The 250165-nt window shown below is 46.1% G+C and overlaps 3 protein-coding genes and 2 long non-coding RNA genes across 14 annotated transcripts; 4 read left to right on the forward strand and 1 right to left on the reverse strand.

Annotated features, from left to right (window-relative positions):
* The first annotated feature begins 3270 nt into the window (after positions 1–3270).
* LOC132337437 (uncharacterized) lies at positions 3271–8219 on the forward strand. Its single transcript, XR_009489179.1, has 5 exons — positions 3271–3433; positions 6053–6221; positions 6339–6477; positions 7246–7297; positions 8133–8219. It is a non-coding gene; the product is annotated as an uncharacterized LOC132337437 (long non-coding RNA).
* A 2657-nt stretch (positions 8220–10876) lies between these two features.
* Positions 10877–13139, forward strand: LOC132337438 (uncharacterized). Of its 2 annotated transcripts, none has more exons than XR_009489180.1 (4): positions 10877–10965; positions 11330–11410; positions 12015–12109; positions 12402–13139. It is a non-coding gene; the product is annotated as an uncharacterized LOC132337438 (long non-coding RNA). The 2 variants fall into 2 exon arrangements; XR_009489181.1 differs by having other exon boundaries at positions 12887–13139.
* A 1202-nt stretch (positions 13140–14341) lies between these two features.
* On the reverse strand, positions 14342–17693 carry IFT22 (intraflagellar transport 22). Its single transcript, XM_059866028.1, has 5 exons — positions 17580–17693; positions 17266–17345; positions 17096–17185; positions 16240–16442; positions 14342–15348 (listed from the first exon to the last, which is right to left on the reverse strand). Exons 1-5 carry the CDS (start codon positions 17616–17618, stop codon positions 15200–15202), a joined length of 561 nt encoding a protein of 186 aa, XP_059722011.1. The 5' UTR covers positions 17619–17693; the 3' UTR covers positions 14342–15199.
* A 15881-nt stretch (positions 17694–33574) lies between these two features.
* On the forward strand, positions 33575–210385 carry COL26A1 (collagen type XXVI alpha 1 chain). Of its 9 annotated transcripts, none has more exons than XM_059866007.1 (16): positions 33575–33962; positions 57139–57261; positions 67774–67877; positions 150191–150232; positions 165281–165342; positions 177925–178081; positions 180569–180613; positions 183621–183737; positions 184910–185062; positions 191859–191951; positions 193337–193398; positions 195722–195784; positions 199340–199384; positions 200751–200862; positions 201398–201482; positions 205741–205865. In XM_059866007.1, exons 1-15 carry the CDS (start codon positions 33811–33813, stop codon positions 201442–201444), a joined length of 1377 nt encoding a protein of 458 aa, XP_059721990.1. In that variant the 5' UTR covers positions 33575–33810; the 3' UTR covers positions 201445–201482; positions 205741–205865. The 9 variants fall into 9 exon arrangements, with proteins under 9 accessions (XP_059721990.1, XP_059721989.1, XP_059721991.1 ...); XM_059866006.1 differs by having other exon boundaries at positions 33576–33962; positions 205765–205865; XM_059866000.1 differs by having other exon boundaries at positions 33580–33962; positions 67780–67877; positions 200751–200795; positions 205741–210385.
* Positions 210386–213483: 3098 nt separating this feature from the next.
* On the forward strand, positions 213484–230966 carry HSD3B7 (hydroxy-delta-5-steroid dehydrogenase, 3 beta- and steroid delta-isomerase 7). Its single transcript, XM_059865889.1, has 6 exons — positions 213484–213687; positions 218332–218487; positions 222565–222673; positions 227133–227232; positions 228102–228264; positions 229163–230966. The coding sequence occupies exons 1-6, from the start codon at positions 213540–213542 to the stop codon at positions 229600–229602; spliced, it is 1116 nt and encodes a 371-aa protein (XP_059721872.1). The 5' UTR covers positions 213484–213539; the 3' UTR covers positions 229603–230966.
* Positions 230967–250165: the final 19199 nt, after the last annotated feature.

Genomic DNA, 250165 nt, shown 5'->3' on the forward strand with positions numbered 1-250165 from the left:
AATTATCACTGTCCTTATCTGTGACACTAGTCCCAGATCCTGAGGCTGGTTGAGTTACCCTAGCTGTGTCCCAGCTCCATGTCAGGACAAGACCCAGTTACATACATTGTACAAAGTGCACAGCTCTGGGGGAGTCCCTGCAGCTCCAGCCAGTCCCTCCTTGTGGATGGTTAAAGGGGCAGGGCTCTGATCACTCTGGGGAAGAGTATGACCCCAAAGCTTTGTATTCACAGGAAGTTTGACTAATAAATACACAGCTAATTCCTTTTGTTTTGAGTGACACAAGATACTATTGTTTCATATGACAGCTAAGCCAATTCTACAAAACCCAGAGTCTTTAACAAGATAAACTGAATTTCTGGACTTGCAAGGCCAAGTCTGCATCTGGTGTGAATCCAGTGGAAACAGGCTGGTGTGTGGGAAGCTGGCCTGTAGCACAGAATCAGAATGGAGATCCAGAAGGCTCTCTGAAGTGCTGCTCCCCATGTCTGCTGCTTTACTGGCCACGAAGAAGTTGGATTCTATAGTGCCCTGTGTGGTGGGGGTTTGCAGTGAATCACAGGCCCTGCTCCCAGAGTAGTTCACCTCCTAAACCACCCACTGCTTGATTCAATTCATCCAAGAAAGCTCAGTAATGAGGTGGATTTGGGAAGTGGCTTTTTGTGTTGTTAAGGCTAAACTCCAGTGCACCCACAGGGGATGAGAATTGCAGAACTTGGGCCCTCTGCCTCAGCAAGAAGGAAATTTCATCTCCCTCACCTACTGTACCTGGAGGAGAGGTGGGTAACAGTCTCCATTGGCTAAACCATGCAATGACATCACCTTTGGAGGAATGCAACAAGAATGTTTCAGATGATAAGAGTAAACATGTTACCAGAAAAAAACCTGTGTTTTAAATTCCAGGTGAAGTCCAGGGAAGCAGAAGTCACATACATCTTTAAAGAGAAACTTGGTGGTGCAGGACACTGAGCCTTGACTTCATTCCAAAGGCAAGTAACAACCTTGTCCTGCTTGCAAAAGAGAAGAGGAAAACCAGAATTTATTACTTGCACTAGGTTCACCAGATTTTGTCTACTGTTTTTCTCACTTTTTTAAAATTGTTTAAAATAAAGTGTGCAGGTTCCTAATTTTTAAATGTTTATTTTCCTTCTGTTGAGATTGATGTGTCATTAGCATTAAGTATTGGTTCTGCAGCTGGGAGTGTTTCTGGGCTTTGGTCCTTTCTTTTTAAAGCAAAGCTTCTGGAGAAAATTTACATTCATCTAAGTATTACCATAAAGAGGCTGGTTAAAAATCCCAAATCAGTCATGCTCTTTGCTTCAAAAGTTCTTCTGGAATGCAAGGAATTTAGTCTGGAACAATTACATTATTTGCAATGGTAACTTCTTAGCGAGCCCTGGAATAGTTTATGTGGTTAAAGACCTTTGCAAGAGCAATTGAAAAATTATGTTATCCCATCTATTGTTTAAAGGATTCCATGTGGTGCAGTTCTTTGAATATATGGGAAGAAAATGGAGCCAAAAATGAAAATTTGGCAGGCAAAAAATCGAAGTGCTTGCATTGGCTCTAAATCCAGATATATACTCGTTAATGATCTCATTTGAAAGATGTCTATATTAAGATCTGAAAGCTCTTGGTGTTCCCAAGGGACAAGCTCACTGAATGTTGTGATATACCATGAAACTAAACAATTTTTCTTACTGCAAATTAACCAAGAAATCAGAAATTCAATCTGTGTGAGTAACAAAGAGCACATTATGAACAGAGCCTTTTGGGTATCCTTGCTCAGCAGTACATCAGAATTGCCATTGCAGGGAGGCACAACTCTGCTTTGTGCTTACACACTCCTTCCTGGGCAGATCTAAAAATATGCCATACCCCATTCAGACTCACTAAAGCTGCATTCCAAAGTTACCTGCACACATGCAACTACTGCAATACCAGCATCTCTGCTTGAATCTCTGCTGAAGGCAGGCTTGGACAAAGGCTCCCTCCTGGCAGCTCTGTTATTGCACTAGGATGCCACAAGAGAGGCACCAGCAAGGACCATGTCAGCCACTGTGGAGTTTTATATTTTTTTGTTAGGGTTGGGATTAAATGTGTGAGATGGTATTTTTTTGTTTGGATTTAGATGTTGATTAGTTTTTATTTGTATAATAGTTTCATAAACTGTGAGTTTCATAGTATTTTATTGCAATAAACTAAAAATGGAGTAATTTCTTTTTTTACAAGGTTTTTTAAGGATAAACAGTTTAATTAGGAAATGATACTTAAATTATTTTTATTTTTAACTTAATAACTAATTACATGTGGTTTGTAATGTGAACTTTTTAATAGTATTATATAATACTATTTAAACTTATAAAGAAGCAGGTGAATAAGAAGGACTACCTTCTGTTCTAAAATGTCTATCTTGTTTTATATGTATTACTATATTTTAAAACCTTAAACTTTAAGTTTCCTGCTATGTGATATTACACACCTATTCAAACTACACACCTATAATCCCAGTTTATTTTAAAACCCTAAACTTTAAGTTTTCTACCATGTGATATTACACACTTCTATTCAAACTACACACCTATAATCCCAGTTCTATCATTCAACTTTGGAAGCCTTCTCCACGGCCTCAGGTCAAATGCAGTGTTCTCTTGGGGCTCAGTGCCTGTCAGCACAGAAAGTCTAAAATTCTCAGTAACCAGGGTTCCAACAAGTTACCAGACATTTCCCAGCCCTCGCTGAGCAAACCCAACGTGGTCCTGCATGTGGGGACAGCAAGGGCAGTGGCACCCCAGAGAGAACTCTCTTGGTTTTCACTCTGTGCATGAGATTACACTTTCCTTTTAAAAACCTGAAATAACAACAGGGTTTCTGCTTCTTGAGGCTGTTTTACACTCAAGTATTGCCTGTAGTAGCAGTTCTCTGAGCAGTAGCATCTCCTGCACTCAACTTCCCAATCTTGAGGCAGCCGGTTCGTTAACCTCGATGGGATGAGTCATGGCACATCTGCAGCACTGGGCCATTTATCCTATTTTCTTCCTCTGAGGCACAAGCAGCTCAGTTATCCCATAAATTCTAATGGTTTGCAATGCCCACTTGCCAAGAGAAGGAGGGAGTGTTGCAAGTACTGTAAAATTCATTGTCCCATGTGTGTTGTAATAAATGGTGTAGCCAAAAGATTTCCCTGTTAAGGCTTCAACAGCAGTGCTCAGTTTGGAGTGTTTTATGCATCCAAGTGCTGTTAACCCTCAGTTTGGCCCTTTCAGAACTGTCTTTGGAGACATTGAGAAGGAGGATACCCAAGAAGATGGGGCAGTCTTTGTGTGAAGAGTGGACTAGGCAGCTGAAGAGTTGCCACAGGCTTTCAGGGGATCACCAAATCTGTGCAAATCCTTCAGATGAACAAGCCCACCCTATGAAATGCTTAATCCAGGTAGGATTGCTGGGAAGTGTAATTCAAGGCCTTCCACCTTGAGCCTTTTCTCGGGCTGTGCTGATGTCTGTATAGCCAGAGGTGGTCCAATCCAAATACTTATCAATACAGGTTTAAATCCCACATCTTAGGTCAGTGGGTACATCCAACTAGTCCAGAAGTTTCTAATCAATGCCACCCCATCCTTATGAGTCCTTTTATTCCCTTTCCCCCCAATTTCTCCTAAATGCTACAGCGATCTCTCTATTTGCTTTATTTTGCTAGAGTGCCTTTTCCAGACCTATGTTCCTTAGATGCAGGCACACAAAATATTTTGGACTTCTATGGCACCTTCCATTGAAGAAAGAGCCTTTTAGAAGAGCTGGAAGAGAAGGAATTATCACCAATATGCAAGGCTAAACAACTTCAAAGAGACAGCCTGATTTGCCTGGGGATGAACAAAAATTAGCAGAAGAAAGGAAAAAAACCTGAACATGTATCTCCCATCTCCCTTTAGCTTTTTTTTCCCCCTATAAATTATATTTCCTTTGCTTATTCATGACACCTTTAAAAATACCAAAAATCTTCTGATGTTCTTACGAAAAATAACTGAAGAATAACATCTGGTGTAAAATCAATATTTCTTAGTAGGCAAAAAGATCAAACAAACTCATTTTCTGTAGAATCTGTCTGATTCTCTCAAAAAGGCTTGCTGCTGAGATAGCTTCCCTACCTCACACAGGCAGCATTAAGAAGCTCCTTTCTCCTCTGAGACCACAGGAGGTTTCACATTATGTGGTTAACCTCCCTCAGATCATCCCCTCCATGCACAATCCCAGTCACATTTACATGCAGACATAATGTCACTCAGCCCACTTGATGCCACTTACATCTCCTTGTTGCTATGGGGAACACTGATAAGGAACCAATTAGCAAATAAAATATTTGAGGCCGAATGTGAAAGCCACTGCTCGGTGGATTTGTGTGTGATAGGCAGTGACATTTCATTTGGCATTTGTCCTTACCTTGTTGAGCTTCTTCCACTGCAACCTCAGCCACATTCTGTGTAGTCAAAACATGCTCTTCTTGGGATTTAGAGGCTTAGACCTGCAACTGTATGTGACCCCGGGGAATTTTTACAGCTCTCGAGAGAAGTGGGAGAGCTTGGAAAGCGCTTTTGCAGCATGGAAGTGCCAAGAGCACCATCCAGTGCTTGAGCTGAGTAAACACACAAGAACTCGGTGGCGCTGGGACAGAGGCAGCTCTGCACATCCCATGGTCCTGCTGCACCTGCTGGGAGGCACGAGGAGTTCATGGAAAGAGACTACAGCCAGTTAGAGAAGGAACTTATAAGGGAAGCCTGGCAGAGCTGTCAGCCTCTCAGGAGGGCAGGAGACAACTGAGGTCACATCTTTTAAAGAAGAGCTGTATTCTGAGTTGGAGTTACTGACTGAGGGAGCAAGAGGTACAAGGAAGGAGGAAGTGGAGGTGGCAATAGATGGGGCCAGTTAAGAAAAGTAGGTGAATTAAATCCATGATGGAGAGGAGCTACTGTAGAGAGAGAAAAGGGGGTCAGATATTTATCCTGTTACCCTTCCACTTTGCAGAATTGAATCAGCAGAAAGAGACTAGGAGGGTCACTGGCAGCTGAGAAAATAAAGGAGAAGTGACCTCAGCTGCCACTGCACAGTCTCAACAGCCTGGTACTGTTTGGCAAATGTAGGTAGTGCTGCATTTCTAGAATTAAAATAATTTTGAGAAAGGTTTTGCTCAGATGTGTGCACTAAGTAGTAATTTTTAGTACATAAGGCTACAGGGTGTTAATGGGCAAGAGAGAAGGAACTAATAGGAGAACAAGGAGTCCATAGAGCTGAAAATGTAAGTGATACCCAAATAAATGTCCAAGAAAAAGGATGCAACTTTTCTGTGGACTAGGAGCTATGCAATAATCTGTGGAAACTCTAGGTAAGCAAGGAAATATTAATTTGGTATATTATGAACCAGATATTTATTAATCAGAGATGAAGAGTGCTCCAGTTTAGCACACTATTTGTGGTAGCATATCACTAATATACCCTTCCCAAAACAAGACTTTGGGCATCATTTGGAAATGCTGTAATCCAAGACAGCTCCTCTGTTGTGTTCAGTGTTCCCAGGAACAGCTTAGCATATGTTTGCTCTTACTCTTTTTATACTGAACTTGCAAAGAGCAAAGAGAGCAAAACTCACTTCTTTGATTAATATTAAGCAGTGTTTTGTTTGTGCCTTGTGGCAGAAGTGCCCAGATGGAGTGGGCTGCATACTGAAAACACGAGAAGCATTTAATGTTCTGTGGAGCTCTGTTAAAGTAGTCTGAATAGAACATCTGGTATCAAATATTTGGATAAATCAGTTTCTGCAAGTATTTGGACCTGCTCTGGATCTGTACTTTGTTCCAGCTTTGCATCCCCTCTCTTCCTTCCTTGTTGCTAGAGCCAATAGATGATGGTTTATTGCCTGGTGCAACCCATTAAAGTGCCTTTGTTGGGGCTTGGCAATTAGCTGAGCAGAAAGAGTGTAAAAATCACTTTGACATCTGTGGGGTTGAAATGGCAACACCGACTTAAGATCTTCCTGAAAGGTTTTTTATCTGTCCACAAGGTGATGGAGAAAGAAGAAAGAAAGGTTACCCAGAGGTTTTGGGAAGATATTGTCTGATGTGTCCGCAGAGTGGGACCCTGTTTGAGAGCTTTGGTCTGTGTAAAACCTGCCTGCCCACCACAGGGCCCTCGTGGGGATATATCCATGCAACACCTGCCTGCCAGGGAAGGTGAGTGCTACCCCACAGCTCAGCACTTCCAAATGCCACTGCCAGCCCAGCCTTATGTGCAAGGAAAACTCCTGCAGAGCTGAGGAATGTGAAAACAGGAGCTGTGGTGTGTCGTAGGACTGATGCCACTCGACAGATGGAGGTGCCCATATTGCAGTCACACAACATTCCACAGCCTCAGTCTTCCCAAAATCATCCCACTGCTGGGCACAGAGAGGAGGGGCAGGCTCTCACATCACCAACTGTGACTGCAGAGGTGAGTCAAGGGCTGGTGTACATGAACCACCTGTCACCCTGATTTTTTAAGATTTTTTAAGCCTTCTGATGTTTACATTCTTGTAACAAACTTTCTCACACACTTTCTGTAAATAACTTATGGTTTTGCATTCTTTTATGGAGGAGGAGAAATTTGATGGACTGTTGGTTTGTCCAGTGTCACTGGAGAGGTGGCACTATCACCCTCCAATCCACTGTCATTTTTGGAAATCTATAAATGTTGGAGTCAGAAAAATAAAGGCCCCTTTTTCACCTTGGAGATTCCAGCGTCCGTGTCATTTTATTTCGTGTCCTAGAGCAACAACCACCCAATTTAGAAGTGTTTGAGATGAATCCTTTCACTTTAGGAAGTGTTTGAGATGAATCCTTTCACTTTAGGATGTGTTTCAGCTAAGGAAGGCTGAGTACACAGAGCTACTGTTACCTTGGCTGAGACTTTGGACATTTGGCTTCACTCCTGGACAGATTTTCCTATGAGTGGTGTTTTCCCCTGTAAATTTTATCAAATTTACCTGCTCAGAGGCTCTGACTCCTGGATCTATGACCAAAGCTATGAAAGAACACCAAATGGGAATTCCTAAATTGTACAATTGAGAGAATTGTAAAGCAACTGTTTAATGTATAGTAACCAAGAAAATGTCTCACAATGTAACATTCTCTGCTACTAAGAAAACTTTGAGTTACATTCCTTTAAGATCTCTTGCTATGTTTAAAGGGCTGGATTTCTTCTCTTTTGACTTGTTTTCAGGCTTGATACATCAAGAAAACTTCAGAGGAGTTATTATTGCCTCACACCAATGGTAAGGCAAAAGAGAAGCAAGTTATTCATGTTTAATGTTGTTTTGTGCCAGATGTTTTGCTGGTAGAAATCCATAGCTCCACAGGCATCAATTTCTTCAGGATCTGGAATGTTTGACACAATTTTTTTTTTCTCCTTTCTGGATGGTCTGTAAAGGAAACTGCTTGGTTTTGCAATATTGAATATTCATGCTGAGAAGTTATAAGCAAAAACAAAATAATGAGAGACAGGGTCTCTAATAAGCTTCCTGTCACGTGAGGCTGTGGTTCTGGTGAAGCAGATGTGGTGGCTGACTTGTTTCCAAAATGTTTGTTGAGTGGTGATTAGATTCTGTCATAGTGATGTTATATCTCTGTGATCTCATTCAATACAAGTAGTTCTGCAAACAGTGAAATATTTTTTTCCTATGGATTTATATCTTGGCTTGTGTTTAGGCATGGATTCTCTGATGTCTAATGGGGATTTAATTCATTTTAGCCTGTTTCTTCAATGAGAAATGAATAATTTGTCTTAGCTTGGTTGTCTATTTTCACAGAACTTGCAGGAATTAAATATCTTAAGTTCTAAAAATCTGAGTGGGGATTATGAACCAGTTCCAACACTATTTGGGGCCAATTCATATACACAAACATAAACCCAAGTCTCATTTTCTTACAAAAGCGAAAGATAGGAATCAACCTTTATTACTTTGTATTTCCATATTACTGCTTGATTCTCTTCTGGTTTATTTGTGATCATCCATAGAAGATATGCTTTATTTTAAAGCTGTATGAAATGTGTGACTTTTTTCCACATTGAATGCATGTTAAGTCATCATTAACTTATGCTTGTTACAGGCCACACCAGAGGTCACATTTATTGTCCTTGCTGGAGCATGGGAAAGAGGTGACATGAATTTTAACTTACATGTTTGCACAGGCAAGTACAGAGAAAACTAATTCTCAAGGAAAAATTATCTTTTCTATCACCAGTTCTGGTGAAGGAAATGTAGGATTAAAATTATCTATAGGATTGCTGAGTCCAGTCTTCTGCTCCTATAGTGAGCCAAGTTTCCAATCTTTTTCATAAACAGCTTGGTGCTATTCAAAAATATGCTCTTTCCTCCTTGTTGTCTTTCCTATTCTCCCAGTTTCCCACTTTATTTGGTGTTTGTTCCAGAATTTCCTTCTTTTGGTGGGAAAAAAACCCTTTTAATTTCCATGGTCAGTTTAGGCATGTTTCTCTTGTTCTGTGAAATTCCTAAAACGTTAAGTACTGCAGGTAGCCATGTCTGTATAGGGAATAAGGGAGGAAAACCCTTAGAAGAGGACAGAAAATCTTTACTTGGGTAAATCCTTAAGACTCAAGTCTGTTGGAAACTAGGCTTTAACAGCACTTAGCATAAAGTGTTTGTGTATCTGATACTACCAGGTTTTTCTGGGACTGGCAAATGAATTATTTAGTAATGGAAACTGCATGTGCATGTGTTTGGCTTCTGTAGATTCACATGATAGAAACTGTAAGAGTGTCTGTAGGGATCACAACTGCACAACTTTGTGTCTTATACCCTATGTCTTAACAGGGCTCAGAAATTCCCATTTAGCTGGGTACAAGAGAGAGAACAGAGTGGCATGGCTCAGCTTTTATTGCTAATGCTTTAATGTAAAATAACATTTATGGTCTGTAGATTTGGTTCTGTGCAGGTCTGTGAGACTTAAAATTTATTACACCACTTCATATTTGTGCATCTCTCTCCAGTTCCTGGATATGAAAGAAATTAAAAGTCCAAAAGTTTACCTTTATGTTAATAGATCCAGATATACCCAATATTTAACTTCTCTGGACAAAGGAATTGCATCAAGGGCTGGCTTGTCCTGTTAGCATGTGACAGTGTCAGCCCTGTGTGCTGCAAAGCTTCATGGAGCCTTAGAGAATAAAAAAGAAAAAAGCCAACTGTATGCTCAATGGAAAACAGATGGAGTTTTCATTAGATATTACTTTTAATGATCTGCTTTAAAAGTAAAGATACACCATTCTGAGCAGCAGGGCCTCATAATAGCTGTGTTTGGGTCCCAGGCTCATTAACTTAGCTACAGATAAGCAAGATCTTTGTATCATTAGAGGTTCCAGTCAAGCTTGCCTACCATTATTAGAATTCCAAACACAGCAGAACTATTTTGGAGCCTTAACAATAATTTATCCTGAAGATCTATCTTTATTTAATGATTCAGAGTTGTTATTATGGGCCTGGCAGTCAGTTGCTCAGTTTCTGGAGTCTTACCATTTAACCTAGGTCAGGATAAAAATCCTGGAATATTCATTGCAGGGCAGATCTGAGGGCCTGTTCTTTACAGTGCTCTTGGGTGTGACTGTCCCAAATTGTGTCACTGGCCATGAGAGGTGACCCCAGCAGTCTACAAAACCTGAATATCCCTCCTAAAAAGAGGGACCCTGCAATCTGTGCCTGTGGGTACTAAATCAACTTTTGACATGTAAAGAACAATGCAATCCCAGGGTTTTAGGAGTAGATGCTTGCTGCCAAACCACAAGAAATGCTTTTGTCTGGAACTCATGGAGCAGTAACATAGCAGTGGAGGGTGTACCCTTGTCTGTTATTCCCTCTGAGCAATTTCTCAGAGACTTGTTACCAGGATTCAGATAGATTTCATGGAACTAGGAGAGAAATAAGCTTTAATTTCCTTACAAAAGGAGGGAGAGACAATAGAACTCAGCAAAACGTGGCTTTTTTTTGTTTCTGTCTGAGAGTTATGCAAGCAAAACCCAGTGCCCATCTTCAGGCAGTACTCTCTAAAGGAAGACTCATGTGAGAAAATTTGTGTTATCTTTCTTCTGGTGTGAGTTGATAAAACTGCTTCATTTCCTTTGCATATGTGTACATGTCTTCAGCTGATCTCCAGCTGGGGTGCACAAATCAGAATCCAAGTTCCTCAAAGTTCAAGGAAGTTTGGAGCTGATGTTCTGGTTCACTGCCACCTCTACAGAAAAATACCTGCATGTATAAATTTTTTTAAAAGCCTCATTTTCCTAGGAGAGAGACTAGAAGGATGAAGTCCAGTGACAATCTATCACAAACTGCTAATTAAACACTGTTATGGAACAAAGTTTTCCCCACTCTGTTAGAAACCTTCTTTAACTTCAGACTAGAGTTATTGCTTGGCTAGTTTGTTCACATTTAGTATTGTGCAAAAGCTTCCTTTTAGTTCAGATTATTACACACAAACAGAATGCATTAGATTTCCCTCTGCTTTTTGTGTCTTTCAGAAAAAAAAGAAAGAAAAAACAAAACCCAAAACTTGTGTTCAAGGTCAAATTATTTCTACATGCAATTTAAGGCAGGGGAAGAATAAGCAAAAGGAGCAGATGGTGAAAGCTTTATAGTTAGGTTTGTGTACCTTAGTTACAATGGCCCAACCCTTTTTCAGCAACATTTCTGCTCTTCTGATTGCTCCTGTTACCTCATGTCCAAGTAATTGCAGTCAATTTCTTTCTTTGTGATTTATTTGCAGACATCAAGGATATCCCCTTGCTATGTTGCTAGAGTGAAGAAAACACTTCTTATTCCATTGTTTCTTTCTTCTTTAGCCATTCAGTGGCCTTTTCCTGATTTTTGAGCATGGGTGGCCAAACCTGAACAAGCCAGTTCCATCCCAGTGGTGATTCCAGCACGAGGTGAGAGGTTCCCACTTAAGTTTGTGAAGAATTTTCACAGGATGAATTCTCAGGGAATTCTAAGCAGGTGCCTTTCCAAGGTGTCTAGTTATGCAAAGACCCAAGGGGAAGCTTGTCCTAAGTAAATAACCTGTATGGATCAATGCAAAAATGCACACCTGAGGTGACAAAAGGCCTGCTTTGTGCAGGGGAGTTAACCCCTGCACTGCTCGGGGAGCAGCACGTGGTATCTGGTACTCCTGGGTGCCATGGTGTCCATGTGTGCACACAGAGCACTGACTGAAGCTGGGGAAATGACTGCTGCAGTGTTTCCAGCACCTTGGGGAAGGCAACTTCTCAACAGGGTATATTGGTATTTTGGCAGATCTTTGCTGCACCAAGTATTCCACCAGTGGAGAATCCTGGAGAGGTGATAAAGGGAAATGCAAGTGACCTCCAGAGCAAGGTACTCCTGTTGAAAAGTTGAGTTGTTTAAGATGTGATTTTAAGAGGTCCTGGATACCTTCTAGAAGTTGCTTCTTAAAGCATCTGTGTGTCAGCACCCTAGATATTTTCAACTGAGCATGCAAAACCCCAGCATGGATGGGCACTCTTCAATGAGGGGCCCTACATGACTCCCTTTAGTCACTTGGCAGCACAATAATAGAAATAGGAACGTGGGATTTCTTATGTCTATTGTGTCCATTAGAACAATACTGCTGAGAGCAACTGAGACCAAAGGCCTGGCCTTCAAAATATATGACTTGAAAAGAAAGCTGCATTTTTTTGGTAAGGTCCAAATGTGTTTCATTCAGCTTTGCTGCTACTCCCAAAGTTTAGTTGTAAACAAGTCACACATCTGGGTAGCACTGCCTATAACCGCCTTCATCCTCACCAGGAATTAGTGGCTTCACAATGTCCTGTGTGTGCAGAAAACAGCTCATAAGAGGTAACCTGAGCAAACTCTTACAACTGAAGAGCTTAAATATCTTCAATGACCAGCCTGCAAAGTACCCACAGTCTTTAACTTCATGGATATAACCCTAAAGTCTTGAAATTTTGCATTTTAGCCCTGCAGAGTTCCTCTGATTCTGACTGCTCCCTATCAAAATTCCATGCTGACTCTTTGTCCAGAGCAATGATGTCCAAACTGCTTTTGTGGGAGGTGAGTGTGAACTCGAGTAGAACTCACATACAGCTGTAAAGGGTTTTGTAGCTATACAGCAATAAAACTTTGAAAATAATTTTTGTACATCATAAACAAAATGAAGTAAGCTGTCAGAATTATCATTACTCAGTGCCAAAATAATGTTGCACCTGAACAACCTCTGTTGAAGTGACAGGTTGTTTTCTCACTGCATGGTTGGCATATCCTGGAAACTTTGGATTCTGCACTCTGGAGGCTGAATTTGTTTGGATTAATTAATATTTAAAATGTTCTATGCTCCTGATTCCAGCCTCAGTTCCCAAAACCATGACAGAAAAACCACTGGAAAAAATACCCACTGAATTCCAGTATGGACAGGGATCCACAGAAAGGGATAGGGGACTTGGAGACTCCCAATTTGTGCACAGCTGATACAAAACCAGGGTTTGGAGTTCATGGCTGCTGACAGGATGAGAAGGGGACGTGACCTGTTCACTCAAAGGTCACCTGGAGAAGGCTACATTTTGGAGGAGTTGACAGACTTCACTGGTTGTCTGCCTTTCTCTTCTTGGAACAGCCATTCCATTCCAAAAAGCCTTTACAAACTTCCCAGCATGGTGGTGAGGTCCTCAGCATGGAAGAATAAAATAAGAGCACTCTTTCTGCAGAGCTGCTGTTCTCCTCTGCTCCTAGACTGTTCCTACTCCCAGTCAAGCACACAGCTTGCCAGCTGATTTGTGGCTGTTTGCCACATGCTCCCAGTTTCCTTTACACTTGCCTGGCACTTCCTTGCAGAAATAGAGCACAGAAGAGCCCCTCATGGACCACCTGGCTTCAAGCACAGAGACACAGCTGTCCCCTCAGTCTGAGTAACACCAGGATGTGGCACCTCCTGGGGCTCTGCAGGCTCTGAGAGCTCAGAAAGGCAGAGACAGAGGCCCCACGGGTGTTCCTTGGCATTCCCACACCTCTCTCCTTGCTGGGTGTCCCTGATGGCCTTTGTAAATCATTCATGAAAGATATTTCTGAATAAATACTTTCTCTGTTATCTTCTCCAGTACTAAAGATTAATTTTGCATGAGTCTATGCCTTTACTGCTCTTCAGCAGTGACAGAAATTCATTTCTTGGCCAGATTTTATGAATGATGTTCCATATTTATTGTGTATTATGACCTTTCTGGATGATACAAAGTCAAGTCTAGACATCTGTCTTTGGTTCTAACACCATTTTTCTTCTCTGATGGACAGTGTGTTGCAGTCTATAGATACCTGTAATTTACGTTTTTTTGAGTTTAAAGTAAGATCATGATTAACATTTTATATGAAGCAAGGTGGTGAACAGGAGAGTTCATTGACTTTTAAACCCTGGAATCACCCAAACAGTTTTACATTCCAAGTAAAATATTTGGTAGGTTTCACACCAGTCTTTTACCGGTGAATATCACAATGTTGCTGTTGGGAAAAACTGAATTTATTAAGGCAGTATATTTTAAAAATTGGCTCCAGCACCACACAGCTGGAAACAAGGAAAAAGTAATCAAAGACAGCATGTAAAAAACTGTTCTCTAGTTAGAGTGTGTATTTTAAATAACTGCCTCCAACAGACCACCCTAGGACACTGATGGCAGGCACAGAAAGCCTGATTGCTCAAAAGCCATGTAAATAAGACAGATGTTGAAATGCCAGCCTCCCACTATTCACCTCCAACCCATTCTTTTTATCTTTTTCTGCTTATTTCACTTGTTTATTTCCTGGTGTCCTTTCTCTCACTGATGTTCTCCTTCAGTACCACCCTCTTTGCCTCCCAGAACCAACTGCAGCTTTTAGCTTTAATGGCAGGACAGGAACTGTTCAGAGATCTTTTAATTTTTCACCTCACATGCCACTTGCACAAGGACATGCTACTCACTGCTTAGAGAAGAACTAGGAAAATAGGAAAAATAGTAGATTAATTAAGCTGGATCACCAAAAACCCCAAGAATCTCTTACTTCTGTTGTTTGGCACTAAAATACATGAAGTATTCATGTATTCCTGGTTTATAACAAAATTTCTCTAAAGGATGTTTACTAAAAGACAGTGTCAATGTGGTGTCATTTCTTTGGCTACTTGGGTCCAATTTTTTGTAAATGTCTCTTGTTGTAGGCTGAAATATATTACAATTTTATCACTATTTTCCTTCCTAAAAATGAAACAAGTTGCTAAGAGTTCCACAAACCCATAATTAACTTCCCCTTTGAGAACAAAGAGGATGCATTTTTAGAATGTTTTTATTGCCTTAGTAAAACATGTTACAAAAAAAAGTCTTCTGCAGCAAAACACACAAAGAACAGGAATGAGTGCAAACCAAACAAATCAGAAAGTAAATTATCTATGAAACCACTTATTTCAATGCAATAGAGAACAGTAAAGTTTTGAAACAGCTTTTCCTCCTCTGGAGAATGCAGAACTTATTGGAGCTCCTGACATAAGTCAGAATATTGCATTAAACCAAGTTTTCAATTCCTTCCTCCCAGAGAGACCTAAACATTGTCCTGACAACATGTTCATTTTGTTGGCATAGAAGAAAAACTTAGTCTTGAGAAAGACTGCAACCTGCTCTGTCCTGCCAAGGCAATGTCTGTGCACTGTGCTCTCCTCAAGGGATAGACAAGACTACTTGGAACATAAAAATGTGGATTCTACACCATGACTTCTCAGATCTCTATTCCAATCAGTTTGTACTTCCAAAGACAAGTCTTCACCAGCTAACTCTGCCCAGATGCTTCAGCAGAACCCCAGTGTCTCATGTTCTGTCAGGCCTTCTTCTCCCAGCAGCCCTGCACAGAGGAATTCTGAACACATGACCCATCCCTTTGTACTTTGGGCCACACTAACATAGTAACACCTTCCTGTGCCTCTGATGGCAAAGAGCAGCTACAAAGTTACTCAAATTCCTGGATGTGCAGCCATCTCCTTGGCACCACAGTTCACCTGATGTCAGCTCTTGTTCACAGGCTGAAGTACTTGTAGCCTGGCAAATTCTCCTTGGGAGGGTCTGTTCACAGGCTAGTATAGCTTACAAAGGGAAAATAATATTTTTTCTTTCTTGTTCAGTATCTTTTTTAATATTATGAGATAATTGACATTTCTTCCCTCTCTCTGCTCTCATTTATTATGGTGATAATGCTTCTGAAGTACTTGAGAAACTCCATCCGAACATCTTCAGGATCTTCCTCTAGGTTGGAATGTATCAATTTTAGCTTGTTCAGTGGATAAGCTTTGAAAAGAAACAAGAATAATTAGGTATATTCCTCTTATAAAAGAAATAGTCACAATAATGAGACAGCTCAGCTGGAATTCAGTGGTACACAATGTCTGACACCCTAGATAACACAGAGCAGGCCAAGGAGAAATGCAGCAGAGTTTGTCAGTGTTGCAAACAAAAACAGCTTATTGCCAGATTAAATTCTTCAAAGTTCATTATTATTGAAGCACAAAGTCTGGTTTTGGTCTCACATTCAGTTAAACAGGATTAAACAAATTGAGCACTGAACTGCAATTTTATTATTGAAGTGATATGATACTCTTTGATTACTTCAAAATTATGGAATGATATTTTTGTATTAAATATGTATTAATATATTAATGCTTATAACAAACATGTGCTTGTTTGAACACTGGAACGGGTTGCCCAGAAGAGAGTGTGTGTTTCCACAGCCACAAATAATTTTGCAGTATCTAAGGTATCTATTGCTAATTTTAAGATGCAGCTCATTAGCCTTTTATTTCAAAGAGCTCCTGTTCTTTTGGCTGACAAAATACAGACTTAAATGCCCTAAAAAGTGTCTGCTACTAAAAAAAAAAAAAATTCAATGTAAGAACCAAACTGCTACTGATGAGGAAATATGGCAGGAATTCTAATTTCTGGCTCAGCTGCATACACACGTGGAGAAACCACTGAAACCCTTTCCCCTTCCCTTCCCCATTCCATGAAACAGGAATATTGCTCACCTTTGAAATCCATTATTTCTGTTTTTGCCAAGCACTTCAGTGTTCTTTAATCAACAGATTTAGATGAAAAATGCAAACCATAAGGTATTAATGATTTTAAAGACACAAAGATCAATGAAAAACTCTGAGCTACAAATGGAGTTTTCCATCTCCTTACCCAAGGACAGGTTTTCTGTGTCCCCTGCACTGCCAGGCTTGTGATGTGCCACCAGGAGACACTGACTGTCAAGCAGAGGCTGCTGCTGCACAAAGCACGAGTACCACATCTCAATTTCTTTCAGGTGGCTGGGCAGCTCAGGGTTGAAGATTATTATTACACCATGAGAGTCCTTCATCAGAGCTGGCCAGCATGTTTCAAACCTTGAAAAACACAGAAAATTGAAAGACTGACAGCTGTAGAGAAGAAACATGCATTCAAATTTCTTCAAGTTTTTTCCCCTTCTCAAGAACACATTAAGTACTTTTTAAACTATAACATCAGTAACTTTGCCAGTTACATATCATATTCCAAGTATTTTGACTTATCTATTATGACAGTTGATCCCATGATTTTCTAATTTGAATTTTTGCAGACAATGTAGAGTTTGGTCAAATGCTCATATAAACTTAATTAAACACTGCCCTAAGAATGGATCATTCTCAATTCCATCTTTTAGAAATTAAGGCCTCGATCATATGCATACATTGTTTGAAGTCCAATCACATAATTTAATGGAGATGACAGCAATCACAGAGTGGGCCTCTGTCTCCTGTATCTGTAACTTCCTTCCAGGACTTGTGGACTTTACTGTGTTAGTCAGTCCTTATCCAAAACAGAGTTCAGCTGTGATCATGGCAGAGAGAACCTACTGTTGGATGCTTTACAGCAGAAATTATAAAAATATATTTGGGGTAAAGAGTCAGGAATACTCCTCATGTCAAACAGATCATTGGCTTGAGCCTTAAGTATGAGTATTTGTAAACAGAACTATCAGGAGTTCAGTAACCTGGAGGAAGTAACAACGCTGGCTTACTTCTGATCGCCACTGCAGTCCCAGAGCTCGAATCGACACGGAGCTCCCTTGCTGTTCCCGTTGAGGTTGGGTTTCTCATACTCCAGGATCCTGCGGGGTGATGGATGCACGGTGGGATGCGATGGCACCCAGCGCACATCAGAGCGCGGGGCTCTGGGGCTCTCGCTCACCTGACCCCCTGCGTGGGGCTGTAGCTGCAGATCCCTTCCGTGCTCTCGGACACGAAGTTTGCCAGCACAGACTTGCCAGACTGGCATAACGCGGGGGTGAAAGACACACGTAGGAATTTATTGTGCCAAAGCCACAACGTCGGCGCTCACCCAAGCCCCCCGCGCCATCCCTCCCGCTCAGCCCCGTGCCTGCAGGCCTGGTTCCGCTTCCTCCTGCCTGCCTGCCCGCCTTCCCTCCCTCCCTCCGCCGCAGCGAGCCCGCGGGGCTCGGCGGTGCCCTGCGGGTGGTCCCGGGGCTCCCGGCCCGCTCTCACCTCACGGGGCCCCACCAGCAGCACCTTGGCCCTCAGCATGGCGGGCCGGACGGCGCCCCCCCGCGGCCGCTGCCCGGCAACGCGCGGAGCGGCGGGAGCGCGCGGCCATTGGCTCTGCCGCCGTCACGTGACGGGAGGGGCGGGGCGCGGCGCGAGGCGGCGCTCGGGGCTGTGGGCTGTGTGTGCGCTGTCCGTGTCCCGGCTGTGTCCCCTTCGTGTCCCCGCTCTGCTAGCGCTCTTTCCCCGCTCTCTTTACTGCTCTGTCCCCTTCATGTCGCCTCTCCGTCCTCTCATTGTCCCCGCTCCGTCCTTCTGTCCGTCCGCTGTGTCCTCGCTCCGTCCCCACAGCATCCCTGCTGTGTTCCCTTCTTGTCCCCAGACTGTGCCCACAGCGTTCGTGCTCTGTCCCCGCCGTGTTCTTGCTTGACAGAAGGAGAGGACACAGTCTTAAGCTGCGCCAAGGGAAATTTAGGTTGAATGTCAGAAAAAAGTTTTTTACTGAAAGAATGATAAAGTTCTGGAATGGCCTGCCCGGGGAGGCGGTGCAGTCCCCATCCCTGGGTGTGTTCAACAAAGCCTGGATGTGGCACTGGGTGCCAGGGTTCAGTTGAGGTGTTGGGGCTGGGTTGGACTCGATGATCTTGAAGGTCTCTTCCAGCCCAGTGATTCTGTGGATTCTGTGTGCTTTGTCCCTTCTGTCCCCTCGCTGTTCCCCCGCTCTGTCCCTGCTCTGCCTGGCCTGCTGGAACAAATGTGGTGTCACAGCAAAAGAGCAGAGGGATCCGTCACAATGTATGTGCTGCTGTGGCCCAGGGCAGCTTTGGTCAGGGGAAAATCCTCCTGTTTTTCTAGGGGGTTCTGACATAAGTCAGAATATTGCATTAAACCAAGATTTCCATTCCTTCCTCCCAGAGAGACCTAAACATTGTCCTGACAACATGTTCGTTTTGTTAGAATAGAAGAAAAACTTAGTCTTGAGAAAGACTGCAACCTCCTCTGTCCTGCCAAGGCTTTCAGCAGGGGACAGGATTTCCAGCCACTGAACTGTGTGACCCCTGAGCACTGAGCAGAGGAGGAACAGCTGATGACTTGAGGGCAGAAGTGGGAGAAAGTGGAAAGTCCCTCTCAGACCTCTTTTCTGCCCATAGACACCAATCTTTGAACCATGAGAAGATAAAGCCCATGACTCCTATGCAAGATTTCAGGGTCCAAAAGTCAATGAAAGATGGAATAGTGTCCACCAAGCCCACTGCTGCACCCCATTGCTGGCCACATGCATGCAATGCTGCTCCTGCACTGGCCCCAGTGCCCTGGCAGGCAGCCCTGGAGGGATGAAACAGGCAGAGGTCAGTGCCCTCTTCCTGAGTCCTCTGTCAATGTGGCCTTCAGACCATTCTGCACTGCTCTGGTGTCCCTCACTAGCTCCAGCAGTGCTCTCCTTCCTTGTTTCTTTGCAATTTTAACTGCAGATTCTCCTTGGAAGGATGAAGAAGCCAAGCTCTTGAAGATTCTTATTAAAGCTTGTTAGGGAGGCAAGAGGCTTTTTGAAATGGCAGCTTCTAAGAAAATAAAACATCTGGCAGACAGATGTGCTGCTTCAGAACTGTTTAGTGCCCAGGTACAATAGCACTTCTAGACAAGCTTTCAAATAGGGCCTCTAGGCACTACCACAATGTAAATGTTTATTACCAGCACTGCTAATAAATGTGAACCAGAAATGCTCTGCTCTCACTGAGGGGGTACAGTCTTCTCTATCACAGTGGAGACTCATTTGTTGTTTCACTCCTTGTGTAGGGATAGTTTACAGTGGTTCAGTGTGGCAGTGGCATCCCGATGTTCACACAGTATTTTAAACATCACAAAACCCTTTCTTCTCCTGTTCATGGGACTAAGACAATGAAAAAGCAGTAGCTGCAACTACCTATTAATTTGATTCTGCTGTAGCAGAATGGATGTGTGCTTTCTGTTTGTGTTCTGTGTGATTCAAGACCAAATTCACAAAGAATTAACTATGGGACAACTCATAGTTAATTCTTTCCTCAGCTTTGTTGTTTTCCACATTTCAGACCCACGACTTCCAAAGGAAAGACAGAAAGGGTGGCCCAGAGAGAACAACCAGGACAGCCTCAGCTGGCATATGGTACTAGCTGACACTAGCACACAAAGAAAAATGTCTTATAAAGGGTTCTATTGTGGACACCAGCACAGAAAAAGGGGAAATAAAGCACAAGAGGTAACTGAAACTGGGTAAAACTGGCTGTTTGTGCAGCTGCCCAGAAAGCAATTAGGATTAATTTTTAGATGGAGTGTCAGATAGGATCTTTGTGTGTTTATATTAGCCACTAAAGAGTAAGGAGAGCATAGCTGACTAAGAGTGCAATTTTTGGATTTATGGTGATTTAGTGTGATTTAGGGTTTGAAGTCACTTTAGAAAGTGGGAATTAAGCTTTCAAGCCACTTAGGGTGACTTTTCAAAGGCATCTAAGTCAAGTACATTTGATGTTATCAGCATCTGCCTTAGGCACATGGATAAAGCTATGTTAGTGCCTGGTGTATTGTTTGCTGAGAGCACATGTGTGTGAATCATTTTCCTTCACTGATTTAAAACTCTTTGTCAGACTGCAGCAGAGAGGAAACCCCAGCAGAAAGTGAGCTACTTCCAGACAATGCTGGTAATGGTCTTTATATCTTGCATTTATTAGATGGCAGGTTTTCTACCATGATGTTTTGGTAGCAAGCAAAAATTATCATCTTCAGGTGATTTTTCTTGTAAAAATCCTCCTTCTTCCCTCAAAAGCCACTGCAAGGTATCAATAATATTTTAATAAAGCTGTTCTTTGCTCTAGAAATACCAGTGAGAAGTTGAGTGAGAGATGCAGTGATTGCTGTTTTGGAGCAAGTGATGCTTTTTGCTTGAATTGCAGATCAGAGAATATTTGCCTCCAAGGTAGAGACCCACTGGTTTTACTGGAAGCAGCAGTAAAATGTAATGCCAGTCAGCTTTCAGATAATACTTGAGCACTTGCAAACCATTCAGTTTTTCAGTATTTTAAGTTTGCATTGTATTTTGTTTAATGTGGCACATAAAAATTTTCCTATGAAAACAACTAAAAAAAAATTTTCATAAGCTTTTGTGGCTCAGTATTGGTGCTTTGTTTAATGTACTGTAGCAATGTTTCCAAACTTTGGGAAACACGCCCTGGAGCACTCCAGTTGTGTGTGAAAATGCTGCCTGGGTTAGAAGTACAACCACATGGCACAGCTCACCATGAAGGGCAGGCTCTGCCTGGTTGCTGTGTGTTGCATGACATTTATTGTGTGTGTGCAGAAACAGCTCTTCAGTGGGTGCAGACAGGGACCTGCATTACATCAGCCATTTATTTATACTGGTTCACCTGGAGGCAAGGCATGGAATACAGAAACTGAGAGGAAGGAACACCTATTTTTGAGCATTGTAGCCTGTTATTAAAAATTAGGGAGAAAATCAATATTGTAATCTCAAAGCTTGTTGGTTAAGAAGCTCAGGGAAGGGATGTGTCTCTGGGGCTCAAAGCAGAGCTGATTAAGTAAATGATGGTTTGGATGAAGTGTGGCAGCTCTCTGGAAAAATCTTTGGGTGGAGCTATGGCAAGAGACCAAAGGGAAACAGGACATTAAGGTGCATTGACAGGGTGCAGGGCAGCCCTGCTCTTTGTCATGAGTCTGTGGGGTAACACTCCGTTCAGTCTCTCTCAGGAAACCTATTCTGGAATCAACAGGAACAGCTCATGCAAAACCTTATTGCTTTGTTCATGCCAACAGATTGTCAAGGATTTCAACTCTTATTGATCTGTGGCCTCAAAGTCCTTCCCAGGGGAGATGATGGTCTGTATTTCCATTTATAGATGGAGAAACAAAGCAGAGATGTAAAAACAAACCCAAGGAACATCAGTCTGTCTCTATGGCCACCGCAAGAAAAGACACCAAAGTGTTCTGATTTTTGAGTGGCAGTACATGAATCCAGAAGCAGGAGTTCTTTTCTGTGGTTTAAATCTTCAGGTGCAGCTGCAGATGATGCCTCTGATAGATGGCTTCCTTATTCTTAAGTCCGTGGAGCAACAGTAACACCTAGTGGCTGAATGTGCCAGTCTGTTCCTCCTTTCTTTCCTTCCTTTCAAGAAGTAGAGTTGGAGGGCACACGGTGTGATTGACAGCTTTGACTTGCAAGGCCAACACTTAGGATCTCCAGGGATTTGCTATTTTCCTTTCAAGCTCCCACCACATTCTGTTTTCTATTAAAAGTGGTAGATGAAATATGAAACTCTTCCTCCCACCTCCCAACCCCCTTCACTTTTCTGGCTTATGGAGGAGGTTGTTCCAGTCCATCTTGATCTGTAGGTGGGTGGGCTGTGAGTGACCAAGCCTACTGCTTCCAGCTTGGAGCACTCAGATTTCTGTAAGGAATCCAAGCTTTTTTATTTTTTTTTTTTTTTTTTTCTCCTGAAAAGGATCAAGCAGATCATCTGGTGGAGGTTGGTGACCTCAGTCCATTTGATAATGTGGTGTTAACTTGCCTGCATTAAGGCAGACCAAACCAATCAGTTCCAAGAAGTACCATTTCCTAAAATGTGGTGTGTGGGATTGTTTGCCACAAGCTACTGGGACTGCTAATTCATCAGAGAGGGACCTCTAGAAAAACAGCATTAGGGAGGCAAGAACCCACAGATGTTTATTGTGTTAGCAGGAGAGCCCTTCAGAGGGTCTTCACTGCCCCTCACAGGGGAAGGTTTCAGTTTTTCCGTGGAAAAAAAAACATTGAGCAAAAGTATTTCTGCTTAAGCCCAGATCATTTGCATTTGTAAATAGAACCTCAGCTCTTTGTGGGTATTACAGTACTGAGACACTCTGGGTTTGTCATATTCATGCTGTTTAATTTTAGGTTTCTGGTTTAGGTATTCTGAATTATCATTGGAAGCATTTGTTCCAGAGAGTCTTCACTGCCTGCTGCCAGAGCCTGAACTCTAATTTACACTCTGGATATATGCTCTTTTACATATAACATTCACTTGTATCACCTCTCAAAGAATAGTATTTGCCTCCCTTCACATCCCCAGTGCTTCATCCAGCTTCCTCCCAATTACCAGTTTAGATGGAACAGATTAAATTGAAAACTAGCCTGATGCCTCTGGGATAAAAAAATAAAATAAAATAATCAGCTCCATGAACCCATTTACTGCAAACTGCACAAAAGCCTGGTGCAAACAGAAGGGGGGACCAGTGGGGACATGGCCAAGTGAGACAAGGATGGGACCTTTTGGCTACTGTGGAGATGTACATGGAATTAAAGCATGCATATATACATACCATTAGTCAGACCTCCTAAATCTGGTGTTCCTAATACCTGTTTGTGAGGGAAGGCAAAGAGAAACACAGCCTGATGGTGAGAAATGAGGAATATTGTGCTGGGATGTGCTGGGCAACCTTTACTCTTAGAAGAAGGGATGTGGCAGCCTTGTTGGTAAATGTTTGGTAAAAATGCTGTGAGAGGTGGCAGACCTGAAAGTACTGAAAGGAGACAGTCACAGGCTAGTTGTTATTTGTGATTCACAAGGACTCTTGGATCCTTTCCTATTAGACCCGTATGCTTTTAGTTTTGAGTACAGAATTCAAAGTCAGCTTTGTTTCTCAGTGGCAGCTGTGGTGTTTGCCACCCGTGTTGGTCTGGGAAGAGACAGCATTTATTAACGTTGTCTGTTCTGGTTATTCACTCAAGCCAGACCCTCAATGACTTCATAGAAAGAAAGCAAAGCAGTGTGTAGTGTCTTTAGAGGGGCTGCCATGTACCCTGTAGGAGAGGAGAGCCTACTGACAGGAAGATTTTGTTTTCTCTCAATTTCATTCTCTGTTTGACTTATGTGTTACTTCGCAGTTTATGGCCGATCACGGGAGTTCCTTAACCCCACGATCCTACCAGGAATTATGTTTCTGCTAACATCCTGGGTCAAATCAGCTGTCTTTTCACATGTCTCACATTCATTTTCATTTAAGGCTCAATTACCTCTTGGCAATATGCCTCTAGTGACAACAGATCTATACCAGTAATTAGTATGTTTTGAGAAGTCTGGAATAAAAATCTTTGCTCCTTTGCTTAGGTACCTAGATGCAGTGATGAATTTTTAACTCTACACCCTAAACTTTAAAAGATTTATTCCTAATAATTTTGCCCCAATTCCCTTTAAAACCTAGTAAAAGTAGTGCATTAGTTTCCAATGCTTGGCTCCCTTGCAAACTCCTCATTTGAAATTCCCTCCTTAATATCTCTGGGCCACAAAAACCCGTGTGTGAGACTGGCTCTCTGAAAGGGAGCTGCCACTGCAGACCTGCTGGGACTGAACCTCCTTCCACTGCTGCAGGTGGGGCTTGAAGCACTGTGTTGTTCTCTGTATTTTAAACACCACAAGGAATGTCTTGGAAATATAAAAAGCAAAAGTAGACTGGGCACTATGAAGGAGTTCATATTTAATACAGATTGTTGATAATTTAGTATTAAGTGGTTCATTATTTTATTGTTCTTCAATAATTTGAGAGCTTAAATCTTCTACTTTTGGCTTGGCTAGTGATACTGTCTTGAGCTGGGTTATAAAAATACTGTGCTTCACCTAAGCACAGATTGTTATAGTTTTCATCTTAATTAGCAAGCTGCAGATTTAGATGGATTAATACAATCACTCTTTCTTTCTTTTGCCATAGAAGTTCAGAAGTATAATCTGTCACTTGTGAGAACATAAAGAATTGGACTGGAAGCATTCCAAACTCTTTACTGTAAGTGTTCAAAGATTTAATGGAGTCCTCAGTCATAAAATCTTAAATTTGAACTAGACCTTTATATTCTCCATTCTTAAATTCACCATTTTTATGTCCAGGGGATTTCCTGTTATCCAAGTATGTACGGAGGCCCTTTATTTCCCTCTGTGTGTGTTTTTTAATTCAAATCAAATGTGTATGTCAGTGGTTGATTGCACTTAACCTCCTTAGGTTCATATTTCTTATTTAATTACATTACATTTTAAGGTTTAAGGCTATATATTTACTGCAGTTAATAGCACACCATATTTAATGAAGCTGTTATCTTCTGCAAATATATACAGAACAATGGAGATTGATTGTATAGGACCTTTTGAAGAAGTTGTGTCTCAAAGCCATTTAAAATGAATAAACACAGTGGAGAGTTTTTCTTAATGTTGTTCTTCACCTAACACAGCTTCAAAACTAAGGAAGTGAGTGGCTGGGTTATCAGGGCAGTTGTTCTCCTGATCCCCAGCCAGGGACTGCACCTCTGTATGTCACAGCCACAGCTGGAGTGTCCCAGTGTCACCAAACCAGAAATGCTCCAGAACTGCAGCACCAAATCCACTCACCTCCCAGGTACACTGGCCAGGATCCCCCTCTGCCCTGCCTGCAGCTCAGCTCTGTACATCTACTGTCAGTCCATTCACAGAAGGCTCAGTACATGAACAATTATTATCTGATTTTACTGAAACATCTGAAAACAAGGGCAAGTATTACCTAGAGATCATGTCCAGAAAATCTGAGACAAATCTCCTGTGCTCCACTAGAATGCAGCCAGATGAACACCTGTTTTAAATGCAGAACAGGGCATCACCCTACATTGGGATACTGCACTGGGCTTCTCACAACAATCTGAGAGTTAAATACTCTAAATTGAGCCAAAAAATGCTGGGAGACACGTCCTTCCAGGCACACAGCAAGGCTGATAGTCTTGTCCTACCATTCCATCACATACCAAAAATCTCCTTAGTCTGGTCAAAAGCTTTTATTTCTTCTTTTGGGCAACAATCAGTTTAAACATTTCATAGTATCTTGCAGACTTTATAATTTCCTTTCTGCCAAAAACCAATTTATATCTCTCTTTAGATTACATCTCATCTTGCTTCTTTTATTTTTATTTCTCTTCCTTCAATGTTGTTACTATTTATAACATGTCATTTTTATTCCATTCCTATTATCCTTACAATAGCCATGATACATAACAGAGCACTGAACCCTGTGCTACAAAGGGAGGCACTGAGAGATTTCCTGATGGCTCTGGTAGGTCAGGGAGTTCAACCAGATTCTTTCTGGGTATAGACTGACAGCCCATGTATCCTTCCTGCCTGAGACCCTGTGGCATGAGGGGCTGTGAGCCAGTGTAATCCCAGAGGATTATTTGGGGATTGGTTTTGCGTTTGTAGAGAGATTGATCTCCCTTAGGCAGAAGAGAAAACAGAGAGATGAAGAGCATTTCTTGTGGTAAAAGAGATTTGTGTTCTGTGTGTGGAGCTGGATATAAGTAAAGCACAATTTAGTAGCTCCAGCTTGGGTCATTTAAAAATGGAAGCGAGGCCCTGGAAGAGGGATGGATTTTGGAAACCAAGCCCATTAGGTGTGGAATCCATTGCTGACAATGTGAACACCTAAGCTAGCATTAGTGTACGTGTGCTTAGCCAAGAAATACTTGGAACCTGTTGCTTTGCAGTGACTTTATCCTTTAATGCCTGCAATCTTTCGTATTTAGCACCTTAGCTGCTTTTATTGCTTCCATGGAGGAATCTGTCAGGTTCAAGAGAGGAGATTGGGTAGAGAGCCAGCTAAAGAGCAAGGCAGTGCCACTGAACAGTGCTGGTGTTTGCTTGGATGATTGCTCCCCTTGGAACGAGGAGACCCAAATGACATAAAGGTAAATTGATAAATCTGGAAAATATTCTCTTTAAATAATCCCCAGAGCTCCCAGCCTAACACACAGCTGTAGGGGAAAAAAAAGCACCCCAACTGAACAGGATGTTGGGCTGCATTACAGTAAGAACAGAATATATATCAAAAAGGTGTTATTGTTATTACCTAAACCACTGGTGAGTTCTTGTTGAGAGTGCTCTTTTCAGTACTGTTTGCTCTACCTAAGGAGGATATGATTAAGGGATAAAGCAAGGAAAATGACAGTAAAACTGTGCCTTTCAGCTTTCAGTTATAAAGCAAGACTGAAGAGCTTTGGTATTATCTTGTTTTAAAAGAGATATTGCAGTGATTTTTAAATGATTTTAAAATAATGAAGGACATTAATCACATTGAAACAGACCCAAAGTCTATGAAAACAAGAAGAGTTACATTGGAAAATAGGATCTTGGGAAAAGAATGAAGAGAGAGAAGGGGAAGGTTCATGTGAATGCTCCAATAAATATGTGATGTCAGTTATCAGAAGGGTCCTGTGAATCTGGATGTGCAGGGTAAAGTGAAGCTGGAACTGTAAGGAAAATAGGAGAGTGACAGTGGCATTGTGACTGTTGGCCAGTAACACACAGGCACTGGAAGCCAAGCTGGAGCAGGCTCTGGGAAACACCTGCAGCAAGGAGCAAAAGGAAGGTCCTGCAGCCTGGGTAGGAGGTCCAGCACGGGCAAGGATGCTGCAGGGAGGCACTGACTGACAAAGAGTTTGCAGTGTGAAGATGGAGGCTGAGAGGTAAGCAGCTTGTGGAACAAGGCAGGAGAGAGAAGATTGTGAAAGCACATGGCTGCTGTTAATCTACCTGAACTGCAGACACCCAAGGTGAAAATACTGGAGGCAATTTCAGCTCTTAGCTGGGCAGGATTTTGCTGTGGATGTGGTGGTCCATATACAATGGGACCAAGTGCAGCAAGTTTCAGCCTGCAGCCCACACATTTTTGAAGGAGCCAAAGCCAACTTCTAGGGGCCCTGTGAAAGCCAGCTAAGAAAAGCAGACTGCTGTGGTTAGTCCTTGTTGTAATGGCCCATGGAGAAAGTTCCTAGGAGATTAAAAAAACCCAAAAAAACAATAGAAGCTGTAAAAATATGGCTAGAAAATTCAGATTTGCTGGGTGGATGAAGGGAAACACCAGTCTCCCGACTTGCATCCCCACTGGCTGGTCCCACAGGGCAGGTGGCAGTGCCTCAGGTGTGTAGGAGCTGGGATGAGGGTGCTTATTTCCATAACTCCTTAGGTTTTGTGTGCTAAAAATTTACTTGTGTATATTGTGAGGAAGGGAGTGAGCCCACTCTCTTCTGTGACTTGCACAATACAGAAGGGAAACTCAGACTTCCACTCATACTGGGTTCCTCTAGTCAAGCAACATTTGTCCATGGGGAAATTAGGAGAAGTAGGAGGATTTAAGAGCCAGAGTACAAAACTGAGACATTCTTTGGTCATGAAAGTCCTTCCTTCTCTGAGATTCAGAGTCCATGACTCAGGACAGGTTTTCAAATTAGCTAAGCCCACTGAATCTGGATATCCTATAGTCAGTGACTCCAATAAAAATTGCAGCCTTGTCTCTGGTAGCTGCTCCCACTGCATGTTGCAAAGTACTTTGTTTTGTTGTAAAAGTTCAGGATTCTCTGTGGTCTGGAGAATTTATAATATCAGTGTTTATGTCCTGTACAGCATCAAGCAAGCAGGCAGCCCCCAGTGACTGAATGATGTTTAATGAACAGTTAATGAACAGGATCATGGTTTGGGGATACAGACATGGAGACAGACCTCCAATGTTTTCTTTAGTGACCTCAGAGATGGAAGAGAGAGCATACTTATTAAATCTGTACATGAGGCAAAGCTGGAACTGAATGCAAGAGTTCTGGAAGGCAGGATTAAAACTTTGAGTGATCTTGACAAATTGGTGATATAATCTGAATAAAATTAGATGAAACTAATTAAGGACAACTGCAGGGCACTTTGCTTTGGCAGGAATAATTTTAACTAGCAAGTACAGGCTGAGGGAATGTTAGGCTAGCAGTCCTGTGGAAAAGGTAGAGAATTCCAAACTGAACAGGGATTAACAATGATGTACAGATGTCAGGAAGGTAAATCCTTAGCAGGGCAGTGGTATTCCACAGAAATATAAGTCATGGATACCATAAAATAGATGTAGACCTGTTGGAAAATCCAGAGGAGAGTACCAAAAAGAAGCAGAACTATCTAACATGACCTGAAGAAACTGCTGTTGTTTTGCTTCTAGAAGAAAAAGAATGTTATTAAAACATTTATTAAAGTATGTTGATGAATTAAAAGTCTCTTCAATGAGAGAAGAAAGAGGTTTCTACAGCCATAACATAGTGAAAAAAGTAAGCTATTAAGAGCTTAAATTTCAGTAAAGCAGAATGAGGTTGCATGCTAAGAAAAACTACCAGAATAGAGCACAAACATTGAAATTTGTTTTCAGATGACCATGGAGACTTTCTATCTTGAGGTCTTTCAGAACAAGGCAGAAAAATTTTTGCCAACAATAATCTGTGTATAACAGATCTTTCCATACTGGGAGGAGGAAGAAGGATTAAGTCTTACAGTCCTTCCTGGCTACTTCTGGATGTGTTTCTACTCTGGCAGGTCTGAGTGCAATAGCCTTGGTGCTATTTCTGCCTTGTCTTTATCACACCTGTGTGCACCCCTGCTGCATTCTTGATGATTCTGATGGATCAAGGGTGTGTCCACAAACTCTCTGTGCCTGTGCAGATCAGTGCCTGACATCAAAGGTGACAGAAATCTTTTTTCCCAGGACACAATCATGCTCAGAGTATGTATAATTCCACCGGACATAGGCATTGTCTTGCTGATCAGTTGAGTCATCACATTTTCCATCTGCTGAATTATGCTTCAATCTGAGTTATTTTATCCCTTGTATTACGTTATAATACCCACACAAGTGCTTCACTCAGGCAAAGGTCTCATCTATGGTCAATGAATTTTGCCATTCATGACTTCTGACTCATTTCTCATGCTTCACACAATAACACTGTCTCTCATGTTTGCTGTATGCTAAACTGCTTGTGTAAGTGAGCCTTTCTTCAATTCTATTCCATTCTGAGTTGTGATTAATTTATTCCTTGTCAAATGTAAGAAATGTCCACACAATAGCTATCTACTAGCTTAGAATAAAAACCTCCACAGTCCCATAAAATTTTCAGTCTGGCTCAGGTTTGGTTTGACTCCCCAGTAACAGACATGTTACAATAACCTTAGTAATCTTATAATTTAATTTATAATAGAGGTCTTGAACTCTTACTGTTGCTAACCTCTTATCCATCTCTTTCAATTTTCTAATGTTTCTTGAATGCTTTGTATATCACAATGATCTAGGCATTTTGGGAAGCTAGAAGGGGTTTATCTAAATTATTTTTGGGTTTAGATGATCTTATCAATGACTTCATTCTAGCTTCAAAAGGACACTTCATAATTCTAAAGCTCCTCAAGGTTTTATCAACCAGAACAAAGCTGCTTTTCCTTTGGTCTCTTCTTAGTATGCACATGAAAAGTGCACTAGAAAAATCCTAGGCATTGGCTTTTCAAAATTTGCTTGCCATGATTCTAACAACATTGTGACTTTTCTTTTTCAGCTAATTACTGACTTCTGGAATAAAAGTGCTGATGAGGAGTTGAGATGGCATTTCTGTTGTAGAGCTGCAGTCTGCTTACAGATACAGCATTGCTTTTCTACCTTTTTGTGCCACAGATCCCTCTTTTGCTGTATCACTCCAGTTTTTCCCTTTCAACTGAACAAAAATCAGACTAAACTTTGATTATTCCTTTTATTGTCTCTATTTCCCACCACTTCATTTATTGGTTGGCTTGCATTCAGGGTGTGTATGGTTAAAGAAATTATAGATATTTTCTCAGAACAATTTCTGATGTTTTAAGTCTCAGGTTTGCCCAGTGTACTGGGAAGCTGAAACACAGTCCATGTGCCCACATGGTTTTTGTCCAATGGATTATCCTTCTCACATGACAGTGTAAGGCTGGCATTTGCATAGCAGGTGAGCAGAGTGCAGGACAGTCCTCCAAGGGTTTTTTCTTCATGACAGCAGAGTTCACAGAGTTGGTAAATAAAAACCTGCCCCTTACCTCTTTACTTATTTCCCCCAGTGCTGCTCTGCATTGTGGCTTTCCAGCGTGCATCTGCCCCTTCTATCTTGAACTGAATTGGTGAAATGCATCTAAATAATTTATTTAGCCCTGCTTGCCTGGGCAAATCTTTAATTAACAGGCATAAAAAGTGTAGCTTTCTATTTTAAATATATTATGTTTGGTTTATAAGAACAGGACTGTTCAGATTTCAAGGGTTTTCTTCTCAAAGCCAGTCCCTCTGATAAATTGAAGGGATTATGTTTTTGTTGGCTGTCTTTGTTACCTCCATCACTGTGTTTCCAATTTATCAACATAGTTTTGAGAAATTGTTAGAGTATGTTGCACTCGTAAGCACCATGGGGAGAAAAAATATTCATTTATTACTGCTATTGTGTTTGATTATATTTCACATATCCAAAGGACTAAAATGAAATGTCATCTTTAATTCTCCCCTTACAGTAGACAATATCACCCTTTCTTCTCTCGTTCCAGAAACAGCTTGGAAGTCAATTCTTCATTTTCATTTTAAATCAGCCATACAGAATAGAAGCAAGTGTGCGTTAGGGACACGGCAGAAGTAATGGGAAGCTGGAGATCTGAGCTCTGTTTCTGGCTCTGCCTCGAGCTCTTTGCAGTCTTGAGCAAAGTCATTTGACCTCTGCTCTCCATTCTCTCAGTTCATGAAATAGGAAGACCATTTGCTTCCTACAGATGCCTCCAGTAATTTGACAGAATCATGTCTTGTCTAATCACCTGTGTTTAATATCTCCTAGGGTCTTGCAAAATCAGTGAAGGCTGAAGCAGCAAATTTTCCATGCAGCCGAAAACAAAATGCTTTTGGACAGTTAAGACTTGAAGACTACAAAGACCTTCTGAAAGATCTAACCCAGGCCAGGTTAGAAAGCCACTGGTGCTGTTCAGTGTTGTCAAATATTGATAAATTATCTATCTGAGCCTGTCAGGAGAGAGAGGTGTGACTGGGACAAAACCCTAAACCCTGAACCCTGCCCTCAACACTCAGTCTGGTGCTGCAAGGAACTTCAATTTGTGCACACAGAGCAGAGGATGAGCACCTAGGCTGAGGAGAAGGGGAGTTTTAGAGAACTGCTCAGTGTTTTGCTGTTCCTGACTCCTTTCCTACGTGAAGACTGAGTTTGGATGGTCTGTAGTCCAGCTTAGAGGGAAGAGCAGAGTCTCTTCTTTTGTTGCCCTGTCAGGCTGAGCAGACGTTTCCTGAGAACTGACTCTGAGCATCATGTCTGAAAGGCTGAACATCCCAGAGTGACTTTCTGGGAGCTGTGTGCTCTCTTGGGGGTGAGAGAAGGGAAGGGAAAACGTTCCCTTGCTGAAGGTGAGGGAAATATCAAGGGAAGAGTGCTCAGGCTGCAGGTCTGGGGATAGAGGGCCCTGTTACATCCCAGCTTCAGGCACTGAGGGCTTTTTGTAAATATACAGTGTCTGTTTCTGAGTGGGCTTGGCATCCAGTGTTGCTGGAACAGAACTTTTCAGTCCCTTTGGGCTCAGAGAGTGCTGGTGCACAGCCTGCCCCAGCTCTGGGTCTGGGGCAGCCTGGGGAGGCTGTGCTGAGCTGCAGTGCAAACTGCATCTCTGCCTCCTTGTGTGATTTGCTTCAGTGATTAATGGCAGCGGCTGTTTAAAAACCTGGTGCCTCATTTGCAGTCTAAACTTGTCTGGTTACAGGCTCCAGCCAGGGGCTATTTATCTCTGTTGTGCAGGCTCTGGAGGTGGGCACCGTGGGGGAAGGGGTAGCTGCTCACCTGTGGCTGGGGGCAAATGCCAGATACAAGATACTGGATTTTCCCAGTGTCTTGTAGGGAACATTTTTTCAGCTGCAGCATCTTGCAGGGATTGCATTGCCCTCAAGGGAAGAGGTCTCTGCCTTTGCAGAGCCCCACGGGGAGGTCCTGGGCCCCTAGAACATCCCAGCAAGAGACCTGCTTTCAGTGGTACATCAGGGCTGTCTTTGGCTGGCTGCACAAACTGAAGGTGCAGAGGGGGTGTTGAGAGCTTGCAGGAGCTAAGGGTAAAACATTTGGAAAGACAGTTGTGTCATCTTAAAAATTAAATCCCTTCTTGAGGTGTTTGGTACAGAGAAGTTGCTTGCCTAATCAGTGAGCTGCAACAGCCCTGGTTCCTCTGGAGCTGGGAAGGGGACACTGAGCCAGCAAAAAGGGTCCTGACATTGTTGCCAAATGGGGGATGTACAAGGGTTTTAAACATAGATTCAGCTGCTGTACTGAGGGGGAGCCTTGCTGCTGCCTTCCTTCTTGGGGTGTTACCATTGCAAAACACCCACATCCTTCTACAACTGCAAAAATGTTCCTCCTGCCTGGGGTTCACTGTGCAATTCTTCAAGCTCAGGGCCATCCTGGGTGATAAACCAAGGGGGTCTTTGGGAAGTGGTGGCAAAGGGAGTGCTTGTGTGTGAATCATAGAATCATGAAGGTTGGAAATGGTCTCTAAGATCATTGAGTCCAACAGTCAACCTCACACTGTCATGTTCACCACTAACACATGTCCCCATTGAGTGATGCTAGAATGAGCAGGATGCACACAGTGAAAGCAGAGATCACTTTCTCACTGCTTTCCATGTGAGTGAAATGCCTTTAAATTATTTATTTCCTATTTTATCTGTGTAACTTCTGCAGCAGAAGTTATCAGTGAACGTGGCAGCAGGCACCAGCTTTGGGGCAGTTCACTGCTGAGCAGTGGGTTCCCTTTGACCTGGCCCTCGGGTAACTGGGGAGACACATGGACCTCTGCTGCGTGTCGGTGATGGGTTTGGATGGGGACTGGGACTCCCCGGGCGCTCCCTGCTCTTGGGGCGCTGCCGGCTGTGCCCGGGGCAAGGCGCAGCCCCGCGGGTTCCGTGTCCTGCGGGAGCGCGGCTCGTCTGGCCCGGGCCGACGCCCACCCCGACGGAACCCCTCGGCAGCGGGGTCTGCTGCGAGGCCTGGCAAGGGTTAACGCCGAAGCCCCACGCCCCCTTTGACGGAGTCGGGCCAACCTCGCCAAATTTGAAAAGGCATCCGGGGCTGAGTGTGCGCCCTGGGAGCATCGAGCCGCGCTGGCCCCGGACCCCCTGCGCGGGCAGCAGCCGCAGCCGCCGGGGCTCGGCTTGCCGAGGGTCGGGGCTTCCCTTTGGCAGCCGGAGCAGCCATCCCCTGTGCCCGGCACCCCTGCCCCGTGCTCCCCGCTCCCGGGACTCCTCCGTGCCGCGGGATCCCGCCGTGACCCCGGCCGGGGGAGCACGGCGTGGCCCTGCGCCTGCCGTGCAGTGTAAGAGGGAAAGGGGGAGGCGGTAGGAAAACCCCGTTCTTGCAAAAATGCAGCTCGCTCTTTTCTTGTCCTGGTGCTGCTGCCTGCACGGATGCGCGCTGGGCACTGGCTTCCTCTATCAATTCCCAGCATCAACCCTGCAGCACAACTACCCAGAGCAGAGCTCCGGCTCGCCGGGCAGCGGCTTCGCCAGTCGCCGGTGAGTAAGACCGGGTCCGCCTCCGGGCGAGGAGGCTGCTCCCCGCCGGTGGCCCCGGGGGACAAACGGGCACGGCAAAGCCGCGGGCAGCGGTGCCTCGGAGGGTGCAGGGGTGTGCGGGGCTGCTGCCCCTCGGCGAGCCGGGCTGGGCTGCCCGCATCCTCAGCGGCGTGCGGGACGCTCCCTACCTGCCCGCAGCAGTGTCCGCGCCCTGGGGCAGGGAGCGGCTGGGGGATCGAGGAGCTGAGCTTGGGTAAATGACACCCGCAGTGTCCCCCTGCCGCGCCCAGCCCGTCGGGGAGGGGAAGGGGCTTTGCCGGGCTGCGCGTCCCCGCGCAGCGCGCGGCCGGAGCAGGAAAACCTCCTGAGCCGGGACACTGGGGATGCCGGCAGAGGGAACTGTTATAGCCCTCGGCTGCGAGGAGAAACTTGTTCAGCTCAACAAAGGAAACCCCTTAATTACAGATCTTACTTCAAGAGCTGCAACTTCCAAGTAGCTGTTTAAAACCAAACCTCCCACTCTTCTCCTCTCCCCCCACCCCAACCCAATTTCTTATAAACTTAATATAAATCAGGTTTGATTTACTGTATTTTACTGCTTCAGTAGAGCAAACAATTTAGGCTTCTCCCCCTCCCCTCTGTTTTCTCTGGGTATTTCTCTAGAGGTGAAACAGCTGTTCAGATGAATGAGCTGCACTGTATAAAGCAAGAGAGTGGCTTAACCTGATTCCAGTTGTTCTTGAATTTCACTTTTTTTCTTTTTTTCCCCTCTGTCATTCCCCTAAGTGGGGACTTGAGACTTAATATTCAGGGCTCGTCCATCCTGTCTCTACCTCTTTTCCTCCTCCCTTGCTAATACCTAGTCTGAGTGAGTTGTGCTGCTGTGGAGGAGGGCTTCTGTTAGCACGGCTTCCTTGGGCTGGGGATTGGGAAAAGGCACGGACTCCGTGGATTTCCGTGTCGGATCGGAGGTGCAGGGGCGGCACCAGCCCTGTGCCTTGCACGGGGCTCGCATATGGTGCGGATTTCCCCCCGGGGGGAGGTGGCTTTGTCCGCTGCGCTGTCAGACAGCCCTGGGGCTGCAGGGGGTGTGATGTTAAACTACAGCAACTGTCAAAGGGTTTGAAACGGCAGAAAATTATAGGAGAGTAATGGGATAAACCTATCCCAGCTGGATCTCTTCCAAGGTACCCCCTTCCCAAAGCATGAGCTGCAATGAGAACCACATGTCATTTGTCTTACATATCTATTAGCCTGCAGATCTTTGTTCAGAGCTACCACACTTACATGAGTGTGGACTCTGCTCACCAAAGACCTTCCCCTCACCAAAGACCTTCCCCAGTTCACACTCTTGCACAGCTTTCCCATGCTCAATGGTTTGGATAGCTTTGTCAGGGGATTGTGTCTCTCTCCAAGTCTATAAAGTGTTGTGTAAAACCACATAAACCTGATTTAAACAATGATGCTGGGGAAAGCTGGTAGATTTTTTAGGTTTATTTTTTATATCCAGTGGAACTTTGCCCTGGGAGAATCTCCCATTCTAGTTTAATACAGAGGGGGGAAGGAAAAACTGAAGGGAGGAAAAAATCACCAGTGGATGTTGTGAAAGAAAAATTCAAGTGCTCAGTCAAATATCACACGTTGAAGCAATCTTTGTATGTTTTAATTTCCCCTTGAGTGGTGAAGTTTTGTTGTTGGCAAATGTCTAACAGCTTCACTTTCTGATGGGAAAATCTGTGTGGGAAAACTTTCCCCAGCCACAGTGTTGGACTTTTGAGGGAAGTCTCCTGCTGGGTGCAGCTTCAGGTCGGGATAGCTGGACTTTTCTGGATTTAATATGGTCCATGATAGGAGTGAGGCTCTTTGCTCTGAGTTTGACCTTGATCTATAGGGGTGCAAAGCCTATTTTCAAGGACTGAATCAGACTGGTATAGATGGGTTTTTATGTTGTTCAGTGTCCCTTTTGCCATTGAAACAGGGGATCTTGGTAGCACCGGAATTTTGTGAAGCAACAGCAGCTCCATCACAGCAAAGCTTTCATGCCTCTGCTTTGGAGAGGCTGTGGAGGAGACAAGATGGTGGGAAGGTGATTGCTGTTAATGGCACTATATGGCCATTCCTACTTTCTCTTCTTCAACCTTTCGAGTGTGTGCTTTGTCCAGTGACTTCTGGCACTTTCCTGAGTCAAAAATAAGCAGGGTCAGAGCCTTGAAAGTTCCTGCTGCAGCTCCAGGTGCTGGTACATTGCAGCACATACTGATGGGATGCTGTGCAGTAGACAGGTTTCCCTGATACAGGACACACCATCTTTCTGCAGTCTTTTCCTACCTTTGATCAACAAGTGATTGAGCTGTTTGGGAATCTGCTATCAATTTTCTAAAAATTAACTTGTCATAAAAGTTGTATTTCTCAAAGGGGAGAAGTTTCTGGAGTCCTTTGTCCTGATACAGCCCTTGGTATCTAGGTTGCAGGCTGGCTCAGAGATGGGCTCCTGGGCTCTGAGGTCTGCTGACCATGTTTCCTGCCAGAAAAATAAGGCCCTGAGCACTGTAAAAACCTTGAGGTGGTGAGGAAGGGAAATTTGGAGGAAAAATTACTCCTATTCACATTTTTCAAAGTGAAGCCATGGAATACTTATTCTGGAGTAATGATGTATTCTTTGTTTCCTTTTTAAAAAATGAATATTCTAGCTTCTGGTTGGCTTCAGTTGACAGCTCATGGCTATTAGACCAAAGACACTTGCAGTCTATCTTTGCATGTGCTTGAATTGAACTTCTGATGTGCAAGTGCTAGTGACTGAAATCCAGGCAGCAGTGTCTGTTGGCATTGTATGGACTGCAACAGCCTCACAATTTAGCTTGAAATTCCCATTCAGTGCATGCATTTTGAACTTGCTGCTGTGTTAAGGCAATGAATGGGAAGTGGGCCTTGCTGGAAGCATAAGAATGGAGGGGCTGCCTGCCAAGGAGAAATCTTCCTCCAAGCTCTGAGAAGCTTTGCTAACTGAGTTAAGGGAAGCTTGTTCCCATGCTGCAAGTAGCTCAGTTGTCAAGGAACACTGCCTCTGTGTTAGTTGTCTTTGGGGTTGGTGTTCTCCCAACTCCTCATTCTGTTTTCCTCTGCTTTCTAATTAGTCATGCATTGGGTTCTTGTGAACTTAATTGTGGGAGTCTGAAACTTCTGAGAATAGATTCAGGGCTTAGACTGGAAACCTCTTTGGATGAGAATTGGAGGTGGCTGATAGAAAATCCCAAAACATGAACCCAAAAGCAATGTAGGATGATAATTTTTTCACTGGGATCATTACAGTACCATCACAAAAGCCCTGTGGGGTGGCTGCAAGTCCAGCTGTAGCATTTAGGACTCTTCAGCCTAAAAACTTCTTCCTGTTAATGACCATTAAAACCATGATGTTACAAATAACTGGACTGTACAAATAGGTATTCTTATCCACATTCTACTGGTAATTGCACATTTGATCACAATAATTCCCAGTGATTCCTACAGCAGTGATGTTTTTTGAGGATGGATATGGAGAGAAAAGTAATATCTGATAGTTGTAAGTGCAATATTTGGTTGCCAGAGGCTTTGACATGGAAGGCCAGGTAGCCTTTGGCCATTTCACGTTGTGACTCAGAGCACAGCCCAGAAGAGTGAGACCTGGGTCCCAGTTGCTCCTCTGCCAATGTTTTACTCCATATCAGGGGGCAAATCACTTTGCCATGGATTCCATGGAATAGTTAAACAAGTTGTGTGAGCTCCTTTGATGTGGGAATGATACTTAAACAGACACCAGCTTTCCAGTACTGCAGCTTGTCTTCCTTCCCTGAGAAACCCAAAGTGTTGGTGCTTGAAATATGTTGTCAATTATTCCTTCAGGCTACCAGTTTCCTAACAGATCACTTGGATGTCTGGCTCTCAAGATCAAGATGTCTGTGTGGACCTCTTGTAGGTAGATGTGTTCTGTCCAGAATGACTGCCTGTGTTGTGCCTGGCCCTACAGCTTCATCTGTGCTGGGCTGGAAATGACCCTCCCCAGCACAACTGCACTGAAATGTAGCAACCTCCAGCCTCTTAGGTGAGGTTTTAGTTATTTTAAGTAACTGTGAGTCTCTTTATGTGATAGAAGCCTGTTCTTAATATTAAAAGGTCATCTATGAATAAGTATCCCTATTTATGTAGTCTGTAAGAATGTATATCTGGAGTTTTCCTGATGGATTTTTATTAATTCTCTCTTCACTAGAGACAGATTACTTGAACCTTATTTCAGCCTCAAATTCTGAACCTCTCATGACTCTTAAGTGGGTGTGGAATATAAAACTATCCATATTGGCCAAATGTGGTTTTCTCTCCTTCTAGTGACAGGATCTTGCTCTCTGAGTCATTCTCTCCATCACCTAATTGTCTGCTCATTGCCTGAGGTCCCTGGTTTGCTATGGACTGTGAGGATGTCAAGCAAACAAACTGGGATTTGTGTCACGCTGAGTCCTCTGCTCTAATTCTGCTTTGAAGTGCCCAACCCAGGTAACCAAGAGGTCAGAAGGTCTTGAGCTCATCACCAGACCCTGGAACTATCTGGTGTTTGTTCCCTGGACTCTGCACCCATATGATCTTCATCTGACTCGTGGGGTTCAGGGCTCTGACTTTGCAATGCAATTAGCAGTGGAGCCAATGGTAGGCTAAGGGTCTGGTGACACTGGAATGGCTTTGAAATACCAGATGTGATTGTAAAATTGTATTCCTGTAGGAAATCTACTATCCTGCCTTTCCAGCTGCTAATGTGAATAATTTCTCTTTAGGTAGGTTTCATTTACCAGCTCGAGGGGAAAAAACAAAGGGAGCAGAAAGGCAAAACAATGGGTGCTAGTGAACTTGTGCTCCCTTTGGATAAATTAACAAGTGTTTCTTTCAATAATCCTTATTTTTTAGTTTTCTCAAAGTTGAGCTTGTTAGGGTGCTAAAGTGCTGGTGGAAATAGGTTAGAAATGTCACAGCTTTGCTTGGGGAGTGGTTCTGTGACACTGAGATCATAGAATATTTACTTACATCTTAGTTTTGTTTGGCTGTGCTTTGATAAAGGGGGAAAATGAAGAATGGCTTTGAGATAACGATTAAGAACTGAAAGCATAGAGCGCTTTAGGTCTTCTAGGTCAGAATAATGGACCCTTTCCTGCATGAGACCTCCAGCATGTCTGGAAATTTTACTGATTTATAAAGCATAGATGCCTTTCCTGTAGGATTATACAAAAATTCATCCAACTGCATTTCTGAAATAGACACAAAGCTCTTGACTCACTTTTAATTAGGCAGATCTAGACAGTGCTTAAATTTGCTTCCACTGAGGCATAATGTTTATTTAGAATCTTTGAGCATACAGCCAGCCTGTGCCAACTTAGATGCCACAAGGATTCTGTTGAGGATAATAGCTGCACATTAGAAAAAAGGCCAATGCTACTTATTTGGTTGCTGTCCTACATTTTTCATCTTTTTATACACGTGAATAATACTAAATCTCTTGCTTAGTGTAAATTTGCACAGTGTAGCACTCATCTGAATTAGAGTCCTTAATACTGCAGAAACCAGCAAGAGTAGGAACTGTCATATTGTTCCTTGTTGGTTTTGTTCCTTGCCTCCTTTTGTTTGGAGAAATGCTTGTTTGTTGATTTGTAATTTATAACATGATTTAGGTGCTTTGGCTGCTTTTGACAAGTAATGTTTTCCTCCTCTTGGAATTGAACAGAGATGTAAGTGAGGAGTATGCTTAGGTGGAAGTATTGATTGTAATGTTTAGGCCTTGCTGTTTGAAAATAGCTGAATCTTTTGGGGAGGACCAACAAATAGGAAGCTATTTCAGACTTCAGACTGCTTTTCCACTTTTAAAGCTGGGCAATCATATTTCTGGCAAAGAGAGAAGCCTCTTCTATCTGTCTAGAAATGGCTTTCACCCAGAGGCCCACACAGTGGGTGCCTCTGAGACAAAAGCTGAAGGCAGTTTCACAATGTTTCATGTTTGGAACAGGTCAGTCTCCTCTTCCATATTGATGTAGTTTATCTGGGAGAGAGAATCTGCTACTCAAAATCATAATAGCTGATATTGAAACTGAGACGAGATGCAGTCTGTGAGATTCTCTTATCCAGGACTCTTCCCTTTGCCTCTGTGGTTTGCTTTGTGTCTCCTGTCCATCCTCCCAGAGCTGAGTAAGGCTGTTCTTATCCAGCCACCTGCCTTTGTGCTGAGCAAACAAACCATCTGTCAAAACATTAAAGCTAAAGTGAAGTACCACTGCATAGAAGGGACCAATTCATGTCCAATATTGACATCAGGTTATGTAGTCAGATGTCTTTTTAATAAATTCCACTTTTTCTGCCCCTAGGAACTGGGTGGAAGTGATATTCTTTGCAGCATTTGTGCTGCATACAGGCATGTGTTTGCTGAGAGCATCTCAGAAATGCCAGTGCAGTGAAATCATGAGGCAGGGGAGTATTCCCTGGATGTGGTTGCGTAACCAAGTTAGACTGAGTCTGTAAAGTTAAGAACAGGTCCAGTTCTGTTTCTTCTGGATGTCCCCCCACCTCTTCTGTGTGTGTATGTGCACTCTGGAGAGGAGGTGTGATTGTTGGACAAGACTCTTGATTCCCGATTTCCATTTTTTAATGGAATAGAAAGACCAAGGATGTGGAAAGAGTGTGCCTTATAAAGGTAGTATAGGACAAGGTGTTTCATCAAAGATGCTTGTTTCATGCAAGGTCAGTTTTGGGGTGGACTGTGAGGAACGGGGCACAGCAAATTCAGTTGCAGGACCTGACTACTAAGGCTCTTGGTCTTCTGTGTGAGAAATGGGAACAGGATGCTCCTTCCCCTGGGCATGTTGGATGTTAGAGCTATTTAGGACTAAGAAAAGGCAGCTGCATAGGTGCTAAATGAGCTAAATACTCCTTTTGCCCTGTTGGGATGACCTCCTGAGATGGAGCTGCTCAGTTAAGGCACTACACAAAAACTTCCCTTCTTGTTTCATGCCTGGGGTCAACCAAATCTACTTTTTCCCTCCAGAGCTTTGCTAAGTTGCTCAGGAGTGTGGTGCTGGGAGCTCTGAGCTTGGTTGGAGCTGCTGCTCCTGGGGCAGGGCAGGGGCAGAGGGGCTGGGGGATGGATGACATAACGTCTCCACGCTGGGCTCCCGTTGCCCGCGGTGGCGGTGCTTGCTGGGGTGTGGTAGCCCTGAACGGAAGGGCAGACATTTCTTTTTTGCTGTGTGCTGCTTAGCCCTTATTAAACTCAGATGTTTCTAACCCCTTCCTCCGGGCTCTCATTATTGCTGTAAACACAGCAGAGCACAGGGAGCTTTTTCAATTCTCGTTTGAGGCAGCAATGGGTGACAGATCTCCCCACATGAATTTAACACTTCAATCCCAGGGAGATTCTGCCTGTGTTTTCCCTAAAGAAAAAGACTTTTTCATCTGATGCCACTTCTCTTGTGCCTGCCTCGGGTTCATTGGCTTCCTGGCTTTCTTCTTGCCTGATTCTGTCTTGTGCTTCCCCAGAACCTGTCTGGTTTCTGCAACCCTGCTCAATGTTGGCTGTCTGGCTGCTTGTCTCATCTCTGTATCTTGTTCAAATGTTGAGTTGTTTGCATTTTCAGTGGCAGTGAAAGCAATACCAGCTAAAATAAGGTTTCTGTTGCTGTGCTAGGATGAGTCAAAAAGGCTGTCCTAGGAGAAACACCTAGATCTGCATGACAGCAGGTCTGGATCTCAGCTGTACCTCTTCCAGATTTACTGTGTGCCTCTGACAGAAAATTACATTTCAGCTTTCTGTGGAGGGAAAAGGAGAAGAGAGACTGCCATGGTAACAGGATCTTAGATGCTTCCTACCTATGAACCACAACTTCACCCAGCATGAGCTACTGTACCCCTGTGGGGGGACTTAGGAATCCTTGGTATCTCTGAGTATAACCCACTAACTTTGAGGTAAATCCAGGCTATTTATAACCTCCTTGTATGCAGTTCTCCAAGGACTGTATCCATTGCAAATCTACTTACGAGTCTCAAATATCTGTCCATTTAATATAATTCTACTTTGAGCTGAGAAATTCTTGGCCCATTTGAGGTATCAGAGCTGCTTTGTGCATAGCATTGGCTTAGTAAAAGCTGTGTTCCTGCAAGGTCTGGGATGGTCTCTGTCAGATCATCTGTGTGACTTGTTCTTGTGACATTTGTGTCTCGCTCTAATCTTGTGTTGTCCCTTGTTGTAAATTGAGCTAAAGAGCTCTTGACAGAGAGCTAGACAGAACCAGGCTATGGCAGATGTTAGGAAGGTCGCTGCCATTCTGATGCTGTATTTAGTCACTGGCTGCTAAGTTTCCTTTTGGAAATTAAGGCTATCCTAAAACAATTGATGATGAGCTACCTTGCTGCAAGATTCTCAAAATCTGGTCCTTTGAGTCTGTGGCTTGATTTAAATTGCCCTTCAAAAGTTTCTGGCATGTGGGGAGGTATAAAGAGCTTTTCTCAGTTGTGATTCTGCATCTCCAGAAAACACTGATTTAATTAGTGGTTACTGCAGATTTGAGGTGAACTTTCTATGCAGCTTTTAATAAACTTAGAGCTAAAATGGCAGTGCCCCTGAGAACTGAGCTGTCAGCTTGTGTCTGTCACTGGCACCAGCAGTACAGGACAGAGAAAATCTGATATGCTTAAGCCTCAGTATTTCAACATGGCAAACCCTGCTAACCTAAACACTGAGGGGGGAGCTGCATTCTTTGCTATGCCTAATCTCTGTATTTTGTTAAACATGCATTCCTGCCAGAACTTTATTGGACAGAACAATAGTGACCAGCTGGGCAAGTGACCCTGGCTTTTCTGGTCGGCAGAGGAATTCAGCATCTGAGAAGTTCAGATTCTCATGTGCAGCTTAAAGTGATCTGGATTTAGTTGCTTTTAATTATTAGCTGGCTGATTCATAAGGCTTTGTTTTCCACCCTCTTTCCCAAGACAAAGACTGCTTCCTTACATGCTCAATATATATTCTATAGAGCAGCACAGAGTCTGGGAAGTGAGACTTAAAAGTTCTCTCTCTCTTTTCTTTCCCCTAAATAAAATGGGAATAGTAATACTTCCCTTCATGTAAAGGAAGGCTCTGGGGAGTATTTCACCAGGGTGTGGTTAGATCTTAGAGGGAAAGCCACAAAATCCAAAGTACTGTATATGAATTTATGCCGAAGTTTATAATAAATCTATGAATGATAATACTTGGCTCTTGTATAAACTTCCACTCTTACAGAGTAGAGGTTATTGTGCTCCCTGTTTACTGCACCTCTCCGAGTCTGAATGACTGAAATTGGTCTTTGGGGGTAAGCCTTTGCCTGAGCTCTGCAGAGAGGGATTAGTTTGGAGGGGATGCTGAGGGGTGGGAGAGGGAGGTGCTGAGCAGGGCAGGCTGGACTGACCAGTAGCAGAGGGCTGGGTGATGGCACAGACTGAGGGGCTTTCCTGTCCTCAGGGTGGTTTTTGGGAGCCTGGCTGTGGGACATACCTTTAGAAGCAGCACTGCTTTGAGCTCAGGGCACAAATGCCTGTGGCAATGGGTGTGACCCAAGAGCACCAGCCTTGGAGCAAAGGCAGCTCTGGGCTGTGATGCTGCAAACTTCCCCTGTTCCCATCTGAAGAACAGCAGAGAGCAGAAAGTCAAATTGTCTTTGTAGCATGTTACAGTGCTTGGCTTAATGCTGCTGTAAATCAGCATAACCTGCAGCAAAAGCTACAGCCTCCCTGCAGTGTATTTCAGGATACAGCACCGAGCCAAAGGGTTTAAACTATCACACAGTAAAATGCTGTCTCTGGGGCAGCTGTTACTGGAAGTCACTAATGTATATCACAAATGATACAAAAATTTTGGAGTACAGAGTGGTAGGAATTCTTAGGCTGTCAGCCTGTGGATAAGCTTTGAATGAGTGTGTATTGCAAGCAGAAATAATAGGATCTCATATTGCCAAGCACTAGAAAAATACTTGAGGCCTGATACTGTAATTAAAAGTCTGCTAAAACTCTTGCAAGACCTCTGCAACCAAACCCATTGTAAATTTATTTCAAGAACCACAGCAACATACTAATTTTCTTGGGTAATGTCCTTTGAAACAATCAAACTCTCTAATTATGTCTGTCAGGCCTTGCCAAGTGGTTCTTGGCATCTGAACTAGAAGGTTTTCAAAGTAGCTTTTGCAAATGACTGTGGAATTTTGCTGAAGGTAAACTTTCAGCTCCCAGGTACCATTTGGAGAAGTTGCTGCATAACTTTTAGGAGGGTTAGGGTGAAGCTGTGAGTACAGTGGCTGGGAAGAAGGAGGAGAAAAGTGGGAATATGGAAATTATAGGAATCATCCCAGCTTGTCTCTTGAATTGAACGCAGATAGAAACTGGGTTGATTTGTGTTGGACATTTCAGCTGGTGTCCTGGCTGAGCCTGGGAGTTATCTTGTGCTGCTTGTGTCTGGGTGTTGGATTGGATCTCAGCATCCCTGTGGAAGCAAGGCTGGCTTTGCAGGGCACCTCCATATGTGGGGGTGGTTTGGGTTTTTTTTTCTTTTTTTTTTTTTTTTTTTTTGTTTGGTTGGATTTTTTTAACCAACCAGCCAAAAAGCACCCCCACAAAGACCAACACCAAACCCCACACAAGCATTTGACTGGAATCACACACTTCCCATGGGCTTGTGGCTCAAGCTTTGCCAGTAACAGCTGGATAGGTGAGCAGGCTGTTCCCATGGACATACCTCCAGCAAGGGGAGCCAGTTCAAGAGTTGATCTGTCACTCTGTGCTCTGAGGTTCTCCCAACCTTTTTGATTTGTGAATGAGAGTGGTTTCTAGTGAAACTCAAACTACCTTTTTTCTGCTGTGATGTGATTCTGTCACAGCCATTTAATGTGATGTTCAGCACTGCAGTGTTCATATATCCCTCTATACCTGCTTAGAAATGGCTCAAGTGAGTGCTGTGGCAATGGCAGCTGCTGGCTTTGCTTCCAGGATAGCTCAATCTGGCACTATCCTTTGCTGAGACAATGCATGGAAAGATTTCTCCAAACTGTAGTGAAAGGTGTACAGGAAAACTCTCATGTATGCTTGTATGAGAGAGAAAAAACCACTAAGAAGCTTGAGCTGTTATGTATGAAGGATGTTTGTGTACATACTTAGTGCAATAATAAACACAGATTGTTGCTGTGTGTCACTTACAGGTTTGCTGGTTTGCCCTCACCAGTAAAACAACATAAAGATGTTCCCAAACTATGTAAAAGGTACCAGAAATACAGAATAACTGTCACCCATTGATAAAATTCAGGTCATAACTGCTTGTTATAATCAAACTTTTATCTCGCATTCTATTTGTGTCACTCCTCATTCTCTGATGGAAGAAATGTGTGTAAATAGGAGAAGAGTTAAAAAAGAGTTTATCTCTCTTTTATGGTTTTGCCTTGAATTTTCCCCAAGCTTTTGTCAGTATTGGGTGTTTAAGGTATTTAATGTCAGCCACTCCTTTGCACACATAGACTGAGACCCTCTCACCAGTAACTCCAGACATTCCCATTCCCAGCAGAAGGATGAGGGATGCCTGTGAAAGCTTTGCTTTAGGAGTTTGGTTCACTTGTGGGCATCAGGTTGAATTTTCACCAATTTGTGGTTAAAATGCTTTATGTTGTGGATTTCTGCACTTTGCCATGGTGGAACAGTTAGGTTGCCCTGTCCTTTTGCATTGGCAGGCAACTTCTAACTTAAACCAAGGAAACCCTGCAAACCCCCATCTAGTAGAGTTTGCTGTACAATTCTGCACAGAACAGGGCAGGAATTTTTCTGACCAAATGCCTGTATCTCCTTCAGACCTCCTGCTGTCCCCTCTCTTGCTCAGTGCTGCTTTCTCCCCATCCAGTTTCCCACGTGTCTCCTCGGGAATGTTTCAAGGCAGTGTTATCATTCCTAAGGAATCTACTGTGCATGCACAGCCTATGGAGGTGGTTTTTTTTTTTTTTTCAGCTGTTATTACTTGGCCAAATCAAACCCATTTTCCACCTGGATACTGAAATATAGATCTCCTCCCTTCCAAACAGAGGCTTCCAAAGCACTGAGGCACTAAAGCAGTTTCGTAGATTGCTCAAGAATTTTTTAATAACAGAGAAAGGTGTTAGTGTTTCCGTTCACAAGAGAAAGGCTTTCTTTTTTTAAGCTCTTTTTATTTCTAATGAACAAACTGGGTTGCAGCAGGGTTTGAAAGGAGAATACAAATAATTATTCTTGGCTAGAAATGAGGTATGGTGACTGCTTCCAGAACCAGTGAAAGCTTAGGAAGCTGTGTTAAAAGCAGAACAAACCTTTTACATTGAAAACAGTTAGGTAGAGCTCTTAATTCTTGCTGTCTCTTAAAAGTCTGTCTGTAGACAGATAGCAAAGTGCAGTGGGTTCTGTGAGATTAAAACACACCATCTGCTGAAGAGTGAGTTTAGAACTTGGTGAGGCAGCACTGGGTGCTCACCAGCAGGGTTTGGGAGTTCTGTGTGCAAGGAGCTGATCTACAGCAAACCCTGTGGGGTTACTTTATGGCATTGGATGGGTGCAGTCAGGAGAGTGTAAGAGTGGGAGTCTGGAGGAAGGTGAAAAGGAGGCTGCTGGTACAGCAGATTGTTGTGCCTGGAACTGCCTCATCCCAGCCATGCTACAGTTGCAGGGAGGTTTCAGTGAGGCCTCTACTTAGTGCACAGGAGCCTTTTTGGAAGGGCTGCTCATTGGCAACCAGGAGGTGCTTTAGAGCAAATCACTTCATTTACATGGGCTCTGGGAAGGACTGGCTTGAGAGGGAGGCAAGGAAGAGAAAGATGTGATAGACTAACACCCATGGATGTGAACATGTGTTTGTAAAGACTATTGCTATGCTAATAGTGGTGTTTAAGAGTTTTAGCCTGTGCAAGTTGAAATTTATTAACCTTAGAGCTATTGATACATCCTCCTGCCTTAGCTCAGCTTCTGATCCTGCTCTCAATATGCCCTTGGATCAAAACTGGCTGTTGGAAAGGGCAAGCTCAGCTCTCTGATGACAGGACAGATCTCAGTTCTGATGTTCCTACTTCCCTACACATGAAACTCCCATGGGTGTGACTGGAACAATAGGATTATTTTCCAAATTATTTTTTATGGTAGTAACGCCCAGGACAGCCTTGTGCCAGACATGGCAGACATGGAATAAAAAGTTTTCAATTTAAATAGCAAATTAACACACAGGCTTTGGGGTTTGTTTTTCAGGCTGATTAACACTTTGAATACCCAGGCAGAAAGGTTTTCCAAGGCTTTGTTTTCACTGAACTGGGTCATATGTGGCCCATCCTGGCAATCTTTGAGCTGGGCTGGGGGTGACAGCCTGATTTATCTGTGACACACAGCACAGGAGCTGCTGTTCAGATGACCTGGCACATTGGTAGAGCAGTTACTGGAGAAAAGTGCTTTGCTCTTGAGGTGCTGACGTGTTTGTGGGGTCCCCACAAACAGCTGTCCCCAAAAGAATCTTCCTGGAGTCTTGTCTCAGGCCTGGTGTATGTCTGGCTCACAGGTACCTGAGCTTCAGCTGCCTCACTGAACACAAGTGGCTAATGTAAGACATCTAAAAGGAAGAAGAGAAATTGTTCCTCTCCAAGCAAAATAAGAAGATGGATTTGTCTGGACTGGCCTATTGTTTCTAATCACCTCCTCCAGCTCAGGAAACATTAGAAAACTGTAGGGTTTTCTTGCACTTGAGGAAAGGCTGTTCCCTTGGTGGTTTCAGTGGGGTTGGTGTCAGGTTTGGCTCTTTGCACACCTGCTGCAGCTTCACTCTGGAAGAGGTGCCTTTGGCCCATGGAATCCTGTTCCCACCAGGGATGGGCAGCCTCATGGTAGGTACTACTCAGAAACGTCAGCTGTGTAGTCCCTTGTACACCAGAGCCCACAAATTCCTTTACAAATTGCTGACCAAATTGAAGACCTAGACTGAAAAAATTTTAATGTGCCACAGAAAAAGAGAAGTGGGCAGGTGGAAGAGATGCTGCTAGAAGAATTGTGGGTTCAGTTGACCTCATACAGCTGTTTGTGCAGATATTTTCAGTTGCATCCTAAGACATGTGAATCTGAAGCTAAAACTTTAATCTGGTTTTTGATACCTTTTGGGGCTCACTGCTCTGATGGTTGAAAATATAAGGAAAACACATCTGTATTCCCTAAAGAGAAAGCAATGTGCTGTCTGCAAGATCTTTCAATTCTTTTTTTTGTTTGTTTGTTTCTAGCTATCAAAAGGATGTACCTTCACAGGGGCAGCAAGATCCCAACTGTTCACCTGCAGGAAAACCCCAAAACATGCATGTTACATGAGCAGATGAACATCATGCAATAGTAGGAAGCTTGATCGTGCCATCTTAATTTTTTTTTTTTTTATACACTCAACACTGTCCTTTTGACATTGCCTTTTGTTCTTGCTGTAGTTTGTGGTTTTTGGTGCCAGTATAATGTTAATGAAAAACACTGCTTCATTTAGGCCAAGTGCCTGTGTTCCTGTCATGCATGTGGCATTCATTGCTGCTGGTAAGTGCTGGGAGTTTGGCACCAGAGGGCTGAATGGGAGGCACAAAGATGCTCTGTTGTCTGTACAGAGCTCTATAAGCAAAAAACCAAAACAAATTTGGGAGTAGGCCCTGTCCAATCCCTGCAGATTGGCTGGTGATGCAGATACAGGCTTTGTAGGGCAAAGGGTTGGATTTAAGGAGATGCTGAAACCAGCAGGAGCCTGATTTGTCCCTTTTGGAGGACTGAATTGTGCAAAGTGTTTTGTTACTAGGGGAATTAATGACAGCCATGGGCACTGCCTTTGTGGATGGTGGAGGAGCTGCTGTAGCCACAACAGGAGCACTAGTAAAGCACAGGATGCTCTGACAGGGTCAGTGACTCCTTATCCTGCTTTTATTAATGCTTTCTTTTCTGCAAAGGTTTTGAGGACAGGCAGGTGTGTGTCAGTGTTCTTCTACTTAAAATTCACACTCTACCTCTTCCTAAATCAAACTTGGAGTTTAATTCTGAATGAATTTTTCTAAACTCAAAAGTCAGATGTAGTGACTTTTATCAGAGTTAGTCTGGTGCTATTAATGAGGATCAGGGTCACTGTCCTCAGTACTTGATCAGACCCTCAGAGGACACTCCTAAGTACCAAATGTAGACTTTGACCACAGGGATCTGTTTCAGACAAACAGTTGGTCTGCCAAATCCCTGCTCTCTACTTTCAATCAAGGTCTTAAGGATTTTTTTTCCTGTGATCCCACCCCTCCTTTCAAGGTCAGGCTTTTTAGGAATGAACAAACCAATCCAATGGATGTATTCACAGTATGGAGGTGTTAGACCTATCTGCAACCACTTTATCCAGCTGTGCAAAAATGTTTAGACTCAGGTTCTTCTTTTGAAAGGCTCTAATTCAAGCAGCTTTTAATGCTGCAAAAATGACATACTTGGTTGTAATTGTGCATGATTTCCACGCTGCATGGATATCAAATGCCAAATTCCATCAAGTCAGTCTAATTTAACAAATACAGATTCCACGGATATTTTTGTACATTTCCTCTTTCCTCCCTCTGTGAACACTGGAAACTACTGTCTTCTCATTGATTGTGATAAGCTCATGGGAGGGAGCAGCAAAACATTGCAGTGTGTAAAAGAATGTCTGTAAAAGCAAAGAACTTCAAAGGGGTGAAGCCCCTTTTATTTCTGAGCACTCAGTCATGGACTAACTTCTTTCATTTCACTGCTGAAGGTAATTATGGTTCAGGTCAACCATATTTATGGTTTGATTCAGTTGGAACATGTCACTGGCAAACTGAGAGGAGATGGGTACTGGGTATGAATCAGAGGGACTTTATGCTGGAGGAATATTCCTTGCGCCCTCTGCCCTTACATACACACACAAACAGGTATGTAGGCTCAGAGGGACATGTTTTGAATGTGATCAATTTGTTTGTGATACTCCCTGCCTGATCAACACTTAAATCTTCATCCCTCTCTGTTCTATTTTTCATTAATATCAGTGCTGATGCTCTACAAGTGGACCAAGGGTGTGTAACAGGTGAGTGTTCTTATCTGCAGCAGCTGCCAGGTGCCTGGTGAATGAGATTGAAAGTTAGAAGAGGAATGTTCTCATGGCTGAGGGAGCTGAATGTGGCTCTGTGGAACTGGATCCCCTCCTTGTCTCTGAAGAAGAGTTGCACACATGTTCCTTGGTATTTAGCCATGCTGCTTCTAGGTGTTTAATAATTCCAATAGGGAGAGGTTTTCCCTTGGCCCCTGTAACTTCAGTGGCTGCAGGAGGATAAGGTAAAATCTTGCACGCTTTTCCTATGGATTGAAGAAAGCTCAGCCCTCAAGGTAGTGCTTTTTGGAGGGTCATCCCTGCATAAAACAAAGCAAGGAAAGCACAGTTAAATGTGCTTGGCTGCAGAACTTGCTGAAGACTGAAGCTGTTGTGCAGACTGAACTGTGTTTTCCTCCTCAGGTATAGATTCCTCTAGGACTAAACTCCCTCCAGCAGGCTCTGATAATACACTTTGTGTGGGAAAACTAAAGGCTGTTATTGGCAAGTGAGTATTTGAAGTGCACGAAGCACAGAACGCATTGCCCCCCTGGGGAAGGGTTATGCTATTGGGAGGTTCCTAGATAAATTGTCCCATCTTACTCTGCTAGCCAGACCTTATTTTTATGGCCACTTTGTTCAGACTCTTATTGTGGGGGTGGAGTGGTGGTGTGTGCAGAGAGATTGGAGTTCCTTCCAATCTTTGTCTGACCAACAGAGCAGAGTGGGAGACCTGGAACTTGTCTTATTCTTGTTCGTGCCTCTGGCTCTCTGCTGCTTCAAATGGCTGCTGCTGTCTGGCTTCAGAAACACCAGCAGCCTTCCAGTTTTATTCCTTTCCCAAAATGAATGGGCTGTTGCAGAGATTTTTCTCCCTTTTTTGCAGGAGTCAGGGTAACCTCTATTAGTGACTATGAAGTGCTCAGTGGGAGTAAGGCATGCGTAAAACATCAATATTGACAACCAGATTACTGTGGCTTGTCGTGGCTTCTGACTTGCAGGCCTCTTAAAACTTTGTAATGGAGGAGCAGAATCTGCTTTGAACTGAACCATGCCATGATAAGCTTGTGTACAGCCAGCCCCTCACCCCTGCCAGGTGGTCTTTCATGGATTCCTTAGCAAAGATCCATCCATCTACAGGCAATCCTGAATCAATCCATCAACACTGAACATTCCAATAGTGTGGAGACTGCTGGTTACAATTGAATTTTGTAGCTGGACAACGAGCTGGATGACAGCCTTGATCCTAAAACCTAGTTACCTGGGGAGAGCATGAATACAGCCAAGAACAGGGGAAACTTAAGCCCAACTTGGCTTTTATCTGAGCTTTCCAGTAACATGTGATGGGATAGTTTCCTCTTTAGCCAGGTCACAGCAGTAAAGAGCAACCTGGTCCCAGCCAACTGAATTAGCTGGTAAACTTGATCCTGATGAGAGTCAAAGCACATCCAGGGAGGTGTGTATTTGTGAATAAGAAAGGAATAATATAGTTTTACAGAAGTGGATGGTTCAGGAAGAGATACCCCAGAGAGCATGGCAGCCTTTGAATCTGGATTTCTTGGCATGTAGAGGGCAACTTCTGCTCCTGGCCTCAAAGGAATATATAAATAACTAACCCCTCCTAATGCTGGGCTCCAGCACACAGTGAGTGGATTGCTGTTCTGGCAGAGCAAATGGGATGCTGTACTATTTACACAGAGAAAAGGGCACAGTTTGCTTTCATTGAGTCAGAACAGCAACTTTTTCCCAGTGAAAGTCAGTGACCTTCTGATTTTATTGAATTTCCTCGCTAGGGTTGCAGGGAAATTGATAGCTCCAGTGAAAAATGTTATGAGGAAACTTGGGGAAATCTACCTAGCTATCAAAACACTCCTACTGTTTTCTGTGCCCTAAATGTTGATCTCTGTTAAGTATAACACACAGTATGTTATCCTTATGGAAACAAAAAGATAATTCAGTGCAGTTGTTTACACAGGACAAAGCTTTAGGGCAAATCACAAGCATCAGAAATGCCAACCTTCCTGAGAGACTTCTGTGATATTTATTGATAGTGGGGAGGGTCAGTTTGTGCCCAAACATGTGGAACAGGTGCTGATGAAACCATCCTGCATAATAAGTGTTCTCCACTCTCAGAAAGAATTCTCTTCCTTCTGGCTTGTCCAGTTAACTCTTTACCAAACCCACACCAAATCTCCATCTCACTCAGCTCTACAAATGGCTTTGTGCAGAGCCCAGCTGGGGGGATTGTTTCTGCTGGAAGCAGTTCTGAGCTGGTGGGAGTGTGGTGTGCTGGGACACCACGGATTTCGGGAGCTGGAGCCGTGTCCTCCAGTCCAGTGAGAGCATCAGCTGCTGTGGGGGAGGTGGTGCCTGCTGTAGGTCTGTCCCTAGCAGGGCAGGCAGCCCTGGCTTTGTGTGTGGTGCTGAACTGTCACCCCTCTGAAAGAGGTGATTAGGCAGGAATGCAGCCACTTCCATTCCTGAGCTGCAGAGTCCTGATTCACCAGCCCTTGCTGGGTCCTGATCAGTTCAGCCCAGTGGTTCTGACACTGCTCACTTTGTGATCCCTTCTCCAGTGAAATGGAGCCAGCTAACTGCCAGGTGGCTTTTCTCTTGTGAACCACCTGGAACATCCTCCAGAGACCCCCCCCAGGATGCAGAGAAGCTTGGAAAAAGTGAGCAGTTTGGACTAGGAAAGAAGCAAACGCTGCTTTTGGGGATGGCTCTGTGTGTTGTGGTGTGAGTGTTCTCAAGGATGGATGGATGGATGGATGGATGGATGGATGGATGGATGGATGGCACCCTGTGGGCTTAGGGAACACTGTGCAAATCCCAGTGGTGAGAAGGGAGGGAAGATGAAGTTTCCTGTCAGTGTCTTCCCATCCATGAAATGATTGCTCTAACTATGCTATCCAGGAATTAAGCTTTGATATGTGAGTGTGTGGCTCTTCTGGAACCTACTGTATTTTAGCTTGGTTGTATGTTGCCTTACACTTCTCCACCCTCTGCAGTCCCTTTTCTCTCTCACTGTTGGATGCCAGGCTGTAAAAACATCCAGAACATCCAGGGGTGAACTGTGAGTCCAAATAAACTTCTGTTGAGGGGTGCAGGAGGTTCAGAAAGTCAGTGGGGTGCAGGTATGGCTTTGTCTGGTGTCTGCCTGTGGAAGCAAACTGCACCTCCAGCTTTCTGAGTAAGCCTGGATACCCTGTGAGTTGCTCTCAGGCTGTTCCCCATGAGCTCTGGAAGGTGAGGATTTCTTGTGTCCCTCCAGTGTCCAGGTGCCCAAAGCCATCACTGCTTTTGCTGAGTCAGCAGAGAGCAGGCACCCCCTCAGCATCTGCTGAGGGAGGGGTCTGTTCAAGCTCCAAGCAGGAGTTTGCAGACTATCTCCAAATGGAAGCACACTATTGATTTTGTTGTTCCATTTAGCCTGAAGGGTCCACAGTAACATCCTGAACCTACACAGTGAATGTGATTAGATAGCTGCTGGCATCAACAGCCCTATTCCCTCTGGAAAAACACACTGTCAGCTGGGATCAAGACATGACATCTGGGTCTGTAGCCCCAGAAGGAAACTGTCTAAATCAGCATCTTGCAGGCCATGATCTGCAGATCCTCTGTTGTCTGTGAAAGTCTTCCAAGAATTAAACAGGGTGTGAGAGGAGGGGGTGTTTCTTTGGAAACAGCTGGAGGAAATGGACCAAGTGAAATTCCTCTGTCTGAGCAAGGACCACTTCCTTGGAATGCTGCAGAACATCACACCAAATATGCTGGTGATGCATGAGATCCTAAAGGAGCTGCTGTTTGGATCATTTTGTTTGCTTGGTTAGAATATTCTTCTTGAATAAGCAGCAATATATTCTCTGCCATCCTGGATGCATGCCAGTAAAAGTCCTAAACCTTCCTTCTTAGCATCTGTGTATAATATAAAGGGTCATTTATAATCTCTGTAAGCCATGATGGGGCCTTTCATCACGTTGTCTGAAGCCTGCTTGCATTCTGGAGGCTGTTCTCCTGACTTTTGGCTTGCAAAGAGAAGTCTTGGGATGGTTTTGTCTGTCTGTCTTCTTTCTGTTGTAATCACTGTGCTATTTTATCTGTACTGAGTTCCAGGCTGGATGTCCTAATGCATCCTTGACCAGCTGTGTTCCTGTTTTTGTCTCACCTGCCTGTGTGCCACAGTAAAAACCCCTAAAAGTTGTATTTGTAAGAAAATTATGCTATTTATGGGAAGCCAAGAGTGTGATGTACCTTCCACTCCTGGCTGTGGGTACCTTTGTAACCAAACCCTCTCTTCTGCTGGTAAAGAGAGAAGTTGGAGAAATCTGTGTTCACATTTGATTAGCTGAGTATCTTTGGGGTCTGCCCCCTTTTTTTCATGCCCACACTTGTGTTTCTGCTTTGGAGATGAGGTGATAAGTGTGGTACTTTATCACTGTCACTGCTCTCTCTGTGCCCCTGCTCAGGAAGGTGAAAGGTTGTCCCTGGATAGGAGTGAAGGATCTGTTACCCTGCCAGGAGCTGCCAGTCATGTTCAGCCTGGCAAACCCAGGTGGTGGCTTCAGGCAAGGGAGGCAATGCATGGAGAGCCTCGGGGAGCTTCTCACTTCCTGTGTGATTGATGAGGAACACTGAGGGAGCTGGGGGTGCTCAGCCTGGAGAAAAGGAGACTCAGAGGTGACCTCATCACTCTACAACTCCCTGAAAGGTGCCTGTGCTCAGCTGGGGTTGGGCTCTGTCTCCAGGCAGCACTGACAGAACCTGAGCACACAGACTCAGACTGCACCAAGGGAAATATAGGTTGGATATTAGGAAAAAGTTTTTAATGGAAAGAGTGATAAAGTTCTGGAATGGTCTGCCTGGGGAGGTGGTGGAGTCCCCATCCCTGGGTGTGTTTACCAAAGCCTGGATGTGGCACTGGGTACCAGGGTTTAGCTGAGGTGTTGGGGCTGGGTTGGACTCGATGATCTTGAAGGTCTCTCCCAACCCAGTCATTCTGTGAATTCTGTGAATGCAGGGCTGTGATTTTCCCAACCCCTCTTGTTCTCACCCTTTCTCCTGGCTGCTTTTCCTTCTGTGCTCAACTGGCTGTCCCCATGGCATGAGGAGATATCACCCCTGTCTGGACAAACCCCATGACTAAGGCTTGGAGAGACCAAATGGCTGATTGCACCAAGTGTGCAAGTGAAAGGTAAAAGAAAACTTTGAATTATCACATTTTCAGCCTTTAGCTCCTGTTGTTTCTCCTGGTCCTGCTCCCTAAACTTTGTGTGGAAGTTCTGTTGAGCCTGTTAAAGGATCTGATGTCATCGTGTGATCTGAAGCTTCATTAACTTTGTCTTTTCCCCCCTTGTTTTGATGCTGCAGATGTCAGTAGAGACATTTGGCTACTCCAGTGCCTGATCCCTACTTACACATCACAGATCCCTGACAAATCTGAGATAAGTGGCTCTGAAAGACCTCCCTGCCCACCTGGGGTCACCTCAGGTGTGCCCACAGTCCTGATCCCTACTTACACATCACAGATCCCTGACAAATCTGAGATAAGTGGCTCTGAAAGACCTCCCTGCCCACCTGGGGTCACCTCAGGTGTGCCCACAGTGCACACTCCCTGCTGAGGAATCCAGGGGGGTTTCTGGTGAGCAGGAGCAGTGTCTCAGGGAAAGCTGCAAGCTGAGGCCTGTCCCTGCTGCTGGGCTCGTGGCAGTGGCACAGAGCCACCCCTCCCTGGGTGTCCCAGCCTTCCTGGCCGGCTGTAGCCCAAGGGTCAGCGAGCAGCCCGCTGGCCCCATGTGGTGCTGGCATCTGTGCCTCCTATTCATGGAAATGGGAGCTAGCCAGAGAGCAGGGATTCCTGTGGAGATGGGAGGGGAATGCAAAAAGGGGGAAAAAGCAACAAATGCTGTAGATGGGGAATGCTGTTCTGGGGAAATCAAACTGACAGAGAGGATGTGGTTTAGGGAAGGAGAAGGGGATGTGCAGGTGCATTTCCACTTTGGGTTTTGGTGTTCAAGGTTGGGGAGTCACTGTGGTGCTTGAAGGGATCAGCTCCATCGAGGGTTCTTGCTTTAAGATAGATGAGGAGCCAGGACTCTGGCTCTGGTTCAGCAGGGAGTGCTTAACAAGCACTGGGTGTGTTTTGGAGCACAAGTTGGTGTCTCCATGTCCCACAGTGACCCCAGTTCTGATCCCCAGTCAGTAGGAAAACGACTCTGAAACCTGTTAACTACACCAATGTACAAAAGCATCACAAAATGTTCCACCCCAAAATATTCCCAAAAAAGTGAGCCAGTATTTGGCAAAATGAGCAATGCTTGCAAGAGGGAAATTTTTTGTGTCCCCTCAAGCATGTCATTGGAACCTAAAACTTTTTTTTTCCCCAGAGAAGGTCCCTGAAGGATCTTTAGGTCCAAATTCCCTGTGCTGACACTGCAGTTCCTTCTGTCTCATACACCTTGCAGTGAGGGGTCTGTCTCTCTCTTGAGACAGTGTGAGACACTCATCCCTCCCTCCGCTGCATTTTCCCTTGCCCATTTTTAGGCAGTAACCTCAGCAGGATAACAACAGGACTTGTTCAGCACTCAGCTTGTTCAAGCCCTGCTGACAGAGAACTCCACCACACCAAAAAGCAGAATTTTCCTAGTCTGCTGTTGTTCAGAATGGTGGGAGGCTGGGGAGTGATACCATAACAAGCAGGGTGGAATTAAGACCAGTACAATGGGAGCTGACTATCAGGAGATTTGGAATATGTCTTTTTTGTTCCCCAAGTCCTATTGTTTCTGATAAGTCACAGAACTAAATTATGCACTGTAAAACTCTGGCCTCTGACAACCAAGCAAGAGGCATTACTGGGTCTGTGGTTCAGGTTGGCAGGAACTGGGAATCTTTCTGCAGCTCTTGGAAGGAGAGGGTGGGGTGAGAAGTGAAGACTGCAAGTCAGCCTGGCTATGGCTGGCAGAAGAAACCACCCCACCCCCAGATTCTTGGTCTGTTTTCCTGCAGCCTGGTGTGTGTTGGTTCCCTGGTTGTCTCACTAACATGTGTCCTCTCTCCCTGCAGGCACTGGTGTCACTACACAGTCACAAGGACAGTCTCCTGCCAGGTGCAGAACGGGTCAGAAACGGTGATCCAGAGAGTTTATCAGAGCTGCCGCTGGCCAGGACCTTGTGCCAACCTAGTCAGGTAAAAACCTTCATGTCTCATGCTGCCCAAGCCTCCTGCCCTTCCCCTTGGGCTGGTTGGCTGGTGAGGGCTGCAGAGAGGGCTGAGGGTCAGGTGGGATGTGCAGGGGGATACAGTGTGGGTAAATGAAGGTGGTATAGAAGGTAATCTTACCCCCCAAGGAGTTGCAGCTGGACCAGTTACTAAAGATCAGAAGCAGGCCTGATCTTAATAGGCCACACCTGTAGGTAATAAGAACAAGTGGTATAAAAGAGTGGATTGGTGGGGTCTGAGTCAGGTGACTGCTACAAGGACCAGGAGCAGTCAGTGCATAGAGGAGCTGCTTGTGAGAAACATTAGGAATGTATGAAGCTCTGGTGATATGAAATCCTTGCACTCTAATGATGTTAGAACTTGTGATATCTAAGACAACAGGGATGTCCTGCTTTGGGGTGCTGTGCCTGAAGAGCACCACTGGTGATAACTGCAGGGAAATCACAGGTGAAGGTAAGAGTAGCCTTGTTTCCAGTTTTAGGAGCTCCCTAAACACAGACAGGTCTAATTTAGAGAGGAGATCTTGTTTATTCTGTGCAAAGTGGGGGTTCCCACAAATCAAGCACATTGAGGGGTAAAATATTACATCTTTTATACAGGAATGTTTACATGAACCCCCATAATATACATTCTCCTATTTATTTGGGTGATATAATCTTACACAAGATGCTTGAAACACAAAGTTCTTTTCTTTCATTAAGTAATTTCTATTGTAGAAGTTATGTGACAACATCAGTTACATTTACAAAAGGGGAGAAAATTCAGCCTGGGGACAGATAGTTCAATTCAAAGCCATCAGTATTAGGACAAGTTATGTGAAACAGCTTAGCTCAGGCTGTAGTGCCAGTTTGTGCTTCTCCACACAGGAGGCTGCTGCTGGTCAGGCATGAAAGCAGATAAATGTTCAGTGAGTGGATGCTGGGTCAGTGGTTCTGTGGGACTTGCTGGTATCAGGTCCCCATGCTCAGGGCTGTAGTGGAAATATTGATCACATGCACTGTGATCAAATCCCTTACAGGCAATGGGGGCAAAGGTAATGTGCCCTGTATCTTTCAGGGTGGGATTTCTTTAGACTTCCTGGATTTCAGTACCCTTTAAAGACACCTCAAAACAGAATGTTCTCTCCTTAAGAAACAAAGCTTAAAAACAGCTACATGTCAAAAACTTGCCCTGAGCCTGCTTTGCCTTTTGATCATTTATAGTCTTGGAACCTACATGTAAGAAGGAAAAAAAAAAGTGTGAAATAGCTCTCCCCAGCTACCACCTTTCAGTAAAATGTCTGCCTTGTTGTGCTTTGTCTTCTCTGAAAAGCATTCTCAGAGCAGAATAGTGTTACCCACCCAGCTGGGAACTGGGGCAAAAAAGCCATTGTGCTCTAAATTTGCACCTAGCTTCTAAAACAATTTCCCAAGTAGACAAGCCATAACTTAGCTCACAGAGCTTGGTCATTTTATTGTTATTGTTACCAATTCACCGAGAGGGCACTGGCTGAGGTCCTCCTGTAGCTGATAACCTGGCCAGAAGGTGACTGCAGGCTGAGCCCCCCCCCCCCTTGTTCTTGTGACACTTCATCTAGAATTCACATCTTGCATGGGGCAGTTCCCATTGTTGGTTCTCCAGTTTCCACTTGGCCAGTGGTCAGTCTCAGTTTTTTCACTTGTAATATATCTGCTTTGGTGTCTCTTTTGTCTTTATGCAAGGCTGTGGTTGAAACACTTCATATTTTACACTGTCATGGCCAAACTTCTGTTGAAGCTTTTTAATTTCCCAGGCTTTTTAGGCACATAATTGTCATTAGAAACTTGTGAGCTTTCACCTTGTCTCCTAAACTTGCCAAAAATCTTACTTATTTTTTGTTAGTAACACAACTGGAATTTCATAAGAACCAAACATTTGATCATGTTATTAGTAAAAATTCTTTTTGTGGGCCCCTGCAGTTGATTGATGCCATTGATTCTTACATTAACCCAGAGACTTTAGGAGTAGTGTGTGCTGTTGTGACATTGTTCATGGAACATTTTCAGTTTCAAATGTAGTTTGGTTTGTTTGCCTGATGAGTCCAATTGTTTGGAGACAATGCAGAACAGCAGAAGACATCTCAATTTTTCTTTCTGTGTGAAAATATCATGGAAAGAAGCTGGGGTTATTAAATATGCAAGATTTCAGTTGCTGAAAGCTCAGCTAACAGGAGCTGCATTTTTGGAAGATGATCACTATGGAGAAACCTTCCTGAAGAGATGGGAGGACAGCAATGCTCTGTTCCCTTTGGGCTGGGAGGAAATGCAGGACAAGAGGATGGAACCCTTCCAGGGAAATGCCTGTATGCCTCTAGGCACATATTGCATGACATTCTTGCATAAAATAGAGAAAGACCCTGCACCTCTTTCCCAAGGATCTCTCAGAAAGCTGCTGACAAAATGCTGGAACTCATCCACTTATCATCAGAAGTAAAACAGGTCCTTGATAATTTCCCCTACTGCCACCATCTGAAAGGGAGAGCCCCAAGAAAGAGTAACAATAAAGGTGGGATATGAGAGTTGAATGGGCTGTTGGATGTTATCCCCAGCCAAGACATCTTTTATAAGTGGTTGTTTGTTTTCAGCAATGAACCTGACTTTGATAAGAGAATGAAAACAGCTGCTGAAAATGATGACTCTTGTGATGTGTGACTGCTGTGGGCAATGTTTGGTACCCTGAGCTGGGTTGTGTGACAGAGGTGTTGTTTTCTGAAGACACAGCAGCCTAGCACTGTTTTGTTGCCAGCCCATAGGGATGCTTGAAGTGGTTTTCTTTTTTCTTGGAGTCAAGCTGAAGTTCTAAAATGCCTTTTTTTTTTTTTTTAAAAAAACTTTTTCCTCCTCTCTCGCCAAAATGAGTATTGTCTTTTTAGGAAACACCAATCTCTCTCCTAATTCAGGTAAACCCCATCTCCTGTTTTGAGATGAAAACTCCTCATGCATAAAGGACAGAAATAAGGAAAACAGTTCCCAAAGTCACAAGGCAGTGTAGTGCCTTTCCTGTTAAGAAACTGGCTTTGAAGGGGCTTGTAAGAGTTTATCAGCCACCAAGCTGTACAGCTTCCCTTGACAGGTCTCTAGAAATCCCTGCAGAAGATGAACAGAGCACAAAACAGCCTGGCTGCCCTACTTGTTTCTGTCTCCTCCTTACCTTGTCTATCTTTTTGGGATTTCTGGAAGTCTGGCTTCAGGCAAGGTCAGGCTCATTCCAGGTCTGGTAGTGGCTAAAAATGTTCTTGCTCTTTATATCCCTGCAGTTGTTCAGGTAATATAAATATATCTGCTTTTCTTTTGCTAAAAAAGTAAATTTAAAGTGTCTTTTGGCTTTCTCCTGTTCTTCTTCAGGGAGGTTTGTGGTGCCTGAGCTTGAATTGAAGGGCACAGAGTGTTCTGTGTGACTGTAAGCAATGCAACATGTCAGCAAGCCATTGGCACCGTTTTGCCTTTATAGTGTTTCTCCCAGCTGTGATTTGAAACAAACTGTTTTCATCTCCTTGTTTACAGGAGTCAGCCATATCTGGGAGAGCTTTCCTTCTGCCAGCACCCCTTATCAGGCTGCTCACTAGCAAAAGGGCTGTCAGCCAAGGGAAAAGGCATCTCTCAGACTCGTGGTGACAGCTGAGAGGGGCTCTCTGCTACAGAGACTCTGCTTTTGAGCAGACATCGCTGGGGCCAGACAGGATTTAATCCCTTTCCTGTCTCCCATTCATTCCTGTTGGGTTTCTTTCTCTTACTGCACAAACTGCAGCTCAGGGTCAAACCTTTGGCAGAGGAGGATCTGTGAGATCCCAGCCTTGCAGCCCTGGCTGTGAGATGTCCTTGCTGTCCATTCACTTGCTCCTGGTTAGCTGCTTTAGCAGGAGTGTTGTCATCTTGGCTGGGCTGGGATGAGCTGCTCTCTTCTTGCCCTCTGCCCCAGGCTCTTTATTTAGCTTGGGTGCTGAGTTGCTCTGGAGCAGTCTTGGCTGGAGGATTTCCCTCAGCAGATCTGTTCTTGAGCTCTCTCCATTTGTGCAGTGAAGGCTTCAGCTCCTGTGTGCCACAGGCTGTGCCCTTGCCATGTCACACTCCTGCTGCATGGGCAGCTCTGCAGCAGCCTGGCTGAATGCTTCAAACTCATGTGCCATTTGTCTGTCTGAAGGAAGGGACAAAGTCCCTACCTTGAGGTGTCAATGGGAACCTAATCTCTGGTTCTCTGCTGCCTGGATGGTTGTCCCCTGGTAAACCCAGGCATCCAAATTGTAACCCTTCTCCTCAGCAATCCTTTTGCTGTGGCAGCTGCAGGGTAATGCCCAGTCCTGCCCTGCTTGGGACCCTGCCCTCCTCAAGGCTCACTCAGAAGGGTGGTCTTGAAAGCCAGGCAAGGATTTGAGACCTACATTCAGTTGTTGGAGCTTTTGTGACCTCCTGTGCCTTCAGACCAGCAATGCCACCTCACCTGTAAGATGAAAACAGAGCTGCTTTTGTCTTACTGGTTTATAACACAGTAGGGCAGCTTCTTGCTATACTCTGGTTGGCCAAAATCAGCTTAATTTTGATTAGAATATTTGTGTACGATTGTTGTGGCCAGTAAAGTAGGGTCTTGGGAGGTAAATGGATGGGATGAGTGCCTTGGCAGATCATGTGCTGTTACAGCCTTCAGAAGACAAACACTTTCTGCTTCAAACTGTTGTTGCCTTGAAAATCCCCATCTTCTCTGGAAAATCCCCATCTCATCTCTGGAAATGTTTTTCATTTGTGGTGGGATATTCCAGCTCCCCTCCTACTTGTCCCATCTGTGAAAATGAATGCTCCCAGTAAGGCTGAGTGAGTTTTTATTATGCTTTGCTGGACTCTATGGTCACAGAGTGTCTCACTTCAGCTTTTGAGTCTCCTGTCTCTGCAGCATTTTCTGCCTTCAGAGACTTTGAAGATTTTCCAGGAAACCCACAGCTGCTTGTACAGGGATGGGTTTACCTGGTCTCTTACTTTGATAAGAGTCATTGAAACTCCAAGCATTAAGTTATTCATCTGTTGGCTTTAAAATTCCCTCAGAGATGGGAGAGATGGCAGGAAGAGAGTTCTTGCAGCACAGCAAATCTGGGCTCTGATGCCCTTCCCAGCTGCCTGTCACTGCCTGGTTTTTTATTTCAGTATTGTAGCTGGTTTGGCTTATCACAAATACTCTGTGCATCTCATGTAAGCAGGCTACACATCTTGCATGGATCATTCTTGTTTGGTGTTTTTTGAATGCTGGGTTTTCTTTTTTTTTTTTTTCTTTTCATTTAAATTGAACACATTACTGCTCCCGGCGGGATTTTACAAGCTAGTTTGTAGAATAACAAAGAAGGAATTCTGCAGGCTCATCCAATTTGGTCTTCTGTGCTTTTGAAAACTCTGTTGCTACAGGGTCAGTAGGAGAAGTTGGGGATCTGTCACCCAGGAGATTGGCTTGTAGATGATGTTTCCCCTCAGTTTCAGAACTAGTAATGCCACAGGGAAATCCTTCTCTCTTTCTTGCTTTCCAGTCAATTGAATAATAAATCCCAGAGCTTATACCAGTGCATTAGGATTGCTATTTGAAGTCCTGTTACACATAAACTCTTTTATGTGTTTAATTCCCTTACAACTCCACATCTTGGAGAGAAATGTGCTTGGAAAAAGGCATCTGCTCTCTGAAGCACACATGGGATCTAAATGCAGGATGAACAGTGCTCCTGCAGCAGGACAGACAGAGGCTCTGGGCGTGGAGGATTAGAGCTGTAGCACAAAGGGGCATTCTCAGCTTTGAACAATGGCTGTGTGGTGCTGCCTGGGCACAGGTGGAGGGTCACCTGTTCCAGGGGTTGTGCTCAGGCTGCTGATTGAGGCCTTTTGATCTTGCCCAGACATTCTCTGAGCACTCCTCCCTGCTGCAGTGCTGCTCTGCAATAGCACTGACATCTGATTGTTAATAAAGGCAGGAGCTGATGATTACTCTGTGGGGGCATAGAAACATCTGTCTTTGTGTCCTTGGCCTTTTTTCTTGGGACTGAGACACTGTCAGTATTGCTGTGGACAGCAGGGCATGGCAGGTAGATAAGTTTGTTTCCAGGGTTTAGTCTTTTGCTAAGTTGTTTGAATCAGATGTGTTCAGAGCTAAACAAAGCCTTCTTATTGGCAAAGGCAGAAGACACAATGAGCTCCAACACTCCTGCAGCTGCAGGTTGGTTGTTTTTTGTTTAATCTGGTATCTGCAGGAGCATGTTTGGAGCTCCCCTGGTTACGTTGTTCCCTGGGGAACTGCTGTGTTTGTGGTAGGGAAGCTGGAAGAGCTGGGGCTGCAGGAAAAAAGAGCCCAGCTCTGATTCACAGTGATGGTCTGTGCCATGCCTGTGAGTGCAAATGTGATGGCAAAGGTGCTTCTTGTCCCTGCATCAGCTGTGGCACTGGTTTGAGGTGAAGTTGTCTTGTCTGTGTCACACAGAAGAGCTGCCTGGTGTAATCAGTGTTTGGTAGGTTTTGAGAGGATGGTTAGGATGGTCTGTGTGGGCATGGTGGTGTTGGGAACCAAATATTTATTTGATAGCTTCTCTGAGCTCTTAAACTCCCTTCTTTCCAAGTGCTTTGAGATATGGTTACTTGATGGATTTGAAATTGAGTTCAGAACACTCTGATTTTCTGTGGGGAGTTGCAGGGTTTTGGCATGTCTGTAAATTAGAGAGAGCATTGGTACCAAGAGTTAGAGGAACTATCCAAACTATGTCCTGAATGCCTTTTGATGCACTTGTTGGAAAGAAGATGAGGGTCTCTGGAATGCAGGCTGGCAGTTTTATGGATGGGGTTGCACCCACTGGGATGATAGCTGACTTCAGTGCCATGAGAGAAGTAGGCAAACCAGAGCTTGGATTCCTTGGTTTCTGAGTCCTTTGCCAGTCAAAAAGGCAAGTTCATTCATCTTGTGATCCTGAAACCCATCAGGAAGTGATGGTGAAACTTCCAGCCTAGGGCTTGAATAAAAATCAGTAGGAGCCTCTGAGGGTCACTGGGGTCTCCTCGGGCACAACCTGCAATGGCTGAATGAATCAGAGTAACAAAACCTTCTCTTGTGATGTGGAAACGAGTTTCACGCCTTCCTTCTCTGTGGTCTTTGTGCACAAACAGCTTTGTTTGTGAGTGTCAAAGGGCAGGGGGAATCCAGAAAGGGTGAAGGTATTTCCTGTGTGGGATAGGCTGTCCTGCTTGGGTCATGGCAGAGATCACCCTGTCTCTTTTGACCTGATTTTTGAGGCTTTGATCCAGGAATGTGGCACTCTTCCCCTTTCTTGTGTCATGTCTGCCTGTTGTGTTCAGTGATGCTTCCTTGAAAACAAGGGGGACACATCCTTGTGCTGAGGAGTGAGACTCCTTGGCTGCCATCCCTTGGTGTGTCCTGACCTCTCCAGTACTTACAGCTGTGTACCCCCCAATCAGTTCATCAGTCAGCTCATGCTCCTTCCCCAAATTACCTCTTCCTTGGCAGTCACTTGGAGCCACAAACAAGAGATGCTGTTTCCCAAATGATAATTGCATGTGGACAAGCTCATGTAGCTCATCCTACAGGGATCAGGCAGCTCCAAGGACAGCCATGTGTTGGCTCTGGTCCAGGAACAGCTGCTTGAGCTTTCTGGGCTCTTCCCTGGGAGTTGCCCCACTCCCAGGGATATTGTTGTGAAGCCTCAGCAAAATCTCTGGAAGTGACTCCTGACTCTTGCAGTGGAGTAGCAGATCCTGGTAGTTTGCTCCTCCATGAAGTGCTTGGGGTTCTCCTGCTGAAGGGAGCTGTGTGCTGAGCACATCCTTTGGCTTCCTGACGAGCAGAGCAGTGCAAGGTTGTGGCTCCTCCAAACTTCTTCCCCTCTGCTTTGGCAGATTTCTGTGCCAGTGTTTGTGGCTTGAGTGACACCCAAGGGAAAGGCTTCTCTATTTTGCTACCAATCCTTTTGTATGACTCTTGTGTTTTCCACACATTTTCCTTCAGGGGCTTCTGATCTTTACCAGATATCTTCCTTCCCTCTCCTTTTCCATATATTTTTTTCATCTCCTTCAGTTGCAAGACTACACGTGTCAGGTGGTGGTGATGCTTTGCTAAAGGTGCTTTCTGTGCTCCCCTCCTGGAATAGGAGTCATAAATCTGCATGATGTGTCTGCACCAGCAGACCTTGATGCTATCTCACAAAATTGAGGAAAAATGAAGCTATGAAGGACAGAACAACTTCAGAACAAACTGGACTTGCAAGCTGGGTCCACTTCAGATGCCTGAGTGTACAATGTTGAGCAGAGCTGCACATGTCAGGACTCTTCCAGGGAATTCAGGGTGGGTGGTAGACTGTGACAGCTGAGCTCCACGCTTGTCATGCCCTGAGAAGTCCTCCCTCATTTGAGGATTAAACTAGAGCTACTTCCCCGACACAGAACTGCTGCCAAAATTCCAGTCTGGCTCAAGCCACTCTCCACACTTCATAATGAAGTTTGAAAGAGTTTTAACATCTTGGTGTTGGCAGAAACATGGTTTTAAAATCACGGTGTGGTTGGAGACACGCTGGCTCTGGACACTGGTAACAAGGCTGGAGACTTTCATCTGAAGGTCAAATCCAGCTGTGGTGTTAGTGACAAAGTCATGAACTTCTGACTGATGCTTTGGGGCTTACGGGTGGAAACGTGTCTGGAGTCCAATGCCAGGACTGGGAGTTGGGAGATCTGGCTTCAATTCCTGGGCTTTGCCAGAGCTATTCTGAGAGACCCTCGGCAAGACACTCAGTCTTTGTGCCTTGGGACTCTTTGTGAAAAAGCACTGAGGTCTACCTACATCAGTGTGCTCCAAGTCCTCAAACTCACACGGCTGTGGACTCCTGAACACTACTGGATGCAGAAGAGCAAAGAAATAGGTGGGATGAGCTGGCTCTGTGCAGCCCATAGCAGCCAAGTTCCTGGATCCCAGCTGTGGGTATTAGCAGGGGCTGGTGGGCTTTTTGGCAGCTCCAAGGGTGAGGATATCATGTTCTCAGGAGATTGTGCTGCTCTCCTGTCTCTGGGTGAGGCTGTTCCCAGGGTAGGCAGCCCTGTGCTCAGGAGGAAGCTTCTGCAGCCCACCCTCTCCAGTGGCTACAGCAGAACTTAGTTTCTGTGTTTGGCAGCTGGCATAAATCATCAGCAAACAGCTTCTTGAGAAATTAGCTTCCCAAAGACTCTGCTTTCCACGGCTGAGCTGCTCCCTTCTTTCCAAGGCACACATGGGCAGGCAGCCTCTCCTGGCATGCCTTTGTTACTGCTCTTTGGAGTAGCTACCAACCACTGCAGTGCTGTCCTGGGTGTACACCTGCCACCCCTTGAGCAGTTTTGGATGAGATTCATGCAACCTCCAGCTCTGTTTTCTCCCTGTGCCCAGCTGAGCCTGGGGCTGTCTGTCTCCTCTGGCTCTCAGCAGAAGGAGCCTCTTCCCCAGGGACAGGGTGCTCAGGGCTTGTGTCTGCCTGGCTTGGAGAGACAAGCATAAACTGCAGCCTGCAACACTGTAATCCCAAAGCTTCAGACTTCTCCCTGTGTGTGCCAAATTCTTTTGGCTGTTAAATAAGGGTAGGAATTTTGAGGGGAACTTGTAGAGTACAACTTCTGTGTTTGCTTTTAGTTTCATGAATAGCAGCAGTGACTTGTTTGGCTGTATACTGGGAAAACTCAGAGTTGCCAGCTTTGACGAGCTGCTGTTTTAAAGCAAAACTTGTCACTTATGCAACTGTCTGTTTTGTGTTGACTTCAGAATCACTGGTGCCTTGCACAGCCCTGCTGTGTCTGCAGGTCACCCTCCAGTTCCCAGAGGGGCTTGGCAGTGCCTGTGCTGTAATTGGGATCCTGGGAATGCTGTGCTGCTCACAGAGCTCCCAAACTGTCCTGCAGAACCTTGGCTGTGGTCCAGAAAAGTGTGACCCTATTTCAGATGGGGGGAGAGCTGAGGCACAGGTCAGGTAGCTGGGAAAAGGCTCCAGGAAGGTCCCTGATGTAGTTGTCATGTTGATGTGCTGATACATCCCAGTCTGAGTGGTGGGGAAAGGGAAGGCACCTGGGAGATGGCAAACTATTACTGCTGAGTGAGGAAAGGCTATTGCCAGCCTCTGTTCAATGTCACAGAAGCCCACATGAAAGGAGAGTGTGGGAAACAAGTCATCATCTCTGCTACTTGCAGGGCTTTGCAGTGGTGAGATCTCCACAAAGCTGCTGGTGGTACCTGCAGGAGGAGAGGTGTGGGGAAGAGCCAGTAGAGCATGAGGGCTTAAGGAGGAAAATAAAAGCTGTTAAATCACATCCACACTCTACTAAATCCTTGCTGATGTTTTGTGTGACTCCTTTTTCTGTGGCTGGGGTTGGCTGGGTGCTCTGGGATATATCCAGGAGGGAAGATGTGCTGTGAATCAGCAGCAGCACGGTTGGAGTAGGGCACTGTGCTCTGCTGACTCCTTGTTTGTGTTAGTTACAGGACTCTCATCAGGCCCACGTACAAAATGTCCTACAGAACTGTGACCACGCTGGAGTGGAGGTGCTGTCCTGGCTTCACAGGGAGCAACTGTGAGGAGGGTGAGTTATCCAGCAATGCCTCTGTCCTTGTGAGCAGCAAGGATGGACTGGCTGCCTTGAGCTGGGCTTTGTTCCTTAATGTTCCCTACACCTCTTAAACACAGGAACAAATCACCTGTTCCCTTCACACCCCATTGTTATCTGAATGTCACACACAGCTCTGAAAGGTGGTCTTGGAAAACAGATCATTCTGAATGCCTGCAAACAGGCCTGTACAGGGAGGGGGAAAGAAATGAAAAAAGAAAAGGGGAATCAGGGATGACCTGTTTAGAGATGTGCTCATGCTTGGCATCCCTGGCGTGTTCAGAAAATGTGCTTTCTCCTTTTTGTGTGTTGTCTTCTCCCTGTCCCTGTGGTCACCATCAGTTGCTGTGTCCAATAAAAGCTGGTCCCTGGAAGCTGCTTCTGAAAGGTCTGGACATAAATAATGTGTGCTCCCAGAGAGCTTTGAATCAATATGTTTGGTTCCCCTTTCTACTTGCTCCTTGACTTATTGGTGTAACATTCATGTTCCACAGTGTGTGTGAAACCACAGTTCCCTCCACTCAGAGAAAAACACAGGGCTCTTTCCAGAGCAGGAGGACAAAGTATTTTCCTTTTTTTATCACAACAGGGCATGGTTTACATTTTCCTTCCTAACATATTCTACTTTAACTGTCACTTCTGGGGGTTTGAAACAAGTCCTGCTTCTCCACCAAGTATCAGGTTTAGGCATTAAGGCATCTGCTGAACCTGACTTGAGAGTTCACAGCTTATGAATGGGAGAACCTGAGCCTGGAGTTTTCTGTTCATTTGCATCAGGTCAACACAGCCTGTCTCTGGCTATTGAAGGGTCAGTGGGGGTGTCCAACATCTGAGTCTGCTGTTTGTGCTGGTTCTCTTTGTGCTGTGATATCTTAATACCAATCACACAATTCAGGCAAAGCTCTGACGAGGAAGTTGTCTCGTTACAGTCCCAAAGAGTGATGGCTGCAGACAGCAGCTGGCTCCAGGCTGCTGAGCAAACAATAGCTTCCCAGAAGCTCCAGAAAACCCTTACAAAGTGGCAAAACTACCCAAAGTTGCAGTCTGCAGGAGAGAGCTTTACATTTTAACATAATGCTAAAAGAAGTGAGCCTGAGAGAGAAGCTGCTTTGTGGAGCTTGAGTTTTCAGCTGTCCCTGCAAGGAAAGGGAGGAGGAAAAGGAGAAAAGGAAAGAGGAGCTGGGGTTGGTGGCAGAGCTGAGGATGTTCCTGGTGACCTGAGGAGCCCCTGTGTGCAGCCTGTTCGTGCCTGTAGGTTTGGACAGGTGTGAGTTATTGCAGCCTAGTGGTGCTGCTGGTGCAAAGGAGAGATTCCAGCTCCCCCCTTTAGTGCCAGATCTGTCTCAGCAGAGCTCAGTGGAAATAAAAAGCCAACATGAGCTGGTTTGAGAACGCCGGCAGCGATCTCGCAGGAGCAGGTCTGTGCAACGAGGTGACAATTTTATACAGCTACTTTGAAAGGTGGAACTGTTCTTTTGGGCTTGGATATGGTCTGTGGAGTGAGAGAAGAAAGCCACTAGTAAGCCCTCACTTTCAAGTGTGAGATTCTTTTTACCTTTTTTTTCCTCTCCTTAAAACATCTGGTGCTACTGATAGTCCCATATCCTTGAATGAAAGAGGAAAATAAAAAAGACCCCTTTCTAGTGCAGCAGGGTAGGGCCACTTGGTTTTTAGTGTAAATACTGGTGCTAGTGGTCTGCATGGCCCTTCAAGCTGTCAATTTTAAAATGGAAATATTTACTTACTCCTTATGTTAATTCTTAATGTTAGTGTCACTTGGAAATCAAAGTAAAAAAGGCTAAAAATAGGCTGATTTAGGGTTTTTGGCAAGCCAATATAAGACCTTTTGTACTCTTTCCTTTCTGTGCTCTCCCCTACTGCAAGACTGGTTCCTCTGAGAGGGTGGGATGCTTATCTGTGTGAGTTCTTCCTGGAAACAGCAGACAAAAGGAAACAGCAAACTAAACTGAAGCAAAACAAAACCAGTGCAGTGATGAAGCCACAGTGAATTAGCAGGGCAGAACCTCAAAATGCTTTCATCTTTCTTTAGTAGTTAGATTCCTCCTCAATGTTTAATTTCACTTGTATGTGCAGCTGGTGCTTTAGAAGTTGATGTGAGGTAGGTATGGCTGGAGGCAGCCTGGACCTGCATTATTTTTAGCTTGCTGTGTTGCAAATCCTCCCATTCTCTGACAGCCACGGTTGCCACTGGCAGCTGCAGTGGCTCTGAGCTTCCATGTGACATCTCCTGGTTCCAGAGACTGAAGGGAAACTCTTCCTTTCCCAATGGGTCTTGGAACAGGGTGTGTTTCCCTCAGGGGGATGGGTTAAGCCAGCAGAGAATGGATTGATGAAGCACACAGAACAGTTCTGGGAGCTGTGTGTGCATGGGCATGGCTGATGGTGGCCTCTGCATCCTCATGACATACATCTAAGATCTATTGATCTACTTTTTAACCCCCAGTGAGCAGAGTTAATATTTGCTCCTTTTTTGTGCTGTCCTGGAACAGTGTCTTTGGGGGAACCATTGTAGCATGGATTATTTTTACTAGCTGTTCTTATATCAAGCCTTCCTTGCCCTTTAAAAATTTATTTATTTTAGCATTTTATAAGGGAAGACAGGACAGGGAGAGGGTGAACCAAGGAAAGGAGTGAAAGAATTTGAAGCCATTCAAAGGCTGTAGCTATTTCTGATACCATAACTTGTTGTGATCTCCCAAATGGCAAGCCAATAAAAGGTCAGCTTTTCTTTTGCAAAAGCAGCAGCTCAGTGTGGGTGTCTAGCCCCAAAGTATGATGAAACTGGCTTGCTGGAAAACTCCCCTCTGCTAGAGCAAGGTGTTAAATGTAATTAAATCATTGAAGTGTCTCTATCCTCAGCTGGTAAGTTTAGCTTGAGACAGTCACCACTTCAGTGTCACCAGCTGACAGGCACCTACATTAACACTGAAAGCTGCACAATTTTGGATTTAAATTATCCTGAGAATTTAACTCCTGCATCAAAGCTGATAAAGAGCAGCATTGCCTAGAGGAAGCCCGGCTCTAGAGGTGGATGGAGATTTTGCTCTTAGTGGGCCAATAATTTGCTGAGGTAAATTTCCAACCTGTTCCTTTTTTCAAGCTGACACTGCCTGGGGCTTTCTCCCCTTCCTTTCCTTGCTTTCTACTCAGTCCAAGGTATGTCACTATTTGAAAGATCTCCAGTTCCTTTACTGGTTTTGTAGAACTGTGACCTAAAATCTCCAGTTCCTTTACTGGTTTTGTAGAACTGTGACCAGCTCATTGAGTTGATAGTCAAAACCCACCAGTTGTACCAGGCCTTCCCAAAGGGTTTCTTGCAAATTCCTTGGATGGAGAAAAAGACTCGATGCAAACCAGTCTGGTGAATATAACTGTCACTAGATACTAACTTTTATTTTCCAGTTTCAGGGGGGTTTTGTTTTGTTTAAAGTGGAGCCCAAGCCCAGGACAGGAAATGAATGCACTGAGCCACCCAGTCTGCTGACTGCTGATATAAAGAACATATGGATGAGGGCAATGCAGGGGTGAAGTGGTTTAGCCCTTGCAATCATGCATCAAGCTGATTGATTTGAATCCAAGATGATGCTGACAATTTAACTCAGCCCTTTTTTTATATGGCTGAAAGTTCAAAGGCAAGTGCAACCTCTTGGGAGAGGAAGAGTGTCCCCAGCAAGTTCAGGAGCTCAGCACTGCTCTGGAGCTCTCCAGCCAGGCAAGGTCTTATTTTACTTTACAAATATAGCATAGCTTTCTTCCTTGTTTGTTTGTACTGCTTGAGTTTGGGACAGTAGCCAGTATCCTATTTACCCCAGAGGCAGATTGATGGTAGACAGCCTAGCTGTTTGGGCAAGAAACAGCTCCCAGAGTAACTTCAGCACCTCTAAAGTGATGCTATTGTGATTCCAGTCTTACTTTTTTTTTTTTCTTTCCTAAGCATGCAAGTAAGATAGGAAATTTGAGCAGCCTTGCTCAAGTAATGGCTTAACTAGAGAACTTCCTTTTTTTATTTTTATTTTTTTTAATGTCTCCCCCTCCTCATTTCAGTTCTTGGAATATTCTGATCTAATGACTATTGTTTGCCTCTTTCTTGTCATCCTGATATTTTTTAAACCTCTTAAGATTCCCATGTGTTTACAGTTTTCAAAGGAGCATAAAAAAATGAGGACTTTCCTCTTGATATGATAGAGTGCAAAAACCCTTTTCATTTCTATTGCTGGTTTACAAAATTTCTTGGTCCCAGGAGGAGAGATGCAGAACAACACTGCCAGGAAAATCTTAAATGAGCAAATGCAATTACGAGACAAAATTTGATGAGATTGGGAGAAGGGACATCAAAACAAGAGACCTGAAAGTTTGAAAGCCCATTGAAGTGCTCTGAAGGGCAGGGAATTCAAAGTGGTGTTAATGGGACCTCACTTCTCCAAGCCTTGTCCTTCTTCCCCATGAGCCATTGACAGACAGAACCGTCCATGATGTGAAAATGCAAGACAGAGATGATGCAGTAACATTTCCTGTAGTATCACAGCAGTTCTCTCCAGGATTTGAGGTTGTGTGTTCTCTTTTCCTCAAGTCCCTCAGTTCCTTCCTCAGCAGAGCTTTTTGCTGCCACTGAGCTTTTTAATCTTCCCTTAGAAAGTGTAAGAGAAAGCAGTGGGAGTCAGAGCCATTGCAGTGCCTGTTCCTGTTCCTGGTTCAGTGATGTTTGCCCACAGCAGCTGAGTCCAGCTCCTGTCATTAAACAAAAACTTCCAGGTGACCACAAATTCCCCCCAAGGTGGATTTTTCAGTGCCCTGTGACTGGCTGGGCAGTTCTGTTTTGCAGACTGAAGTTCCTTCCCTTCAAGTTTGGATCTAACAGGGATGTAGCTCTCTACTAGAGACTGGTTCAGTAATTCCTTTAGGGAAATGTGGCTTAGCTCTCATTTGAGACCTTTGAAACAAGTACAACATTTGATTCCACACAGCAAACTTTTTTTCCGAAAATATCTTTTCATGCCAAAGTTTGTTTGTTAGATACAGTAAGTGAATGATGTGAATACATCTTATAGACTACTAAGTGGAATGTGAATTAATTATAGTTTTTTAAGTAGGAAGTAAAATACAATAACTATATCTCTGTAAATCTACCTTCAAAAATATTTTTTGAAAAAATATCAAAACATATGAATCCCCCATGATGGAATTGCTGACACATGGAAGTGGCTTCCTGAGCACTGATGTTTATGATGTAGGTCCCAGGTGTTGGACAGTCCTACCCCAGTATTTTCTTCCATAGGCTACACCTCCTGCTGCTCCAGTGTTCCACCTCCTGCTTGTGCTTCTGGTGGCCTCTTCAAGACAAGATCCACCAGAAGTTGCCCAAATCACCCTACAATGTGTCACCCACTTTCTGTCTGCTCCCATCACTGTGCTGACCACTCAGCAACCTCTGGCTTCAGGCACAACTTGTGTCACCCCTGACCAAACTGATCAAATTTTCTGAGGAGTTCCTGGAGCGTGTGGTCACTGTTGGAAGCATCCACAGCCTGCTGAGAGCACTTTCTGGCATCAGCACTCTGTGACTACTTGAACAATTTCTAAATGTTCATCTTCCTTTTCAATACATAGATTAAAAAAAAAAAATCCTTGTTAGATTTCCAAATATTTTGACACTGCATTCCAGCATCTGAGTAGTTTCATTTTTTTGGACATTTCTAATCTGAACAAGGAGAATTTTATTGAGCACCTAATGTCAAAATATCTGAAGTGCTAAATATCTGCAGATGTTATCTTAACATAAGTAGGAAAGCTGTATTCTGTACCATTACACTGTCCCAAATTTTTCAGCTCCCATCAAATTACTGTGGTATGTGGAGAATCTTTTGTGTTTTCATAAGCTATTGGCTTTCCCAAACACATGGGATGCTTTCTGCTGTGTACATCTTAATTCACAAGTGAAGGACCCACCTGTTTATAGTGATTGACTTTCCTCTATAAATTTGCTTTATTTCTAATCAAGAGTGAGCATAAACTTCCCCTGGGTAGGGCTGGACAGGGCTTGGAGCAACCTGGGCTTGTGGAGGGTGTTCCTGCCCATGGTAGGGGTGGAATGAGATGAACTTTAAGGTCCCTTCCAACCCAAACCATTCTGTGCTTGTTTCAGACTTGTATAAGCTCAGAGACATCTCTAATGGTAGATTAGCTAGATGTTGAAAGTTTTGCACCCAAGGGAGCTCCTGAATTACTTTAGAATAGAATTTGGGAGGTGTGGGTTCTGAAGAGCCCATCCAACCTCTTGACATTTTTTTTCATAATCTTTACTGCCTCCTTCAACCCTGAGCTTTTAACAAGCTACTTTCTCATGCAGCTGTTCCTTCAGAGCTCTTGTTTTCCCCCAAATTATCACTTGTTTCCCATTCATCCTCCCAATGATGAAATTTTATTTGCTTGAGGCTGTTAAAATGGGAGTTGGTTTTTTCCCCCTCTGTGAGTCTCTCATTGTTAGAGCCTTTGGGAGTTGCTGACAGTGTAGTGTCCTCTGGAAAAAGGGACATGTGACATGTTGTACTGTGAATCCTACAAAAGCAGTTAGTACCAAAGTCAGGAAAAACATTCTCCCAAAAAACTCCACCCTGTCTCTTTTCCACAGCCATTCCCATGGAGGTGGTGGGGAAAGGGTGGAGCTGTGTTTATACCAGAAGTTGGTGCTTTTTGGAGTGAACACTCCCATTTGCATAGGGAAGAGCTAAATGAGAGGAATGGTTTCTAATTGGTGGCCACTGATCATTTTGATGCTTTTCAAGTGAATTAGAGATAATAATGGAAGAAGAATTAAACCCACCTGCTGTGCTGTTTCCAAGTTTCCTGCTGCTGCACTGACTGGTTTTTTTTATCAGGAATAGGAAATGAGCCTTAGGCCTTTGATATGAAAATTTCACAGTTGGAAGAGGTGGCAATGAGGAGTCTTTCTTTCACTCACTTTGCAAGGCTATTACCCACTTAACCAGCTGGTTTGTGTTTAATTTTTGAGCACTTACGAAATTGCAGCTCCATCCCCATCACTTTTCAAGGGCTTAGTTATGAAATGTGTGGATTTAATGCTGCTGTCAAACAGTGCTGAATGGAATGGTTCCTTGAGGAAGATCTTACTGAATTTCTTGCAGGAGAATACTTGAGTGGCCTGATTTGCAGAGTGCCATTTCTTTTCAGTGCAGTAATTAATTTACTTTTAGTTATCTTTGATATCTGACTCTAGAAGCAGTGGAGACTTGTGCAGATGTGAATGTCCATCATTTTTCCCTTATCCTCCCCAACAAAGTTCCAGGCTTTCAGGACTTTCACCTAGGTGTGACTCTGTGTTCAGAATCCTGCTGCCATCTCTTTTTTCTGTCTTGTCAAATACTGGGGGAGAGACAAGAACATAATTTGCACCACACAAATTCTAAGAGACCTGTGCAGAACTTATCAAATAATGAGTTGTCACTTTGTGTGAGTGATGGAGAAATAGCTTCTACTCCTGAGATTTAAAGACATGAGAATAAAGGAAGATCCTGAAGATGAGAGACTTCATCATCAGCTTTCCACAGAGAGCAGATGGACAGGCCAAGGTATTCTGGCAAAAAGTTTTTTAATAAGTTTAAGTCAAGCTGTTGACAGTGCATGTGTGAGTGGCAAGATGTGTCTGAGGGGGTGTGAGACAAAGGGGAGAGGCTGAAGGAGGACACAGAGTACATGGGCTGGTGCAGTTGGTAGCAAGCTGAACTGGAGCTAAGATTTGGGGCTGAAGCAGATGGACACATTCCTATTTATATCTTAGGGATTCTTTCCTTTCCCCCCCCTTTTTTTTTTTACGTAGGTTTTTCATTAAGTTAATGTGATTGGTACAGTAACACTTGTGTTTTCTGTGGTAACTAATTCCAGTTGTGGGCTGCTCAAAAACATCAACACAAGGAGGGTTTATGCAAGTACAGGATGTGAGCAGGGTAAGCTTCATCCACACAAACTTTCTTCAGAAAGAAGAGATTTACTAGGTACCTAAATCCCCGTTACAACTACCCTGGGATGCTTTGCCTTGTGGAAAGGGAATTGTGAGGAATTGGGATCCAGGTAGAATTGGGATTGCAAGGAATTGGGATCCAGGTAAAATTGGGATTGCAAGGAATTGGGATCCAGGTAAAATTGGGATTGCAAGGAATTGGGATCCAGGTAGAATTGGGATTGCAAGCCCAGGAGTAGGAACAAAGGTGGATTTTCCAGAGAAGTTTGAGGTTGGTTTTATGTTTTGTAGACTTCAAGGTGAAAGCAAGAGGTAAGCATTGAATTCCCATGTTGCTGAATCCTAGACTTTATTCTTACTCCATTCCTTGTTACCAAGTGGGGAACCAAAAGTATTCCTCCAAATAATAATTTGTGCTGGAGTTTAAGTTCAATTTAATATGAAGTGCTAGGCAAAAGCATGTTCCATGCATTTCTGTCTTGTCTCCTCTATGTGAGCCCCTTAGAAGGACAAAGGCAGCAAAGTTAGTACAGCTTCATTTGGCAAGCTACAGAAATGTGCAACTGCAAACCACACAGCTCACTCAAAAAAACCTCTGTGCTGTCATTAGTGAGGGCTCAGACTGTGCCTCTTTGGGCAGAGGTGGCAAATGGAGCTGTCCCAGGGACTGTGCTCAGCCCAGCATAGCTTGTTATTCCATTTCCAAGTTAGTGTAGGAATGGAGAGCCCTCCCTAATCAGATCTGTGTGTTGGAGGCTGGGCAGTACTGGGAATATGTGGTAGACTAGGATTAAAATGCTGTTAAATCTTGATTGAGTTGTAGAGTTGGGCAAGAATCCATGAAGTGAGATTCAATCAAGGGCAGCCACAGAGGCAGGAATAATTAAATGGACACATTTAAATAAGGGATTCTGAAGGTAGTGGGATCCCAGGGTGGAATGGAGTTTGTGGAAGATGTCAGAATGAAGTGTTGCTCTAAAGTCAGGAGAAGAAATGCCACGTTGGAGTTTGATGCTACAGATACTCTGAGCAGGTGTAACATTTACTACTAAATAATCCATGGCACTGCCTGACACACAAGTAAAGCTTTCATGGTCTGTGGTACCTGCACGTGTTTGTGTTGGTGGTTCTCAGAGAGGTCAAGTTTCAGCTGATTGGAACTTCAGCCTTTTAACTGCTAAACTCATGTGAAAGCCAGTCCTAATTGTGCTGCACATCTGAGCCCCAGGACCTTAAATACTGTAAAGGGATGTGTTGCATCTGTGACAGAAAGTGTTTGGCTCAGAAGGGAATGTGCCTTTCATGGTAGATGGTGTGTGGCTATGTTGTACAGTTAAATAATTAGACTGCTTAACTTTGGAGGAGTCAGTAGGTGTGTGTTATACCCAGCTGAAAACAGCATCAGCACAAACAAGCTGTTCTAAATATGCCATGACTAACTGGTCATGACTGCTAAATGACTGCTGGTCATTTAGGCTAACTCATGGTTTTCAGAAACTGGACAAGAGGTAGGTATAGACTCGTTCTAATGATGATGTGCACGTGATTGCACAAAGTCTAGGAACTGATTCAATATTTCTTATGAATGTAATGCTGCAAGATATCCTGATTGTCACTGCAATATTGTCAAGAAATCTTGTTGGATGATTCTTTAGCAGCTTTACCATTCCTAGGTAAATGAAGGCTGGGAAAAACTTAATGGAGAAATGAGCTTTGCTTTTATGTCCCATCAGATTTTGAACAATATGTAATAAAAGTCTTCACCAAAATGCGAGTGAAACATCACCATTTAACCAAGTTGTACTAGGTCCCTCAACCACCAAAGCAAGAAAAGACACTGAGGAATGGCTCTGTGCAAATCCCCTATCATGAAGCTCATTAAGGACTGATAAACTTTGTTCTGGACTCGTAACATATGCTTCTTGTTCGGGCTCCTGATTTGTGTCTCCTTGGATAGTGCATCCAAATCCACAAGTAACATGCAAGTTTGCATTTCATTTTGAGCCCAGCAGGCATACAGCAGTGAGGTTACAAGACCTTTCCAAGTGAGCCTGGAGGGACTTGTTGGCTAGAGTTTGGATCTCTGGCAAGCAGCTCCCTCCAGCTCTGTTCTGTAATAAACTCAGGGTTCAGTCCCCGGCCTCGCACAGATACCGAGCTCTGTTGCGTGTCTCTGGGTAATCAGTCACTGGGAAGGCACAGATGTTTCAAGATGCACAGCAATGGGTGCAGCATAAAAGAGAGGCAACAGCAGGGTCATGCTACAGATGCAACCACATCTCACATGTGTTCCTTCTTGACAGGAAAATTCTTGTAGCATTTGCGGTTTTCTGGTTGCTAATCCCATCAAATGAGGACTCAAAGGCTGATAAAGCTCAGGCCTTCTATTGCTGCTCCCTTAGCCATGCAGTGCCAGGTATGGCTGATGCCTCCCCTGCAGGCAGGTCCAAGAGAAGGGCATTAAAGTAACAGAGAGGTGCACAGTTGCCCCAGGCAGTGGCTGAAATTAATTTGGGCAGCAATTCTAATAAAGTCAGAAGCATTAAAGAAATCTGAGGCTAGAAGATGTCCTAGCCTTCACCTGGTTGTGGAGATAAGAAATGAAAAATCTCCATTTTTTTCTTCTTTTCCTGCAAATGAAATACACTCAACCCTAAAAGAGAAGAAGCCAGACCAAGTCAAGATTCAGTTTGATGTTTCATTTGTGTGCACATAATGACTTTTGTAGCAGTAATGCTGAAGAAGTTTTGGCGTGTATCCACTGTGGGAAGTGCAGGGTCTGTGTTCATTGCTAGGTGGTCCTTCATTCTAAAAACCTTGAGGGACACCCAAGGCAGATGGACTTTAATTAGACCATGTCCTGCTTGCCAGTGACTGTCAAATGTGTCTCCCCAGATCAAGCACTAGAGCTTTCTGTTGAAGGTGTCAGGTCTTGCTCTGGAAAGAGAGTTTCCTGCAGCATGAGCTGTAGAAAGTGCTGTGGTACCCCTGAGACAGCGAGAGAAACTGTGGAGTATCTTGGTTAATTAGGTCTTCAGCGGCCAATTTGGATGGAGATACAAACCTGTTGCTGTTGTCAGCCAGTGTTTTAGCCTCAATGGCAGAGGCCTGTGCTAAGTAACAAAGGTTCTGGTTTTCTCTTTACTGGTGTGCAGACTTGTTAAACCCAAGTGGCTCAGAGTACTTGTGTAGGGATGGCTCTGCTGTGTTGCTGCAGGGCTCTGCACTGTAAAAAAGTTACAGCCCATTCAAGGAGGGGGACAAGCTACTCCTAAACTTGGCTTGTTTGATCTTTTCTAGCTTTGCCTCAAGTGATTAAGCAAACAGTGTCTTTTCAAGCATTCTCCAGTTGTGTGATCTGCTAAACACATCTCGCAGTGTGATCTGCCAGAGATGCCTTGAGCACTGTCCTTGTGCTGTGCACTCGCTGGTCCTTGTGGGAACATAAATAAGCAGTTATTTCTATTGCATCTGGTCTGTCTGGGTGGGATGCAGAGGATGGGTGTTGGTTTCTGTTTAACCTAAACTTGAAGATTCTTGCTTTTTCTTAATATTAGCACTCACAGCAAGGCACAGCTCTTTCTTAACTACCCAGGAAAAGAGTCCATTCTCCTTGCAATGAACTCCTTCATCTGCAGTGTGATGTGTCTGTACAAAGGGGTCATTCTTGCTCTGCCCTTATTTTAGGGAAGTAGAATGTCTACCAGCAGTAGTAGTTGGGATACCAACCATAAAACTGTAAGCTCCTTACAGACCAGTGTAACCCTCACACCCTTCATGGGGAATGTGAATGAGCATTTACATGGCTCCATTAATGCCTAGTGGGCACTTTTTTTTTCTTTGACACTTAGTACTGGTCTCCTCTACCTGAACAAATGTGAATGTTGTACACACTAGAATAGAAATCTTCACCCTGGAATCTGTGTTCTTCTACAGGTTCAGCTGTAGCAGAACCTGACCAAAGCTTTGGTCTTTGCTGATTGATGCAGAAGAGAGCAGAAGTAAATTCGATGCCTCAAACACATTTGAAGTGGTCAGGAGTAAGAGAGGATGGTTTTCCTGAAGTATATCAAAAGCTGATTATTTATCAGTCCTTTCTCCTTGAAATTGGGATGATCCCAGAGTAAATGGGTATCCTTTTTCCTGTCCACATTGTTTTGTACCTTATTTATATCTCAAATCAGCCGAAACTCTGATCTTCACCTGGCTTTTTATGGCAGCTTGTAGAACAGTAAATGTGAATATGCTGTGACAGCAAACCCTAAATCAACCCTTGGTCACTGCAAGCTGGAAAAATTTGAAAACCTGTGTAACCTTTTGACCAAACCTGGGCTGATGTTCAACATCTTTAACAAGAACTGAAGCCAGAACAGCTCTGATGACTTCAGACTTTCATTATGAGCCAGCTGTAGGCTCTAATGTACACCCAGGTTGGGACAGAGGATGTAGAGGGTCAGCTGCACCATTTGGGCAGGATTGTGCTTCCTCCCAGGGGGTCCATTGAGAAATGGTGTTCTCAGGGCTGCTTTTTGCTTTGGCACTGAAAAGCAGTGGGCACTTCTCCTTTTCTCCACTGCTCCTGGGCACCAGCCATGTTGGGGAAGTCCTTGCCAGCATCTGTCATGGTTTTCCTTTGTTCCCCAGCTCTCCCCATGGCCCAGTGTCACACTGAGCAGCTCCCTGGGAATCGTCCCGTAGCTCTGCACAAGCCTGTACTACAGCAGTGGGCTAGATTTGCTGGTCCAGGTGTGCAGCTGATTTGAAATGTGTGTTAAATCCCTTGTTCTGGCACAAATCCCTGAGCAGGTTGATGTCCCATCCATGTGGATTGGAGCAGGCAGGGTTGAGCTAGCTCTAGGTCTGTTAACCAGCTGAATAGAGGCTAACTTCAGCTTGGGGGCAATAATCAGCCTCTGCTGGTGCCAGCAGGATGGACTCTCTCCTGTTTGCTGTTAGCTGAAATGGTTCCCAGTTTCTGAGAGGGTGTTGGAAGAGCTAAGAAGAAATCAAGATTTTTCTGATTACTACAGATGACAGAGGAGAGTTGGGCCACTGATGTTTATATAACAAAACTCTGTGGGCCCTGTATAGAAAGGGAAGGTGATTTTATTTCAAAACACATCAATATGTTGATGCTACCCCCTCACATTCTTGTACCTGTGAGCCCTTGTGTGGTCTGGATTGGATCACTTGTGGGACATGGGCAAAAAGGGACAGTGGTTGTCATATCCTCTGTCTTTTGGGTCTTTGTTGCAGAAAGCTGGATTTTGGAGAGTCCTTCTTACCTATTAGATGTCAGCAATAGTTATGATGTTACCTTTTGAATTTGGAGTTTGCTTACTTCACTGTCAGTAGCTACTACTTAGGGCTTCTGCCTGTTGTCTTTGATCTTATTTTGGCTGCTGTTTTTCTGCCCACTGAGATAACAGGAAGGAGCACAGTGTGTGTAACCTTCATGTGTATTTCCTTCTCAGCAATGTTAATGCTCCTGTCAAAAAAACCAGTTGGCACCAGTTGGACTAGGTGATTGTTGTAGGTTCCTTCCAACAAGGACTGTTCTAGAAAACAATTTCCCTGTGTGTGACATCCCTGTGCCTTTTGAGATGCATGTTGTGGGCCAAGTTTCATCTGATGCACCTGCAGGTCCAGGTTTCTCTTTGGGATCTTGGAGTTGCTCTGGATTCACAGAATGACTAGGTTGGAAGAGACCTTCAAGATCATGGAGTCCAACCCAGCCCCAACACCTCAACTGAACCCTGGCACCCAGTGCCACATCCAGGCTTTGTTAAACACACCCAGGGATGGGGACTCCACCACCTCCCCTGGCAGAACATTCCAGAACTTTATCACTCTTTCCATTAAAAACTTTTTCTTATATCCAACCTAAATTTCCCTTGGCACAGCTGAAGACTGTGTCCTCTGGTTCTGTCAGTGCTGCCTGATGAAAGACACCACCCCCACCTGACTACAACCACCTTTCAGGAAGCTGTAGAGAGAACAGCATGGGGGCTTCTCTGGGTTTGCTGCCATAAAGACAGTTCTGATGTGTCCTGAAGCATCTTGTGAGTGCTCTGCTCCTGCTCCTGGGGTATCCAGCTTGCCCATGCAAACAGACCTACCCCAAATCCCCCAAGCATGGTTTAGTGTTCAGATTGCACAGCCTTCTCCCTCACTCCAATGACCAAATTCCACTTCATTGATGCAATAGGATGCTTCAGGCCATGTTCTCCAGGGCAGTGATTGCAACTCCTCATGTGATTAAAGTCACTTGGCCAGCAGCCCTTATCACAGCAGGGGTCATTCCTCCAGTAAGAGGCTGGTGCACGTTAACTACATTGGGGTTCCAGATTTCATAGCCTTGGGATTTCTGCCTCAGTAGTGAGAATACACTGGGATTTGTTGTGATCCCACCTGAGCCCCACAGGACATTTGGATAATGGGCATACAGCAGGATCTGGGTGCCTGTAGCCATCAATCTCCAGAGGCACAGTAGATGTTTTTATTGCCCTTACTTATCTGGCTGTCCCTCACTCTTTTAATATGAACCATACCAAATAAAGCTGACTGAGGATGGATGATTATCTGTGGTATTCGTCACTTGTAGGAAGGGGAGTTGGTTCAGTGTTGGCTTTTAGCATTTGCTAGGCCTTGTCTCCTTGACAGAAAACAACAGACTAAAGCCATTACCAGGAACAGCTGCTTAGAAGGGGCTTGGAATATTTTTTCCGCCTTTGCTGACCTGAACCACAGCAATTATAAGTTCTGGTTATTGTAAACTTACCACAGAACACAAGGCATACCTTAAAATGATGTCATGTCTAGACATACAATTCAGGTATAAATTATGGAGAGAAAGTAGCTTGTTCAGTGGTTAAACTGTAAAAATTTAACAAGATATTTCTGTGTCTCTAGCCTTCACTCTTGCATACGTATTTCTTTACCTCTTACCAGGAGAATTCTGTGACTGCCTCTTAATTTTTTGTGTTGGGAGATGGAATTTCCTCCCTGTTCTCCATTTCATTTCCTATTTCTGCCTTGCTGGGTCTCAAGGGAAGCTGTGTAGCCATCTACTCAGAGTCCAGAGCTGGAGAAGAAGACTCTTGGGTCCAGTCATGACTCAGGCAAGGTCACACAAGGGGTGATGTACAGCAACCTTTCCAAAATTTGGCTTGCTATTTTGGGTAGCTTTGTTTTATGGGGTAGTAGGGGAAAGAGAACTCTGCTGTAGTGCCCAGGTGCCTGATTTTCCAAATATTCAAAATTTGGAGTCTTGGCAACATCCCAGCAAGGCTGCGTGGGCCTTACATTTCAGGGGAAGTTGGACCCCATTTACAGCAGCCTCATCCCTGTGGTTGTGAGAGCTGGATTTCTGTCTGGAGTCACTGCTGCAGCCCTCAGGGGAGTGGTGGGCACAGCTGATGGGCAGTCTCACACCTGGGGGCTTGAGTGCTGCAGGCTCAGAGGAGGGGTGGCTGTCACAGGTGCTGGGGAACAGCATGTGCACATGTGACATCCTGAATCAGTGTCCTACCCACCACCAGGGATTTGGGCAGAACTCCACTGCTGCATGGGCAGGGTTGCCCTGCTGACAGGGCCTGGCTACTCTGACCTGTGTCAAAATGCAGCTCCCCACGCTTGGCCTGGGCTGAATTTCCCTGTGAGATGGGAATGGTTGGCTTAGCACCTGGGGTAATCTATACCTGCAGGTACCTGCAAAGGCAGCTTTGGAGGTGGAGGAGGCCTGTTGGGTTAGCAAGGCTGTGCAGGGCTGTTCTCCATAGTGTATTCTGTTGTGCTTTTCCTGGCCTAATGACACAATCCTCAAATGAAGGAATTTGGCAAGAACATTCTTCCGTTTTTACTGGTGTTTGGTCTCAGGTTCCCTTAGTAAGCTTTTTCTCAGTCATCTCCATTAGAACAAACTGCCATCTAGAATTTCTCTGCGTAGAAGCCTATTGTGGATTTTGCTGCCAAGTCCAAATACGATCCCTCTTACCTGAGAAGCACCTTGCTGTCCCCAGCCACCTGGTTTGCCATCTGTGTGTCCTCTTGAGAGCAAGGATCTAACTCTTGTCCTACCTGGGAATCTCATGGTCGTTTTTAACCCATAATCACATCAGTTTGTTTCCTGGAAGCTGTCTATGCTGCAGGTCTCTGGAGACAACTATTAATGCTCGGCAAGCAGAGATGGCAATTGATTCTAGAGAAGTTGTTCTGCTCTTGTTGCCATGGGGACAGTTTTGGAATACACTGAAGAACAGTTTCATTCTTATTTCAGCTTATGCAGCAATGTTCTCAATTCCAAAGGGATATGTGTTTCTGCAGTCTCATGAACTTGGAGCATCCACACTGGCAAGTGGTGTGGAAGACTTTTCTTTGGTATCCATGAACTTAGGGAGAGAAGCCCTATGCCTTGGTTCACTCTCAACACCTGTTCTTTTGGTAGAACAGCAATCAGGTCAACTGTCCCTGCGCCATATAGATGTCAGATCTGCTCTGGAACTGTGGCTTTCTTGTCCTGACTGTTCTGCAACTGTGACCTTTCTTGTTCTTTGTTTGTACAAAGGTCCTTTTGTACAAAGGTCCCCAGGTCCTTTTTGTTGTTCTGCTTTTCAGGATCACAGCAAGACCTGCTTTCATTTGGATGCATTTGTATCTGTTGTTTCTCCTGGCCTCTTTGTCCCCTGTCAGCCAGGAGTGACCTTTTTGCTGCGTTGTTTCTCTGTGTTTGCCCCCTGCTTTGCTGCTGCCCACAGGGCAGTCTGTGGAAGGTGAACATTGTGCATCCTGCCAGGTGCCCAGTGTCCTCTGAGGGATTAATGCTCTGTGCAGGGGGCACAAACCTTGAGGTATTTATGAAGGTACCACAAATTGCTGTAACACCTTCAGAGATTCACAAATAGAGTGATTGTTGAAGCAGTGCCGCGGAGTAGATGCTGCCACTGGAATACTTTGTTGTTTTAAGAGCACTGAAGAAATTAAAACTCCCACTGCACCCTTCCAATGTCTTGCACAAGCTGAGGTGGCCTTAGGGCCCCTTTTCAGCTTTTGATTGAGTGATTGTTTTTGTACATGGATGTCTTTTTTTTTCTTTAATGGCTATTAAACATAGGAGGAGAGTGTTATTACAGCCCTAAGTGCTGTCAGCCAAAGTTTGTCCTCACTTCTGCTTCTAGGATATCCACTTGCAGTTGTCCCAGTTTTCCCTATTCATTGCTTTTAAGAGGTTCTTTTCCTTTCATGAGACTCTTGATCAGCTCAAGTACAAACAGATGGAAAGCAGCAGAGATCCAGCTCCATAGCAGCACCCAGGCCAGGGTCTTAACTCATCTGAAGTGTTTGGTGCTCAGGGACAGGGCTACAGCCAGGAATTGCATAACCTGGGGCAGGATGCTGTAGGTTCCTCCCTGTGTTGTCCTTCACTATTCTCCCATCTTTACCTCTCCCTCACCTCCCCTTTCACCCTGTCTTTCTTTCCAAGGCTCTTGTTTGCCCAGGTGGAGCTGACTTCCTTTCCCAGAATACTGATGTGTCCCTCTCCTGGCCAAGTCCAAGGACAGGATCTACAGGCTCAGCTGGCACCTGTCCCCTCCCTGGGCACAGAGGGACAGGGAGTGATGGTTGATGGTCCATGGGAGCTGAAAGTCATGGAGAAACAATTGGTGTTTCATGGAAGAGTCGTCTTGGCACCCTCTCTGTTTTATGGTGTTTAGGGAGTGCTCTGCAATGGAAGAACTGTTTATTTGGATAAAGGATCTGGTCCTGCTGTTGAGTGTGTGTTGTGAATGCCAACTTCTGCTGTTCCTTTACTCAAATACCCACAAAACAGAAGCCCTAGTTAGCACAGAAATTGTCACTAATGGGCCATCTTGCCTCGGGGGTGTGTGTGTGTGGTTTTGAGCCCCTGGTCACTGCATTACCTCGCTTGTAAGGAGGTTTGGCCATGTCCTGACTCTGTGCCAACACAGGGAATTCTCCAGTGGACCACTGTGTGTGTTTCTCCTGTGGAATGATCACCATGTAACTTTGCCAGGGTCAAATGTGAGCCATCTTTCAAACAAATGTCATATGCAAGTTTGCAAATCCTATTGTCCCAGGAAAAATTAACTTTCTCCAAAGTGTTGAAGTGTTGCAGGAAGCAAAACTTCAGACTGTACTGGAATATTGAACTATGTAGAAGTTGGAGGATTTTCCCACTTCTGCTCCATGTGGAGTAACTTAGCTTTTTCAGCACCTTAAGGGCATTGACATACATCCAGAGAAGGGAAAGGAGCAGAAATGCAAGAAATGAAAATGTGAACCAGAGCTGCTTAGGCAGAGACCATGGCCTCTATATGAGACTCCCTTTTGCTTCAGATTTTATAGGATTTTTATGGGGAAGGGAAGAGATATTATCTCTGGGAAGAACACACCTATTCTGCAGCTTTCTACTCAGAGATGGCCTTTAGCAAGAGTGTGTGGATAGATAAGCTCTTAATATGAAGCAGAGCTTCTTAAAGTTCTTAACAACATTGCTCTAAGTATCACCACTAGGAACGCTGCAGGGAGAGGTTTTGTTTAATTTTCATAGAAATTTTAAATTTTAATAGGAATTTTAACTTGTAGAATGTTAAAGTTTGGTTAACAGTGGGACTGGCTTTTCATACATTGTAGTTGGGTCAGTGCTGCTGGGAACTGAACATGGCACTTGGAAGTGCAGCAGTGGATGGAGAGCAGTGTGAAACCTGCTGTGATGCTGATTCTGAATAGATGTTGTGTTGTTTAACACAAAATAACAATTTCCCTTTATATAAGTTCTAAATAAATATAGAAAAAAATGTTTGTGGCCTCTGTGGATGTACTGAAAAGAAGCATCTTTGCTCACAGATTTTCATGTTTTCCTCTGGCTGACAGCCCACTCTGGCATTTTGTGTCATGTAATTGCAGGACTCTCAGTCTATCCATTTTCCAAGTGGTGCTCTTGGCCACACCAGCAAGCCAGGCTGTGAACATTGTGAGGACAGACTCTATCACATTTTTCTATAATCTCAGCTAGTTCCTGAAGTGGAGCTTTGAGTGACTGGTGACAGATCTGCTCTACGTTTGGAAGCAAATGCAAATTATTTCAGAGAAAATCTTTTTCACAGAGCAAGCCTCTGCTGGCTGGGGAGGAGGGATCAGATGTATTCACCTAGGCTTTCTCATCTAGCCAGCTTCACATTCCTTTCCCTCTTCCTCCCAGGCTTCTGTTTCTTTTGTTTCCCCCAAGACCCATTGTTCTTGTTCTCTTCCAGTGGTTAAGGCACAGCTGGAGTCAGGAACAGCCAGAGAGCAGTTTTGGGGTGCTGGGCTGAGGTGGGCTCCCCATTCCCAGCCCCAGCTGCTCTTCTGTGCCCAGTCCTTGGTGGCTCACACAGCTCCCACCAGTGCCATCATCCACAATTTCTGCTGCCTCCACAGGGTCAGGTATTCCAAACTCCCCTGCCTGTACTCTACAGGTACAAGGCCCCTTCTTCTGCACTGCTAATGGGGAATAATCACATCAGTCTCTAGCAAAGCTTCAGCTAAGGGAAAAGGAATAGGAGGCAATTGTTTCCTCATCTCCCTGGCATCAGACACCCCAAAGCTGGGATGTTGTGGACAGAAATTTGTTCTGAGAGCAGCAATGACTGGGGAAGCCTCTCTGCAACTGGTACTAAACTGAATTTCACTCCTGTGCCAGGAGGGTTGGTAAAGGATTGTCCCCACCTTGCTGTGGCTTTTCAGAATGGCAAAGGCTGCTCTCCTGTGCTTGGCTCCTCAGCTGAGGAAGGTGAGTGAGCTGTCCCAGCTCTCAAACCAGCACAGGGTGTGGAGGCCCTGCCTCTCCCTCCTCTGCAGCTGCTCCTCATCCAAAGGAAGCAGAGGGTGAATCCAGCAGGAGCTTCTCCCTGTTCCTCAGCCACCTGAGGAAGGTACCTCCTGGGCCTGCTTTCTGCAGCTGCCTTCCCTGGAGGGCTTCCCTGATGGAAATGCAGGGGGCTCTTGGCTTGTGAGAAGGAAAGTGATACTTTGGAAATTACCAGGCTCCAGGATTTAACTCTTTAGCCTCTGGAGTTCCCAAGCATGGACTGCTTCAATATGCTGAGTTAGCCCCTGCTTCCTAAGTGTCCTGCAACTGAGCTGAGCCTTCTGGGATGTGCAAGGCAGCCCATTTTCTTCCCTGCATCCATAGGATCCCAGCTGTGCAGTCAGGAAATCATCAGGGAACAACCCAGCAAGAAAGGAAGGTGAGAGCAAGTGCCTGAGCTCTGAAAAGCAAAACTCTGGGAGTGGCTCACCTCCCTCCCCACCTTTCCTAAAGCTCAGCAGCACTCATGGAGCTGGAATAGGGGCTGCATTTATCAAATTCCTGTCTGCAACAGCAATGCAGTTGTTTTAGATTAGTGTACAAATAGACATTAGTGTAATACATCTGTTGTTAATCCACATCTTGGTAGAAAAGAGATGCCAACACATCATTTATTAGCCACATCGATCCTATAATGTCCTTTCTTTTGTCTTTTGAGTATGTAATGGGTTCCAGGATGTCTTTTATTTCATTGTATACCACATTTCCTCTTGTCTAACATAGCAGGACATAATGTGTTCCAGGATATAATTTATGCCATTTTGGAACTGGACACCACACAATGTATCCTGAACTTTTCTGAAAACCTTCAGTGTGTTGTGCTCTGCTCACAGGTCTTTGCACAATTGATGGGTAGAAAGAGCTGGAAAACCAGTTGGAAGGAAAGCAATTTATTCTTAGTCCAAGGAGAGCTGAAGGACCATGAGGAACTCTGGATGCTGGCATGGCAGGCTATAACTCTTACACCTTTGATTTGTTTAGAAACTTGGAAAGAGAAGTGATAGTCCAGCTTAAGAGCCAGCTTGTGTAAGACCCTGATAGTTTCACTGGGATTCCACCTTGAAAAGGAACCAGTGAAGGGGAAGCTTTTTATCTCCTTTTTCTGTGAAAATTGAGAGCTGCTGCTTATCTGACTATATCAAAACTCTGTGCCAACCATAGGGGGAAAAATGAAAACCACTCCACTGTCTTTTCCCCTGTTTGGTGGTGTTAATGGGGTTTGAGAAGCAGATGACATTTACAGGTGATGAGGGAAGCTGGGACACAAGACCTGCTGAAAGCTGGGGAGTTTGGTGGTAATTTTCTTGTGGAATGATCATCTGGGGAGGAATTGGCAGTGGCCACTTGCCTGATAGCTTCTGCAGGAGCCTGCTCCTTTTGCTTGTCTTTGTCATGAATTAAAATCCCACCCAGAATGATGGAATCCCAGTCCTGCATCTCCTCCCCACTGCAATATCCCAGTGTCAGCTTTGGCCTGTGCCAGATGTTCACTTTGTGGTGGAGTTGAACACTTGAGCAAGAGACTGGTCCAAAGGGACAGCACAGGATTTCAAATCAGCTTCTGCACAGAGGCAGGATCACCATGAGCAGAACCTTTGAGTTTTAGGTCAGACCAGCAGTTGTTGTCAACTTGTGGAAAGGTTTTTAAAGATAAAATATTTTGGCATGATAAAATAGATTCCTTTTTGTTGTTGTTTATTTTTTGTTGTTCTGTTTGTTAGTTTTGTTGTTTTCTTTCATTCTTTCATCAAAAGATCTCACAGCAGACAATTTGTCTTGCACTGTCCCAGTTTCCCTGCTGTGGACCCCATTCTGTCTGAGTGTGTCTGGCTTCTGATGCCTCAGTCCTGAGGCTGGAGGACTGGAAGGTAATAATGGCCCTGTTAACTGCAGCCCTGAGTTCTTGCTCCATCAGACTTTTTTCTTTATTTTGTGCTGCTTTTAAGCACAGGGATAGCACAGGGAGTCTGGGGAAGGGTTGCTGGGGTAACAGAGACGTAAGACCAGAGGGAATAATGTTAATAAAATAAATTGCTGACTCGGAGCAGTCTGATAACTCAGACGGGTGAGTTCTCAGGCTTGACATCATGTTTTTCTCCTTTCCTCCCTCCTGCCCTGCCTCTCTGCCTCTCACTTGCAGGCACTGTCATTCACAGGCCTGCAGTTCAGCTAAATCCAATATGGTGTCATGCCATTAGCACACATGTCTCCTGTGCCAGGATCTCATTTCCAGGTCTCCAAATGTTCAAACTTTTTAAAAGGCAAACTTTTGTAGAAATAGGAAACTCTTATTCCTCTCCACACAGCTCAGCACCACTCCTGTGCAAGGGGAGATAGAATATGAAATAACAAACAGCACAGACACCAGTCAAGTGATTAATTCTCCTGCCAAGGCATAAGAATACCAGAGGATGGGAAGGAGTGGAGAAGGTGGAGTTATTTATGTTGTGAATAACAGCTGTAGGTCTGTATGGTGCTATAAACACAGAATAGATTCTCAAACTGAAAGCTCTTCCTGTCTGCACTGTCTGCTTTAATTAAAAGATCACAAAATGAGGGCAGTTGTGAAATTGTGTGTTTGCATATGAATGGGCTCCAGATCTCAGTGTCACAGGGCATGAACACAGCTGAATTTTCCGTGTGGTTCAGAACTTTTTACTGCCCTTGAGATCTCTTCTGGTTAAATCAGAGCAGATAAACCTCCCAGAGCACAGCCCAGCTAGAAGATTGTGGTGCTTGAGAAGAACCTTAAGGAAGGATATATTTTTCTGTTAGCTGTCTGATGTATGGTCCTTTATGCTTTCCTTGATGCCAGCCCTTTTCAAAAACTTGTTCTTCCTGGCACTTCTCATTGGCATTTACCTTGTTGGTACCTGAGGCAGGTAGTGGCTGTTGAGGGCCTAGATGGCACTTTGTGCTACTACCATGAATTTAAGAGCTCCTTAGGAGGAATGTGCCTGTACACAGAGGAGGAATTAACAGCACCCTTAGGTGCTGTGCAGGCTGGGACACTGAAGGAAACCTCCAGTGACTTTCCTGTGGTTAACAAACAGTGCTCTCTAGAAGATGTTGGTGCTTCTCAGCTCTGTGCCTCAATCCAGTTTGCATTTTCTCTCCCTGGAACAGAAATGACAAATATTTGAGTGATAGAATCTGCCTGGATCATGTAAAATTCTGCCCCTGTCCTTTTTCTCCCAGACCAAGCCCACTTTGTGTAGCACTGCTGAGGGTCTGGTGAAACCCCCCTGCCCTGACTGGGGGGGTTTCACCTGCACCTGCCTGGCTCCCAGCATGGCCTGTTGGAGGATGTGGTGCCCCAAACATTTGACCTCTGAGCAAATTGGCTTTCCTGGGGTCCAGGTAAAACTGGCTTGTGGTCCTCATCCAGTACTTGGTCCATCAGCTGCTCTAAAATCACCTTTAGAGACACATTAGCTCAGTTGGTTAGAGCATGGTGCCTGTATCACTGAGGTTGTGGCTTCAATCCCTGTATGAGCCATTTACTTAAGAGCTGGACTTGATGATCCTTGTGGGTCCCTTCCAACTAAGAATATTCTATTTTGTTCTCTCTGGTTTAGTGGCTTGTAATGGCCAAGGGAGCCACTCCTAGGCTGAGTGTGCTCCTGTCTGGGCCCTGCAGCCAGAAGGTTGCAATTATTTCCTTGCTCTTCCAGCCTTCATTATGCTGCTCTTCATGCCTTCATATGGTAAAGGACACTGCAGTTGTAACAAGCTTGGCTGGAATAATGATTCCTTCTCAGCAAATACTTCCCCTGACTTGAAACGGGCAGTGAGAGCAAGGAATCATCTTTATCTTTTTGCAGTGGGCTGGGGATGCTCTCTCAGCCCTGTTCCTGCTGAGGCAGGTGTCCATTCCTGAGGGAAAGGGAAGGAAATACTTCAGTTTTGGCTGCTGAGCCAGTGTCTGCAGCTCACCAAGCCCTAGGAATGTGCTGTTGCCATGGTGATGCAGGCTGGTCAGTGCCATGTGCTGGTGCCACGACTCCCCAGACCACTGGGGGGGTGGGTTAAGAATCCTGTGCCCAATTAAGCACAGCAAGCACCAGCCCACAGAGCTGTACAGGCAAATGCAGTGAGGGAGTGGGATGGCTCTGTGGGAACTGAGGCAGAGCTACACTGAAGACACTTAAAATAACTTGGAGGTGGCTGGTTTGCCACATGCACTTTGTCAGGTGAAGCTGGTGCACTTTCAGGTACCCTTTTACTTGCACAACACATGGTCCAGCAGGTTAAATTTGATTCTTTCCTGCCCCTGAAGGCCCTGGAACTGCTCTGAATTTACCCCAGCAGAGCTGAGGTTGGGTTTAAAGCAGATGGGAAACTTGGCAAGCTGTGCAGCAGGATGGCCTTTGCAGGGGCCAGGCACGAGTGCACATCTGTGTGCTTCTGCCATTCTGTGAATCTAGTGAGAGAGGGGGCTTAAGGGGTTAGAAAAAAAAAGGAGAAATCATGGTGTGATGCAGTGTTTTGGCATGACTGAGTTATTTTCCTTAGTAGTTTGGAGATGATTTAATCTTGGAGATAATTAAATTGAAGGTGTCATTTCAAAAGATAACAATGTCTGTATGAGCTCTGTTGGGTTTGGCATAAACTTCAGCTTGTTTTGTGGGGATTGAGGGATTTTCTTGAGTGGAATATGGGGGAGGAAAGTGAAACATGGCAGAGGAAAGTGGAACATGGCCGAGGAAAGGCAAGGCTAGCTTGATGGTATTTATTTCCACCCTTTCTTGCTATAAAATAATCTGACATAAGATTAAGAAAGAGTAAGAAAGCAGTTCCTGTGACTTCAAGGGGGTGAGAGCAAAATACTCCCCTGGACTTGAGTGTAGTTTCTGACAAAGAAACATCTTAGATCAAGTCCCATCTTCATGTGTCTGCACCCATGACCTGCTCAGGGAGAGAAACTGGACTGGGAAGCAGTGCTGGGGTCAGGAAGCACTGTGAGCTCTGCAGAGACCTTTCTTAGGGCTGTGGGATCCCAGGGTCCTTCTGGACTCCCAAATTGTCACTCTCTTCTCCACTGCCACTTATTTCAACTGGAAGGTCCCTGTGTGTGTAGCTGACATGGTTTGTGGCTTGCTTTGTGCCTTTCCTGCAGGGCAGGCAGGTAATCATGACAGCCAGCTCTCCTTCCACCCCAGCAGGGGAAGTTTTGCCCTGTGCTGGGCATGACTCAGTTTGTGGTCCCTGTGGGGATGTTCTAATCCTTATGCTTTGGGTACAGGTCTCCTCCAGAGCTGTGTGTGATGTGGGGGACTTACCCAGCCAAAATTTAACATTTAGCCTTCTGGTATGTGACCTACAGGTGACTGGAACACGTGTTCCAGAACTGAGGTGCCAGCCTGCTCCTATAGACCCTCTTGCATGGTTGGATGGAGGCAGCCTGCAGTTTTCCCAGCCAGAATCCCTGTGAGCTGGCAGGGAGCCCTCAGTGCCACGTGTCAGTGCTCTGCTCCATCCCTGCCAGGCCCTGCCTGTGGCACAGGGGTGACCAGGGGAGCTGGGCTGGTGGGGAGCTCAGGACACCTGCCTTGGGGAGCTCTCCCCTGATGGTCCCTAAAGATGCTCCCTCAGCCCAGCCCTACTCAGCAATGAGTTTGTGCAGCAAGAGATTGATAGCAGTTTCCCTTCTCTTTGAATGCTGCATTTTTAGTGATATTTTGTCTTCTTCCTAAATGCTGCTTTTATTTCTCTGGGCCTCAGAGCTCTGCTGCCACCAGTCTAACACCAGCTGTGTGACCCTCAGAGAGGAAAGGCTCTATGCAATAAAGTGTGTGTGCCTGTATTTTTTTTCACTTTAGCTCTGATGTGAAAAGCCCTGTCTGGGTATTTAAGTGGAGTAGCTTGTGATATACACCAATTTATGTAGAGGTTGGCAGGGTTTTTTTTTCCTTGCCAGCAGGAGAAGGAAGGGGACCAGGGACCTCCTTCTGGTGAATTACTTAGAAAAACAGCCAACATTTAAAATTACAGGTTTGGAATTGAACTATAAATTCCAGTGAAGTAAAAGATCCATGAATAATATGTCATTAGTCTGAAATATAATTTGTTTGTATGTTTTAAGCAGTAGAAAGGAAACAGGATATAATTCCTATTAGCAACGTATATATTTTCCCCAAGCAAGAACCAGCTGCCTGATGGAAAGTTTATGTTTGCTCCATAAATGTTTTTAACTGTTTGGTTGTACTGGGTTCTTTTTCCAGTGGTACACAGAGCTTTAATCTCTCCTGGTTCAGCTGGGCTGATGTGCTGCTCACAGTCTGGGATTGTGTGCCCTCTGCTCAGTGTGAGCATGTCATGGGCTGCCACAGATTTAACACAAGATCCAGAAATCAAGAGTAAGTTTGTCTGTCTGCTCTGATGGGCATCTTGAGAATTACAAGCCAGACTCACAGAAGATCTTCTCACATTTTTGCTCAGATCTGACCAACGCTTCTGTGATCTAGAAAAGTCTGGTGAAACAGGAGGAAGTGTTTTTACAAGGGACTTGCATTTCTCACATAGCGTTGGACCCAGTGTAATCACAGAGCACTTCTGGTGGTTTTATTGGGGACCACATGATTTTGTTTATGCCTTTAGATGTCTGGGTGAACTGGATCAAAGCTGTTGCATTTGCTTCTGTTTGAGACAGAAATTGCCTCAGATTCTTCCAAAAAAAGGTTTAAGGCACTTGTGGTGCCCTTCAGTGTTTGCTCTTTCAGTGAGCAGAGGTGGATGCCAGCTGAAGAATCTGGAGTTTATCTCATTTTCCTTTATCATTCTCTGCTCACTGGGATGATGGTGACACTGTGGCTGTACCTGCTCATCTCACAGCAGGCAGCTGTGGAAGGCAAAAGTTTATAGAAAATGGGGTTTTTTTAAAATGATTCCAGTTTAACATTTTTGTGTTTTAAGTCACTTTGGGTTTAGGTTGGGAGACTGGAGTATGGGACTTGGTTTGGGAAGTTATGCTGGCTCCAAAGTGGTGCATCCCAGGGGTGAATTTGGGCTCACAAAGAGCTTTTGTGGGTTCTGAAAAGGTTCTGAGCTTCCTGCAAGTCCTAATGACCTTGATAAGGGCTTGTTGTGAATTCAGCTTCAGAGAGATTGAGAAATAAAAGAGAGAAATGATTCAAACGTGCTGTGTTGACACCTGGCACTGCAGGAGGCTGAAGGAGCAGCGTCTGCCCAGCCACACTTGGGTACAGTAAATCTGTAATTCTGGAGTCCTGGGCCATTCTCACTGCTTGGGACAGGAAACAGCTCAGCCAAAGGCAGTGGAAGAGCAGTTCCATCAAGATGGCATAAACAGAAACATGGTGGAGACCTGCAGCACTCTGTGAGTCCCAGGCTGAGCCAGAAGGAGTTAAAGAGCTCCTGCCCAGGGAGTAATGGCAGGAGCTGCCATTTGGTGCTGACAGACAGGGAGTCACTCGCTGCCTGCAGCTTCTATCAATTTCCACTCTGTTGTCAGCAGGTTGTAAATAAAACCTCTGCTGGGCTGCTCTCTGTGCTGGCTCTGGGGCTGCAGCTCCCATGGATCCGAGACCCGATGGACGCCCTGTGGCCATGGCTCGGGGCAAGGGACACGTCCCCATCCTGCTGGCATGGCCCCAGAGCCTGCCAGGGGCAGGAGGAGCCCCAGGGCACTCTCTGTTCTGTGGGGATCACCCCAAGGAAATTAACTGCTGTCTGATGTGAGCTGGCCTTGATTTTTTGGCAGCTTCGAGAGAGAGAAATAGGATTAAAACTAAATGGAGGAATTCCTCTTTTCAAAAAGAAAAATGGAAGTGGAGGGAAAGGGTCCAGCTTGAAATTGAGCTTAATGTTGCTGCTCACTCTTGGAGCTGCTCAGAAGGCATCCAAAAATGAACTTGTGTGTTTTTGGGAGTACCCTGGTCCAGCACGGCGAGCTGTGGAAGGGGGGCCCCGAGTTGTGCTTTGTGTCTCCACAACCAACTCCTGCTTGTGATGGGGACCAAAGTACTCAGGCCAGCTTGTCAGAGGCAGTCAATAATTTTTGGGCTGTCTGGTTTGGGAGTTTCCAAATCCAAGCAGCTTCCTCTGGCTTCTGTTGGTGGTTCAGGGTAGGCAGAGCCTTAAACAAACAAACAACCCCTGCTGCTGCTGCTGCTCAGACATCCCAGCTTAAGACATCTGAAGTCTCCAGTTCCCAAGTCCTCTTTCCACACCAGAAAATGTTGACTTTCATCTTTGTCTGTTTCTTCATCCATAAAATAACAATTTTACAAGCAATTGCTTATACCTGATAGCTGATGTAAGGATAAAAAAAAAAAGTTAGCTTCCTCAAAGGAAACAGTTGTGAAGCAAACTTTACAAATGTGGTGCCAAGGCTTTCATGATGGTCCTGTCTCTATGGGAGGCTCAGATGCCATGCAACTCTCTGTTTTGAACTAATTGAGAGCATTTCTTTTCAGGCTCCTGCTAGTCTTGTCCTCTCTGAACATGGGTGTTCCCATTTTCCAGTTTATTTTTCACATCCATGTGGTCATCTGGAACAGCCCAGTTCCCAGGGCAGGCTGTATGGAGAGCATTGGATTTGAGCAGGATGGTGTTCAGCCCCAGAAAATGCTGATTTGAGATCACTCCTAAGCAACAACCCCAGGAGGACACTGCCAAAGCTGCAGCTTTGGGGGTTTGAATGGTGGCTGTGGGCCTTGGGTCTCTGAAATGAGGCTGAAAGCTTTTAGATTCTATTAAATGGACATTTTATTTGCATTTGCTGCTGTGATAAAGGCAGGGGTTGTTCATGTCTCCTCCTGCCTGAGGGCAGAGTGTTTGGTGCTGTAATTTTAGCTGCTCAGCATTTGCTCTGTTACCCCCCTGCTGGAGAAGGGGACTCAGCACTAAACTTTCCAGGTCTGTCTGCAGTTGATCTGCTTCAGTCCTACTGGCATTTTTGATGGGAATTTTATGACTTCTTTCTTGCAAGTTTGGTACACATTTTGTTTTCTTTGGAGCCTGTATTGGCAACTTGTGCCTTTCTTTTGGAAGCTCCAGTGATCAATGCCTTTGGTTGTGGGAACTCTTGCAGAGAAGAGTCCTGTCATCATTTATGGGGGTACAGGAAAAACAGATGAAGAAGTGTAATATATGCCAAATATTATCCTCAGAACTGCTCTTATCTGATATCTACAGCTGTACTTGTTTAATGCTAATAATTATTTTGCTTAGCTGGACTTTTCTGTAGAAAAGTTTTTGTTAAAAAAAGTGTAATTCTCTGACATCAGGCATCTTTGGTCAGCAACTAGAATTATCTGTGTTGGTATCTGTGTGTATGATTCACTTTTACTGCATTGGGATTGGTTTTTAGTACTCTGTGTTTTCTAAAGTCCCATTCTGGTGGAAGCCATCAGTAGGAAAGGAGCTGTTGTGGTTTCAGATGTTGGATGCTCTCCACTGGTGGCTGGATAATATACAACACCTTATTTTTAATCTGGCACTGCTCTGCCACCCAGATTGGGTAGGTTCTTGAAAAAAAATAGGAATTCTTGGGTAGCAGGAGCCAGCAGGACAGATTCTCCATTTGTATCATTGTCACATGTGATGTTTGTGCTGCCTTATGCTCAGTCACCACCTGCCCCTGAGCCTGCTAAGTCATCTGAGCAATTAGTCCAAGGCTCATTCATCAGCCATGGACTATTTATGGTTATTTTTGGATCTCCTTCATCACAGTGCCTGGACCTAATGAAGGGAGTGTGGTACAGATGCCAAGGCAGGTAAATGAAATAAGGAAACCTCAAGGTTCTCAAATCCCCCCAGTAACTTTTGTAACCAAACAAGCTGATTTTGGAGACAGAGCACTTGGCCTTTTAAGGGAAATCTGTTGTTCAGTCTGGAAATGCAGACTAACAATTAATCTTTAACTCCTGCACCACTGTTACGACCCAAGGCAAGGCATGGCATCCATTCCTATTGCAAAAGAATTGTAATCCAAGCCCTGACCATTCAGGATAGTGATGATAAAACAGGAGCTATTAAAGCACTCACTGCATGAAGCCAACAGTTACAAAAACATTTTTAATAGGTGTAAAAGTGCCTAAAAATATTACCTGCCTACACAAATAAGTTTAAATCAGAGTAAGGAGTAGAGTCTCTTAAACACATCAGCCTAAGATTCAAAAAACTTTTTTTTTTTTTTTAAGTGAAAAGCTTAAATAATTTCCCCAGAAAGCCAGTTTGTAACTTAAACCTTCCCAGGGAATGATCCAACGTCCAGTCTAATCGTTTTATGTGACTATTTAATCTACTGTTTAACAAACAAAAATACTTGCAGTACCATAGCAACTACTGCACAGATCAGTGCCCTTGGGACAGAGACCAGCCTCCTGATCCAAAGCAAACCTGCCTACTCTAAATTCTGAGATACACTTTAGGGCAACCTTGTGGAATCATAAGGAAGACTTTCAAATGCAGGCTAAAAGGGAGCCATTTCTTGGATGTGGATGTTTCATTCACTGACCCAGAGATGCATAATTATCTCCTTGCTTTGGGATAAATATGCAGCCATATTCTGCAAGGCTTCAAGGTCATGAAGGTTTCCAGCCTTTTTCCTGGATGTAGATGTGTTATAGCTAGAAATCACTTTATTCTTTGTGCATAAAACCTCTCTGTGTTGAGTTTCAGAGGAATGCCCAGCTAATGGTTTTATATTTAGGTAATAAAGAACCTCTCCTACTCTGACTGTGGCTGGAACTCTTTAGGAAGCTTTGCAGAAGCACTGGTTTTGATAAAAGGCTCTTGTGTGGGTCTAGACCCCAACACTCCTGATTCCCTTCCTCTCTTCTGGATGTTTATTCCACAGCTTCCCTGCTGCAACTGAGGGTTTTCTGTCCCAGCCTTTCATGTGCTTTGCTCTGGTGCTGTTGGATTTGCAGCATATTGAGGACATTACCCTGGCCCACAGCACAGCTCAACAATTAAAATTAATTGTGATCAGTCAGCTACCTTTGTGTCCCCTGATGAACATGCCCTGGACCTATGGCTGTCCTCCTGTTATTCTGTGAATTTTCATTTCTGCCCTCCCCTCTCCTCTATTATAGCATCAACAAAAGCTGTTAGTATGTTTGCCCAAGAGAAATAATTTATCATATATGTGTGTGTAAAATTTGAGAACCTTTCTGGTTCAAAAACATAAATAAAATGTTGAGCTGCCACGATCCTAAAGCAAATTATTGTACTTCATCTAAAAACAATCTTCTCACATTGCAGGATCCCTGGGCACTCTGTCAAATGATCCCCTACTAAGAAATAGAACTTATTAATGAAGGTTTTGACAGAGAAGATTTCACTTTGAAAATAATGTTCCCCAAAGCTTTTATACTAATTGGGTTTGAAACAAGGCTGTGCAGACAAAATAATTTCCAGCCTGAGTGATCAGATATAACTTTCTTCTGTAGTTTCTTTTTTCCCCTTTTCCTTTAAAATCCCTCCTCATAATTGGACCTGCCATAGATTTAATACTGGAAACCCCCAACACAGTATAACAAAGACAAAAAAAAAGGAAGGAAAAAGCAGGAGGACATTTCCTCCAAGCTTTCTTGGGCTTCTCCTTTTCAAATTATCCTTGGTCTTGAAACAATTAAAAATCAAAATTGTACTTTCCATTGCAACCCAAATAAACTTGCCTTTCTCATTGAGCTCTGTCTTCCTCTTCTGTCCAATCTGTGCCTTTGTTCTGCACATAACTCATAATACATAAATATACTTCATAATACCTGAATCACATCAATGCCCTGCCTTTCCACTTTAATTACAATAATTTATTCTTAAAATCTTTAATTGCATACTTGAGGACTGTGCTTGTTTCTTGTACTGAGAGCTGGATCTGGGTTATTTACTCAGAGCTGTGATGTTTTCCTGTTTATCCCTTGGGACATGATGGGAAAAGTTGCTTTGAGTGATATCCTGTGGGGTTTCAGGGGACAGCAGGGCCCATCCATCTCCTGCTACTGCAGAACTGCAAGGGAACCTTGCAAGGCACCAGGAAAGCTCATGGGGTCAAGCAAAGGAGATCTTAAAGCAGTGGAGATCTGGGTTAGATCCCCTGGCCTTGGATTAGGGATTGTGTCTGTGACAGGAGAGGTTGTTCCAGCTGTGTAGCAGTTCACCTAACTCAGGTTAAAATCACTGTGGGAGTTCACAAACCAATTTTCTCTCATGCATTATTTGGAAATAACCATTCTTGCTTGCACTGATTGAGGGGCTGGGGCTGTTCATGTCACTTAGAGCTTCTAGAGAAAACACTTAGAAATCTAATGATTGGTACAGGTTCCTTTGCCAGTTTTTTGTTTGGGCAAATCAGCTCATGGTCATGAAAAGCATTGTTCTAGCAGGGAGAAGGAGCTGCTCGTCCCCTCCCAACTTTAGATGATATCCACATGCAGATATTTAACTCAAAATTGCTTTGATAGTCTGGTACTTTGACTAGTGCAAATCCCATGTAGAAATGCTTATTTTGGGTTGGATTAGGAGCAGGGATGGGTGTGTGCTGTGCTCACTGCAGGTTGGTGAGTGTCAGGACATCAGTTTAGAAGGCTGCTGCCATTCTGTGCCCTCTGCATATTGTGACACAGAGGACAATCTGTTGGCTAAAAAAGCCTGAGTGTGCTAGGAAATGGTTCACCTGACTTAGGTTAATCATTGAATCCCAGAATGGTTTGGGTAGGAAGGGACCTTAAAGCTCATCTTGTTCCACCCCCTGCCATGGGCAGGGGCACCTTCCACTATCCCAGGTTGCCTCAGGTACCTCTAAATACCCTCTTTTCTCATTTCCCATCCAGCCCTTCAGTCAATTCTTGGCCAGAATTGTGATGGGGCGTGCACAGAGTCTGCATCCTCACAATCTGCACACCTGCTTTAAATTCTGGAGAGTGCCAGGGGTTTTAGAGATAATCCCAGCACTGACATAGCTGGATGCTGCCCTGCTGGAAAGGTGCCTGTGGGATTTGGCAGTGACATCTGGAAAAAAGCTGAGTGCTGTGCCCTTGCAACACCATGAAGAAAAAGCTCTGCAGGGTGGTGTTGCAGTGATGCAGGTTTGTGCTTTTTTTCACTCAGCACAGTTTTGTGTTTTCCAGGTGAATCAATTGTGGACACCCTGAAGGCCATCTTGGTTTTAAAATGGTTTGCTGGCATAAGCCCTTGACACTGGGATTTATCCTATACCTTGATATGGAGTAGCATTACCTTAATTGTTCTTGGCGTGGTGCAGGACAGATCCAGCCCTTCAGGCTTTGGGTGGGAAGAGTGAGAGCCTCTGGGAAGCACAGGGGTGTTTTTCTGTTGTCTGGCTGCTTGATTAAATTGCTGGGAGTTCAGCTGCCTGAGTAGCTGAGTTTTAGTGCATGATTTGTGTTTTGAGGCTTGTCAGGAGGCCTAGATCCTTGAACAAGCATGCTTTTTTCTTTTTCATCTTAATTTTGAATAAATAAAACTAAATTACAGTGACAATTCCTGGAATTTCATCAGTCTCAAAGCTTCTCCAAATACTGAACCTGCTCAGATCCCAGGCAGCCAGGTGAGGAACATCTGTCTATCACATAACATCTGTCTATGAGTAAGATAAATTAAGAAGTTTTCTTATTGGTCTGCCAAAGTTATTGGTCTTAGAGTTGGGAATGGAAACTGAGACCTTTGCTGTGCTCCTCAGACCACCCTTCCAACCACAAGCTTATGTTTCAGTGCTCAGGCTCCTCTCAAACACGTGCAGTCAGTGATCTGTGCTGCTCATGCTATCAGGCATCTCCATTAAATTTATTATCCTGCAAAAGATCTAAGCTTTTGCATAGTTATCCCCTGGCTGTGTTCCTTTGTGAATTATTTACGGTAGTATTTTTGGTCTTCAGTCATCCAGTTTTGGCTAAAACTCTTCTTCCTCCAGTTTCCTGCCATTTATCCTTCATGCTTGAAGCCAAACTTTTAGATTGTGTGATTATTGCATTTCAGGTGTTGTTGTTCACCTCTGCCTTAGAAGGAACAGCTTTATCCAGCAGACATGACTGAAGCTCTAGGTAGCAGATGAACATTTTTTCCTTTTTAAAAGGGATGGTGTCAGAAACTTCGTATTGAAAACAAGGAATTTGAAGTCTCTGCTTTTAATAAGCCAAGGTTATTTTGTAACATAGGGAGGGGTCTTGGTTTTTAACAATTGTGTTTTTGCCATGGATTTTGTTTGCTGCCATTTGAGTTTCTCAGCTGGACAATGAAAAATATTCTTATTTTAGCCAGATCTTAGAGCAAGCACTGCTTTTCACTTCCATCAAGAGAAGTTACGCGTGGGAAGGCTGCAAGGGATCAGATATTTTCTTTATTTATGTTGTTTTCTTTTCACTTTTCATGCTCCAGGACAGTCCTGTGATCTTTGCTTTGTCAAGCAAATATTGCTGATTTTTTAAACCCCAGCAGAATATGTCACCAGGAGTTACAACTTTGTAATTTCAGAACAACAGTAAAAGCTCACCTGTGGAAAACTTATGATTGAAGACAGACTTTACTATCTTCACTTTGATTATAAGAGGGACTGCAAAGGTGCTGGAGACATAAAAGATTAATGCATTGTTTCTTACTGAAGGTGAAGAGGAAGAGAATTAACTCTGTGATATCTGAGAGATGCTTTGTGAGTGTGAAAGCTGGTCCTTGCTAATGGAGATTTTCTCAGTGTTTTTGACTCTAAATGCAGATGTTATGTAGGCAGGATTCTAGTAAGTGGGTGATAATGTTTCAGTGAGAAAAAAGGAATTACTCTGAAGGATCTGTGGCAGAAGGGCAGCAGCAGAATATATCTGTGTGTGCCTGTGTCTCCTTTCACTCTTGCCCAATCCCATACAAATTAAACCTATTTAATCTTCCTTGCTCCATTTTACAAGCTGTGCACATATTAACTCTACTTTGTCTTAGCTATAACAGCAGTACAGATGATGGATGGACTGTCATGCATGTCCTTGTTCATTTAACAGAGATGGAAACATTCTTCCTGCAGGCAGGTTCTCATTTCTCTTTCTGCTTTCTCCATTGCTGTCTGGTTGACAAGAAGATCTTTGTTCTGTAGGAGTTTATCTGCTCCTGATGTTTGTTCTGCACCTGGAGTCAAGATAGTGATTTATGTAATCCCATCCACAGCAACCCACTGGGACAGCTTGAGCAGTGTGGGGATGCTCCAGGTGGGAAGGACACACGAGGGGGAGGATCTTTGGAGAATCCTCTCCTGCAAATACCCTGCAAAACAGGAATGTCAGGACAGCCCCATGGCATCAGTCTTGTGGGTTTGAGTCCTGAGATTTTCTTCAGCAGTGCCTATAATAATAGTAAAGAATCTGTTTTGGGAAAACTTTTGACAACCTCTAAATGCCCAGTGTGGTTTAGAGTTTCTCTTTGAAGCATGGATTTGCCTTGAACTATCTTTTTGGGCATAGCTCTTCTCCCCCTCCCCACCTGCTCAGCTCCTTATCTCTTTCATGCTAAACTGTTGGGCTTGGTTAAAATAACAGTGGAGTTTTTAGGGCAGCCAGAACAGCAACAGCAAAAAAATCTCTTCACTGAAGTGGCTGCAGGTCCTTGATTGCTTCCATCCCATTTTGTCTTGGAGCTGTTATTTTTGCTTTCTTGGGTTAGATGCTTTTATGGATATTAGCATGACCTTTCATCTTGGAAACTTGAATATTTTGGTACCAAATTGTGCTAAACTTGCCTTCATATGAGAAGAAATTTGCTCAGCCAACAACCAAAGAAATCTGGCTCTGTTGCCTTTTGTGTTATTTCCTCAGTAACTCCCAGTCTGTTTTATCTTCCTCAGTTTTATTGCTGTAGGTGTCAGCAGCAAACTTGTTCATGGTTGAGTTTATTCCAATGATACACTCAAAAAAGGAAGAGGTTTTTTCAACCTTGTCCTGCAATAATCCAGCTAACCAAACGTGTGGAGGGAAGTTCAACCCTTAAAACGAGACACTTGAAACTTTCAAGGTCAGAGGAATAAAAACTATTGTGCATTTTTTGCTGCTTTAGCAGAAACAGCTCTGTGGACCTCTAGTGGTCTAAGGATCAGAGTTTTAGCCACAGCTTTTATCTGGAATGGAGCTTTAACACATTTCTGAAGTTGTTCTAAGTTTGTAAACCGGTCTCTCTATCTTGAAGTGCTTTATTGAAAAAATGCTGGATTCTTTGGCACTTTAATGTCAAAAGCTGAGCAACATTTGAAAATCTAACTATAAAACCCTTGTCCAGCAAAAGGGTGAAAATAGTCCACCCAGTCAAAAGAAAATGCAGACATAAAGGAAGAATCTAAGGTCAGATTTCACCCCAAATTTAGGGACTATGTTCTCAGGAAAACATCATGCAACATTTCTCTCAGACTTGGACTTCATAGAACATTTTTTTCTCTGAAAAATGTCCTACCAAGAGAAATGTTTTTCCTCCACCAAGATGTGTGTGTGTAACACAGAACGTGGTATCCTTTACATCCCCAGCACTCCCACATTTTCCCAGCACACCAAGAACCTTTCAGTGAGACAGGATGGGAGCTGTCACCCAGAACACACAAGGGAAGAGAGTTCTGAAATCATACTGTGAAAAACATGGGAAGAGGGAAGTTTTTCAAATTCTCCATTTTAATAATGTAAGTGGATCCAAATAATTGCTGGAAGTGCTGATTTCAGTTGTCAATCTGATGTTCTCTCTGCTAAGAGGCAGTTTTTGAGGCAGCTGTGGTGTGAGGATGCAGAGGCTGCACATCCCACCTGGCCCCCTGCTCCCTGCTCTAATACAGACCTGATGCTGTGGAGACACCAGGGAAAAGGGGAACCAATCCCAGTTTATGGTGCACTGTCCCAAACAGCTCATAAAACAGTGCTGTTTTCTTTAAATTGCAAGTTACTCCTCACAAAAGAGCATTGTATCACCACTTAGTTGTATGTATTCTTCTCTGCATTTGGTTGTCTGCTTCTCTAAAACCAGATTTTATTGCAGCAGTGACTACAGAATACTCAGAGCAGCAGAAGTTAGGTACCTGAAAGGACAATTCTGGGTTTTTTATATGTGATTAGGCTGGGACAATCCCCACAACAAACTGGAAGGGGGAAAATTCAGGTTATCCTGTACTTATCTAGCTGCAGCAGATAGAGAAAATGTAGGAGAAAGACAGACTGGCTGCCCCAATGTGCAGTCATGGCAAAGGAGAGGACTGTGACCTGGCCTGAGACCATCATTTTATTGGGCTATGTGTTCATAATAATTACTATAAGTTTTCACAGACCTGATCACAAATTTTCCAGCAGTTCTCTAAAATGAAGCTGCTGTTGGAAATAAAGGTGCAAGTTGTTCAGTGTCAAGTCCTGCTTCAGAGGATTTGGAAGCAGCATTTGTATTCAGGTTGCCAGTGTTGTTTCTTAAAGGTACCAGTCACTTCACAGCAAATTTTATTTAAATGGAAATGGGCTAGCAAAGCCAAAGGCAGTGTGTCAGGATTAATGCACCTTTATTAACACTGTAAAAGTGTTTGTGTGTGGATTTTTTTTTTTCTCCTTTCTAATTTCAGATTTTCTGGTGGAATGGATAGGTTACTTTTGTTTAATCACTGGGAGTTGATGGGAGCTGTTTGAAGCAAAGATGATGGAGCAGGCTCCCTGGTGTCCATGGCATGGCTGTGTCTGCAGCTCTCACCTTGCAGAGCTCCTTGGGCTCAGCTCTTGGGATGAGGGCAGTGAAGCAAAGTGATGTTGCCTGAGGAGCATTCCAAGCACTCTGTGTGCACAGAGCCCCAGATTTCAGATTTCTCTGATGTTCATTGTCATTTGTCTTGCTGTTGAATTTTGCTTTGCCATTAGAAGAGTTCACCCTCACCTTTAGAGGTACTGGCTTGGTTCTTTTCATCCTGAGGTGGCTGAGTTCCCTGTGTAGCCATGGCCACTGCTTTTGGAGATGGAGTTTGGATCTCAGCCCATTTCTGCTGACTAATTCAGTGTTGGTGATGTGAGGAGGCCACAATTAGCAGGTGAGAGATGGATGCTGGCACACAGAAGAGAAGGCAGTGGAAGGAGAGGATGCCACTCAGCAATGTCTGAAATGGAAGACAAAGATCTGGTGTGCAAGCTGGGGTCCCTTCCAGCAGGAAAGTGGGCCTTTGTCTTGTGGGACAATGTTAGGGCACAAAGCCATCCTACATGCTCCGAGTGGGGAGCTTAACAAATGAGCTCATTCCTACTGAAACTCAAGCACTCTGAGCATATTACTGCCATGGATTAATGCAATTTATTTCTGTCACTGACTGATTCATAGGGTGTTCTCCTGCAATTTGCAAAAGCACCTCGTGAATCATTGAAGTAGGAATTATAAAATTAAATGCTTCTTTCCTCTTCTGACGCTAGTCCTTGGAGCCAGGCTATCTGGGGGAGGTGTGAGGGAAGGGTGTGTGACTGTGCACAAAGAGTCATGTCAGCAGTTTCTCCTCTGCTTCTCTCACATCACAGCTTGGAGGACATTAGGATGTCGAGGAACCCTCTTGCCCTGCTTCACATGCTCATGTTGGAGAGAGGGTTGGCTCTCACTCCACAGCTTTGCCCAGGTTTGGTGGATCAAGTGCTACATCCATTTTATGTGACCACCTCTGTTTTGTGCTTGAGATCCACTTACACTGCTCTCCTGGCAGATTTTGGGCTGTCTGCAGCCAAATTTCCCAGACAGGCACCAGCTTTGTTCCATGGGTTTGGGTGCCTGGCTTTGGCAGATAACCCTGAGCACAGCCACCTCCTTTGGCAGACCATGGACACAGGCTGTGACCACCTCAGCCTGCCCAGAGCACCCACCCAGGATGCACAGGTGTTATCTGCTCCTCCTGTGAGCCTCCCAACCTCCCTGTGATTGCCACCACACTGTGGTGCTAAGATCAGCTAACTTCCCCCAGGAGCTGTTCTCCTTCCTTCACCTCTAGGGTCAGTATTTCAGGAATTACTGGCTTATTCCTCCTTCCTGCCTCCTCTTGTGGGCCACTGTTGATTCTGTCTGTGCCCCAAAGTACTTCAGTCACTTGATATTTTTCCCTTTGTTACCACCCTGACACTTTGGAGTGGGATTCTGGGGCTGGGTTTGGTGATGTGCTGAGCATCCCCCACTGCTGCTGGGATCATCTCAACCCTAAAGAGCACTTCTGCACTCTGGTATTTAAAGAGCAATGAGTTGGATATTTAATTGAATAAACTGAGATCTAAAAGGATGGCACCTTGTAGCAGGTGGACCAGTGAACACTGCAAACTGTGGGAGAGCCAGGACACTTCTGGAATATGATGTCAAAAACAGTGTCTGAGATAATTTGATTCATTAGCCAGAAACACTGAATCTGTTTTACCCATCCTGTACCTTTTCCAAAGGGGCTTAGCAAGTGAAAACATCAGGTGTTGTTTCATTAGAGTATTCCTCAATTTGCAGGGTTTTCTCTTTTTTTTTTTTCTTTAAATGACTATGCTGTAGCTTTAAACTCCTGGAATATTGTAAACATATTGCAAGCATATGCTTTCCATGCAGAAAACCACAAAACAATAAACCTAATGTTGAAAACCACATTAAAACAAGGGAAAATCACTTCACTAATGTTTTGTTTCATACTATTTTTTTAGACTTGGAATGGAGTTGAGTCCATTCTCTTGGCTGCTAATCAAAGAGTCAGCATGCTTCACATAGGAAAAATGTAAACTTTAGAGGGCCAAGGATTTTACTTTCAATGCCCTTTTCAGACAGTGGTTTTTATGGGTTAACAAATGTTAGCCAATACTTGTCTGACAGAGACAATCAGTACTTGGGTATCTGAGAGTAGCAGAGTTCCCTTTGGGGGACCTGGAATCACTTAGGTCTTGTTAGCCCAGTGATTAGAGTTGTTGAGTTTTCAGTGTGTCACCATTTTTGTAACCTGTTAAGGAAATAAACAATATTTACAAAGGGAAATAAATTAATGTGGATTCCTCAGTTAATTGCATTCATGTCTTCCTAAATCAAGATGCTTTATTTGGATTTGCTGGAGGGCTGCAATTCTTGTCAAAGGCTGATTGATTTGGACTTTTCTGAGCCTTCATCTGGATCTGATTCCCTCTTGTAAAGTCAACTAACAACAGAAACATCTGATAAAAGGGCTTTTCACTTGGAGCCCTTTACAACTGTAATTGCAAATTATCAGCCTGAATTAAGATAGCGGAAAATTATTAGTAAAAAGGTACTTGGCTCAATAAGTTCCATACATTGTAATTTTAGCTAAGAATCTTCTGGCTGCTTTCACATCACATCCCCTGATTATTCAGAAGCATGCCTGTTGGGTCTCAAACTCAATTAGATGATCTCCTTTGTCCATGAGTTCACCTCTGGTTTTAGCATTTATACATTTTTTGGAGGTTTAGAAGCCTTGGCGAGGCCAGGGTGCAATGCCAGCCACCATGCACTGCTCTGCCTTCCCTGGCTGGATCACCTGCCCTGGGGAGAACTCAGGGACTGGGAAAGGTCCCAGGGGAGCTTTGCCCTCCTTAGAGCACAAGGAAATCACAAATGGGAGCAAACCAGTGCTCCTTTGGCATTTCTCAGTGCCTGAGGGAGAACTGCTTGGGAAGCCAGAGCTGAGGGAGTGTGGAGTGGGGTTCACAGTGTGGAGGGCAGTCACTAATCACCAGGCCTGGGAGTAGAATAACAAAACCAGAGCAAGTCAGGGACTCTCCTGCCCCTGGAACTGCTACTGAAGGGTGCTCTGGTGCCGTGGGTGAGAGCAGGGTGGGAGCAGAGGCTGGTTCAGCTGTTCAGTGTCTTCCTTTAAGAGTTTTCATGGGGGTGAGGCACCTGTTTCTCCCTGCACTGCTGGATTTCTATATCAAACATCCCTCCTTGAAGGTGTCAAGTGATTTGCTCTGTGTGAGGTGTGATCCAGAGCCTGTGAGAACCTTGAACTGAGCAGTCAGTAGATGTCAGTAGAAACTGAGCCATTTCTCACCCTGTGGGGCTGGGCTCTCCCCTCAGTTCACCAGAGCTGGAAGTGTCTTGGTTGTCTTTCAGTTCTTGGTGATTCTTCTCCTGGTCAATGCTCTCTGTGCACACTCCCAAGCACACCATGTAAGCACAAATTCTTCATTTCCTTTGGTTTACTTCCCAGGCACCAAACTTCTGCCTGGCCCTGCAGCTGATCTCTGCCTGTGTTGTTGACTGGCTTCCCTTGTAGAAATGTAAAGGTTGGAAAAGACCTCTGAGATTGTGGACTCCAAGCAAACAGACCCTCCAGAGGCTCTGCTGATGCAGTACAAGTGTTCAATGCCCAGGGCTGTAGCTTTTGGTCTTGGCCTTTGCCTCCTTCCCTCAGAACTCCCATTTGCTCCTGTGGTAAGCCTGGCTGTAGATACCTCCAGTAGGTGGGTGTGTGTAATCTGTATAAACATGCACTATTCCTCTGCATCCGTTTGGTCTGGTGCAGTTCTGCCTCCATATTGACTTCCAAACCTGCCTGGCTTTCAGTTTTAGTTTCTCTAGCTGTTCCTTAAGTATTTCCCACTCTTTTTTGGTGACTAATTTCCAAGACATGCTATAAGAGTCCTCGTTGATGTTCTCCAGGGCATTTTCAATCCACTGCTCAAAGGCAGAAAAATCTGTACATTCCTTTCTCGAGTCCTTACAATCTCCTCAAGAGCTCCTCAGATCTGCTGATAAGATCAGAATGCTCCTGAACATCTGATGGATGTAATTATGGCCAGCATGATTCTGAATTCTGAAGACTAGGAACACCACAGTGCTTGAGAGTGTTGGCTGCTCAGCAAATCACACTGGGGAGTTCCTCCTCTCCTGACACATGTTCACCCCTGCCTTGCTGTGCCTTAGTGTCATCTCAACCAGGGTCTGAGTCATTGGAATTTTGGAGTGATTGGACTCCTGGCCTCTGCCTCAGGGTTTGGTTTTTTTTCCTTTTATTAAAGATGTGTAGCAACATCCCTAATCCATAGCCCAAATTTAGTATCCTGAATCTCTGCCCAAAAAATCGTCAGATGAAAAGTTTTTAAACTGTTTCCTTTCCTCTCTGGGATCTGTTTTCCCATCTGTCTCTCCAGCAAGAGCCATTTGCTCTCCCTCCTCCTCCAGAGAGTCTCTGCAATGCTAAGGTGGGACTGAGGAGGGAATGCTGTGTAGAGGATGGAGCCAGGCACCTGGCAGGCTGGTGCTTCTCACCTGCCATCTCAGGCTGCAAACATTGATTTTCCATTAAAAATTCCACAAGACTTTTAGTTGCTTTGATTGAAAGTGCTGTCAAGGAGTGAATGAAGTGTAACCAGTGCAGAAGAATGCTCTTGTCTCTGCAGGGAACTGGGAGCAGGTGCTTGGGTGGGAGGACAGGCTGCTCTGTGCTGCTGAGCACAGGCCAGGGAGGCTGCTGAACCACAAACCACTGCAGTCTGGGAGGGCTTCCAGGTCAAGAATTCCTTTGTGCTGGTCCTGTACACTTCCACACACAGCAGCTATTGGTTGCTGTGGAAGTTGGGATCCCAGGGAACTTGGACATGGCTCTGACTGAATTCCTAAAGTGGTATTTTATGTGTTAAGTTGTTTGTGTGGAAGAGACAAGAGGTTCTGTTATTTACTGTGACTGGCACCTCGTGTAGCAGGTGACAACCTGAGCTGTTGCCTCTTCCCTCCCATCCCCTCAGTCCATCTAAGCAGCCTCAGCACAGCTCCTGGGCTTTATGGGAACCTCTCCTTCTTCCTTCATGAGGTAAACCAGACCAAACTGAGGGGGTTGCTGGTCCCCAGTGCCTTTATGAGCACAGATTTCAAAAACTTTTCAGGCAGGACTTTTCTGTGTGTGATACTTTGACAGTGTTTGCCTCCTCTATCTCATTTTAACTCTTTCTCTTCCCTATGAACCATTATAGGTTCTCTCCTCTTCTTTAGCCCATTATAACAAGATTGTCACATTCTCATGAAGAAGGAAATGTGTGTGACCTTAGGTAACCCAAAGTCCTACATTTTGGACCTTTCCAAGTGTTACTTAAACATTTTTGAGCAAAACAGTGCTGGCTTAGGTGTTGTATGACAAAAGAGAGCAACAGTGTGCTGGAGGAGCCATTGAGTGGCAGCTGCTTGATGGAAATGTCACAATTCCTGAGTGTCCTCATTGTGATTTGAGGCAGACCCAGATCAAGTACTCTCAATCACAAGGATATTCAAATCTTAATCCAGCAGATGTAGTTCAGGAATACGTGGTGTGTGCCAGACACAGAGCAGAGTGGATTTTTTCCATGCCATAATTTTCCCCTCCTATCACATTAGATTGGATCAGTGGTCTTTTTTTTTTTTTTTAGCACCTTTCTTTTCAAACTATCCTTGCCCTGTGTCATCCCAGAAGCCTGAAACAAATACAGCCCACGTGGAAGCTGCTCAGGAGGGCTGTTCTGCCTGTTCCTCCTGCTTGTCCAAGGACAAGGAAATCCCCTGTGCAAGTCTGGCCCTTCTATGGCTCCTTTCTCTTATTCCAGTTTGACTCAGCAGGTTTCAGAGGAAGCTTAGATTTTCATCTGGCATGGAAGGAAAAGCAGTTACCTTCCCATCACAGCTCTTTGTAGGAAGGCTCTAAATTACCATCACAGCTGTGTGCAATGTCTGCAGAAGAACAGGATCCATCCTGCCCCGTGCCAGCTCCCTCATTCCCACACAGATGGATCGGAAGCCAGCTGGGAAGTGACAGCCTGGTGCACCCCTCCACAGCCTCTGGGAGCAGCTGGAAGTGCAGCACACCATGGAACTGCCTTGCATGGAAGAACAGCCATCATTTATTCCCTCCTGGATCGTCTGCCTGGGTTGCTCTTGGATGTGCAGTTCCTCTTTCATCTGAGACTTGGCAGGCAGTGCTTTCCTGCTTCATTGAGCTCTTTTTCAGAGAGAGACAAAGATTTTACTTTTTTTTCTGAAGGGGGTGTGGAGGAGAAGTCATTTGCAATCCATAATTTGGTCCCGAATTGAGAGCAGCAGAACTTTCCAGGAAAGGATGAGTCCCCCTTTGGCATGAAACTCAGTGGTTTTCATTGTTTCTGGTTCCTTGCCTGACTTTTCAGAGATTGCTGAGCATATGCAGCTCTGCCCAAATTCACTGGGATACAGAGACTGAGGACTCCTGGAAGTCACACCTTCCTCGTTTAACTTAAGCTCATCTTACTGGATCACTGGAGGAATTAAACTTTAATAAGTGGCAGATTTATGTCATCCTTTAAATGACTTGCACCTCACACTGCATTTTCTTTTGATTAATATCAGGCAATGATTTAATCAACACTTTTAGTTACAAGCACATTTCATTCCTGGCTGGAAGTTATAAATCAGCAAACTCTTTGAAAGGATGTAAATAGAAACCTACAGAATTAATTTGTCAGCCAAGAGGTTCTAGTTTGTCACAACTGTTACTCTAACCATGAGAATGTGTTTTTACAATTAGAAAGAAATGTTCACTTCAAATAGTATATTACATTAAATAGGAAAAATATGCTGTCAGATTGGAACTCGAGCTGGGGTTATGGTGGAAACAACTGAATAAACCAATGAGGAGAAACTGAAATATCTGTAAACCCATCCAGTGAGTTAGTTACCCAAAATATATTGTGTGTGTAATTGAATATAATCCAAATACAAGGTAAACCAAATAAAAAGCAAAACAAAACCAATCAAGGTGGTAAGGAATAACATTAAAATAAATTGCCAAATATATTGAAAATTTAGGGAAAAAAATCCCAGCTAGTGAAAAGTACTTTCTACAGGGTGTTTAGGACTTCTGACATGGTGGGTCTGGAAGTGCTTCCCATAATTCCAGTTGCTGTGTTTGTTTTAATTATATGCTCTGTATGTTTTGACAAACATACATGAAACAACAAAAATTATATGCTTCAAAGGAAATTGATTAAATTTAATTAGTCTTTGAGAGAAAGAAAGAAAGATAGAGTTTGAGTTAGATAGAAACAGCTGATAATAGTAAATAGTTGTGAGGAAAATGGCTAAACCCATGTACTAGTGTCCCTCTCTTTAAAGAAATGATAGCTTTAGCAGCTCCAGCCTGAGCTGGGAGAGTCCAGAATCCAGGGAAGTCTCCCCAAGGTTCTGGAGATGGGAAAGGAGAGGTGCTGATCCACAGGAACTGAACCACAGGGATCAAAAGAAAAATGCAAGAAGTAAAGGAAGAGATTGCCTTGTCAATGACCTGACTGATATCTGGAAATCCTGGAAAACAATCAAAAAAATCCTGCAAGAAGTAAAGGAAGTGATTGCCTTGTCAATGACCTGATGGAAAACTGGAAATCCTGGAAAACCAGTTGATGAACCATGCAGATAAAAAAATTGCATGTTTAAGGACCTGGTTCAATGGATGTACAAATCCCAGTGCAAAGCAAGCAGATGGAATATTTGCAGGATCCCAGCTCCAACTGCAGACTATAATTTATGTTCCCAGCGTGGTAAAAATGTTCACATTTCTGTGGAATGACATAAAACCTTCGGGGAAGGTTGGTACCCCCCCACAGTTGGTCCTCCTCAGCAGCAGGGAAAATTGCTGTATAATTGTGGCTTTGGATGCTTAAACCTCTGAATGGCTTAGAATCACTAACCTAAAGGTGCTTTCAGCAACTCTGTGTATCTGCCTGCTCTGCAGGCATCTCAGGGTGCTTGGCTGGTTTGCTGGCTTGCAGCAGTGGCTGCAAGTGCTTGTGCATTCCTGGGATGTGCTGGGAATGCTGCTGGGACAGCGGCGTAGGCGGCGGGCACTCGTGGCCGTGTGCTCTCCAATCTTTCAGCATCAGCATGCATGTTTCAAACGTTTTGTTTGGACCTAAGTGAGCAAAATTAAATGTAGCATTCAATTTGAGATGAGCTGCTGATTTATATAAAACACACACAAGATTGCCTGAAGTGGTTGTGGAGCCTCCAGTGTTGGAAATCTTTAAGAACCACTTAGGCAAACATGTCAGGAATGATAAGAGCTGAGCTGATCCTGCTTTGGGATGAGAGGCTGGGCAGATGGCCTCCAGAGGTCCTGGCCCCACGGCTGGAGGTCAGAGAGGCATTTCAGAACGAAATAAAACACAAAAATCAGACCTCTGCAGATCGGCTCTGGCCAAGAAACACGCCCATTGTTAGCAAGTACAAAAGGAGAATTTGAGCCACTTGCACTTCATGAGCCTTTAAAAAAAAAAACCCTCCTGAAATAGCATCCAGTTGTTTAAGTGACTCAGATTTTTTTGCTTTGACAGCGTGCTTGGTAAGCTACATTGTTTTGAATGATTTGCTGCTCAGTTCTGTGACATTTATTGCTTTTTGGATGAAAAGGAGAAAACTCCCCTAGGTCTGTTTAGAATTTGTTCATCTGTAATTTCCACGTATGTTTCCTTATTTAGCGGTTGGAGTTGGAAGTGTGTGTTGGCATTCCCTCCCTTCAAATTTATTGAGTTACACTCAGAAGAGCCTCTATTCCTCTCTGTTGGGCAATGTGTACAGAACAGCTTATTCAGCAGTTGCTAAATAGGTGATAGGTATGTGTGGTTTCTTTCCCTTTACTCCTCTGCCTTGTTCCCAGCCTTGCCTACAATTGCTTTTAGGGCTGGGAGTGGGGAGCTTGCTCTGAGAGCTGCCCCAGCAGGACCTGCCTGGTGTCCCAAACGTGTCCCAAGCGTGTCCTAGACGCCATGGCAGTGGCTGGTGGGGCCGTGGGACTGGCAGTGGGGTGTGCTGGGAGGGAGCTGCTGGCCAGCCCCAGCTCCAGCTGCAGGGAACGGGGCCAGCAGGGGCTGGGGAAGAAGTTGATGTCATTGGGTTGACCTGGGACCCACCCACACACGTGCCCAGCCCCATGGTGGACATGAGGGAGATGACTGTCATCTCCCACCTCCTCCCTTCTGCTCTCACAGGGGCTGTGGCTGCTGACCTGCTGCTTCCAGCCGTGGGAAGGGGTTGGGATAGGGCTGTGGCTCCAGGAAGGTCACTGCCTTCTGGTGGGGTGATCCCAGACCTGTTACTCTTTTTCCTCAGTGTTTTTTGTCTAGACAATCCCTCCTCTCTCTAACACATGTGTCTCAAATGTGTCCCATGGCCCCTGGATTGCAGGCAGGACAAACAGCACATCTGCTCTGGATGCTGGGGGTGTTGGGAGTGACCTCCTTCACTGCAGGGCTTTGCTGCAGTATTTTCAATCCATCCTGAGTTATAGCTCTGGCCGTGGATGTCCTACATTGCTGTCGTGCTGCAAAGGAAGGCTACATGTGGCTACTCAGACATGGAGGTTGAATATTCTTTTTAATAAAAAATATTTTTTCTTCATACTTAAAGACCCTTGAAGAGTTCAGAAGTCAGATCAACATTAACACAGAAGGGAAGTTGGTTAGATCTTAGTTCAGCTACCAGTGTTCACGAAGAGCCTGTTTTACTGATAAGGAGCAAGAGCAGCAGGAGCTGTACAAATGCCTCTAACAAGACTTGCTCTTGCAGAGAGGGAAAATTAGGCAAATATTTCCCCAGTAAGGTAAAGTCACTCCAGATGAAGAGTGTGGGTGGATGTGCCCACCTTCCAGCTGGCTCCTGACTGAGGAAATGTCAGGCCACAGAAGCAATAAGCTCCAGATAGAGCCCGTGGGCTCCAAGAACCTCTACCAGAATCGTGAGCAGAGGTAGAAAAGTGCCAACATTCAAGTAATTCTTTCCAAAATGCTGCCAGAAATGATTTAATAATGTTCCACTCCTAGCAGTTCTTCCCCCTTGCCTTTCATTTCTGGAGGAAGTCCTAGTGGCATTTTCTGGACTAGTCGTATCCTGGCTGAGATCAGGCTTGAATTTCATCTCTTCCCCTGTGTTGCTCCAGTCCTGTTCCAGTTGTGAATCCTCATTCCCAGCCCTCTGCAGGCTCATGAAAATTTCCATTCTGGCCACAGTGGTGTGAGCAACCTGGGGGTTGGTTACTCATTTAAGCTCTTTTAATTTCCTCTGACCACTGTCTGGCAGAGCTGAAGGCTGCAGCACAGACTGTGGCCCTTTTCCCATGCAATTTGCAGTGTTTTTTCTCCTAGGTGAGGCCACTGAATGGGTCAGCCAGGAGAATCCAGTATTGCTGGAGGTTGTGTGAGATTTTAAGCTGCCTTTTATCCTGCGGGCTTGTAGTGTTTGTTTGTTTGTAGGTCATCACTTCTGACTCTGCAGAGGTTGCTTGAACAAATCCACTGTATGGTCCAACCTTTTGGGTCAAGCTGGTAGAAGGTGACTCAGAAGAGCCAGTGGTTGGTCTCAGGCTGTGCCTTGTGCCTCCTAAAAGATGCTCTGCAACATTTGCTGTTCTGTGATGATGAAGATAGGAGAGATCCCTCATCTCACATGGTTGTGGAAAATCTCTGCTCTGTTCAGACTCAGTTCCCAATTGTGTGTCTGACTTTATTTAGGCATTTTCATATGGCCAGCTGTTGAGTGAGTGGCAGACACAAAAATTTAACAGAAAAATAAGTGAAAATACACAGTTGATGTATGGGAGTTCATCTTCTCTGTTGTGGTTTGAACACAGGAATTCAGTTATCCTTGAGATCCTGCACAGATCATGGTAGGCTACCTGCAAACTTTGAAAGAGAAGTTGGTTCTATTGTGTGTGTTTGGGGACAATCCCATTGTTTACACACAGGTTTAGGTTCCTCCCTTTCCTTTTAGTGCAGCTGATAAAATGAGAGAAACAGTGGTTTAAATTTACAGGAATTCACACCCTAAAACCCTGCTGCAAACAAGAAAGAAATGCTTTGAATTCCCAATGTGAAGTACACTGGACTAGAAGATCCAGGAATCATCCTTGTTTGTTGGTTAACAGCAGGGATCTGTGTTTCCAGGGGAGTGTTGCCATTGTGGAAGGATCCAGAAGCTCAGATCTGATCTGTGTTTCCAGGGCAGTGTTACCCTTGTGGAAGGATCCAGGAGCTCAGATCTGATCTGTGTTTCCAGGGAGTGTTGCCATTGTGGAAGGATCCAGGAGCTCAGATCTGATCTGTGTTTCCAGGGGAGTGTTGCCATTGTGGAAGGATCCAGGAGCTCAGATCTGATCTGTGTTTTCTGGGCAGTGTTACCCTTGTGGTAGGATCCAGGAGCTCAGATCTGATCTGTGTTTCCAGGGAGTGTTGCCATTGTGGAAGGATCCAGAAGCTCAGATCTGATCTGTGTTTCCAGGGGAGTGTTGCCATTGTGAAAGGATCCAGGAGCTCAGATCTGATCTGTGTTTCCAGGGCAGTGTTACCTTTGTGAAAGGATCCAGGAGCTCAGATCTGATCTGTGTTTCCAGGGGAGTGTTGTGAAAGGATCCAGGAGCTCAGATCTGATCTGTGTTTCCAGGGCAGTGTTACCCTTGTGGTAGGATCCAGGAGCTCAGATCTGATCTGTGTTTCCAGGGCAGTGTTACCTTTGTGAAAGGATCCAGGAGCTCAGATCTGATCTGTGTTTTCTGGGCAGTGTTACCTTTGTGAAAGGATCCAGGAGCTCAGATCTGATCTGTGTTTCCAGGGGAGTGTTGCCATTGTGGAAGGATCCAGAAGCTCAGATCTGATCTGTGTTTCCAGGGGAGTGTTGCCATTGTGGATGGATCCAGGATCTCAGATCTGATCTGTGTTTCCAGGGCAGTGTTACCCTTGTGAAAGGATCCAGGAGCTCAGATCTGATCTGTGTTTCCAGGGCAGTGTTACCCTTGTGGAAGGATCCAGGAGCTCAGATCTGATCTGTGTTTCCAGGGGAGTGTTACCCTTGTGAAAGGATCCAAAAGCTCAGATCTGATCTGTGTTTCCAGGGGAGTGTTACCCTTGAGAAAGGATCCAGGAGCTCAGATCTGATCTGTGTTTCCAGGGGAGTGTTACCCTTGTGGAAGGATCCAAAAGCTCAGATCTGATCTGTGTTTCCAGGGGAGTGTTGCCATTGTGGAAGGATCCAGGAGCTCAGATCTGATCTGTGTTTCCAGGGGAGTGTTGCCATTGTGGAAGGATCCAGAAGCTCAGATCTGATCTGTGTTTCCAGGGCAGTGTTACCCTTGTGAAAGGATCCAGGAGCTCAGATCTGATCTGTGTTTTCTGGGCAGTGTTACCTTTGTGAAAGGATCCAGGAGCTCAGATCTGATCTGTGTTTCCAGGGGAGTGTTACCCTTGTGAAAGGACCCAGGAGCTCAGATCTGATCTGTGTTTTCAGGGAGTGTTGCCATTGTGGAAGGATCCAGAAGCTCAGATCTGATCTGTGTTTTCAGGGAGTGTTACCCTTGTGAAAGGATCCAGGAGCTCAGATCTGATCTGTGTTTTCAGGGAGTGTTACCCTTGTGAAAGGACCCAGGAGCTCAGATCTGATCTGTGTTTCCAGGGGAGTGTTGCCATTGTGGATGGATCCAGGAGCTCAGATCTGATCTGTGTTTCCAGGGCAGTGTTACCTTTGTGAAAGGATCCAGGAGCTCAGATCTGATCTGTGTTTCCAGGGCAGTGTTACCCTTGTGAAAGGATCCAGGAGCTCAGATCTGATCTGTGTTTCCAGGGGAGTGTTACCATTGTGGAAGGATCCAGAAGCTCAGATCTGATCTGTGTTTCCAGGGGAGTGTTACCCCTGTGAAAGGATCCAGGAGCTCAGATCTGATCTGTGTTTCCAGGGCAGTGTTACCTTTGTGAAAGGATCCAGGAGCTCAGATCTGATCTGTGTTTTCTGGGCAGTGTTACCTTTGTGAAAGGATCCAGGAGCTCAGATCTGAGCAGTCTGTGCTGAAGCCTAGAAAAGATGGATGTTGGTGCTGAGTGAGCACTGCCATTGCCACTGCTGGTGGCAGTGATTGCCACCTCTGGGTCCCCTTGCTGCCCCTCTGGGCTCCTCAGCCTGGAGAGTGAGCTCCAGCCCCAGCAGCTCAAACCCTTGTGTGCCCTGCTGCCCTGCTGGAAGCTGTGGGGTGGCTGCCCTGGCCTTTCAGCCCCTGCAGGGGCACTCCTGGCCCCTCTCCCCAGGATTCCTGAGAGCCCAGCCTTGTCTAGCAAGGCTCCCCTTCTAATCAGAGCCGGAGGAAAGGAGTCCTCAGGGGTCTGTTCAGAACAGGAGCTGATAAAGATCCAGAAGGTGATTTCACTCCTCTGTCCATTGATCATGGCAACCCAGGGAGACCAGACCAAACATAGACATGTCGGCTGTGTCCCAGGGTTATGTGATACAAATGCTCTTGCTTAAGAGGTGGGGTGTTTTAAACTCCCCTTGATTATGTGGTCAGTGTGTTTAATTCCTTTCTCTGCTACATTATGAAGTGGGATAAAATCTCAGTCTCTCTTGCTTTCAAGAGTATTTCCTGCGTCTCCCTTCCTCCCAAATGCCCATTTCTTCTTGCCTAATGGCTGGAATCTGTTGGAATAGGACTGGGGCAGTGTGTGAAACCACTAATACACAGCAGCCTTCAGGAGGATCAGGGATCCGTGGTCCAGAATGCAAATACATGCTTTAAAAGCGTTCCACTGAGCAGGAAGGGAGAGGGGATTAAAGTTTCACTTCCTTTTCATTTTTATGGGCTGAAGGTATTTGTCAGTTGGAAACATGATAAATTAGACAAACATTATCCTTTCCCTCCTCCAGGTTGCATGTTCTGCTTTGCATTTCACAGTGCAATGAATAACTAAGCTTCATTATCACCAGGCTGTCAGCACAGAAAAGCTATTGCAGAGCTCTCTGCCTTTAATTGAACCGAGTGTGCTGTGCACCTCATTCATGGCTTGGTGCATTTGTCATTGAGAGTGTGAATGGCAACAAAAAGTGACTTTGGTTGGAGCATTGCTGCTGCCTGGTGTTCACAGGTCACTTTTCAAAGCTCCACCAGCATCAGGTATTTGCATTGTGCAGTCATGATAATGGTATCATGAAATAAGTGCAGCAGGGACCATTTCATCATTTCAATTATGTGATTGAAAGATGTGGGGAGCTGCAAAGCCACTGAGGTTAAGAATGCCACGATGGATAAATAACCTTGGATAAGTGTAAGCATCAAATTGGATGCAGATGGGTTTGTGGACTTTGCAAGTGGCTTGCTTAAGAATGTCTGCACCACACACCCAACCATGCATCCATCATGGTAAAAGTGCAGTCTTTGTCAGCAGGTCTGAATTATGCTAAAAATACCCAATTTGTGAGAAGTGCTTTACTGCAAAGGATGGCATTGTTCTTCCTGTCCTGCATTTACAGACGTGTGGCACAGAAAGCCCTGGTGGTAGAGCAGGGATGGGAGCTGAGGAGAAAACCTGCTTTTGGGGCAGCTCTGTTGCTGTGCCCGGGCAGGAAGGAAGGTGTTCAGGAGGAATGTGGTGAGGAGTTTTCTCATGGAGCTTTTTCCTACAGCAGCCAGCACTAGAAGTGAGCTTTGAACAGAGGCAGTGAAAGGACTCAACTGGGGAATTGGTGAAGGGTCCTTTCCCACTGCCTCCCTCTCTGAAGTGCATTCCAGCACTGGGTTCTCTGGGATTTGGGTCTGCCAGCGAGGGATTTGGGTCTGAAGGCACAGCAGAGCTTGGGCCCCTGCCTGGCACATGCAGCATTCCCAGCCCAAACCCAGGGAAATGTTCTGTCAGCCACACCAGGGGCAAACGGGCTGCGGTGGAGACAGCTTCTCCTCATGAGTCTGGGTCACTGACTGGTGCCTTGCAGAGGTTTCATTTCCCACCTCATGATTAAATCTGAGATTTAATCTTTATTTTTGCAGTGACTTAGTCTTCCCAGTGCTTTTGGCAAAATGGTCAGCTTTGATGTTGGACTTAGCCAGATGCTCTCACGACATGAAATGCTGCCCATCCCAAACTTCCCCCACAGTTCCATTTAGCAAAGGAATTTTTGAGAAGGATCTTAGAGTTGGCACTTTCAAGTGCTGAGTGTAACCCTGAATTTATAAACTTTTAAGTCTCCACCAGTCACAAGTTCTTTTAGTGTGTGACCTCGTGTTCCCAGCCTGGAGAAACAAAATGGGGCAGGATGGAGCCAGAATTTGAAAGCTCTATAAAAGGACCATGGCCACCTCCAGCTTAGATTTGGGAGAGGGTCAGAGCTGTGGAGGGGTGGGTTTGGGTTAGACTTTACTGAGGGATGACACTTTGACACTAAAGCCTGCAAACATGTTTTCTTTCTCAGTCTTGTTTTCAAAGATGTTGTGGCAACACAGCAAGAGGAAGGTCTTTTCACAAGGCTTCAACCATCTGACCAGCATTAAAATTGCTCTTGTTGGGGTTTCAATTTGGCTTGTGAAGAAAGGGGTGTGCTCCAGCAGCTGGTGTTGAATATAGAAGCAGCTGAATTTTAGAGTTGCAACTCTGAAGTAATAGTTGATGCTTCTCTAAAATGTGCTATTTTTAAGTGTCAGTGTAGATGATCTGTACAAAAGGAACTTGGTGATCTATAGGCAGTACAGGCTGCACAGCCAGGACATGGTATGTAAATGGAGAGGGGGAAAAAATAAAATTGGAAAAGGGAATTGTAGGAAACCAGTACAGGAGCACTTGGTGAGCAGTTCTTTAATAATTTAGGGAAGGTTATACCTGGTCTAACTCAGCATTAAAATAGAAATCATGGGGTAAGACTTGAGCTATAACATTCCCCTGTGGTTAGTATCAAAGTTTATTCCAACAAGCTAATGGGGGTTTTTAGAGATATCTTTGGTCTCCTAAAGTCAAACTCGTGGCTAGTTCAAAGTTTTATGGCTGTCTAAGGTACCAATTTTCATTTTCTGTATGTTTCCATACTGTGCAGTTTTTATGGCTACACTAGAATTACTGATGTTTGTGCATACTTACCAAGTTATTTAAATATCCTGGTGACTCTTAGCCCAAAACACACACTCAGGCTCTCCAGGGAAGTGCCTGCTACTCCACACAGTTGACTCATGTGGTATACATTGCTGAACAGATTTGAAGTACAAGCTGAGAGCAGAGGCCCTATGCTGAGTGACTAAGATAAATTACAAAAATTGTGTTATTTTCAGCCTACATGCAGGAAACTCTGAAGTCGATGAACTTTAGGAAAGATCAACAAATGCAAGATGCTCTTTGTATTTTTTTAAATTGTTCTCAGTGTTTTGTTTATTTATTTATTTTAGTTTTGGATTTTTTTGCTTTGTGTGCTCATCCTGTCCTCACCCCAGGCCTCACCCTGCTGAGCGACCTTGGTGAGAGGCAGTGGGAGAAGATAAAAGCTTGGGACACTTCTCTTCCTTTATCTTTGTCTCACTGTTGGGATGCAGGAGAGCTCCCCCTAAACCCAGGGAAGAGTCACCTGTGATGGAGGAGGAAGAGTGAAACTGTCAGCTCAGGCATGGGCACCACAGGAGGAGGCCCAGGGGAGAAGCTTTTCCACCTGGAAATGGGCTGCAGGTGTGGGATGTGGGTGCTCCACAGAGCCAGCTCTCAGCTGGAGAACTGGGATGGGCTGTGGATGCAGGGATGGGGCTGTGGATGCAGGAATGGGGCTGTGGATGCAGGGATGGAGCTGTGGATCCAGGGATGGAGATGTGGATGCAGGGATGGAGCTGTGGATGCAGGGATGGAGCTGTGGATGCAGGGATGGGGCTGTGGATGCAGGGATGGAGCTGTGGATCCAGGGATGGAGATGTGGATGCAGGGATGGAGCTGTGGATGCAGGGATGGAGCTGTGGATGCAGGGATAGGACTGTGGATGCAGGGATGGGCTGTGGATGCAGGAATGGGGCTGTGGATCCAGGGATGGAGATGTGGATGCAGGGATGGAGCTGTGGATGCAGGGATGGGGCTGTGGATGCAGGGATGGAGCTGTGGATGCAGGAATGGGCTGTGGATGCAGGGATGGAGCTGTGGATGCAGGAATGGGCTGTGGATGCAGGGATGGAGCTGTGGATGCAGGGATAGGACTGTGGATCCAGGGATGGAGCTGTGGATGCAGGGATAGGACTGTGGATGCAGGGATGGGCTGTGGATGCAGGAATGGGGCTGTGGATCCAGGGATGGAGATGTGGATGCAGGAATGGGGCTGTGGATGCAGGGATAGGACTGTGGATCCAGGGATGGAGATGTGGATGCAGGGATGGAGATGTGGATGCAGGGATGGAGCTGTGGATGCAGGAATGGGGCTGTGGATGCAGGGATGGAGCTGTGGATGCAGGAATGGGCTGTGGATGCAGGGATGGAGCTGTGGATGCAGGAATGGGCTGTGGATCCGGGGATGGAGCTGTGGATGCAGGGATAGGACTGTGGATGCAGGGATGGGCTGTGGATGCAGGAATGGGGCTGTGGATCCAGGGATGGAGCTGTGGATGCAGGGATGGAGCTGTGGATGCAGGAATGGGCTGTGGATCCAGGGATGGAGCTGTGGATGCAGGAATGGGCTGTGGATCCAGGGATGGAGCTGTGGATGCAGGGATAGGACTGTGGATGCAGGGATGGGCTGTGGATGCAGGAATGGGGCTGTGGATCCAGGGATGGAGATGTGGATGCAGGGATGGAGCTGTGGATGCAGGAATGGGGCTGTGGATGCAGGGATGGAGCTGTGGATGCAGGAATGGGCTGTGGATCCAGGGATGGAGCTGTGGATGCAGGGATAGGACTGTGGATGCAGGGATGGGCTGTGGATGCAGGAATGGGGCTGTGGATCCAGGGATGGAGATGTGGATGCAGGGATGGAGCTGTGGATGCAGGGATGGGGCTGTGGATGCAGGGATGGAGCTGTGGATGCAGGAATGGGCTGTGGATCCAGGGATGGAGCTGTGGATGCAGGGATAGGACTGTGGATGCAGGGATGGGCTGTGGATGCAGGAATGGGGCTGTGGATCCAGGGATGGAGATGTGGATGCAGGGATGGAGCTGTGGATGCAGGAATGGGGCTGTGGATGCAGGGATAGGACTGTGGATCCAGGGATGGAGATGTGGATGCAGGGATGGAGCTGTGGATGCAGGGATGGAGCTGTGGATGCAGGGATGGAGCTGTGGATGCAGGGATGGAGCTGTGGATGCAGGGATGGAGCTGTGGATGCAGGGATGGAGCTGTGGATGCAGGGATGGGGCTGTGGATGCAGGGATGGGGCTGTGGATGCAGGGATGGAGCTGTGGATGCAGGGATGGAGCTGTGGATGCAGGAATGGAGATGTGGATGCAGGGATGGAGCTGTGGATGCAGGGATGGAGCTGTGGATGCAGGGATGGAGCTGTGGATGCAGACATGGGCTGTGGATGCAGACATGGGCTGTGGATGCAGGAATGGAGCTGTGGATCCAGGGATGGGCTGTGGATGCAGGGATGGAGCTGTGGATGCAGGGATGGGCTGTGGATGCAGGGATGGGCTCTGGATCCTCCTGCAAAGAGAGGCCTCCTGAGATGGTTGCTGAGCTCCAGGTCTGGAGTATTAATGGGTATTTGAGGGTTCCTGTCAAAGAGGTCATAACAGTGAATGTGGCATGGGAATCCTTGTTCACTTGACTGTCATGTTAAAACCCCCCAAAACTCCAAATTAGCCTGTCTTGCAATGCTAATTCAAACCCAGGATAAATTTGCATGCTGGCTTTCATGGAAAAAAAAAAAAAAAAAAGGAAAAAAAAAGTGTCTCCTGTACAGATTTCTGAATCTGGAATTTTCAAAAAAAAACCCCAGCTATTAATATCTGAAAGAAATGAGCTGATGTCTAACTAATGATCTTTCAATGCTGCTGGGAACATGGTTTATATTTTTCATTTTATATGATGTCAGCAACCACTTCTGGGGGCTGGCACGTACTGTGGGTGAGTCCAGAACATTTCAGAGACAAGCCAGCATTTTCAAAGCAGCTGTAAGAGTTTTGACTCCTGGGCACTAAGGAAAAAAATGTTCTTTATGAGCTAAGCCCATCCACAGTGCTTGTTTCCCAGGCTGCCTCGTTTATTCAATAATTTGAGACAGTGTTGGATTAAATTTCATCTTCCAAGCCCCGTCTGCTGAAGCTGCTCACCAGCTCTGTCATTTATCAAGGACACTGCATGTGAGCCTTGATTTGGTTGCTGCTTCTCTGGAAACCACTAACAGAGGGTGAAAGTATAAAGAAACAGGGAGGGGAAAAAAAAAAAAGAAAGGAAAAAAAAAAAAAATCTGTGTTTCTTGGAGGCAAGGAGTCCCTGGCTAATCTGCTGAGCCCTGCAGTCCCCAGAAGCCAACTCCTCAACCAGAGTCCTGTCAGAAATGAGTCCTTCCCCAATGTAATACTGAAGGAAGAATAAATTTACAGCTTGCTCAGGGAGGACAGGAAGCCTTTCTGAGATGTCTCTGCTGGACCCACATTATCTGGTTCTGATTTTTTTGTTTTGAATGCATCTCCAAACAATCACTGAAGATAAACAACACCAGCAGGGAAGCCTAGCCAAGTGGCTGAAATTACTGAACCTTTGAAGACTAAACACATGCAGGATCAATCTTCCCTGTAGCCTTTCCTACTGAAACTGGATCATTTCTTGCTGCTACAGGAAAAATTGTCTGGAAATCCCACAAGGCCTCCCAGAAAGACTGGTAATCCCTTACCTGCAGCAAACTCTAATGTGTTTTCTCTCAAACAAACTTTCAAGCCTTCCTTGCTGGGCTGCTTTTCTTTTCCTTACCAGTTTAGGAAAGAGTATGGATTAGCCTATTAAGTCATGGGGTCATCCAGAAATTGTTAAAGCTACTGATGTCTTTGAAAGCCTTGCTCTCTGTAGCAGCCAGAGCTTGTGCTTGACTTGAAGTTGGCTCCACTGTTACAACCCCTAACTTTAGTAACTGAACAAGGAACCTTCCTGTAGCAACCTTCATCTGCATTTGCCCAGATCATTTTCAAACTCATAACCAGGCTGTTTTCAGCCAGGTCACAGAGCTGTTTGCCAGTGTGTGTGTGCTGATTTGGGCAGTGCTGCTGCAGTTACAGCGCTGGCATGGGGAGAGCTGAGCGTTTGTTTCCAGCTCTGGCTTTGTGCAGAGGAGCTGCTGCCATGCTCTGCAGTGTTGCACTGAAGCTCATTAATCAATGTGTCACTAATGACTGGAACCCAGCTGAGCTGGATGCTGCTGCTGCCTGCTGTGAGCAGGGCTGGAGCAGGGAAAGCAGACCTGGGAGGTGGGAGCAGTGAATGTGGGCAACCTGTGGCAGATCCTTCTGCTTCACTTCCCCTTGTGGCCTCTTCTAAGTGGAGGGTGCCACCAGTGTCCAAAATAATTGTGATTGCAGCTGCTGTCAGCAAAGTCCTTGGCTGTGTCCCATTGGGGATGCTGAGGTGCCACTGCTGCTGCTTCAGTTTCCTTTCCTGAGGCAATCTGGGAAGCAGCAAGGCTCCTCAACAGTGCTGTGGTGCAGCCCAGAAACGACCAGAGGTTTGTTAGTGGTGTCTTCCTTTAAGTGCCACGTGTGTTCAAACTCATGTTAAAAGCCATATTTATATATTAGGTGAACCACACATCTTGGTTCATCCCAAGTCTGGAGCTGGTGATGTACCCCTGCTGTATTAGGAGTTCCTGCAGCACATGTGTATTTATTTGTGGGCACTTTTGGCCATCCACAAACTGTTTTATTCAGCTGAGCTGCAGTTTCCTTACACAGCACTATTTAACATTACAGTCTCAGCCTGACTCTGTGCAGCAGCTGAAACATTCCAGCAGCAGTGTCTGACCTGCACTGCTCTGACCCTTCTCCCTGCAGCTGTCCTCCCTTGCTCAGGAGAAGCTGTCCTTGTTCACCGAGTGCAGCCTCTGCCTCTCCAGGCACTGTTCTTCCTTCAGAAACTCATGTCTGCAGTGTTTCCACATTTCCTTCCTGAGCAGGTTCATCCCTCAGTCTTACAGCAAGGTTTTTGTGTTTTGTTTTTTTTTATTTTTTGGGGTTTTTTTTGCTGGATGCTAAACCCTGGATGTCTCCCCCTCACCTGAATCCCTGCAGGATGTGTGTATAAATTCTGGGATTGGGTCACTTTGTGCACAGGCAGAGAGAGGTCTGTTCCAGCATCATCTGCTGTCTAGAAAGCACTGTCTAAACACATCAAAGGGAGCACAGTGATGTTAAGGCTTGGCCACAGTCCCAAGCCCTTATGGTCTTCAAGCCCATCCTCCTGGAGCAGCTGCTTGTGGAGCTTCCACCAGGTGCCTACAACGAGGATTTGACACGGTGCCACTTGGCACTCAGCCCCCAGCATTATGGGCTAGAAAAAGCACCAGAGGCTTAGTCCTGCTAGAGCAGACACTTTCCAGGTACTCTTGTCTTAATCCCTCTGTCTGTCTTCTTTATCCCAAAGAGCAGGAAAATCATGATAGAATTAAAATGGGATTTGCTTGCTGCAAAATCCTGAGCAGCTGTCTCCTCAAAAGCTGCATATTTTAGCAACTCTTCTGTGATGGTCCAGGAGGTTGGTGGTGAGATGCAACTGCTGCCTTTTGGTGGGATAAGGACCCATCATATCCCTCTCTCTTTGGGCTGTCAACTTCCAGGCTCTGATTTCCATAAGAGAGAATCCTAGGTGGGTTAGACAAGAGCCATGTCAAAGATTTCTGTTCTTCAAAAGTCTGAGATAAAGAACAGAAATTCCTTATCAACTACCCTGATCTTTGAAGCTGAGGAAAGCAGATGGAGAATGAAGGCACAGGGATCCTACTGGTCACGTTGGATCAGATCAAATATCCATCCATCCCCTGGTCTTGTCTCTGACAGTGGCCAGGAGCTGATGGCTGGGGAGAAGTGTGACTAAAAAGGCAAGTGTGTAGTAATGCTTCTGACTACTCTGCAGGCCTGAATCCAGCAAGCCATGGCTTAAGCATGTCCTTAGCTGTGAGCTGATTTTATTCCTCTCTTTAGCCCTGTGGATTTTTCTGTAGCTTCCTCCAATCCTTTTGTGAACCTGTGAAAAATCTGGTCAAGGGCAGTGTCCTTGGGATGATGTTACAGTGCAAGATTCCTGGCAAACACTTACCCAGCTTCACTGCCTGCAGTGTGGAAGAGCAGTTTTCTGCCACAAACTCTGTGATCTTGGGCAAGGCATTTTGATTCTTATGTAAAATGGGGATTATGTATTCCTGTTTCACAGGGAATTGGGAGGATAATATTTAGAGGTTTTTTAGATACAAGGGCTGAGGGATTTATAGAAACATAAATACTAATTAAGCAATTCGGTCTTCATCTGATTCCTTTCTCACTTCCAACAGCCCAAGCCATAAAACCAGGCTGTCTTTTAATTCTTTTTAATTTGGTTTCTCTCTCTCTTAAGAAAATAGCAAAGGTGTATCTTTGCTGTCTTTATTATGCCTAATATTTGTGCTGGACGTGCTCTTAATGTGGGTTTTCCAGTGTTAAACTCCAAGATCCAGGATGCTATTGTACCTTGAATGGGATTTCATTAAAAATCACTGCAGAGTTAAAGAGTTCCCAGGTTCAGCAGGAATTCACAGTCCTTGTCACATTCAAACATGAGACTCCTCCATAGCAGAGTTTAAGAAGAATTTGGTATTTTCCTGATTGAAGAGTCTGAATGTCTCCTCACTGTGGCTGGCTTGGGCTGAAATGCTTATCTCCAGAAAGGAGGGAAGAAAGAGGAGAGGAATAAATTCTCCTTGGTGTCAGGTCTGTCCTGGTAGGTGGAATGTTCTTCAGGGTGGGTGACACCTGTGAAATGGTTGAATTGAGTGTATTTTGTGCTATGAAACATGAAACTGTTGCCTTGTCTGCTCTGTTCATGCAGAGCAGAAACCCTGAAAAGGCTGATTTATCCATGTCTTCTGTTCTCTAAAAATGAGAAATCATTCCTGCACCTTTTCATTTGTAACTTCATGGAACTCCACATGTGTGGCAGAAATTAGATCATCTAATTGATTTATAGTCAATCAGTGACTGTAAAGCCTTTGCATTCCTCATGAGCAATTTATAGAGGTCTGAAAGCTCACCCCCTGAGCTGCAGGGGAGGCTTTAGCCTGGCTGCAATGTGGCTTTAAAACTGCTAAAAATCCCTGGACTTGCGATCCTCTGGTGTTGGAGATTGTTTTAGAAGGTGTTGGCTGTGTGGTGGGAAAAGGGGTGATGAGAGAACAGAAGTGAGTGCCTGCAGCCTGAGAGCTCTGACACTGCAGAGATGGAGCAGCTCTGGCCAGGGCTGGGAGCTGCAGCCATGGAGGCATCACTGCAAGGGACAGGAGGGCTTCATTGCAGCTCTGTGTTCATTTAGTCCAAAACTGCTGCAGCTCTATGCTCACTTAGCCCAAACCTGCTGCATCTCTGTGTTCATTTAGCCCAAACCTGCTGCATCTCTGTGTTCATTTAGCCCAAACTGCTGCAGCTCTGTGTTCATTTAGCCCAAACCTGCTGCATCTCTGTGTTCATTTAGCCCAAATTACTGCAGCTCTATGCTCATTTAGCCCAAACTACTGCAGCTCTATGCTCACTTAGCCCAAACCTGCTGCATCTCTGTGTTCATTTAGCCCAAAACTGCTGCATCTCTGTGTTCATTTAGCCCAAAACTGCTGCATCTCTGTGTTCATTTAGCCCAAACTGCTGCATCTCTGTGTTCATTTAGCCCAAAACTGCTGCATCTCTGTGTTCATTTAGCCCAAACTGCTGCAGCTCTGTGTTCATTTAGCCCAAACTGCTGCAGCTCTGTGTTCATTTAGCCCAAACTGCTGCAGCTCTGTGTTCATTTAGCCCAAAACTGCTGCAGCTCTGTGTTCATTTAGCCCAAAACTGCTGCATCTCTGTGTTCATTTAGCCCAAATTACTGCAGCTCTATGCTCACTTAGACCAAACTGCTGCATCTCTGTGTTCATTTAGCCCAAACTGCTGCATCTCTGTGTTCATTTAGCCCAAAACTGCTGCAGCTCTGTGTTCATTTAGCCCAAAACTGCTGCATCTCTGTGTTCATTTAGCCCAAATTACTGCAGCTCTATGCTCACTTAGACCAAACTGCTGCATCTCTGTGTTCATTTAGCCCAAACTGCTGCATCTCTGTGTTCATTTAGCCCAAACTGCTGCATCTCTGTGTTCATTTAGCCCAAACTGCTGCAGCTCTGTGTTCATTTAGCCCAAACTGCTGCATCTCTGTGTTCATTTAGCCCAAACTGCTGCAGCTCTGTGTTCATTTAGCCCAAACTGCTGCAGCTCTGTGTTCATTTAGCCCAAATTACTGCAGCTCTGTGTTCATTTAGCCCAAATTACTGCAGCTCTATGCTCACTTAGACCAAACTGCTGCATCTCTGTGTTCATTTAGCCCAAACTGCTGCATCTCTGTGTTCATTTAGCCCAAACTGCTGCATCTCTGTGTTCATTTAGCCCAAACTGCTGCATCTCTGTGTTCATTTAGCCCAAACTGCTGCATCTCTGTGTTCATTTAGCCCAAACCTGCTGCAGCTCTGTGTTCATTTAGCCCAAACTGCTGCATCTCTGTGTTCATTTAGCCCAAACTGCTGCAGCTCTGTGTTCATTTAGCCCAAATCTGCTGCATCTCTGTGTTCATTTAGCCCAAACTACAGCACTGACAGGAGGGAGAGGTTCACCCTGTCTCTTGCTCCTGTTTAAGATGAGGCTTTGGGAATATGGAAATACAGGTGATAAGGGTTGTTTGGGTTTTTCTTTATTGCTTTTCTTTATTTAGTGCATGTCATTATGTTATTGGAAGCTCTTGCTTCAGTTTTGATCACTTAAACAATTAACAATTCATGTACAGCCAGGAGTAGTCTCTGCTTCTTCCCAGATCTGCCTTTGGAAAATATTGGAAGAAGCAATTAAACCCCCAACCCCCAAACGACCTCAAAATCATCTCTTTCTGGAAAAAGAAACAGGGAAAAGGAATAAATATGCACTGGTGTAACAGCAAGCATCAGTTCTGGCTCCAGCCACACAGATGGGTTTGGTTGCTTGGTGTTCATCCCCCGTTGCCAGTTATATCTTGTGAATTTCCAGTTATCATCATCCACACACAAAACCCCACCACCCTTAGTTATTAATTCTCCCTTCCCACTGACCTGGCTCTCCATAAATCTTAGGCCTGGAATCTTTCTTCCTTTCTTCTCCTCCTGCTCCCACCTCTTTCTCTCTTTTTTCTCTTTTAAATTAAACACATTCCAGAGAGAGGCTGGGAGCTGTTAGGAAGCTCTGCATTGATGGGGTTTCCTTTGGGATGTGCAGGCTGGTGAGATTCCTGCCAGTGCTTCTCCAGCCTGCAGCAAGGAGTAAGGGGAGACATCAGCCTGTGGCACCCAGCACTCCCTGTTCTGCTCCAGAACCACTTTTGCATTCTGAGTTCACCAGGAGAAAGGCACTAAAAAATAAGAATAAACCCATACCAAAATCAGGATATGTGCAAACTACTATTGTGACTCTTTCCTCAAGGGGCCTGGTATTTCACCACAGAAGGAAATTAGATTAGTTTGACATGATTTGTTCTGGCCAGATGTATGTTGACTGTAAAGTGACTTGATTGTTATCTTCCAGGTGCTTATAAACAGACTGTTTATTTACTGCTTCATTTTGTCCTGGGTATTTATGTAAAAATGGCTGGCTTCTGTTCTCCATTTTTAACAGTCAGCATCATCCTACCCTTCTGCCCACAGCATCACAGGACAGCCTCCAGAAATTCTTGAACATGTTCACCAGTCACTCACCAGAACACTCTCTAAGTGCTCTCAAGATACTGTGGCTCACATAATCAGAAACTTCAGAATTGCCTTGAAAAGTCAATAATGCAATAATTAGCAAGATTTTTTTCCTTTGGATTCTATGTTTGTGAGAGAGACATTGTAAAACCTTTCCTTTTAAATCTTTGTGCACTACTTTGGTCATGCCCAGAAACTCAACTTCCCAACTGAGTGAGTCTGAATGTGGATTCCCCTCACACCCAGAGAAGAAAGTATAAAAGAAGCTGGGAAACTGGAAAAAGGATCTTAAGGACTGATTGAAGTCAACCCAAGTATGGCAAGAGAAAGCCCTGGGGTTTTTTTATATTGCAGGCCCAACAGAGAAATAAGGCAGGGAAGCAGCGGATATCCCACCTATGAATTTTGCACTTTGTGTTTGGCTTTACCAGATTCTTTCAGCTGTAGTGCTTTAACACAAGAAGTGGTGTAAAATGTTTTAACTTTCTCAAAGAAGCCCAAATACTTTTAGCAGATGACTTGATCTCTCGTGCCAGTGAGCGTGTGCTTCAGTCTCTGAGCAATTTCCCTTTGACAGAGTGCCCAGTCCTGCAGCAGAACAGCTGAAGGCACAAAGTAATTTGAAAGAAATTTTAAGGCATCTTGAGGGATCTAAGGTTTGCCCATCAAGAAGAACCACTTTTCACCTTTCCCTCACTTCTGCCTCTTAAAAATCCATAAGAAAAAAGGAAAAAAAAAATTCCCCAACCCTTAATTTATATTTAGAAGCTGACTGTTTTGCTTGAATCCCTTTCTGGCTCAGCCAAACTCAGAGCCTAGGCTGACAGCTGTGAGTTTGTACCATCAATTTCCATGAACATGTTCCTCAGATAATTACCTGAGGGAGCAGGTTTCAAAGCACAGCGTGTGGCCCCGGGCCAAGGCGATAGAGATCTGGCACTGCGTGGGAAGAAGGGTCAGTGCAAATCAAATATGAGCCCCATTCCCACATGAAAAGGAAATAAAACCTCCACGTGCAGGCATGTGGAGAAGCTTCTCCTAAGTCCCTCAGCTTAAATATAACCAAGCAGGAAAAATAATGCTGGCAAGGAAATAGAGCTGTGTTTATTGGCCATTCGGTGCCCAGCAGGTCTCAAACCCTTCAGTGCTGGTTTTTCATTAATGCTGCACTGGAAATCCTGGCTGCCTGCTTGTTTTAGGAGCTGAAAATCTTCTGTATGCTGGAGGCAGGAATAAAAGTTTGCAGCAAAGAACATAAAAGGGAAAAGTTGATATGGTTGTGAGCAGCTTGGGTGGAAAGCTGAATGCTCCCCACACAGACAGTGCAGCGACAGGTTCCTCCAGACTGGATGAAGTGTCTTGGAGGTCACTCACCCAGGGATGTGAGCCACCCACCTTTTGCCTCTGAGCATGAAGAGAGGCCAGGGTGTCCACCTTGGGCTTCAATGTCTCACCTTCATGTGCCTAAATTAGGGCAGGAAAATCCCACACTTGCCATGTAGGCAGGGACCCTCACAGATAGTGGTGCTTCAGGGGCAACAGGTCAGTCTGGGGGAATACAGTGGCAGGAAATGCCATCATGTCCTGCCATGCTGGTGAAACTCAAACTGTCAGGGATGGCTCCAAAGGCCCCATGTTCTGTTTGTCCAGGACATTGACCCCAGTGTCTGGCTCCTTTTCTACAAACAAGAGCAACCCAGTTTCCACAACCAAATTGTTTCAGTAGCTTGTTCGACAAGCATGGGCTCAGTAATCATCCCCAGTGTCACCCTGTCAGAAACTGCTGGATTTTGATGTGTGTGGAATGGCTCTGTGCTAGCAGGGGACCTGCAGGTGTGGCCATCAAGGTGTCCCTGTGTCCCATGGGCTGCAGGACAAAAGAGCTCAAGCAGCACATTCACCTGACCCAGCTGCTGGGTTTACTCCCCACGCAGTGTCACTTGTCCCACCCTGGAAAGCCACAGACCCCAGCCTTGGTGAGCTGTCCTGTGAGTCAGCTGTGGATGCCCTTGGGAAGTCAGGAATTCTTCCCATACAAAAATTCCAGGCAGTGTAATCCAAATTGCTATATTTAGGCATTTGAGCCACAACTCACTGAGTGCCCCCAGTGTAAGAGAGCAAAAGGAGTGTGAGGAAGTAGCAAAGTATTTGTCCCACATAAAGACTAAATATCCATTATCAGCAATATCTTTGGCCTGCTTCCTCTGTTGTTTCTTTCCCTCTGGAGATTTGGCAATTGGATTGATTTGCTGCCTGACTCACTGTCTTAGATTGAGATACTGAGAATTGCTGACAGTATTAATAAAATTAGCATTAGGGAGGATGTTTGAACATTTGCCTTTGACGTTTTTAGGGGAGAGAGCTGACATTTAGTCTAAGTTAAAAAGTTACCTAATTGCCATTATTTTTTTCCCTGACCAAAGCCTTTGTAGTTTTCCTGTGAAAACTTAGTCCAGAACTAAGAATTTCAGATTGCAAGCTTTGGTCTTTCTTTTTGCTGAGAACCCCTGATTAGTTAAGAAAGCACTAGATATTTAACAGCATTCTTGGGAGAAATATTTTCATAAAACCATAAAATACATGTACAAGTATCTCCAGCAGTATTGTTTTATGATAGTGAGGATTATTTTGTTCTGTCTTAGGTGACATAAAGGTCAAACTGAAATAATAGTCTTAATGTCAAAATCTAAGGACAGGCAAATAATTTTCAAGAATGGTTTGCATCATTTTAAATGCAGTTGCCTGGTCTTTAGGATTTGTGGTTAACTTTTGCTCCCTGTGGGAAATGACTGAATTGGGGAGACATTTGTTTCATGTCATGACTGCTCTTTATCTACACACCCTGCACTTTTTTCACGTGGTACAATTAATCCCCAGGGAACAGCAGCAGGCTCAGCTTGGGTTTGCTCTGGTCAGCAAGAGGATCACTTCCCAACAGTCATTATAGGCAATTTTCAGTAGTCCTTAAAGGTTTAATTTGGGTGTTTGTTGTTTTGTGCTCTTTGTCTGACAAGTGGAGCTGCCTGATGTCACTGAGAGTCTTCTTGAATGTTCCCTTTCCATAACCATTGGGGCAAAGTGTGGGAGCTGCTGCCACTGATCAGTGTCCATGCAAGGTGTGGAAGAGTGTGAAAGATCTTCCACATGTTAACACTCATTTATAGCCTGTATCCTTATAAATAGGATCCTTTTTATCCTTTCAAATTGGGCACTGCTGGTCACCTCCCTGTTTCTTGTGTCTTTCCTGCTGGCCTCATCCCTTGGCTGGTGTGAATACCATTTTTTGGGGCTGGAACTGCCATTACTTTGTGCCTATGTCGTTTTGCTGGCTGTGTGCAGCTATCAGCAGACCCAGTTCCTCTTCAGGGGGGTTTTCTGTGGGGGAATCCAGCAGAAAGCTGTGCCAGTCCCAGCTGTACGTGTGTGCGGTCGATTCCTGCTGCCTTTAACGAAGAGCCAGTGCCAGAATCTAAAACAACTTCTCCTCCTCTCCCATAGACAGCATTGCTTGTTCCTTCCCACAAAAATCTGCAATTCTCTTATCCATTTTTCCCTTTCTCTGACTGCAAAAAAGTATAAATTATTTTAGTGCAAAAATTTTGGAAGGTTTTCTCTCTCTTCCCCATTTCCTGAAAAGCTTGCATACAGAGTGAGACACTCATAAGCTTTTCTGAGATAAGAATTTAATTTATTTATGCTTCATTGTTCCAGGCATGGCTACAGACTGGTTTGGAAATTTGCTGTTCCAACTTTAACAGGTCACTGCATGGAAAGGAGCAGCTGGATTTTCCTCCAGAGCAGCCGTCAGCTGTTGGAAATCTCTTGATACTCCCCTGGCTTCTCCAGATTCAGCATTAACTTCTCCTTCCTGTAACAGGAATTATGCTACGTGCTGTAGACTCTTTAGCTAGAAAAAGGAGGAAAGCACAGGAGGGGAATACAGCAGATGCTAGTGGGGCTGGCAGAGGCCACACCACTGCTCTGACTCCTTTTCACCTCCAAAAGGTCAAAGTGTAGGAGAAAAAACCCTCTCTACATCCAGCATGTCACAATCTGTCTGAAGTGACTCCTGTAGCTCAGGCAAGTGGGCAATGAGTCCAAACTCCAGAAATGTGACCTACTCCATGCTTTTACACTGCTTTTCCCTCTCACCTCTTCCCCTCTTAGGAAGTGCCCCCTCCATTGCACATTCCAGAGCTCCAGGATAGCTGAGGGATGGAGGCAGCAGCCCCATTTCTCATCTCCCATGGCTGCATGGCAGCAGGATTGTGCTGACTCTGCTGAGCTGCTCCCGATTTGTGCAGACAGAATGACCCACATGTGAAATCTGTGTGATGACATCTGCAGGAGATGTGAGGCAGCCAAGTAACTTTGCCATGAGAACAGTTTCAGTGTTGCTTGACTTTCTTTTAGAATACAATGACGAACACATCACATTGCATTAAGTAGTACTTAATTAATGTAAGCCATGAGAGAGAGAAATTCAAGCAACTTGCTCCTTTGAGCTGGGTGTTTTACTGAGAACTGAGCCAGAGTGACATAACTGGTGACTTTTTTCAGAAGTTGAGCTGTTGGTTGCCTCTCGTCTCAACTTTACTGAGATTTGTCCTTCAACACCAGGTAAAAAATTTGAAAGCAGGTTTTCTGCTTGATCTTTCACATTCTTTGTATCAGAGCCCTCATCAGAGTGCTTCTTGCTCTGAACTTTGTTCTGTAATTTGTCAGCGCTGAATGTCTCCAGAGGTTGTGGGACAGAGTGAGTGTCCCAAGGCAGACAGAGCTGCAGGCACTGACAGCTTACAGTACTTAACCTCTGCAGGGAGTTGATAGACATTTTGCATACAGTCACAAGCAACAGAACTTTTTCATGTAACTGAACTTGATTATGGGAAGAGAATAAAGTGAGAAGGGGAAAGGACAGGGGAAAATGCCACACAGTTACCACTGCTGGTTATCAGAACTTGCAATTTATTTCCTGTGGAAAACATGGGGAAATAAAGTCAGAAGGGAAGAGTTACTGGCCACGACATCATTAACTCAGTTAATATCAAACATTAAATGCTGACAATGGGAGACTTGTTTGTTGAGCTGCTGGTAAAAGGGGTGGATTCTGCCTGGTATAAAATGACTTGGTTCCACTTTGACATGTCAGATTTGCTGGCCTTTAGTGTGGTTTTGTCTAGACCAGGAGATCCTCAGTTCTCTGGTATTAGTGTCACCTTTTCCCCTTAGCCTTTCTGGTGAAGGTACAAGAGAGAGGATATAAATTTGGTTGTAGGATGCAAGGAGCCTGAAGACACTCAAGATAAAGTTTCCAGATCCTTTTGATGCACTGTTGACCATTTTCAGGCACTTTTCCTCTTCCCTATGTTCTGAACTCTGAGCTATTCATTAAAAGGGAAGAAAGAAAAAGCAGTTCCCTCTAGCTGAGGCACTTAATCATGTTTGGGAGATCCAGATGCAGCCCCTGACCGAGCCCGGGCTCTCTCTCCCCGGGGGATATTAGCGGCTCATCGTTCGCACATCCAGCTTCCGTAATGACAGTGGGATTATCAGAGAAAATCCCCCCTGCACCAGTGACTCGGAACTCGTGGCTCTCCTGCCTCTGCATTAGACTCCAATTCACAAAATAAAACAGCTGGATTAGCACAGGCAAGGCCAAGTTATCTGGGGGAGGGGTACATCACGCCCTGTGAGCAGAGCAGGCATGGCCTGAGCAGCATTCCATGGTTTGTCTGACCATGAAATGATCTGAGGTTCTCTTGCTTTGTGTGGGGGAAGGTCTTCACAAAACTCTCCTGAAAAATGGCTGGTTTTGGAGTTCCTGTCAATGGTCCTGTATGTGAGAAACAACTGCTCACTTTGAAAATTTAAAGAGGTTTATTAAACCTTGACAAAAATACAACAAAAGGACTATATTAGGAAAAATTTGCAACATTGGGAACTGCCCTTGTGGATACCACATGGCCAGTTCATCTTCAAGATGGATGTTCAGTCTTTTATACCCCTGGGGGTTTGTGATAGATGAGTAATGCAATGATTGACTCTCATAATTAATAGACAAATATCACGTGTATAGGTTAAGAAAAGTTTTATAGATTTAGATTTATGTTTTACCCCCTCACATGGTTATCAAGGGACATCTGTGAGGTCTGGCTTGTCATTGTGGTGACATCTGACCTCCAGTCAGGATTTGAGGAAGAGATCTCCACCACTGGACAACAAGAAGGGGTTGATGGACAGAACTTTGGGAGGGGTTAAAGGGTTAAAAAGAGAAAAACCTCCATTGTGAGGGGGCTGAGCACATGGTGGGGAAAATCTTTTGCTCCCAGCGCCGTAACCTTATTTCTTTATTCAGTCTTCTGCTGTGTTTTTGATAAGGTTTAATAAACCTTCCTAAACTATGAAAAGTGAGTAGCCATTTCTCACTTTGCATCAGCCAGGCCTGGGCCCTCCCCAAGTCTGTCAGGCAGCTCTTTGCCATTTATCAGTGCAGATTGCTTTCTTGTCACTGGATTGGAGCTCAGGGGTTGCCATGCCTAACCCCCTGAGCACCCCCAAGCTTTTCCATTCCCAACTGCCCCATGCAAGGGACACACGTGCAGCCTTCTTTTACCTGTCCTAGACAACAATACAGGGGAAAAGTGAACTATGTAGAGGGGGATCTTGTCCCCCAGTGAGCTGCAGTTGCTGAAGATTGGAGGCAGGCCTGATCTTGACAGGCCACACCTGTAACCAACAAGAACTAGTGATATCTAAGAGTAAGGAGAGAGGAGTGAGAGGAGTCAGATTACTGCTGCAAGGACCAGGAACAGCCAGTGTGTAGAGGAGCTGCCTGTGAGAAACATCAGGAAGGTATGAAACTCTGATAATAGGAAATCCTTGCACTATGATGATGCTAGTACTTGTGATATCTAAGACAACAGAACTATGGGGAGAACAGAGGGCATCTAAACTATAATAACATAACTGTACATCACTAAAGCTTTTCTTAATATTCACACAATAGTTATCTTTTAATTGCGAGAGCCAATCATCTCGTTATCCATCTATAACATGCATGAGTGTGACTTTATGGTAGAACTCTCCTTCTGACCTTCAGTGAGTTCACAACCCCCCATGTCTTGGCCTGTGCTAATCATGATCACTCGTTAATTAGAAAACAGTCAGGGAAATTGGTAGCCTGCTATAGAATGAAATATTCCATGGATGTCTGGAGTTAGATGCATATATTCAAGGGGTGTGAAATAATAAAGCAATTGTCTGTGTCTCCAGGGAGCTGTAGCCCTGTCAGTAATATTTTTTTTGTCCAGAGAATATAGCAGGAAGGATGCCTGCTCCTTGAAAAGTATGGACAGCATTGGTATTGTCAGGAAAATTAATTCCCAAACACCTGAGGTTTATGTCCAAAAAGGAGACAGAGGAGTCCTTTGACTTTATTCCAATAAAGGGAGAGGCCATGGGGCATTTCCCTGGGATCTCTCCAATTTTTGGAGGACACAGCCTCCTTTTTATCCCAATTTCCCAGCCACATTTCCCTTCTCTCTTTCCCCATTGGCTGAGGTACTTGAGAGGTACAGACTTCCCAGAACACCTGATACCAAAGATTTCCCTCTAATGTACAACTCTCCCTTTTAATGTTGAATTCTTATGAAATGTAGATTTTTTCCCCATTGTTTCTTTGATCTTTCAATATCCAATTTCATTTATCAGCAAACCTACAGTTTATTTGTAAAGGCAAATATCTTCTTCCATTCATCAATCAGTGGAAACCTTTCCATTGTTTCTTTCCTCTCTCGGTGCTGGTTTTATCTCCGAGCAGACCCAGAGCTTGTTTGGAAAGACAAATCCCTCATTCTTCTCAGTATTGAGGTAAGGGATCCTCCTACCTGCCCTGTGAGAGCCAAGGACACAGAGTCTCACTCCAGGCTGGGGTGAGTGGAGCCCACCAAACATGGGCAGGAGCTGGCTGGGCAGGTATTTCACTACCTGAAATATCAACCAAGCTTCAGAGTTTAAAAACATCTCATCTACCCTCCACAATGAGAATTCCAGATGTATTTCCATCCCATGATTTTCAGTTAATCTTCCACTGGTTTGTGATTTCTGAGGAGCCATAGATTGAATCCAGGCATGCTAGCTCAGCTGAATTTCTGAGTGGTAGGGGTTTAAAATGTTTATTTGTTTTTAAATATTTTTCCCTTTGAAATTCCTTCAGTACTGAAGGGTAAAAGGATTCTTGGGCACTAATTTAGGATATTGCTACTAATAATAACCTAATGCTTGCTGTTTGTCAAAAGCTGAGAATCAGCAGTGATGAAAGATGAAACTGCCCCAAGTTTCTTGGCAAAGGTGATGGAGGCAAATATTTCAGAGTTCATTTCAATTTTGAAATTTGCTTCCTCAGAGATTGTGCTGTGGTAAGATTTGCCTTCTAGATGTTATCAGAGAAGCAGGAATTTCATAGTAACTGAAAGGAAAGAATTTTAGGATGTAGAGTCTGGCTGTTGGAGATATCCCTGTCCTGCTGTTCTCATTAACCTTGCTGCTGTTGCAGGCAGTCTCTGTGCAGTCCAGATCCAGCCTTTCTCAGTCAGCACCTTACATCTCAAGCTCAAAATGATTTGGTTGTCCCCATTCACTGATAACAGGCTTGACTCTTGTCCTGTTTGCTATCTGTTGGCTCTTCAATAAGGTTATGAGTATTTTTCTAATTTTTTTTTTTTTTTTAACAAACATAACCCCAGACTTGCTTGTGCATTAATGGACTTTGCAAGTTAAACAGTGCTCTCTCATTTAACAGCAATGCTGCAGGAGCACCAAGAAACCACTCAGAGCAGAGCTCTCTGTGGGCATGGAACAAACTCACAGCTGCAGCAGGACCTGCCAGGTGGCAGCTTCTGCAGCCCCAAACATTCCCTTTTTTTGCATGGGAATAATGGAGACTCTGAAGAAATGCTGCATTGGTAGATGCTACAGCTCAAGGGCAGCAATGCAGGAAAACAAAACACCTCTTAGCTCTTCTGTGCACCTTTTGATACTATCCTAATTTTGATATTGTGTAATTCTTGCTCAGCATAAAACTCCTGTTGCTTTTGATTCTTAGATGAGTTCAGCTGCTGCAAATTTCCCCCCTGTTCCTAGTCTGGAATTCTGACCTGTATCTTACTGGCTGGAGCAGGAAGGCTGGGCCCAGACACTGGTAGCAAATTTATTTGTGCTTTTTTTTCAGCTAACCTGAATCTGGCATCATCCTGAGAGCAGCTGTTGATGTGTTGTGCTCCTGCAGTTGGTGCCTCTCCTTGGGGTATCCTGGACCTCAGGGAGAAGGAATTGAAATATCTTTTCATTGGGAAAATAGGGCTTGTGTGGGAGCTTGAACTGGGAGAATGTCCTTTTGCAGAGGCTGTAAAAGCAGGTGGCCTGTTCTCCTAGAAGTCATCAAGAGGCTGCTCTGATCTCAGAGCAGAAATGAAGTGCCTGTTTCTGTGAGCAGGTGAAAATACCCCAGGATACGGTCAGATTTCTAAGAAGTTTCAACACCTACTTACTCTGGTTCTTTCCTTATCTCCCTCCAGCAATCATAAGTCATGTGGAACACCTCTTTTCATGGAATTGAGCTGCAGGTTGAAAAGCCCTCTGCAGTAGATTGTGAGCAGGTTGCTGCTTTGACTTTTCAATTTATATCACTGAAGACAAATTTTATTAGTAAAATCTTGGGCAACTCAGCAGTGGATTTTTAGGCTCTGACTGGGTGCCTGGAGCTGCATTTCTTTGAACTGTCTTCTAGAGGAACTGCAGCTGTATAAATGGATGAAGACTGTGGAAAGAAACTATAAATATGGCTTTATTAAGGTGGGTTTTTAAATCAAAGTGACTTTTTGAAATATTTTAATGAACCCTAAAAACTATTTTGCAGTTCTTTCCAACAGTTATGTTACTTTTTAGCAGTGGAAGAGGAGGGGGATGTTAGTGAGGGAAATGTGGCCATTGCATCTGTGGCAGTGCCTTTTCCATGGACTTGGCTGGACAGAAAATTTCAAATGTCCAGGGGCTAGAATGCCTCTTCTGCTACTAATTTTCAATGTGTAAAGTGTAGCCAGGTTTCACAGGAGTACAACTGGGATGGAGTTGTGGAGTGAGGAATTTGGGGGCATTTGAGACATTTCCTGTTGCCCTGAAGCTTTTTCAATGGGCAGTGGTGGATTGTGCTTTACCAGGAATGTGACAAACCTACTCAATATATGTTTTCCTTGCTGGAAGTGAATTGAAAACAACGATTTAACACATCAAAGAAAATGTGCAAGCATTGCTTGCTGATGGTTTAGTGCCTTCTATTCCCCTTGTGTTCTTGTCCCAGAGAGTTTAGGATCTGTGCTTAAGCACACCTGGCAGGTTTCAGAATTCCACAAGCCAGCTGGTCCTTGGTGTTGGCTGTGCTGGGAGTTAATGGTGGGCTCAGTAAGCACCACTGAACTGTGCTTCCTCAGCAGCTGGAGCTGGGAAACTCCATGGTGGGGCTTTGCATCAGAAAAGACACATCCATTCCAGCTTAAACACACATCTTCACATCACAGTGACTCCAAACCTGGCTTCAGTGAGCTCCAGAGGGACTTAGAGTGGAGCAAGGCATAGGTGGAGGGAATGGGTGGTCAGTGGAAAGTCAGGGCTGAACCTCTGGCAGTTCTCTCTTGCTTCTTCTGCACCATAACACTGTGAGGAGAACACTGGGCAAGGCTCCTCACTGAAGGCCACATGCAGGAAATAATTCAGAAAGCTGCTCAGAAGTATTGCAGAGTGCAGAAACTGCTGTGATGTGATGGAAGCAGTTTTCCTCTGGGTGTGTGCACATGGACATGTCTGTGAAAATGAATGTGTAAAAGGCACTGGAGTGCATTATCCAGAGGTGATCTGAGCTGGGATTTCCACTCAGCAGAGCCTGATGTGGGGAGGCTTTGTAACAACTGCAGTGTTCTGTCTGGGGAGGCAGAGGTGTTCCAGATACACAGTACCATCATGGTAAAAATGATTTTGGCACAGAGGTAAGCACCTCTCTTTTAATTCAAGTGTCACATTTTACCCGCTTGCAGTTTCCTGCTTGTATGTTTTGGCTTTTGCCCAGCACCTCAGGCTATGTGTGCTCATCTGGTTTTGATAAAACATTGAACTTAGACAATACATCTTCTTGGACATTTCTTCCTCTTAGATTCAAGTGTGATACAAAGCAACCAGCACTTGATCAGTAGCAGACACTGTTTTTATCAAGCATTGTTGGATGTTCATTAGCCATGAAAGGACTGTAGAGAAAACTTGCCACAGGACAGGTTGGTGCTTCTCCTTCCTCAGCCACCTCAGTGGCTGCCTGCTGGGTGCTCTTTTGAAGCCCATGTTCACATACCAGGCTACAATATCCAAATTATTTGGCTGGTGTTTATCTTGCCTCTTTCACAGTCTTGTTAGTCTGCTAAGAGAGATAAAAATGCCCAAGAGATTGTGAACAGTGGCAGATGAATGGGAGTGGTAACCTCATTAAAAATCATCTCCTCATCCTGACATTTAGGTAGCATTTCAGAATGCAGTGCAGTAAAATGTTGGGTGAAAAGATGAATAAAAATTTCTCATGGAGTGCCCAAGGAGCACGTGTGACCTCTGATATGACTGTGAGTCACTGAGCCTCTGTAACACCCTTCATATCCCTGATATGTGCAAGGAGAGGATGCACCACATCCATGTTTATTAGACAGTGAGCTAAAACATGAAAAAAGGCATTTATCTCACTGAAGTTCATCTGTCTGCCTGTCTCCTTTTCACCTGGGCTCCCCTTGGAGGAGGGAAAGGAGGGATATCTCCAGAGGCTGAGTGTCCCTGCCTGATTTGCATCCAGAGGTTGCCATGTCACCACATGTTAGTGATGCTCAGGGAGCTTGGGATGGCTGCCCTGTTCCTGTTTCAGCACCATCCCTCGTGGAGAAATTGCCTAAATTCCAGTCCCAGGGGAGTTCTGCCTTGCAGCAGGGCACTGTCCCTGGCCTGTCCTGCTGCTGGGCATCCCTGCTGCTGTGCCAGGACAGCAGCTCCCACAGCCCTTGCTGTGGTGCTGATTTCAGTGCTGGCAGCCAGTGTCCAGCTCACAGCTCTTCCAGCAGGAGGGAAAGGGGGGACACTCCATGAAAACCTGCTGGATAAGCTGGTCCTGGTGCTGTTGGGAAGCCTGAGTTGCACAGGGAGATAAAAGACACTCAGGCTTGCAGAGCAGCATTGTCAGAGGCTTTGGCCTGACCTCAGGCTCTGACAGATGTGTTTATCCAGCATGAGGGAGGCTGGAGGCACTGCAAGGACCTCTTTGTTCTCAGCTTTTTTATCTCTTCATGTCTCATCTCCCTTCCTTCCCCTGGTGGACCGAGATGAAAGTTGTGTGCACCCCTCTGCAAGCTTCCTCAGAGATCCAACTGAAATACCTCATCCTTGGAGCACATGGGAGGGTTGAGCCATTGAACCTATTCCACTGGAGGCTTACAGTCCCAGAGCTTGTTTTTGGTCTTGTTTCTGGGATTATGGATATTCAAAACTGAGATTGAGCACTTAAACTTTTATGGGAAAGGTTGGTAGAACTTAATGTGCTCTTTGGTTTTCAGCAGATTTTTTGCTCAATGTGGATCTGAGTTTTGCCATCTTGCTGCAATACTATACTCCAATAAATAAATGCAGTAGAATCCCATTTAATTTGTATGAGTTGCACCCCCTAAAATCCTCTAGGCTGTTTGAACAGATTACAAACCAAACCCCAGAGTTTTTCCCTAATTTTCCAGCTGTGCAAATCCATCCTTGGATATTAAAAAGACTAAGTCTCATGATACATTTTCTGTCTCCTCTATCATGACCAATTTGCTAGAAAAATCAAAGATCTGGTTCTTGGAATGCTGTAACTAACAAGTGTTTTTTTAATCATATCTTAATCCTTAAAGGCAGGAGATAACTCTCAGAGTAAAAGCTGCCTGCAGGTTTCCCAGTGACACTGAAATACCTGATAGACCCTCACTAAATCTGTCTCCAGGTCCAGGGATTAGAAGGCAGCTGACAATTTTCATTAATGATATGTAGGATGAGGGGGAAATCCAACTTACCCTCCCTGTATTGGTTGTTGTGATGATTGAAATGTGGTTTTATTTTTGCCTTTATCACATGTACATGGAAAAGAAGAAATACATAGCAGAGGTTCCATTTTTTTGAAGTGTCACTCATCTGAGCCATCTCCAGAGTAAAAAATGAAGTTGCTTTTACAGAAACCATACAAAACCATTGTCAGGGCTTATATGAAATACTGTTGTGTCCTAATAATAACTTCTAGCTGAAAAATCTTGGCATCCTGCAGCTTAGGAAAGGGTTTTAAAATTCACCTTCAGTTTTTGGGCAACAGGCAAAACATGTGGCTCTGTTTAGGAGCTATTTTCGTTAAAGCTTGACAATACAGGATGATAAAATACAGCTGCATTGTTTAAACTTTCAATTTAATTTCTGGTTTGGGTCCAAGCTGTTTCATCAATATGGCGCCATTCATTTCAAAACAAAGCCCTTGGAAGGGTCTCCATTACCCCACCATTGATCAAGAGGGTGTTAAAATGTAGAGCCTAATTATGTTCCTGGCCTGTTTGGAATTCCAGAATTGGATTTTTATAACTGTCAGATTTGCAATCAGGGTAACTTTCCATGACAATTAGTCAGAATTATTAGTGCTTTCCTTGCCAGGGAGTTATAACTAATGGTGGTGGCTCACTTTTCAAGGCTCAGTAAGAGTCAAAGGCAACATATATCTTACAGAAGAGCCATTTGACTGCAAAATTGTCTGCACTGAACTGCACCCGAGCCTCTACTACTGTTACAGTCATTTTTATCAGTCCTCTAGGGCTGAGTTGTGGCTACAACCTCTATTACAAGCTCTGCACATAGAATTAACCACTGGGTTCTGCCTTGTTGCAAGGTGGGACTCAAGAAATTGTGACATGAGGAAGCTCATCCTTGAGTATTTCACTCAAGCTTACCTTGGTGAAGGCTGGTACTCAAAAGGTTGCTGATTTTGGTCAATTATTGCTTTGAATCTTTAAAATGAGCCAAGAAGAAACATCTGTACAACCTGTCTGAGGAAGGCTAAATCCTCTCAGGCTGATACCTGACTCACAGCTAAAGCTCCTGTCTGTGTGTAAGGCTGAGATTGTGCTAAACCAGAGATGTTTGCCCAGGTGGAATTCCTTCTTGGTACAGCTTTGCAAACGTTATACAAAATATTCAAGGGAAAAAAATAAAGAGGAAAACAGTGACAGCAACAAGCAAAGCCAAACCCAAAGTCATTGAAGACATTATCCACCCCTTGCTGTCCAATGCAGAACTTTGCAGATGTGGTTCTTCAGCCCAAAAGCTGGTGCATGAGGGCATTTGCTCACAGGAGAACAAACACTGGCAGAAAAGAGCAAACCCTGAGCCTTGCCTCCTGTGCTACATCAATTTTGGAGGCATCTGTTTGAGATGCAGATGACCTTCTGCTGCTATGGACAGATTTTTGATGAGCTGCCTGGCCAGGGCAAGCAATGACCATGTCCTCATCCCTGCAGGAGTTCAACCAGCCCCTTCCCAGGGCCAGCTCCCATCACTCCTCCATGTGCCTGCTCCTCCTCCCACCCTGCTCTGCCCTTTCTGTCCCTCTGCCACAAGTGATCTCCTTGAAAAATAATCAATTACTACCTCCAGATTGGGTTATTTTTCATCTTTCTCCTTCTTACCTGGCAGTGTCCCTCCATGAGCTGCAGACACTCATTCTAAAAGCAAGGCTGGCAACTCAAACCAGTTAAACTGAAGCACAAGTGCTTGTGTCAAACCATCACCTCTGGCTTTCCCCAGGCAGCCAGAGCCTGCCTTTTTCTCTCAGGACATCTCTTTTCCTCTTAGAACATTTTTACTTTTTCCTTAGAACACCTCTTTTTCTCTTAGAACTCCTGGAACATCTCTGTGTCCTCTGACATATATTTACCTGGACAGTCATGTGATTGTTTTTGACAAAAAGATCTGGAATTTAGCTTTATTGATACAGGTTCCAAGTTGCTCATACCCCTAATCCTGCAGAACGTTTGCCCTGGAAGAAAGAGGGATTGTACTCAATTTTGCTTAATTAAATCAACCTAAACTAATTGTCAGCTAATAAAACAGTGTTGGTCAGCTCATAAAACAGAAATGAAGATTAAAAGAGCAGTTGCCATGAACAGGTGGTAACTCTGTTTCCAAGTTAGACCACATTACTCTCTGGCACAGAATCTCTGAGAATACCTCATATTCCAGGGGTTTTTTTCAAAAAAATGTTTATGAAACTTATAAAATATAGAGCTCATTTTATAACCAATTTTCTATCTCACCTGCCAAGAGCAGTGGGGGTTGAGCCAGCACAAGGCGGATGCAGAGTTTTAGGCAGATGTCCAGAAATGGATTCTCTGCACAGGGCTGTGGAATACATTTCTACCTTTGACTGGCCTTTCTGTTACAATTCTTGAGGTTTAGTTTTTTCTTTCTTGTTGCTATTACAGAAAAGACCCAGTAAACATTTTTTTAATGTCATTGATCTTGACCTGACACTGTTGTGCAAAGGGAAAAACTCTGTCTCACTGTGGATGCTGTTTAACTCTAGATGGATCTTGAGTTAGTTAACAGGATCCCTCTGGGTTTGGCCTTTAGTATTTTTGTTGACTCTGCAGATCTTGCAGAAGGCATTAAACATTTATCTAATTTCATCTGGAAAAGACTACACTGGAATCTTTCTCTGCTTCTCAAAGTAGAAGCAGAACTCGGTGGTTTGAAGTTGCTGTTAATGGTTGAATGATGAAAGAAAATTTATTGCATAGTGATTATTCTATTATTGGGATAAGAGTGCAAAACCATATGGTTTTGAGCATTTTGTTATGGCTTGCAGGTAATGTGGATGCTCTGTAGTGGTGCAGGGCTTCCAGCACCAAAGAAACTTGCCATTTGCTGTGACCACCCATTCCCAAAAATCTCATGCAGGATGTGCTTGGTTGATCTTGTGTTAAGTCCTCAAACATGAAAGACAAGATTAATTCTCCTCCCCTTCACTCAGGATCAAAGTGGTGCCTTGGTGCAGCTCCTCAGGCAGCACTGACAGTGTCAGAGCACAGGGGAGGCTTCTGCCAGACTTGGGGTTCAAATGTGAAGCTCAGTTCTTGTTTCTCTGCACTCCTCTTGCAGCTGATGTAAACACACCAACATCTCCTGTTCCTGTGAGGATGAGTAGGAGGACTGTGAGCAAGTTGTCTGCTCAGTTTCCCAGGCCTTTGCACAAAACCATCCAGGACCCCAAACTAACAAAAACCACATTCAGAGCAATTATCTGATCTTGTTTGGTTGGTTTTAATGTGATGTTTCTAGACACTGGTACAACAAACACACTCTTGTAAACTCTTGTAACAGTTGTTTGCAGTTAGTATCTTCAAGATGGTTTTCTGTGTGTGATCATGACTAATATCCATCACTTCAGTGGGACCGTCACCCTCTGCTGCTGGGGGAAGTTTTTCCTACTAAAACAATTATTTTCTCAGCTTGTTTAGCATTTTTCTTTTTCCTTTTATTACCCTTTTAGTCACAAAAGACAGATACAGATTTGCTCATATATTTCCAGATGAAAGTGCTTTGTGATTCACAGACTTAAATAATTAGGTCTTCACAGACCTCAGACTGGTTGTAAAGGCAGTTGGAGTCATCAGCTCTGGCTTTACACTTGGAAACAGAAATAGTCTGTAGAGGGGAGGTGACCAAACCAGCTGAGAAGCAGAGCTGGGGGCAGACACCCCCTCTGAAGTGTGCTCAGTTTTTCTAAGCATTAGGAGATGCTGCTGTGCCCAGACTGCTTAAGGCCTTCCCCCCACCTTGACCCCATCTCTTCTTGTCACAAACATCATTTTTAGCACATGCACCAGCAGCTGGCAAGGTGCTGGATTCTTCTCCCCATGGGTCAAAACAACAGCAGCTGCTCTCCCTCCTTGCACCTGGGACCATTTTTTCCCCATTGTGTGTGATGGAAGCAGCAGCTGCTGTTACCCCAAAAAACCACCCCAGCCCCAACCCCTGCCCCTTTTCCACTGAGCCAGGGTGGAAGCTGCAGCCTGTTCCCCTCAGGAGGTTTGTCTGAGGCTGTATTTCCTGGAATTGTATTTCCTGGAATTGTCAGAGATAACACAGAGTCATATCAGAAGGCAAATGGCAAAAGCCCCTACATTTATTTGAGCCTCTCTTCTTTTTATACCTTAGTTTGCTACAGGTGGACCTCACTGGTCATTTAATAAATGCATTTCACATGCTTGGCCAATGAACAAGACATTGTAAATGTCTTTTTGTAAACATTTGTAAACAACCTCATGAGAAAGCCAGCAAAGCAGATTGTTAAAAAACACCACCTGCAAATGATTTTAATATTTGACTACCACTGTTTATCTCCAGCTCCCTAAAGCTTCCCAGGCTGATTCATGGCAAAACTTATCCTGCTTTCTCTCTCTCTGGCCAGGCTGTCACATCCTCACTGGAAGCACCATCTCCAGAGGAGTTTTTGGGGCAGTTTTGGGGCTGGTGCAGCCCTCGGGAGGGCGGTGTGTGCTGTGCATGCCAGGGCTGCTGCTGGCCCAGGGGCCATGGAGGTGCTCCTGCTCCTCACCCAGGCTTGCTTTGCTCCCCCAGCTGAGGGAACCTTCCTCTGCTGAGGCAGGGCTCTGCAGGGACAGGATTTGCCACGAGCAGGGCTGGTTCCCTGTCTCAGTGCCCGTTCCCTGTCTCAGTGCCCATTCCCTGTCTCTGTGCCCGTTCCCTGTCTCAGTGCCCATTCCCTGTCCCAGTGCCCGTTCCCTGTCTCAGTGCCCATTCCCTGTCTCGGTGCCCATTCCCTGTCTCAGTGCCCGTTCCCTGTCTCGGTGCCCATTCCCTGTCTCAGTGCCCATTCCCTGTTTTGGTGCCCATTCCCTGTCCCAGTGCCCATTCCCTGTCTCAGTGCCCATTCCCTGTCTCAGTGCCCATTCCCTGTCTCGGTGCCCATTCCCTGTTTTGGTGCCCATTCCCTGTCTCAGTGCCCATTCCCTGTCTCAGTGCCCATTCCCTGTTTTGGTGCCCATCCCCTGTCCCAGTGCCCATTCCCTGTCTCAGTGCCCATTCCCTGTCTCAGTGCCCATCCCCTGTCCCAGTGCCCGTTCCCTGTCCCAGTGCCCATCCCCTGTCTCAGTGCCCATTCCCTGTCTCAGTGCCCATTCCCTGTCCCAGTGCCCGTTCCCTGTCTCAGTGCCCATTCCCTGTCCCAGTGCCCGTTCCCTGTCTCAGTGCCCATTCCCTGTCTCAGTGCCCATTCCCTGTCCCAGTGCCCGTTCCCTGTCTCGGTGCCCATTCCCTGTTTTGGTGCCCATCCCCTGTCTCAGTGCCCGTTCCCTGTCTCAGTGCCCATTCCCTGTCCCAGTGCCCATTCCCTGTCTCAGTGCCCATCCCCTGTCCCAGTGCCCATTCCCTGTCTCAGTGCCCATTCCCTGTTTTGGTGCCCATTCCCTGTCTCAGTGCCTGTTCCCTGTCTCAGTGCCCATTCCCTGTCTCAGTGCCCATTCCCTGTCTCAGTGCCCATTCCCTGTTTTGGTGCCCATCCCCTGTCCCAGTGCCCATTCCCTGTCTCAGTGCCCATTCCCTGTCTCAGTGCCCATCCCCTGTCTCAGTGCCCATTCCCTATTTTGGTGCCCATTCCCTGTCCCAGTGCCCATTCCCTGTCCCAGTGCCCATCCCCTGTCTCAGTGCTGGTTCCTTGTCTCCCCCCGCAGGTTCCTCTGGCCGCCAGCACGGCTCCTCTCCCAGCCAGGACCGTAAGTGGCACCAGGGGCAGAGCCCCAGCAGCCTGGGGGAGGGGGGCTGTGCCAGCCAGGGGTGCCCTTTGCTTCTGGGAGGGGGGGCTGTGAATCTCTGCCTGCTCTCTGCCTCAGTTTCCCTCGAGAATCTGGAAAAGGAATGGCCTACTTCTCTCTGGGAACTGCTCAGGAGGTACCTGAGGAGCACCTGGGAAGGGCCACCCTGCTTTCACTTTCCTCCTTCTTGCCTGGTTCACTGTCTGAGAGAGGACACCAGGCTCTGGGGCTGTCTCAGGGGACCTGTTGTGTTCTCCTTGCCATTAAAGCCTCTGTTTTCCCCAGCCTGCTTCTCCTCAGTCCTTTGGGGTGGGATGTGAGAAGAGGCAGGAATGGGTTTATCTGAGGTGAGTCCTCAGAGGGAGGGTGGCTGGGGACTCATTTGCAGTTGCAGGCTCTCCCTTGAGGTTCCTCAGCCATTGGCATCCAGCAGCCTGGTGTCTCCTTGTGTCTGAGTGTGCTGGAACAACCCCCCTGAGAAAACCAAACTGGCTTTAAAGGTTGCAAGTGAATGAAAGCTGTTTTGTTGCTTGCACAGCATGAGCTGTGTGTGGTAAATCTCCAAAACAATGTTAAAAAATAGCTTCAGAGTTCTCTGGTGCAGATGCATAAAGCCCAGCCAAGGTTTTAAATTCTAAAATGTATCTCCAGTGATGGTTAATCACTGAGAAGCAGGAATTCACATGGGAGTCTTGTGTGGTTTTGTGGAAGGTGAAAACCGTGGCAGCTCTGAAGAAGCACATGCTGAGTTATCCCAGGTTCTGGTTCTGAAGGCAGTGGTGTGACAGGGCATGAGGAGCTCTCACTGCTCTGCCTCTCTGCTCTCCTTGCTGGACACTCAGAAAAATCCATGTTTCACAGCCCAGAAGCTCCTATGAAGCCTCAGATTAGGACAAGCCCAGCCTTGTGCCCCACCCTCTGTGGGGTTGTGCTTCCCACTGCAGCTGCAGCTCAGCTCTGCCCAGGGCTGTCACAGAAAGTGCTGCTGATTGCTGATGGAATGGCTGTTCAGGCTGGAACTGGCCCTGGGTGCCAGGCACAGCTGGAGGAGGGGGAAACAGCCAGGCAGGGCAGAGAGGGCAGCCTGGGGAGGATCTGTGTCCAATCTGCAGTGCTGCATGCCTTGGGTGGGACCCTGAAGATGCCCAACACTATTCCCAGTGGGCACCATGGAGACCAGAGGACATTTGGAGTGTGTAACAGCTTCCTTGAAATTCTTAGTTCTTACTGTATCAGGAAAAAAAAAATCAATGTCTGAGTAGAGAAGCCAGCCCCAATCCTTCTGGCAGGAAAGGATCCTTCAGGTCTTGTCTCTATCTCATTCCTTTCCTACTCTCTGCCATGGTTTGGGATGCTGTTGCTGACTCCCCTCTGTTACTTGGGCATGTCCTGGCACACAAAAGCACTTCTTACCACAGTGACCCTGGTGTTGGAGCTGCCATGTGCAGGAACTGATCACATCTCCAAGGACACATGGGAAAGTCCTGTGTCAGCAGAAATCAGATCTACATTTTCTGCAGTCCTTATTACTGGTCCTGGTGCAGACCAATATTAGTTCTGGATTGTCTTTTTAAAGTGGTGATTTGTTTCCTTTGGCCTGAAACTTTGTGCTTCAGTTTTGTGCCCTTTTGAACATCTGTCCTGTTGGGTGTTCAGGGAGAGCACCAAGAGTCCTGCCCTTGCACACCACAGCCCTCAGAGGGGGCAAGATATGAAATCATTTTACAATGAGGTTACTGCACTGTGCACTTTCACACCCCTTTAAGGTTTCATCCAGGCTGAATCTTGTGCTGCTGTTATTCTGCTGATGGGACAGCAGGTTAGAGAGTGTGGGCTGGGTGTTGATGATGGGTGTTCAGGATGCTCTGGACTCATCTCCTACAAACCCAGACTGAGAGAGCTGGGGTTGTTCAGCCTGAAGAGGACTCCAAGGAGACCTTAGAGCCCCTTCCAGTGCTTAAACAGGGCTGGTAAAAAGGAAGGAGAGAGACTCTTTATACAGGCAGACAGTGACAGAACAAGGGACAATGGTTTTATACTCAAAGAGGGGAGGTTTAGATCAGATGGTGGGAAGAAATTGTTCCCTGTGAGGCTGGGCAGGCCCTGGCACAGAGTGTCCAGAGGAGCTGTGGCTGCCCCTGGGCCCCTGGAAGTGCCCAAGGCCAGGCTGGACAGGGCTTGGAGCACCCTGGTACAGTGGGAGGTGTCCCTGCCATGGCAGGGGAGTGGAACTGGATAATCTTTAAGTTCCCTTCTAACACAAACCATCCTATCCTTCTATGATTTATAAAAAAACATTCTATCCTTCTATGATTTATAGGTTGGTTGGATTTTTAGGGTTTTTCTGACTGTGGAAGGAACCCTTCATTTTGGCAGTGTGGCCTGGGATTCCTCTTGTTGCCTGATGTTTGAAGGTTTCCTTCCACGATTTAATTTTAGTCATTCAGCTTCCAAATGATGCTCTGATTTTAGGATGTGGGCTAAACCCTTTGGAAGTGTGGGGCCAGACAGCAAGGCAGAGGCAGTGGTTATGGGTTGGAAGTGCTTATGGGCTTGGTGATCTGCATCCCAGCATTTTGGGATTGTCACTTCAGGCAAAGTGGGCAGGTAATGACAGTGTTATATTTTCAGGAGTGTGAGCTGCTGCTGTTTCTCAAAGGCACAGGAAGGTCTGTGTGTGTTCTTTCACACTGCAGTGTTCCTCGTGGGCTCCCAGGCACTGCAGTACAGAGAGATCTGCAGATGCTTCTGGCTGCACTCAGGCACTTCCAGCCCTTCCCAGGGTGGGTGTCTCTGCCTGGCCTTTGCTATTGGCTGTTTCTGAGGCTTCAGCCCATTAGAAACTTTACTTTCAGGGAGTGAAGTGGAATTTAAACTATCTGAATATAGTCCTTTGTGTCAAATCGAATGATTTGTTAAAGTGAGGCCAGATTTGTGGGGAGAATCAATCTTTTTTATTAGATCAACTGATGTGGAAAAAGCAGACAAACTTGCAGGCATATTAACCCCTCTGCTTGCCTGTGTTTGTGTTGCAAGAATGAAGGGACCTGTGTGCCAGGGGAGGCTGTGCTTTAGGCTGTTCCTCAGCAGTCTTGGTCTGAACACAGGCATGGGTGGTATTTTTGGGTGTGCTTGTACACTTTTTGGGGAGAAAGACTTTTCTCCCTCTGTATTTGGACACTAGATGTTACTACAGAACAAATAATGGGCTCTGCTCTGCAGCTGACTCATTGTGCAAGTCTGGGGCTAATTACTGAATCCCTGTGTGCCTCAATTTCCATCTGTAAAATGTCACAGATGCCCACCATTCATAAATGGCTTTCAGATTTCCAGATGAGGTGCTGTGTAAGTGTAGAACAGCATTAGTTTATGCACATTGTGCTGGAGGATAACACAAACCACATGCAGCAGAGGAGCCTCCCAGATGTGTCTCCTTCCCCTGCAAGAGGCAAGGCCCAGGCTGATGATTTAGCACAGCACTAATTGGGCTAAAATAGGAGATTGCTTTTGTACTGATGCAATTGTCACCATTCAAGTCCTCATTTCCCAATGGCTCTTGGAGGTAGCCCAGTGCTTCCCTTGGAGTTGAGGAGAGCTGCAGTGCCTTGCCTTTGGCAGCACAGCAATTTACAGCAAACACCCCTGTGCTCCAGCACCCCTGTGCCCTCATTCCCCAGCTCTGGAAAGGGACTGGGCCATGCTCTGCTGGGAATGTGCATCTTGCTTGGCCTCCAGCTGCACTGAGCACGTTCCTGCTGGCATTTCCTAACCTCCAAGCAGAGGCATTTATCTGCAGTGCCATTGCTGGGTGTTGCACACCCAGGAATCCCCATTTTTTGATAAGAAAAGCTGTTCCCATGGCTGCAGGCGAGTGAGGGCCTGGCAGCTGTTCAGCATTAAGTCATTTCTCAAAGTTTAAAGGATTTGTGGGCTGTGATGGTTTGGGTTCAGGCAATTAACTCTGCTGAAGTGCCTGAGAGTGTCTTGCAGACACATTTCATGGAGAAAGATGAACTTAAACAGTTAAGAGCTTTGATTTGATTAAGTGCCCTCAGGTTTCTGTGTTGTGCTGCTGGGGCTAAACTCAGTGGGTACAAAACCTAGGAGCTCTCTGACTGCAGGAGAATTATGGCTGTTGCTTCCCACTGCAATCTGGCCCTGTGCTTGTTTTAAAGTGCCAAAATCACCCCTGTTGCCAGCAGCATCACGTGGCAGCAGGCACCAGTGACTGTGCCCTGGCCTCTGAAGCTCGAGCTGTGTCATTCTCAAGCCCTGCTTGGAGCTCATTTGCCAGTGCATTGTTGCCTGGTGCTCAGAAGTGACTGCTGATGGTGTGGGCTTGCAGGGATGGAGGTGTCTCTGGAGGGATCCAGTTCCTTCTTGGTGTATTGCAGGCAAATTGCACCATTCTGGGTTTGTCCATTTTGGACTCTTCTCCCTGTTCCTCATCAGTGCTCAGAGGGAGGGTCAGAATTCATTGTTAAAACCTCCACAGCTGTAGAAGTAACATAATATTGAGGCAGAGTGTGTGGGGTGACAGGCTGGGAGAGAAGATTGGCTGCCACCCAGCCTTACCCAAGGCTTGCCATGTTCCAGGAGAAATCTCCCCACGTGCTAGGCCTTCATTTATGGGTCTAAACTTGCCATTTAAGGCATTTGTAAGGAGAGTTTCAGGGTGGAATCATCTAGAACCTCGAAATGAGGTTCTGCCACCAGCATGAGGCCTCTCAGGGGACATGCTGTGCTGTTTGTCACAGGGCAGAGAAAGGGCAAATAGGCAAATGGTGATTAAAGGCTTGGTCCCATCAGAAAGTGAATAGATCCCCACGTTTGGGAAGTGTTTAGTGAGGTTTTGATTAAAACAGCAAAATGAAGAAATCCTGGAAAACATTTTGATTATGAATATCCTTTGACTTTTTCAATCTAAAATGAGTTGGAGGTGTAGCTTCTTTAGAAGAGTTAAAAAATCTGAAGCTGAAACTGAAATATGCCTGGCTAAGCCCAAGCAGATTATTTCCTTTACTAATTTTTCTTCACCCAGAAGTTAGCAAGGCAACAACAGAAAACAAACCCAAACAAAAAGTCCTTTGCACAGCTCTGTGCTCCCCAGTAATGGGATGCAAATGTTGCCTTGTTCTTCACATTGTGGAGACCAGAGGATGTGAGGGATTTGCTGGGTCCCCTGAAAGCCCAGTGTCCCTGGGTGTCCTGGAGAACAAAACCACAGCTGCAGAGGAATGTGGAAAGGATTGCTCTTGCTGCTGCTCAGATCTGTAAGGACCACTGCAGAGCTCAGGGGGATTCAGATAAAAGCCAGCAAGGAGTAACCAGCAGCAGGAGGGATCCTTGAGGGATGTCCTGGAGCTGTGAGCCATCCCAGCCCAGCTCCAAGTGCTCACTGGCCTTGTGCAGGGCTGGGGTGTTGGGTGAGGGCTCTGGGGGCCCTTCAGAGCCCCAGGGAGGGAGGGAGGGAGTGGGGAGAATGGACAAACACCATGGTATGGTGAGCCTGGGGCTGAAATGCTGACATGGGAAATCAAACCTTTGCAAAAGTGCCCCTGGCAATAGTAATAATAACAACCATCATCATCATCATTGGGTGTTTGCTGGAGAAAGAATGTGCAAACAGTATTTTGATGTTCAGGGAGCCAAATTCTTCTGAATTCTGACCATCCTTTTCAGTGGCTTAAAGAGTTGTTTTCCTTATTGGCCTTTCAGCTGATTTTTTGTCTTGGCTAAAGGAAGCCAGTGCTAAATGTTCAGGATGAGGAACAACTAGAGCTTGACTGAGCATCCTGAATGTCACATGTTTGTGGGTTACAGGGACTTGGAGCAGGGAGGAGGTGTCCAACCCTAGAGCATCTCTGCAGCCCCAAGTAATAAAACTCAAAGCAGGGGTAGAATTTGAGGTCAGAAATCCCAGCTGGAAACAAGATGCATATTTGCTATCCAGTGGTTAACTCTGGATGCAGTTCACTAAGGAAACCTTGCTTGTCTGGCCCTGGAGTGTCTTTCTGAAACACAAACCCCAGCTCAGCACACGCTGTTTGGCTCCAGAGTGTGAGAGATTCCCTGCCCTGAGTTACACAGGTGCAGAACCAATACTGGGAGAGTCCCTGCAGACTTCACTCTGAGCCTGATTCAAATCTTTCCTTTTGTCCTGTCTGCTTCCTTATTCACTTACACTGCCCCATATTTTGGCTGCATTTTCCCTGTGATTGCTCCTCCCAGCAGGCAGAAGCAGTCTGCTGTGTGAGGCATGTGAAGCCATCTCAATGGGAGCTGAAGTTCTGAGGGCAGTGGAGTTTCTGAGTGTTCTTCACTGGGTCCCATGAAGTTTCTCTCCAGGTCATAGAGCAGGGACTGAGGGAGAAATGAGTTTAGCTCAGTGATGGTGGGATCAGATGTGGGATTTTGCCATAGTGAGGACTGGACTCACTGTGGTGTTTTCCCTGGGAAGGAGCCCCAGGCCCTGTGGACATCATGCCCTCAGCTTCCTTGGCTGGAAATCCTGTGGAATCCCTCTTTAAATCTGGGGACTTTTCATCTAGTTTAGGTTTGCCTTGCTGTGAGAGGTTTCTAGATGCATATCCTTCCTCCTAACCTGTGTTTCTTTATTTTCTGTCCTTTTATTTTCTTTGTCTGCTTTGCTGCCATGCCCTGTGAACCAGGGGAGGGTTTGTTTGGTGCAATATCAAAATTATTAAGTGGCCCCAGTGCCACCAGCATCACTTGGAGCTCCAGGATCAGCAGCTCCAGTCAGCAAGGCTTTAGCAAACATGCTGGACAGGTAAAATCTTTGTTTTCAGGGTAACTTCAGTCAGGCTGTGTTAGTGAAATGTCCTTGGTGCTTGTAAAAATAAAGATGATGCATTTCTATCCAAAAATGTTGCATCAAAACTCAGCCATTCCCTGCTAAACCTTCCTCTGGCAGATAGAGATGGATGGGACATGGATCTCACAGCTGATGGTTCCCTGTGAATAAATTATCCTGATCAGATTCCAAACCAGGCTCACCAGCAGGATGGGGAAGAGCACAAATCCCCAGGCTGAGAGGAATTGTGGATAAAATTAGTGGCTGGGGTGGAAGTGTGCATGTGTGAAATCTGAAATAAAACAATGTGAGTGATGTGAGCTGTTTGAGACTAGACCTGGGTATAATGGAGGGGTTTGGGCTTGATTTGCCAAATAAAAAAAAATATTGGGAAGGAAAATGATTTGGGAGAATCTGAAATGGAAAATTTTAAGGTTTGGACACAGTGTAGTAACTAAAATATGGGTTTGGGTCAACCAGAACTGTTTCTTTTGACCCAAACTAAACCATTTACTTTCACTTAAGACTATTTAATTTGTTCATTTATTTTTAATTTAAGTGAGATTTGAAAAAAATGCTATTCAAAACTTAAGGCTGAAACAGTTAATTCAGAAGGTATGAAAAATTATTTAATAAAAAACCTCTAGAGATAAAATTGCAAAACTTTTAAAAATTGCACCTTTTTTTTTCACTTGAAACAATATACCACATTTTGTGTAGCTTCTTGAATAGTAGTTTTTACTCCAACAACTTGGAGTAACTTGCATTTTGTGGTTAACTTTCTTTTCACTCAGTTTTGCTGAGGTTTTTCTTACAGGCATTTCAAAATCACTGAATATCATGGTAATGAAAAAACATTTATTGTTTGTTTATGAATAAAAAAAGGCCTTTTCCTCTTTAAGAAGGAAAAGAAGAAAGCAGACATGAAAATGAAGTATGAACCCTTTACAAGAGGAAAAGGATCAGATAGCAGTTCTCATAAGAAAGGAAATCTGAGCTGCTTTTTAAAGATAGCCAGTAAAGTTAAGGGTAAGGGTTGTTATAATAGAGATATGAGAGAAATTGCAAATGGGGGATTTTGGCAGTGATTGGGGTCTTGTAGCAGAGATGGTGAATTATCTGGAATGAAAGTAGAAAGGCAAAAATATTCTGGAGGTGTTCTGTTTCATATTGATAGGCAACCTAATAACTCACAATTTCCAGGTGAAGATAAAACATTCCAGCCTGCAAAATCCTGAAGTGAAAACTGTGGGAAAGAACAAACCCCCTTTGATCAGAGACCATCTTTAAGTTGCTCTGAGCTCCAGGTTCCTGATGTGGGAGATGTTCTAATTGTGCTGATGGCCAGGCTGAGGGAGATGTGGTGGGGCTCTGCCAGTCCCAGAGTGGAGCCTGGATCACAGAATGGTCTGAGCAGGAAGGGACCCCAAAGGATCAGAGTGCCACTCCTGAGTGAACAGAAGGTGTGCAAATGCATGGTGGAAGGGGAGGCTGTGGCCAGGCTGGAGCCTGCCATGTTTGCAGGTCAGCCAGAACACAGACTGGGTGCAGCTGGACATGGGAGGTGTTGGGAGAAGAGGCACTGAGTGCACAGCTCCTCCCTGGGCTGGGTGGCTTGGCCCTTCTGCCCCAGCCCAGGCTCTGCCAGCCCCTGCCAGTGGAGCCCTAACCTTGCCCTGCCTCTGGCCAAAGGGGGAGAGCAGGGGCAGGCACTGATCTCTCCTCTCTGCTGACCAGTGACAGCATCTGAGGGAATGGCCTGGAGCTGTGCAGGGATACCAGGACAGGTTCTTCCCCAGAGGGTGCTGGCACTGCCCAGGCTCCCCAGGGATGGGCACAGCCCCGAGGCTGCCAGAGCTCCAGAGGGTTTGGACAGTGCTCCAGGGATGCACAGGGTGGGATTGTTGGGTGTCTGGGCAGGGCCAGGGGTTGAACTGGATGATCTTTGAGTCCTTTCCTGTGATTCTGTGGTTTACAATACACACAGCAAATAAATATCGGGGCAGTAAAAACAGAGCAGTGGAGTCTTAATGATCCTACACTAAACAAAACTCAGAGAGCTTCCCCTTGCAGAAACAGCTCCTGCTCTGGCTTTCCTGGGACTGGAGCTGTGGCCAGGGTCAGAGCCCTTCCCTCCCTTTGATTCCTGAGCCTTTGCTCCTCAGGCCAGAGGCTACTGGGTGACAGAGGTGTCCATCCCCTCCCTGGCTGCTGTCAGCCCTCTGCCTTTCACGTGCTCCAACCCCAGTCACACACAGCCTGCTCTAAACAAGCACAATTAATAAAGCCTATCTAGCCAACATCTGACTCTCATTAGAGGAAATGTGTTGAAAAAACAGATCCCAGGTTGGCTGTGATTTATGGCTTGGGCCTGCTATCCTTCACAAGCACTGGCGAAAGCTTTTGCAAAGGGCCAGAACATAAACTACTTAAGGAAACTCAGTAACCATGTAAAAAGGCTGGAAGGGTCAAATCAGACAAATTAAAGAGAGGTGGAGATGCAGGCCCAGGCTGGCTGTCCCCCAGCTGAGGGCCACCTAGGTAGGCACAGAAGATCCGTGTTCATGTTTCTGCTGTGGAATTTGACTTGAAACTCCTCCTGTGCCAGTGTCAGAAAGTGTCCCTGTTCTCTTTCTGGCTAAGGTGGCCACATGTGTGTGGCTGTAAGGGGAAGGAGGGGTCAGTGGTCTGGTGGTTTCTCTCAAGAGTGTCAAATAAACCATCAGTGCACGAGATCCTGGGTGCTCCCTGAGTTAATGGTGCTTCCTATTTCCCTTGGGAGCTTGGAGTTCATCCTTTTCTCTTTGCAAAGAAACATGGTTGACTGGGTGAATTTAGCTGAGTCCTTCCAGATTCGCTCAGAGACTGCTCTGAACTTGTCCTGGGGGAAGGTGTCTGCTGAGAAAAGCTGATCTCCTGCTTACTTTGACAGACAAAATGTTCTTGCAGCTGGACCTTCTCGAGCTGTGTCCCTGATTTGTCAGGGCAGAGCCCTGGCTGTGCTGGTGCAGGAGCTGGTGCTGCAGTTGCACACTCAGAGCTGCTGTGTTCAGTTCCATGGAGCTGCTGCACACTCAGAGCTGCTGTGTTCAGTTCCATGGAGCTGCTGCACACTCAGAGCTGCTGTGTTCAGTTCCATGGAGCTGCCTCACACTCAGAGCTGCTGTGTTCAGTTCCATGGAGCTGCTGCACACTCAGAGCTGCTGTGTTCAGTTCCATGGAGCTGCCTCACACTCAGAGCTGCTGTGTTCAGTTCCATGGAGCTGCTGCACACTCAGAGCTGCTGTGTTCAGTTCCATGGAGCTGCCTCACACTCAGAGCTGTTGTGTTCAGTTCCATGGAGCTGCTGCACACTCAGAGCTGCTGTGTTCAGTTCCATGGAGCTGCTGCACACTCAGAGCTGCTGTGTTCAGTTCCATGGAGCTGCCTCACACTCAGAGCTGCTGTCTTCAGTTCCATGGAGCTGCTGCACACTCAGAGCTGCTGTGTTCAGTTCCATGGAGCTGCTGCACACTCAGAGCTGCTGTGTTCAGTTCCATGGAGCTGCTGCACACTCAGAGCTGCTGTCTTCAGTTCCATGGAGCTGCTGCACACTCAGAGCTGCTGTCTTCAGTTCCATGGAGCTGCTGTTGCCTCCCCAGGGCTCCAGGCTCCAGGCTTTTGGCAGCTCTGGTTTGCTGCCCTGCCCTGGGGATCACCCTGCCTGTCCTCTTTGTGCATGGCCATGCAATGGAAGTGCTGGACTAGATCAGATGGAGAGGGAAGAACTGCCAGGCAAGTTGTGGCACAAAAATCAAGTATTTAGTTTGTTCCTCTGCATATATGTCACATTTGGTCCTTTTTCATCCTTTGACCTTGGAGCCTTTACAGGTCCTTTACATGAAGCTAACAATGGGTGAAAGGGAAGTGATCCTGGGAGGAGGGAAGTGTGTTGTTTGGAGTCTGAGCAGGTTGAAGCATGAGCTGCAGATGTGATTCTCAGTCCCTGAGCCTGCCTGTGTGCTATGCCCCATTGCATTGCAAGGTTGAAGTTTCTTGTAATAGCGAAATATGGTCTTGAAAAAAACTGTCTGCAAAGACTTTATTTGTTTAAACAAAGGCTTTGTGATTCCAGAATTCTCCCCCTTTCATATGCTATAAACCACCTCCTCTGCCTCCCCTCTGAAACACAAATTTTGGAGCAATCCATCAAGAAAAAGAGAGACAGAGCCTTGATCCCTTGACTTCAGTTGAGCTGTGCAATTTATATCTACTGAGCATCTGGCTGCAGGGAACCAAAAGCTCCTTTAATATTCTGCAGAGACTCTGGGTGTACAAGTGAGCGTGGGCTGTCAGAGCTGAGAAATGGGGCAGGGGTGCCAAGAGGTTTCTTTGCCTTTTCACACAAAACTGACCTGTGGCCCCATAGTGAAAGCTGGGCTGGTTCTTCTTTCCCTGCCCTCAGTGCCACTGTGATCACTGTGCTGAAACCATCAGGGTTTGGTATCAGGCTGGTAGCACACTGCTCTTGTTAGGAATTGAGTGAGGGGTGTGAAGACTTGTGGGGCTTTCAGGCTTGAGAAGCTGAAGTGTGCAAGTATTTAATAATGAAATTATGCAAAGCAGGAGTGCCAGGTTAACAAGGGACCTGAAGTCATCACTCTCTGCTTTAGGTCACTCTCAGGGGTGTATCCAGACTGGAAGCTCAGGCTCAGATCTGATCCCTGTTGGCAAAACTGCAGCACTGGAGGCTGATCTTTCATCAAAGATGGGTTGAAGGTGTCAACCTTTGTGTCAGGGTTAAGGGGGTCACAGCTGGTGCAGAGTACCTGGGCTGTTATTTTCCAGCATATAAAGTCTTCCATGTCTCCTCTGCATTAGAATTTTCCATCCCTCCAGTTGCATTCCAGCTGAAAGGAGGAATGGGAAGGGAGAGAAGTGCTGGGACAGTCTGTTGTGGAGACAGACTGGGTGTCACAGGATATGCTGGTACTGTCTCATGTTCATTATCTCAATTATTTATCCTCCCTGCTGGAATATTTCTAAAACAAATCCTACCATGTGTTTTGAGGTTGGGATTCATAGAGTGAAATCACAACTCCTTTCTCAGAGTTTAGCTGGAAAAATACAAATCTGCCAACTAGGAATAGAAGAGAAATAAACTGTGGTTCTGTGTAGCAACAAGTGATGGATTTCTGCAGATATGGAAAGCGTCTGCTCTGCAGTCCCAGGTCAGAGAGTGTGTGCATTTGCCCCAGTGTTGTATTTGTTCCATGAGAAATAATGATGTGAGATTCTCAAGCTCTTCTAAATAACACAGATTGCTTCCACCCTGATCAGAAAATTCAGCTTCACAGTCCCAGGCCTTGGAACCAGCAGCCATCAAGATCAGACACTAAATACTTCAGTGCATCGTGCTCAGGGAAGATATTTATTAGCTTGATTTGTCACCACCATTCTCAGTCTTCCTGCAGGGACAGCTGTGGAGCCCAGCCCTGGGCAGTCCCTGGTGTGTAGTGAGGGAGCTCTGGATGGAGTGTCTGACACTGCAGCCCTGAGCTTTCATCTCTGCCTTCAACAGCCTCGTCTGCCTGTTGGTCAGATAAATAAATGTCACATGGGTTTGTTGGCAGGACTCTTGCCTTAGTAAGGTCTTTTGCATGAGGATATCCACTTTCTGGATTATTTAAATGTCTTTTGGGCCCAGTCTAAGTACCTTGGGTGTGGATCTGGGTTTCCAGGCATTTCACAACAGAAAGGATCAGAGATCAAATCCAGCCTGAACTGAAGTAGTTCTATTTCTGACCCAGGCTGTGTTTTCTGCCTGTTTCAACACCACTGACATGAAGATCATATTAGTACAAATATCATGTGCAGTGACACTGCTGGTTTCCCTCCTCTTCTGTCACTTTGTCCATTTAAATCAAACCTTTCCTGTTGCAAATGCACCTGAGAGGGCTCTTTGAGAGCCTTCAGGAGCAGAGAGAGCTGCTGGACTGGTGCTGTCCCTGAAGCCTGTCCTTCCCCTGGGGAGCTGGTTGATTCACCCCTGTGCCCAGGGCTGGTACAAACCCTTTTCTAATGAGCTGAGCTCTCCAGAGGGACCTGAAGTGCTCAGTCCATCTCAGAGATGGTGTTCAGGCAGTTCAAGTCAGTCTCTCTGAACCTGTGGGAGTTACTAATATGTGCAAGGCAGCAGAAGTGAGAATGGGACTCTGTGTTTTATTTGCTCTGCAACACATCTGGTGCCTCTTTTGGCTCCTGGGAGCACTGGATTTATTCAGTCTTATCTTTCTGTGGGGATGAGCAAGATCAAAAGCCTGAAGCCAGCTACATACAGAAACCAATTCCCTGTTGCACACACCACAGGCAGATCCAGACCAAACAAGCCTCACCCATTTCCTCCCCCAAAGGACAGTGCACTTATGGCACTTGCATGTTCACGGGTCAATTCAAGCCAAAAGACATTGCCCAAGATCTTCTATTGCAGAAAATAAAAATAAACAAGTGGTATTTGCTGTTGGGTAAAAGAAAGTCCATGTCAGTACTGACCTGTGAGGAAATCCCTCCATCTGAGTGTTCCTGAAGCATCAGATGCTTTTTCTGCAAAATGTTGTGTGTTATGAGGTGGAAAATCTACATCTGGCTCCTTTGGGAAGCTACACAGCTCCTCACAGAGGGCCAGGGTGAGAATTCCTTTGGAAACTCAATGCAGTGGGTTGCTGTTAGCACTCAAACAATCTTTTTAGCCTGTAAATCACTGGGGTGGAACAGCCCAGCTTCCTGTTCTTCCAAGGCATGCACTCAATGCACTCACACTGCGTGCCATGGCTGAGCCACCAGGGCATGCAGGAGACTGGAGAGGTCCCTTGGGGAGCCTTGGGCAACAGGGGACAGATCTTGTTAGGGGGGACAGCAGAGCCCAGGGGCTGGGGTGTTCCCTCAGGGCAGAATCCATGTTCACCCATCCCTTGCCATAGGGAAGCTTTGGGTTCCACCACCCTCTGCACCAGTGCAGCCCCAGCTGCACCTGAGCAGTCTGTAGGGGCTCAGGAACCACAGGACAACATTCCCAGCCCTATGGAAGCACCAGAGTTAAATACTTCCATGGCCAGGCAATGGAAACTGAGTCAATGAAAGACTCTGGCCCTCAAGGAGCACAAAGCACACACAGAGATGTGTTTCAGCTCTATGGGACATGAGCTGTGGTTCATCACCTGGATATGGATGGTGTATCCTCTGAAATGCTCCATGCTGTAAATCATTTTCCCTTGTTGAGAGCTGCTGGGCTTCAGAAGTCATGAGAGGTGAGGGGTCCAGTGTGGAAAGCTTCTCTGAGAGCTGGGAGTGGGCAGTTCCACCTTGCTGCAAAGCACTGGGAAAGTACCCTGGTGGTTAAATCTCTGCTCAGGGCTTTATCTTCCTTCACTCACTTCAGAACTGCTGAGATGAAAGCAGAGGTAAAGCAGCAGGCCTTGTGTTTAGATAAGGAATGTCCTTTGGAGGGAGCAGCCACTTTAACCTGCACTCAGAGCTCCTTCTGGCAATGTTTGTTCTCACTGAGGCTCCTCTCAGGATCCTTTGGTGGCTGCTCACTGTCTGCTGCTCCTCTGCAGCAAAGGGAGATGGAAACACTTCATGCTGCAGCTCTGGGCTGCACCAGCCCTTGGGTCTCCTGGCTGTCACTGAGGTGGATGCTCTGTCTCCTTTGCTGGGAGTGGACACATCCCTGGGAGCCCAGGGATGGAGCAGGACTCCACAGAGATGGGCATTTTGTGTATCCATTGCTTTCCTTGGTAGTTTAGCAGGAAAATAGCAGAGGGGAGAGTATTAAAGGGAGTGGAGGTTCTGCAGCCTGGTGTCTGTGAGGAGGGAGCAGGTGCCACACCAGCCTGCACCAGGGCAGGACAAGGGTCTCTGCCCATGACAGCAGGTCAAGCTGGTTGGCAGCATGAAAAGTCTTCAAAGTGATTTTTATTTCATCTGCCCTCTGCATTTTGGGAACTTCATTTCACACTCTGCCCCATAAACATCCCCAAACAAGGCTGATGTCACGTGGCTGGTGACCTGGGCACTGGATCTGAATATTTATTTTGCCCCAAAACTGATCTTGACTGACTTTTCCATGAGCCCTGGATGAAGGGATCAGCCTGGAGCTGTGGCTGAGCACACAGAGCAGCTGGCAGTGTGACATGCCTGTGTTTTGTTCCCTCCAGAATGCATGAACTGCACCAGGCTGGCTGACATGACCGAGAGGCTGAACACGCTGGAGGCCAAGGTAAGGAGCTGCCTTTATTCTCCTCTTCCACCAAAATTCCCAAGAGTTTCTGCTGAAAACCACATCCAGTTGGCAGGCCTGGAGAGATCAGTGCCTCTTCCCCTCTCCATGGCAGAGGCTCTGCCCCAGAACATGAGGCACTGTTTGCCCCTAGCCCTGCTCCTCCCCTTCCCATGTGGCTGCATCCCTGCCTCAGCTCCTCCAAAATAATGCTCAGACCTCAGCAATACCTTGCCATGTGTTCCCATCACGTTTATTTGTCACTGTTTGCCTGTCACACCTGCCCTGCCTCTGCTCTGCTGTATTTCTCCAAGTGCAATCCAGTCCTGCTTTTTTTATCCCTTTTCTGAAGGCTCTCCTGCATAGTTTAGTGGAGACAAATATTGGGGGGAGACCTTCACATTGTGGAGGTTTTGTTTTTTTTTTTCCCCTACAAATAGTTTTAATTTTCACCTACTGGGATTCAGATAAATTGTTCCAGTCTAGCAACAAAGCAGCTGAGTCAGCATTGCCCTTTGATCTGTGGTCCCTCCTGTGACAGCCCACTCCTGGCTGCTACTTATCATGCTTTGGTCCCTTTAAGGCATTTACTGCTGTTATTATTCATTAACTGATGCTTATCAATGACATAAAAGAATTTAGGGAGAAACCTTTGTGGAGGGAGGTGGTGGTTGTGTGGTGTTTTTGAGGCCAGTGCATGATATTATGGTAATTTGGGAATTGTTAGTGCTGAAATGAAGTCTGGAGCCTCCTCAAAGCCTTCCCAGTTATATTTCACTACAGGAAAATGAAGGAGCAGGATTGTTCCAGTGGAAACAACTGGTGCAGTGCAAAGGACCAAAGGGAGCTGGGCTGTCTGAGCAGCAGGGGCTGGCAGTGGGGGTCCTCTGGCAGGGCAGGGCAGAGGGGCTGCTGAGCCACAGGCCTGGCCTCAGAGAGATGGGAATCAGCCCTTCCCTCCCAGGCTGGGGCCAGCTGGACCTTTCTTTGCTGCCCAGGGTTTTCTCTGTTGGCTGACTGGAGAAGGACAAGCAGAGGCTGTCCTGCCATCACTCCCCACTCTGCTGCCTTGTGTGCTCAGCACTGGGGGTGTCTGTCAGGGTACCTGTTGATGATTCCCTGACTTCTGGGACTCTGGCTGGGCCCTCCCAGGGGGCTCCCCTCTCCTGGAGTGGTTTTGTGTCAGGAAAGAGAGACACACTGGATCTTTTCAGTCTTCAGGTTCTTGTTTATTGTTACCTTATCTGGAGTTTTGCATGCTGTTCACACCAGGCTCAGCACGCTGGAAAAGCACCACAAAAATGCCCAACAATCTCTTGGTACAAGGGCTTTTAAAGCCAAACTATCCAATTAAGAACTGACACCTGGATTATTTCCATTTTTAACCCAATAACTGATCCCACAGAGCTGCAATGTGGATTTTCCACCCAATTACAAAATGCCACCCAAACCCAGGAAGAAGGAGGAAGAAGAAGGTGAAGAAGAAGCCCAGGATGACACCTTGTGCCCTCCATCTTGCTTCCATTCACAACACACTAAAAATCCTAAAACCTCAATTTCCCACCTAAGTGACACACCTACACTGCTCTCTATAATCTATTTCACACTTTTGTGGATTCCAGTCTATTCTGGAGTTTAGGAAACTTTCTCCATGAATGAGGGTCACAGTCAGTGCTCCCCTGGGGTCAGGGCACCCCAGAGCAGACACAGAAATATTCCCAGTGCCCTGGGTTTGCACAGGTAACAACGTGCAAAGACTGATGGCAGCTCAGCTGGGAGCTGGCAGGGCTTTGGGCAGGGGGAAGGAGGTTGTACCTGCCCAAACCCCTTTGGGAAGTCAGGCAGAGCGTGCTGTGTCTCTGATTTAGTGCTGCAGTCAGGCTGTTGGTGCTGTTGCTGGGATGGTTTTCCTTCTGACTTCCCCCTGCTCCCACACAGACCCAAGCTGGGAGCAAGGCTCATCAAAAGGGTTCACTTTTACAGAGGAAAATGAGTTATTGCCTTTCTTTTTGAAGTATTAAAGACCCTGTGTCTGCAAGGGGACTTTCTGCAGCACAGCCCAGCGAGGTCCTTATCAATCTTTTGGCTTCCACTTTGTTTGAAAAGCTGTGGATGCCTTGCAAAAATTGACTGTAGCAATGAAACAGAGAGTGAAGCAACAGTACAGGACTGCTGGTGCTGTACACAGGAGAAATATGCTGATTCCTCCTTTCTTCAAGGTTAATTTAAGTTCAGTTTGATCTCTGTGGCAATCTAATGAACTCAGTTGTTATTATTCAACAATAGGCAGCATCATTTAAAGGTGCTTATGTTTGTTTGGTGGTGTCTGCATTCCTGCTCTGGATTTTGGAGGAAGATCCCTCTTTTGCTGGATGGTCTGGATGTGAAGTTGTCTCTCAGCTGTCCATACTGTCTTCTTGTAATGTCTCATTTCACCCCAACAACCTGAAGCTGTTTTGAGGAGCACAGGAAGGATGGGATGGGCACACACATCTCTGCCAGTGCCAGAGGCTGTTTCCCACTGGATTTTTGCAGGTTTTTTCTGCAAAGGCAGATGTGGAATTTCATCTTCCCCACAAGCAGAGCTGGATTTTCCTGCCACAGTGCTGCTCCCTCTGGAGGGAGCTGAAGTTGAGGCACTTTGCTGCTTTTGCCCTTTTGAATTTCAGCCCAGAATGACCAAGGTGAGCTCAGGGGATGGCAAGGAGAAAAACCAGCCTGAGGTTTCTTCTTCCCCCACTCCTCTTCAGCTTTTATAGGAGCCCCTAAAAATGGGGATATAACCAGCAGTGGTCTCATCTTTCCAATTACAAGGCTGAGCTGGTTCATCCAAATTGTAAGATCAGTGTCCAAATGAGGTAATAAAAGTAACCCTCTGATTTTAGTAATATGAGAGTTGGATCAGAAGGTGAGAAGCAAAAATAAACACAGAGCAAATGGAATGAAAAATGACTCATTAGGGACCAGTGCTTTTATTGCCCTTGGGGAGGAGAGGCTGAGCCATGGCTCAGCTGCAGCAGAACCAACTCTTCAGGTGCCTCACACCTTCCTGTGCTGCTCCAGGATGTCCTTGTGCCTGCAGGAGGGGTTTCTGCAGGGAGGGAGGTGAAGGCAGATGGAATCAGGTTCCATCCTCATCTCCTGTTTCCAGCCACCACACTGTCTCCCCAGGATGGAGCTCAGGTGCTCACCAGACCCACTGAGTGCCAAGGTTCTGAGCTTGATGGATGGTGCTGAGCTGGAAATGTACAGAGCACAGGACCTGTGTCAGGGAGGGTGGTGACCACCCTGGGCTCCAGGACAAGAAATGCTGTGGACTGGAAGAACAGCACCTCCTCCCCAAGCCCCAGCATGCCAACCCTTTTTTCTCTCCTGTGACTTCTTAGTTTACACCCCCACAATACCCCTGACCCCATGGGAGCCTCATTGGTGGGACAGCAGAGCAAACCCTGCTTCTATTTCATAGCAAAGTTTCACTTAAGCCAGCACAGCCCCTTCGTGGGAAGTGTGTTCAGCCCTTCCTGAATTTCCTGAGCCTGGTGCTGCCCTCCTGTGTCACAGGACTGAGCCCAGACAAACCTGGGAGTGACAGCACTGCCCATGGCAGAAAGGGTTGGCAGGGCTGGAAGGGGAGCAGGGCTGCAGGCAGGGCTGGCAGGAAGGGCTGGAAGGGGAGCAGGGCTGCAGGCAGGGCTGGCAGGGCTGGAAGGGGAGCAGGGCTGCAGGCAGGGCTGGCAGGAAGGGCTGGAAGGGGAGCAGGGCTGCAGGCAGGGCTGGCAGGGCTGGAAGGGGAGCAGGGCTGCAGGCAGAGCTGCAGGAAGGGCTGGAAGGGGAGCAGGGCTGCAGGAAGGGCTGGCAGGGCTGGAAGGGGAGCAGGGCTGCAGGCAGGGATGCAAGTGGGGCTGGCAGATTTGCAGGCAGGGCTGCAGGCAGCTGCACACAAATTCCTGCTCATTTTTCTCGCCCAGTTTCTCTAAGTGAGCACCACCACAGGGCTCTGGGCAGCACAGTATTAATCCCAGGTTTGGGCTGGAGTTGGAGTGCAGTGCTTGATCTGAGCTGATCTAAGCCAGCCTTATCTCCTGACACAGCTCTTGTGAAGCTCGTGGCATTTCACTTCCAGCTTTAATTCCTGGAGATAGCATTACATATCCAGTGTCTGATTGATTCATTGTGTGATTGATAAATGACATGCATAGTTTTTGCATGAAAACAGCCCCTGTAATGTGATCCCCCACACAGAAGATTCTGGAAGCTTTTAAAGAAAATCTTTGTACAGTGCAAAGTATTCGATCAATTCATGGCTATTTTTCTGAAACCAGCCCATTTATTTAGGAGAGATTACCAACAGCACCTTCACTACCTTGTCTTTGGATGGTAAAAGATCATAACTTGGAGTTTTAATGTGATCATTGTAAGAAATGTTTCTGTATTTCCCTCTTCTCCCAGGCAATTACATTAAATACTGGCAGCTGTCTGGGATGTTTTATGGGGTTTGTCTTTCCTTTCTCTGATAGACAATAAAACAATTCCCTGCTGTAGGGGAGAAATATTTGGAAGATAGCAAATGTTTCACGGTGCTGTGACATGGCAGAGAGATTGGGAGGGGAACCAGAACTGCCTGGCTGTGAGGCTGCTGCTGGCTCTGCAGGGTGGACACGAGCAGCTGCTTGAGACTTCAAGGACTTCCATGGATTTTCCATGTTCTGTATGTGATAGCTGTGAGCTGGTATTTCCTTTCCTTTCTGAACAGGGAGGTCTCATTATTATTATTATTATTATTATTATTATTATTATTATTATTATTATTATTATTATTAATGCCTAAGGTTTCCTAGTGGCTCTGTGCAGAATCTGTTTTGCCAGTTCCAGCAGTACACTGAATTTAAGGAGAATTTGGGTTGTTTCACAGGTTTCTATATAATAGCTGGCTGGTTTCTGGTAGCAGTAACGACGTGGAATCAATCCCTGTAACATTTCTAATTTAATGCTGAGTTTCTGTAGGTCACTTAATGACTCAAATGTCCCTAAGAATAAAAGAAACTCCCTAACTGATTCTTACAAGGAGGAACCATGGATCAAAGCTGGGTGGGCAAACTGAATTTTGTGTAACTTTGCATCCATCTCTTGCTTTTTAGCTGCTCTGCAACAATCCTGATGATGAGGCAGTTTGGGTACTGACCCTTCTCTCATTTGGGCATCCTGCTGTCTTTCAGAATGATGGTTTAAATCCTTTCCCCTAAAGTCTAGCAATTTTTGGACCTTATTTCTTATCACTGTTGGACTGAAGGAGCAGTCTGTCCCCTAAGACTGTTCCATGTGTTTGGCCAATGCTGTAAATCGTTTGCCAGAACAACAAAAAGGCTGCAAAGGCCTCCTCATCCACCATTCCCTCCCACAAAGTCTTTTAGTTACAAGTTTGGCATTTTTAGCCAAATGGATTTAATATTTTCATAAAATAACTTTGCAAAATTTTCTTTTCCTGACACGTAACTCAAGTTTGCCAAGCAAATCCTGTGTCTGCTTTAGGAGATACTTTTGGTGTGTTTAATACCTGGGAACACTGTTTACAAGCTTGGGTTTTTTAAGAGAAATGCTTTTGGGGACAAGCAGTAGGTTTTGTCAAGGGAGGTGGATGAGGAGCCCAAGGGATGTGCTCAGATCCTTTTGTAATTCAGTGTCCAAACATTTGAATTTCCACTTGGTTCTAATCAGAAATTCTATGGGAGCTTCATAAGTAAAGAACCACTGTGAGATAAAAACAACTTTGGGTCCTTTTTCTTTCAGCTTGCACTGAGGTGAGCCAGCAAAGGCCCAATCTCCTCATCTTTTCCCTCGTTCTGCTCTCTCCCAGCAGCTTCTAGAGCTCTGTGGAGGAGAAGAGCACACGAGGCACCTGAGCCTGCTCGAGGTGAAGCCCTGAGCTGATCCCTCCTCACCTGGGGAAGCAGAGCTGATCCCAGAGGCATTGCTGGGCACAGGAGGCACTTGGTCAAGACTAAATTCTCCTCAGGCTGGGCTGGTTCCACATCCCTGGCACTCCTACATCCCCAGCAGGCCTCAGCAATACCCGGGGCAGAGGAACTTTGTGATTTTGAGGGTGGAAGGTTATAGCTCCCATGTATTTTTATATGGTGTTTTACAGGAACAAATCTGATTTCACTCTGAGCTCCCTTGTGTGCTTTGTGTACAGGGCATTGCTGGATCCTCTCCACATCTGGCTCCTTGGGGAGCCAGCTGTGGCAGGCTGGGGTCTCAGCAGCAGAGCAAATCCCACTGGGGAGCACATTCAGAGGAGCTCCCCAGTGCCTCACTGGACCACAGCCAATCCTTCCCTCCAGCTGCTCTCTCAAGCAGAGCCTCCAGGGTCTGAGGAGCTGCTGAACAGTGCCTGTTTTGTCTGGACTGGGAGGGCAGCTGGGCTTTTGTGTCTTCTCTGCCCTGATTCCCCTCCAGAAGGTACCTGCTGAGGAAAGAGTTGCATTTTCCATCCTGATTTTGGAAATCTGGTAGCTCTCTTTGTAGAAAGAACAAGAACTGTGCTACCTGATGGAAGCCTTTGGTCCATGTTTCTGTCTTCCATGCATTATCTAGTGACACAAACCTCACCTTTGCTCTCCACTGAGTCACTACAATGCCATCAGCTAATGCTCCCTCCATAATTTATCAATGCAACAACCTCTCCATGCACTAATTATCTTGTCCCTTTGGCCAAAGCCTCTAAGATGTTGTTACACAGATTCTCTGGGCAGCCAGTTCCTCAGATGTTGGTGGACCTCACTGGATGTTTTTTGGCTTTTGAAACCAAGCACTTGTGTCAGTGCTGGAGCCTTGTGTTCACAGGTCCCACTCTGCTTTGAGAGAGAGACCTTCCCCATCTCCCTTTGTCAAACTCCCTGATTAGATCTGTCTTGATGAATGATTAAAAAACTCTTACAGTGCCAAATAATTTGCTACAAAGAAAGATCTGTCCAACAAGTTATGTAATTTACCATTATTAATCAGCTTGTGTCTCCACAAGATCAAGGGAATTTTACTTTACACTGGAATTTTTAGCTGATGAGTTGGACTCATTCAGTTTCTTTCCCTCCTCTTTAGAGAGGGATGGAAGGGAGTTAATTCCACCAGTGCTTCAAGAGACTAAATATCCCCTGTTTATTAATTAATAATATCCATCTGGATTTTTATCCAAAGAAAAAGCATTGTGAGCCCTGTCATATCAACTTTTAAATCTTTGGAAGCCTAGCTGCTCTTCCCTTGTTTCTAACACCTACCTAGTTACAGGACATCGGGAATGTGAGCAGAGGACAGATGATGGGAGGAGGCTGCCTTTGTGAAATCTTTTTTTGATGAGTGGGAACAACAAAAACAGGGTTCTGGAAAGCCACTACAAGCCAAAACAGGTCCTCTGACACCGAACATCTCAAGAAGATGAAAACCGTCCTCCCATTTCCATTGTCCCTGGCCTGAGCTTTTGATCTGATGCAAGAAATGTGGTATTTGTCTGAAGTTGAGAAAGTTTATGCTGGCCAATGGAAAAGGAGGAGGTGGGCTGAGTAAGCTGGGACTGAGCTCCAGGCACACAACGCTCGTGTCCCCGCGGAGCGCCGGGAGCGGAGCGGGATCCACAGCCAGGCCTCCAGCCCCGGGAGTGGAGCAGAGCCAGAGCCTGCCCTGGGAGCCTGGTGGGTCTGGGAGCCCCAGGGTGACCCTGCAGCCTCTGGAGCTGGCCCTGAGCCTCGCCCAGGGCAGGATGGTCCCCACGTTCCGAGCGGCTCCTGCGGCCGGCAGCAGAGGTGGCCCCATCTCAGTCCCTTCCAGCCTCCTGACCCAGCTCAGCTCTGTCTGACCTGGGTCTGAGCCAGAGACAAACCCTCTCTTGCCAGAGGTTCCAGTTCAGCACGGCCATTGAGGCTGATTTGAGTTTGTCCTTCCACACGTGCAGAAAGAGAAAGGTTTGAGTGTTTTGCTGAGTCGAGGCTGTCCTTCAACTCAGAGTGCACATTGCAAGGTGGGGAGGAAAGGGTTTTTTGTGTCCTGCAGGGATCTGCTGTCCTGGCACCACAGGCAGCAACCATTGTCCTCCTCTCTGCTATCTCTGGTTGGCTGGTGAGTGACATCATCCAGGGCTGCAAGACATATTTCATTTATCTGGTGGGATGAGGATGTTTTCTGCCTCCATTCTTCAAGGAGGCAGAACTTTTGTGTTGGAAGTTGTAGCAGCAACCCAGGTGGGCACTGCTTGCAGTGAGGATTCCCTGTGAAAACCACACATTCTTCCCTTGATGTTATCCCTCTCTCTACCTCAGCCCTATTGAATAGAAAATACCAAGATTTTAGTACTGAGACTTTAATACACTGCACATTTTGCTAATTTTCTTTCTGGCTGTGAGCCTCTGTGGTATCATTTTCCAGCAGTTTACTCAGAGGGCTTGAAACTTTCTTTTTTTTTGTTTAATGAAAGTGGGAATTCTCCTTGAGTCCCCTGACTACAGCAATGGCAGCCTTAAGAAAAACAGAACGTGACAGAAAGTGGATGAATGGCTCCAGTGCTATTGCAATAACGTGTAAGGAGCCCGTTTGTGCTCTGTGCTCTGTGAGCTGTGAGAAGACACTTCTTGTTGAAAGAGCTGTGTGTAGTTTGAGATTTTTGAATGGGACTAAATCCCTTGTGCTTCTCCTTCTTTAGCTTGGCTCTGTGGATCTCACGGATGTGAGAGCTCTCCTCTTTCTGCTTTATTTCTTTTGGGCATTTTTCAGTCCTAATCATAAAAACTAGAATTTCTCAGCAATTTCAAGTCTTGAGACTTCCTGACCTGTATCATTTCATGCCCAGGGAAAATAAACTTGTTACTATGGTTTGAGCCTTAATGACTGCAAAGTATATATAGTCAATTTACAACAGCGCATGCTGGATTATCCTGTGCATGGCTTTACAGCTTTTACAGCATTTATCAGCAGAGTGCTCATTTCCAACACGTTGTTTTAATGAAAAGGATACCCTTGCCACTGTTTTGTGTCGATTATGTGGTAACACATTTTTATTATCACCCATAAAAATGATTTGGAGCCGTTCCACTCCAGGTGTGACCTTGGGCAGAGCCGCGCTCGCGCCGCCCGCCAGGGCCACGGGCCCCTGTGGTTTGCTGGGCCCCGACCATGGCTGCAGGATTTAACATCCCTGTTCCCACAGCTCTGCAGAACGCTGGCCAAGACAGCCCCTGTGTGCCCCTTCCTCGCAGCAGGAGCATCCCAGCCCTGCCCTGGCTGCAGCCCCTCTGATTTGCCACCTCCGGGGTCACTCTGCCTCTCTACCCGAGCACATTTTGGCAACGTCCAGATGTTGGCTGGGGAAGTGAAAGGATGATATAATAAATAATATAGAGTGATGCAGAAAAGGTCTTCAGCTCACACTTGGGTCCCATGGCAGTGGAAGTTAAGCACAGTTATGGTAAGGCACATGCTTAAGTGTTTGTTGAACTGATAACACGTTTCCTGGAAAGTCTGAGGAATAAATCACTGGGTAGGAGCACAAGAGGCAGATGGAACTGATTCCTTCCTGCCTGGCATCAGTCAAACCTGGTGAAGAAAAGCATTGTGACCTATTCCATTTTGCTGCACTCAGAAAGCAGGACTCTGGATCTGTAAATAAAAATCCTTACAATAAAGGAAGAATTTTGCTTGTTTGCAAGAGTGAGGTTCAGTTCCCTTGCACTTAACCCAGCTCCCAGTTTAATTAGTTTCTGATTCACCCCCATCAGGCCAGTACATTCTGCAGGAAGTTCATCATTCCTGGCTCTGCTGCAGTGCTGGCTCTCACCAGGCCTTGCAATAAAGAAGTGATAAACCTTGTAATAATTGCAAGTTAAAAACAAACAAGTGGAGCCAAGTCACTCTCATTTATAATTGCAGTGTGACTTCATTATGTAAAGACAACACAGTGTGTAAAGGCTGAAACTTCTAGGGATTTAATGGAAAGTTTGAGCCATATTCCCTTTTATTTCCCTTATCCCTAAATTAGCATTGCTTAGGTGGTTTTCAAACAGGAAAAGATGATGCTGTAACAAACCTCAGTGTTGCATGCCTGGAAAAATGTTCCCATGTTAGAGACCAGCTTCAGTTTCCTAGAGGCTACCAGTGGGCAGGGAGCAGAGCCTGATGGACACCTGGACCATATGGGGAACATGGGGTCACTTTGCCAAGGAGAGAAGGTTCTAAATGGCCCAGACACCTCAGGGATGCCTGCTGGGATGTGGGTTTGTCTGAAGGTTATGTGTTTGCAAGGCCTAGAGACAGCTGTGAGTTTTAGTAATATCCTATTGCTTCTAAGCAGAGCTCCTTGAGTAAATAGTCTGTTGTTTTTGGTTTTTTTTAATTTGTTTCAAAGTTAAAGTACATCAACTCTTTAAAAGCTTCATCTTCTCCATCACTTTTAATTTGGTTGATATTTGTGGCTTTACAAGCAGTACTTGTCCTCTGTTTGCTACCTGGGCTTTCAGTTACAGCCCTTCACCTCATCCCAGCTGTCAGTAATTTCTGGTTTTCTGGCTCTGTGTTTGAACACCAGGGAAATGCTTGTCCCTGACAGCAGCTTCAGTCCCTGCTCTCATGTTTCCCTCAGGGACACAGTCCCACCTGAGGCCAGGTCCCTCTGGAGGCAGTGAAGTCCTCCCCAAGGAGGGTGTGTGTGGGACACACTCACAATTAACACAGCAGCTTCCCAGCTAATTGATGCTGACTTCCTAAAACCAATAAAGCTTTTATGTCAAAATCCCATGGTCTGTGAGCAGAGTTATTCCCAGCCCTGTCTGGCAAGAAGAGGAGTTTAAGGACCTCCTCAGGAGCTGAGACCATGTCTGAAACCATCCAGGTCACAGAGCACAGAATATTCTGAGTTGGAAGGAACCCAGAAGGACCATCCAGTCCAACTCTTTAGGGAAGGGCCCGTGTGGGGGCTGAACCCACATCCTGGTTTGAAAAGACAGGTGTCTGCCAAGGAAGGAGCCTGCCTTGAAATGGAAAATGTAAATGCCCTCCCTCTGAATTATTATAATTTTGAAATTAAGGGGCTCTCAGATGAAGATATGGGAATAGGAATAACAGTTCTTTATTAGGGAAGAAAATAAAAATAAAAATGCAGTAATACAAAACAGCCCTGACAGAGTCAGAGCAGGCCCTGGCCCCCTGTGTGTCAGGGTGGTGGCACAGTCCCATCCCAGGGGGCTCAGGGTGGTGGCACAGACCCATCCCAGGGGAGCTCAGGGTGGTGGCACAGTCCCATCCCAGGGGGCTCAGGGTGGTGGCACAGTCCCATCCCAGGGGAGCTCAGGGTGGTGGCACAGTCCCATCCCAGGGGGCTCAGGGTGGTGGCACAGTCCCATCCCAGGGGGGCTCAGGGTGGTGGCACAGTCCCATCCCAGGGTGGCTCAGGGTGGTGGCACAGTCCCATCCCAGGGGGGCTCAGCCCTCCTGCAGTGCCAGCTGTGGTTCTGCTGGAGCAGGGATCCTGCACAAGGGGGGAGTTTTCCTCTGCAGCTCCAGGGCTGCTGGAGATGGGCCTGCTCTCCCTCTGGGAATGCAGGGCAGGAGAAAGCTGCTCCTCTGGGAATGCAGTGGGCAAAGGCTGCTGGGCTGTTCCAGGTCAGATTGGATCCAGGTGGGAATGCTTGGCTCCTCCCCTGGGCAGAGCATCTCCCCATGGGATGCTGGAATTTGCTCAGCCCTGCAGGGACACTCAGTGGCCATGGACAGCAGAGATCTCCTGGAGGGAGGATTGGCTGTGGGAGAGATAAAGAAAACTGCCCCATGAACAGCAGAGAACTGCCCTGTTGGAATTCAGGACATCCCTCTGGCTGTCCTGGACTGCCAAGACCCCTGCCAGGGGGCTCAGAGACCCTGGCACAGAGCCCAAGACCCCTGTGACTTTGATTATGACCCATGGAAAAAGTTACCAACCTTATATGAAGATCTGCAAGCTTCATAAGTAGAATGTTTAAGTAGAATGATTGTGAATTTATCACGGAGTGAAAAATAGATTTTTTGGGGTTTTTAGAATGGGGGTTCAGGAGGCAAGATGGAAGAATCTGGGTGTGTCCAGCCTTTCTCCTTCTTCTTCTTGGCCTCCATCTTCTGCTGCATCTTTTAGATTGGTTTAGAGTAAAAGCTCACTGTCTAACATAAGTGATTAATATTAGAAAGTAATTGTAAATATTGTTCACATAGTTTTTAGTATAAAAAGACAACACCACCCTGGGGGCAGGCAGAGTGCCTCTGACTGACCTGCTGAACAGACCTTGGCTAGACAAGAGAAAAAATTTTATAGATAAGGAACAATAAACAACCTAGAGACAAAGAACTGAAAAGCTCTGACTCCTTCTTTGAGCACCAGGCTGAGAAAAAAGACTTTCTAACCAATCTCAAAGTCACTCTAACCAGCTAGAAATCCCCAGCCTGCCCCAGCTCTGATAGATGGCAAAGGAATCCACACCCCCATTTCCAGCCTAACACAACCCACCCCTCTGGGCTGGTGAGCCCCTTGCTGCGAGGGCCAGCTGACCTGTGTGTGTTGGTTGCCCTGTGCAGATGCTGCTGCTGGAGGCTGCAGAGAGGAGCCCAGCCCTGGAGAACAACCTGCCCATCACCAGGGGCACCACGGCCACGTGGAACGAGGAGCTGCTGCCCGACGCCTTTCCCCTGCTGAAGCCTGGCACCAGCCTCAGGAAAAACCTGCCAGCTGTTGGTAAGCCTGGCCTGCTCTGCCCAAAGCACCCACCCTCCAAACACCATCCCTTTGGGGGAGCTAAAAAGGAGTCTGGGTCTGCTCTCTCCTTGGGAGCTGCAGAGGAGGGGGGTTGGGAGGTGTCTGCCCTTCTCTGAGTTCAGCCAGAGCAGGGATGGGCTTGGAAAAAATCCATTGAAGCTGCATTTTGCCAGCTGTGGTGACCTGTGGCAGCCACAATTTTCTGTTGGCACAATCATCTGCTGGGAGCTGACTTTGGGTCTGTTTGAGTTCTGTTAAGCCCAGCAGTTCCACTGTGTGTTTCAGTGGGTTTGTTTTAAGTCCAAAGATTGTGGATTTTGAGGCCTGGACACATCAAAATATTGCTGAGGAAACTCCAGAGAGCCATCAGGATCACGGTGGGACAGTTCCTGCTTACCTACAGAGCACCAAATGCATTGTTTCCCAGTCTGGGAGCAGTGCTGGGGGGTAGAGGAATGGCCTGCATGGGTCATTCTTGGTTTTATTAGGAAAAAAAACTTTCCCATGAATAGCAGCATCAGTTGCAGCCTGCTTTATATTTTCTAAATTTGCCATAAACACAATGGGCTGTTTTATGATCCCTCTTGTGGCATGAAAAAAAAATACACTTATAAGAAACTCTCCCTCTGAGCCCACTTGGCCAGACAAATCCCTACACATTGAATTTTCTTGACCTTGACATCTTTTTTCAAGATCCTTGCTCTCTGCTTCCAAAGCCCTGTCTGTCTGTTGCTGTGCTTGCTCCCAGAGCAGTTCTTTATTCTTTAGGGCCTACTTTGCTTTTTTCTTCTTCTTTTTTTTCCAGTTTTTTGGCCCAGGCAGTTTATTATGGCAGCAGACTTGGAGCAACCAAAACAGTCCAGATGTTGTCCCTGTTTATGATTTGTCATGATGCCACAACATGGAGGGAGGTTCACTAACAATATGTTCTGCAAGCTATTCTCAGAACCACAGCCACAGCTGCCAGGAACTGAATTAGAGCAGCTTCCCCAGTGTCCATTATATGCTCCTCTGCCTTTTCCATGGCATTTATTTTTGCTGTGGCAGTGGCTCTGCACCTGCATTTTGCTGCACCAAAGTCAGCCCAGCAAAATTCTGGTGACTCTGGGCCTTCCCTGCCAGGTCCTGCCCTCCTGGAGGCTGCTCACACGTGGTGCTGCCCTGCTGGGCACAGAGCAGTGGCTGCCTCTCCCCCAGGCTTCTGGCAGTGCTGCCAAGCAGAGCAGCTCCCCTGCAGCCCTGTGATCAGCCCACGGTGCAGGGTCAGCACCTCCCAGCCCTGCAGCAAGGCCAGGTGGTCACTGGTGGTCCCCTCCTAAGGCAGGTGGTGATGTCTGAGCTGGGGCTGAGCCTGTGGTGTCAGCCAGACTCCAGGCTGTGTGTGTGTGCTGCCAGGTGTTGTCCTTGCTCACTGTTACCCTCTGCTTCTCTTGCCTTGATTTATTTAACTTGGTGTGGAATAATAACTGTGGTGTAATAAAGGAATCAGGAATGCACTGGGGCGTTTGGAGCCAGGCCAGTGTCTTTCAGCAATGAGAAATAATCACTTCAGTGGCTCATTGACACTGCTGGAGCCCCTTCCCAGCCTCAGTGGGCTTCAAATCCTTGCTGTGCTCGAGAGCTGTGGGGATATTTCATGGATCTGGGTCCATATTTGGCCTCCTTCCCTCCCCACACCAGTCTGTGTCCATGATTCAAAGCCAGCCAAAAACACTCAGTGTGGATTTTGGTGGAGTGAAGGGAGCTCCACACAATGTAGGATGGAGGGGAGCTGCCCATTTTGCAGGATTTCACCACCGTGCCCTGACTTGCTGCTCCAAGCTGCCCCCAGGTTCTCTTACAGGGATCTCAGGAGATTTTTGATCATGGGGGGTATTGGAGAAGGTGGAAGTCAGCCCTGAGTGTCCTGGCTGATTTGGGGCTCTGGAAAGCAAACCCTCTGTCCCTCCCACCCCTTTTCCTGAGCCTTTTGGGAAGCATTCCCTACTCTGCCCTGATTCTGGGTGTTCAGCCAAAATAAATGCAGCCCTTCCTTGCATGCCATGCAGCTGGAGGGACCAAGGGCAGGGTGCTGGGGCTGACACAAAGGGGGCTGACACGGACAGGATGCTGTGAGCTCTGGAAGGGTTTCTGGATGACCCTGGAGCTCTGGGCTGGCTGATGCCTCTCCAGGATGAGGTCCAGGAAAACTTGCTACTGTTTATGAGGGTGGTTATTCCTCCTGTGAGTGACAGGGCTGAGAATAGACAATCATTTAAAAGCAATCAGTGCTGTTGAGACAGCTGCAGCACTGGCCTTTCTGATCAGCTTGTTAATCAACAGAATCCATTTTTCTGAGTATTAAGAAAATATATATACTCTGGCTGAGCCAGTTGGCAGCAAGAGACCTAATTTTTCATATCTCTCTATTTTTCTCCTATTCTTTTTTTCTCATTATTATTATTTTACCCTGTCCTTCTTGAACAGAGCCTAAAGGACACAGAGGTGCAGAGGAGCAGCTGATACCACAGGGTAAGTTCATAGTTTCTGACCACAGGGTAAGTTCATAGTTTCTGACCACAGTTTCTCTTTCAAAGCACAAACTCTTGTTGTGCCCAGTCCTGTACTTATGTCCCAAAAAGCAGAAGAGTCCTGTGGCCAGGAGCTCTTTGGAGCCTCACAGATGTGGAGGCTGAGTTTGTTCTTTGGGTTTTATCTGACCACAGGCTGCTTTGGTTGGAGAGGCCAAACACCAGTTTTGTCACCTCTGAGACATTCATTCCCCAGCACACAAGGGATGGAGAGCACTGTCTGATGGAGAGGCAGCTCATGGAAGCACATGTGGCCAGAGCCAGCAGGGCATGTCCTGAGTGATGGGAGAAAACTTCTCTAGCTGGTGTTACCTGCTGGGGGCACCAGGGGCCTCTGGGGATGTCAGGACATCACTTTCCTCTGCTCCATGGGAACAGAGCAGCTCCTGTGCAGGGAAACCCCTGGGGCAGGAGGGCAGCAGATGGTGTGTTGCAGGTTAATGACAGAGCCAGGGAGAAAATCCAGGTCTCTGCACATCTGATTTGGTTTCTAGCAGTAGATTACTCACCCTCTGCCTTTTTAAAAATATTTTTCCTGTGGTCTTTTACTTCATATTGTTTGGAGGATAAACACTCACCAGGGGCTTCAGCTCTCTGGAAGCAATGCCACTGCAGCAGAGCTGATTTATGCCAGCTGAAGATTTGGCCTCCCCCCTTTTCCCTGAATCCTTCCCTCTTCCTTCCCCCTGTTGCACTTGTCTCTTTTGAGCTGGTAACACCATTTGTCACCAGCATGAGCCCTTGCCTGACTCATTACCCAGTGCTGCCTCTCCAGCCTTCCCTTCAGCTCTTTCCCCTCCAGGGAAGGAAGTGCCAGCTTCTCTAAAGCTCTGCTGCTGCAGTGGCATTGAGGATGCTGCAGGAGGTGATTGCTCCTGGGCTGCAGGACCTCATGGGACTGAGTTATCAGGCTGGACTGAAGGATTGAGGGTGATTTCCACAAGTGAGGGAATGTTCTGGCCCACACTCTGCAGCACAGCAAAACAGTTTCTGCTCTTCTTCCCTCTGTGCTGCAAGTTGCTGCAGTGAAGTTTCAGGTGTGCTGGGGTATTTTAGGGGTAGAAGCTGTTTCCAGTGCTGTGAAAAAATGCACTTTTTTTCCTAAAAGGGTTCCTGATCACCTGCCTGGGCTTCCCAGGACAGCATCCCCTGCCAGGGGAGATCCATCCTTCTATCCATAGAAAAGGCTGCATGTGGTTGTGGATAAGCAATTGAAACCTGGCCTTAATTCCTCATTCAATACTCAAATCAGATCTTTATTGATGACTGAGTGTAACAAAAGTACAAGCTCACACTCCCACACAAAACCATTGGGAAATGTCATTTCCTCAGTCTGCTCAGTTTCATCGTGGATTGGAGGAGGAGAGATTTCATTTTTGTACAAAAACCAGTTTGGACATCTCTGCAAAATGGAAAAAAGAAGAGAGGAAGGGGAATCTTTCCAGGGGGGTCTAATACTGGGGGATTATTGCTTTGTTCTGAGAAATGAGGAGTTTGGGTGAAGGTTTTGTACTCCAGGTGAGCTATCCCACATCTAGAGTGGGAATTGTACCCAAATGTGGGAGCTGCAAATCCTGTGAGCCTTGATGTGATTGTGCAGCCCTGTGCCCTGGTACCAGCTGGGAAGGTGCTGTCAGCTTCCTTCCTTTTCTGCTTCTCCCCCTCCATTCCCATCCATGCTCTCCTCCCCCATATGCAGCATATTCTGCTGGCACTGCTTTTGGGGGGTCCAGTACCTCTCCTGGTACCTGGGAAGGAGAAAGACACTCCTAAAGACTTGATCAAACCTTAAATTGCTCTGCTGTGTTGTGGTCATGTGTAACACATGGACTAAAATGGGAAATCTGAGTGTGCTGAACTTTGGACTCATCCTGTTCTCCCTCTGGCTTTGGAGCTTGCATCTGCCACTGCTTTCAAATCCTCTGAGCCCTCTGGTAGCTCAGAAACCAGGGGCCTCTGACTCTCTTGGCTCTGAGAGTTAATGCCTTTATTGTAACCATTAACCACCTAATCTGAGCAGACAGACCCACTTGCCCACACCTCCAGGGCATTAAAGCTTCAGTGCTGTTTGCAGAGTGTTTAAATGTCTCTCCATGTGAGCCCCAGATCAGCAGTGTTCTTCTGAACAACACCATCAAATTGCCAGGTGGTGTTGTTATTTTGATGGTCTGGGGGAAACAGCATTAAGATTTTATTTAGTGTCACCAGAAGTGGTGACTTTGGGATCACCAGTGCTGCCTCTGCACCTCTCCTGGGCTTACTGGGGGTCTGAGTGGGCTTGCCAAGAAATGTCCCACTGGGCTGCAATCACTGCTCCTGGGGCTGCCCTGGAGCCCTGCTCAGTGATGTTCATTACTGACAGCCAGGTCCTGCACAAGTTGTGGGGCATTAATGGGATGAAAAACTCGTGTACAGCACAGAGCCCTGAGAGATGAATGAACTCAGGAGAAACCAGGGAAACATCATTGATACAGAACCTCTGGGTGCTGTGAATAGAGCAAATGGGAGACAGGTCTGATTGTCTTTGGCAAATCTATTTTGTGTATTTTGGTACTCTGGGGTGGCCCAGGAGTTTTTGTGTGTCTGGATGAGCCCAGCAAAGGACACCCAGACCCTGCCAAAGCCATTCAGGCCTTGGGAAGGAGACTCAGTGTAGCTCTGCCCAGCACATCCCAGCTGGGGCTGCACATCCTGCTGACTCTTTGGGGATGGTCTTGTGCATGGGGATGTGCTTTTTCCTTACAGGACTGAAGGAAGAAGAGGAGAAGCAAAGTCCAGTCTGGCTTGTCTGGCTTACCTGCCAGAGAGCTCCTGCCAGCAGTGCCCCCCTGTGTGTGCCCTGCTGCATTTCTCCCCTTTGCAGCACTGAGTCCCTCTCCTCTGGTTTTGAGGTTGCTGAAGCCTTTCTGACTCAGCAGGGTCCTAATTTCCTTTCTGAACATTTCCAGGGATCCCAGGCCAGGTTGGTCCCCCAGGCCCAGTTGGCCCCACTGGACTCCCAGGACCACCAGGACCCAAAGGAGAGAAGGGACAGCCTGGGGAGAGGGGCCCAGCAGGGCCACCAGGTGAGTCCTGTGACTGGAGATGCTTCACTTCATACAAATTGTCTGTGACAGCAGCTCAGACAAGGCCAGACACACAAGATGGAGCATCTTCAGGTGGTATCAGATCCATTCCAGTGAGTCCCCTGGGAGCTGGAATCAGCCAGGAGCTCCCAGGGCAGGCAGCCACCTGCAGGAGCAATGACTGACCCTGGGATTTCCTGTGCAGCAGGAGAGAGCCTGTCCCAGAAAGCTGCAGAGCAGGATCATGTTTCCCCATCCTGCTCAGGAGCTGTAAGAAAGAGCCTGTGACCTGTCAGCCTTTGGAGCAGAGCATTCCCTGTTTAACCCTCTCACTGGGTGCCTGGTTTAACTCCCTTTTTTCTCCACCATTTGTGTCAAGCTGTCAGATGCCAGGATGTCAAACTAATGATGCTTTTGTGTGGTAAGGGAAAAGGTTAGGAGGCCATTCTTTCAGAGAACACTCCATTCCTGAGCTAGGAGTCTTTCTTCATTCCCCAAACGTTCCTGAGTGTTTTGATGAAGGTGATACTGCACAGTAGGTGCCAGCCCTCAGGCTCTGTGCTCTCTGTGCCTGAAAGGCTGTGCCTTGTGAGCCTGAGCTTGGGTAACATCTGAAACCCTGAAAGTGCCTTAAATGTGAGAGCAGCCCTGAATGCTTTTTGGCACTTTCTGGCAAGCTGTCAGTGGCCAAGGTCTGGCCAAGGACGTGTCTGCTTTTTTTGGTTTCTCAGTTTGCCAGGAGAGCCTTGCAGCCCCACAGGACATGTGATCTGTCTGCTCCTGGACTGACTCTGCTTCCTGGCAGGGAGGTGACACAGGTGTACCTGGAGGGAAGGAGGATTTGATTTCACACTTTGCTGCCTGTAGTTTCTCACTCAGCCTCAGGGACAGGGGAGATTTCACTCTTTCAGCAATTGGGTTGCTCAAAGGCAGCACCTCTGAGCCAAGTCAAGCTCTTTCCTTTGCAGAGAAAGATGCTAAACAAAAAAAAAAAAAAAAAAAAAAAAAAAAACAAAACAAAAAAAAAAGGAAAATTGGGAAGCTGTTTCTATTTCCCCCACCCTTCTATGCAGTTGAGGACAGAAATCCTTTGTCTTCTTGCTGCCTTTTCACATGATAGCATCATGAGCACATCCCCAAAGGCATTAACACTCCTCTCCTGCTTCTCACAGGGATGTTGGGACCTCAAGGACCAAGAGGACTTCCAGGAGAAACTGGGATCCCAGGTCCCCCAGGTCCTCCAGGGCCACCAGCCACCCCAAGCCTCCCTCTCACCTTCCAGCAAGGGGTTCTCTACTCACTCCAGCCCTCAGCTGAAAAAGAAAGTAAGTTCCCTCCTCATTTCCCTGCTCTCCTGTGGCATCAGCAGAGTGGGCAGCACAGGGCAGCTCAGCTCTGCTCCCACCTCCTTGCCAGGCTCTGCCAGGCCCTGGGAGCAGCTGGACACTCCCTGCATTGTGTGGGTCTCTTGGAACCCCCTGGCCAAGATGGAACATCTTGGGAGCTACAGGGGGTTCACCTCTCCAAAAGGAAGAACCAAATCCCTGCTCTCCAATCTGTCAGTGAGAGCAGGGTTTGGAGGGTTTTGTTCTTTGTGCCTGTTTTTCTTTTAGGTTCATCACAGATTTGGGGAGGCAACTTGGTGTCTTGTCAGCTTCCCTCAGGAGTGGGAAGAGGGTCTCTGGTGAAATGACAGAGCTCAGGTAGCACCACCTGAGAGAAAGGGCCAGAGGGATCCAGAGGGGCAGACTAGGTGCTGGTGCACCACAGCTGTGGGGTTGAGCCCTCTTGGTGCCACTGTTGTGGTGGTGGAGTGTCAGGGCTGCTCAGGAATCAGCAAGGACTAGAGATCTGCAGCTCTGGAGTTACATCAGACATTTAACATTTAACATCTGGTCAGTGTGTCTCCTCCCCTGCCCCTGCAGATGCTTCTTCCACCTGTGCTTCTGGTGCATCCACATTATCCCACATCCACACAAAACACAGAATATGGAATTACCCTGATTTATCCCTTCCCTGTAACAGGAGGGCCAGGGTTCCTTTGTGCTCATGCTGATTTAAAGCATAGATTTATTTGGTTTGTGCTGTGCAGGGCAAGCAAAAGCTTTCTAGGGGAGGCACATCCTGCACTTGGATTGGAATGCTCTCAGATTTGGGCTTGATTCTCCTGGTCCAGCCCTGTGGAGGTAACAATGAGGGAGCAGAGCTCAGCCCTTGCTCTGCTGGGTCTCTACCTCCACTCCCCCAGAGCTCAGCTGTGCCTCTTCCCCAGCTCTGCTGCTCCTGTCCAGCTTCAGAGCTCAGTTGTCCTAGTTGCAGCCAAGGATTACTAAGTCTCCCCATGTCTGACACTTATCTCAAGCTCTCCCTTCCCTTCCACCCACTCTGCTCTCCAGACTCCTTTTCCCAAAAGTGAACAGATGTATTTTTAATTTAGGGAGAATTTTAACAGCTCGATTTTGTATTCAGTTACTTAGGGTGTATGGGCAGGATGAATAACAGGTTCAATGCTGAGATTTTCACCAAATCCACATCAACATGCTGCATTCATCAGCCTGAGAGCAAGGAAGTTTTGCATTACAGTTGTCTCACTCCTCTCAGGGTCACACATTCTGCCTTTTATTCCAAGTGATCCCTGAGGATGGTTTGGGTGCTGCTGCTGCCCCCTCCCTCCAACCACCCTTTGAATTAAACTCTTCCTTGTGATCAGTGGATAAATTAAAAAGTGAATAAAGGCCTCCCAGCTGATGTGTGAGGAGGGGGAACTCAGTGTTGTGCCCATATGGGAGAGGAAAAATGGTGGATAATTATTTCTATTGTCTCTGCCAGCACACACAGGGACTTGAGAGCAGTGGGGAGATGGTGACTGCTCCATTTCCATCCCTGGCATCCCTCCCTCCATGCCTGTGCATTTCTTGGTTTGCAGAAGGAGTAGCCCAAACCTTTATGACACTTTTTCTTAATACAAATCCAGCTGCAAGTATCTGTGTCACCATGACAATGTTCTGGCAGTATCAAGTTTATTTTCTTACCATTTTTCCTCTCTGTTGGCTGGTTTTGCCTCCCACAGGCTGGTGGAAGGCTGATCTTCTGCCACCAGTAAAACTTAGCCTTGTAAATTCTGCTTAGTTTTTTAAAAATGTATTTACTTGCTTTGAAAGGAGCACATCTGAAAACTATAAACACAAAATTCCAGCTGCTGACAGCAGAGGGAAGCATATTCCTGCTAATGGGAATGAGATGTGAGAGCTGTATCAGGTTATTGTTATTATACAGACTTTGGTTCTGCCTGAACATGGTTAATGCCTGTGCCTTTATTAATTGCAACAAGTTCCTGTTGGCAATATTTATCTGCAGGCAGAAGCCAGAAATAGGGAGACAAATATTTTCTCAGTTTCCCTGTGCTGTGGTAAAAGAAATGGTCCCATTTTTCCCCTCCAGATCAGGTAGCAGAAAAAAAAATTAAGACAGGATTACTTCATTTCCATCCTGTCTCAACAAATCAAGGCCATAATGGGGGAATTTATCCCTGAGTCAGAAAGCTCAGCCCTCAGCCAGAAGCTGAGCTGCTGTTCCCCACTGCTGGGGCTGCTGCTCCTGGGATCTCTCACTTGGCCTGCCACTTAACAGTGAGTGATCATGGTCTGGAGTCAGCTCATTCCTATTCCTTGTGCTAACATTGGTGATTTCTAGGGAATAGTTGGGAAAAGAATGCAACTCTCACTCTTGGGGGCTGATTCCTTCCAGCTCAAAGATCTGCCAAGGACACATGAAATAAAATGAACCTGTTTTTATAGAGTCATCACTGTGGGAAAAGAGCTCCAAAATCAAATACCCAGCCCCACTAAACCATGTCCTCCAGGGCCACAGCCCCACATTTTTAACACTTCCAGGGAAGGTGACTCCACCACTCCCTGAGGGGAGAGCCAGGGGAAACTGAGGCAGAGCAGCTGATGGTGTGCCCAGCATGTCAGAGGTGATGAGGGAGAGGATCTGTGCAGCAGCATCCCAGCTGCCAGCCAGGCCCTGCCTGAGGAAGGAGAACAGAGCAGAGGAAGTGAAGGGGAAGGAGAAGAGAAAAGGAATAGAGAAAACTGAGTCCTTTCCAAGTGTGCCCTGAGCTGCCTTTGCTGCTCTGGCTGGGCAGCTTTCCCTGTGTCCTCCAGGGCATCTCTGGGCTGTTTCAGGGTGTCTCTGTTCCACTCCAGAGAACACAGGTGCTCCTGCCTGACCAGGCCACACTGGTTTCACTCCTCCTCTTGGCATGGATAGGGCTTGGAAAGCTCCTGGAGCAAATTCAGTATCAAGATCTTCTCAAATGAAGCATTGTCTGCTGCTTTGGGGTTCCCAGGAGCACTGAAACAGGATCCAGCTCTTGAGCCTGGGTCAGTGCAGGAGGTGGCTGGGAAGGGAAGATCCCTGCTACCATTTGATGCTATTTTGTGGCTGCTCTGACAATCTCCAGCTGCAGAGAGCCCCAGACTGTCCCCACTTATAAGGGAGTTTCTAAGGAGATACAGATTCTTCCTGCTGCTTAATGAGAACATGGAGGCAATCCCTTAAAAACATATGAGGGCTGTGATTTAACCCACTTCAGTCCCATTTCACTCACAGTGTGTTTCATTCAGAGCTGATCCTGGAAGGAAACCTGGCTCTGAAGGAACTGGCCAGGAAGGAGCTGGCACAGTCCTGTGCTGCCCAGGCCAGGCAGGAGCTGCTGAGCCCAAGGGCTGTTGATCAGAGCTCTCTTCTGTGTCACAATCATGGGATCACCTTCCATTAAATGATGTCGAGTCAAATGTCAGGAGGGGTGGATTTGTGGGAGGACCTGTCATGGTGATAATGTGCCATTTAGCTGGAATGTTTTGTAACCCCAGTCTTTATCCCTGGCTTACCTCCAGCAGAAATGAAACCCTGGTTGTTTGCAGTCCACCCTCTGCCCCTCTCAGTGGATGTGCAGTTGATTTTGTTGATCACTTTAAAAACAAAAGGCTCTGCAACTGTTAAAGTCTTCACTGCTGTTTGATGCTCATTTCCCAATTTCATCTTGCTCCCAAGCTGTGATGGATTTTGACATGGTCAAATAAAACTCAAATTAATTGGATTACACACTCCACTGGGGTACCTTTCCTCCTGAACATGAGAAGAGTCTCAGTTGTTTTGTTTCAGGGCTGTGAGGAGGGGGAAGATGAATGGGTTTAGAAACAGCAGTCAGATAAATACCTGTTTGCATTCAGGCTTTAGGCACAAAATGTGGTTCCTAGAGGGATCTGGGTTGGATCCTGTGCTGTCCTGCTGCCAGGAAGGCATTGCAGAGGTATCCTGTCATCCTTGGCAGCCCAAGCCATTGCAGGTTCCCCTGGGAACTGCTTTCAAACACCTGCCTTGGAAGTTCTCTCTACCATTGCCAACGCTCCAGAAGCTGGGAAGGCTGCACAATGTGGCTGCTACAATTTCTGGAGTTCACCTTCTGACCTTTGGGCTGGACTCTGCAGAGTAAGCAAACACCCTTCTGACCTTCCTGGTGGCACTTGGACTTTACAGAGAGACATTCCCAAACTTTTCCTGCCCAGGGTTCCCCTGAATTTTACTGTGATGAGTTACAGGGATGGGTGGAAGGAAACATGAGTAAGCTTGAGGTCATGGGCAGGAGGAGGTGGACATTATTCCTTTATGGCATCTCCAGCTGTGGAAAATGTGGGGTTTTCAGAGGGTTTGCCATCCTGGTGACCAGGAGCCAACATCCAGGTTAAACAGGAGATTTATAGTTGGTCCCCCAGCAAAGGGTCAGGACAGAGCCTTGGTAGCACCAGGATGTGGGGTTCCTTGGTCTTGTTTTGTGGCCTTTTTGTCTTGGTTGTTCATTGAATTTTTGCCCCAGGTTTCCCAACTGTCCCAAAGTGTTGTGGGGTGCTCAGAGGAAAGGTGCTGCCCTACAGGTACCTCCCCAGATTCCAGATCCACAGGGAGCAGGGTTGTTGAATATGGTTTTGGCATCACAATAACTACTGAGGGTTGCTGTTTTATTTATAGTTGTGGGTTTTCTGTTCAGCTGCCAACTGAATAGAAACCCATTGGCTCCAGGCTGAGGGAAGATATGTACAGCAACAGGCTGCTGGCTTTTATTCTTGACTGGAGAGAGCTGAGAAAGATGTGCAAAAGCACAAAACTCCTCCAGTTCCTGCTGCTGGCTTTCCCTTCCCTGCTCCACTCCCATTTCTCTCCATTTCCCAGAGCTCAGTGAACCTGCCCTGCTGAACACCTAAAATAATCCTAACTGGCAGGAAAGCTTCCTGAGCACAAGGAGGGGGCAGAGCACACCCATCCCTGGCCTTCCCTGCATCCTTAGACCTCAGGGCACCTCCCAGCAGCTCCTGCCCAGGTGAGCTGGCTGGGCTGGGGCTGTGCTGCCAGGGAGGCTCAGCAGGTCCTGGTGCCAGGCAGGAGGGAGCCCCACACCCTTCCCCTGCCAGGCAGCCACAAGGCAGGGCTGTGGTGGGGATGGCCAGTCTGGGGTCAGTCATTCCAAGGCAGGATTGTACCAAGGTTTGGAGAGGAAGCACAGCTTGTCTGGGGTTCTCAGGGGTGAGAGGAGCAGCTCTGCAGGATGAGAGGTCACAGCCTGTCGTGGTTGTGATGGAGACAATACAAAGCAACACTCAATTTTCAGAAGGCTTCAAACCTGTTTTTATTATAGCATGCATGCTTTTTATACATCCTTACCAAACTCATTAGTTTACACTGTTCTCATTGGTCAGGAAAGACAACAAAGTGCTATTGGAACAGGCACTTGCAGGTTTCTCTTATTTATCCTTCTTTCTTCTTTGGTTTCTGTATCAATGACCTTGGTAGAAAGTTCTTTCAGGGGCAAACACGGATCCTCTTATCAGACTTCTCTGTGGCTCACAGAAGTCGCTGTAAAACCTCCTCCTCAACAGCCCTTGGAGAGCAGGGGCAGGTGCTCCAGGAGCCCGAATTCAGCATCTGCAGCACTGCCGGCCCGCGGCCAGCGACGGGCGCCAGAGCATCGCGGAGAGAGCAAGGCTGGGCTCGGGACTGGCTGAGAGCAAGGCTGGGATCGGGACTAGCTGAGAGCAAGGCTGGGATGGGGACTGGCTGAGAGCAAGGCTGGGCTCGGGACTGGCTGAGAGCAAGGCTGGGCTCGGGACTAGCTGAGAGCAAGGCTGGGATGGGGACTGGCTGAGAGCAAGGCTGGGATGGGGACTGGCTGAGAGCAAGGCTGGGCTCGGGACTAGCTGAGAGCAAGGCTGGGCTCGGGACTAGCTGAGAGCAAGGCTGGGATGGGGACTGGCTGAGAGCAAGGCTGGGCTCGGGACTGGCTGAGAGCAAGGCTGGGCTCGGGACTAGCTGAGAGCAAGGCTGGGATGGGGACTGGCTGAGAGCAAGGCTGGGCTCGGGACTGGCTGAGAGCAAGGCTGGGCTCGGGACTAGCTGAGAGCAAGGCTGGGATGGGGACTGGCTGAGAGCAAGGCTGGGCTCGGGACTAGCTGAGAGCAAGGCTGGGATCGAGACTAGCTGAGAGCAAGGCTGGGATCGAGACTAGCTGAGAGCAAGGCTGGGCTCGGGACTAGCTGAGAGCAAGGCTGGGATCGAGACTAGCTGAGAGCAAGGCTGGGCTCAGGACTAGCTGAGAGCAAGGCTGGGATGGGGACTGGCTGAGAGCAAGGCTGGGCTCAGGACTGGCTGAGAGCAAGGCTGGGCTCGGGACTGGCTGAGAGCAAGGCTGGGCTCGGGACTAGCTGAGAGCCCGGCTGGGCTCGGGACTAGCTGAGAGCCCGGCTGGGCTCGGGACTAGCTGAGAGCAAGGCTGGGCTCGGGACTAGCTGAGAGCAAGGCTGGGATCGGGACTAGCTGAGAGCAAGGCTGGGATCGGGACTGGCTGAGAGCAAGGCTGGTATCGAGACTAGCTGAGACCAAGGCTGGGCTCGGGACTAGCTGAGAGCCCGGCTGGGCTCGAGTCTAACTGAGATCCCGGCTGGGATCGACCCTAACTGAGATCCCGGCTGGGCTTGAGACTGAGATCCCGGCTGGGCTCGGCACTAACTGTGATCCCGGCTGGGCTCGGGACGATCTGTGACCCTGGCTGTGCTCTGCCCGCAGATGGAGAAGCCCAGCTGGCCTCCACCGTCATCGACACCATCCTGGCAGGACTGCCCGGCCCGCGGGGAGCCCCGGGGCCCGTGGGGCCACCAGGTGACAGCCGGGGCTGGGCTGGGCTGGGGCTGGGCCGGGGCTGGGCTGGGGCTGGGGCTGGGCTGGAGCTGGGCTCAGGGTGGGCTGGGGCTGGCAGGGGGGAGGATGGCAAAGCCCCTCTGATGGAGAGGGGATGGTCCGTGGGTGCCTGCAGGGGAGGAGAGGGCTCCTCACTGGCAAGAAGTAACTGGGTTTTTATCTGTTGATGGTGGCTGATTGTTTGACCTTTACATCTTGAGAAAAGGGCTGATTAAAAGCTGTTTTTCAAAGTACCTTGTTCAGTGGTTCCTTCCTGAGAGCAGAGTTGTTCTCCCCCTGCTGCAGACCTATGCTGTCCCTGCAGAGCTGCACCAAGCAGGGGCTGGCCAGAGGCTCTGTGGTCTCTGTGAAGACTTTGGAGCCAGTCTGAGCAATTCCAGATTTTCACCAGTGTAACTGAAATCAGAATCTGAGATGAAAATTCAGTGACAAGCCTTCTTTCTCTCTGTGCTGATGGGTGGCTTAAATGATAATATTCCTGCAAACGTCAGCACTTCCCTGTATGATGCATATTTAGGAGTCAACTCCCATTAGTTGCAGAAAAGGCTTCTCCTTTCATTATGAGGGCCTTTCATTTATCCTTCAATTCCTTTATTCCTTGACTTAAGCATTTGTATGGTGCATTAATGATTGAGGCTGATTCAGCTGTACTTTGTGTATAATGTCCACATTGTTTCATCTCAAGGGTTGTGACAGCTAAAGCAGAGAGGAGTATTGCTAAGTTCAGGCTAAGCAAATATCCTGTCTCCCATCTGCAGGTATAATTTAACAGCTACTGTTGAAATATAATTATTTTTTCAAAAGGAATGAATCTGTTAAGTCACTGTGTGAGACAGGTTGACCTGTTTAGATGGTGCTTAACTCATCCTGGAAGCAGCTCTCCTGTGGTACAGATTTGAAATTAATTTATTGCCACTGCAGTGAGTGAAGACCAGGAGAGAGCTTTGCTTTGCCCCTCTCAGCCTCTCCTATCTCTGACCAAGTGCAGCAGCCCTGGGGCTTCTCTTGCCACCTGAGATTGCTCCAGGACCAGCACCTGCAGTGTCTCATGGAGCTGTTCCATGGATCTAGTTCAAGTTTTCTCAAAAGCTGCATTTTAAGGAATGGAAAAGTGGATGTTACTGACATCCTTCCTGCCTATTTCCACCATTTTTTTCCTCCCAGAGCTCTAACATCCCCCCGGGATGTTCTGTCAGGATGGGGGTGTCCAGTAATAATCCAGTGTTTGGTGAAGGGTTCTCACTCATTGAGACACTCAGCAGAAGATGGAAGAAGTGCATGCCTTTGGAATTTAGGGTTCTTCCCTAAGTCTCCTTAACATTGTCTCCAATTATGATTCCCACCAGGGCCACCAGGTGCTTCAGGACCCAAAGGGCCCCCAGGACCCATTGGAGCCCCTGGATCACAAGTAAGGTGCTTTGGTGCTTTGGGGTGAAGGGCAGAGGGGGGTCAGGGGTGAAACATCATCCCATGCACAAGGAGGGACAGTAATCTTAGATCTGCTGCTTTGTTCCCCATTAAATTCTGTGATTTAATTCCTTTTTCTGTGATTTATTTCCTTTTTCTCATTCTGGATTAAGAGGTTGAAATGGTTGTGCTTTCCAGATTTTCCCTTAATCACAACAACACACTGTGCTGCTGCTCTGTCAAAACATTTCACTGTGGCCTGAGTTGACGCAAAGGATCTGACATGGGCTTTACTAAGACAGTGATAGAAAAAACTCTGCATTTCCTGTGGAACACGTAAAAAGAACAAAAATGCATCAATGGGAATTCACCAATTCACCAGAGTGAACGTGTTAAGCCTACTTTTCCAGACATAGCACTTTCTATTCAAGAAAAATATCACAAATTCCCATCAGTTTGATTATTTATTGATAAAAACATTGTGGAGGGGAGAGATAATAATGGAGTGGGAAAAACTCACTCCAAAGAATTTATGGTAGAAGAAGGGCACAGTACTCACATGGATGGAAAAAGCTGATTAAATGGAAAGAAGTGAAGTCATGAATAGGGAACTGCCAAACTGCTCCAAACTGTGGTTGCCTGATACAAAGGGACTCAGTTTTGGGAAGAATATTGCTTAATGTGGAGGTAAAACAGCAGCATCAAATTTTTCAAAGGCATCCCACATGACTGGAGAGCACAGAGAAAGGTTAAATAACTTTATAGAGGGATGTAACTCAGATCTGGTAAGAGGAGGTTTGGAACTGAAAACAGAGAGAGAAGATTTTTCCTATGTGTTTATTAACCACTTTGAAGAAGCAATGAACAACAGGTTAGGCAAAGTTTGCCAGTGTAGCAGAATCCTTTCAATTAGGAAATACTCTGGAGAACAATGAGAAACTCCAGATAGACACACACACAGTGAGAGATTTGGCAGCCAAATGACAGCTGCAGTTTAACATCATTAAATATAAGGTAATTCACAATTCATAAGGAGATTCTGCAGCAGAGTCTGGCTTTTTGACATGCAGCACACACTGTAAGCCTTTTATTTTTGCACTGTGGAATTCAGAGTTCTTGAGCATCCCTGTCTCACCACACACTGCTGGGAGCTGTCAGGGGCAAAGGATGCTTTGGACACTTGGGCTTTGTCCATGCTGCATGTTTGACGTGGGGCCAAGCCTGGTCTGTGCCCCACCTTGTTTGGCAGCCCCAGGGGAGCTCCTAAGCCAGGCCTAAGTCTCTGAATGCTTGGTGGGGAGCTCAGCTGAGCTGGTGGGGCTGGCTGCAGGCAGGGAGCAATGCCTGACGAGCACAGCTGGCTCCCAGCTGAAATGGGAGAGGGCTCCTCATCTGCACCCTTAAATGACACGTGTGCCACCTCCTTGGGCCTGAGCTCCTCACTGCTCTGCTCCTTTCCCATTTCTCTGGTGCTGGTGTGGGTGGGGATTTTGGGGAGCTGGTCCAAACCAGGCTGGCTCAAATCCCCAGTGGCCTGCAGGGGAGCTCCAGACTCACTTCTGCAGCCTCCAAGACAACGTGCAAGTCACTTGAGGTGGAAAAAAAGCATCTTGTACGTGGCTGTGGGGAGAAGGAGAGCTGGCAGGCTGAATATAAACAAACAATATTGTTCTCTCTTGGTCTGGTTAATAACTGTGGCTTCTCTGGGTGGATAAGTGAAGAATTTGGATCGATTTCTGCATAGCAGTTCAATTAGTAGAAATCTGGAGACTGTGCCCTTCTTAGCCACTGGTGACTGCTTTATAGATTTGTTCAACCCAGGGAGTAAAATTATTAGCACAGATTGGGCTTAATTTCAAAATTGTTTATTAGGGTGAGTGAATAGCTTCAAAATAATTTCCACTACACAATCCAATTAATTTTCAGGTATGTGTGCTTGCTCCTGCCACCCACTGAGGCAATTAAGAAGCAGGGGGAAGCAGTGGGGATTTTTAAGCTAAACATACTACCTGTGTATTAATTTCTTCTTGGTAACTGAGAACAAGAACTGTCCTGTCATACTGACCCCAAAAAAATGTTACATCAGGGGCCTGCAGTGCATTAAAAGAACCAAACAGAGGGATCTGCAGAAAGTGCAGGGCTTGGGATATCTGCAAACAGAGCTCCTGTTGTGTTTGCTTGAGGGAAAAAGAGAATCCAGCCCAATTGCTTAATGGGTGTATGAGGTTTTCAGGAGCTGAGGATCACTGGGAAATGTATTCACTACACCTACACAAAGGTTGCACAGTAGAAATTAATTCCCTCTCATTCTGCATCTCTTCTAGGGCTTGCCAGGATCTCCAGGACAGCCTGGACCAAAAGGATCCAAAGGAGACCGAGGAGAGAGAGTAAGGTTTTACAGGCCCAGGGAGATTCCCACAGCATCTGGGGGCTGTGCAATTATACACAGCACAGGTCTCACAGATGCAGTGGGACCACAGCCTCCACCAGCTTTGAATGCAGAGTTCCTGGGGTTTCTGCAAGAACTAAGATGAGGTTTCCTGTACAGAGAAAGAGTTGAATTCCTTGCAAAGTCAGGTATTCCCCAAAGAGATTAGCAGATTTGCTAATTTAGATTTGCTAATTTAGATTTGCTACCCCAAAGAGGGAGCAAAGGCATGGTGTATAAAGGCCTGTGGAGACCAACTTTCTTCCACCAGCCAAAGCTGTTTAGTGTGGAGTGCTTTCAGAGGTCTAACTGAGCTCTTCCTTCTGTGGCACTGAGGCTTTAAAAACTCACCTGACTTTTCCTGAACCAAAGTCATTCCCCAGGTCTAATGATGTTCTTAACATATTTGGAATACTGAAGTCATGTTCCTAAAGTTCATGTGCCTCAGTCCTCAGTGCTGATAACCAAACAGAGAACAAAAAGGCTGTTTGAATGTTAATTCCAAACTGGTGAAGTTTAGGAACTACCAGAGAAATATCTGACAAGGGTGTAAATGTGACAGATTCCCAGCCCAGCATTCAAGCACTGGGAAGGCTTTGAAAGGGGCATTTGGGCCTTTGGCTGCTTCTGTCCAGCTGAATTGCCAAAAGGTCATGGTCTGAAATCTCTGGGTGAGTCTAGGAGCACAAAATCTCTTGGGAGTGGAGTGGGTGGAAGAGGATCATCAGCCCTTAGGTGTGTGATGGGCACCATGGACTGTGGAGAGCCACTGAGAGCCCAGCATGGAGAGAGCCACAGGAGGGGACAAGGACAAGGAGGAAAACCTTGGCTGGTTCCTCTGAAGTGATGGGTGACTGCAGTGGTGGCTGCACTGCCACAGCTGTGGGAGACAAGCTCCCTTTCCTCCCAGGTTTCCTGTCCCACAGATGGGGGTAAAGGGGAGCTGCAGGTGTGTGATTCCCCCATGACAGAACCTCCTCTGCATTCCTGCTCCCCTTCCAATCCAGCAGAGCAGAGGATGCCTGAAAGAGCCAGGACAGGGAAATGCAGATCAGTGAACTCCAATGTGCTGACTTCTCAAATTCCTGGGAATAACCAGCAGCAGACAAACTGCTCCTCTGTGCAGACTGTGCAAGGTGCTTGTTTCACCCCTCCTGAGGCATCAGGAGCAGCAGATATCTGAGGGTGGGGCACACCTGCCTTTGGAAATCTCTGTTATACTTTAGTTTTGGGTGCTTGGTCCTGTTCTTACAAGAAATCACTTGCAGTTCCCTGAAAGACAGAGTGGCTGTTGGTCATTTTTTTAACATTTTCCTTGTGCAGCTCAGCCAGTTTGGGCATGACTTGGCTTTACAAATAGGTTGCAGACTGGGGGAGTTCTGGGACTAGGATTCAAGATTCTGGTAGAGAGCAAAGCCTGAACTGCTGAGATGGATGCACAGATTACAAACTACATCTCATTGCCATTCAATCTCTATTTCAGCTGAAAAATAGAAGGGCATGTTTTGTGGCAAAGTGTCTCATTTCCATCCAGGAAACTGATAAAACTCTTCCTCAATGATTTATTTAACATTTTGCTGTAGTTTGTGGTCAGCCATATCACTAAAATTACTACTAATATACCATATTATTACTACACTTATTTTGAAACAAAATCCTGTTGCATTGTGTCCATTCACTCCTGACAGATCCCTTAGAATTTGGTTTTTTTCCCTCCTTGCTAGGGATTTAGAATCGTAATTCTCCTCTTAGGTTTGGGACAGATGAGATTTTCAAATATCAAAATGTCTTGATAAAAAGGAAAAAAAACCCCATATTTCCAGTTAGTGTGGAAAGGGAAGCTGACAGCTTTTTCTGTCAGAATTTCTGTAGGATGCTCTGTGTGCTTTTTGTCTTTTGTGAGTGTGGCTTTGAATGCTGGTTTTGACAACTACATGCTGCAGTTTTGGGTTTGGTGGCTAAAAATGAGGGCTCGAGCAGAGGAGCTGTGCAGCTGCAAAGAAAAGCAGAGGGGAGGGGGGGTTTACAACATCCACTGAGATTTGAGAAAATGTATTATACATTCTTCCTGCTTAATCTTGGAGAGAACAGATGTGGGGGAGACCTGCAGCAGTCAGAGCACAGCCCCTGGATGGCTCAGCTCTGTGTGCTGCTCACCCTCAGCCTCTGCTCATCCCAGGCACTGCCAGCCAGGGAGGCTCCCAGCATCTCCAGGCACTCTTCAGAGCAACAGCCAGGGAGGCCTGGGATAAAAGATATTGCCAACATCCAGCCTAAATATCCTTTGATCCCCTTTAAGCTGATAACATCCTTTCTGTTCCTCCTGGACATGGAGCACAGGCTGTTTATGTATTTTCAGTCTGTTGTTGTGCTCCTCTCTGAGATTTTGTCTCTAGCCTGTGCTTTTTCACAAGCTTTCCTCCCTCCAGTGCAGAATCCAAGTATTTCCCTTGGAAGATACTGGGAGCACCTGACAGTCTGGGCTTTCCTCCCTGTCCATAGGGGTCTGTTCCTGGTGCTGAAAAGGCATTCCTTAGGAGCTCATTCCAAGGGAATGATCTGTAGGTGCCCCTTGGTTTTGTACAAATTTGATGGACACACACCCAGCAGCTCTCCCTTTCCACTGCAGAAATCTGCCACCATATATGTAGGTCTTTCCTGGGGGGAAAAAAGATGGGTTTGTTGCTGTGTGTGTCTGCAGGAGGAGAGCCAGGGGAAAATGTGGCTGTTTCATTAATGGATTTCTCTGAATGCTTTTACATTTTGCCTCTTCTTCCCAAGCTCCTGCTTTCTCACTAAATAACCTGTAACTGCTCTCCTGGTCAGGGGTTCTGCCCTGCCCCAGCTGCTCCAGGGTTCAGTTCAACAGCATTTCATTCTGCCCCAAACCAACACTAGTTCAAACTGTTTCTCTTAAAGAAAAAATAAAATAATTTTTAAAAAAACAACAAAAACCCCTCACTGTGAACAATGTGAAAATTAGCACAGCAGGAGAAAGAAACAAACCAACCAAAATATTGTTCCTGTGTTTTGATCAGTAGCTGTGGGGTGTGTGGAGCAGGAGCAGATTAAATCAGTGCTTGGTGGGAGTCCTGGGCTCTGTTCTGGCTGGGGCAGCAGCAGCCCAGCACTTCTACCAGAGGGAAGAATGCAGTGTCTTTGTAAGGAACAAATCTCCAGCCAAATTCCTTCCTGCTGTAATGTAACTGACTGCTGGAAAGTTCAGAAAACCTGCTAATCGTCTTACAGAGAGGGCACTGAGCTCAGGAGCTCTGTATCCAACCCAGCTCCTCCAGAGCTGATGGGATTTGGAGCTGATATTTGACAGAAAACCATAACCCCCTTTTGCTGTCTCTAAGTGATAATGTCAAGGGAGAGGAATTTTTTTTACACATTATCCCAAGTGTAAGGGTTTTTTTTCATTAAGCCATCTTAATTCCACTAGTAAAAATTACACTGTGTTCTTGTCAAGTGGCAAAGTATCTCCTAATGACACTGCCTTTATTTCCAACAGGGGCAAGCAGGTCTGCCTGGAGAGAGGGGCATTAAGGGACTTCCTGTAAGTGCTGCACTCCTGGGTGGTGCCAGGCTCAGGTGGGGCTGGTGCCTGGCACTGCAGGTGGCTCTGGCTGGCCTGGAGCTGCTTCAGAGCTGAGCACAGTCTGAGCTGCTTCAGAGCTGAGCTCTGACAGAGCAGAGCTCCAGACATTTGTTCCATAGACATCCTCACCTGAACAAACCCCTCTGCAAATGAAGCATGCCCTGGTGTAAAGCACAGTGCTGATGTGACCAGGGGGGCATCAGAGGGGCTGTGCTCTGCCTGCATTTCCCTCTGGCCAGAGCTGGGCACACACAGGAGCTCCTGGCAGCAGCAGAGCCCAAAGGTGGGCACAGTTAAACAGCTCAGAGTCCATCAGCTGCTCTCAACTCCCTCCTGCACCTTGGCTGGCCAAGCTGAGCTGGAAACCCTGTAATGAGGTTAAGAGATGTCTCCAAATGATTTTTTTTGGCAATACCTGAACAGATGCCCAGAGGAGATGTCTGCACTGGCACATATGGCCAGTGGAAACAAACCAACGGTGGTGAAGGCTGGCTGGCAGACATCTAGTGGACAAAATTGGGATTCTTTTTGGCTGGCAGCTTCCAGAGAAGCCCCAGAGCCTCTGGGAGTGTTCTCATCTCTCTTTCTTGGTTCCACCTCATCATTTCATACAATTCACACAACCTTTTCCTTGGTGCTTCCTCCTGTGCTCACCTCTGCTTTGCAAATATCTCAGGGATGTCCCACAAGTTTGAGGAGGCCAAGTCTTCCCACTCTGTTCTAGATTGTTAGTTTTGTTTTAGGTTTAGTGGTTAGAGTGGTTTAGAGTGGTTGAATCTCTCCCTGTCATCTGCTCTTCAGAAAGTGCATGAACTTCCTGGCTGGGGGGAAACATGGGAGCAATGTTCACTGCACAGAGAGATCTTTGCTCAAGAAAAGCTTAATGAGCATCTTCAGAGGCAGAAAGTGATGTGACTAATTAATGAAAGCAGAATGGAGGGGTTTCTGTTCTAAATCAAGGTGAACATGTCCATGTTTGTGGGAAAGGAGCAGTTTATCTGTGGTTTAGCATACAGTGTTGTTCACTGAGACCCCAGTGAGATGTCTGTGGCCTTTCTGGGGCCCAGGCCATGGCAGGTGGCTCCTCCTGCAGCTTGGCCACTCCTGGACAAGTTCATTTGTGTTAGAAGTGGTGGTGACCTCCTGGGAAGCTGACAGGAGCCAGGGCAAAGCTCAGGAGAGCACTTTGGCCCTTGGCATGAAGGTCCATGTGTTTGCTGCTGGTGAAATGCTTCTTTAATTTGCTCCTTTGGTGGGGAGGGGTCCAAGGGCTCCTGGAAGGCTCCTCAGCCACATGTAACCAAGTTTCCTTCCTTTGTTTCAGGGTGAACCAGGCAAGAAGGGTGAGGAAGGTGACAAAGGTGCTGATGTAAGGATGTGTTTCTACTGTTTTACTTTTGGTTTTGTCACTTTGCTGTCCTTCAGCCCTGTGACAGGTGGGTTTCGGGGGACCAGAGGATGAGTCCCCAGTTAAATGTGCAGAGCAAGTGTGCCTTGGGTTTGAATTTAATGTGTGCCAGAAACCCTGGTCTGTGAGGTTTCCTTGGCCGTGTTGTCACCACATTCTTGAACACCTCAGTCCCCAGAGGTTGTTCTGTCACATGGAGCTGGTTGGGAATTGCTTCCCTATTGTCCCTCCCAGCTGCTGAGGGACAGACTGCCAGAAGAGATCAAACTGCAAGTGCAGAGCACTGGAGTTCTCACATCTCTGCTCTCAATCCCTCAAATACTTCCCAACATCTCTTTGGCCCTTCAAGCCCACACCTAAGGTGACAAGGACAACAAACTACAGCCTGAGGAGCTCTTTGAACAGGGATTTCTCCTGAACTCCTGCTTAGGTTATCTCCTCTTTTGCATCTTTTCATTTTTAAACATCCACACTGCAGAGTTTGGCGCTATGAAAGTGACATTATGGACAAGAAGCCTATTCTGCAACCCATTCCAATGCTAGTTTGGTTTTCTTTCTTGCAGGGGGAAGGAGTCCAACAGCTTCGAGAGGCTCTGAAGATTTTAGCTGAGAGGGTATTGATCCTTGAGCACATGATAGGAATTCATGGTAAGCCCTGCTAAGGTTTTCTTCTCCAGGGAACCAGGGCTCTGCTCAGGCTTGTGGTTAAACATCCTCCCACTCTCCTGAGCTCTCTGGTGTCTGTTCAAGCCCCATTTTCAAAACTAGATACCACAACTTAGTTTTGAGTTGAGTTCCAGCAGCTGTACGACTTCCTCTGGCTTTCCAGTAGCAGGTGAAATGACCCTTACAGTGATTTTTGTTACAGCTCAGGCAGCCAAGTCATGAGCAGCAGCTCAAGCCATGTGGCACAGATCATCCACCAGCTTCCCACAGAGCTGCTTGTTCAAGTCTTTAGGCCAGATCATTTAATCCTGTTAACAGCATCTTCCAAGTGACTTGAACACCTCTGAGGCCCTTGCTTTGTGCAGCACCAGGTTTTGCAGAGAAAGGCCAGACAGAGCTGCCATGCCACCCTGAAAATCAGTGATCCCTGAACATTTTGAGATCATAACTTACAAGAAACCTATTTTCACATTCAGATTTAAAGGAAGTCCCACATGTTGTACATTCAGATAGATTTTTGTGATCTCTTGAGGCTGTTGGCTCTCCCATCACTGGGACAGTGTGTACGTCATTCCTTAAAGAATGTTCTCTTCCCTTGACCACAGGGTGGTGTTGGTTATTGTCACAGGAGTTGGTTATTGCCAGACTGCTCCTTTTGGGGTAGCCAAGGATCAATTCTCTCCCAGCTGCCAAAACCTGCTGTGCTAGAATAACAAACACCTTCTGTGTTTCAGAAACACAGTTAGAGACAAAATGTTTGGCTCTGCTGTCCCAGCCTGTGAGCAGCAAACCTGCTCCATGGCACTGAGCAAGTCCCAGAGCACTTTTCTGTCCTTGACATGTGGAACCTCATTCCTGGCCTTGCTTATGAGCCCACCTCACACCTCCCCTCTGATCAGCACCCACTTTTATTGGGATGTGGCCTTTGGCTATTGGTTTAAGCTATGGGAATAGCTGAAATGCCCAGCAGTCCTGCCAGAGCCTCACTGCACAGTAACTCCATCCCAAGCACTTCAGGCAGCACTTTGGGATCCCAGCCCTGTCTGGAGCCAGCAGTGCTGGGATGGAATTGCTGCTGGACCCTTCCAGTGCCAGGGCATGGCTGGCCTGGAGCCTGCTCTGCTCTGTGGCCTCCTCTGTGCCCTTGGAGGTTCCAAGTTCTCTTTCCAAAAGCAACAGGCAGCAACAGCATAAGCTTTTTGGGAAACCCTGAATCACAACTCCATGATTCAGCCACACTCACCCTGACCTTACCTCTGCTCTAATCCTGCTTCACTTCACGTTTTCAATCCAAGGGTAGAAAAATGTATTTTTATACATTCTGTATAGAAATGTATAAAAAGCTGCTTTGCTTTGAGCTGATGTAGGTACCAGGGAGATCCCACTCGATTTCCTAGGCAGCAGCCCATGCCAGCTGGGGTGATCTCCAGGGAGGAGGGAAAGGGGGATTCCCTGGATGAGTCCATTAGAAAAGGGGATTTACAAGACCCAGAGTCTGGGCCTCCTTTGGCTTTTACTTTGTACCTTCATTTATAGTGGTACAAAGCAAAAAATCCCATCCTTAGGAATGTTCTGCAGACCCTGGCACTGGGGTTCACACACCTTGCCCCAGCAGAACTGCCTGATTTAGCTTTTTTTCACATTCTCTTTGGAAATACAGCAGCAGCAAGGCATGTGCTGCTGTTATTTTGAAACAGTCATTTCAGCAAACCATTTGTATTGATCTGTTACTGCTTGGGATGGAGATGAGTTATTTACACTCATGTGTACTTCTGTACCAGTGTAACTGCATCAGCAAAAATGGATGTTTTTTAATTGTGCACTGTGGTTAGGTCATATTTAAACACCTATATTGTATGACTTTAGGGGTTTTTTGTCCCATAAGTATTGATAATCATATTCCTACTCTGTGCTTTTGAAATAGTTCCATTCTTTCACTTCACACATATTTTAGGACCTAAAAAAAAATACTGTTTAGAAAGGGAACTTGGAAAGTAAGGCATATTTTCCTTGTGCAATTATATTCATTTTTGTGTATATGGTTAAAAAGGGCCCAACAAACAAAGAGAAAAAGACATTAAATAACAGAAAGTATTTTCCTTGAGCACAGACCTCCCTGGACTGAAAGGCACCACAGAGGTTTAAATCACCCAGCACCAACTGTCTGGTCATGTTCCCAGTGTAGGTGTTAAGGATTTGACCACAGGTCCTGGGGCAGCCCAGCTTTAAAACCCCACTCAGAAATGCCAATCCCATGCTCTCATTTTCCCAAGAAACTTCCCACTGAGTGTGGTTTCCAAAACCACAGCCACCCAAGCAACAAGGCAAAACATCCCAGCAAACAAACCTCTCCTCTGCCCTGGGAGGGCAGCTGGAGCTGACCTGGCCTGGAAGCTGCAGAGAGCAGCCCAGCAGGACACAGAAAAGCCCAAATTGTTTGGCAGGGTTTGGTGCCAGCAGACAGAACCCAAATCCTCCAGCAGCCAAAATCTCACTGGAAACAGAAACGCTGCCTGGTGGGATCAAACCAAGGCTGGCACGTTGGGCTCCTGGCAGGGAAACACAAACACCCACCTCTGGAGGCAGAAGGAAGAAGAAATTGGGACATTGGAAATGATGAGGCAGATCAAGCCACCAGCTCCAGTTGCTGAAGAGTGACTCAGAGCAGTGTATATTGAATTGTTCAGCTGAGGGAAGAGCAGGAGGTTGTTACCTGGAGGTGCTCTGGGAGCAGGGACAGCCACCATCCATCCCCAGCATTGTTGCTTATTTGGCTGTAGCCCAGGGTGGGTCAGTCCCTCCATTCAATCTTTTCAGTGCCTCCAAATGTCCTTTACTAGGAGGGAAATGGTACTTAAACCCTAAGAGCATCACTGCTCACCAGCTCATCCTCCAACACCAGGAGTCTGTGGGCAGTGCTGAGTAGTTGCTGCAGTCCAAGCAAATTCATAATTAATACAAGAACAGTGTCACTTTGATATTTTCTGAAAAATCCCTTTGCCAGGATTCCTTCTCCTGGGAAGCTGAGAAGCCTCAGAAAAGAATGAAAACAAAAATTATCTGATTGCTTCTCCTGTGTTTGGTGTTTTGGAATGTGGTCTGGAGATCATTTACCAACAGGTGCATGTTTGATTGGTTTCATGTGAATTGTTTTAACTTAATGACCAATCACCATCAGCTGTGTTGGACTCTGAGGCGTCAGACACGAGTTTGTATTATTCATTCCTGTTAAGCCTTCTGTCTTTATCCTCTCTCTTTCTTTAGTAGAGTTTTAGTATAGTATTCTTTAATATAATATCACATCATATAATAAAATAATAAATCAGCCTTCTGAGAACATGGAGTCAGATTCTCATCTCTCACCTCATCCTGGGGACTTCACAAACACAACAGAACAGAACATTAGAAATGGAACTACAAAGGAGAACAGGCCCTGCAGCTGGAGCACTTACCCCAAAGACCTCAGGCAGAGCAGAGGGGAAACATCTCATGCAGGAGAAGTGTGATGGCAGCAAAGCTGTAGCTCCAAAGCTGCTTCCTGCATGGAGAGCAAACAGGAGGGAGACTGTGGGAATTCATGAAATCAGAGGGTTTTGGGGAAGCTGCAAAAGGCAGGCCTCAGAGAGAGCAGAACTGTGATTAGAGCTAAGCAGTAGCCATGAGATTGGTCAGCAGAAAAATTATGTCAGAAGTAGAAAAGCAAGGACAAATAGAACAATGGTCTGTGTATTAATGCTTGTCTAGAATAACTCCCCAAGCTGCAGAAAAGTTTATCTAGCAAGATATTAGGAAGTTCTAAGCTTAATAATGGAGCTCTGTGCATTGTGTTTGAAGGCTTACAAGCAGGTATTGTATTTGAAATAAGCAAGCATTGTTTCACCAAAGTTATGTGTGCTTATAGTGGTTGGATGGAACTATTGTCAATGTGCTTTTGCTTTGTGTGATTGGCCAGAAAACTTTTAAAGTGAGTTGTAACATTAAGTTCTTTGTCTGCTGCCTGGGATGTGAGCTGGTGGCATCTTCCCATTGCCATAACCATGGAATGAGGCTGATGCTGGAAAACCAAACAGCTCCAGGCACGTTCCCAGCAGCCCTGTCCCGTTTGTGATTTGTGCACAGCCCCTGGCCGGCGATAGGAGCACGCTGCTCCCACAAGAGGAACCACTCAGAAGGGCCCACGAGTGTCTTCCTCAGCCTCCCCTTTTAAATAGTGCTCTCCCATGACTTTCTCTCCTTACAGACTCTTTGTCTTCCATTGAGCCAGGCTCTGGACAGGATGTGATCCCAGGCTCCCCCCTGAGAAGCAGCACCAAGATCAAGCGAGGAGGACCCCGGCAGCCCCAGGCCCACCAGATCCTCTCCTCCCTGCTGGATGATGCTGAAGCCAGAAGGAGAAGCCACAGGATGAAGTAGGAGCATCTCTGTGTCCTCCCTGCCTGTTCTGCAGTTAAAGATCCAGTACCCAGTGCTTAATTGCACCCTGCAGATGAAGAGGGTGGGAGGCTGCAGTGTTGGTGGCTGGGGTTCCTTCCCTGGCCAGTTCTGAGCCCTGGTTGCAGGGAATGACTTATCCATAGCTCAGAGAGGGTTTTGAGAATGTTTTCCTTGATTTTGTTGTTTTGCCTTTGGAATAGCAGTTGTCAGGTGTCTCAGAAGCTGCCTACAGGAGTGGCACCTCCTGGCTGTGCCTCGAGGGTTTAACCCTGCCCTTGTTCTCTCACTGCCCTTGACAGTCACTCAGTAAAGCTCTGCTTAACTGGCCAAGGCCATCCATCCCACCCAGAGCCAAAGCCAAGCCTCAGCCTTGTCCATTGCTGCAGTTGGAGACATCTGCTTTCATTTCCTGCACGACCTGCAAGGATTTCTTTAAAGCAAAGAACAAATTAGAATACAAATTACATTCAAAAGTATTGCTCTGAAAATTCAGGTGGCTCTCTGGACTTCAGCAACAAAATCCTGGCTTTTCACGTTGCTAATTGCATGTGAGTGACATTATTTCTATTTGTGGTTGGCCAAACAAGGACTTTTGATGCAAATGTTCATGGAAACATTGGCTTTCTGTCTGGCTTCAGAGAGTTTAGACTATTTCTGTGAAAACATAGAGCAGTTTGCATGAGATATGATGGAATTGTGCAAGAATTTTCCCATACTGTGTTCAGCTTGTGCATACATCCAGAGATAATTAATTTAAGTGGTGGCAGTAGCTATTCACAGAAAAGGATATTTTGCAATAGTTTCTTAATCCTACAGCAATCAGGAAAAATGTTTTCACAGTGTTTTGTTTTAATCTTGTGAGTATATCCTCACCATTTGGATCTGGAGACAGTGTAGGAGCAAACCACAGCCTAGGGAATTAGAGTCTTGTCAAGAGCTTATCTTGCACTGGGAGTTAAATACAGAGTCATTTTACTTTTTGCAATAACTGGTTATTTTAGGGGAAGTACCAGCTTCCAGGTTTAAGAAGTTGAACCTGCCCTTCAGTGACAAATGAATCACTTCACCTGCTGTGCTAACCAGGTCAGACAAGCTGATGTCATTCTTGTAGACAGTGATTTTTGTTACAAGGGGGAGATTAATCAACAAAATGGACTGGACTGTTTTTTACTTTTTAATTCCCACATTCTGACAGTTCTCAAATTCAGCCCAGGACAAAAGTGAGCCAATTGAGTTGTGTTAAGGCCCCTGTGTGTCTGGTTCCTGTGCAGAACACAGCTGTGTGAGCAAGCTGGGCTGCACTGCTGCAGTGTTTCTGTCAGAGGCTTTCCAAAGAAAACACTCTGCAGCCCCTGAGTTCAGCACCCCAAGTGATCTTCCCAAGGCAAAGCCCACTGGAAATGAGGCCAAAAGTGGAGGAGCTCTGCCAGCCCAGCATTAGCCCCACATTAAATTGACTGTCCATAAACACTGTAGACGTGGCAGTGCTACCAACAGAGACAATCCCAATCCTTCCTCTGAAGAGCCTGGAGCCTGGCATTTCCACCCACTGTGCCTTGACTTGGCCCTGCTCCTCAGGAACCCAGCCATCCCCAGCCAGGTGATATGGCACAAGCTGATGCTGAGCAAGCACCAGAACCTTCTTTTACTGCTGGGCAGCTGAATAACAACCAGCTGTGCTGGAGGCAGCAGGGATGCAAGTCCCTGCCCTGCTTTTGCATCCTCCCCCTGCTTGGTCAGTGCCAGCTGTGGGGCTCATTCAGCCCACCTGGTTCAGGCTGTGCTTATGATTGAATTTCCCAGAAAACAAACCCAGAGTTTTGCAGGAGCCTGGCGGGGAGGGGGGTCCCTGGCTGCACCCTGAGTTACAACTGTGGTGTAGAGAGACAAGGAAATGAGTAAAACTCAAGTCCAGCAGGTTCCTGAGCTCAGGGAGCCATCCTGTATCTGCAATCCCTTGGGGAGAAGGAAATAAAAGCTCTCTGAATGCATCTTGGTTTCAACCCCAGCACTAACTCTAAACCCAGCATTAACTCTAAGCCCAGCATTAACTCTGAGGATGTCTGTGGTGCTCTAAGAGCCCAAGTTCCTCCTTCACTACTGGCAGGGCAAGAGCTCTGTTTGTGGCCAGCCAAGCATGGGAACATTCTTGGAATAATCATTCCATCTAAGAATTGAATGTCAAAAAAAAAAAAAAAAAGGATGTTTCCTCATATGCAGGCTGCTTCCTGTGCAGGAATTGGGAAGGAATTGGTTACCTCTGTGGTGAATTGGGACCATCTTGGTCTGGATCACTTGGACTCTCCAAGACCCCCCGCTGGTGGCTTCCAGGAGATAAATCACCCAGTTGCTGTTAGAAAATCAGGCCTGGGGAGTGAGGAGAAATCTCAGTTCAGTCTAAACTCCTGCACTGGGCAGGCTGGTGCCCGCTGTAGTTGAGGCCACAGGAACAATCTGTCCTCATGGCAGCTTCAGGAACCAAACCCAACCAAAGCAATCTTTAAAAAGGGAAATGGGGAAATTCAGTTTCACTGGTCCTGTAGCTACAGGGTTGAATTTGGGGAAGAGGGAATAAAATTAGGCCATTTTTACTTCCCTGGCATTTCAGAGGCTTCACACTGAACTGGAAGAGAAATCTTTCTTTCTCCAAGTTTGTCTTCTGAATTCAAAGAAATGCTTTAGTCACTCACATTGCTGAGGCATTCACACTGACATGGATGTGGAATTTTATCTTATTTAAAACAAATTACTGACAAGATGAAAGGAAAATTTAATGGAAGTTGTTTGCAATTAATCCTGCCAAGCAAATTGTCAAAAGGCTGTTCAGGTTTGGGTTGAGACCACTTTTATTATTGATAGTATGAGCTATGTAATTTTTTTCTCCTTGCTCTGTTTAGCCCCATCTCTCTGATGAGGTGCTGTATCTTTAAATGGGGGACAGCAGGGTTATACCAGATGGACTTTCTCTCTCTGCTGGGGTTTCATTCCTCACCACTCACACAAGGGCTGCACCACACTGTTGTGCCACCCCAGTTTAATGACATTTAAAGGTGAGCACAGCCTCACACATGGACATTGATGAGATTGATGACCAAGCAAACCACTCCAACCACATTCTCCATCATGGGCAGGATCCTGAGGTTCATTTCAGCCAGGGCATATAATGCTTCTTGCCATGTCTATGTAACTTAGGGGGATTTATTTTGAATGCGTGCTCATTTAGAAATATATTTTAATTGAAATGTTTAGTGCTTTATCTTACATACATACTGTGCAATACCATAGTGTGTTCTTTCCCCCCTTTTTTTTTTTTTCCCCAAGACTTTTTGAAATTCTTGATGTTTGTTTGAGCTCCAGTGTGTTTTTTACTTGGCTCAGCTCTGGTAGTAGTAGTGTTTTCCTTGCCCTGAGCTAACCAGAAGCAGCACATTGCACAACAAAAACCCTTTGCAAGTCATGCACCCTCACATTCACCAGCAACCTGGAACTCCTGGGAGGCAGGGAATGCTCCTCTCCAGAGGGTCTAATTTGCACTTACTGTAAGGAATTGATAGCAACCGAGGGAAACAGGAATTAACTAGAGAGAAGAGCCCTCACCTGCTCCCACCAAACTCCAGAGTCATTTTGTCATCAACTTTCAAAGACCAGGCCTTAAAAATCAGACCCAGCCCTGGAGCAGCACATGCTGGTGCTGTGTGGGCTCTGCTCCCCGTGTCTGCCACGAGCTGTTGTCACATGGGACCCTGAGCACTGTGACAAAGGCTTCCAGAGACAACCAGCTTCTGGACTTCCCTCCTGATGCAATGATTGGAAACCCATCCTCCTCCAGGTTTACACCTGTCTGACTCAAGATGACATTCCACTGGGGGTGTAGGGGTTAAACTACTCAGAGTCTCTGTGATTTCTTGGTTTTCTGTGAAACCAAGGGATTGAAAGGTGCTATAATTGTTCACGAGGCACATTCCCAGCCACAGAAGGAAATAGTAACTTCTTCACCAGTTATTTTACACAGTACCTTTTTTATTTATATCAGTGTGTTTTGTATGTGTGCCAATGGCCCTGGCTTCTCTCCTGGGGATCAGCTTTACAACTATTTGGTCTTTTATAGGGCAGCCATAGGCAGTATCTTGCAATCACGTGTAATTTCTTAACTTAGAGCAAGAATAAATCTTGTCTGACAGGATGAACTCATTTATGGCAGGCTTTAATGTTTGTTGTAAACACAACCTGTTTGTTCCACCTCTTGCATGGTTACTTATCTGTTTTCATATTGCTATGTTATTGTTCAAAATATCTATTTCTCTTTATTTGCTATGGGGTTTGTTACTGTATATGGAATGTTTTGTATTCAGCATTTTCTTACGGAGCAGAGTGGGAACAGTATTCAAGGACCCACAAATACCAAAGACCTTTCATGTAATGCACTGAGAAATAAACTTACTGTAAATGAATATCATGTCAGGTGTCCTCTATTTATGAAGTTCAGAGGAAGTCCAAACTGCAAACTGCAGCCTGAACTCAGGGCTTTTCCTTCCTGACATCTCAGCCTTCTCTTTGGGAAAGCTCCTTGGCAGAGCTCTTAAAAACAAGATGTGCATGAAGGCCCTGCTGTGGGCTGGAGGGGCAAAAAGGGCATAAATGGCCCTTCTTGCCTAAAACCAGAGCTGGGTTTGCCTGCCCTCGGTGGCATCAACTCCTCTGCAGGTGTTGGACAGAGAGATCTGTCTGCAGGACACACAGAGCCACCCCTCAGCATTCCCAGCCACCAGAGCCAAACACAGGGACAGATCCCAAACACAGGGACAGATCCAAACACAGGGATACATCCCAAACACAGGGACATATCCCAAATATGGGGACAGATCCAAACACAGGGACAGATCCCAAACACAGGGACAGATCCAAACACAGGGACACATCCCAAACACAGGGACATATCCCAAATATGGGGACAGATCCAAACACAGGGACAGATCCCAAACACAGGGACAGATCCAAACAAGGGACACATCCCAAACACAGGAGCACATCCTGCCCTCATGGGGAGGTGTTTTAGCTCCTCAGGCAGCCTCTCAGGCCACCTTTGAGCACCTTGCTGTACATTGCAGAGTGAGGCTCTGCCCAAACCTGGCAGATTCCTCCTCCAGTTCCTGCAGGAATTTTGTGCCAGGGCAGACCCAGGGATCCCAGCTCTGCTTGGGCTCAGAGAAGGCACTCAGAGGATGGGTGGCTGCAGCAGATTGTGAGGGGGGAACAAGCCAGACAGAGAATTGTGCTCTGCACAGCAGTATGAATTAAAATCTGCTGATATTTGCAGTGTTCCTCACTCAAGTTTCCTCTCAGTACAAGGAGGTTGAGTTGGCTCAGCTAAGACAGCAAGGGCTGCCCAGACCTCCCTCCCCTGGTACCTCCTGGGCATGTGCCCCCTCCAGCAGCCTTTGGGTGTTCTCTGAGTATGTTCTTTGTGTCCATCTCTTGTGGCAATTCAGACTGCCAGAAGAGGATGTGGGTAAAGCCCTTCTTTTAACCTTCCTACTCTGATAACAGCTGCCCCTGGAGATGCAACACCTCTGCGTTGGCAAAGGGAGGCTGGAGGGAAGGGCCTGGGCTGTTTCTGTCACAGATGTCACAGCTCTGGGCTCTGAACTTGTTTTTCATATCCCAAAAAAATCCAAGAGATATGTAAATCCCAGCCAGTTATTTCCCCTCCTGATCAGACTGCACTGCAGAGATGCAGATACCAAAAGGGAAGGCTGAGCCTTGTAGACACAAAAATGCCCACAGAGTGGAGGTCTCTGCTTCACAGGGCTTTGTGCATCACTGATGAGGACATGCTCAAGGTTACTTCATGCCAGACATTCCCATGCAGCACTTCTCTGGGTCTCTCAGGGTATATTTATCTCAGTTTTTGAGTCCTAACACCTCCAACTCCGATGTATTTATCCTTGCAAAAAGTCCTCTGAGGGAAGGCAGCTGTGTTAATCACCACTGTACAGATTGGGAGTTGCTGGATAAAAGGCTAAATTAATTTCTTGGGACATTTGTGGCTGTGCTGGTCTGCCAGGCACCAAATTAGCATCAGGCCCATGTTGGTCTCTGGGCCATTATGGCCACTGATTGTAATCACAGCAAGGGGAACTGACTTCTCCTGAGCTTAACACAGCCCAGGAAAATCAATGGCAGAGGGGAACACATTGAACTTGTAGCAGGAGCTGATTAAAAGAAAACTATTTATTCACCAACAAAACACAGCCACTCCTGGAGTTCACTGCTTTAACTCTTCATTAACCTCATGCACCGAGTGGCTCTTGAGCCAGCCAGGCACTGGCAGTGTGGTAAGAGTGGCTCTGGCCATGAATGCAGTTGGAATTGTCTCCACATTCCAGCCTGGGGATAAGGAAAGCAATGTAACAGGAATAAACTCACCCTAAACTTCCCAAGCAACACTATAGAAAAACAACTGATACACTGTGTAAAGGAAAAATAAGCAGGGAGAACATATTATCTTATTTACCGTCTAAGAACAGTTCACCAACAGTGACAAGCTGCTTCAAAGATGGATTGGAAAAAATGTGACTATTCCAGACTGAAGGATGTCATTTGCTTGGCATCAAGGAGAGCTGGGAGCTGATCAGGCCTGACTTTGTTATCTCTGAGCCTTTTTGGCAGAGGCAGGGAGAAACAGGACAGGTCTTGTCCTTGCCACATCCCACTTTTAGGACAGGATCAAGCACCCTTGGACAAAGCTGATGCCATTTTTGGACTCCAGTGGGAAGCTAAACAGCACACACTCTGTAGAGCATAGCAGGGAAAGGTGTGTCAGCCAAGATGGAACTTGTATCAGCGATGAGAATTAATTGCTAGAACACTTTGCCAAAGGATATGGTAGAGTTTGCACTCCAATACAGTTTTCAAATTATGAGAGGTCTTTCTCCTCCTAAAAATACATACATATATATATATATATATATATATATAAAATTATATATATATATATATATATATATATATATATATATATATATATATATATCAGAGAGAAGGGGGTGTGTGGTATATTCAGCTCAAGGCACATCCATCCAGGAGAGCCCTGCCAGATGCTCAGACTGGTGGAACTGGTGACCACCAAACCCCAGCTGCCCATTTCTGCCACAGCTCAGCACTGGAAGGATTTGCTGCTCTAAAAGCTCTCTACAAACCACCAGGACATGGGAACAGCGTCCTTGCAGCATCCCCTGGCAGCCCTGAGCTCCCCCAGCTGATAAACCTGCCCGTGGGAAGGGACTGTCCAGGGTGCAAAACTGGCATCCAAATTTTGGCCTGAGACTGGACACACACCAAGGCAAGCCAGAGGTGCCCCACTGGCCATGGGCTACCATGGGAGCAGGGAAAGGGTCAGAGAGCCCAGAAGGGATCTGTGGCAGCACTGTGGGACCATGCCAAGGAAAAGCTGATTTATGTGTAACCAGCTGCAGTTAATGTTCACCCAGCAGCATTCATGACAGCTAAACTTTAGACTTAGCTCAGAAAACACAGGCTGAGTGCACAATAAGGTCCTGGCAGCCTCCTTCTCTCTGCTCCTCAACCACAAAAACATCTGCAGCAATGGATGGAGCCTGGGTCTACCTGGTGACAGGAGGATGTGGGTTTGTGGGGGAAAGGATCGTGGAGCTCCTGTCTCAACAAGACTACATCAAAGAAGTCAGAGTTTTTGATTCAGTAGCAAGAGAAGAAGTAGAAAAACTCAGCACAGGTAAGAAAAGGCCACCAACATCTCTTTAGTGCCCATAGCCTTCCCCTTCCTGGCAGCTGGGATAACACTGGAGATGTATTTACAGGCATGGGGCAGGAACCTGGACAAACAGACTGGGTGAGGAACAACTTCCAGCTCACAAGTTTTACAGCACAGCACTAAATCAAAGAAAAAAGACCCCTAGGGATGGGTCACACAAGAGAAATCTCCCAGTGAGGCTCTGAGTCCCCAGGCAGGGCTCAGTTGTGAGGAGCCATGTGCACACAGAGGCTGTGACATGGGAACTTGGCTGCTCAGACACAAAGGGGCTAAAACCAACCCCCTCCTGAGCTGCTGCAACCAGCCACTGCTTCTGAGGGAAATAACTAAAAATCCTGACAGCAACAGAATCAATCTCAGCACCTACTGCTGGCATTGTGAAGTAAATGATGGAAATAATTGAGAGAAACCTATAGCAGCCTTAAAAAAGGAGGGAGTGAGTCTCAATAAACACTCAGAGAAACTGAATTAATTCATTTCATCATATCCTCAGTGCTGCCCTCATGCAGGGTTGAGCACAGTGAGATTTGCTGGGGAAAAACATCCTGTTTTACTGGATTCAGGACTACCTATGCAAAACAAGCCAAGGCAGCTCAGGGTGCTCTGCTCAGCTACTGCTGGGCTGGGTTCCCTGTCTCTGACTGCCCAAACCTTCAGCCTGCTTTGAGAGAGGCAAAAAATGCTGAGGGAGATCCTGTGGGGAGATATGGACAGAAAGGGGATGCACCCACAGCAAGTCAAGACTCCCAGGGAAATATCACTATCAGAAACCTCCCTGGCAGATGAACTCAGCAGACTGGTTTCCCCAGCTTTCAGGGAGCCAATTACCTTAAAAGCACCCATAATTGAAGAAAAATCTGTTTAAACCTTAGGGAGGTGCCAAAATCCCTGCTCCAGGAGGGGTCTGTGGCCTGACACCCCAGCAAACCACAAGCAATGAGGCAGGAGCAGCCTGAGGGGCCATCCCAACCCCATCCTCTGTCCTACCACAGATGTTTGTTTTGTCCCCAGGCCACCCCATTTATCTCTGCCCCACCAGGCAGTGGGTACAGTCTGGCTCCTTGATTTCTCACCTAAACTTACAGGTAGAAGAGGTATTACAGGATTACTGTCTTTTTTTTTTTTTTTTTTCCTAAACAACAATCTTCACCATCTGCAAACCACATCCTTCCACTCCAACCTGGTTTCTGCTTAAGGCTAAAGCAGCTCTCACACTCCTTCCTCCTCCTCTGCTCCATCCAGCCCTGCAGGGCACTGCCATTGTTCCTGTCTGCAAGGGGGGCACTGAATTTTGGGCTGTGGCCTTCCCATTGCTGCAAAAAGCTGATGGATTTGTTTCTTCCATCCTGTAATTTATTCGCCTGTTTTACCTGTCATTACAATTGTGCCTTTTCCAGCTGACAACAAGCAACAGCTCCTGAGCTGCCCTGGCCCAATTTAATTCCTTCATAAAGTTCAGCTGCCTCTTCCTTGCTAAACCCAAAAACTTCTCTTTGTTCCTATCAAATTTCACCTTTTTTTTTTTTTTTTTTTTTTCCCTCCAGACTCTGTTAATTCCATTCAGCTCATACTCAAATCCTCCAGCATGGTCCCTCCCAGTCTGATGTTATCTGCTGATTTAATGAACAAATCTGCCAGATTCTTGATGAAAACAATCAAAAAGACTCAAATACAGCAATAAGCCCTGGAGAGCCCCAGGGCAGCCACCTACCACAGCTGGCAATTCCCTGGGAACTGTAATTCCACCAGCTTTGTGTTCTCCTTAATGGGGCTTATTTAGCCCATGTTTTACTGACTCCTTGTGAGAATGACGCTGAGTTTCCAAAGCCCTTCAAAAATCAAGATAGATGACATCAACCTGTTCCACAATATCCCTGCAGCCTGTTACCTTGTCATAAGAACAAAGGAGGTTTATCTGCCTTGATTTGTTCTTGACAAATCCATGTCAGCTGCTTCCATTCTGCCCATTATCCCACAGGTGCTCACACACGTGTTTGAGTGCGTGCTCCTAAATATCCTGGGGTTGAAACCAAATTGTTCTGTAATTTCCTGCCTCTTCTTTACCTCCCTTCTAAGCACAAGTGTTTCACTTGCTCTGCTGAACTCTCCCAGTGCCTTCAGAAGTTCTCCAAAGTAGCTGATAACACACTGAAGCTGCAGTTATACCCCTCACCTCTTTAGGAGCCCTGGGAAGAGCTCACCAGGCCTTGTCAATTTGGAAATTTCTTATGGTTGCTTTACACCAGCTGCCGTAACACAGGTGGTGTGAAAAAGACTGTTCAACACTTCAGCCTGATGGCTTCTAGGCTTTCCCAAACAACAGAGCAGCAGAAAAATTCCCCCCAAGAGCCTGCTGACACCCTGCTCTGCCTCTCAGCAGGAGCATCCTCCTCTGCACTCAGCTCCTCCAGGCAAGGGTTTTACCTCTGCTTCATGGACAGCTCCTTCCTTTCACCCCCTGTTCTCAATGAATCAACTCTGTTCTTTACTACTAAATTAATATTCATGCTCAATGTTAATTAATTTAGTATTAAAACTCCTCCTGAGTCCACTGATTGTTGGCTATGCTAATGAAGAAAGCAGCTGGACCCTTTGGTAAATTCCTGTCTGCTCCTCCATCCCAGGCTGCTCAGAGAACACTCAGCCACTTGATCTGCTGGCTTGGATTCCATCCCACCTTCTAGGCCATGAGGAATACTCCTCTGCCCACCTTGCCCTGTTGGATCCTCTCTGAGGGTTCCACACCATAACAACCCCACAGACCCTTCCCTGATTTCTGGGATCCTCCAGGAATTCCAATCCTGAGCCCAGCATGTGTGGGGCTCTCTGCCCAGGGCAGAGGAGACATCTCAAGGAAGAGAGGATTTGTCTTTCCAAACAAGCTCTGGGTCTGCTGGCAGATAAAACCAGCACTGGGAGATAAAAGAAGCAATGGGAAGGATTCCACTGATTGATGAATGAAAAAAGATATTTGCTTTTATAAATAAACTTTAGGTTTGCTGATAAATGAAATTAGACATTGAGAGATGAAAGAAATAATGGGGAAGAAGAACCCCTAAATTCCATAAGAATTAAACATTAAAAGGGAGGGTTGTACATTAGAGGGAAATCTTTGGTATCAGGTGTTCTGGGAAGTCTGTACCTCTCAAGTACCTCAGCCAATGGGGAAAGAGAGAAGGGAAATGTGGCTGGGAAATTAGGATAAAAAGGAGGCTGTGTCCTCCAAAAATTGGAGAGATCCCAGGGGAATGCCCCATGGCCTCTCCCTTTATTGGAATAAAGTCAAAGGACTCCTCTGTCTCCTTTTTGGACATAAACCTCAGGTGTTTGGGAATTAATTTTCTTGACATCTTCTTCCCAAAGCAACCCCATGAGTGGCTTCTTGCAGATCCCTGAGGAGTACAGGCAGCTCATCCCAGCTTCTCCCTGGTCTATTCTCAACTACAGGAAAGGAAAAAGGGAAAAATCCTACTTAAATGTTACAAAATTGTCTCAAAGCAAGAAAATGAACAGTAGATGCCAAGAGTAGCCATGTAAGGAGCAGCTACTCTGAGGAAGGAGGAGGTGAAAGGAAACAGGGGGAAAATTCTGAGCGGCTCTAAGGGAGGAATTTCCTATGAAACTTTTAAAATCTGTTGCATTCTTTTCCTTCTTAATCTCCAGTATTTGCAATTTAAACAAAGCTCTGTGTGATGTCTCTTGAAATCACCAGGTGTTGTTCCCACAAGCCCTAAAATTTTGTGTCTGAAGGGAAGAGTCCAGCAGAGCTTCCCTGGGCCAGGTGTGTCCTGCTGCCAGGGCTGCCCTGGGGCTCTGCGCTGACAGACACACAGACACACAGACACACAGACACACAGACACACAGACACAGCCACTCTGCCCCACAGCTGATGCACAGCACTGTGTTACATTAAAACCAGATGCAAACCTGGCTCCTTGGAGTTCAAAAAAAAAAAGGAATTTTGCCCTGGTATGCTGGATTTAAATGGCACAGCCACTATCAAATTGCTTTGCCTTGCCCTGCAGAGAGGACATTCCATGCTTTACAGGAAGGTGTAAATTTTTTATACTTTGCAGAAAAGTACAAATGCTGATTTGATGTATACATTTTTTTATTTATGACTTTGATTTATATTTTTTAATTTATAAATTTAAATGAATTGATTAATTTAATTAAATTGATTATTTATTAAAATAATAATTAATTACTTGTTAGTTACTCATTCATTATTAATTTCTATTTATTTATTTAAAATTTAATTAAAATTAATATCAATTTTTTGTTTAAAAATGTTTTGTAGTTTGCAAAAAGTACAAATGCTAATTTGATGTATAATTTTTTTACTTATAAATTTTTGTTTTATTTATAATTTTTATTTATCAATTCAAATAAATTTAATTAAAATTTATTTATAAATTAATAAATGCTACATTAGTTATTAATTAATAATTAATTATTAATAGAATCATTTTATTAAATGAAATTTTAATTAAAATAAAGAAATTATTTTTTATTTATAGATTTTTTTTTTGTACTTTGCAGTAAGTACAAATGCTGCTTTGTACTCTTTTCCCTCCCTGCCTCCCTGCATTGTTTTTCTGCAGCTCGCACTCGTGTGACAGTGATGAGAGGGGACATCCGCGAGCCCGGCGCGCTCCTGGCTGCCATGAGGGGGGTGCACGTGGTGCTGCACACAGCTGCTGTGGTGGACTACAGGGGCACGGTGCCCTTCTGGGAGATGAGAGATGTCAACGTCGGGGGTGAGCCCAAACTGGGGCCCTGGGCATGGCTCTACCCCTCACAGAGCCCTGGGGATGGCTCTGCCCCTCACAGAGCCCTGGGCATGGCCCTGTCCCTCACAGAGCCCTGGGGATGGCTCTGCCCCTCACAGAGCCCTGGGCACTGCCCTGTCCCTCACAGAGCCCTGGGCACGGCTCTGCCCCTCACAGAGCCCTGGGTACTGCCCTGTCCCTCACAGAGCCCTGGGCATGGCCCTGCTCCCTCACAGAGCCCTGGGCACGGCTCTGCCCCTCATAGAGCCCTGGGCACTGCCCTGCTCCCTCACAGGGCCCTAGGCATGGCCCTGTCCCTCACAGGGCCCTGGGCACTGCCTTGCCCTTTCAAAGAGCCCTGGGCACTGCCCTGTCCCTCACAGAGCCCTGGGGATGGCCCTGTCCCTCACAGGGCCCTGGGCACGGCTCTGTCCCTCACAGGGCCCTGGGCACGGCTCTGTCCCTCACAGGGCCCTGGGCACGGCTCTGTCCCTCACAGGGCCCTGGGCACGGCCCTGCCCTTTCACAGGGCTCTGGGCACGGCTCTGTCCCTCACAGGGCTCTGGGCACGGCTCTGTCCCTCACAGGGCTCTGGGCACGGCTCTGTCCCTCACAGGGCTCTGGGCATGGCCCTGCTCCCTCACAGGGCTCTGGGCATGGCCCTGCCCTTTCACAGGGCTCTGGGCATGGCCCTGCCCTTTCACAGGGCTCTGGGCACGGCCCTGCCCTTTCACAGGGCTCTGGGCACGGCCCTGCCCTTTCACAGGGCTCTGGGCACGGCCCTGCCCTTTCACAGGGCCCTGGGCACGGCTCTGTCCCTCACAGGGCTCTGGGCACGGCCCTGCTCCCTCACAGGGCTCTGGGCATGGCCCTGCTCCCTCACAGGGCTCTGGGCATGGCCCTGCCCTTTCACAGGGCTCTGGGCACGGCTCTGTCCCTCACAGGGCTCTGGGCACGGCCCTGCTCCCTCACAGGGCTCTGGGCATGGCTCTGTCCCTCACAGGGCTCTGGGCATGGCCCTGCTCCCTCACAGGGCCCTGGGCACAGCCCTGCTCCCTCACAGGGCTCTGGGCATGGCTCTGTCCCTCACAGGGCCCTGGGCACGGCTCTGTCCCTCACAGGGCCCTGGGCACGGCTCTGTCCCTCACAGGGCTCTGGGCATGGCTCTGTCCCTCACAGGGCTCTGGGCATGGCTCTGTCCCTCACAGGGCTCTGGGCACGGCCCTGCCCTTTCACAGGGCTCTGGGCACGGCCCTGCCCTCTCACACACCTTCAGCCACATCCAGCCACATTTTATGCTCCCTCTGCCTGAATCCCACAAGCCCTGGGATGGGAAAGGTGCTCAGACCCTTTCCAGCAGAGAGGTTTCTCCCTTTGCCCCTCCGTCCTTGCTCAGGACAAAGGTGCCCAGACCTTTCCAGCAGGGAAATTTCTCCCTTTGCCCCTCTGTCTTTGCTCCTCTCCACTGCTCATCAAATCTGGACTCAGTTTTGTCACACCTCTCCTGGGCCAGGGCAGAACTTCCCCTGGTGGCACTGAGGTGGGTCAGGACACACCTACAGTGGTCTGAAATTGTTTAGTGTGTGACAAGGACAACAATTAAAATTATACCCTGTTCTGGATAGCTCATAGCTTTCCCAGGGATTTTCCCTGGTCTATACCAGCACAAGGCTGTACCCGTTGAGCTGCACCCACCAGAAGGGAGTGATGCTGTTTTAATTAGCAGAGTGATGCTGTTTAATTAGTCAGAGTTCCCAGCTATCATGTACCAACAGGCCAAGTGTAACTGAGAGCTCCACAGCCCTGTCCTCCTACCACCAAGAACCAATTTCATGTTTGGTGCAAGATCTGCTGAGAGAAAATTTGTTCATAAATCTGGGAAATAAGCACAGGCTATAAAAATAATGAAAACCCTATTACAGCAGCAATTCCAGTGGTACCTCAGGCTGTTAGCTACTAAAATAGTCGTTAACCAAAAGGAAGGATTTTTTTTTTTTTTTTTAATATATATACATCTCCAACTCGATTACTGCTTAGGGCTTCAACTATTTGCTGATACATTCAAGGGAAACATTTAAATTCCAGCCTTCTTTTCATTGCTGTACTTGTTTTCAAAACTCTATGCTTTTAAGAGCCTGTATTGTTCTCTCTGTGTTCTGAGAATATTCAGAGCCTGAGGGTTCCTGCTGCTTTTTAGTGGCTTTGTGAGCTCTTCCCTCTCACTGTTGCTGTGAGCTCAGTGCTTCAGCTCAGGGAGGATTTACAGAGAGCACTGAACATGGGGCAAGTCCCTTCCTCAGCAAACCAAACCTCTTGCAGATGTTGGTGACGTTCCTAGAAAACCACACATGCAAGGATTTTCCAGTGTGACTCTTTGAGGAGCACGGTCTGGGATGGTTTAACAGGAGCCTGTCCTGCATTTCTGCCTCCCCTTGGATGGCTCCACATGGAACTCCCCGAAATGGGGCTGCTGCCCTCACTAGGGCTCCTCAAAATCCTGAACTGAGAGATTAGCCTGAAGTTCTCTATTAAAATCATGGCAGATAAAAGAATAAAAATGGTATTTGATACCTGCTGTAGACTTGATGGAAAAAAGCAGGGTCAGGAGAGGTCAAGTATATAATCCTCTAGCTGGCTCCTCTGTGCAACTCAGGCCACAGAAATGCATCCAATTACTGCTCTAAGCCCAACAATTTGTGGCTAAATTGGACCATTCCTTTTCAACAGACTTGTTGCCTTGAATTAAGGGTGCAAGTTAATGGGCTATCTATCATGGCTTTCAGCAAGCCATAACAATGCTGAGGAGTGGTGGTGTGGCTATGGTTAATTATCATTTCTGGCCAAAATTTACATCTTCTACTTTGATTCCCTCCTCTGTTTCAACCACTGGCTGCTGAATCCTGTTAGAGCCTTGTTGACTGAATTGAAGAGTTCTCTTCTACAAGAATTATTTTTTCCATCTAGTCACTTAAAGACTTTTTAATCTGCTTTTTGTTAAGCTGTATGGATTTTAACTCAGCTGTTTCCAGTGATGTTTCTCACCAGGGGTTCTCAGTTAACTTTACATATTGTGATGGGCTCATGGAGAAGCACATTGATTCTTTTCCACTGGGATTTCAGATGGATTCGTGTGCTTGGAAATTATCCTAAACTCAGGATTTCCTTGGTAATTTCAGATTATGCCCTTAATAGCAAAGAGAAGAGAAATCACAAGCCCTCCCACACAGGATCTGCAGACAGGCTCAGGGCAGAGCCTACTTAGCCAGGCACAAATAGTGTGGAGGTTTCTGGAAGCCAGCCCTACAAGCTGCTTCCTTTCAGATCTGCCTTACCAGGTCTGAAGGCTCTCAGTCCTTGTCATTGAGGTTCTCACAGGATCAGCTTGGATAAAAATCACAATGAATGCAAAAACCACCCCTGAAAGAGTCATAAATCATTCAAACCCACCAAAATACTCCAAAATAACCACACTGAACCACACACACTGACCAACTAATTCAGCCAGAACAACCTTCCTTAAAGCAAACCATGTTTTGAATTTGTCTGGATTTCACGTGGACTTTTAAGCTGCCCTCATTATTTTCTTCAAATTCTGCAGCTATCAGGAGTCTGATGGAGTGATTTCATCCTGTAGCACCCTGCAGATCTTCTACAGAGCAACACATGCAACTAAAACACTGATCCTTTGCCAGAAGGCTGCACTTCACCAGCAACCTGCCCCCAAATGGAAAAAGATGGAGTTTTGCTCTGCCAAGCCCTCAGCTTCCCTTTGTTAGCAGCTTAAACCCCAAGTTAAGTCAGTTGCCAATGGCCATGGAGGATCAGCCACATCAGAGCTGTGGATGTGACTGCTACTCATGTTATAAACCATGTTATAAACTACTCATGTTATCAACCATCCCCTCCTGAGGAAATGCAGCCCTCACCTGGGCCTTTACATCTTTTCAGCCATAAAAAAACATGGGTTAGTTCCAAGTTGGAAAAATCCTGGGAATCTGTTTTGATTTGCACAACAGGAATCAAGGCAAGATGGTTGATGTTTGTCCTTCCCATCCTGCCCCACAGGAACTGAAAATGTGGTAAAGGCCTGCTGTGCCCTGAGCATCCCATACCTGCTCTACACCAGCTCCATTGCTGCTGTGGGACCCAACACCTCCTGTGAGCCCCTGCTCAGGTGAGCCTCAGCAAACCTTCTCCACTGCTCTGTTTGTCCAGTCAAACAGCAATGCAACTGCAGCCAGATGGAGATCTGAGCTACCAAGGAGAAGATTTGTGCTCCCCTTTCTGTTTGTTCCTCTTCTCTTTCTTGAAAATCTTTCCTTGCTGCTCTGCCTGTTTAGGAACCATGGTTCTTCCCAACCTAAGCCAGGCCAGTGATACCCCAAGGTGAGAGCTGTGTGGCCCATCTGCACTGCCAGGCTGTCCCTGGATCTACAGCCCTGCCCCTCTGAGCCCTAAAATCATTTTCAGATAAGGTTTCATGTGCTCAAAGTTTGGGATATGGCCAAATTACATCCTCCTGCTGTTGGGTCAGAGGTTTTGCTCTCTCTCACAATGAGTCAGCCCAAAGGGCAGGTGGTGCCCCACTGCTACCACCACGCTGCCCCTCCTCCTCCCAGCTCCACAGGGAACTGCTGGCAAGCATGTGCCCATCTCCTGTTATCAAATGTGGGCAAATCTCATGTAGCATTATCCCAGAAAAAAGTAACTGCCCATGAAGTCTCAGGGGACAGATGCACTGGTGTGAACCTGCAGGATTCAGGTTAGTCACATCCTTCTGTTACCCGCTTCTGACCTGTAAGTTGTACCCTTCTATCCTTCAAAATCCTTCTTCTTGAAACATGCTCATGGGAGCTATCTCCTGGGCTTCAGGGCATTATGCTCAACCCTCCTCCTCTGTTTGTGGCTCCCATGAGATTGACCCACAGAGCCAGAAGCAGCAGCAGAGCTTTAGAAAACCCTCTGTGTCAAAGGTGGGGTTTGGATCAATACAAAGACAGCGGTCAAAATAACAGTTTTGAGGGTTGTTTTGCTTTGATCTCCAGAAGTGACTTTGACAATCAGCTGACACCCCTTCTCAGGGCTCAGCAGCAGGATTTGGGAATACTTTTGTATTCCTGGGGCAACAGCACCTGCACCTTGAGAGCAGGGCTGATATTCCTGAAGATCAGGGGCTGAAGTTTTAGGTTAAATTTGAAGTCAGTCTGATGTGTACTATTGGAAAGCTCCTTGCTGATTTCAAGCCTGGTCGCAGCCACACAAACTGCTCAGCCCCTGGAAATTTGTGTGCCAGGAGAGCTGGCTCCAAGTCAAGTTGTGTTTCCACAGGCAGCCAGGCTGGACACAGCTGCCTTGAGTCACTTGGTTGTAGAAATTTGAGCCCAGCTAGAAAAGACATAACTTAAAATTGTTTACAAGCCTAAATTTCATGCTCACAAGTAAGTTAAGGCATAAGCCCCTTGTTTTGAAAAGTGTCTAAGCACTCAAATCTGTAGAATAAGTGTCTAGCTTATGAAAAAATCCATGAGAGCAACTCAATCCACTTGGGACCACAAGCACTGGAGACTGTGTCACTGCAAAGCTATGGAATTTGGTCACTAGCAAATACAAATAATTCCTAAGAATTCATGTAGAAACAGGCACATCCTTGGCAGGATTTTAATCTTGTGACTTAAGAGAGAGATGTGAACAGATGTCTTGAAAAAATCAGCCCCAGATCTTGCCTGATCACAGTCCTTTGGCTTGTAATGGTGGCACCAACAGGGGCAAGAAAACCCAGCCAGGCTGATGCTCATGGAGCTATGAACAGCCCTCCCCACCACGAACACAAACAAAACCACACCTGGGGCCTTTCAGTCATTTTGCAGAACACACAAAGATTGTCCCATTATCCTGAGAGGAAGCCCTAGAGAGGGGTCTTCATTCTCCAATTATTTTGATTTCAAATGAAGGGAATTAGATAATGAGAAGCATCAGCCTCCCAGTGAAAACCTACCCCACCTGTCTCAGGAGGGAGCCCAGGCATAACTGGGAGCAGCATAACATGGCTCTGCTTTGCAGACTGAAGGCACAGGTGATGCCTCTCTCCTTCCTCCTCTTCCCATCTCCCCATCCCCACCCCATCTGTTCTGCCCTCTCCCTCACAGTCCAGGATCCTGCCTCTTCCTTTTCCTCTTCCTTTTCCTTTGTGCCCCTTCTCCATCACTGCACTGTAGAATTTATTTCCCTCCCTTTTACGTGCAGGGAGTTGGCACAGACAAAGCAGGAGGAGTCTCTGGCCGGGGTGATGGGCTCAGGGATAATGCTCACACCTCAGCATCCAACAATAATAGAAAATGCCTCTGTCAGTCTCAATCCCTGGGAGACAGGCACTGCTGAGATACCTTCTGACAATGCTGCTCCACTCTGATTAGCCTTCACTTATCTGGGATCGTTTTGAAAAGCAAGAGCATTATGCTGAGCTCTTTGTTACTACCAAGCTTCAGAGGGGTGGGGGAAGGCACACACAGCAGAGCCCAGGAACAGCAGGCAGGTTTGTCCCTTTGTGAGGCTGCTGCTTTTCAAAAGCTTTACAGGGAAAAAAAAAAAAAAAAAACAAACAGAAAAAAAACCCCCAAAAATTGATTAAAAAAAAAGAAAGCAATTAAAACTAGAACTTCTAGATAACCCCACACTAATTGTCTTGGGCCTTTCCTGGGCTTGCAACAAACCTTGCACAATCAATCTTTTGTCTTCGCTTGTTTTTTGGTTTGTCTCTTGTTCATGCCCTGTAAACACGGGGAGGGGAGGAGGGTTTTGTGATAGAAGCCCAGGGTGTGTGAAGAGTCTGCATTTGTGATGCTCCTAATTTATTTCTGTTGCTGTAGTGCAAGGAGAGCCTGATCTCAGCTGGGATATCTGACACACAACATGCCAGCCTGCTGAACAGGCAAGGGCCAGGCAGCAGCACCAGCCACGTTTTACATAGGGAGATCTGAGCACAGAAAAGAGAAAACAACTTGCCAAGGTCAAAGAGGGAGCCTGAGTCAGAGCTGACTCTCCCAAGGCCCAGTGTCAGACAAAAACACCTCTGCTGCAGATTTGCTGGGTGAAGTCCTCACAGGCCACTGAACCCTGCCAGGAGAGGTATCCAAGCCACAGGAGGCTGAGGATTCCTCTTTGCCCTGTGTTGGGTACCCCATGCCTGGCAGGTCCTAGTTTGGCAGGGTGGATTTCTCTTGAACAGCAAAATATAGAGTAAATTAATTTTAAAACGGGAAGAAAGTCTCCAGCAGCACATGGAGGGAGGGAGAGCTCATCTCTGCTACTCAGGGGAGCAAGTGGATGCTCCTTCCCCATGCTGCAAACCAGGTTTCTTCACTCCAGAGCCCTCTGGAGATGTTGAATCAAATCCCATGATGGCCTCAGGCTGATCTAAAACCACTGGGAGTAGATGCTGACACCCTTTGGGGAACAGAGCTGCTTTCTGCTTTCTCCTTGGAATTATGCCAGGCCCTGTGAGGCCAGCTCCATGTGAGATCCCACATGAGGCTTTCCCTTTGCAGCTGTAAGGAACAGGTTGTCTTCCACAGCCCAGGGCTCCCTGCTTGTCCTTGGCCCATGGGTCCTTTGCTTCTCATTCTCCTCAAGGGTAATTTGTGAGGGGAGATGAAGGAGCAATCCCAGCCCAACCCTGCTGATAGGCTTCCAGGAGATCTCCAGCAGCTCCACCACATCCCCTGCAAATGCCTCCCAACTTTAATCAACTCTGTGAGAAAATTAAGTAGCAGTTTCTCCTTTTAGTTTATGGCTCATGAGAGGCTTTTCTCTGCCCCTGATGAAAAAATGAAGTAGAATTGCTCTCATTTTCCTGCCCTCGATTTTCTTGTGCTCTTTTTACCTTGCTGTGAGTTGCTTAAAAATGTCACTCTGCTGCCTTCTAATTTGCCTGATGGAATGTTATTTCAATCATGCTATTAGACAAAACTAAATCCAGCTCTGAGAGAGCACTGCCCCCATGCAAACCTGCCTGTGAACACCCTGAAGCACCTGGTGTTCCTTGGGGCTTTATTCCTCCCCAAGTGCAGCGAGGAGCTCAGATTCCCATAGATGCCAGGCAGCAGAAACCCCTGGGAGCAGGGAATGCAAACCAGGCTGGTACAGATGTCCCTGAGCCCTGTGCTCTGCCCCATTGTCACTGTCATATTTTCAGAAAAATCCCTTCACCAGGATGTCTTCTCCTGGGAAGCTGAGAAGCCTCAGAGAAAAATTAAAACAATAATTATCTGATTTGCTTCTTCTGTGTTTTGCTGCTTTGGAATGTGGTTGGAGATTGTTTATACCAAACAGAGGTTCAGGTGATTGTTTCATTGCTTTCATGTGAATTATTTTAACTTAATGACCAATCACAGCCAGCTGTATTGAGGGTCTGGAGAGAGCCATGAGTTTTCATTATCTTTTAGCATTCTGTCAGTATCCTTTCTCTATTCTTTAGTATAGTTTTAGTGTGGCATTCTTTAATATAATATAACATCATAAAATTATAAATTAGCCTTCTAAGAACATGGAGTCAGATTCATCATCCTCCCCACGACAGGGGACCCTGAAAATTCCACACCCCGTGGTCACTCCCTGTCTCCCACAATCTGTTCCAGAGGAAATGAGGACACTCAGTACACTGGGGAAGTGGAGCTGCCCTATGGGAAGACAAAAGCCATGGCAGAAAAAATTGTGCTTGAAGTCAATGGAGCAAAGGTACAAAATCCAGTAGTAGCACCCCTGGAATTAGAGCACAGGGCAGGGGGAAGAGGGAGATGGAAAAAACCCACAGCTCCTGGCTAAGTGTGTATCCAACCTCTGCCTGGATTTGATGCATAAACCACATTGCCCTAAGCCTCCCAAAGCTTGATATTCCCACATCAGCAGGAGCTGCCAGGCTCTCCCAGGATCACAGGGTGCTTCCCTTCAAGACTCTGCTTCAGCTCCAGCAGGAGTGTGACTTTGGAAAGGGCTGTGCTAAATTAGGGCTGAAGGAACCAGGTTCACCTAGTTCATACTGAAAAAAAGTGTAATTTTCAGGCTTTCCAGAGTGCCTTAAGAATTAAAAATATTGGTGCACCCAGAGCCAGCCCCCCACCCAAGGTAGCTGTTCAGTGTTTTAGGCTGGCAGCACAGTCAGCAGACACATGAGTTCTTCTAGACAATTAAGGAGAATGGAAAAATGAGACTTGTGCTCTAAATCACTGCTTGGACCATCTCTCCCCCAGTCCCAGTTTGAGGTCAGCCAGTTGGGCTGGCTTGCTGTGGTACCTGGTTTTGGTTGTTGCAAATCCTCTTTTTTACACCAAACTGCAGAAGAATTCATGCCAGCAGCACTCTCAAGGAGCACCACGTGCGTTCAGGTGTGCTGTGGAAAAAAAAAAAAATCAAACTGGGCACCTCCTTGTGCTTTTAGGGACCCAAAGCAGGTACCAATCAGAACACCTCTGCAAATGTTGACTCCTCTCGGCCAGAACTCCCAGGGTTTGGGTTTATCTGGGAAACCCAGTGTCAGTGTGGGAGATCCCATCTCTTGATCCATCTAAACTGGATCCATCCATGGACATCCCTCCCTGATTTTGCAGCTGAGCAATGGTGGCACACTCAGAACCTGCATCCTCCGTGCCAACACTGTGTATGGGGAGAAGGCAGGGTTCCTGCAGGAGCTGTACTTGCTTGCCAGAGCCAGGAGTGGTGTTCTGAACTACCTGGAGCCTGAGGATACCGAGAGGAATCACACCTATGTGGGTGAGTGAAGGGCTGAGCTCCTTGCATGGGTGCTACCAGCTTTAGTCACAGGGGATTGTACACGTCAGCTTAGCCATAATCTCCCCAGACTGAGAGATCAGCATGGTGAATGAGCACAAATGGGTTTGGAACCACAAAACCTAGACTGGCTAAAGGATTTTAAAAGCAGCTTCTTATTACTACTGTTTTCCTGGAAAGGGTTTTCTTGATTCCCTTTGAGAAGTGTTTCAGGGATATATGGGGAGCAGAGAGAAATTCTGGCTGTGTTTTTAAAATGTTTTTGCTAGGAAAAGACATTTCTTAATTAGAAAAAAAATTAAACTACCACTACTTGTCAAGTTCTTTACAGAAAAGGCTGCACTACATAACCAGTTTTAGCAAGCACAAGAAATTACTCACAAAACCTATAGGAAGAGTTTGTTTTGGTGCCTTTCAGGGGATGTAATTCACCACTAGATCACACAGGCATTCAGTGGTTTCTGTGCAGCACACTTATATGCCTTTTTCCAAAAGTGCAGATTTTGAAAATGCTGTTAGAGAAGAATCAGGCCCAGATAAATCAAGTGACTCCTTCAAAGGCTCACAGCAGAGGCAGGGATAAAACCCTGGAGCACTGCCTCCTATTCATCCTGCTCTCACTACAAAACACTGCCCTTTTGCTTCACGTGAACCAGGATCACAAGGCACATTAATTGTCCAGCTCAAAGGAGAGACCAAAGGTTTAAAGACTCTTGGAGGCCTGGATTAACTACTCAGTCTCTCTGCAGCACAGCTGAGCACACATGAGTGCCTCCCTGCTTCCCAGCACTGAAGCTGGCACATCCAATGCATTCTATGGTGAACAGGGAAACTGAGCTCGTCCTGAATGGCTGCTTCTCTCCCTCTCTCATTTCTGCAGGGAATGTGGCTTGGATGCATGTCCTTGCAGCAAGGCACCTGCAGCTGAAGGCAGAGCTGCTGGCAGGACAGGTGTATTACTGCTATGATGACACCCCAAGCAGGAAGGGTTTCCTGGTCAGGCACCAGCTGCTGTCCAGTGCAGACCCCTCGGTGATGCTGGGCTCTCACATCCCCTACTGGAAGATGTGGTTGATGATACAACTGCACAGGATCATCAGGGTCATCCTGTTCCCTGTCTGGAGGCCACAGCCTTTCCTCAACGTGCCCCTGCTGAACACCATAGTCACCACCTTCTCCTTTGAGACAGACAAGGCCTCCAGGCATTTTGGGTACAAGCCCCTCTTCACGTGGCAGGAGAGCAGGCTCAGGACTGCAAAGTGGCTGAAAGCAGTTGCAGGGAGCCTGGGACCCCCCCAGCTGCATGAAAAGAAGAACTGAACAGCACTTTTGGGGTAAGGAGGTTGCTTATCACAGCAGCAGGTTTCATCTGAATTCACAGAATCCCTGGGTTGGAAGAGACCTTCAAGATCATCGAGTCCAACTCAGCCCCAACACCTCAACCAAACCCTGGCACCCAGTGCTACATCCAGGCTTTGTTGAACACACCCAGGGATGGGGACTCCACCACCTCCCTGGGCAGGTCATTCCAGAACTTTATCACTCTCTGTGAAAAACTTTTTCCTAACATCCAACCTATATTTCCCTTGGCACAGGGAAGGGAGCTTCACAACCTGCACAGACCTTTGGCAGGAGCTATGCAGACGTGGAAATCCTGGTACAGAAGCAGAGAGGGAGAAAAACTCACAGGCTGCAAGCTGTGAAACCCTTCCATGCCAAAATCTCAGCTATTTTGTGTCTCATGGGAATTTGGAACCTTCCCTGCACACACACAGGGCTTGCTGGCCTCCCTCATTGCCATGGTCACTGCACAGGGACTTGTGGGAACAAGAGGGAACAAGCTCAGCTGGGAGATGGTGCCCAGAAAACACCTTTGTGGTAAAATCAGTGAACCAGTTTTGTTCCACAGCCTGGGAGCCATGGTCTTGGACATTTGGTGGGGTGGCTGTACCTGGCTCAGACACTGAAAGGCTCTTCAGTGATAATTTTGGGGAGGACAAGTAAAACCCAGCAAGTTCTTGCTCTGATTTAGGGTTTAATAAAAAGAAAAAAATAATTCCCTTTCCCAAAACTGCCTTTTGCAAGATGCTTCCTGTTACTCTTTACATGTGGGATATTGAATATCTATTTTGAAATATTTTCCCTCTAAAAGAAAAGCCCCTGATCTTTACTCCTAACAAGGCATAGGCTGATTTACCTTTAATTGTATGGACAGAGACGTGATGTCTACAAGCTTAAAGGTGAGATTCACATAGTTTGTAACTCCAACTCTCTTACCACAGAGCTCTCCAATGGCAAAACAAAGCAGATTAAAGCTCATGTTCAGCTGCTGTGCTGGCAGAAAGCAACTTCAAGTGAAGGCCTTAGGGGCTGCATTTATGCTAAATAACGTTTGAACTCCAGGAGGAAGAGGTCATTTCAGCTCCTTGCATGGCACTGGAGCTGCACAGCCCATCTGGGAGCAGCATTTCACAGATGATATTTTCCTCACACAGATGGGGCGGGCACTTCCAGGAGATTCACAGCAAAACTGTGGTTTCTATCAGTTTATCAGCTTCTCTATTTTTAAGACTTGCAGAGAGGCTGGTAAATCTACATTATGCACAACTGAGATGTCAGTTTTCACTTGAGCTTGGAGGAATGGGATATTTTTACAATACTGGCTCGAATTGAAAATAAACACTGTTAATGTCACACTTCTGTGTTCTGTGAATCTGTACCCGTCTCTTGAGTGTTCTTGGAGTAAAAGTGTGCATATGCACAAATAGAAGCTTATTTTAATTACAAGTGCCCTGATACTCCTGGAAACAGCAAGTTTCAGCATGGCATCCTTGATAGAAATGATGAAAATTTGCTTCCTGTTAGTCCTGGTAATTACCCAGGAAGGAAAGTGGAGCAATACAGTAAGAGCTGCCAAGTTAAATTCACACTCACATGAGAATTCTTTTTCAAAATGAGTTTACAGATCAGAAATCAGTTGCTTTGGTAGTTCATTACTAAGCTCATATAACAATAAGTTTGGCCCAAACTGTTGCAATCTGCTCACACAGAATTTGAAAAGGTGAAGTGTGTAAATTACCAGTTCCCTACTATTTTCCCCCTTCCACTGATGCTGGGAGGGGTTAAGAAAGGGGATAATACGATTTCTGATTTTTCTATATTCACTAAAAGTCTCTTTGCAGTTGTTTTGCCATTATCCAAATGGTAGCTGACAACTCAAAGAATGTGACAAACAAATACACCCTCCATTCTTCATGCACATCCCAGAGCATCTCCACAGTGCATCAGTGCTGGCCTCAACAAGTTCTGATGCCGCTGAAATTATGGATTTATCCTGCCAAAAAAGAGCCACTGGGTGGAGCTGCGAGGCTGGGAACAGGTCCCTCCTCGTGGAGCCTCCCCAGGATTTAGCTGCGTTCTGCAAGGACTGAGATCCCTGCCCAGGCAGCGAGGCTGAAGGCTCTGTCCTCCCTCTGTGGCGCTGGGAATTCTGGCTTTCCCTCCCCTGGCTGGAAGCAGTCACAATTTTATCTGCATGTAGCCCTGAAATCAAAAACACTGAGCAAATTATTTTTTCCACTCCGAGCTCATTAGAAAAGAATAAAAGTTTGCTTTTTGTTTTTAAAAATAGAATGAATGTTGGCGCCCTGACCTCTGAGGAGCCTTGCACAAGCACAACAGGCTGATGCCTTCAGTCCCATTCCTTTATGGGATTTGGAGCTGCTGCAGATATCAGATGGGAGAGTTGTCAAGCCCCAGTACTATCCCAGAGATTAATGCCTTACAAGCTTGCCTGCTTTCATAAACCTTGCTGGGAACCTCATCATGCTTTTGTTCCTGTCCTGCTCATCATCACCTATGATTCTGATGCTTATCAGGGTGCAGATGACATGCAGGATAAGCAGAAGGGATTTTCAAAGGTGGTTAAGTGCTGGGTTTTTCAGATGTATCTGAATTAGCTGGCTGCTCAGCTTTTTTAATACCTACTCACCTCCCAAGCTTTGACAAAAGCAACCAGAGGATTCCCTTTCCCTGGTCATGCTAGAAATAGGGGGAAAAGTTAGACAGCAAAGCCTCTGTGCTATTTTCCAAAAAGATGAGTAAGCTTCCTTTGGCTGCCCTGCCTTTTGGCTCCTCCAAGCTAATGCTGCTGCAGACTTCCTGTTAGATCCTTGATTTTATCAGATTATAACTTGTTTTCCCCTGGCAATGCTTTAATTCTTTCTACTGCATTGGGTTGTCATTGGCTTTTCTTTTCAGGGTCTCAGCCTTATTATGTAACAGCAGCAGGGGTAAAAAAAAAAAAAAAAAAAAAAAAAAAAAGGAGAGAGAGAGAAAAGAACAAATATTTCAGATCTGTTTCTACTTCTGGAGAGGAGCCTTTGTGCACAATTACTCATCCAAGAGATTCAGCAGGTATAACTGCTTCCCCCAGGGGCTCCATTATATAATTGGATTTCAGCCATACAAATTAAATCCTATCTTACCCCTTAGTTAAGCCAGGCAGTAAGTATTTAATGCTAATATCCCTGACAACTATTGCAGGGAGAAGCAGAGCTGAAGCACAGAGGAGACAGATGCAGGCAATCTCTGCTGCAGGAGCAGGGACCATGAGCAAGGACTGACACCTGCTTGTATTTTCAACATGGCTAAACTTCCCCAGGATGGGCCATGGCTCAGCTGGAGCTGTGTGTGAGCTGGAGCAGGGTTCTCCCTTGGTTTTCCATGCTCAGGAGTGCTCACCCCCCAACACACACACTTCAAAGAGCCACATGCCTAACCCTGTTTGAGTTTCTCTGGAAGTCTCTGTTCTTGTGCAACGTCTGAAGGAAGCAAATTTAGCAATGTTAAAACTCAAGCCAAACTCAAAACCAAGCAAAGAATCCCCAAATTAAAAAGAAAATCTCGACTGAGTTACTCATTCATCTGCATTTTCTGCCACGTTCGGTCTTCTCCCGGCGTGTTCCTGTGAGACAAAGCCCTCTGGGCAGAGCCCATCTCTTTTGGTGTCTGGTACATCAGTCACAGAGTCAGGGCATGGTAATAAAGCAAAATAGATTCATGGTAGGAGTTAAACCAGTCAGTCTGGTCCTGTAATTGGAATATAATCTCATATTGACAGTGTTTAACTCAGGATGCACAGGGAGCAGATGGCACCAGGCCAGGCCCCATCGGCCTCCAAGGATTGGGAAGATATTTTCCAAGTCCAGCTTGTGATAGATGAGTAATGCCATGGGTGACTCTCACAATTATAAGGCAAATATCATGTATACATGTTAAGAGAAGTTTTATAGATTTATAGTTGTGTTTTACCCCCTTGTGTTGTTATCAGGGGGTGGCCTGGGTTTGGGACATTTTGGAGGGTCACTCATTACCATGGCAGCACCTGAGCTCCAATTGAGATTTAAGGAATGATCTCCACCCCTGGACAGCAAAGGAGTCGATGGACAGAACTTTGGGAGGGGCTAAAGGGTTAAAAGGCCCTTTGTGGGGAACCCTTGAGGTTTCCACAATGGAAACTTCCATTGTGAGGGTGAACACATGGTGGGAAAAATCCTTTGCTCCTAGCACCATAATATTTTCTCTAGTCAGTCTTCTGTTGTATTTTTGATAAGGTTTTAATAAACCTTTTACATTTTTGAAAGTGAGTAGCATTTCATACAAGCTCTTGGACCTCATCTGAGATGTTGGAAGCTTTGCTTCCCAGAAGGGCCTTGAGTCCCTCACTAATCCTGGTTCACAGAATCACAGAATTCACAGAATCACTGGGCTGGAAGAGACCTTCAGGATCATCGAGTCCAACCCAGCCCCAACACCTCAACTAAACCCTGGCACCCAGTGCCACATCCAGGCTTTGTTAGACACACCCAGGGATGGGGACTCCACCACCTCCCTGGGCAGGTCATTCCAGAACTTTATCACTTGATCATCCTTTCTGTAAAAAGCTTTTTCCTAATATCCAACCCATATTTCCCTTGACACAGCTCGAGACTGGTTAAAGCCCCACACACTGCTCTGCACAGCCTGGCTGCCAGAACTGCCTTGGGAGCACTGGGACAGAGTGGGAACAGCATCCAAAGGGCAAAAAGCTCCCACATCTGCGGGGTCACAGCCCCAGAGCTCCCCATCCTCCTGGGGGCCAGCAGGGACCTGCCTGTGACCCGGGGCACAAGCCCAGGGGGGCTCTCAGTGCCAGGGACACCCACCAGTGTCACCTTCCTGCTCCTTTCTTCACCTCTAACAGCTCCAGTGGCACAATTAACTCCACAGAACACGCTGGCAACAGTGACTAATTCCTTTCCCCGAGCCCAAAATGCTGAGCTAAAGCAGGTGAGAGGAGAGGAAGCACATTTATTCCAACTCATCCCATGGCAGAGTCTAAGGGCAGACACAGACTCAGCTTTCCAAGGGTGTGGGACAAGAATACCAAGCTTCTTATAGCTGCTACAGGAAGTTTAAATTGATTTTTTTCTCCATTTCAGCAATTAATTCCCATTAATCAATGTACTGTACAATGCTGCACAATAATTCACAAGTTTTATGTATTATATGAATAAAATTGCACATATATTTTTATGTGATTTTCATTTAATTGAATTCCAAGGAGATTTATCTGCTGGGTTATTAATAAATCTTAATATGGCCTATAACACTCAATTGATATTTAATTAACCTGCAATAAATGCCTTGTAAAATGTAAATTAAATGCTTTATTTTTTCCAGGCATATAATGTTAAATCAAATCCTTCATTCTACCAGCAAAGCAAGAAAAAAGTGGGGAAAAAACAACATTTCAGGCAACCAAACCTTACACCTGAAAATATTTGATATTTAAAGAGCTTCAAACTGGAAATTAGATCCATGCTTTGTAATCTGTTCTTCTCTTGGGGAGATACTTTTCCACTCTTCCCACTTTTAAAGATCACAGAATTTGGGTGGATTTAGATGAAACAATAAAATCTCAGGAGGCTTGAAGAGAAGCAAAGGTGCCCATTACTGATAATAAGGTTGCAAATTCCTGTAGGTATTGTGTTATTTGACATTTTTTCTGAAAATCTTGGCACCTAGAGTCACATTATTGAATGAGAATGTCAATTTTCATTTAAAAATTGTAAAAAAAAAAAAAAAAAGGAAAGGAAAAGGAAAGAGTTAAAGCCCTTTGATAGGGGAAGTTTGCAAACCTGAATGTCAAAGGCATGAGAACTAAGAGACAAAAATACATAAATTTTGATCTTTATCTTTAAAAGTATCAGAACTTTTTGAGACTGAGATGTTTGAAAACTGGGAGGTGGCAACAAATGATCAAAACAGCCTTTACAAGAAAAGATGAGAACAATCCAAATTATATTTTAAGATCAAACTCTCTTCCTCCCCCTCCCCTAGCAATTTACATAGATCTACATTAAATACTGCAAACTGCAAAAACAACTGGTTCTGATTTCCAAACCAGGAGAGCTGGCTGCCTTTGCGAGGTGATTTGAAAACTTCAGGAGATTATGACTGTCCAAAATTGATAAGTCTATAAAGTTTTACTGCCACAGCATCTAAATGTAGTATATCTTTCTTTTTTAATGCATGGAGGGGCCAGTCTGTCTCTCAGTATTTTATTAAACAGGGTATTTCCACCAAAGGACAGTAACCCTCACTGTCTGTAATCTGTCTGCATTAGATCACTTTAAAGGGTATTAAATGGAAATAAAAAGTTAAATGTACCACGGATTTTAAGGGTGTCACAGCATGGAAGAATGAAAATGAAGAGAATGGATTGTGACTTGCAGTGAATGAACAGAAATAAATCCAGAGCTGCTGGAATGGGAAGCCTGTCCCCACTCAGTGTTCATCCTCTCCAGCCCCCATCCTCCTCCATCCTCCTCCTCCTCCTCCTGCACCACCCCAGCCCTGGGCAGGGATTCCAGGGGAGCTCCAAGGTGCTCCCAGTCCCCGTGGCAGCAGGAGGGGAGGTGACCCTGCAGTCCCCAGGGCTGCCAGGACCTGCACTGCTGCCAGGGCACTGCTGAGAGCCCCAGCCTGGCCACCCCACCACAGGAGCCAGCACATGCAAGGGCCCTCGTGGCACAGGAGCTGCCTGCAGCTTGCAGACCTGGGGCTCATCCCCAGCTCCACTGGGCTTTTGTGCTGGTTTTTACATTTACAGCTGGTTTCTTCCCCTCTCCCTCTCTCTGCATTTTATGATTTTGGCAATTGATCAGGACTAGCCTTTCCTCTTCCTTTTACCTTTCATCTTTCTAAAGGAGGAGAATGCATCCCACAAGTGTGGGATCTGCTGTCAGCTTGTGGGCCACAGCCCCTTCCCAGGACACTTGTGTTTTACTCCACTGGACAGACATGGCCATGGGAGGGGTTTTTCCCCCCTTAGAGTGGGTTTCTAACTGAGCTGAATCCAGCACTCATTAAGGCCTGACCATGACTGACAGTTCACATTATCTTGGGCAGCACTTTTGATCAGGCAGAATCCCCTGGGAGCTGCACCAGGAGCAGCCACAGGAGTCCCATCCACTCACAGGCTGCTCCTAACAATGATGGGAATGAAATCAGAGTGTGAGGAGCAAATGGAATTGCTCACAACATGTTTAGGGCTTAGGACCTGAGAACCCCCTCACAGAGGTTTTACCACAGGGTTTTCCCCAGCCCAGTGCAGGCCTGCTGGGCCCCTGTGAACACCCTGATTTTGGGGGATGTAGGAGCAGACTCTCCATCACCTGAATTACTTCTCTGCCCTGCTCTCTAGACAGCAACCAACAGGCTGCCCCATAGTCACACCCATGCCTAATCCTAGTCCTAAACCCCTTTTTGACTGCACTACACTTATCTTAAATTCCAGCTCTTTCCCTTTGAGAAGCACAGCAGGCTAAATATTCCTGACATTTCCATGATGCTCGACGTCACTTTTATACAGGACTCTCACAGCAACAGCCTTGCTGGGAGCAGAGGGATTGCCCCTGGTAGCAAACCTGTTCCACAGCTGGTGACCAAAAAGCAAAGCATCCACAGTCCTGCTGCTGCTGATCCCATCGGGAGCAATCCCAGTTACTCACACAGACATGGGGGCTGACTCTGGGGGGATCCCTAAGAGGAGACAGCCTTGTGAGTTCTGCCTCTCAAAATTCACATCTGGAAATGAGCAACTGAGCAAGAACCAGCCCCATGAGCCACATCTAAACCAGCCCATCTTAGCACTGGGGACATGCCCTTAACTCACACATCCAAATAATTTGTGGTTCCACACAAACCTCTCACACTCTGGATTGTGCTGCTGCATCCCATCCCCTAAATCCACACCCTGCCCTGGGACAAGAGTGGGGCTTTGACACCAAAGAGAACGAGGTGCCTGATTTGTGTTCCATTTCAAAGGGATTTAGAAGCTCTGCTCCCTCTCAGAAACCTGCCCAGCCTCCCTCAGAGGCTGTGCACAGGCTTGACATGACACCAGATAATGTTTGTGGGCTCTGGCATAACTGGGGATTACTGCTCTGAAAAGGAGGACTTGCTGAAGTGTCTGTGGTTTAAGGAAGGATTTGAAAGGAGAGAGAAGTACAGAGGGAAACTGTTCTAGACACTAAGTCACATAAGAGAAGGCTTAAAAAGCAAGAGCAGGAGGAAATGAAGGGATCTGAAAAGGAAGGGATTTGGGATAAATGAGTGGAGGAGGAGGAGAAATGTCAGCTAGCAGTGAGATTACATGGAGGAACATTTGAGTTCCTTCAGCCCCTCTTCTTGGGGAGACTGAAGGGATGGGACAGGGGAGATGCACCAGTGAGCTCTGGGCTGGCTGCAGGAGGGAGATGGGCAGCCCCACACTCCTGGAGGGAACTGAGGGAATTTGGTGGAAAAACATCACAGCTTGCTCAGATCCCAGAGTCACTGATGGTGGGAACCTCTTACAGGGCAGCTCCAGCTGAAACAGGGACCAAAGTACAGCCAGTGGGTTTCCAAGCACCACCTGACAGGTCAGGAGAGGCGTGGGAGGAGCAGGAAGCTCAGAGGTGCTGGTGGAGGGTAATGGTGTAATGTTCACTCACCAGGCTGAATCAAACAGGGCTGGCTCTGTTCACAGATTTTCCTGCACTAGTTTGCACTGGTTATCACAGATAAGCCCCATTAATGCAACTCTCTTATGATGTTGGGAAACCTCAATAATGGAAATTAACTGCTCTGCATGGACAGATGAATGGAAGTTACACAACTGCTGCCCTATTTCTGAGAAGCACAGCAATGGTGAGTGGGTGCAGCCAAATTTAATAGCTGTTATCAAAACCAAGGAAAGGACTTCCATTCAGGAGGTAATCAGGAGAAAAGCAAGGACTTGGGAGCATTGCACAACCACAGCAGCTCTGGACTCACACCAACAGCAGCAACTTGAGTGGTGGAACAATGCACCAGCTTCAGTGCTTTGACAGGCAGCCAAGGGCCTTACAAAACACCTCAAAAAGTTAATGCAAATCCATATTACCAGGCCTATTAATGGCCTGTCATTGCCTGTCTGCAGATCACTATTTTGTGCCAGTTAGCTCTAGATTTCCTTAATCAGTTCTCCTTAGCTGACATTCCTAGTGCCGGTGGGATTCCTGAAATCTGAAGGACCAACCTCTTCTCTCCCCACTGAATCACCACTGCCCCATTTCTGGCCTCAGTTTCCTCTTCCATTTAATGGGGACAACAGCTTGTACCTTCACTGTAGCCATGGGACCTTCGTGTCCAACTCCTTTCAGAGCTGAATAACTCAAGCAGACGTTATTTTGAATTTCTTATTGTCTCAATTTAGGTTTTAAACTGATTCTTACAATCTTTCACACACATGACAAAATGATCAAAAGCCATTTGCAGCTGGTTTTAAATCTGCACCAGACTTTGCTGAAACCTGGTGTTTCTGCCCCATTTGCAGAGGACTTGGCAGGGAGGACAGGAGAAAAACTGCATTTCCCCTGTCTCTGCTCCCTTGTCTGTTAACATGAAACCTAAAATACTCCCCTCCATTTTGGATCAATGTCACATAACCTCATTTCCTCAGCTTAAGAAAAAGCCTTAGATTTTATATGTTGCACTAAAATATGTCAGCACTGCTCAGTTAATAAACAGTGCTAAATCAAAACCAGGCCCCAGTTCGTAGATCATGTGAGCAGTGTCAAACACGGGGAGTGATACCACAGCAGAGATGTAATGGACAGGCTCCTTAGCCTGGGTTTATGGCTGTGAAAGAGAAAAACCTGGTGTTCAGTCACTTCTCATTCACCAGAGGCTGTCACACAATCTCTCACAGCTTTTTGGGCTATGTTTATTTTTCCTGGGGTTCCCAAGGGCTCTACCTTCTGATCCCCCTGCAAAACCTCCTCTGTAACTACCCAAAGGACTAACCCCTGACTTACAGCCAGAACTTGAAGCTTTTACTGCACGTTAGAGCAGATCCTTACCTGATAAATCAGAATATCCCCCATCCATTTACACCCACAGAGGAAACAATTTTCACAATTCAGAGGAACAAGGGCTTTATTTTCTTCTCCGTGTTGACTTTTCCTGTGTGGTGACTGTTGAAGCCAAGAAACTTCTCTCCCTCTCACTTGTCAGCAGGACACCCCAGCAGTTTTCAGGGCTGGGATTCAGCACCTATGGCCACCCTGGCCTGGCAGCACCACTGCCTGTCACAGCCAGGCCACACTGCAGCTCCTATGGTCTCCTGGTGAAATTAAAGGAATGAATCCCATCAAACTGTCCTTGCTATTTAAGCAGCATCCTGCATTTGGGGGAAAACAATGAGGAACATGTCCTAGAGGCTGTCACATGTGGCCATTCATTATTCCCATGTTTCTGAAGACCACCACGAGCAGACCCACAGAGACCCCATTGACTGCCCCTCACACCTGAAACACGACCAATTACTGTGTACCTTTGGAGATTAATAGTGAAAAAGCTCCTCTCACTCGCTGCTGGAAAGAAAATGTTTTTGGAAAGCTGTTCCTGTCATTTGATATTGTCCAGTTTTTCCACTGAGAAAAGCCAAATGTGAAACCTACGGGCTGGTTCAGTTTTTCCCCTGGCAATACCCAGCTAAAGGCTGCTCAGTGGATCCATACACCTCCTCCTGCTGCTCCTGAAAACTGCCATGGATCAACACTGGGGTGCCAGCCTGCAGCCAGAGCCAGGCACTGTCCAAGGCCACCTGGGTGTTGTTCCCAGGGGGACACCTGAGGGACAAATCTCACACCAGTGACCACCAGTACAAATACTTTTGTAGCAGGGAACATCCCAGCTCTGGGAGAGAAGGACTACATCAATGCAAGAACTCATCCCTGCCATTCCCAATTGGAAAATGGCCACCTAAAAGTTAGTTTGAGTTTGAACTTTCTGCTGTGGTGAACGGAGAGGGAAACTGGCACCTCTGGAGGGCCATTCATCCCTTCCCAAGGTATCTGTCTGAGACAGGGAGGGTGGGTTGATGCTGGAGGTGCCAGTGTCTTTCGACAGGGACTGTAAAAGGAGCCTTGATGATTATCTTGGACTTTTAGGCAGAGTCAGTTAAGGTGAATCGTTGTTGGACTGAAATCAGTGGTGGTTTTGCCTTTGCATTCAGTGGGGCTGGGTTTTCACCACGGCGATCTGAACAGATTAGAAAAGAAAAACAGAATAGGGAAACACATCTATAAGGGAATGAAATATTTATTTCCCCCGATTCACAGAGAGCAATTAAGATATAAAGAGATTAGGGGAACTCTTCACAGTTACTGAGTGGGCTTATATTGAACAAGAAAGGAGGCTTTGGAGCCTGCAAGCACAACTTGAGCTCTCAGCCACCCAGCCTTCCTCCCAGGAAAAGCATCATGCAAATGTGAGGAGGAAGGAATGGCGGCAGACATGCCATCTGGGAGGATGATGGACAACAAGCTGACTAGGAATAAATAGCAAAATATAATAAATTCCAAGCCATGCCAACAGCAACTGTTGTGCTATGAATTAACAGTGCTATTAAATGTTTACGCACACACTTCTGTCAGCACCTGTCAGCATTTATGCAATACATACGTTGGCAAATCTGTATTACGTTATTTCTTGCAACTGATCTGCATTAATAGTGCCCGTGCACATGTTCAAGCAAATTGCTACACTTCTTTTTGACCTATCCATGTGCAAAAGGATTTTATGCCTATGCAGCAAATTCGAGGTTTATGTGCCAGGCAGCAGAGCGGGGCTGGGGGATAGAGGGCAGCAAAGGAAAGAGAAAGAGGAGCAAGGAGGAACAAGGCACCTGGAAAGCCCCGGCCAGGGCTGGAGGATGCCTGAGGAGATGGTGGCGGGCTTAGGGCAAAGCTGGGTTCACTCCAGAGCGGGCCAGAGAAGGGGAGTCACACTATCAGCCTCCCTGAGCAGGAAGAAAAGGACGGAGGTGGGGGAAGCCCCAAAATCCAGCCCCAAGCTGCAACTCCAGTGGAAAACACACTTGGCCAGGGCTCCTGCTGAACTGGTGCTGCAGGGAACAGTTCTGTTATAGCCAGCAGGATGGACCACAGTGCTCTTCATTTAACTTTCCCCCTGTGATTCCTGCTTTTTGCTCTCCCCTGCCTTCCCCCAGCCCCGGGTGCAGTAGCTGGGGTGGAGAAGAGAAAAATGTGTAATTAAGGGAGTTGCCACTTGCTAAAGCTGGAGCAAAAGAGAGCGTTTGTGGTGACAGGGCTAAATCTGGGACCCACCAGTGGCTGCTAATGATGAGAGCTGTGGTTGCTGAGCCACCCAGGCAGGAGCAGAGGCAGGAAAACTGGTGCTGCAAAAGGGGCTGCTGTGCCCCACCTCTGCTCCATGCAAGCAGATTTTGGAGCCTCAGGGACATGGGATGCACACAGGGACTTGGGACAGCCCAGCAGACACAGGCAGGGCAATGGGAATGGAAACAAGGTCCCAAGTGATGCTTGATCTGGACATCCCAGCTCCCTGGCCAGCTTTAACCTGAGCACAGGGCTGGGGCCAGGGAGCACTGGCTCTGGCTCTGGCTCTGGCTCTGGACTGGAGCTGCAGAGGACAAACATGCAGTGCCTTACAGGGCTGCTGCAGGGCCTGGGAACTGCTCCTGTCTCCCTCTCCTCTCTGTGCATAGACACCATGAACTTTTGTCTTTTTAGCCTCAGTTTATTTGAAGTACAAAAGCAGGGATTCAAACCAGCACACTTTTTGAGCTGCTCTTCCTGGCCTCACCAGGAGAGATTTTTGTTGAATCTGAAGCCACAGCAGAATCCCTGCTCTGCTCTGAGCTGTGGCAGGATGCAGGACAGGCAGAGTTGGCTGATACCAGCAGCCTGGAATTAATTATTTATATCCCTCTCCTCTTAATATAATTTGTGTATTACAAGACTATTCAGGATAGAGGCAACAGCCATGGCAGAGCCAAGCAGTGTGGAAGGAATGACAATCTGAGATCAGGTCCACAAGGTGCCTGATAAGAGAACTCTCTCACTCTCCAAATCATTCAAATTCAGTAAAATCACAGCCCACATCTCAAACCAGGTGTAAATCCAGGTATGACCATCTGCCATTACAAACCACAGCCAGAATTTATCACGCCCCTTCCTTAGGGATGTTTTCAACCTTTATTTCCATCCAAATATGTATTTTACAGGAAGTGTTGGAATTATTAACCCACAGTTACTCAAAAATAGAGGAAGTGCCACACAACACCCCAGCAAGCTCAGCTCAAACTCCTGATTTGCAAAGCCATTTGTGCTCAGCACAGCCCACTGAAATCCAAAGTGTGTCTGGCCATTTTGCTGTGTGAATTAAACAGGATTCAAAGAGAGCAGGGAGTGGAGAGATCTACCCTGGCCATATTTACCCTCAGCCAACCATATTAATTCATCAGCTATATTCCTGTGTCTTTAAACACATGATTTTGACTCAAACTAAAGAAGGGCTTTTATACTTTACATTGGAATTAACATGACAAGCAATTAGCAGATCATCAAGAATAAGACTTCTCTTAATAGTGCTAATAAAAAGGGAGATATTTTTAATGCAGTTCCTAGGATTAATAATTGCCTTTCTGATAGAGTCAGAATTTCCAGCATGAGCCATTCCCTCCATAGCCACAGGTGCAGGTGGATGAAGCAGCTCAGAGGAGCTGAAGTTGATCACATTTTCCATGTAAAAGGGCACAGTAATTAGAACTGATGAGGGTGCTGGAGCCAAAACACTGGGTCTTGAGGGGAGAGGGGGGGGAAACCCCAGATTTGTAATCAACAGGGGCAACCACAGGAGAATTTTGAAAATCTTGATTTAAAAGCACTTAGCAGTAGCATGCTATGCTCCTCCAGGTACTGAGTACGAGGACATTAAGGAGAGGTAGGAAGTGTCCCTGGAAAGAGCTGCTATACAGGGCACTCTTCAGTGGAATTCACTGGGATTTCCAGTGCTCACACACCTGAAACTCATGGGGTTTCTTCTTCTGTTTAGGGAAGGCACAGAATATTTTAGTGCATCTCCAAGATTAAGTGGAGAAGTGAAGAGGTTGTTGTTTAAGATTCAGTTTTGAGGACTGAAGTCAGCCCAAAGGGATAACAGCTCCACATCCCCATCCTGGAGCTGGAATATCCTTGCAAAACAGAAATATTAAGTTTAATAATATAAGTGTGGATTTGTGTCTTTAAATTGCATCTGCTTTGCTGAAAAAGATTCAGAGATCTTGTCTTGATGATTAGCAAATCGATGGCACCTAAAAGCTGAATTTCCAAACGAGTTCAGCCCCCCAGTTTGCAGAGCAGCTTTGTAGCACAGGGTGATTTCTGTTTGTCTAAATGAGTGCTAAGATCCTTGGAAGTCTTTACTCCTGGTTGTGGGTTCTGCATACTTCAAAACACACCCCTGATCTCTTCTAACACACTGAACCCCGAGGAGAAATACCAGCAGGGTTAGAAACCACCACCAGATATATTTTGAGCTTGATTGCCTGTATTATCTTAACACCCTGCTGCTCCAAACCCTCTGAAAAGGACATATCTCATCTTTCTATTGTTATTACACCCAAAGGATATGTCTGCACCACGGTGCTGAGCTGCCCAAGCCTGAGCTCCCTGGAGCTGGAAGCAGCCTGGCTCCGGCAGCGTTTCCTCGGCAGGAGAACTCGGGCTGCTCCTGCCCTGCTGAAGGTGGCTGTGAAAAAGCAACAGGAGCTTGGCTTGACTCTTCTGGCAACACACAAATGCAGCAGGGCAACCACTCCTGATGAGCTCGCTCCCACACCATCTGTTTTCCAAGACTACATGGACTTTCTGGCACAGAGATTCCTGTTTGAGGAGAGGAGCTTGTGTACAACAGTTTACCATAACCAGCAAAGCCGAGCTGACACTCCCTCCCTCAGAGACAGCAACAGTTTTGCTTGGGTTGGTTTTTTTTTTTTTTTTGGTTTTGGTAACCCTTTGCCTATTTTGCCTCTCTGGTATCACACTGCAGGGGGGCAGCTGCAGAGATTTCTGTGCTCAGGGCAGGTTTGCTGGCACAGAGTGGAGCATCTCGTGGGTAGGAGATGCTGAGGCCAAGCTGCTGTAGGAAGGAAAAGCTGATCCCCCCCAAACTGAGCAGGTTTCAGCCCTCTCTGCAGCAGCTCTGGGGTGTGTGGCAGGGCTGGAGCCTCCCCGGGCTGCAGGATGAGGGGGGTGAGGAGCTGCAGATGCCCCAGTGGCGCCCAGAAAGGCTCAGCCCAAGGCAGGAGCCTGCACAGCCCCTCTCCTCACACTCCTCCCTCGGTCTGGCAGGGCTGGAGCAGCCTTAACACAATGCAGAACCCAGGCCAAAACCCAAAGCCACTCTGTCTGTCTAACCCTGTCTGGCAGTGGTGCAGTACATTATTACCTTCTGTAATTCCCCCAAGTTATTTAGGGCTGTCTCCTTATTATCTCGATATCTTGGCTCCCATAATAATTACAGACCCAGTTTTACAAGGGCAATTTTTTTTTTCTTGATTAGTTTCCAGGATTCTGTTGTTGCATCAAAGCTGTGCTCGTTTTTGTGTATTCCTGACAGATGTCTACTGGGGGAATTACAGCATGGGCACGCAGAGAGGAAGCCATCCACGGTGAGATTAAGGAAACAAAGAGCAGTTCTGTGAATTTAAAGAAAAAAAAGAGCATTTCTCACGCACGTGATGCACACCCAGCTGGTCAGATGAGCACACACACACATTGGCACTTGATCTCCTGTGACTTCTCCCAGCTTTTGCCCACCCACAGCAAAACACGTTGCAGAAGTGCTGTAAGAACATCCTCTGGTCTGTGCAAGGGCAAGGAGCAATTAAACGGAATTTGCCATGTCTAATTTCTCACTCTTTCTGCTCTAGCCAAACCTCTAGCAGACCTTCACAAAAGAGCTGGGCCTTAATTACACTTTTCATAGCAAGGAAACTCTGGTGAGAACTAATGAAGTGGACAGTTAAAAGTAACTTGAGAAGCAGCTGAGCTGGGAATAAAGCAGAGGTCTGCAGAGCCCTTCCATCTTCACCACAAGCTCATGTGTCTGCCCTTCTCTAAACTCAGCCTGTCCACAGTCCTCTGTGATCTGCAGCCTTCACCAGGCCTTGGCCAAGAATAAATAACAACAACAAAACACCCTGGTTATTTGTACTACAGTGGTGCCTAAAAAAATACTAATTATCCACAGCAGCGTGGTGCCTGCAGGCCTGAGGTGAGACTGGCACCCCATTGTGTGTTAGGTGTTACACAAAACAGGTTATAAAAAGATGGTCCCTGCCCTGGAGAGCTTATAGACTAATTATGCAAGAGAAGGAGTGGGTGGAAACAAGTTCAGAGAGAGAGAGAATGTGAGTGATTCAATATCTCCCACAGCAGAGCTGGCCAAGTTTCCTGGCCTCTGAACTGGTGCCTAACCCACACAGGTTCCTCACTCAGGAGGGTCCTGCTGCTGCCTCTTGGCTCCCAAGCAACTGACAAAGGCAACAACTCCTGGCTCTGAAGCAGCCTTGGGATGTGCCTCTGGTCCCTCTGGTCCCTGTCACACAGAGGTCAGGCCCCAAGGGGGTGTCTGGACAGTGGGAAGAGCCACGGGGCCACCAGGAGCCATCCCTGCCACCAGCCCAGCCGAGCCCTTTGCCATGCAAGAGTGGTTTTAGCCACGGCTACAGGCAGGGCATGGGATTTGTTGGACAAAGAGCTCAATCTGCAATGGCAAACCCTGTATGTTAAGGGCTGGTGATGAGTAGATCAAACCATGTGTCAAATAAATCACCCACTCAGTCCAGAGCTATACATGAAAATACAATTAGAGATTAGCCCATGGAGTGCACAACTGGCAATACATCAGCTACAAATCATTTTAAAAGCATGTAGCTGATCTAGCCTCCTTAATTCCTTGAGTTGTTGATTCCAATTATCAGCAGCCAAATAGCAAAAGGTTTTTTATCCCAGAAGATTTCTTACTTTTGGATACAATGAAAGTCAATTTATTCGATGATTACTAGGACATGGGCAGTTAATAGGTTGAGTCTGTTCTTTCTCCCCTCAGATACTTCAGAGTGGATCCATTAACACATTTACAGAGTAGACTTAAACAATAATAGTGCTGCTCCTTCTCTGGGGGTACCCAAACCAACCCACTTTTTGTACAGGGCTCTGGGATGTTTTTTACTATTACAGCTCCAGAGGAATTTACATAATTGGTTATGAATAATTTGTAACTTGTCTAAGAGTCTCCATGTAGCTATCTGATTTACTACAGCTTCCCACTCCAGAACCAGGAGAAGATTTTAATACAGTTTTTAATTGCAAGATCATAATTTAAGCATATCAGTGCTGCCTAATGCAGATGGGATGTGAGACCAACTTCTCTCCACAGCCTCTCCCTGTACCTGGGATCCAGCTCCAGGAGGGCCCTGGGAGAGCTGCAGGGCAGGCAGCAAACCCTGCCCTAAGTGCAGATCTCTCTTCCCTCCTTTATGTGTTTGACTCCAAATGATCTGCTTTTTGCAGGGAGGAAGGAAGAAAAACCCTGGTGGTTTAGGTGTTAACCTCCTGCTGGGGGTGTTTGTGTTCAGGTGATCCCTCTGTGCACCTTTGGTCACTCCTTGAGTCTGACCACAAGAGCAATAATGCATCCTCTCCTTGGCTGAGGCTGCTGGAATGCAGGCAGGGAACACTGCAGGGATGGATGGATGCAGGTAGGGAACACTGCAGGGATGGATGGATGCAGGTAGGGAACACTGCAGGGATGGATGGATGGATAGATGGATGGATGGATGGATGGATGGATGGATGGATGGATGGATGGAGGTAGGGAACACTCCAAGAATGGATGGACACCCTGTGCAGGTAGGGAACACTGCAGGGATGGATGGACACTCTGTGCAGGTAAGAAGCACTCCAGGGATGTATGGACACTCTAGGACCAGTTTTATAGGGAAATACAAATTGCCTTCATCAGGGCTGGGTTGCTGGAGGAATTGACAATGCAGTACCAAAGACTTGGGGTTTGGACAGAAATCTGCATTTAAACTGCTCCCAAGCACTCTCTTTCAGGAATCTGCCCCTGTCATGCAGGCAGGGATAGACAAAATAATCTGATTTTGCATAGGTGCAGCTAAGTCTCTTGCCTTACAGAAATCAGAGCTGAAGGCCAGCAGCTGAGGCAGCCTGGAACCAGTGAAAGGGACTGGGAGAGCCCCTGCACAAAGGGTGTGTGCCATGGCCTCCTCCCACCAGGCTTCACCCTGGGCCAGGTGTCCTCTGCTCTGTGCCCCAGGTGTGCTCTGGTGTCTCAGGGCTGAGATTGCCATGGCAGACCTTGACCAGGATCTGGGAATTTCCTTTCCCCAAGCACCTCATCCCACAGGAACCAGCTTTCTGCCCAAAGCTCCATCCAGTCTGGAAGAAATCAGCCATCAGGTCCAGAGTCACTGAGCACCACAGGCTGACTGCACTGGCTCTGCTTCCTAAGAAAATGACAGCAGAAAAAAGATTCCACATTTTCACTCACTTGGAAGGGAGTCTAAAGCACAAGACTGCTACAAACTTTCTCTCCTTTTTTTCCCTATATGATTTTTTGCTTCAGCAAATGGAATTTGGGATTGGGTCGCTGAATCAAATTGCTTGCTCCCACAGGAAGCCTCTTCATGTAGCCCATTTAATTATTAATATTTCTGCCCCCCAGTTCAACAAAATCACAGGAACATTCCTATATTTGTTTAACTTGAGGCAACTGCTAATCTTCAGCTGCCTCCAAGTGGCATTTCCAAAGAGAGAGGCCATGCTGGTGTGCCTTACAAAACACTGGTTTAATAAAAGATGTTGTATCCCTTTCTCCAAATTTCACTATGCAAAGGGTAAATAATTGCTTAAACTCAGTGTTTAGTCAAGAGAGCATAAGCTTCATTGAGGCAAGTCCCCAGTGAGATTTAAGGACATGCCTAAATGCTTTCTCTGATTTGGGGACTGAACAACTAATTGGCCTTTGTTAGGATAGGGCCTTCACTGGATTTTTCTCCTTCAGCTACACTTTCTTTTAAAAAAATTAATCCCATCAAACTGCTGAAAGAGCCACCTCACTTCCTTCAAGTTTCTTCCCAACATGTGTAAAAAAGATGGTTTATTGTCCTCAAACCAAACCCCTTCCAGCCTGTCAAAACCTTTCTGTAAGGCAGCAGTGAGCTGAATAATACATTTCACATTAAATTACACAACCGTGTCATCGGGCTAACATTAAAGGTAAGTCATTAATAAAAAGAGAAAATAAAGTGGTCCTTAATTATACAAGACATTAAAAGGCTGAGTGTTTTGCTTCTGCAGCACCCTCACTTTGTGAGAACAAACGTTTTAAGAGCAGGGTGAACTTTTCTGGGTGGAAATCCCTGCACTGCTAATGCAGCTCCTGCTGCAGCTGTGTCCTCGTGCCCCTCCTGTGATCAAATCCAGTTTTTAAACCCCCAGCCCCCTTCTCACACGGGGTTCTGCTTTTGTTTTGTTATTGGTGGGGGACGTGTTCCAAAGATTCAGGTGAAAGCACTTAATAGCTAAACCCCATTGATTTTCTGTAAAAATAGCACATCTTGGTGCTCCTGACAAACATCCCAACACACCCTGGAAACTGGAGCTGGATAAAGCCAAAGGAGCACAGAGGGAATCCAGGCATGGAAAGCTCAGTGTTAGGGCCAGGTAATGAGGATGAGCAAGGCAGAGAGGGGCACTTGCAGGCTCACAGCCACTTGTGCATCAGCACAGGATGAGGGACATGCTGTCCCTCCCAGGTAAATCCACCTGGGAATCCCCACAGCCCTTCTTCAGCCACCAAACCCACGTGGGGACAGGCTGCCTTCTGCACATCTCCATGCATGAGACCTGCACCCTGTTCTGATATCCATTCTGTCCCCTGCAAGTGACTGCAGAAACTCCTCATGCCACAGCTCCTCCAGGAAAACCACAGATTTAAACCTTTGGGGACTGCCATCATTTTTTTTTTTTTTGCCTGCAGAACACATTTTCCCAGCAGAACAATCCTCTCTGCATTCCCTCCTGGCTCCTCCTTTCCCCTCCAGCTTCCAGAAATGCAAAGCTCCGGTGCTGAGACCCTGTTGCCCCTCAGGGACTGAGCCAGCCCTGCCCTGGGGCACAGGACTGACTGAAGCATCACTCTGGGAGGCTCTCTGGGAATTCCTGGGGGTCCCCTCCAAGCCTGAGCTAGGAGAGAGCTCCCAGGCAGGACCCCCAGCCCTCGTGCAAGCCCTGCACAGCTCCCATGGGATGCCCAGAGCCACCCCCTGGCAGCCGGGCAGGGATACCAGGGAGGGTGCCACAGCAAAGGCTTGGGAAAAGAAGGGTTAAGGACACCCAGGAATATCCTGCCTGGTGCTAAGGAGAACCCTCCCCTGCCCACGGAGCTCAGCTAA

This window comes from Haemorhous mexicanus, chromosome 22, assembly GCF_027477595.1.
Source record: "Haemorhous mexicanus isolate bHaeMex1 chromosome 22, bHaeMex1.pri, whole genome shotgun sequence".
NCBI classification, from domain to species: domain Eukaryota; kingdom Metazoa; phylum Chordata; class Aves; order Passeriformes; family Fringillidae; genus Haemorhous; species Haemorhous mexicanus.

Coding starts and splice junctions, on each gene's coding strand:
- COL26A1 (XM_059865999.1), top strand. CDS start 33,811: ATGCAGCTCGCTCTTTTCTTGTCCTGGTGCTGCTGCCTGCACGGATGC. Junction 150,233..165,280: donor CTCCTCTCCCAGCCAGGACC/GTAAGTGGCACC, acceptor TGTTCCCTCCAG/AATGCATGAACTGCACCAGG. Junction 195,785..199,339: donor AAGGAGACCGAGGAGAGAGA/GTAAGGTTTTAC, acceptor TATTTCCAACAG/GGGCAAGCAGGTCTGCCTGG.
- IFT22 (XM_059866028.1), bottom strand. CDS start 17,618: ATGCTGAGGGCCAAGGTGCTGCTGGTGGGGCCCCGTGAG. Junction 16,443..17,095: donor GACTGCAGTGGCGATCAGAA/GTAAGCCAGCGT, acceptor GTGTTTTTCAAG/GTTTGAAACATGCTGGCCAG. Junction 15,349..16,239: donor CACAGAAAACCTGTCCTTGG/GTAAGGAGATGG, acceptor TTCTTTTCAAAG/CTTATCCACTGAACAAGCTA.
- HSD3B7 (XM_059865889.1), top strand. CDS start 213,540: ATGGATGGAGCCTGGGTCTACCTGGTGACAGGAGGATGTGGGTTTGTG. Junction 218,488..222,564: donor GAGAGATGTCAACGTCGGGG/GTGAGCCCAAAC, acceptor CCTGCCCCACAG/GAACTGAAAATGTGGTAAAG. Junction 227,233..228,101: donor TTGAAGTCAATGGAGCAAAG/GTACAAAATCCA, acceptor CTGATTTTGCAG/CTGAGCAATGGTGGCACACT.